Source organism: Amblyraja radiata, chromosome 12 (genome assembly GCF_010909765.2).
Source record: "Amblyraja radiata isolate CabotCenter1 chromosome 12, sAmbRad1.1.pri, whole genome shotgun sequence".
In the NCBI taxonomy this organism is placed as follows: Eukaryota; Metazoa; Chordata; class Chondrichthyes; order Rajiformes; family Rajidae; genus Amblyraja; species Amblyraja radiata.
In genome coordinates this window covers 47,500,434-47,788,791 of record NC_045967.1, presented here as the reverse complement: position 1 = coordinate 47,788,791, position 288,358 = coordinate 47,500,434, and the positions used below count along the sequence as shown (strand labels likewise).

Sequence of the window (288,358 nt, the reverse complement as noted above, 5' to 3'; positions counted from 1 at the left end):
TTGGATCGAATGCCCGCGTCTGCTCCTAATAGGTTTGGGTTTGGTGTAGGTTTGGTAATCAATGTCGAGCTGACCATTTAACATTTTGCAAAAACAGGTCAAAAGGTGAGCTTCACGTCTGTCTTGGAGAGGGTTCCACCCCGACCAGAGAATTCAGTAGTTTGGTAACACTCGCTTCTCTCTCATAGGTGTTTGTAACAAATCGAGCTGCCTGTCTTTGGACACGTTCGATGGAAGAAATGTTTTTATTTGTGTATGTGTCCCATGCTGCAACTGCGTAGTCCAAATGTGGGTCTAACGAGGGTGAAGTATAGCTTCTCCTTGACAGAAGTTGAACAATGATGGATGTTGCGTCTCAGAAAATTTAAGACACCCAAGTGAACTAAGCTGAACCTTGCATCTGAACTTATGTTCCGTCGACATCAAACAGTGCTCTTGGTCAACTATAGTTTTCTACCAAAGACAGACACAAAACGCTGGAGTCACTGAGCGGGTCAGGCAGCATCTCTGGAGAAAAGGAATAGGGGACATTTCAAGTCGAGACCCACCTTCAGACTGAGAGTCAAGGGAGAGGGAAACGAGAGATAATGAAAGGTACAAAGATATGCAAAAGGACAAATCAAGAAAAGGTGGAGCCCACAATGGCCCATTGTTGGCTGTGGAGAAGGTGACACCGGGTGAAACTCAACAGGACGACAGTGATATTCGTAGGACGACTTGGGTGGGGGGGGGACGGAGAGTGAGAGGATGCAAGGGTTACTTGAAGATAGAGAAATCAATATCCATACGCGGGGTTGTAAGATGCCCAAGCACAATATAAGGAGCTGTTCCTCCAATTTGTATTTGTCCTAACCCGCTGTATTACTTACAGTCATAGAGTGACACAGTGTGGAAACAAGCCCAACTTGCCCACACCAGCCAACGTGTCCCAGCTACCCTAGTCCCACCTGCCTGCGCTTGGTCCATATCCCTCCAAACCTGTCCTATCCATGTGTCTGTCTAACTGTTTCTGAAACGTTGGGATAGTCCCAGCCTCAACTACCTCCTCTGGCAGCTTGTTCCAGACACCCACCACCCCTTGTGTGAAAAACTTACTCCAGCTTTTTGTGTCTATCTTCGGTGTAAACCAGCATCTGCAGTTCCTTCCTACACAATATATTTCTATCCATTGCTATCCCTATGAAGTCTACATCTGTAATGTAGGAGAGAAGGTGATTTATGGCATGCAGCCTTGAAGTGTGTTTCATGAATGTGTTCTCTCAATCATTTTCCACAACATTAGTTCAGGTAATCAGCATAAATAATGCACTGAGATGGTTGGCACTTGGCTCGACTCTAGATTCTGCCCTATAAAAAGTGATTAAAAGGTTATGTTGCACAGTGCAGTTTAATTCATTATCATCCCCAATCATTTTAATTACTTACTGACTTTTTAAATATAAGCTCCCATTTATTCATCAATGGCAAATTTCCTGCTTTTCACCATTAAAGTGAGTGCATCTAGGAAGTGGCAAACCCTGTTTTCATATTTGAGCTCATTTTTCATCAATATCCTCTGTACCACAATTTCTGGATCTGGGGGACTTGCATTTAATAATTATATTGATGCGGTTTTCCTGATGGTTAACGAGAACTTGTTTTGGATGAGAGGACGGAACTCCACCAATTACTGAAATAATGTTCAATCGTTGACAAATGTTCAGCTCTCTCTGGCGCTGGCAAAGTGGTAGCAGCGTTATTGTGGGATTAGTAGCCTTACAGTATGTTCTCCAAGCAGTCTATGAGCATCAGCAATAAAAACACTCAAAATGCTGGAGTAGTGATTGCTTTCCTGCTCCAAATTAGTAAATAGACACTTCTCAAAGCTATGCCTTGTGTTCCAACCATCATCAGCTGCTTCATCAATGCCCATCCTTCCATTGTGAGATCCCAAAATGACGAATAACTCAGCAGGTCAGGCAACATCCTTGGAAATCATGGAAAGGTGACGTTTCGGGTCGGGCCCCTTCCTAACATAGAAACATAGAAAATAGGTGCAGGAGTAGGCCATTCGGCCCTTCGAGCCTGCACCGCCATTCAATATGATCATGGCTGATCATCCAACTCAGTATCCCATACCTGCCTTCTCTCCATACCCCCTGATCCATTTAGCCACAAGGGCCACATCTAACTCCCTCTTAAATATAGCCAATGAACTGTGGCCTCAACTACCTTCTGTGGCAGAGAGTTCCAGAGATTCACCACTCTCTGTGTGAAAAATGTTTTTCTCATCTCGGTCCTAAAGGATTTCCCCCTTATCCTTAAACTGTGACCCCTTGTCCTGGACTTCCCCAACATCCGGAACAATCTTCCTGCATCTAGCCTGTCCAACCCCTTAAGAATTTTGTAAGTTTCTATAAGATCCCCCCTCAATCTTCTAAATTCTAGCGAGTACAAACCGAAACACGGTGGAGTGTAGCGTGAGGAAGGGTCCCGACCCAAAACATCACCTGTCCATGTTTGTCCAGAGACACTGCCTGACCTGCTGTTATTCCAGCACTTTATGTCCTATTGATTGGAACTATTTGGGCCAAACTATACTCTGGAGGGTCATCCGCTGAACCCCAAAGGTGTACCACCATCTACAAGTTACGGTTCTTTAGTGTGATGGAAGAGTCTCTATCTGTCTGGACATGTGCCTCTCTAACCACAGTCAATAGGCTCCACAATGGCAGCAGCAAATGTACTTAGTATCTTGTGCACCACCCTAACCACCCGTTCCCTCCACCAACATGGCAACCAGTGTGCGTCTGCAATTACTTGCTTAAGGTTCTCCAACAACCAACATGGCAACCAGAGGACCAGAGGACCAAGGTTTATGGTGAAGGGGAAAATATTTAATAGGAATCTGAATGGTAACCCTTTCACACATGAATGGGTGGATGGATCAAGCTTCCAGAGGAGATAGTTGAGGCTGGGACTATTACTACGTTTAAGAAACAATTAGACAGGTACATGGATAGGACAGTTTGAGAGGGATATGGACCAAATGCAGGCAGCTGGGACTAGTGTAGCTGGCACATGTTGCTGGTAAGGGCAAGTTGGACCGAAGAGCACATTTACACACTGTGACTCTATGACTCTATATTCCAGCACCACTCATAACTACTCTATCATGTGGTACCAAGCAGAAATTTGAGTCTGTTATTCCAAAAATAGCAGTGCATAAATTAAACTTCAGTAGTAATTAGACAAGGATTATTATAAAAATGTATAAATCGAGCATGTGCAAAACGCGAGGTGCCTGTATATGCTTTGAGGAGACTGAAGAAGGGTCTCGACCCGAAACGTCACCCATTCCTTCTCTCTCAGCCTGAGTTACTCCAGCATTTGTGCCTGCACATGCTGTTTAGCAAGCTAGGTGCCCCCTCTTGTGGCCACCCCATGTTACAGCAGTTGTTGTCCGCAATTGAACCATCCTGTCAAACCTGCTGTTTGCAAACTCCCCATCCCTTGCTTCCCAGAAGAATACAATCTGGATTACCGTTCCCATTTTTGGTCCTCGCCGCTTCTTCTCAGCACGTTCCTTTTCTTCAAGTTCCGAGTTTTCCTTCTCGATCAGTGATATCAATGTATTGCATCGTCTCTGGAGTTCCTGGTATCAAAATGAAAGGCAGAAGCAACAATTCAGACAGCAATGCCAACACGGTGAATAGGAAGACCACAAGCGCGAGAAGTGATTTAGTTTAGTGTAGAGGTACAGCACGGAAACAGACCCTTCCGCCCAACGAGTCTGCACTGACCAGCGATCCCCGCACACTAACACTATCCTGCACACACTAGGGACAATTTTTACATTAAAACCAAGCCAATTAACCTACAAACCTGTACGTCTTTGGAGTTTGGGAGGAAACCGGAGGTCCCGGGGAAAACCCACACTGGTCACAGGGAAAACGAACAAAAAGCGACCGTTGTCAGGATCGAACCCGGGTCTCTGGCGCTGTAAGGCAGCAACTCTTCCGCTGCGCCACCGGGCCGCCCCCCCCCCCCCCCTTGATTACCCAGACCACCTTGTGCGGTTCCTATGTTCCAAGTTTAACGGCAGTGGCCCCAATAGAACAAACTGCTCCATCTCAAACATCTCAAACAGGATCCCAATATTTGTCTTCATGGAGACACAAGGAACTGCAGATGCTGGAATCATGAGCGAAACACAAAGTGCTGGAGGAACTCAGCGGGTCAGGCAGCACCTATGGAGGGAATGGATAAGCGACGTTTCGGGTTGGAATTCGTCTTTAAACTGATTATAGTAGAGGGCGGAAGAACGCTGGAAAAGTGAGGTGGGGGCGGGTCAAATCCTGGCAAATATGGAGGAAGGAACCGCAGGTGCTGGTTTACACCACAGATAGACACAAAATGCTGGAGTAACTCAGCAGTTCTTTGTTTCCACCTATTACTTGCCAGGATAGATATAAAATGCTGGAATAACTCAGGACAGGCAGCATCTCTGGAGAGAGGGAATGGGTGACGTTTCGTGTCTGAAAAAGGGTCTCGTCACCCATTCCTTCTCTCCAGACATGCTGCCTGTCCCGCTGAGTTACTCCAGCGTTTTGTATCTATCCTGGCAAGTAACAGGTGGAAACAAAGAACTGCAGAAGACACAAAGTGCTGGAGTAACTCAACGGGTCAGGCAGCATCTCTAGAGCACATGGGTTGGTGAAGTTTCGGGTCGGGACACTTCTGCAGACTGATAGGTGAATACAGGTGTGTGAGGTTTGACTGGTTGATGGGGGGACAAAGGCTGGAGGTGAAAAGATGACAATAGGGAGGGAGCTTCATGCATTTGAGCAGTGGGCTATTTCTTGCACCATATAGGAGCACCATCTTTACACAATATGAAATAATTTTTTGCACGTTTTTCATTGCTCAGAATTATCACTGGTTCATTATAATCCCATGTACCGAGGTACAGTTAAATTATTTTAATTTGCGTACAGTTCAGTAAATTATTTCCCTACATAAACACAATCCCAGATTAAGTATGAAGTGTATAGAAATAGCCCACTGGCTCTATATACACGAGTGCCCAACTTTTGGTGCCGTTTCCTTAGTCCAAGCTGCAGCATTAGTTTAGTTTAGTTTTGTTTTAGTTTAGTGTCACGTGTACCAAGGTACAGTGAAAAGCTTTTTGTTGCGTGCCAATCAGTCAGCGGAAAGATAATACATGATTACAATCGAGCCATTCACAGTGTAGACACGTGATAAGGGGATAATGTTTAGTGCAAGGTAAAGCCAGTAAAGTCCGATTAAAGATAGTCCGAGGGTCCTCGATGAGGTATATAGTAGTTCAGGACTCTCTAATTCTCTAGCACCCTGCTGCTCTAGTTGTGGGAGGATGGTTCAGTTGCCTGATAACAGCTGGGAAGAAACCGTCCCTGAATCTGGAGGTGTGCGTTTTCACACTTCTATACCTTTTGCCCGATAGGTATAGAAGCGTGAAGATGCACACCTCCAGATTCAGGCCATGAAGGCCCGTTGTCCTGGCAGGTGTTGCAGGATCGGCCTGGCCAAGCAAAGTTGTCAGCGGAAATATCGCTGTATTTTGCTTTGAGGGACAGGGGCTACTCCACACAAGAACATGCGATCACTGTCCTCTTTAAATGCCCTCTTATCGGCATTGAGTGGCTGGAATAAAACCAAGTGCAGCAGCTTCCTTTGACTTGCACAAAGAGTAGAATCATTAAATAAAGCCCAACCATAAGTAAAATGGAAATATTTCACACCCGTCAGTCTTGATTACCCGAAGTGTTAAATACATTTAGTATGAATTTGTAGCCATTATGCTTCCAAACTACTTTTGTTAAAATAAGGGCTGGTAATTGCTTTGAACATGTGCAATTAATGTCATAGCTAGTTAATGCTTTGTTTCTTTTAAAACATTAATACATTAATCATGAACAGCAATAATGGGGGGGGATTGCATATATATGTATTGTGCTGAACAATTTATCTTATAAAAGGCCAGATATGGGTCAGAGTATTAATGTTGGATTCATCACATACTCCCAATGTTGAACCCACCACCACCACCACACGGGCAGCACGGTGGCGCAGCAGTAGAGTTGCTGCCTTACAGCGCTTACATCGCCAGAGACCTGGGTTCGATCCCGACTACAGGAGCTGTCTGTACGGAGTTTGGACGTTCTCCCCGTGACCTCCTTGGGCTTTCTCCGAGATCTTCAGTTTCCTCCCGCACTCGAAAGACGAACAGGTTTATAGGTTAATTGGCTTGGTGTAAATGTAAAACATTTGTCCCCAGTGTGTGTAGGGTGGTGTTAATGTGCGGGGATCTCTGGTCGGTGCAGACTCGGTGGGCCAAAGGCCCTGTTTCCGCGCTGTATCTCTAAACTAGAAACTAAACTAAACGAACCCACTGCAACCAACGATAATACCCGGAACAATTAAGACAGTTATGTTGAGCATTAAACAAAGGTTCATCTGTTTAAAAATCTACTGAATTGAGAAGGTTTCGTACCATCGCAGTTCTGGACTTGATAAACCAGTCGAACCGAAACTGCGGCGCGTTACGCACGCACTGCCGTAGCTCCTCGTACACGTTTTCTTTATCGAAGCCCATTTTGTGCAGCATGCAGATGAGGAAGCGGTCCTCCTCCTCTGTGTAGTTCTTCCCTTTGTTGGTTCCATACTGAATACGTAGTTGATGGAATGGGGCTTTATACCTGGCCATCTGGAACAGAGCAGAAAGCAACACAAAGTCAGACAACGCACCTCGTTGCAAATACATGCCGCGGCACAGGGGCAGCCATTTTCAGGCAACATCGACAAGTCAGATTGCGTAATGTGAAATATGATGGACACTTCAATTGCATCTCTCACCCAGCATCCAACTGGAGGCTGAAATGTTGAATTTTATTATTCAACAATGAAGTTCGTAGCGTCATTCAACAGTTTCTTTAAGGTTCAAGATGCTAATAATGCAATGGTCTTCTTCGGGTCCCTGCCCATCTGGAAAGGACAGACCCAAGATGGTGCCCAAGGGGGGGTGGTGGGGTGGGGGTGATGGTGTGTGCGTGCGTGCGTGCGTGCGTGTGTCTGTGTGCTTGTGTATGTGTGCGTGCGTACGTGTACTTGTGTGTGTGCTTGCGTGTGTGCGTGTGCATGCGTGTGCTCGTGTGTGTGCGTGCGTGCGCGTGTGTGTGTCTGTGTGCGTGTGCGTGCATGTGCGTGTGCTTGTGTATGTGTGCGTGCGTGCGTGTGCGTGTGGGTCCCGGAATCACGCATTACAATCGCTCCACGCTTTTAAATCTCTACTCCAACATCAGCCTCTCTTGTTTCAACTATGCTCTTCTAATCTCCTCACCAGATGTTATTCCCATTATTCCCATTATCATGTATCTGTACACCACGGATGGCTAGATTGTAATCAGGTATTGCCTTTCCACTGACTGGTTAGCACGCAACAAAAGCTTTTCACTGTACTCGGTACACGTGACAAAAACTAAACCAAAGTAAGCATCTTGTTTAGAGTTTTGATATATAGCGTGGAAGCAGCCTACCGGATCCACGCCGACAATCGGTCAACCATTCACACAAGTTCCATGTTATCCCACTTTTGCATCCTACACACGGCCTCATAGCAGAAGCGTCCACGTCGTGGGGCTGGATACTGGAAGTATCCTGAGCTAATTCTGCTACCACCATTGTCTATAGTGACAAGTGATGGCTTCCACTGATTGTCGCCGGAAGCTTGCGTCCTTTTCTTTACGGACGATGACATCGACGTCAACATTTGTAACAAGATGGACACAAAAGAAGATCTTACACGCGAGGGGCAATTTGCAGAAGACAATTAACCTACAAACAGGCACAACTTTGGAATGTGGGTAAAACCAGAGCATGCAGAGAAAACCCATGCGGTCACAGGGAGAACGTACAGACTCTGCACAGACAGCACCCATAAATCAGGATCTAAACCGGGTCCCTGGCGTTGTAAGGCAGCAGCTTTACCGCTGCACCAGTGTGCTGCCCTAACTGCTCAACACTTCATCAGACCGCACTGGAATGTTAATCTCCATTCTAAAGACTAACTCCTGGACCAAGCATCACACTCACAACCTTCTAACTGAGATGTGATCACTACGAGTTGTGAACAGGTTAATGATGGAGTAACTCAGTGTGTGAGGCAGCATCTCTGGGGAGAGGGAATGGGTGATGTTTCGGGTCTCAACCCTTCCTCTGAAGAAGGGTCTCAGTCCGAAAGGTTGCTCATTCCTTCTCCCCAGAGATGCTGCCTCACCTGCTGAGTTACTCCAGCATTTTGTGTCTACCTTCAATTTAAACATAGAAAATAGGTGCAGGAGCAGGCCATTCAGCCCTTTGAGCCTGCACCGCCATTCAATATGATCATGGCTGATCATCCAACTCAGTATCCTGTACCTGCCTTCTCTCCATACCCCCTGATCCCTTTAGCCACAAGGGCCACATCTAACTCCCTCTTAAATATAGCCAATGAACTGGCCTCAACTACCTTCTGTGGCAGAGAATTCCACAGATTCACCACTCTCTGTGTGAAAAATGTTTCACCAGCATCTGAAGTTCTTTCTGACACATGAATAGGTTAATGGTTCTGCATTTCATATTCTTAATGACACGCATGCACTTGGAGATAGATCGTGAACTCAGATAAGACACCACCTTTGCGTCCAGAGCCTTCTTTATACTAATCCGTCGTTGAATCCTTGACTCCCCACGTTCAATCTGGGCCATGATCTTCTCGATGTCCTGCAATTCATTGCAACGTTCCCAGAAAACAGCTGAAATAAAGAGATTAATGCTGAACAATGGCTAGAAGCAAACCAGCAGCAAGTAGGACTATCTAAGGAACACACAGTAATTATCACAGCATCCAACCTCACAATGTCCACTCAAAACGAAGGCTATGGAGTTTGTTTTAAATATACTTTCAGATAATATAAAGATTCAACCATACTTTTCATTTGCTGTGATCCACTGTGAGGGAACGCCTTTGGTATCCAAGCTGAATGAGTCCACTTCAGTTAAGGGCTTTAATTTGTTTCTGTATATTTGAAATTGATAAAGTCATATGTTCTAGCATTCACTCCGTGAAACAACATGTTGTTCTGGTTTGTACCGAAGATAGACACAAGAAGCTGGAGTAACTCAGCGGGACAGGCAGCATCTCTGGGAAAAGGAATAGGTGGCGTTTCGTGTCATCAGTTCATAAGTGATAGGAGCAGAATGAGGCTATTTGGCCCATCAAGTCTACTCCGCTCCCTCTCAACCCCATTTTCCTGCCTACCTCCCATAACCCGTACTAATCGAGAATCGGTCAATCTCCGCCTTAAAAAAACCCTTTCACTTGGCCTCCACAACCTTCTGTGGCAATGAATTGCACAGATTCACCACCCTCTGACAAAGGAAATTCCTCATCTCCTTCCTGATGGCACGTCCTTTTATTCTGATTGGAAGAAACTGGACGAAAACCAACGCCAGTGAGGGGAAGCCAATGCTAAAAGAGATAAGGAAAATCTTTACCAGATTCACTTCTGATTAAATTTCGATTAGTATTTGTGTTCCATTTGTGATCCTGTGTTCAAATACAGTCTACCCTCATTGTTACGTACCTCTCCATCATGGATTTTGGTGAAAGTGGATGGAGCGGCCCCATAGTAATCAGACAACACTGTCTCTCTAAGAACACAGGCTGCTAGTTACTCACCGGGACCCAGAGTGGGGGGGGGGGCCGCCGAAAACAAAGGGGGACCCGGCAATGGTGGAGGTGGGGGCGCCAAGGTGGACCGTTGGGGATCACATGGAATACTTTGTAACTTTGTCGGCTTGCTTATATGGTGACCCCGTGCATGCCTTGTGTACGTAAAACAAAGAATCTCACTGTGACATGTCACAGGTGATAATAAATAAAGTATATTCATTCATTCAGTATCATTCAGTATCGTTCAGTATCATTCAGTACCATTCAATATCATTAAGTCCCGTTCAGTATTGTTCGGTATTGGGAAGTCATTGAAATTGACAAGCAATTGCTTCGATACACACTTGCGCAACGATACTCCATTTAACAATGGACGAAAGAGTTTTTATACTATTTGTATACTCAAATAGTATTTTCAGCTCGCAGTAACAAAAATACATGTTTAGTTGCTAAAAAGAACTTTGTTGTTGAAAACAATTGGTAGCCTCACGGAGTGACCTCTAGGTGGTTGGAGCGAATCCCTTACTCTGTTATAGCGGACAATCGGCAATAACGGACACCTTCTCTTCCCCCATAGTCCGTTACAACAAGAATTACCCATACATCAATTCCGTGATAAATAGGGAAAAGATTTACCCGAGTACTCAATGACTTCTTCAGGAGTCTTTCCCTCGACTTCGCGTGCAATGTTATCAATGTCATCCCGACCGTATTTCTCGTTGGCTTTGATGAACTGGTTGAAGTCCCGTTTGTTCCAAGTTGTGAAGCCCTAGCAAATAATTCGTCAGTGCAATTAACTCTTACAGACGGAAACTTCATTGTTTAAAAATAACCAGTAAATAATCATTAAACGTTGCAGTTAATGTTACTGGAACATACAGACAGGAAAATTAAGGTTATTTATCACGACTGCAGCGTATCATTAAATATGGACCTTCGTGGCTTCCATCAACTTCAGTTAAATATTAACGAGCTTGAATCAATCTTATCGACTACAATGCAAATAGATTACTTTCTAAAAATATACACAAAATCTAAAACAACTGCAGTGAGTGTAATCTAATCCAATGGAGTAACTATATGGTTTGTAATTGTATACTGCTACTTTTGGAGGCAAACTGATGACCATATTCATCAGATGAATGAATGATAGATAGATAGCAACTTGGAGGATTAGCAGCTAAGTCGGATCTACATTGCACTCAAGGAAGCAATGAGAATATGTAGAATTGGGGATACTTTAGGACTAAGGTTTAAGTATTCTGAGTTAAGTTTTAAATTCTTTATTTTGACATTATTTAGATAAGTTTCATTATCCTTGCTGTGACATAGTTTTTCCAAAAACATGTGATGTTTATGTGATGTTTAATGCTGTTGTAATTGGCTAAGATGTTATATTACGGTATATGGACACACTGATCTGTTTTGTAGTAAATGCCTACTATGTTCTGTGTGCTGAAGCAAAGCAAGAATTTCATTGTCCTATCAGGGACACATGACAATAAACTCACTTGTTGAACTTAGGATTGTAATTGGGTAGAAAGATGGTCCCCACCTATATAACCGTAGTTACTGTAGTTATTGGTTTAGAATCACTACCTTTTGTAAGTTACCTCCCATTGTATCAACCATACATATATGCTAATTCCTTTGTTTGAGCACACGTGTTTCTCCACGATCCACTGGTAGAGCTTCCCAGGGTGGAACAGGGAAACCTGGTCACCATGGTGAAATAAAGGATGATTTAAAGTATTCTAGTCGGTGTTTTCACTGAACGGACTAAGGGATATAAATACCGGAATTATCAGCAAGAGCAATCACAAAGTCTTCACAAAGCAGCAACTTAAAACTGTCTTAAACTGCTGCATTCTCAACTGGCAGAGACACTCAACTCTTGGTTAAATTTAAGCCTTAATAGAGGGAAGCACAGTGGCGCAGCGGTAGAGTTGCTGCCTTACAGCGGCGGAGACCCGGGCTCGATGCTGACTACAGATGCTGGCAGTACGGAGTTTGTACGTTCTCCCTGTGACCGTGTGGGTTTTCTCTGGGTGCTCCGGTTTCCTCCCACACTCCAAAGACGTACAGGTTTGTAGGTTACTTGGCTTTAGTAAAATTGTAAAGTTGTCCTTAGTGTGCAAGACAGTGATAGTGAGGGGGATCGCTGGTGGGTGTGGATTCGGTGGGCTGGAGGGGGCCTGTTTCCGCAATGTATCTCTAAAGTCTAAAAGGTGGAATTTAGACTCTACAAATTACCATTAAAAATCCTAACTGAAAGTGGGCAATCTAATATCTTTTAGCTATTTTACTTTTGAAGCCTTTAATGTTATTAGTGGGATCACTTAACTGTCTAGGATTCTGGAATCCCCTGCCTAAAATAAAACACTATCACATTAGCAAAATAAGGTCATAGGAATAGGAGTAGAATTAGGCCATTCGGTCCATCAAGTCTACTCTGCCATTCAATTCTGGCTGATCCATCTCTCCCTCCTAACCCCATTCTCCAGCCCTCTCCCTATAACCTCGACGACACCTGTACTAATCATGAATCTATCTATTTCTGCCTTAAAAATATCCACTGACTTGGCCTCCACACCCTTCTGTGGCAAAGAATTTCACCTCCATAGCACAGAAACTGCTCTCCTCAAAGTCCTCAACGACCTCCTCACCTCTGCTGACACTGGTTCCCTCAACATCCTCATCCTCCTCGACCTGAGCGCAGCCTTCGATACAGTGAACCATAACATCCTGCTCACCAGACTCAAAGACCTCGGCATTGAAGGCTCTGCACTCAGCTGGCTCCGTTCCTACCTTTCCAACAGATCCCACTTCATCTCTCTCCACAACCACACCTCTGCTACAGCCGCAGTCACTCAAGGCGTTCCCCAAGGCTCCGTACTCAGCCCCCTCCTCTTCATCATCTACATCCTCCCCCTTGGTCAGATACTCCGCCACTTCAATCTGGACTTCCACTGTTACGCTGATGACACCCAGATTTACCTTGGCACCAAATCCCCCCACACCCCCCCCCCCTCTCCCATATCAACTCCTGTTTGTCAGCTATAAAAACCTGGATGCAACATAATTTCCTCAAACTAAACAGCGATAAGACAGAATTCCTCCTCATAGGCTCCAAAGCCACACTCAGCAAAATCAATAACCCCACTCTCACCATCGACGGCACCACTGTCTCCCCATCTCCCCAGGCCCGTAACCTTGGCGTGATCTTTGATTCCACCCTCTCCCTTGAGCCTCACATCCGCCATGTCATTAAAACCTCCTTCTTTCATCTCCGCAACATCGCCAAACTCAGACCCTCTCTCACACCGCCCGCTGCTGAAAGACTCATCCATGCCTTCATCTCCTCCCGACTGGACTATTGCAACTCACTTCTCCTTGGCATCAGCTCCACCTACATCAACCGACTCCAACTGGTCCAGAACGCAGCCGCCCGACTCATCACCCACACCAAATCCTGGCATCACATCACTCCAGTCCTCAAACAACTTCACTGGCTTCCCATCTCCCACCGGATCACCTACAAAATCCTGATCCTCACCTACAAAGCCCTCCACCATCTGGCCCCCCCATATCTCATTGACCTCCTCTCCCCCTACCAACCCTCACGGTCCCTTAGATCCACATCAGCCGGTCTCCTCTCCATCCACAAGTCCAACCTCCGCAGTTTTGGGGACAGAGCCTTCTCCAGGGCAGCTCCCAGGCTCTGGAACTCCCTCCCCCAACTGATCCGCAATTCCGTGTCCCTCACCATCTTCCAGTCCCGCCTCAAAACCCATCTCTTCACCTCTGCCTATCCTTAGCCCCACGTCCCCGTCCCTTTTCATCTGTGCATTAATTGCCTCATACTGTGTTTTGTATTGAATTCTGTCTTTACTTTGTGTACTAGTCATGTCTCTACTATTTATTTAATTCCCTTACATGTTTTTCCTCTACATGCTCAATTTTTGTAAGGTGTCCTTGAGACTCTTGAAAGGCGCCCATAAATAAAATTTATTATTATTATTATTAGATGTGTCTTTACTTCCTGGCCACTGACTAAAAACTGGTAAGTGTGATACACCTCAATAGTTCTTTCTTGGGTCTCATACCCTGCCACAACTCCCAATGTTTCAAGTTTTAAATTGAGTTTATTGTTGTCACATGCACCGGGGTACAGCGAACAGTCCTTATTTGTGTGCTATCCAGTCAAAGAAAATACTCGACATAGTGCCAAAATAAAGGATAAAGGGTGCAGAGATAACATTGAAGTCTGATAATATCCGATCAAAGTTAGTTCTAAAGTCTCCAATGACAGGAGCAAAAGGCGACAAAACACATTTAGCCTGATACAAGACTCAGGAACAGTTTCTTCACAGCTGTTATCAGGTAACTGAACCATCTTACCACAACAAGAGAGCAGTCCTGAACTACTATCTATTTCATTGGTGACCCTTGGACTATCTTTGATCGGACTTTACTGGGTTTATCTTGCACTAAACATTATTCGCTTACCATCAATCTGTATCTGAACACTGTGAATGTCTCGATTGTAATCATGTATTGTCTTTCCGATGACTGGTTAGCACACACCAAGAGCCTTATGCCCTTGTCCCACTTAGGAAACCTGAACGGAAACCTCTGGAGACTTTGCGCCCCACCCAAGGTTTCCGTGCGGTTCCCGGAGGTTGCAGGTGGTTGCCAGAGGTTGCAGGTAGTGGAAGCAGGTAGGGAGACTGACAAAAACCTCCGGGAACCGCACGGAAACCTTGGGTGGGGCGCATCGAGGGGATTTATCGCAGTCGCTGCCCTTCCATCGAGGGGATTTATCGCAGTCGCTGCCTCAAAAATGCTGGCAGTATCATCAAGGACCCACACCATCCTGGCCACACACTCATCTCCCTGCTACCTTCAGGTAGAAGGTACAGGAGCCTGAAGACTGCAACAACCAGGTTCAGGAATAGCTACTTCCCCTCAGCCATCAGGCTATTAAACCTGGCTCGGACAAAACTCTGATTATTAGCAACCACTTTCTGTTATTTGCACTACCAGTTTATTTATTCATGTGTGTATATATTTATATCATGGTATATGGACACATTTATCTGTTTTGTAGTAAATGCCTACTATTTTCTGTGTGCTTAAGCAAAGCAAGAATTTCATTGTCCTATACAGGGACACATGACAATAAACTCACTTGAACTTGAACTTGAAAAGTCTCCAGAGGTTTCTGTTCAGGTTTCCTAAGTGGGACAGGGGCTTAACACTGCATCTCGGTACAGGTGACAATAAACTAAACACTCAGTTTGTGTATGAATTCTTTCAGACGTTGCATATATAGTTATGGTGGTATGGTAATGCAGAAATTAAACATAGCTTGAGATGTGCCAGTGCCAATGTGGAAAGGAAGGAGCTGGATTATTTAAAATGAAGTCGACTTCGATGCCAACCTGCATTAGGAGCTTTTCTTTCTCTTCAGTTTCCTTCTGGTTCAAGGGCAGTGCATCGTCGATCTTTCGCTGTTCCTCTTTCTGTACCTGTGCTGCATTATGCAAGTCAGGATTCCTCGGCACCTACAACCAAAGCCAAAGAATCATCAAATCGGATGGTATTCAGAGAAATCCTGCCCTCTCCCAAAATAAAGTTCAGTTTAGTTTAGCGATACAGCGCGGAAACAGACCCTTCGGCCCATCGAGTCCGCACCGACCAGCGATCCCCACACACTAACACTACCCTACACACACTGGGAAGAATTTACAATGAGACCAAACCAATTAGCCTACAAACCTGTGTTTACGTCTTTGGAGCGTGGGAGGAAACCGGAGCACCTGGAGAAAACCAGGTCACAGTGAGAATGTATAAACACTGTACAGACAGCACCCGTAGTCAGGATCGAACCCAGGTCTCTGGCGCTGTGAGGCAGCAGCTCTATCGCTGAGCCACCAAGCTAGAAACTTCTGGTTGATGCGCTTTATTCCCTGGGTTAGCAAAACAGATGCATTCCCCAGAGGAAAGCTGCACAAGTGTTAAACGAGCAAAAATGATTTTGATCAATGTTGATCCTGTTGGCCATAATACAATTTTCATTCTGAAATTTCTATAAAGCCTCTTTAGCTAGTTCTTTCGCAAGGGGCAGCACAGTGGTGCTGCTTGAAGAGTCACTGCCTCACAGCGCCAGGGACCGTTTCAATCCTGACCACAGGCATTTTCTGTGTGGACTTTGCACATTCTCCCTGTGACTGCGTGGGTTTCCTCCAGGAGCTCCGGTCTCCCCCACATCCCAAAGACGTGTGGGTTTGTAGGTTAATTGGCTCCTGGAAATTGATGCTTAAGTGGGGATGAGTGGTAGAATTTTGGGGGGAGTTGATAGCAATATGGAGAGAATAAAGTTGGATTAGGTTAGTGTAAATGGGTGGTTGATGGTCGGAGTGGACCCGTTGGACAAATGCGCTCTCTATGAATTCTCCTAGGTTAAAGAAAATCACATTTTACTGACTCAGACAATGCAATAAGAAATTATTTCAAACAGAGGAGCAAGTATCACCTTCCAGTTGCATGAACTGCACGCCATTACAGAGACCGCTGGTTTATAACTGGTGAGGTATTAAAAATACAACATTTGCAGATCCCCAATCTTTGTAAAATGCACTCATCTTTGTAAAATGCAGAAACTACACAATATGCGGGAACATGGGACGATGCCTGAGACATGAGGAAATTTCCCATGCTAAAATGTGCCCCAGTTCCTCTTAATGGCTCTTAACAGAACAGGATTGAATGACATTAATTCCCTCAAGGACCATTATTCATCTATCAGCCCTACTGATGAGGTTCAACAGATAATGTTGAGGTCACAAAATCACGTGCTAGTCCCATGCAAACACATATTGCCATTAAAATGAAAGATGCAGTCAGATTTTAAATACACGGTGAGATGTAAGAGCATCTGTGTTTTTGATTTTCTGTTTTTGGATTGAATTCTGTTTTTAATTTGTGTCTCTGTGATGTCTTTATTACTTGTTATATTCCGATTATATGTTTTTATTCCGATTACTATGTAAGGTGTCCTTGAGATGTCTGAAAGGCGCCCATTAAATAAAATTTATTATTATTATTATTATCTTTCAAGTGAGCCTGAAAGCCTCAGCGATTGATGGGTTTTCTTCACTTTTTCCACATTTGAGATTCCTGCAGAACTATTAAAATAATATTAGAAGGGAAGAACGTTTACTTTGTGCAATGTCTGTTAGGACCACAGTACGTTACAATCCAGAGTCACTGCAGGAAACCTCACCATGTCTACAAATCAAGCGTTCAGCAGCGTCGCTTCTGAAAGTGAATTGCCCAACGGCGGCATGATGGCATAGCGATAGAGTTGCTGCCTTATAGCTCTTATAGCAGCAGAGACCTGGGTTTGATCCTGGCTATAATGCTTGTCTGTGCGGAGTTTGTACGTTCTCCCCGTGACCTGCGTGGGTTTTCTCTGAGAAATTTGGTTTCCTCCCACACTCCAAAGACATACATGTTTGTAGATTAATTGGCGTGGTATAAATGTAAAAAATAGTTCTTAGTGTAGGATAACGTGGGGATCGTTGTTCGGTGTGGACTCGATGGGCCTGTTCCCGCACTGTGTCTCTCATCTAAACTAAACAAAACAGCAGTCAGTACCTTGTAGCCTATGCTTTTTCTGTACGAAAGGATTTCTTTCTCCAGTAGTTCAAATAGGCGCGGAGGAAAAAACTGAAAGTCTTGAATACTTGGCTGTTTTGGAGGTCGAGGTGCCTGTAACAATAAATAATCAGTCAGAAATTTCATTTACATGACATTGCTGTGTCCCAAACATTATGCTGCCCTGAAATCGGGGCACTATGTATAAACACTACAGTAATTTCTACATGGTGAAACCAAAATGTATGAAAATAGCCTTTATTAAAATCTGACAATGTGCACTTTCACCACATGTGATTTTTTTTCTATTACAAATCTCAAATTGTGGCGTATGGAGGCATATAAATAAATGATGGGTCTTGGTCCCAAACATTATGGAGGGCACTGTTTAGTATGTTTAGTATCTGTAAATATACAGTATATGTAGCACTGTGTACAGTGCTCGATTGTAATCACGTATCATCTTTCCACTGACTGGTTAGCATGCAATAAAAACTGGTCACTGCACCTCGGTACACATGACAATAAACTAAACTCAAACAAAACTAAACTCAAATTCAAACTCAATGGCATGATTAAATCCAATAAGAAGGCATTTGAAAAAAAGGGAAAGGCATAGCATGTGAAGATTTTGATGGACATTTCTAAGAATCAGATTGACTGGAGTATTGTTTTACAAATATCATTTTACCCATCACCATCCATAATCCATCTTTAAACTGTAGGAGCCAAACAGGTCACATAATAGCTTATGGATGTTGCAATCCATTCCCAAGTTCAGTGCCACTAACTTCAGTGGAACTATATATTGGAAGCATATATACAATGTATGCATCCTTCACAGGATCAAACAATAAGGTGGCATGCACATAGAACACAGAAGAGTACTGACACAAAATGCTGGAGCAAGTCAACGGGACAGGCAGCATCCCTGGAGAGAAGAAATGGGTGACGTTTCAGGTCGAGACGTCACCCATTCCTTCTCTCCGGAGATGCTGCCTGCCCTGCTGAGTTGCTCCAGCATTTTGTGTCTATCTTCGATTTAAACTGGCATCTGCAGTTCTTTCCTACACAGAAGAGTACAGCACAGGAACAGGCCCTTCTGCCCACAATGTCTGAACATGATGGTAAGATAAACTAATCCCAACTACTTGTACATGATCTATTCCCCTTCATTCCATGCATATCTATTTGCCTATCTAAATGTCGCATAAATGGCACTAGCGTATCTGTCTCTGCCACCATCGCTGGCAGCCCATTCCAAGCTCCAGGGGACATAGGTTAAAGGTGAGGGGGGAAAGATTTAATAGGAACCTGAGTGGAAAAGGGTGGTGGGTGTATGGAACGAGCTGCCGGAGGAGGCAGGGACAATCCCAGCATTTAAGAAACATTTAGACAGATACATGGATAATACAGGTTTGGAGGGATACATGCCAAACGCGGGCAGGTGGGACTAGTGTAGATGGGGCATGTTGTTTGACGTGGCTAAGTTGGGCCAAACGCTGTATGACTCCACGGCTTTAAGTCTCTATGGCACACACCAGGTCCTGTGTAAAAAGACTTTCCCCACACAACTCCTTTATACTTTGCTCCTCTTGTGCATGAGTTTCTTAAATTTAGTTTCTTAAATTACGTCTTTCCAAGTCTCCTCTGGAAATACATCAAGGTAATAATTTCTTCTCATGTGTCTAATACACAATACAGTTGAGTTTCTGAATTATACTTCCAAAGTTCAGCTCCATTAAGTCAATGGAAGTTAATTTCAGCATCGACATGAAATGCACCAGTTCCAGTGTCATGAGAAATATTTCAAATTGTCATCTAGAACAGAGAAGAAAGATGGTCCCTGTGTGTTTCATCGAACAAAGTCATAAAGTCATACTCTTGATAAAAGAGGTCTAAATTGTTTTTACAGTAGAGATACGGTCGAGCTACTGCCTTAAAGCGCCAGAGAGCCGGGTTCGATCCTGACTCCGGGTGCTGTCTGTACGGGGTTTGTACGTTCTACCCGTGACCTATGTGAGATCTTCGGTTTCCTCCCACACTCCAATGTAGGTTAATTGGCTTGGTGTAAATTGAAATTGTCCCTAGTGTGTGTGGGATAGTGTTAGTGTGCGGGGATTGTTGGTCGGTGCAGACTCGGTGGGCCAAAGGGTCTGTTTCCACACAGTATCTCTAAACTAAACTAAAAGAAAACATCCCTTATCAATGGCAATTAGGTGATCATTCTCTGGGAAATACAATACGATACGATAGAACTTTATTTATCCCAGGAAGGAAATTGATCTGCCAACAGTCATAAAACACAAAATGCACAAAATCAAAGTGACGAGTGAAAAGGATTGGGGATGTGCAAAGATTGGGGGAGGGGGGGGGGAAGGGGAGTCAGTCTACCCCACGACAGAAAGGGGAGGAGAAGGATATACTGTGGCGTTCTGTCCTGCATCTTGGTGGAACCAGTCTGTTGCTGAAGGTGCTCCTCAGGTTGACTAGTGTATCATGGAGGGTGTGAGCTGTATCGTCCAACAAGGCCAAGTTAAGACTCTACATGTTTAAGAACTTTGAAACTTGATGGATACAAGATGGTGCCTGTAAAATGGCGACTCTTGTGGACGAACTTTCTGCAATCTACTATTCTCACACTTTTGTACTTGGGTATGGTTACGCGTATATATAACAAGATTTTAAATGAATTGTATGGAAAAAAAGAAACTTGCTATACCTAGATACATGTGACAATAAAATGACATTGCATAACACGTGTGGAAAGGAACTGCAGATGCTGGTTCAAATCGGAGATAGACCCAAAGTGCTGGAGTAACACGGCGGGTCAGGCAGCATCTCTGGAGAAAAAGGATGGGTCACGTTTCGGGTCAGAACTCTTCTTCAGAAATATGACTCCGAAGAAGGGAAACGTCACGAATCTTTTTTTCCCCAGAGATACTGCCTGACCCGCTGAGTTACTCCAGCACCTTGTGTTTGCTGTTGAATAAAGTTGCCATTGATATCAAGGGTTCTAGTGTCACATCACAATACATGTTCTTGTTTTGCCTCCCCACATTTGGATCACTGTGTGATTGAAGTCACTTTCCAAAGATCACTAGGCCAAAGTAATTTTGAAACAAAGTCGATTCCCTAACCGAGCTTGGCCGAGACTGTTTTATACGCTGCTGTACCTTTGGGGCTCTGGGCTCGCTGACACGCAATGCCTCCCGGAAATAAGCGTCCACTGCATAATTGGCTTTTCGTTCTCGTTTGGGCGGTTCGATCCACTCCGTCAAACCAATCTGTTTATTACCAAAGAAAATGTTTTCATTCACATTGTACATTGAAAAATAGTACTCAATCCTCAACTTAAGTACACGCTATACAGGTTCACCATCAATTTTCCGGCACCTTTGGTTCCAGAGCCTTTCTGGATTATCCGTTTTTCCGGACCAACAGAGGTCATGGCCTCCGAGAGGAGTCCAACGGTACCGGAACAGGCCGCTAAGGGGCCGGGATACCGGCTCGCAAAGTCGGCCTCGGAAGTCGGCTATGGGAATGGATCTGGCCGGGCTGGAGTTCCAGAGAGGGGGGGGGGGGGGGATTTCAAGTGCGCTCTGGTAATTTTGTCTGGATTAAGGGAGGTGCCAGACCACCAGTTGCGAGAAAAGCGGAGGTGGACTATGTATTGTGGACATCTGCCAATGTAGGACATAGAACAAACAAAAATACAGCACGGGAACTGGCCCTTCAGCCCACGGTGTCGGTGCCAAACATGATGCCAAGACACGGAGAATGATGCCAAGAACACAACATCATACAGATTTGAGTCAAAAGCCTGGGTTCAAGTGAACTGGGGACTCAGAGATTGTAGCCATTCAACCCTGGCAGTCATTAAAAACCATGAGATAATATACACAAACAAAGAAAGCTGCAAAAGACGATATACTAAGAGCAGGCAAGAAGGATAGAGGCAGATTATTAAAGCATGTATGAAGTACTTTCTTTCCCCGGTGTTGTAAACATTAAATTAACCCAAGTGCAAACACTGAATGCTGCGCAGTCATACAAATGACAAGATCTACATTCACCCATTGTTCAAATTCAAAGGCATTAAGTAAAGACCAGTGAATCCCCTGAGATGCTGTTCACCATGAGTTGGAAAATTCCTCGTTTATAAACTAAAAAATGTGTTGCTGTGTGAAATTGCACCGCTGAATACTGGTGCGTAACATTGTAAAACTCCTCTTTTCACCAGCGTAGGAGACATTATCCCATTTATTCCAAATGAGTTAAGCCTTCTATTAAACCAAAAGCGGAATATTGTATAGACTCGAGAGAATGCAGATGCTGGAATCTCGAGTAAAACGCAAAGTGCTGGAGGAACTCTGCAGGTCAGGCAGCATCTGTGGAGGGGAATGGACAGACGACATTTTGGGTCAGGGACTTTCTTCAGACTGAAAAAGTATTTGAATATTTGCACAAGTATCCCACAAGAGCAGTTCAAAACCTGTGAGCTATAAGCGGAGACACAATAATAGTCAAGAGAGCTTAATTGTCACATGTACTGAAACAGAACAATTAAATTCTTACTTGCAACAGCATAACAGGTCTGTAAACTCAATAGATAACATAATAAAACATACCAACAAAAAGGAATGAATGGGCAGCATTTCGAGTCAGGACCCTTCCTCAGATTAAAGAAAGGTCCTGACTCAAGATTCCAGTATCTACTGTCCCGACCCAAAACAATGCCTATCCACGGTGCACAGCGGTAGAGTTGCTGTCTTACAGTGCCAGAGACCCGGGTTTGATCCTGACTACGGGTGCTGTCTGTACGGAGTTTGTGCTTCCTCCTTGTCACCGCATGGGTTTTCTCCAGGTGCTCCGGTTTCCTCCCACATCCCAAAGAAGTGCAGGTTTGTAGGTTAATTGGCTTCTGTAAATTGTCCCTCGTGTGTCGGATTGAACTTGGGTACGGGTGATCGCTGATCAGCGTGGACTCGGTGGGCTGAAGGGCCTGTTTTCACACTGCATCTCTAAATTACATTCATTCCACAGATGCTGCTTCACCCGCTAAGTTACCTCAGTACTTTGTGTTGTCCTCAAAATTCCAGCATCTGCAGTTCCTTGATTCTCCGACCTTTTAGATCAGATCTCCACACAACTCAGCGGTATGAATAGTGATCTCTCTAATTTCAAGGAACCCTTGAATTCCCGCTGTCCCTCCCTCACCCTGTCCGTCCCTCCTCCACCCTGGCCATCCCGCTAGTTTCACTGTTCATATCCCTTCGTTATCATCTCTTCAACAGCCAACAATGGACCATTGTGGGCTCCAGCTTCCCTGAATCATTGGTGCCGGCTCTGCTTTGTTCTGTGCTTCTTAGGTTTAAATGGCTTTGGTGTGAATGTAAAATTCTCCCTTGTATGTGTAGGATAGTATTAGTGTGTAGGGATTGCTAGTCAGTGCAGACTCGATGGGCTGAAGGGCCCGTTTCCGCGCTGTACCTCTAAAACGTTTTAAAATATGTATCCTTCAATCAATACAACCAGGACGTATTGAATAACCTTGATCACAGGGTTGTTTGCGGAAGTTCACTGCACGCATTTTAGCTGTCACATTCCTAGTATCAAGTGACCACATTGCAAAGGTATTTTATTGACTCTAAGGCATTTGGGAGATCCTGAGGTAGGAAAGGTCATGAATCAATTCAATTTCTTTCTTGTATTTCAATCACTTTTGCATATGCAGTTATTTTGCAATGATGAGAGGTGACAATACACCACGTTTTAAGAGATGGGAAGGGACAAAGGTCTTGTCCATTCCTACCCAAACCACCCCTTCCCCCGGTACTTTCCCCTGCAACTGCAGGAGATGCAACACCTGTCCCTTTACCTCCCCCCTTGACTCCATCCAAGGACCTAAATCAGTCTTTCTAGGTGAGGCACAAGTTCACCTGCACCTCCTCCAACCTCTCTACTGCATCCACTGTTCCAGGTGTCAACTCCTCTACATCGGCGAGACCAAGCGCAGGCTCGGCGATCGTTTCGCTGAACACCTCCGCTCAGTCCGTCTTAACCAACCTGATCTCCCGGTGGCCCAGCACTCCAACTCCCCCTCCCATTCCCAATCTGACCTTTCTGTCCTGGGTCTCCTCCATTGCCAGAGTGAGGCCCAGCGCAAATTGGAGGAACAGCACCTCATATTTCGCTTGGATCGCCCACACCCCAGCGGTATGAACATTGACTTCTCTAATTTTAGATGGCCCTTGCTTTCTCCCTCCTTCCCCTCCCCTTCTCAGTTCTCCCACAGTCCTACTGTCTCCTCCTACTTCCTTTCTTCCCACCCCCCCCGACATCAGTCTGAAGAAGGGTTTCGACCCGAAACGTCGCCTATTCCTTCTCTCCACAGATGCTGCCTCACCCGCTGAGTTTCTCCAGCATTTTTTGTCTATGTAGAATACCTAGTACAGACAATGGTTTTAAATTGGTAAAAATGGTGGAAAAATTAGATTAGTCTTAACAATGCTCCAAAAGGCAATTGTATGTATGCACCTTAAATTAAAGCAGCTTTATTCTTAAATAAAGCTCAAGCAAATACAGGTAGACTATGAAAATAAATTGCAAATCAACAGAAAACGGAAGTCAGAACTAATAAACGCACTCACCTTCTGTTTTCCTCTATAATCTTCTCCTTCAAAACTATATAAACTTTCCGTTTCCATTGTAAATGATCGCAGAGAATTCTCACCAAGATTTTGCAAGCGTTCTTTCAGTTCAGCTGTCTATAATCAAAAAAAATGAAATGTACTTGAAAAGGTAGTTAAGCACAACAAAAGGATAGATTACAAGAGAGGCAATGATGTTAAAAAAGACAAAAGAGAAAAGAAAGGTGAAAGTAATTGTGTAATGCAGAGATTTATACAACGTGTGTTGTATAAATCTCCTTGGGTGACACCGTGCCGCAGCGGTAGAGTTGCTGCCTTTACAGCGCCAGAGACCCAGGTCTCAAGAAGGGTCTCGACTTGAAACGTCACCCATTCCTTCTCTCCAGAGATGCTGCCTGTCCCGCTGAGTTATTTCGGCATTTTGTGTCTACCCACGTTCAATCCTGACTAGACCTGCATTCGTTTTCTTCCAGGAGCTCTGGATTTCTCCAGGTTTCCTCCCACACTCGTACAGTTTGTAGGCTAACTGGCTTGGTAAAATTGTAAATTGTCCCGAGTGTGTGTAGGATCGTGTTAATGTGTGGGGATCGCTTGTCGGTGCAGACTCGGTGGGCCGAAGGGCCTGTTTTCTCGCTTAATCTCCAAACTAAACGCAACTAAATGTGTGTGTGCAATGTATTAAGAATCAGGTCAAATAACACAGAAAATATGTTACACCTAAAGACAAAATGTGGCCCTTTGACCGCCCAGCTGATTAGATTGTCGTGTTTGTCAAGGTGATCTCTGGATTTGATTCCTGGTTGATGGTGGTTTGGGGGCCAACAGAACCTGGCTATTTACTTCAGTACTCTTTCATTATTGGTGGGAAACAATTATCTAGAGTTCCCGCTACTTATCAACCGACCAGTAACCCTGTGCAGATTATGACAGCATTGGGCCCAGTTGAAGAACCATCCAACCAAGGAACAGGCACATCATGTGCGTGTGTGTCCTTTTTCAGCTGCCCTGTGAGCATGTGAGGGACAAATCTCATGTTTCCATGCACTAACATCCCTCATCGTTATGACTGCATCCATCCAGTCAACAAAAAAAATCCAGTTCTATCTTTGCAATAAATGTTGTATCTTTTTGCATTACCCTGCAGGAGGCAGGCTGGCCTAGCGGTAGAGTTGCTGCCTTGCAGCGCCGGAGTCCCGGGTTCGATTCTGACTACGGGTGCTATCTGTACTGAGTTTGTACGTTCTCCCCGTGACATGCGTGGGTTTTTTCCCCGTGACCTCCGGTTTCCTCCTATACCTCAAAGAGGTACAGTTTTGTAGATTAATTGGCTTCGGTAAGTTGCAAAATTGTCCCCAGTGTGTAGGATAGTGTTAGTGTGTGGGGTGATCACTGGTCGGCACAGATTCACTGGGCCAAGGGGCCTGTTTTCGTGCTGTGACTCTAAAGTCTACATTTATAACTGCATACGTGGCATTGGAAAGAATTCTTACAATATCTGAGTGTTCCTGTATCCACGATGGTTGTGCTTTGTCAAGTTTTGTTCCTGTTATTAGAGACCATTGGAGATTAAGCTATCTTTAATCGAACTTTATCAGATTTCAAAGCTCTATCTTTGCACTAAATCCTGTACCCTTTAGTCTTTACTTGAGCACTGTGGCTTAATTGTGTTCATGCATAGACTTTCCATTGACTGGTTTACATGCAAACAAAAGCTTTTCACTGAATCTCGGTACACATGACAATATTAAACTAAACTGCCACAGCAGGCTGTGGAGGCCGAGTCAATGAATATATTTAAAGCGGAGATTGACAGATTCTTGATTAGTACGGGTGCCAGAGGTAATGGGGTGAAGGCTGGAGACTGGGATTGAGAGGGAAAGATGGATTGAGTGGCGGAGTAGACTTGGTGGGCCAAATGTCCTGATTCTGCCCCTAGAACGTATGGACGTAGAAACAAACTACAAATGTTACTGTCAATGAGTTGGACAGAAGGTCGTGAATCTGTGGAATTCTCTGCCACAGAAGGCAGTGGAGGCCATTTGTAACCGGCCTATCAGCCCATCGTATCTGTGCTAGCGAGCCATCAAATACCTATACCCAGCCTAGCCCCCTATGCCATGGCATTGCAACTGCTCAGTAGACTCGGTGGGCCGAATGGCATCAATCTGCTCCTATCGTTTATGAAAGTGGAGAAACGCACGGACTGACGATCACAAGCCGGTATTTTTGTACCTTCTTTTCTCCTCTCTCCAGGATGGTGTCAATGTCCTCGTCGGTGAGCTCACTGTCTTTGGTGGCAAACACATGGGTGGCGCCGTGCCGAATCATTTGCAGCATTTCATCCTTGCCCATTTTGTTGGCCTGTTGATCAATTAACCTCCCTGGGGGGGGGGGGAAGAAAACGACAAAACAATGCGGCGTCAAAAGCTCAAGTGATACTGCGGAACGGGAACAAAATAAGACCCTTCTCCAGAAACAAAGTCAGATGCTGTGCTGATTCTGTTATTGATTACATAATAATTGACTGAAATTAGTAAAAAAAATAAAACCAAAACAAAACAAATCTGCATCCCTGCCGTGAGCTAATTCATGAAGGAAGTAACAGGATAATAATAATAATAATAAATTTTATTTATGGGCGCCTTTCAAGAGTCTCAAGGACACCTGCTGTGAACTCATTTGTCACAATGCATTTTGTTCCCCCTTCTTCCAGCCAGTGCTTCATCTATCTCATGAGGTCAGTAAGTCATAAGTGATAGGAGTACAATTAGGCCATTCAGCCTATTAATTCTACTCCGCCATTCAATCATGTCTGATCTATCTCTTCCCCCTAACCCCATTCTCCTGCCTTCTCCCCATAACCTCTGACACCTGTACTAATCACAAATCTATTTATCTCTGCCTTAAAAATATTCATTGACTTGGCCTCCACGGCCTTCTGTGGCAGAGAATTCCACAGATTCACCACCCTCTGGTTAACTAAGTTCCTTCTCGTCTCCTTCCTAAAGGAATGCCCTTTAATTCTGAGGCTGTGACCTCTAGTCCTAGACTCTCCCATTAGTGGAAACATCTCTTCCGTCAGCAGAAATGCAGGGTAGTATCTGGTTTCACCAGCAGGAGTAACCCTCAGCCACGTCACCAGGAAGACTATTCCTGTCTCAGCAGGAAATATTACTGATTTTCACCCAGAGAGTTGTGAATCTGTGATAGACAAAAATGCTGGAGAAACTCAGCGGGTTAGGCAGCATCTATGGAGCAAAGGAATCTGTGGAATTCTCTGCAACTCACTGGATGTTTTCAAGAGAGAGTTAGATTTAGCCCTTAGGGCTAAAGGCATCAAGCGATATAGGGAAAAAGCAGGAACGGGGTACTGATTTTAGATGATCAGCCATGATCATATTGAATTGTGGTGCTGGCTCGACGGGCTGAATGGCCTACGCCTGCATATATTTTACTGTTTCTATGACTCTATTCCCATTGAAGATAGACACAAAATACTGGAGTAACTCAGCAGGACAGGCACCATCACTGGAGAGAAGGAACGGGTAACGTTCCGGGTTGAGACCCTTCTTCAGACTGAGGAATTCTGATTCCCATTGAATTCTGATCCAGTTTTCATTCGATGGAACACTATGTCAAGCAAGAGTCACTGGCAGGAATCGTCTCGATTCCTTCCTCCACTGTAACGTCGCACATGGTTGGAGGATTAGGTTTAGAAGGTTGTCCCTTTAGGTAGGAGGTTTAAATGGATGAGGGGGCACCTCATTGAAACTTACCAAGTGGTGAAAGGACCAGAGGTCATAGCCTCAGAATAAAAGGACGTACCTTCAGAAAGGAGATGAGGAGGAATTTCTTCAGTCAGAGGGTGGTGAATCGCTGGAAGCCAATTCAATGGATATTTTTGAGGTGGAGATTGGCAGATTCTTCATTAGTACGGGCATCAGGGGTTAACGGGAGAAGGCAGGAGAATGGGGCCGAGAGGAAAAGATACATCAGCCATGATTGAATGGCAGAGTAGACTTGATGGGCCTTATGAACTTGTGGAGGTAGTGGGGAGTTGAAAGGAAAAATACCATCCCAGCTACCATGGCTGAGAACAACGGCTTAATGTTGTTAAGCTGGAAAGGGTACAGTGAAGGTGTTGCCAGGACTCACAGGCTGGAGCTATGAGAGGTTGAGCAGGCTAGGACTTTATCACTTGGAGTGCAGGAGGATGAGAGGTTATCTTATAGAGGTGCATAAAATCATGATGTGAATAGATAGGGTAAATGCACAGAGTATTTTACCCAGAGTGGGAGAAATCAAGAACCAGAGGCCATAGGTTTAAGGTGAGGAGGGAATGATTTAATAGGAACCTAAGCCAAAGTGCCTGTTTTCACACTGTATGACTCTATCACTCTGAGCGGGTCAGGCAGTATCTGTAGAGGAGATGGATATTTGGGGTCAGGACCGTTCTTCAGTTCGGATCCTGACACGAAACGTCACCAATCTGTTTCCTCCAAATAAAGTGCCTGCCCTGCTGAGTTACTCCAGCACTTTGTGTTTTATTCAAGGTACCGGCATCTGTAATTCCTTGTGTCTCTGACTTAAAACTGGCTAGCTACAGCAGATTGGGAACATCTCCACTACATCCCCAAAACTAACAGTGGCGCAGAGGTAGAGTTGCTGCTTACGGCGTCAAACACCCGGGTTCGATCCTGACCACGGGTGCTGTCCGTATGGAGTTTGTACGTTCTCCCCGTGACCTGTCTGAGTTTTCTCCAGGAGCTCCAGTTTCCTCACAAACTCCAAAGACGTACAGGTTTGTAGGTTAATTGGCGGTAAAATTGTAAATTGTCCTTGGTGAGTGAGCGTCGAGTTGTGTTACTGTACAGGAATCGCTGGTCGGCGCAGACTCGGTGGGCCGAAGGGCCTGTTTCCGCGTTGTATCCCTAAAACAGTCCCCTCGGCCCACCTAGCCCACACTGGCCAGCGTAAAAATTGGTAAAATTCTAAATTGTCCCTAGTGTGCGTAGGGTAGCATTTAGTGTGCGGGAATCGCTGGTCGGTATAGGCTCAGTGGGCCGAAGGGCCTGTATTCCGCCCTGTCTCTCAAACCTACACTAAACTAAACTAGTGTGTGTAGGATAGTGTTGGTGTGCGCGGATCGCTGGTTGGCACAGACTCGGTGGGCCGAAGAGCCTGTTTCCGTGCTGTGCCTCTGAACTAAACTACACTGCACTAGAGGTTCTCTTTTCTACCCAGGTACCTGTGATCACTCAATCCTGTGGATTCATTTTCATCTGTCCAAGCCTTTAATATTGACCCTGTTACACACTGCAGGGGAACACCACTGTGCACCGAAAATTGACTCCTTTCAAAATCTCAGAACCAAATATTGTCTCTGTGCTGTCACACCTTTTCTTGTCACCCCTTCTCCGGTTTCAGTTTTGCCAACAAGCCCGATAATGCCCATGTTATCCAAAGACCTTTGAAAGTCCCTGTGAACATCAAGTGTAGGGACCTCATCCACCCTCTGTGACATCATCAATTTAATCAAACGTGATTGCTAATAAATCAGATGGCATCCATTTCAAAATGTGATCAAACATGGCTGTAAAAATACTAGAAGAACTCAGCAGCTGTGGTCTATGATCTTCAAGCATTCTGTTTTCCTCCTACATTTGGTTCCTCCAGATTCTTGATTAGTACGGGTGTCAGGTGTTGAAACAGAAAATAGGTGCAGGAGGAGGCCATTCGGCCCTTCGACGCAGCACCGCCATTCATTGTGATCATGGCTGATCGTCCCCAATCAATAACCCGTGCCTGCCTTCTCCCCATATCCCTTGACTCCACTATCTCCTAGAGCTCTATCTAACTCTCTCTTAAATCCGTTACAGGGTTACGGGGAGAAGGCAGGAGAAATGGGTTGCGAGGGAAACTCAGCCATGATTGAACGGCGGAGTAGACTCGATGGGCCGAATGGCCTAATTCTTTTCCGAGAAGCTATGTACTTAGTCTACCATCTGTGGCCTGCGTTATCTTCTCAAATGTGGCATTGTCTGGCGTTAACTTCCACTCTGGCACCCACAGGAAAAAAAAGTAAAATTGATCATAGAACATAGGAACAATGAGCCGAACATGATGTCAAGTTAAACTGATCTCATCTGCCTTTATATGATTGATATTCCTCCATTCCCTACACTTCCATGTGCCTATCTAAAAGCCTCTTAAACACCACTATCGTATCTGCCTCCAACCACCACCCCGGGCCATCACCACTCTCTGTGCACAATAAAACTTGCCCTGTACATCTCCATTAACCAGGACATTCCCACCCTGGGAAAAAGGTTCTGACTGTCTACCCTATCTATGCCTTGATCCCTTCTATCAAGTCTCTCCTCAACCTCTGACATTCCAGATAAAATAATCCAAGTTGATCTAATCTCTCCCTGTAGCTGAAACCCACTGATCCAGGCAGCATTCTGGTAAACCTCTACCGCACCTTCTCGAAAGCCTCCGCATCTTTCCTGTAATGGGGCAACCAGACCCGCAGACAATACTTCATGTTTCCTTTTTGCTTTACCGATTTCTGGGGAAACGTTTCTCAAGACAGAACAGTTCATAAGTTCATCGGAGTAGAATTAGGCCATTTGGCCCATCGAGTCCACTCTGCCATTCAATCGTGGCTGATCTTTCTTTCCCTCTCAACCCGATTCTCCGGCCTTCTCCCCATAACCCGACACCCGTAATAATTGGGATGTTGGTGGGTCGAATGAAATTTCCCCAAAGCAAAGATGCCTTCAAACCTTGCTGAATAACGATAGAGTCAAGTCGCAACTTCATCTCAGCCCTTTCCACAATCCGCTCTTCCACTGTGTTATCTGTCAGGAGCCGGAATACCCGGACAGTCTTCTTCTGCCCAATACGATGAGCACGATCCTATTAAAAAATAATAATCATAAGATAATTTTGGAACATCTTGCAAATTCTGCAAATAAGCAAATGCAAACACACATATTATTTTGTGCTGCTGCAGGTAAGAATTTAATTGTTCTATCTGGGACATATGACAATAAAACTGTATTGACATATTGACTCTTGAAACAGTGATTAAAAACATCTAAATATTTATAAAATCCTTGCAAAATTTCTGAAATGGGTATGCTTTGCAGAACTAAACATAAATGTTGGAGCTAAGCATTTTAAAACTAACTTCTTCAATAACCACAACAAGCACACTTTGCATTGTACACTTGGGTAAAAACATAACAATTTAGAAACATAGAAAATAGGTGCAGGAGTAGGCCATTCAGCCCTTCGAGCCTGCACCGCCATTGAATATGATCATGGCTGATCATCCAACTCAGTATCCTGTACCTGCCTTCTCTCCATACCCCCTGATCCCTTTAGCCATAAGGGCCACATCTAACTCCCTCTTAAATATAGCCAATGAACTGGCCTCAACTACCTTCTGTGGCAGAGAATTCCAGAGATTCACCACTCTCTGTGTGAAAAATGTTTTTCTCATCTCGGTCCTAAAAGATTTCCCCCTTATCCTTAAACTGGGACCCCTTGTTCTGGAATTTATAGTTATGTATGTCAAATGGTTCTAGATTCAAATCCAAATCAAAACTATTGACTAGAGCAGCATTAAGGATAGCATTTTAAGCACAAATAGCATTTTAAGACTAGCTAGGGCAAAATGTTATCAATGAATCAAGCAATTTATTGGAATGCAGAAATGCTCCCTGGATTCTCTTTAAAAAAAAAAGAGAGATACAGTGTGGAAACAGGCCCTTCGGCCCACCGAGTATGTGCAGACCAGCGATCACCCCGCACACTAGCAGCATCTTGCACACTAGGGACAATTTACAATTTTACTGAAAAGCTGCACGTCTTTGGGGCATGGGAGAAAACCGAAGCACCGGAGAAAACCCACGCAGGTCACGGGGAGAACGTACAAACTCTGTACAGACAGCACCCGTAGTCAGGATCGAACCCGGGTCTCTGGCAGTCAGGCAGCAACTCTACTGCTGTGAGACTATGCCGCTCCTCTGTGAACATAAGTCAGGTCAGATCTGGGAAGTTGAGTGGTACCAATTGACTGTGAAGACCGTTTACGTACACAGACATTCTGGAAATAAATTATACTCAAAGCTTAGTGTGTCAGAAAAATAGTTGTAGGGAACAATAAAATCCTCTTTAAGCAACAGTAGTGATCAATGGATATTTGCTTTCAAATCACTAAAAATATGAATTATAGATAATGAAATAATTTCAGTCATGGACCCAAGTTTTCAGTAAATAACAGCATAGTTATTGCAAGATGACTATTAAACCACTGCATAAGTGGTATACAGAACCAGTGTGAACAGCTGATCGATTGTCAGTGTGGACTCTGTCAGCTGAAGGACTTATTTCCATGGTGTATCATTCAATTCAATGCAATTCACACGAATGGCAAGATGAAGAAAAATAACTTAAGACAGAAAGGAATTTATTGCGATATTTCATCATGTTTCTCCCAAATTTGCTCAGAACTAAGCGAGCAGTGAATGTCTTCAAAATGCAGTGGCTAAATCAAGCAATTCTTAACACGTCACCAAAGAAAACGCCTGCTTTTAATCGTGGGAGTAATAATCGCACAGCAGGGTGTCACGGGCAGTAATAAGTTTAATAACCAGATAAACATGTAATAATAATGGAGGTATGAATATTGGATGGGATACTGCAATTATTCTGCTAAGCTTGGAACACCCACCTCGATACTCCGATAGTTCTTCATTGATTAATTGATTGAAAGATGTAGCATGGAAAAAGGCCCTTCGGCCCACTGAGTCCACGTCAACCGCCCTTTACCCATTCACACGTGTTCTCTGCTATCCCACTTTCATATCTACTCCTTACACACCAGGGGCTATTTACAGAAGCCAATTAACCTACAAACAAACCCCCACATCTTTGGGATGTGGGAGGAAACTGGTGCACTTGGAGGAAGCCCATACGGTCACAGGGAGAACGTGCAAACACCTCACGGACAGCACCCGAGGTCAGGATCGCACTCGGGTCCCCGGCATTGTGAGGCAGCAGATTATCCAGCTGTGCCACTGTGCTGTCCTTCCATGTTTGATGACTGGGCTGAATAACGCCAAACCCACTGTTATTTGCACTCCTTCATTAACCCACTGAAATGCCAGGCTTGATTGCACAGGCAAGTTCAGAAACATGGCTCGTTATACTCTGTTTCAAAGGGGAGGATATTATCTACTGAGCCAATTGGTCTTAAGTAAGTTTATTGGCCAAGTATTCACATACAAGGAATTTGCCTTGGTGCTCCGCCCACAAGTAACAACATGACATACAGTGACAGTTATGAATGACTCAGAAAACACTAAACATTAATAATAATAATAAAACATTAATGATAAAACACCATTGATCAAGCATGTGAACCAACAAAATACCAGATCAAAGGGAGGCAACAGATGTTTGGCTGTTGAGTAGAGCAACTACTCGTGGATAAAAAATGTTTTTATGTCTGGCTGAGGCAGATTTGACAGTCCGGAGTCGCCTTCCAGAGAGAAGTGACTCAAAGAGTTTGTGGCCAGGGTGAGAGGGGTCAGAGATGATCTTGCCCACTCGCTTCCTGGCCCTTGCAGGGTACAGTTCATCAATGGAGGGAAGGTTGCAGCCAATAATCTTCTCTGCTGATCGGACGATTTGCTGCAGCCTCCAGGTGTCGTGCTTGATGGCTGAGCCAAACCAGACCATGATGGAGAACATAGAGTCATAGAGTGCAAACAAGCCCTTCGGCCCAACTTGTCCACACCGGACAACATGCCCCATCTACACTTGTTCCACCTGCCTGTACTTGGCCCATGTCCCTCTAAACCTGTCCTATCCAAGTACCTGTCTAAATGTTTCTTAAATGTTGCGATAGTACCTGCCTCAACTACCTCTTCCGGCAGCTCATTTCACACATCTATCACCTTTTGTGTGAAAAAGTTACCCCTCGGGTTCCTATTAAAACTTTCCCCCCGTCGCCTTAAACCTTTGCCCCCGGTTCTCGATTCCCCTACTCTGGGCAAGAGATTTTGTGCGTCTACCAAAATCTATTCCTCTCATGATTTTGTACACCTCCATAAGATGATTAGTATTACTAGTTCAGCATTATAAGAAGTGAGATGTCGCGCTACCTACCATAGCTTGCAAGTCCACCTGCGGATTCCAATCTGAATCGTACAAAATGACGACATCTGCCGTTGCAAGGTTGATGCCCAGGCCACCAGCTCTGGTGCTCAGCATGAAGATGAACTTGCTACTGTTGACAGCATTGAAGGTATCTATTGCTCGCTGTTTAAAACAAAGGCACACATGATATAGCAGCTGGAATCATTCAGTTAGCATCGTGATATATCGAATAATTCTTAAAGGAATTGTTTCACGACACCGTGGCGCGGAGGTAGCGATGCTGTCTTACAGCGCCAAGACCTGGGTTCGATCCTGGCCATGCGTGATGTATGTGTTTGTACATTCTCCCCGTGACCGCATGGGTTCTCTCCGCCTGCTCTGGTTCAGAAACATAGAAAATAGGTGCAGGAGGAGGCCATTTTGCCCTTCCAGCCAGCACCGCCATTCATTGTGATCATGGCTGATCATCCACAATCAGTAACCCGTGCCTGCCTTCTCCCCATATCCCTTGATTCCACTAGCCTCTAGAGCTCTATCTAATTATCTTTTAAATTCATCCAGGTAATTGGCCTCCACTGCCCTCTGTGGCAGGGAATTCCACAAATTCACAACTCTCAGGGTGAAAACGTTTTTTCTCATCTCAGTTTTAAATGGCCTCCTCTTTATTCTTAGACTGTGGCCCCTGTTCCTGGACTTTCCTCCCACACTCCGACGAAAGGGGAGCTTTGGGCCTTCTACGGTGGTTGGAAGACTGGGACTTCTTCAGGAGCAGCAGACAAGGGATGGTTGGGAAGTTCAGAATTAGGCTGTTCTGCCCATCAAGTCTACTCCACCATTCAATCGTGGCTGATCTATCTTTCCTTCTCAACCCCATTGTCCTGCCTTCTCCCCATAACTCCTGACACCTGGACTCGGAGAAAAGTGCTCCTGCTCCACCTGGCCCAGAAACAGTGCCATAAAGACAACTACAATTTTTAGCTAAGCCAATTGGCTTACAAACCTGGATGTCTTTCGAGTATGGGAGGAAATGGGAGCATTTTCTGCTTGTTCTGACCCAGACTTGCACAGAACAATGTGGCAATGAACTAAATCCTCAGGGGGAGCTCAAAGCAAGGTAAGCACCACTACAGACCTCTCTTTCTTCATGCTGAGTTTGCCCATCAAGACGACAGTAATCATAGCCACGCCACATACAGTAATCTTCAAGAATATCCATCAAGCGCGTCATCTGACTGAAAATGAGGACTCGGGAACCTTTAATAACAAGCAGATAATATTAATAAAACAAATAAGTCAAAGTAAATACTGAATTAACAGCTGCTTTACATTTTGCATTATTTGGCACCCATACTGGCGATGGCCTCGTTACAAAAACATCAAAGAACTTTTGTTCAAAATAAGCAGCAGAGGAGAGACAAACATTTTCATAATAGATATGCAGTGGATGCTGTTCAAGCTGTCCAGAATCAAAGATCAAGAGTGTTTCATTGTCATATTTACTGACAATGGAACATTATATTGTCTTCTGAGGAAATACATTCTTGCCATAGAGGGAGTCCAGAGAAGGTTCATCAGACTGATTCCTAGGATGTCAGGACTTTCATATGAAGAAAGGCTGGATAGACTCGGTTTGTACTCGCTAGAATTTAGAAGATTGAGGGGGGATCTTATAGAAACTTACAAAATTCTTTAGGGGTTGGACAGGCTAGATGCAGGAAGATTGTTCCCGATGTTGGGGAAGTCCAGAACAAGGGGTCACAGTTTAAGGATAAGAGGGATGTCTTTTAGGACCGAGATGAGAAAATCATTTTCAGGCTCAAAAGGCCGAATAGCCTACTCCTGCACCTATTTTCTATGTTTCTAACCAGGGGACATGGGTTGAAGGTGAGGGGGGAAACATAGAAAATAGGTGCAGGAGTAGGCCATTTGGCCCTTTGTGCCTGCACCGCCATTCAATATGATCATGGCTGATCATCCAACTCAGTATCCTGTACCTGCCTTCTCTCTATACCCCCTGATACCTTTAGCCACAAGGGCCACATCTAACTCCCTCTTAAATATAGCCAATGAACTGGCCTCGACTACCTTCTGTGGCAGAGAGTTCCAGAGATTCACCACTCTCTGTGTGAAAGATTTAATAGGAACTTGAGGGGTATCTTTTATACACATAACATGGTGGGCGGTGTATGGAACGAGCTGCTGATGGAGGTAGTTGAGGCTGGAACTATCATAATGTTTAAGAAACAGTTGGACAGATACATGGATAGGATAGGTTTAGAGGGTATGGACCAAACGCAGGCAGGTGGGAGGTGTGTAGATGGGGCATGGTGGTCGGCAGGGGCAAGTTAGAGTGGAAGGGCCTGTTTCCATGCTGTATGACGTGATAACTCTACCACACAGGGCACCAAGGCTGCGAAAAGTTTAGTTCAACCTTATACAGTTCCAAGGTGGGTATTTTTGCTTGGAATAGTTTAACTTCCCACTTCCAAAATACAAACGGATGCAATAGTGGATTGCAAAAGCACAATGTACACTCAGACAATAGCTACTGATTGCACTTATGCCCAATTCTTCTGACAACATCCAAAACCCTGTAGGCAAAAGCTCTCAAAGTTGCCTGAAAAATGATTTAAAATATCTTTCGCCTACAGAATCAGCCTGGAGATTTTGATTTGTCTCCTCATCACTCAGATCTACAGGAGTCGCTTCCCCAAAAAGGCAGCCAGCATCATCAGAGACCCACACCACCCCTGGCCACACTCTCATTTCACTCCTGCCATCGGGAAGGTTCATGAGTTATAGGAGCAGAATTAGGCTACTGTCTAATATGTCTACTCCGCCATTTATTCATGGGTGATCTATCATTTCCTCTCAATCCCAATCTCCTCCCTTCTCTCCCCATAACCCCTGACACGCTCACTTATCAAGAATCTTCCAATCTCTGCCTTATAAATATCCGTTGGCTTGGCCTTGGAACTGGAGATAAAGGAGCCTCAAAACTGTGAGGTCCAGGTGCTGCAGCAGCTTCTTCCCGACAACCATCAGGCTATTAAACACAACAACCTCCAAATAAGCTCCAAACTACATCTACATGAGGTTCCAAGATGGCGCCCAAGGCAGGCGACTCTCTGCGTGCTGGTCTAGATGTGGATCGGCAATTACTCATTACAATGGCTCCACTCTTGTAAACCTCTACTCCCTTTGTCCTGTATCTGTACACTGCGGATAGTTTGATTGTAATCATACATATTCTTTCCGCTGACTGGTTAGCAAGCAACAAAAAGCTTTTCACTGTACCTCAGTACACATGACAATAAACTAAACTAAACATTGTTTTTTAATGTATAACTATACTGAACTTTTTTGTTGTTTATTAAGGTGGTTACAGAGTACTATGTTTGCATATCTGTCGTGCTGTTGCAAGGGCCGGCACAGCGGTAGAGTTGCTGTCTCACAGCACCGGAGACCCGGGTTCGATCCTAACTAAGGGTGCTGTCTATACCGAGTTTGTATTTTTTCCCCGTGACCTGCGTGGGGTTTTCCCAGGTGCTCCAGTTCCCTCCCACACTACAAAGCATACAAGTTTGTAGGTTAATCGGCTTTGGTATAATTGTAAATTGTATATATATATATATATATATATATATATATATATATATATAAGCATCTGGATAAACAGGGTCTGATTAGGAACAGTCAACATGGATTTGTGCCTGGAAGGTCATGTTTGACTAATCTTCTTGAATTTTTTGAAGAGGTTACTAGGAAAATTGACGAGGGTAAAGCAGTGGATGTTGTCTATATGGACTTTAGTAAGGCCTTTGACAAGGTTCCTCATGGAAGGTTGGTTAAGAAGGTTCAACTGTTGGGTATAAATGCAGGAGTAGCAAGATGGATTCAACAGTGGCTGAATGGGAGAAGCCAGAGGGTAATGGTGGATGGTTGTTTGTCGGGTTGGAGGCAGGTGACTAGTGGGGTGCCTCAGGGATCTGTGTTGAGTCCTTTGTTGTTTGTCATGTACATCAATGATCTGGACGAAGGTGTGGTAAATTGGATTAGTAAGTATGCAGATGATACCAAGATAGGGGGTGTTGTGGATAATGAAGAGGATTTCCAAAGTCTACAGAGTGATTTAGGCCATTTGGAAAAATGGGCTGAAAGATGGCAGATGGAGTTTAATGCTGATAAATGTGAGGTGCTACACCTTGGCAGGACAAATCAAAATAGGACGTACATGGTAAATGGTAGGGAATTGAAGAATACAGTTGAACAGAGGGATCTGGGAATAACCGTGCATAGTTCCTTGAAGGTGGAATGTCATATAGATAGGGTGGTAAAGAAAGCTTTTGGTATGCTAGCCTTTATAAATCAGAGCATTGAGTATAGAAGCTGGGATGTAATGTTAAAATTGTACAAGGCATTGGTGAGACCAAATCTGGAGTATGGTGTACAATTTTGGTCGCCCAATTATAGGAAGGATGTCAACAAAATAGAGAGAGTACAGAGGAGATTTACTAGAATGTTGCCTGGGTTTCAACAACTAAGTTACAGAGATAGGTTGAATAAGTTAGGTCTTTATTCTCTGGAGCGCAGAAGGTTAAGGGGGGACTTGATAGAGGTCTTTAAAATGATGAGAGGGATAGACAGAGTTGATGTGGACAAGCTTTTTCCTTTGAGAATAGGGAAGATTCAAACAAGAGGACATTACTTCAGAATTAAGGGACAGAAGTTTAGGGGTAACATGAGGGGGAACTTCTTTACTCAGAGAGTGGTAGCGGTGTGGAATGAGCTTCCAGTGGAAGTGGTGGAGGCAGGTTCGTTGGTATCATTTAAAAATAAATTGGATAGGCATATGGATGAGAAGGGAATGGAGGGTTATGGTATGAGTGCAGGCAGGTGGGACTAAGGGAAAAAAGTTGTTCGGCACGGACTTGTAGGGCCGAGATGGCCTGTTTCCGTGCTGTGATTGTTATATTGTTATATGGTTATATGGATGACTGTCCGGCGCGGACTCGGTAGGCCGTAGGGCGCTGTATCTCGAAACTAAATAATAGTAAGAAATTTGTTGTTTCGTTTCTGAACATATGACAATAAAACGCTCTTGACTCGTCTTGAGGCACTGCAGGGAGAGAGTGCCACACGTGGTTAGCCTTCTGAAGCAAGAATTGGAAAACCTGGGGGGGGATCGATAGCTCGGGGCCTGCGAGTACCTACTTTGCTCTCTCAATTTGGGCAGCAGCTTATCCAGAACAACCATCTTGCCGCAGTTGAAGACCAGATGAGTATCTGTGGTGTAAGGAGGCCCGGGTTCAGCACCATCGAAGAGGTACGGGTGGTTGCAACACTTCCGCAGCTGCATCAAGATATTCAGCAGCCGCATTTTGTCCATTTTACCGGCAGAGTTTAGAATGTCTATATCCTTCATTAAAATTCTTGTGTACCTGAAAACAGCAGAAACAATATTAAAAACATTGTTTCAAAAGACCGCAAAACAAAACTGAGCATTTTATTTGTAGGAACTGCAAATGCTGGTTTGAACCGAGAGAAGGAATGGGTGACGGCCCTTCTTCAGACCCAAAACGTCACCCGTTCCTTCACTCCAGAGAGGCTGCCTGTCCCGCTGAGTTACTCCAGCTTTTTGTGTCTATCTTCAGTATTATATTTCACGTCCATGAAATGTCCAGTCAATTAAAGCTCAGATGGTTACCAGGTCCTTCAGAATCATCTCCAGCAAGATTCAATTTCACCACGAGAAGAAAAAGCGGCAAAATAAACAGGTTATAATTAGTCACAGTGCCCTCCATAATGTTTGGGACAAAGACCCATCATTTCTTTTATTTGCCTCTGTACTCCACAATTTGAGATTTGTAATAGAAAAAAATCATATGGTTAAAGTGCACATTGTCAGATTTTCATAACGCCCATTTTTATACATTTTGGTTTCACCAGGTAGAATATACCGCTGTGTTTATATATACATAGTCCCCCCATTTCAGGGCACCATAATGTTTGGGACACAGCAATGTCATGTAAATGAAAGTCGTCATGTTTAGTATTTTGTTGCATATCCTTTGCATGCACTGACTGCTTGAAGTCTGTGATTCATGGACATCACCAGTTGCTGGGTGTCTTCTCTGGTGATGCTCTGCCAGGCCTGTATCACAGCCATCTTTAGCTTATGCTTGTTTTGGGGGCTAGTCAGTTTTCTCTTCAGCAGAGAAAAGGCATGCTCAATTGGGTTCAGATCGGGTGATTGACTTGGCCACTCAAGAATTGACCATTTTTTAGCTTTGAAAAACTCCTTTGTTACTTCAGCAATATGTTTGGGATCATTGTCTTGCTGTAGAATGAACCACCGGCCAATGAGTTTTGAGGCATTTGTTTGAACTTGAGCAGATAGGATGTGTCTATACACTTCAGAATTTATTATGCTACTACCATCAGCAGTTATATCATCAATGAAGATAAGTGAGCCAGTACCTTCAGCAGCCATACATTCCCAGGCCATAACACCCCCACCACCGTGTTTCACAGATGAGGTGGTATGCTTTGGATCTTGGGCAGTTCCTTCTCTCCTCCATACTTTGCTCTTGCCATCACTCTGATATAAGTTAATCTTCGTCTCATCTGTCCACAAGACCTTTTCCAGAACTGTGGTTGCTCTTTTAAATACTTCTTGGCAAACCTGGCCATCCTATTTGTGCAGCTAACCAGTGGCTTGCATTTTGTAGTGTAGCCTCTGTATTTCTGTTCATAAAGTGTTCTGCAGACAGTGGTCATTGACTAATCCACACCTGACTCCTGAAGAGTGTTTCGGATCTGTCGGACAGGTGTTTGGGGATTTTTCTTTATTATAGAGAGAATTCTTTGTCGTCAGCTGTGGCGGTCTTCCTTGGCCTGCCAGTCCCTTTGCGATTAGTGAGCTCACCAGTGCTCTCTTTCTTCTTAATGTTGTTCCAAACAGTTGATTTTGGTAAGCCTAAGGTTTGGCTGATGTCTCTAACAGTTTTATTATTGGTTATCTGACAATGTGCACTTTCACCACATGTGATTTTTTTTCTATTACAAATCTCAAATTGTCGAGTACAGAGGCAAATAAATAAATGATGTGTCTTTGTCCCAAACATTAAGGAAGGCATTGTAAGTATCACCAGATTTGCTGTTTTGCCACAGATTCTTGCTATGGCAAGTAAATAAAACTGTGAGCTGGAGGGCTAATAGTTAGCATGGGACTTGACTTCAATGAGCTAACTGACTCACATGTTCTTCCCAAGAGAACCTTTAGACTTCCAGCTGAATTAACAGATAAACCTCCCTTTACACACCCTCAAAGGATTGTACCCCTGATGGAGCCAGTTTATAATTCAGCCCCCAAGGTGATTTTGCCTCTTTCAGTCACAGCTAGAGTACTCAACTGTGTAGCTTACCCATACAGAAAGGATGGGTTTAATAAAGATGCATCAGTTACAATTGGAGCACTGTTTTATTTTACAGTTGCTGAAGACTGCATCATATGAAGATATAAGCAAGCAATTAGACAGAAGGAACTACAGAGTGTTTAAGAACGAACTGCAGATGCTGGAAAATCGAAAGTACACAAAAATGCTGGAGAAACTCAGCGGGTGCAGCAGCATCTATGGAGCGAAGGAAATAGGCAACGTTTCGGGCCGAAACGTTGCCTATTTCCATCGCTCCATAGATGCTGCTGCACCCGCTGAGTTTCTCCAGCATTTTTGTGTACCACCGAAGGAACTACAGATGTTGGACATTTGCGTGGACCACAAAGTGCTGGAGTAACTCAACGGGTCTGGCAACATCTGTGGACGTGGATAGTACTGATGAAGGTCCTGAGCCGAAACATCGCTGATTCACGTTCTTCAGACCGGCTGCCTGACCCGCTGAATCATTCCAGTGCTTTGTGTTTTAAGAAAAGCATTCTAAGTGCTCTTCTTTTCTAAGTATGTATTCAAGATGCGTTCAAGAGAGAGTCAGATATAGCTCTTAGGGCTAACGGAGTCAAGGGATATGGAGAGAAAGCAGGAACAGGGGTATTGATTTTGGATGATCAGCCATGATCATATTGAATAGGGCCAAATGGCCTACGCCTGCACCTATTTCCTATGTTTCTATTAATAATGGACGTGAAACAAAGGGGGGGATGTTGAGCTCGGGTTCGCTCATTGCCAGGACATGGTTGCTGGAGAGAAATTTAAGAAGGACCACTTTAGAAACATAACTGCAAAGACTCCATGAAACTGACTCCAGAAAGTTAACACAAGCTTCAATAACTATCCACTCACCATTCCCTCTGCATTTTACTCAAACCAACGTAGATCTTGACTTCTTTTTTAGGGGGCAAACTTTTTTCCACCTCTGCTTTAATTCTCCGTAGCAAGAATGGTCGGAGCACCTGGAACATGTGTGACAAGGAGTACAGTCAATGGGGAGAAGGTATAAGCGCGCATTGCAAACTATGTACCCCGTGAAAGCAAGAGGTCCTTACCTTCATTGTGTCCAGGCTAGAGGAAAATGTGAATGGAACTAATGTCCGTGAAATGAAATGATGCATCCAGATGCGGGACTGTCATATATTGAAAGGTTGGAGCGACTGGGCTTGCATACACTGGAATTTAGAAGGATGAGAGGAGAACTTATTGAAATATATAAGATTATTAAGGGATTGGACACGCTAGAGGCAGGAAACATGTTCCCGATGTTGGGGGAGTCCGGGACCAGGGGCCACAGTTTAAGAATAAGGGGTTGGCCAGTTAGAACGGAGATGCGGAAAAACTATTTTCACTGAGAGTTATGAATCTGTGGAATTCTCTGCCTCAGAAGGCGGTGGAGGCCAATTCTCTGGATGCTTTCAAGAGAGTTAGATAGAGCTCTTAAAGATAGCATAGTCAAGGGATATGGAAGGCAGGGACTGGGGTACTGATTGTGGATGATCAGCCATGATCACAGTGAATGGCCGATGCTGGCTCGAAGCGCCGAATGGCCTACTCCTGCACCTATTGTCTATTGACAAATGGAAGGAAAACATTAAATAGCTAATTACTTTCGAAATGGAGTGAAAGTATAAATAGTGTTTTTGGTGGTACAAACGGATCTGAGAGAATCTTGGTACGTGTAATACAATGCATGAAAGTAATTAGGAGTATCAAAGTCAAGATGTTTTTAATATAACTTTACACAGAACTCCAGCACAGCGAGACTGTGCCTAGCATATTGTGTCCACATCTGTGTTTGTACACACAAGACTCACCAAGGGATGAAGGGGTTAACATTTTAAAACGGTGTTGGCCTAGTTTGGTTTAGTTTAGTTTAAAGATACAGAGCGGAAACAGACCCTATGGCCCACCGAGTCCACGCCGACCAGCGATCCCCGCACACTAACAGTATCCTACAACAAACTAGGGACAATTTACACTTATACCAAGCCAATTAACCTACAAACCTGTACGTCTTTGTAGTGTGGGGGGAAACCGAAGATCTTGGAGAAAACCCACGCGTACAAACTCCGTACAGACAGGACCCGTAGTTGGGATCGAACTGGAAGGCAGCTACCCTACTGCTGTGCCACCATGCCCCCTCAGGCAGATAACCCTTGTTATAATGGACCATGGAGGAAGGGGGGGAATGGTGTCCATTATTCATTGGACGCCATTCCCATAGCGGTGATTGTCCGCTATAACCGAGTAAGGAGATGTTAGTTCATATATATATTAAATGTTATGTCTAAGGTGGTGTATGAAAGAGAAAATGGATACTGAAAGCATGATAATAAAGCCACTTCCTGCAGTACTTCACATATTCTATCATGGATTCCATAGTTTATGGTAAGAGGTTCATATAAACAGTGAAAATAACGCATGTTATTCTTGATATGTCCTTGCCCATTGCCGCCACCTAGTGATCACTCAGACCGTTAAAAACAAAATCTGTTATAAAGATAGATACAAAATGCTGGAGTAACCTAGCGGGATAGGCAGCATCTCTGGAGAGAAGAAATGGGTGACGTTTAGGGTCAAGACTCTCCAGACTGAGAGACTGTCAGCCTGAAGAAGGGTCTCAACCCGAAACGTCACCCATTTCTTCTCTCCAGAGATGCTGCCTGTCCTGCTAGGTTACTCCAGCATTTTGTATCTATCTTTATAACAGATTTTGTTTTTAACGGCAGCAACTCCACCGCTGCGCCACCGTGCCACACCTTCTTTGATCTTTTTGAATCATATAAAGATCCCAAGGTGTTGACTTGGATGGGGGTGACAAGTAGAGTTGTATATACAGCTTTATTTTATGTTAATATCATTCCTTGCAGGTTACATTATATCTAGACTTACATTAATAATATAAGAAAAAGGAACTGCAGATGCTTTTTTATGCCAAAGATAGACACAAATTGCTGGAGTAACTCAGCGGGTCAGGCAGCATCGTTGGAGAAAATGGATAGGTGACATTTTGGGATGAGGCTCTTCTTTAGACCGAAGTCTGAAGAAGGGTCCTGACCCGAAACATCACCTATCCATGTTCTCCGGTGATGCTGCCTGACCTGCTGAGTCACTCCAGCAATTTGTGTCTACCTTTTACATTAATAATGCTCAGTTTAAACTTTGAAACATCGTACTTTGTTGTCATGGGATGGGATTGTTTCAGTTCCCTCTTTATTAGCAGGATTGATGATAAACTTACAGCATGCAGACGTTCCACTATTTGCTGATCCCCCAGGCAGTTGTTTGTATCAAACCACGAGTCAAAATCCTGTGGAGGGAAAGGAAATAAAAATGATTCTCTTCACAAGAATAGGAAATCCTTTTTCCCTGTGGCTATAATCAAATTATTTAAATAAGTACAAAGCCACATGAAGTTTCAGTTTTCTAACCCCATTTTAATCCCTTAACCAAGTGCTCTCTGAAAAAAGTCAGGCTTTGAGTCAGTTTAGTTTACTTTAGTTTAGACATCGACAAGTTCCCCAGACACTTACATCAGCAGAATTAAACACATCAGGCAGTAGGAAGTTCAGCAAAGCCCACAGCTCATGAAGATTATTCTGCAAAGGGGTTCCAGTCAGCAGCAGGCGATTTGTGGACTTAAACTCACGAACAATTTCAGATAGCTGTGAAGAGAAAGAGTGGTGCCAGAAGATAACAACTTTTAACAAACCAAGACCTCAGGAAATAAACACCATGATTACTTACACCCAAGTATATAGAAATTACCATTGAAAAATAGGCTGTTTTACCAAAACAGCACATTGATACTTATCTTCCAACGGAGCAATAAACTAAATTCTGTGTATTTGGCCTATCAGTATAAACACAGAACAGCGCCTTCGTACCACAATGTTCAAGTCGAACTTGGTTAAACTCATCTCCTCAGCCTGTCCGTGATCGATATCCCTCCATTCCCTGCATATCCGTGTGCCTTTCTTAAAGCCTCTTAAATGCCACTATCATATCTGCGTCTACCACCACCCTCTCGGTAAAAATAAAACCTGCCCCACACATCACCTTTAAACTTTGAATCTTCAACTCTGGCAGTACATCTTCTTAAGGGCCTGTCCCACGAGCATGCGACCTGCATGCGGCGAGCGCGGCCAAACCAGAAGCGGGGGCCGCGCGGAGGTCGAGTGAGTGACATGAAGTTCGAGAGAAGTCCGCGGGTAGTTCGCGCGTGACTGATGCGTATGGTGTCGAGGCGGCTGCGGGCCGGCAGGCCGTTGCCGCGCGGAATTTTTGAACACGGTCAGTTTTTCGGAGCCCCGCGCGATGTCGGTACCAGCTCCGCTCAACTCCATACGGCTCCGGCTCAAGCGACCACGTTAGGTCGCGCTTGACGCATGGAGTCGCATGCTGGTGGGACAGGCCCTTAACTGATAGAACATTATATCTTTGTGGTATAGAACGTCGTCAACTACTCGGATGTGAGAACGTTCCATCCATATTTAACATTCCTACCTTGGATTTTTCATTCTTGATTCTGTGAGCTTCGTCTATTACCAGGTATCTCCAATTGAACTTCTTGAAAACAGACTTTTCCTTTATGACCATTTCATACGATGTAACACAGACGTCCCATTCTCCTGGCATCATGATGTCCCGAATAAAGGCAGCCTGTTATCAAATGTGTAAAAATGTCATGAAAATCCAGTCACAATTTAACATCTTCCTCGGTACTCAACCAGAAGCATGATTATCAGTTCAAAAAAATTATGTTTATAAGTTTGTGTTTATGTTCATATATTCAAAAGTCATAGGAGCAGAATTAGGCCTTTCTGAAAGATCCATCAAGTCTATTCCGCCATTCAATCGTGGATGATCTACCTTCCCCTCTCAACCCCATTCTGGGACGACAGATGGCACAATGGGCTAAGTGTTCGGCTGGCAACAGGAAGGTAGCCGGTTCGAATCCCGCTTTGAGTGCATACTGTCGTTGTGTCCTTGGGCAAGACACTTCACCCACCTTTGCCTGTGTGTGAATGTGTGTGAGTGATTGGTGGTGGTCGGAGGGGCCGTAGGCGCAGATTGGCAGCCACGCTTCCGTCAGTCTGCCCCAGGGCAGCTGTGGCTACAGAAGTAGCTTACCACCACCGAGTGTGACTGAGGAGTGAATGAATAATGCGATGTAAAGCGCCTTGAGTATTAGAAAGGCGCTATATAAATCCCATCCATTATTATTATTATTCTCCTGCTTTCTCCTCATAACCCGTGCAACTTGTACTAATCAAGAATCTGTCAATCTCCGCTTTAAAAATATCCATTGACTTGGATAGACACAAAATGCTGGGGTAACTCAACGGGACAAGCAGCATCTCTGGAGCGAAGGAATGGGTGGCGTTTCGGGTTGAGACCCTTCTTCAGACTGTGACTTGACTTGGCCTCCACAGCCTTCTGTGGAAAATTCCATAGATTCACCACCCTCTGACTAAAGAAATTCCTCATCTCCTTTCTAAAGGTACGTCCTTTTATGAGTATAGAGGCTATGTCCCCTGGTCCTGGACTCCCACACTGGTGGAAACATCCTCTCCAAATCCACTCTATCCAGGCCAGATCTCAGGTCATAAATTATTTGTTTGACCTCTTCTGTTGCAATATATCTTCTCTTGAAGGTACAAAGTCTCGCCGAGCAATAATTCCCTGGGTCAAATAACTCGACATTCGGCACTTGTTCATCTGCGCGACCACTCTTGCGGTAAGTGATGTGTCATGTCATGACACCCCATGAAAACCTCCACAAATTACTGCACAATTTTCTGCTTGACCAGCACAATGCTGAATTTAAACTCCCCGGAGACAAATAAAAACATCAGTTTCTGAAGCATCTAAGCACCAAAAAAATTATTCTTCTGTAATCTGAGGCTGCAATAGCTGGTTACCTGTGTAATGTGTACCTATGTACCCACTCCTTCTCTCCAGCGATGCTACCTGTCCCGCTGAGTTAACCCGGCATTTTGTGTCTACCTATGTAGGTTGTTCCACTCCCTATTTACAGTTTATTTTGGTGCAAGAGTCAGATGTAGGAACACTAAATGTTGTGTTTTAATCCTCGTTAGCCATGGAACATTAAAATCAATGGAGGAGCTCTTAGCACTCCGAAAGAAACCAACTCATTCAATACACAGCAAATCTAACCTAGGATTGTCATTGGTATATAATATTTACAACACAGCAGAAAGCTATGGACCAGAGAACAGTGCAGCACAGGAAAAGGCCCTTCGGCCCACATCTGTGCCAAACATGATGCCAAGACCATCACGAATCTACCTCTACACAACCTGCATCCCTCCATTCCCTGCATATCCACGTGCCAATCCAAAAGTATTTTAAATGCCACTAACGCATCTGCTTCAACCACCACCTCCAGCAGCACATTCCAGGTGCTCATCATTCTCTGTGTATAAAGCTTGACCCGCATATCTCCTTTAAACATTGCCCCGTTCACTTTAAAACGATTCCCTCTAATAATTGATTTTTCCATCCTCGGAAAACGGTTGACTGTGTACCCGATTCGGTTGACTGTGCACGTCGGGTTGATCGCATTAGTCGAAACAGGGTGGATCACGTGAAGGTTGCAATCTTCTGACTGACGTGAGGCTTTTCCCTGGTGACATCAAAGTAGCTGATGCTGCCCTGACCTGGATGTCTACCCTTGACCTACAACTTCAGGCTGTGTATGCCCTACGCAAGCAAGAAGTAGACCCGATCTGTGCCTCTCATAATTTTTATATACTTCTAACAGGTCTCCTCGCAAGATGATTAAAATGGCCATTAATTTACGGGAATTAAACACTAAATTCCTTCCATTTGGCCTATAAATACATGACAATGAGATTTAAAAATCATGTTATATTGTGAATTCTTGTGTGAATGTTATTTGGACACTTAGGCTATTTAAAAATGTTAATCTTTTCTTAAGAAATGGATAGATGTTTAGATCTAGTAATTGAATCTTGTAATTAGCTACAATTAGGTAACTAACTAATTATATGCTTTAATTTAAGGTCATCCAAGTAAGATTGTTTCACATTTGTTTCAGAATGCTTCAATCTATAATAACTGAAAATGTATTTCAGTTCTCTTAATTTTTAAGAAAGTTATGGGCTTTTGACTGTCCTTGATCACAGCTTTTGTGTTCAGTCAATGGAAAAGCAATAGGGAACAAGATGCTAATTTCCGAGTATGAAAATGGCCATAACTTTTTTAATACTGAAGATATGAAAGTGAATTAGGTGTCAAATTAAATTTCTTTTTATGCTTTATCTGAAGGGATAAATTGCAGACTTGATTTTTTAAATCTCAAAATGTTGTAACATTGCTACTCTATCTACTTGTGTTGCCAGTATCTGGGAGTTATGGACTTGGACCCCAAGATCCCTTTGTACATCAATGCTGTTAAGGATCATCCCATTAATTTGACCTTTACATTTGACCTCCCAAAGTGCAACACCTCACACTTGCTTGGATTAGACTATATATTGATCAGATATGCTGACATCTCTATAGCTGAACGACCCATTTCCCCCCTATTTTCCGAAACGTTAAAAAGTTTTAGTTCCTAATGACGTAAAAATATTCAAGATTCTGCTTCCATCCTCTTTATATCTTAACAGCTCTTCACAGAAGTGAATTTCTCTCACTGTCACTCAAAAATGCAGTGATTTCTTTTAGATTTGCACTCTCGAATTACAGATCGAAACAGATTTTCCATTTTGTAATTATCAAATACCTTTCCAATTTGACAGTTTGACAATTGTTTTTAGCCTCCATTGTTCCTATCTTGTGGTGGTAATGCAATTTATTTTGTCTCCCTTCACAACCAAAGCAGCCTTTAATTAAGAGGTAGAGACAAGGAACTGCAGATGCTGGTTTACGAAATAAAAGTGCTGGAATAACTCAGTGGGTTAGGCAGCATCTCTGGAGAACATGGATAAGTGATGTTTTGGGCCAGGACCCTTCTTCAGACTCTTCTCTTGATGCCCGATGTATCATTTTAGGATGGTAAAATATTACCTTCTTTGGATTTTTTACTTATTTCCTTTCCCTTTCTAAGGCCCTCTTTTCTTTGGGGCCTGTTTTCTTTTCTTTTTTCTTTCCTTTCTTTTCTCTCACATTCTCAAGCACGCAGTTTACTTAAAGATCATCATTCATTTAATGCCAATTACTGCGGACTACACTTCACTACTAGCCCCATTCTTCTCTTCTTTCTCTTTTCTCTTATAAAAATAAAAAAATAATTTAAAAAAAATATGGTAAAATATTCCAGTTCCAGCATAACAATAGATTGTATAAATTCAGCGTTACTCACTCTGTACTCCACAATCTTACTTAAAAAAATTAGCTAAACAATAAGTGCTGAAGTAACGTAGCGGGTCAGGCAGCATCTCTAGAGGACATGGATAGACGATGTTTCAGATCGGGACCCTTCTTCAGACTCGATCTTTCAGGTTGGGGCCCTTCTGAGAAATAGTCCTGACACAAAATGTCGCTGATCCACGTCCTCCAGGGACATTACTTGACCTACTGAGTTACTTCAGCACTTGTGTTCTCCACAAAATTCCGTCTGCAGTTACTTGTGTGTCTCAGATAAAAAAAGCGGTTCATTTTATTTTTGTAATGCTCAGCTTTATCAACCTCTCCAATTTACAGATTTGCACATGTAGCCCTATTCTAAACTGTTTATTAACACCATTTACAACACCATTCGCATTTAATTAATTTGTTGCTTCATTCTCCCCTCTAGCAAGTTTCACATTCCTGCAAATTAATTTTCTTCAAATTAATTTTCATCAACCGTCCCATTACTAAATGTATTATAATGCATTCGTGTTCAAGAAGGAACTGCAGATGCTGGAAGATCGAAGGTACACAAAAATGCTGGAGAAACTCAGCGGGTGCAGCAGCATCATGTATTATAGTGCATCTCCCTGAAGTACCCTTTCAGTCCTTTATAGTTTTAAATTATCTGCAATCATCAGTATCTGAACTTGCTTCCAAGTGCAAATGATTTAAATATATTGAAGTCAGGGAGTCATACAGTGTGGAAACAGGCCGTTCGGCCCAACTTGCCCACTCTGCCCAACATGTCCCATGTACACTAGTCCCACCTGCCTGCATTTGGCCAACATCCCTCTAAACCTGTCCTGTCCATTTACCTGTCTAACTGTTTCTTAAACGTTGCGATAATCCTTGCCTCAACTACCTCCCCCGGCAACTCGTTCCATACACCCACCACCCTTTGTGTGAAGACTCATTATCAGTACTGAATAAGTGATTGAATACTTTCACCAAAGCTGATTCTTTGCCTAAATTGTAATCAACAGGTTCTGTATTCTGAACACACTGGAGTGCTGGTCCCATAACCAGGCTGATATTGCTGCGTTATAGTTCCCAATGTCCTGCAGGTATCACTATCACAGTCGACACGCGGACCATGACTGGTGACCGGACATCAGTCAGCACAATCCACGACCTGGGTTTAGTTTTAGTAAAGAGATATTAGGGCTTCACAATGGTGCAGCAATAGGGTTGTTGCCTTACAGTGCCAGAGACCGAGGTTCGATTCAAACCTCAGTTCTGTCTGAACGGAATTTGTACTTTCTCCCTGTGACTGCCCATTCAATCCGCGCCAACCAGCGATCCCCGCACACCAACACTATCCTACACACATTAGGGGCAATTTGCAATTTTCACCAAAGCCTAATTAACCTACAAACCTGCACGTCTTTGGAGTGTGGGAGGAAACCGGAGCACCTGGAGAAAATCCACGTGGTCACAAGGAGAACGTATAAACTCCATACAGACAGCACCCCTAGTCAGGATCAAGCCAGGTTCTCTGGCGCTATAATGCAGCAAATCCACCACTGCACCACTCTGATGCCCATCTAGTCTTTTCAATCTTTTATTTCAGATGTATTGCATTGTCTGAATTTGGATCTATACTTGTGTTAGTCAAGGGACGTCACAGGTTAAGATCAACGGCAATCCCTTCATCACAAGGATTGCTAGTATCTGCCAATTTGATCTTGTAGAAGGAATCACTGCTAAAGTTCATCTGTGTACGTTGTTGAACACTCTTGAAACTAAACCTCACAACCCTGAAGAGAAAGTAGGAAAAATGTCTGACGGTTCCGCAAAACGATTGCTCTTCTCATTTTTGTTTCATTTAAAGAATTTGACAAATCATCATCGCTGCAGAATAGGAAAGGTTGGTTTAGAGGTGTTCTTGAAGTATATTCCTTACCCGTTGGTCTTTATCTCCGATAAGGCAAACTGCACGGAGCGAAGGAACCCAGCGCTTGAACTCTTTTATCCAATTGTGCAAGGTGGACTTTGGCACCAACACCATATGTGGCCCAGGTACATTCCTGTAGTTCTTTAAGTAGCCAAGCAATGCGATGGTCTGTAGTGTCTTGCCAAGACCCTGAGTTTGTAACACAAGCAACATTTTAGATGTAGGATATCTTGACGAAATAATATTACTATTGAAACACAAAGGACGTGCTATAATACCAGGATAAGCGCTCAACAAAGAAAACCAAGCCCAAAGACTGCTTATACACATTTATGCTAAGAACAATAACTAACTCCATATGTAATAAAAAGCTATCCATATGCTAACAAGCACATAAAAAATGAACGTGTAGATGCAAGTATATTATTGGGGTTATTATGGACACCTCCCTTCACTGGTTTGGTTGCGTTCGGGCCACAATGCCTGCTCTCAACCCCTAGGCTACCAGTATCTGCTCAATAAAGGAAACTATGGGCGATTAATTCAAGTCAAGTCAAGAGAGTTTATTGTCATGTGCCCCAGATAGGACAATGAAATTCTTGCATTGCTGCAGCACAACAGAATATTGTAGGCATAAATACAGATCAGATCAGTGTGTCCATATACCATAGAATATATATATATACACACATAAATAAACAGATAAAGTGCAATAGGCTGTTATAGTTCAGTTTGTTGAAGTTGTGTTCACTCAAACAAATGCTAAACACTCGCATTCTGCCTTACACTTATCCTAGCCAATCATTAAACAGTCGTGGCGCCACAAATGTCAACCTCACATTAAACCGGGATACATTTACAAAGAAATACACACACCACGATTATACATTTCCTTTCTGCCCCCCAACTGTCACTAATCTAACAGGATGAATATGTCCAAGACCAGAGGGAATGCCTTATATCCCCCAAGTGTATCAACTTAATATTGACACTTTGATCTGATGTAAGCTCAACTCCGTAACAACGCTCTTCCTTAAATTCTCCTCCTTACCATTTCGTCGGCAAGAATACCATTGATTCCATTTTCATAAAGAGAAATCATCCAATTCAGTCCTCGTATTTGATAATCTCTGAGGGTTCCCGACTTCACATCTGGAATTCAAAGCAAAAATTGAAAAGAAACGTTGGACTTTATCCCCTTAATCACACTCGCATTTTTAATGCAGCTTCCAACACATAAAAGGCAGCTGTTTGATGATTGTGTCCATAATATTACATGATTACAGCAGCCGTCTGCCCTCAGAGGACTTATACAACACATTATTTGTATAATTGAGCAAAGAATGACATGATTTTCACTTGCTACAAAAGAATCACCGAGAGTGTGAGTGTACGGTGAGATATCAAAGTAATGCTGATGGATGGATTGAAAGAGACATCATGGAAACAGACCCTTCGGCCCACCGGGTCCACACGACCATCAACCAACCATTCGCATTAGTTCCATGTAATTTCAATTTTGCATCCATTCCCTACACACCTGGGGCAGTTTTACAGGGGCCAATTAACCTGCAAACCCTGCAGCTCTTTAGGATGTGGGAGGAGACCGATGCACGTGGAGGAAACCCACGTGGTCACAGGGAGAAGGTGCAAATTCCAGACAGACAGCACCCGAGGTCAGGATCAAACCAGTATCTCTCTCGCTCTGAGGCAACAGCTCGGCCAAATGTGCCACACTAGGAAATGACGTAAGGAATGGGCATGAGGGATCCTTCCACCTGTCTTCGGATGGATATACTTTGACCCTCACATACTGAAGGTCAATACACCAAGTATCACAAAAAAAACAAAGTAACTGAATTGTGATAATGGGACTTTGGTCACCAGGTATGAGAGGTGACAGCAATTTTATTGCCCAGAACTGAGGTGGCGCAGCGGTGGAGTTACTGCCTTACAGCGCCAGAGACCCTGGTTCGATCTTGACTACAGGTGCTCTCTGTGTGGAGTTTGTACGTTCTCACCGTGACCTGCGTGGGATTTCTTTGGGAGCTCCAGTTTCCTCCCACATTCCAAGGACGTGCAGATTTGTGGTTTAATTGGCTTCTGTAAAGTCTGCTAAAATTGTCCCGAGTGTAGGATAGAGCTAGTGTACGGGAATCGTTGGGCGGAGCGGACTCAGTGGGCCCTCCATTTCCCGTATGTCTGTGTGCTTATCTGAAGGCCTCCTAAAACAATAAAACCAATTTTCTGGAGTAACTCAGTGGGTCAGGCAACATTTTCTGGAGAACATGGACAGGCGATCTTTTGAGTCTGAAAAAGGGACCCGACCCAAAACGTTGTCTATTGATATCCTCCAGAGATGCTGTCTGATCTGCTGAGTTCCTCCAGCACTCTATGTTCCACACAATATTTCAGCATCTGCAGTTCCTCGTGTCTCAATTAACCAAATCTGTTCAGTACAGAGATTTAATGTGAAAAATATCTGGGGGAATAGATTGAAATGTGGGGAGAATACAGGAACATGGGGTTAAAGTAAAACTGATGATAATGGGTGGTCGACAGCGAGCATTGACTCACTGGGCCAAATGGTCTGCTTCCATGCTGTATGTGTACGCAATAATTAATACTGATCAACTGTCTTTAGCCTTCAGAGAAAACAGGCCCTTTGGCCCTCCAAGTCCGCGCCAACCAGCGATTCTCGTACACTAACACTTATCCGACACATTTGGGACAATTTAACATTTTTTTTACAGAAGCCAATTAGAGGGTGAGGCAGCATCTCTGGAGAGAAGGAATGGGCGACGTTTCTGGTCGAGACCCTTCTTCAAAGCTGTATGTCTTTGGAGTGTAGGAGGAAATCGGAGCACCCGGAGAAACCCATCGAGTCACAGGGAGAACGTACAAACTCCATACAGATGGCACCCATAGTCAGGATTGAACCCAGGTCTCTGGCGCTGTAAGGCACCGCCCCTCCACTGTGTTGCCACTATCGTACAACAGTTCAGGCTAGAACATGCTGATACTCATAATTTATATTCAAATCATTTTCAAGAATGACCTCCTGTAAGTATCCGATCAGTTAAAGACATGAGAAAGAAAATTATCCTATGATTCTGCCGGTTTACTGCAGTGCTCCTGAGTTACAGGAGGCCATCATAACGACAGCAGCGCCATTCACAGGAACCAAAAGGTATTGCATCTACACACATATGCTCTTTAGAATTGATTTTAAAAGAATGGGATTTCAATTCAATTGAAATACTCAGTGTTTGTAAGACCGGATTCAATTTACAATGAAAGAAAAACCCGTAAAACATTTATAAACATGTGTAGACAACGATTTACGAGAATGTTGCCAGGGCTAGAGGGCCTGAGCTCTTGGGAGAGGTTGGGCAGGCTTGTACACGAGAAGTGTTTGAGGTCTCTGGGCCTATACTTGCTGGAGTTTAGAAGGATGAGGGGAAGGGGGGGGGGGGGGAGATCTCATTGAAACCTACCGGATAATGAAAGGCCTAGATAGTTCAGTTCAGTTTATTGTCATGTGTACCGAGGTCTTGTGGCAATGAATTCCAGATTCACCACCCTCCTCAAGAAATTCCTCATCTCCTTTCTAAAGGTAGTTCCAGAGGCAACTGCCTCAGAATAAGTTCCTTCAGAATGTAGAGGAGGAGGAATTTATTTAGCCAGAGGGTGGTGAATCTGTGGAATTGCCACAGACAGCTGTGAAGGTCAAGTGATGGGCTGAATGGCCTAATTCTGCTCCTATGTCTTATGGATTTGATTCCTTGGAGCGCAGGAGGATGAGGGTTAGTCTTATGGAGGTGTATAAGGTCATGAGGGAATACATAGGGTAGATGTACAGAGTTTTTTATCCAGAGGAAGGGAAACAAGAACAGGGGATATGGGTTTCTGGTGAGAGGGGAACAATTTAATAGGAACCTAAGGGCAACCTTTTCGCTGAGGTCTCTGGTTATATGGAACGAGCTGCCAGAGGAGGTAGTTGAGGCAGGTACTATAACAACATTTAAAAGACATTTGGACAGGTACATGGACAAGAAAGATTTAGAGGGGAATGGGTTAAAAGCGGGCTGGTGGGACTAGTGTAGATGGGACATGTTGGTTGGCATGGGCCGAAGGGCCTGTTTCCATGCAATTTAACTCTATGACTCCGTGCTAGCACTAACAAGGCTACCTATCGTGGTTATACTTACAGGATGGCGACTCTTCGAATCTAACGCACACATTTGATGTCTTTTTGCACTCGGAGAGCAACTCTTCATCTTCCTCCTGTTCAGTACGTCGGTGACGGTTACTTCATGTTGGCAAGATCAGGATCAGCGGGTAAAAGTAAAGATTTAAAATTTGTAATGTAATAACATTTATGATTCATCAATATATTTGTCAACCTAAGTTTACTAATGCAATAACAATAGATATAGTCAGACAAGCAGATTTTAAGATGGTGGGAGTGGGAGAGCCAGCATTAGCTTGGTGGCGCTGAGCTAGCTTAGCAAATGCAGAATCCCATTATTGCACTAAGACGATGAAACACATACATCAGCAGAACTCTGCTGTTTTCATAAGAGAATAGAGAAACTTTGTTTTTAAATATAGAAAAATACAGCATAGAAACAGTTGTCACGGTGGCATGGCGGTAAAGATGCTGCCTTAAGGGGCTGTCCCACTGTACGAGCTAATTCAAGAGTTCCCCCGAGTTTCCCCTGATTTGAACATTAAAGAATTACAGTAATAGCCGCTCGAAGGGACTTGGGGCTCTCGTGGACATTTTTCAACATGTTGAAAAATCTTCCCGAGTCTTCACAAGCTTTCCCGAGTACCTGCCGTTAGCGTTACGAGCCGCTAAGAGACGTCCCGAGCTCCGACGTACCCACTACATACATTCTACGTGCTTACCACGAGTTTGATTTTTTTTTAAACTCGGGAGAGCTCTTGAATTAGCTCGTACAGTGGGACAGGCCCTTTACAGCGCCAGGGATCCGGGTTCGATCCTGACTGCTGGTGCTGTCTGTACGGAGTTTGTACATTCTCCCTGTGACCTGCGTGGGTTTCTCCGGGTGCTCCGGTTTCCTCCCACACTCCAAAGACGTGAAGGTTTGTAGGTTAATAGGCGGCAAAATTGTAAGTTGTCCTTAGTGAGTGAGCGTCGGATAATGTTAGTGTTCAGGGATTGCTGGTCGGCGTGGACTCGGTGGGCCGAAGGGCCTGTTTCCGCGCGGTTACCCTAAAACAGTCCCTTCGGCCCACCAAGCCCACACTGACCTGCACGGGTTCTTTGTCATCCCACTTTCACATCCGCTTCATTATCCCACTTTCTCATCCACTTCCTACACTGACCCATTCCCAAGAAGACAATTAATCTAGTCTAAGAACCAAACGCCACATCTAACTCCCTCCTAAATACGTCACCTATTCCTTCGCTCCATAGATGCTCACCCGCTGAGTTTCTCCAGCATTTTTGTCTACCTTAGAGAATATTGAAAGTACTATACTGAAGGGATTCTGAGATACAGGATTTATTTGCAATGACAACAAGGGCAAGGACTGAATTGGGATGGTCAGCATGATTTTGTGCATCTCACAAATCTGATTTGAGTTTTTTTGAAGAGGTGACCAAAATGATGGACATGGGCAGGGTGGTAGACATTGTGTATGTGGACTTTGCCAAGGCCTTTGGCAAGATACCTGCATGGTAGGCTGGACTGGTAGGTTAGAACACATGGGATGGATCCAGGGTGAGATTGCCAATGAGATACAAAACTGGATTGGTGACAGGGAAGCAGTGGAGGCCTGTTTTTTCAAAATGGAGGCCTGTGACCAGTGGTGTGCCACAGGGATTGGTGCAGGGTCCTCTGCTGTTTATCATATATATTAAGGATTGTTGAGAATGTACATAAGAATAAACAGTATGCTTACAGATGACACCAAAATTAATTTAAAAATTAAAATTGATGCTTAGTTTAGTTTAGAGATACAGCGGGGAAACAGGCCCTTCGGCCCACTGAGTCCACGCTGACCAGCAATCCCCGTACACAAGCACTATCCTACACATGAGGGATATTTTTTACCTCGGCCAATTAACCTACAAACCTATACGTCTTTGGAGTGTGGGAGGGAACTGGAGCACCTGGGGAAAACGTACAAACTCCATACAGACAGCACCCATAGTCAGGTTCGAACCCGCTGCAAGGCAGCAATTCTACTGCTGTGCCGTTGCATTTGTGCAAATCCCTGGCACAAAAATGTGGCAATTGCAGAAATCAGCTAAAGCATACTAATGTTGACTTTTCCGTGAACCAAGATAATCCATAAGTGAGTCTTAACTTTTCATCATATTTGATTATTATGTATTTTACAACATACTCCACCCATCTGTTACCCGGGTAAAATAATTGTGAGCATCTAGATTTTCCTCATATCAATTTAAATTCTCCAAAACCCCATTCTGTTGTGCAGACATATATGGCAGTCTTCTGCAGTAATTCAAATTAGAAGTCGAACATTAGACTTCAGAAATCCTATGAAACTAAATAAAAGTGACCACACATTGGCCAACATTCCTCCCCAAATCAATACCAACGGAAAACAGATTAACGTCAGACATTCAACTTGTTACTTTTAATATGCCGGGTACGCAACAGAATTATTGCCATGTAGAAACAAGGAACTGCAGATGCTGGTTTAAAACAAGGAACTGCAGATGTTGGTCGGTGGGGGCGCTGAGAGACAGCTGCCCTGCCAGCAGCGTGTTTGTCATTTCTACTTTTTTTGTTTTTTTTAGTATGTCCAAATGTGTGTTTTAATGTCTCTTGGTGTGTCTTGTGTGGGGGGTGGTGAGGGGGGGAAAGGGGGAACCGCTTTTGGTCGCCTCCTCCACGGAGAGGCGACTTTTTCCATGTCGCCTCCCTCGTGGCCTAACACCATGGATTGGTGCGGCCTTTCCCGGAGTCGGGCCCGGAGCGTGGACCTTTTTCATCGCGGAGCGGGGCGAACCCATGCCGGAATCGCCAGAAGGTAGTGCTCCGATCGCTGGCCCGCGGACTGTTCAGCCTGAAGCCGCGGTCTGCGGAGCTTCTAGTCGCAGGCGCGACATCCGGAGCGGGATCCCTCGCCGGCGATCCCTGGAGAAGAGCTCCGGCCGCCGGCCTGCGGCCTACAACATCCTGAAGCCGCGGTCTCCGGTAGGGAAGCACCAATTTGGAACTTACCTTCCAGACGAGAGGGCCTGCACATCTGGCCACCCGCAGCGGCGACTGCAGAGGTTTATGGCCCCGAGCAAGGGGGAACAATGGAGGAGGACTGACTGTACTTTGTGCCTTCCACCACAGTGAAGAATGCTGTGGTGGATGTTTGTGTTCAATTTTTATTGTGTATTGTGTGTTCTTTTTGATTGTACAGCTGATGGCAATTTCATTTCACTGCATTTTATTGTGTATGTGATGAATAAATCTTATTGATTAATTGATTGATTGATTGAAACCAAAGATGGATAAGAAGTGCTGGAGTAACTCAACGGGCCAGGTAGCATCTCTGGAGAAAAGGGATCGGTGATGCTTCGGGTCAGCACCCTCCTTCAGAAGGGTCCCAACCCGAAACATCATCCATCCTTTTCCAAGGGCTGCATGGAGGCGCAGCGGTAGAGAGCCAAGTTCGATCCTGACTATGGGTGCTGTCTGTACGGTTTTGTACATTCTCCCTGTGTCCGCTGTGAGTTTTCGACAAGAGCTCTGGTTTCCTCCCACATCCCACGACTTACAGGTTTGTAGGTTAATTGGCTTTGGTAAAAATTGTAAATTGTCCCTAGTGTGTAGGATAGTGTTAGTGTATAGGGATGATCGCTGGTTGGCGCGGACTAGGTGGGCCGAAGGGCCTGTTTTTGCCCTGTATCTTTAAACTAAACTAAACCTTTTCTCCACAGCTGCTGCCTGACCCGCTGAGTTACTCCAGCACTTTGTGCCTGTCTTTAAAATCGCCATAATTCATTCAAATAAAGTTACCACGTGAATGAAATGAAGTACTGGAGAGATGTGAGAGGCTCCATATGATTACATTGCATTTATATTTTCTTTCACTAAGCGTTTGCTTTTAAAAAAAAAAAACTACTCTTCTGCTACCTGCTTTCTCTGCTTTTCGATTCCCTTTTCTTGTGACCTGCTGCTCTGATTTTGAATCCGCCTAAATTCAGTTGCTGGATTTTCCTGTTTTAAAAATAGATATTTATTATCAACTTGCAACGTTGTGGGACTAAGCTGTTTACAAGTTAGCTCTTCTTCATATTTCTCCGCAGCGTAACCTGCGTCCTTACTTTTTCAGCAATGCACCAATTAAATGAGAATACCACCTCTGGACTTTAGCCCTGACTTCCATTTTAAATCTTCGTTCAGTCCACCCACCATTCCAGCTAACTCTGATGAATAACCATCAGAAGGAGTCTGGAGTGGAATTAACTATCTAAGGAAAGGTCTGTTATGTAGCAGCTCGACAGGAACAGAGTAACAGCTCTGAGGAGGGACTGCGTGGGTGTATGTAACAGCTGTTACTATCTTAAGAAAAATTAACATCACTCTATGGAAACCCAGATGGAAGGCATGATCTGTACAAGACAACTCTCAAGTTGTAAATTGCCATTTTATATTGCAGCTCATCCATCATTTACACCTGAATAGAAAGATGAACAATTTGGTGGTAAGAAGCTTTGCGATATTGGCATCGTGGAAATTTTCAGGTGGAATAACAAGAATTTTAGAGCTTGGGAGATTAGGGGGTATTATAGAGTTAAGGGCCTGTCCCACTTTCACGACCTAATTCACGACCTCTGCCGAGTTTACCCTTGACTCATACTCGCAGCATGGTCGTCACGAGGTCGGCGGAGGTCGTGATGCTAGTCGTAGGTATTCTTGGGAGCAAGTAGGTCGGGGCTTTTTTATTCTAGCCTGATGAAAAATGTCCACGAGTAAAAAAGGTCGTGAATTAGATCGTGAAAGTGGGACATGCCCAATATACAGCATGGAAACAGCGCCTTTAGTTCAACTTGCCCCTGCTGACCAAAATTCCACATCTACATTAGTCCCACCTGTCCGTGTTTGGCTCAGGTCCCTCTCAATGTTCCCTCTCCATATACTCGTCCAAATGCCTTTTATAAGCTGTTGTAGTATCTGCCTTAATTACCTCCTCTTGCAGCTCGTTCCATATACCCACCGCTCCATATACCCATGCGCTCAAAAAGTTGCCCCTCAGGTTCCGAGTAAATCTTTCACCTTAAACCAATGACCTCTGCTTTTGATTCCCCTACTCTGGGTAAAAGACTGTGTATCTACCCTATCAATTCCCCACATTATCTTATACACCTCTATAAGATCAACCCTCATCCTCCTGCGCTCTAAGGAATGAAGTCCTGGCCTGCTCAACCTCTCCCTGTAGGTTAAGCCCTCGAGTCTGGGTAACATCCTCATAAATCATGTTGGGGACATCGCTCCACAGATGCTGCCTCACCCGCTGAGTTTCTCCAGCATTTTTGTCTACCTTTGATTTTCCAGCATCTGCAGTTCCTTCTTAAACATTTTGTCTACTCCACTGCGAAATCTCCTCAAGGTATGCCTACTTTGAAGAAGTTCTCCTCCTCCCTCCGAAGTTTCTCCACCTCTTCTTTTCTTCTTCCCGCCCTCCCCCCACCCTCCCATCAGTCTGAAGGAGGGTTTCATCCCGAAACGTTGCCTTTTTTCTTCACTCCATAGATGCTGCCACACCCGCTGAGTTTCTCCAGGATTTTTGTCTACCTCTGATACTCCTGTTGTCTATGACTCTTTAATAAATGATTTGTTCTGCAACTCAAAAGCAAAAATGATGGGGCCTTGTTCCAGATAACTAACGCACATTTTCAGAGGAGCACAGCTGGGCAGCGAATGATAAGTTTACGTTTGTTCCCTGGTCCCACAAACTACTCTCTGCCTCGGTCTCTCGATGATTCTGCCTGGCCTGACAACCCCATAGATTCAGTAACACTCAGTCTATCCAATTTAAAGATGCCATTTCTAAGAAGAGAGGTGCAATAGTAGATCACATTGTCCCTCAGACTCACCTTTCATTATTGTCAGTCTGAAGAAGGGTTCCGAGAACAAAACATCACCTATCCATGTTCTCCAAAGATGCTGCCTGACCCACTGAGTTATTCCAGCTCCTTTTTATGTCTTTTTTTTCATTGATTAACATCATCTGCCTCAACTCTACACTTTCATGTTATCCCTACATTTCTCAAATTCCCCTCATATTCAGGCATCTATCAATCAGTCTCATACATATTCAATGGCTAAGCCATCCACAGCTTGCAGGCATGGACTGTTCCAAAGCATTAAAAAAAAAACACAATATCCTTATAGGTGTCAGGGGTCATGGGGGAAAGGCAGGAGAGTGGGCTTGAGAGGGAAAGATAGATCTGCAATGATTGAATGGGGGAGTAGACCTGATGGGCCAAATGGCCTAATTCTGCTCCTATAACTTATGAACTTAGCACAAGACTATTGTGTCATTAGTTTAAGATAGACTCAAAATGCTGGAGTAAAGGGCCCATCCCACTTGGGCGTCATTTGCGCGTCACGCAGATGGCATGCGAAGATTTTGTACATCACAAAATCCTGGGACGCCGCGCGAGACCGTGCGTGCCATGCGTGCGTAATGTGCACCATGTGTGTCGTGCGTCGTGACGCGTAAATGATGTCGCGTAATTAACGCGCAAATGACGTCCCAGTGGGACAGGCCCTTAACTGAACAGGTCCATGCAGCATCTGTGGAGAGAAGGAATAAGTGACGTTTCGGGTCGAGACCCTTCTTCAGAGTTTAGAATCATTAGTTTTGTTTGGGAAATAGTAAAACTCTAATAGTTTGTTATCGGACCATTTGGTCGGGCATCTGGCTACAGAGTGGCGTTTTCTATGCTCCTGTCCACTGACCCACTTACTGGGGCATCAGTACTGTGTATCCTTTCACTTGCCAAACCCTTGGGTTCATGCATTCCCTTCAAGCTCACCAGCACCCCAGTTCTCATGCTCCTTTGAAAGTCACCAGAACCCAGTTCCCTTCAACTCACTGGGGCCCAGATCCCCACACTCCCCTTGAAACATAGAAACATAGAAAATAGGTGCAGGAGTAGGCCATTCGGCCCTTCGCGCCTGCACCGCCATTCGATATGATCATGGCTGATCATCCAACTCAGTATCTCTGCCTTCTCTCCATACCCACTGATCCCTTTAGCCACAAGGGCCACATCTAACTCCCTCTTAAATATAGCCAATGAACTGGCCTCAACTACCTTCTGTGGCAGAGAATTCCACAGATTCACCATTCTCTGTGTAAAAAATGATTTTCTCATCTCAGTCCTAAAAGACTTCCCTCTTATCCTTAAACTGTGACCCCTAGTTCTGGACTTCCCCAACATCGGGAATAATCTTCCTGCATCTAGCCTGTCCAACCCCTTAAGAATTTTGTAAGTTTCTATAAGATCCCCCCTCAATCTTCTAAATTCTAGCGTGTAAATTCTTGAACACACCGGGACCCTGTTTCCTCTGCTCCCTTCAAACTTACGGGGTTTGCTGAAAAATGGATTATAATACTATACATCAACTGCATAACGTGTAATAAGAGGGTGTTGTGATATTACAAGAAATACAACAGTCTGAAAATCTGCCACTCCACCACTAACAAAGTCCCAAGTGTGCAAATGATCACAACTTTACTCTGTGTAAGAAAGAACTGCAGATGTCGGTTTTAATCGAAGGTAGACACAAAATTTCTACCTGCCTCAAAAAGGCTGGCAGTATCATCAAAGACCCACACCATCCTGGCCACACACTCATCTCCCTGCTACCTTCAGGTAGAAGGTACAGGAGCCTGAAGACTGCAACAACCAGGTTCAGGAATAGCTACTTCCCCACAGCCATCAGGCTATTAAACCTGGCTCGGACAAAACTCTGATTATTAATAACCACTTTCTGTTATTTGCACTTTACCAGTTTATTTATTCATGTGTGTATATATTTATATCATGGTATATGGACACATTTATCTGTTTTGTAGTAAATGCCTACTATTTTCTGTGTGCTTAAGCAAAGCAAGAATTTCATTGTCCTATACAGGGACACATGACAATAAACTCACTTGAACTTGAAATGCTAGTGTAACTCAGCGGGACAGGCAGCTTCTCTGCAGAGAAAGAATGGGTGACGTTTCGGGTCGAGACTGTGTCTGAAGAAGGGTCTCGACCCATAACGTCACCCATTCCTTCTCTCCAGAGATGCTGCCTGTCCCGCTGAGTTACTTCAGCATTTTGTGTCTACCTATAACTTTACTATGGATGGACACAAAATACTGGAGTAACTCAGTGGGTCAAGCAAAGCATCTCTGGAGAAAATGGATAGGTGATGTTAAGGGTCAGATATTATAAGTTGCTTAAAAGAAAATCATAACATAACTAAAAATGTAAATTATCAACTTGATTTAAGCTTAAATTAAATGTTAAGCTTTCAAGCTTAAAACTCCTTCACAACTCCAACGCCTGCTTCTATTCATGCCAAGCATAAAGCTACATAAACCTTGGCAACACAGTAAGGGGCTTACATCTAACATTATACATTGAGGACAAATTTACAGAAGCATAATTATAGATATAGAGAAGTATTTGTGGTGTCACGCAGATGTGGTGTCAAGCTTATGGTGTTTCGTATCATCAGCGGTCACTCAAAACAAGTATGACTGTCCTCTCATGGAGGACGCCTGTGCGTGACTTTGTTTAACATGGGGAGACTGGTGCACAGACAGCCACCACACAGTCCTTGACAGATCTGTGTCAGGATCCAGTGGCATGGAGTCCAAGACGACCGGAGACCCTTTTCTGCTGCAGCCTTCATCCGCCATCCCAGCCGTTGTGACGCTCCACTAAGGTCAGCCATCATCCTCCGCCTGTTCCACCGTTAAGGTCTTGGTTGGATGCTCTTTGTCAGAGACCTCCCCCTCGACCTTACCGCCATGGGTGGCCCTACCAGGAGCATAGCTCCAGACGGCATCGCTCTCAGGATCTCAGAACCACACAGGCTTCTCCACCACGACAAAGTGACAATTCACAGACTATACAAAATGCAAAATAAACAATCTGTATGTTTATATTACGTTAAGCATACAAAATATGCTTATCATATATTTATCGTATTATCATCTGAAGAAGGGTCTCGACCCGAAACACCACCCATTCCTTCTCTCCAGAGATGCTGCCTGTCCCGCTGAGTTACTCCAGCATTTTGTGTCTACCTTCGATTTTAACCAGCATCTTCAGTTCTTACCTACATGATATACTAATATTGTATACATTTATGAATATCTATTTATCCTAATTAATAATAGTATATTGGCCTAATAATTAATAATAGTATGTTAAGTGTTATAATATTTTTTCATTTTTATATGGCTATGGAGAAACAAACGGCATATAATGGCAGTAAAATTACGAGTGGGTTGAACAAAGTCAACATGGATTTAGGAAAGGGAGGTCATGTTTGGCAAATCCATTGTTAGAATCGGCAACCAGCAGAACAGTTGACCCAAGTTGATATGGTATATTTGGACTTACCCCTTTGGTAAACTGAAGTACAATAGATAATTAAACAATATTTGAGCATTGATGTTAATATACTGGCATGGACTGAGGATCAATTTTAGTTTAGAATAGAGATACAGTGTGGAAACAGGCCCTTTGGCCCACCGAATCTGCGCCGACCAGCGATCCTCATCCACTAGCACTATACTACACACAGTCGGGACAATTTACAATGTTACCAAGCCAATTAGCCAACAAACCTGTACGTTTTTGGAGAGTGGGAGGAAACCGGAGCTCCCATGCAGGTCACGGGGAGAACGTACAAATTCCGTTTCACACAGAGAGTTTTGAATCTGTGGAATTCTCTACTTCAGAAGGCAGTTGAGGCCAATTCTCTGGATGCTTTCAAGAGAGAGTTAGATAGAGCTCTTAAAGATAGCGGAGTTTAGGAATATGGGGAGAAGGCAGGAACGGGGTACTGATGTTGATGTGGATGTTGACAGTGACAGTGAATGGCAGTGCTGGCTGGAAGGGCTGAATGGCCTATTCCTGCACCTATTGTCTATTGACAGCACCGTAGTCAGGATCGAACCCAGGTCTCCGGCACTGTAAGGCAGCAACTCTACCGCTGCCCCACCCTGCCACCCAAATTAACATCAACAAAAATATTAAATGGGTAATTTTTAAATTGGCAGGATGTGACTTGCGGGAAGCTGAAGGGATTAGCACAGGAGGTTCAGCTGTTCAAAGCCTTTTCAATAATTTGTCAAGGAAATTATTCGTGGACATGCCTGAAATGTACACCAGTTTCGTGACTACTGATGATTTAACATTTTAGACAGCCCAAACCCAGAAGGTTAAAAAGCCGCTTTCAGTCAGAATACGTTGGGGAAGAGCATTTAAAGTTAATCGTCACTTAAGCATTATAAGTTCAAAATGTACAATCAACTACTCATAAGTTCCTAAGTGATAGAAGCAGAATTAGGCCCTTTGGCCCATCAAGTCAGTCAGAATACGATGGGGAAGAGCATTTAAAGTTAATCGTCACTTAATCATTACAAATTCAAAATGTGCTATTCATGATTTCATAAGTTATAGGAGCAGAATTAAGCCAAGTCTACTCCGCCATTCAATCATGGCTGATCTATCATTCCCTCTCAACCCCATTCTCCTGCCTTAGAAACATACAAACATAAAAAATAAGTGCAGGAGGAGGCCATTCGGCCCTTCGAGCCAGCTCCGCCATTCATTGCGATCATGGCTGATCGTCCCCTATCGTGGCTGCCTTCTCCCCATATCCCTTGACTCCACTAGCCCCTAGAACTCTATCTATGAGACGAAGGAAGCCTTCTTCCCGTAACCCCTGACACTCTGACTAATCAAAAACTATTGGGTTTGATGGTGTTCATACAGAGAAAACTAGTAAGAGATACAAAGTGTATGATAACGCACTGTCTGTCATACTTTAAAAAGACATTAGATAGACAGAAGTATTAAAGGTTTTTTTTTAAATGGCATGTTTTACTTACTCTCCGACTGAAAGCAGTGATTGTTTTTCATCCAGTTTTGTTCGAGGCCTTCCCAGTTTCAACTTTAGTGGAGATGAAGGAGCTTTCTGAGATGCTGGCTGGATAAAATGAGCAAACAGCTCGGTCTGTTTTAAGAGGAACTCAAATCTTTTGGTTCGGTCCAATTTCTGTAACAGAGAAATCAAAAAATAAAATCTTGTTTCTTCGCTGAAAGACAATTCTTACTTGATACAATGGAACTCCTGCTATCACCACAATTGAGACTCTCACATTCCTTAAAGGTACCCAACATTTGACATTGGATATGTGATATACGTTCATAGGTTCATAAGTGATCGGAGCAGAATTAGGCCATTCATAGAAACATAGAAAATAGGTGCAGGAGTAGGCCATTCGGCCCTTCGAGCCAGCACCGCCATTCAATATGATCGTGGCTGATCATCCAACTCAGTATCCTGTACCTGCCTTCTCTCCATACCCCCTGATCCCTTTAGCCACAAGGGCCACATCTAACTCCCTCTTAAATATAGCCAATGAACTGGCCTCAACTACCTTCTGTGGCAGAGAATTCCACAGATTCACCACTCTCTGTGTAAAAAATGTTTTTCTCATCTCGGTCCTAAAAGACTTCCCTCTTATTCTTAAACTGTGACCCCTTGTTCTGGACTTCCCCAACATCGGGAACGATCTTCCTGCATCTAGCCTGTCCAACCCCTTAAGAATTTTATGTTTCTATAAGATCCCCCCTCAATCTTCTAAATTCTAGCGAGTACAAGCCGAGTCTATCCAGTCTTTCTTCATATGAAAGTCCTGACATCCCAGGAATCAGTCTGGTGAAACTTCTTTGTACTCCCTCTATGGCAAGAATTCGGCCCTTCATCTACTCCGCCATTCAATCATGGCTGATTTATCTCTCCCTCCTAACCCCACTCTCCTGCCTTCTCCCCATAACCCCTGAAACACATCACAATCAAGAATGTATCTATCTCTGCCTTAAAAATATCTATGGACTTGGCCTCCACAGCCTTCTGTGTCAATGGATTCCACAGATTCACCACTCTCTGACTAAAGAAATGCCTCCTCATCTTCCTAAAGGAACATCCTTTAATGCTGAGGCTACGACCTCTGGTCCTGGACTCTCACACTATTGGAACCTTCCTCTCCACATCCTCAGATACATAAAAGAAACCACATGTACATGTGCATCAGTCATCATCAATGTTAAATAGGTTCAAAGAGGAAACAGTATATTGCACCAATGTTATTAAATCACCGACCGGGTATACCATCAGGTCCAGGCACTTTCCAAGGGTTTACCCCCCTGAAAGATCTTCTGACGTCGGCCTCTGTGACTGTGACTGTAATACCATCACGGCGTATGGGGGCTCGAGAAGGCACATCAGTATTCCCCCTATCTAAGCGTGCGTAGAACGCATTCTCGTCAGGGAGTGATGCTTCGCTGCCAATTGAGGATTTTGTGATGGCCATTCAAGCCCCGCCACAGTTGCTGAACATCCGTCTCATCCTCCAGCTTAGAGCAGAAGTCCCTTTTGGCCTTTTGGATAGCCTTGTCAAGGTCGTATCTGGACTGCTTATAGACTTCTGCATCGACAGACCTGAATGCCCGGGATCTGCTCCTCAGAAGAATACGGATCTCCTGGTTCATCCAAGGCTTCTGGTTAGGAAACACTTGGATGGTTTTTGTAGGAACACAGTCCTCCACACATTTCCATGCGAAGTCTGTAACGACTGTGGTGTATTCATTCAGGTCCATTGCCAGAGTCCTTGAATATTGCCCAGTCTACGAACTCCACCAGTCCCGTAGTTGTTCCTCTGCCTCCCCAGACCAGTTCTGCACAGTCCTCACCTCTGGGGGTGCGCTCTTCAGTTGCTGCCTGTATGCAGGAAGAAGCAGCACCGCTGAATAGGCAGATTTCCCAGAGTGAGGGTGAGGGATAGAGCGGTAGGCATCCTTGATGGTCGTGTAGCGGTGGTCGAGGGTGTTTAATCCTCTGGTGCTGCAGGAGACATGTTGGTGGTAGTTAGGGAGTGATTTTTTCAGGTTGGCTTTGTTGACATCCCCGGCTATGGTGGTACAGGCTTCGGGGTACGCTGACTGGTGCTTGGTTGACCACGGCGTGCAGCTCCTCCAATGCCAGACGGACGGCTGCCTGGGGTGGGATGTAGACTGCGGTCAGGAAGATGGAGGTGAATTCCCTCGGGAGATAGCAGGGGCGGCACTTCGCCAGATGTTCCAGGTGCGGAGAGCAGGAGTTAGACTGAACTGCCACATCTGAGCACCAGGAAGAGTTGACCATGAGGCAGACGCCCCCGCCTCTCCCTTTCCCCAATGCCTGCGTTCGGTCCATACATTGGAGAACCCTTCAGGCTGGACTGCTGAATCTGGGGGTGAGCCATGTCTCTGTGAAACAGAACACACAGCATTCCCTCAGCTCCCTTTGATAAAGCAACCTTGACCTTAAGTCCAGTGATAAAACATTGTCTAGTAGGATGGTCGGGAGAGGGGGTCGTAGTCATGGGTCACGGGGAGTAAGTACAAACTCCGTCCAAACAAGCACCCGTAGTCAGGATCGAACCAGGATGTCAGGCGTTGAGAGGCATCAACTCTACCGCTGCGCCACCGTTGCAAAATTAATCTCAGAAAGGTGGCATTTGGCGATTCTCAGTAAAATTCTGCAGAACCTGGAACAACCTCAAGTATAAAGCTGCCAATTTCCCTACTCCTAGACATACTTGCCCAATGACGTTCATATATTTCACTCTTTAAAAACATTCACAAGGTCTGCAGTAATTAAGCGCACATAAAATGGACGTCTTACTGATTTGGTAGGATCAACTCTTACCATTTTCTCTTCGTATTCTGAATCCATATCGCTTCTTGTACTTGAGCTCTTTGGAGGCAGTTTAGTTTGCAATGGCAAGACATAGCTCTGAAAGTTAAAAAAACAACACTGCGTCAGCCATAATTTTAATACCTTTAACTGAAGGAAACACTCAAGTTCACAAAAGCTCTTATATGCGTCTCTATGTATCCATTGTTCTTCACGATAACCATGTCCGTAAATGGATCACAATGAATATAGTGAAGCAGCATCAACTCTTTGGGCTCCTTGTGCTATTTATGACAATGCCAGTTTATGGCAAATACTTCAATTTTGGTCAGAAAACCTCTGTGCAGTAAACTCTATCTTTCTACCAAGAGTTTAGTTTAAACGAAACCAAGTATTACATAGAAACATATAAAATAGGTGCAGGAGTAGGCCATTCGGCCCTTCAAGCCTGCACCGCCATTCAATATGATCATGGCTGATCATTGTGATTAGGTTTAGTTTACTTTAGTTTGGAGATACAGCACAGAAACAGACCCTTCGGCCCACCTAATCCTACACACATTCGGGACAATTTACAATTTTACCAATGCCAATTAACCTTCAAACCTGCACGTCTTTGGAATGTGGGAGGAAACCAGAGCACCCGGACGGAGAAAACACACGCAGGTGACTGGGAGAACATACAAACTCCATACAGACAGGACCCATAGTCAGGATCGAAATCGGGTCTCTGACAATGTAAGGCAGCAACTCTCCCACTGCGCCACCGTGCCGTCCTATTTTTATGTATGTCCACAAATCTTTAACAACAATTTTAATGGCACTGTCTGGTCAGAGGCTGACCTCCAATCCTTTTAAAACCACGTCTATCACCACCTCCTCAAAGCACATATTTCTAACCATTTCCAAGCTACCAATCTATCTCCAATGGAGACACAAGGAACTGATGCTGGAACCTTGAGCAAAACATAAAATGCTGGAGTAACTCAGTGGCGGCATCTGTGGAGGGAATGGACGGGCAATGTTATTCGGTCAGAAGAAGGGTGCCACCTAGAAAGGTCGCCTATCCATTCCCTCCAGAGATGCTGGCAGACCTGCTGAGATACTCCAGAAGTTAATTAATCTATCTCCAATGTTTCTCTGCATTCTTTTCATTTTTGAATCTCTCTTTTCAAGTTTCAACCATAGCCACAGCACAATTGGAATCATGAAAGGATCCTCTGTTATTGTGATGCACTTTCTCCCATCATCCTTCTTGACCTCAGTGCCAGTCCGCCTTTGCTCTTTTTATTTAGTTTAGTTTAGAGATACAGCGCGCAAACAGGCCCTCAGACCGGATCTCAGATCCCCCAACAATTCTCACCAACTTCTGCAGATGGGCCGTAGAAAGAATTTTATCCGGATGCATCCCAGCATGGTTTGGGAACAACTCCATCCTGGACTGCAAGAAATTGCAAGAGAATTGTGGACGCAGCCCAGACCATCACACAAACCAACCTCCCTTCCATTGACTCCATTTACACCTCGTGCTGTCTCAGCAAGACCAGCAGCATATTCTTGACCTCAATGCCAGTCCGCCTTTGCTCTTTTTGCTTAGTTTAGTTTGGAGATACAGAGCGCACAAACAGGCCCTTCGGCCCACTGAGTTCGGGCCGACCAGCAATCACCCCATACACTAACACGATTCTACACACTAGGGATAATTTGCAATTTTAACCTACAAACCTGTACGTCTTTGGAGTGTGGGTGGAAACCGGAGCACCCAGAGAAAATAATCTACCCTGCACAGCTATAATGTACAGCCACTCTGTACTCATACAAAGTTAATGGGCCATTCAGCTTATCAATAACAGATACACAGGAAGATTCACACACCAGTCTCACATTACTGTTCTAAACATTAATGCTGAAAGCAACACCTTATTCAGTAACAAGCAAAAGACACTCGGTTATCGAAACATGAGAGAGAATAGATACGACAGCTCTTGCATAGAATAACTTGTGCTTCAACCAAGTGTCCCCATCTCAAGAGTTAATTTGGCCGTTCTCTTTTAGGAAACTGTCTATCTTCAACATTTGTCAGAGGTTATGGGGAGAAGGCAGGAGAATTAGGAGGGAGAGAGAGATCAGCCATGATTCAATGACGGAGTAGACTTGATGGGCCGCATGGCCTAATTCTACTCCTATCACTTAATTTCTCTTTTTGCTTCATATCTCCCCGTGAATGGCAATATTTAATTTCCATAGCTACTTCCGTGATGCAAGAGGGCCACCCGTGTTACAGGTAGCTCCGGTTAACGTTTCCATATAACAATTACAGCACGGAAACAGGCCATCTCGACCCTTCTAGTCCGTGCCGAACACGTATTCTCCCCTAGTCCCATACACCTGCGTTCAGACCATAACCCTCCATTCCTTTCCCGTCCATATAACTATCCAATTTATTTTTAAAAGATAAAAACGAACCTGCCTCCACCACCTTCACTGGAAGCTCATTCCACACAGCCACCACTCTCTGAGTAAAGAAGTTCCCCCTCATGTTACCCCTAAACTTCTGTCCCTTAATTCTCAAGTCATGTCCCCTTGTTTGAATCTTCCCTACTCTCAGTGGGAAAAGCTTATCCACGTCAACTCTGTCTATCCCTCTCATCATTTTAAAGACCTCTATCAAGTCCCCCCCCTTAACCTTCTGCGCTCCAAAGAATAAAGCCCTAACTTGTTCAACCTTTCTCTGTAACTTAGTTGCTGAAACCCAGGCAACATTCTAGTAAATCTCCTCTGTACGCTCTCTATTTTGTTGACATCCTTCCTATAATTAGGCGACCAAAATTGTACACCATACTCCAGAATTGGCCTCACCAATGCCTTGTACAATTTTAACATTACATCCCAACTTCTATACTCAATGCTCTGATTTATAAAGGCCAGCACACCAAAAGCTTTCTTTACCACCCTACATGAGATTCCACTTTCAGGGAACTGTGCACAGTTATTCCCAGATCCCTCTGTTCACCTGCATTCTTCAATTCCCTACCATTTACCATGTACGTCCTATTTTGATTTGTCCTGCCAAGATGTAGCACCTCACACTTATCAGCATTAAACTCCATCTGCCATCTTTCAGCCCACTCTTCCAACTGGCATAAATCTCTCTGTAGACTTTGAAAATCTACTTCATTATCCACAACCCCACCTATCTTAGTATCATCTGCATACTTACTAATCCAATTTACCACACCATCATCCAGATCATTGATGTACATGACAAACAACAGTGGACCCAACACAGATCCCTGTGGCACCCCACTAGTCACTGGCCTCCAACCTGACAAACAACCATCCACCATTACTCTCTGGCATCTCCCATTCAGCCACTGTTGAATCCATCTTGCTACTCCACCATTAATACCCAACCATTGAACCTTCTTAACCAACCTTCCGTGAGGAACCTTGTCAAAGGCCTTACTGAAGTCCATATATACAACATCCACTGCTTTACCCTCATCAATTTCCCGAGTAACCACTTCAAAAAATTCAAGAAGATTAGTCAAACATGACCTTCCAGGCACAAATCCATGTTGACTGTTCCTAATCAGACCCTGTTTATCCAGATGCTTATATATATTATCTCTAAGTATCCTTTCCATTAATTTGCCCACCACTGACGTCAAACTAACAGGTCTATAATTGCTAGGTTTACTCTTATACCCCTTTTTAAACAATGGAACAACATGCGCAGTACGCCAATCCTCCGGCACTATTCACGTTTTTAATGACATTCCCTTTCCTCAGGACCTAACGCAGTACTAATATGATTACCTACTTTGAATAGGTCAAACACCTTCCAAGTAAAAGTTCGCATCTTCTCTAAACTGTTCTAGAATGGGAAGAAAGGCCAAAAGAAGCATGCTTATTAAAATGATAAAGTTAAATGGTTTCATTTAACTAACATGAGATATACTTTATTCTTAAGTTAAAAAACCTATCTCGCTACAACTACTCTGAAATCAATAGATCAAATAGAACAAGTTGTCCTACAACTTTAGGCTGTGCACGCCATACGAAAGAAGAAGAAGAGGAAGTGGCTCTGGTAACCTGGGAGTATGCTTCATAGTGAAGTATTGTAATGTAAGTACACGTTAAAATGTGTGAGGTTTGGTGAAATGCTTAAGCTTAACCAAGACCTGAAGCGGCAGTGAAAACAAAGCCCAGAATGAATCATGCATAATAACATTGAAAAATAGGTGCAGGAGTAGGCCATTCGGCCCTTCGAACCAATAAACTCAGTAGCCCGTTCCTGCTTTTTCCCAGTATCCCTTGGGTCCTATAGCCCCAAGAGCTAAATCTAACTCTCTCTTGAAATGACATTACATTAATTACATTAATAGGGAAATAAAAAAGCAAAAACTAAAACACGGTATTAGACACGGTATTGATGAAATCATTTGCTTTGAATTGGGAATATTTTTTGATGTACTATCACTAATAAAAACTCTGTATAAGACATTATTACAAGTAATAAATAAAAAAAGATTTAGTTTAGTTTAGTGCTTCCACACCTCAAAATTGTTTTTCCTGAAATAGCATCCCAAATTTCCTGGAAATTGATGGTATTTCCTGAAATGTTCAAAAATGCTTCCTACTTGCTATTTGTAGTTTTTTTTTTTTTCGCGGGCACACGTTAACAACACAAAGAAAAACAAGGCAAAACAGATCTATGTACCTACACCGTATCTGCCTGTTTCTGTTACTCACTTGTACAGTGTTATGGAAGGCAGCTTTCGTTGCCTCAAACAGCTTTTGTTGTTTTCGTTTTTCAACCTGCTCTCATGTGTCTCAGTCTCTGCTCCCTCTCCTTCCCACTCTCCCTCCCTCTCGACCTCTCTTTGTCCCTCCTTTCATCCCTCTCCTTCCCTCTCCCTCCCTCTCTCTCTCCCCCTCCATCTCTCATCCTCCATCCCTCTCCCACCCTCCTCCTCCCCTCTCTCCGTCCCTCCCTCCCTCGCTCCATCCCTCTCTCGTTCCCTCTCTCTCTCTCTCTCTCTTCCCCCTCTCTCTTTCCCCCTTCCTTTTTCTCTCCCTCCCTCCCTCTCTTATTCCCTCCCTCCCTCCTTCTCCCTCTCTCCCTTCCTCCTTCTCCCACTCTCCCGCCCTCTCTCCCCCCCTCTCCCTCTCTCCACCCCTCCCTCTCTCCCTCTTGGCCCCTTGAGCCCACCCACCGTTCTGTAAAATCAAGGCAAATCCCAATGTAACTGTAATCCCACCGTCCACTGGTAACCTTTCACCACTACACTTATCCAGAATTCTATCACTGCCTGAAAAATAATCAAAGGCTCAACTGAGAAAGGGAATTTCAAAGACTCATTGTTAGACGAGAATTTTCCTGAACATCCTGTGACCCATAGCGCTGTGGCCATAGCGCTATGTGTAAAGCCCACAGTGCTATGTTTAAAGCCCATAGCACTGGAGCAGCTAGCGCTATATTTAGAACCCATAGCGCTGCAGCTGACAGCTCTTTGTTTAAATTCCCACTCGTTAAACTGACAGCCCTCTGTTTAAACCTTTGAGCACCAAACCGGCAGTTTAAACCCTTTGCCCACCGTGTCCGCACTGACAAGCGATTCCCTTACATTAAAACCATCCTACCCACACTAGAGTCAATTTTACATTTACAGAAAGCCAATTAACCTACAAACCTATACGTCTTTGGAGTGTGGGAGGAAACCAAAGATCTCAGAGAAAACCCAGGCAGGTCACGGGGAGAACGTACAAATTCCATAGAGACAAGCACCCGTAGTTAGGATCGAACCCGGGTCTATACTGCTACACCAACGTGCCTGGTAAAATTTCTCAGTAGCAAAAACGTACTCAGTGCATCAGAATTGCAGGAAATGATTTAATACCCAAACAGACAACTTTCTTCTCTTTCCTAAGACATGGAGGCAGCAGGTGAAGGGAAAAGCACGCCTATGCCTTTACTTCCTTGGAAGGCTCAGGAAGTTCAACATGTCCCCCAACAACTCTCACCAACTTCTGCAGATGGGTGGTAGAAAGCATTTTATCGGGACCAGCTCCATCCCAGACTGCAAGAAATTGCAAAAACTATGTGGCCGCAGCCCAGACCATCACGCAAACCAACCTCCATTCCATTGACTCCATTTACACCTCACGCTGTCTCGGCAAGGCCAGCGGCATAATCAAGGATGAAGCACACCCTGGCCACTCCCTCTTCTCCCCTCTCCCATCAGGCAAGAGGTACAGAAGTGTGAAAACGCACACCTCCAAATTTAGGGACAGTTTCTTCCCAGCTGTTAACAGGCAACTGAACCTTCCTACCACAACTAGTGTCCTGAGCTACTGTCTACCTCATTGGAGACCCTGGGACTATCTTGAATCGGACTTTACCGTACACTAAATGTTATTCCCTTTGTCATGTATCTGTCCTCTGTGAATTGCTCGATTGGAATCATGTATAGTCTTTCCACTGACTGGTTAGCATGCAACAAAAGCTTTTCACTGTACCTCGGTACACGTGACAATAAACTAAACCAAAATAGGACAGACAAAATGTCTCCTATTTTTGTCCTTCTACTCAAGTTGGGAAGGAAAATGTTGTTCAGTCTGTTCATCGTTGATCACATTTTATTTTTTTAAATAGAATCCATGACAATGATGATATATATATAAGTAGAATGCCAAGATAGATAGAGAGATACAGCTTGGAAAGCAGGCCTGTTGTCCCTCTGAGTCTACACTGGCCATTAACCACCCATTTAACACAGATCACACAGGATTTAAAAAATCTCATTGGGATTCAAACTGAATACAAAAATTAATTTCACCGTACCTCAGTACGTAATAAAAAAAAGCACCATCTATACTATTATTAAAACTCTCATCTTGATTACTGCGTTGTAATTACATTTGCGGCAAAACGATACCCTATATCGCTAGGATTACTCGCCACCTTACTCTGCTCCAAGCCACCAAGTTTTGTTCCGATCGGTGGAAGATTTCAAAAGTTATGAAGGTTTAAAAAATTGTGTGATCAGCATATTGGTCTTCTCGCCTGTCAGTCACCATGAAGGAAATGACCATTCTGGCTATTAATCTTTGCTGTTATTCACTGGGCGGGGCGAAGAGAATAAATCCCCGGAGGCGGGGCTGAGTCCACAAGCCGTGCGGAGAAGAACGGCCAGCGAAGCGACCAGACCCCACTGTGAATCCACATCGCACCCCCAACCCCTTCCCCTCTGGTCCCCCTCGCTGGCTCCTGCCCCCCCCCCCTCCCCGTGATACCGCATCTCCCCCATGGCTCTTCCCCTGTCTTTTCTCTGACCGCTCTTCTCCCCCTGCCCACACCCTTCCTCCCACCCCCACACCCCACCCACACACCCCTCCCTCCCACACCCCTCCCTTCCACACACCCCTCACAACCCTCCCCCTGCCCACATACACCCCTCTCCCACACAGCCCCCGCCCACACACCTCTCGCCCCAAGCCCCCCCTGCCCACACATTCCTCACCCCCCCACAAACCCTCTTCCCACACATACCCCCCTCCCACAACCACTCCCCCCGACAACCCCTCCCTGCCCACACCCCCCTCCCCCCCACAACCCCTCACCCCACAACCCCTCCCTGCCCACACCCCCCCCCTCCCCCACAATTCACGCCCCCACAATGCCACACCCCGCCCACACAACCCCCCTCTCCCCCACAACCCCGCTCCCCATACAACCTCCCTCCCCCCCACACATCCTCCCTCCCCACCCACAAACCCCTCCTCCACAACCCCCCCCCCCCTGCCCACAACCCTCCTCCCCGCCCACACACACCCCTGCCCCAAACCACCCTCTCCCACATCCTCCCTCCCCCAACACCCCGCCCACACCACAACCCCCCCCCCCTGTGGTGACATTCCCACTTGGTCTAGTTGAACCATTAAAAGTGAGAGAATTAAGTTTTAGAAATTATCCAATTCTATGTTATCCAACTTGCGATCCATCTTCCTACATACTAGGGGGCAATTTACAGTGCTCAATTAACCTACAAATCTGCAAGCCTTAAATTATCCACACAAATGTGATAAGATCACTTGCTCTGAATTGGGAGATGTTTATTTAAAGTACGATCATTAATAAACACTGCATAAGAGGTTAATACAGGCAATAATTTGTATTACACTTTGCTGCAATAAAATATGGGGTTAAATCTGAAAAGATAATTCGAGTTGTGTGATCGTGCGATGAAGTAAGAGTTGTAACATCTATAGAAACCGGTATCATAAACAGTAATTATTAATCCTTTCAGGTGAGGCAGAGGTTCACTTGCACCTCCTCCAACCTCACCTACTGTATCCGTTGTTCAAGGTGTGGACTCTTATACATCGGCGAGACCAAACGCGGATTGGGCAATCGTTTCGCGGAACCCCTTCACTCAGTCCGCCTGAACCAACCTGATGCTTGACAATTTAATTCTCTTTCCCATTTCTGTCCTAGGTCTCCTCCATTGTCAGTGAGGCTAAACGCAAATTGGAGGAACAGCACCTCATATTTCGCTTGGGCGGCTTACAGCCCACTGGTATGAATATTGAATTCCCTCACTTCAGGTGGTGCCGTCAGCGATGGCAGCCTCGCCAACGGTCTGTCTGTCTTTTCGTCTTTTTGTTATTTTTAGTGTGTTTTAAAAGTTTGTGTTACTGTTCTCTGGTTTGTTTTATGTTGGGCGGTGGGGGAGGGGGTCGGGGGAAACGTTTTTTCAGTCTCTTACCTTGCCGGAGATGCGATTGTTTTCCGGATCGTATCCCTGGTCGCTCTATGCCTAACATCATGGAGCTCGCGGCCTCATTCGAGACTGACTTTGAGCCCCACCGCGGGGCCATGGTCTTACCATCGGAGCCTGTGATCCCCATGCCTGGGATCGACGATCCAACCACGGCCTGCGGATTTCACCATCGAGGAGCTCACAGTCTCGGGGTGAAACTGATGTTGGGAATCTCCAAAGTCGTAGAAGTTTCGACCAGCCCCAACCCGGGGTCCGATCGCCCAGCGCAGGGGAGATGAGATCCCCCCCGACGCGGGAGCATGATCGTCCTGACGCGGAGGGCACGATCGCCAAGATCGCTCTGACAACGGAAGGTTCAAGGCCCCCGACGGGACGACAAAGAAGGGAGAGATTGAACTTTTTTTCGTCTTCCATCACAGTGAGGAATGTGGAGGAGTCACTGTGGTGGATGTTTATGTTAAAATGTATTTTGCGTGCCTTGTTGCTTGTTATTGGTATGACACGGCAAATCTAATTCCTCGTGCGTTGCAAAACATACTTGGCTAATAAAGTATGATTATTATTATTATTATTAATGTAGCCCCGGCATTCCCTCTCTCTCTATTCTTCCCCCACCCAAGTCGCACTAGCTTCCCATTTTCACCCTACAAACAGCTTAACAATAAACAGTTATTTCCTTTATCATCATTACTTTTTTGCCTATCTTTTATTCATTGCTCTTTATCTCTCCACATCACCGTCTATATCTCTCGTTTCCCTTATACCTAACCAGTCTGAAGAAGAGTCTTGACCTGAAACGTCGCCCATTCCTTCTCTCCAGGGATGCTGCCTGTCCCATTGAGTTACTCCAGCTTTTTGTGTCTATCTGAGGAATTATTATTCTCCTGTTTGCCAGAACCAGATTTACCTATAGGCTTGGTAGGCTGAAGCCTAGGGCCTAAAAATCTAGGGGGCCTCCGGCCAAGGTGTATAATATTTGTGACACTGTCATAGGCCTTTCTTACATATGCTGTCACAACGCACTGTGGTTTCTAAACAACCCTGCAGTAATTTTCCTTGCCCTCCATTTCAGAATAATACTGTTTTAAGCCGATAACTCGACACTAGCACTGGCAATAAATAATTTTCTTAAAAGCGCAGCTTTCCAGCCCCTTATCTCATTGGCCACGCTCGGCTGCACATCGGCAGTGGCGGACTGGCCAGGGTGTCAGCTTGCCCGATGGCAAGTGGGCCCCTGATGAAGTGGCCCCCCTATATCAAGTAAGCCCCTGATGAAGTGGGACCCCTTTGTCTCCTGGCAACCAATATTTTTAGACCCAGTCCGCCACTGCACATCGGTGTCAATTTGGTGGCACCGGGGTCCGGCAAACTTTCACATTTGCTCCAGTGACGGGTGCAGGGAACTTCTTTGGATACTTGCAGGCTTCAAAAGTCAAAACTGAGGGGTAAGTAGGAAAGTGCAAAGATATTTGAACTAGGAAGTTGGCAATGAGCAATGCTAGGGGTAGAGCTGATAATCACTACGTTATTTAACTATAAAATTTAATGTCCTTTAGAGAAGGAATTGTGAATTGCGGAATTTTAAACCCCCGTCATCATCCTTGGCTTTACTCAAATTATTTAAAACACTCTTCCATCTTCCTCTAGTCGTGGGGGTGGGGGATTGGGAGGGCCTCACAAGTGGAATAGCCTAGGGCCTCTCTTCATCTAAATCCGGCCCTGCTGTTTGCACATGGTTAACATCATGCTGGCTGCAGGCATTTGGGAAAAACATAACAAGTTGCTTCTTCAGTTATTCTTTAAAAGAAAAAAGCATGATGGCATGAAGAGGAAAGAAACTCCAGGACCTTAAGGTATCCATTGACAGTGTCACAAATCCAGGCAGATTTGTTGTCTGTACATTAATACCTATTCATAATTACAGGCTTTACCTGGGTTATGAACGCCTGATATAAGGACACCTATGAGTGAGCAGCAACATTCAGAGAATGGATGGAGCAGTGTAGAGCTGGCAGCAATAAACAGGCTCGCCTACTCACTCACTGAGTCAGGGAGTTGGCTGGCAAACACTATTCCCACTTCTGCCCTTCCAATGTCACAATTGTTTCTAACGGCGGGACGACAGATGGCACAATGGGCTAAGTGTTCGGCTGGCAACCGGAAGGTAGCCGGTTCGAATCCCGCTTGGAGTGCATACTGTCGTTGTGTCCTTGGGCAAGACACTTCACCCACCTTTGCCTGTGTGTGAATGTGTGTGAGTGATTGGTGGTGGTCGGAGGGGCCGTAGGCGCAGATTGGCAGCCACGCTTCCGTCAGTCTGCCCCAGGGCAGCTGTGGCTACAGAAGTAGCTTACCACCACTGAGTGTGACTGAGGAGTGAATGAATAATGCGATGTAAAGCGCCTTGAGTATTAGAAAGGCGCTATATAAATCCCATCCATTATTATTATTATTACCATCCTCTCCCACGTACTGATTTTGTTCATTTGTTATTTCAGAAAAGGTTGGGCTATAAACAGCTCTGAGGAATGGAATCCAAGCTTAACCCTTAGATAGACACAAAAAGCATCAGACAGCATCTCTGGGCAAAAGGAACAGGTGACGTTTTGGGGGGAACGTTGACGTTTCTGAACCCTTCTTCAGACTGAGGGGAAAGGGAAACGAGAGATATAGACGGTGATATGGAGAGATACAGAACAAATGAATGAAAGATATGCAAAAAAGTAACGATGATAAAGAAAACCGGCCATTGTTAGCTGTGGGCTGGGTGAAAACGAGTTACAGACAATGAAACTCAACAAGACGGCTTTGAGGCTAGTGAAACGACTTGGGTGGTGGAGGAACACAGAGAGAGCGGATGCAAGAGTTGCTTGAAGTTAGAGAAATCAATATTCATATCACTGGGTTGTAAGCTGTCCAATATGAGGTGCTGTTCCTCCAATTTGAGTTATCCTTTAACCATTAACCCTTTCTTAACTACCGAGCTAATGCGAGGCAGATGTTCAGCCGAATGTATTGTTCAGCCTGAAAGTTGTATCTTTTTTTTTTTTTTAAAGGGCAGCATGGTGGCGCAGCTGGTAGTGCTGATGCCTCACAGCACCAGAGACCCTGGTTTGATCCTGGCCTTGTGTGCTGTCTGTGTGGAGTTTGCTCGTTCTCCCTGTGACCACGTGGGTTTCCTCCGGGTGCTCCGGTTTCCTTCCGCATCCCTAAGACGTGCGGGTTTGTAGATAATTAATGTCAATAAATTGCCCCTAGTGTGCAGGGAGTGGATGCAAAAGTGGGATAACATAGAACCAGTGTGAACTCAAGAGGGCCAAAGGGCTTGTTTCCACGCTGTATCTCTAAACTAATCTGAACTAAACGAAAAGACATATAAATCAAATGCAAGCAATCACTGAAAAGACCCCAAATATCTTCTGTCCATTCCCTCAACAAATGCTGCCTGACCCACTGAGTTCCTCCAGCACTTTGTTATTTTCATAGGTATTTATAAGCCATGGATAGTCCTAGTCAGCACAGCACAAAATGTACCTACAGATGAAACGTTTCGAGATACAGCACGGAATCAGGCCCTTCTGACCATCAGGTCCGCACCGACAAGCGATCACCCTGTACACTACCACTATCCTACACACAAGGGACAATTTACAATTTTACCAAAACCAATTAACCTACAAACTTATATGCCTTTGGACAGGAGAGAAGGGAGGAAACTGGAGCACCCGGAGAAAACCCACAAGGTCACAGGGAGAACTTACAAACCCACGAGGTCACAGGGAGAACTCTAACGCTGTGCCGCTAAGCTGCCCCCAAAAAAATGCCAACCAAAGAAATGTATATTTCTGATGGTATTTTCGCTAACTAAAATAAATATTAAGAAAATGTATGTTCTAAAGCCATGTTTTCATTTATAGAATTAAAATTAAAAATAAATTTCTGAAGAAAGTTAAACTACAACAACAAAACATTAGTTTGATGTGAGAACAAAAAAATCTGAGCAGCAAGAGTATAAAATAACAGCAATATCGGCACTGATACATTTAATTATTTAAGGCATAATTTATTGTTTCCTAACATTTCTTGTGCCATTCCTAGTTGTGAGAGATTCAAAGTAATTAATATGAACTAGTATGAACTGAAAAAGTGGAACAAGGAAATCAAGAACTTCTTTTTTCCTTCTCCCAGATTTTCCAGGGTCCATTTTCTAAAATAATAACTATTTTGAACCTCATTTTTTAAAGTAAGTTTCCTCGGCACAGAAATCTTGGAACAAAATGTTTAAAATCAAAATTAGAACTAAATTTCATTCGGAAAACCACAGGTACAGATAAAACATTGAAAATTAAATGAAAATAATAAATACAACATATTTGTGTGTATATAAATGCATGCACTGTGTTGCAGAACAGTTTCTGCCCATGTACCTGTGTAATTGGAGTTTCTTGTTTAGGTGCAGGACAGATCTGGGTAAAGAGCTGTAAAAAAACATCAGAGTATTATTGCTCTATTCATCTTGTACAGTGGTAAACAGCTCTAACCTAATACGTATTAAAATTATACAACATTCCAAAAGTATATTTGGTATCGAATTCCCGGATATTCTGTGAAATTACGCAATTTCAAAATTGTTTAATTTTAATTTTAAATGTTGTAACCGTGTGGCAAATTTCATCAAACAAAACGTTCACGATAAAAATTCCATGATATTCCTGACTGAAGGCGAAGGCTACGTTGTCGTTCCTCCCATGGAATATATGAGGCTGTGTTTGTGTCTTAGGTATTTCTGATAGGTGGCACAGTGGCGCAGCTCATAGAGCTGCTGTTTCACAGCGCTAGAGACAATGGCTCAAAGGTTACTCCTTGAGTTCTATCCAGACTTCGGTTTGTCTGCATGGAGTTTGCACCTTCACCATGTGACCGCGTGGGTTTCCTCCAGGTGCTCTGGGGTTTCCTCTCATCTCCTGGGACTTGTAAGTTAATTGTCCCCTGTAAAATGTCCCCAGTGTGTAGGGAGTGGATGCAAACGTGGAATATCATTGAACAGTGTAAACGGGTGATCAATGGTCAGCAATTATTTGGACTCTCTGGGCTGAAGGGCCTGTTTCTATGCTGTATCTCTAAAACAATGAATAAAACCCAACCCATAAGAAGTAGGATCAGGAGTAGTCCATACGATTCATAAATCTATGAGAGAAGATATTATTCCTCATCTCAGCCTTATTCTGAGACGGTAGCTTTTGGCTCTAGACTCTCCCATGACAGCAAACATCTACTCAACATTTACCCTGCCTGGCCCTTAACAGAATTATGTTTCAATAAGATCACTTCTTTAGTTTAGTTTAGTTTAGTTTAGTTTAGAGATACAGCATGGGAAACAGACCCTGTAGTCCACAGAGTCCAAGCTCACCACTGATCACCCATTCACACTTGTTCTGTGTTATCACAGTCACATCCACTCCGTATACACCAGGGACATTTTACAGAGGCCAATTTTCCTACAAACCCCATCTTTGGGAAGAGACCGAGCGGAGCCACTGGGGGAAACCCACGCGGTCAAAAGGAGAACGTCCAACCTCCACACAGCCAGCACCTGCGGTCAGGATCGAAAGCAGGTCTCTGGTGTTGTGGGGCAGCAGCTATACCAGCTGTGTCACTGTGCTCTTTCTTCAAAACTCATTTCACATGAGGAGGTTGCAGGGCAGTCGAGGTCACGACCCGTGACTCGTACTGTTGCCACGCCTTCTGGAGTACAAGCGGTGAACGTCAGGTAAGCACTTACTATGGATGCCAGTGCAACGGGCCCGTCTTCTGTCCCAGCATCCGGAGTCCACGCTGACTGGTTCCACACTCGTGGACCCAGGGCCATATGTCCCCCCGTGTGGGAGTCGGGGGGGAGGTATGAATCACCCCGTGTGGTGGTGGGGGTCCGGGGGTGAATCTCCCCCGTGTGGGGGTCGAGGTCCAAGGGTCGGGGGGGGTGAATCCCCCCGGTGTGGGGGTCGGGTGCCGGTCCCGATGCAGCGCGATCACTGACTCTGGGTGGGCGGAGGGACCAGACTGTCCCCAACTCTGCTGCAGCTGACGAGGACGTTGACGGAGTTATGGCCCTGTGTGTCCACTGCCCGGAGCCACCGCTCCACCCGGCCCCTTGTGTGGGCGCTGCCGACCCACAGCCCAGGGGGAGACGGGGCGGGGGGGGGCGGCCGTGGCCAGACAGCGCTGACCCCGGGGGGAGAGTGAGGGCTGTCCCGAGGGATGCGCTCCTCCGGCCCTTTACACCTTGGTCCTCAGGTTCAGAGCACTTAGTTACCCTCAAGATCGTGCTCTAGTATCTTCCGTCACCCTCCAGCCCCGGGTGTCGTGAGCGGAACTTGCCCTCAATCCGCTGGCATGCTGCTCTTTCGCAAGTCAGTGAGCAGCAGTGATTTTGACAGTTTTCTCACACGGTTACCACTATTTCCACAATTTTTTACAGCGTAAAAATGGACCATTTTGGTGGTTTCTAACAGGTAAGAATGTATGCGTTTTGTGTGTTAAGTGTATGCCGGAAGCTGCCTTATACTCCAGAAGGATTGAGCTGCTCCGTGTCACGCCCTTTGACCCGATGATCTTTCGTGCAACCCGCCTATACACACCACCTTCTGTGTGAGAAAGTTGCCCGCAGATCCTTTTTAAATCTTTCCTCTCTCACCTTATGCCCTCTAGTTTTAGAATATCCTGCCCATGTTAAAATAATGTGGCTGGTCACCTTATCTTGGCCCCTCATCTTGGTATCCACCTGTATTAGATCATCCCTCAGCCTCCTATGCTCTCTATGGAAAATAAATGCCAGGCTATCCTGTCTCTCATCACTAAAGTCCTGCAGACCCAGTAACACCCTCAGGATAATTAGGGATTATCAGTAAATGCATCCCATGCACAAAGTGAGGTATTTATTGAAGTTTAAAACAATTACTGAAATATGTGATTACGTGTTCAGCAGACGAGTTACTTGTCTTAACTTTAGTATGTTTTTGAGTTTCCCACTAATATTCTTCTTAAATTGCATTGAATAATGTTCATAAATTATAGGAATAGAATTGGGCCATTCAATCTGGGTTTCTTTTTCATCCCTAACAAATTTTTAATCGCTCAAATGATTTCAGACTCATGACTTATTCCACGGGATGAATTCTGAGACGAGTGAACTTGTAAAACATCGCTACTTTCCTATTTAGGGGAAGGGTGGCCAGGTTTGCTGCCTGGTCATTGCAGATTTCAACTCCCCCAGTGCAAACGTCACATAATGCAGCTTTGTAGACGATGTGGCCAGCGTTGACGTTAATGGGCAGCTAGGCCTGAACTGCACAGGCTCCATCAGCCCCCCCTCCCTCCCACCACCACCACCAAAAATACTAGAGCTAGATCTTTGACCACCATCACCAGCAGCCGCAGCAGCCATTTGCTGGTGAACCACAACGCACAGGATGATCCCAAAACAAAAACGCTGATCACCAGAGAACAATCTCCCGCCACCGACGCAATAAATACCCCCAAGCGCGCTCCGAACATGTTATGCGTGTGCGGTTTTTGAAAATAAAGGCAGATGGGTGATCGGCGCTGCTGTAGTAGAAGCAGTAGTAATCAGTGTGGAATGACAAGCCCAGAAGGGATGAGGGTTGAGAGGGAGTCCCGCACGGCCGAGGCCGGGTGGAAAGTTGAGACATGCCCCTCGTTCCACCGCCAATTGATACATTGCCCCGCGTTCCATCGCCAATTGATACATTGCCCCGCGTTCTATCGCCCATTGATACAATTCATTGCAACAATGAACGTTCCATGAAACCCGCCTCGGCGCCACACTCACCCCGACCCTCTCCGGCTCCCCCGACGTGCTGGCTTTCTCCTCCTCGCTCATCTTCCTTTCGCCCCCGCGCAAAACACACGCACCATGAAATCACCGGCCGCAGATTGTACTTTACTGTCGGTCTTTTTTGGGGTTTTCTTTTCAAAAAAAGCTCCCTCTTTTGCCGTGTTGTCAAAATCCTATCGCGAGATTTGTCACCATTCCACCAATCAGTCAGCAGACACACCTCTCTCTGCCAGCCCGTGACATGTTGGTCAGTGCGTATGATAAAGCAACAAACAGCGCCTGGGCATAATCCTGCTGTAGCCTGCTTTCTTGCTACACGCTGGCTGGGAGGGGGCAGCTGGCAGCAGGCAGCAAAGATCTTTGGGTGAGCAGTGGCGAGAAAGAAACACTGCAGGCGCTGGAAGTCTGAGCTCTGAAATGAAAGCAGAGCATGCTGGAAATGCGAGATGGAAATGGAATGAACATTTCACCGTTCTCTGCTAGAACTGGGGGGAGGGAGAAAAGTTGCAGACTTTAGTGAGGGGTGGGTAGGAAAAGGGCGGAATATCTCTGATGGTGGCAGGTCATGGTCGTTGTTGGGGTAGGTTCATGACAGGGTTAGACTAAGGTAGAGGGTGATTCTTCAGTAAGTGTCCACTTTTAAGTTTCTGGAAACCCGATTATAAAAGTTAGATTTTTGCAACTTTGAATGTTGTTTCACATAGCTGAACATCTCTGCTATGGGAAGAATATGTTTGGCGCAATCTTTTAGAGAATTAAATTTATTATTTCCAGGTTGGCCATTGCATTCAGGGGTGATTCTCCAGTAACTGTCTACTTTGGTGTCCCGCTACTTTGATGCTGTATATAAGGGAAATCCGTAATTCTATCCCATTTCTTCTTTTTCTATATTGTTAATAAACATAATCCTCATAAATAAAGATTGAACCCGAAATGAACAAAGTGTTATTTTGTAATTTTCCCCCTGATGTTCGACCCCCCCCCCCCCCCGGAAAACCGCATGTCCTGATGGTTCCTTGTGAAATATCAAGTCGGCATAATTTATTTAATGGGGGATCCATCTGAAATTTAAAAAACTTTTAAACGGTAGGTATTAGTAATTAAAATATTTATCACCCTTAAAAAAATTACTCTACTCTTGATAAAATTATAAATCTTACCTTTTTTTCCCCAAATTTTTTGCCCCGAGGATTGGAGTCATACCGTCACTCACCTGTGTTGAGTGACAGTAAAAGATTGCTCCAAACATTTTACCTTTAGTAGAGATGTCCATCTATGTGAAACACCATTCAAAGTTGCAAAAATTTAAGTTTTATAATCGGGTTTCCAGAAACTTAAAAGTAGGCACTTACTGAAGAATCACCCTCAGTCATATCCGTCGCATTTTTATGATGAACAACACTAAAATATAACTTAAATCGATTTGTTGTCCCTGTCTTTCAAATAGTAGAGTATTTTCCTCAAATAAACCACCCAAAAAGTACTTTTTCAGTCTAACGCCATGATTTTAAACCTTTGTAACAGTTTACTGCCGAAAAAAGTGGTGATTTTCAGCAAAGACGGTAACCTTCACCTAACTTTTCACCAACTTCCTCTAAAACAATATTAAATAGATGAATAGGCAGAATCGTACTGTTCATTTATCAATTACAATTGATAATTATGGTTATTGTATTATTTAACACATTATGAACATAAAATACTCGTGTGATGGATATGACTCACCGTGATGGAGATGATCAAGTTTGGGTGTGCCGCATGACGGAGATGACTAAAACTATCTTGATGCTCCAACAGTTTGTTAAAGGTTGAGGACAGGAAGTAACATGAACAGGGGTTAGTGTTTCCTCAACACTGGTGAGATGGAGATAGATATAGAGATTGGGATAGGGATAAGGATAGAGATGGAGCTATAGAACAAATAAACAAAAAAAAGATTAGGGGCATCACACAGTATTCCAAGACTCCCCTCCCCACAATCCATAACATCCCCAGTATTCACATCATCTGCCGACTATAAATAGTGTCTGCATGGACATTATTCCCGGCAATTATCCCGTGGATCAACTAACGGAACAAACGGGCTGGGACACTCCCGTGGACTGGGAATGGGAGAGGTGGTGGGGGGGGAGAAGGGGACGGAGGCAGACGCTGCACAACGGCCCGGTGAGAAGACCAGGGGACCCTATCCTCCGATGAGCTGGAGATGGAGCTGGAGTCCCGGAGATCGGGGGTTAAGTGACGCTGATGACTGTTACGGACATGACGGCCCAAACCTTTAGCCCATCATGGCCTCGTCAGATGGCGATGCCTGGCAATATCGTTTGGATGTATGGCACATGGCACCAACTGATCTACAGTTCAAATTTAAAAATTTTTTTTTTGATTTTCTAAGAGTTCTACAGCGTTCGGAGATGATGCTGATTAAAGTACTTACCCATTATGCTACAAAAACTGGAGTTTTGACCCGCTTCTCATCCCGCAGATCAGGGGAAACTCACACGGTAAGTGACTTTCGAATTTCGCGGTCTTTTAAGACTGGAAGTGCGCTTCCATTCCATTTTTATCCATGAGGGATGGCGCAACAAAGGTGAGTGACGGCATCTGACTACAATCGTCGGGACAACAAATTTTCGAAAAAAAACTATGTTTTATAATTTTAGCAAGAATAGAGGTATATTTTGAAGGGTGAAAAACATTTAAGTGATTAATACCTACCGTTTAAGAGTATTTTCATTTAAGATAGATCCCCCATCAAATAGGTAGACAAAAATGCTGGAGAAACTCAGTGGGTGAGACAGCATCTATGGAGCGAAGTAAGTAAGCGATGTTTCGGGTCGAGACCCTTCTACAAATAAATATGCCGACTGGAATTTTTACAAGTAACTAGCCAGACATGCGGTTTTCCGGGGGGAGGGGGGAGAGCATCGAACATCAGGGGAGAAAAATTAAAATATAACACTTTTTATTCATCCAGGGTTTAATCTTTATTTATCAGGATTATGTTTATTAACAATATAGAAAAAGAATAATTGGTATCAAATTAGAAATTAGTGGGAGGGCGAGAACACACACAGAGGAATGTGGTGGTCCAATTGTGATTTATTGTCACAGCAGTCCCGTATAGTATCACCATCACATCCCTGATTATTCACTCTGGTGCCAGTATAACAGCCTCCTCTTGAACATCAAAAAAACGAAGGAGCTGATCATGGACTTTAGGAGGGCACATCATCCGAGGACGTACACTCCATTGAGGATAAATGGGGATCCTGTGGATAGGGTGAACTGTTTTAAATATCTGGGAGTCCACATCTCCGAGGATATGACATGGCATCACACGCCTCAGCACTCGTGAGTAAGGCAAGGCAGCGCCTTTACCACCTCAGGCAATTGAGGAAATTCAGAGTGTCTCCGAGGATCCTCCAGTGCTTCTACGCAGCGGCGGTGGAAAGCATCTTGTCCGGGAATATTACCATCTGGTTTGGGAATTGCTCTGCCAAGGACAAGAAGGCTCTGCAGAGAGTAGTGCGTTCGGCCGAACGCACTATGGGAATTTCACTTGCCCCCCTGCAGGAACTATACATCAGGAGGTGCAACTCCAGAGCCAACAATATCATGAGAGACCCCTTCCACCCCTGCAACGGACTGTTCCAGCTGCTACGGTCAGGCAAACGCCTCCGTTGCCATGTGGTGAGAACGGAGAGGTTGAGAAGGAGTTTCTTCCCAGAGGCCATTCGGACTGTAAACGCCTATCTCACCAGGGACTGGGGTAAAGGAAAGAGCGTTCACGTCGCGGCCCTGTTTCAACCAATCTTTCCACCACCACGCACAAGAAGCGCAAGACAGACACCATTGTGCAGATGCCGAGAAGTGTGTTCAGCTCTGGCTGAACAACTTCTAATCTTGTGTGTGGACTCGATAAGAAGAAGACCTGGGACTAACTCTACTGAACGTTTTTCCTTCCATTATTTATTATGTAAAAGAATAAGTGTGTTTATGATTGTGTTTATAGTTTGTTTGGTTGTTTGTCTTTTTGCACAAAAGTCCACGAGCATTGTCACTTTCATTTCACTGCACATCTCGTATGTGTATGTGACAAATAAACTTGACTTGACTTGATTAGCAATTGTACTGAAATAGTCTATTGAGCCCGCATGCATTTACCAAATCCAGTTCACACTCCAGTTGTTACGAGCCGCAGTTGGGGTTTAGTTTAGTTCATTGTGAAATGCCAAACTGTAGAAATTGCCCAGTAAGTCAGCCCTTGCTAATGGGAGTGGGTAGAATTGAACCAACTACAGTTATCCTGCAGTAAAACTAACCATTTCTGAACTTTCTCTATTCGTATCAGAACTGGGCCACTGTCATTAATCACCAGCTGTAATATTAAATTCGTTTTTCTCTCTCCATTATCACAGATACACCTGCTGGGCACTTCCTACAGTTCCTACACTGGTCTCGCAGCTACAGCAGTCCTTCATGTACTCTCTGTTTGGAGACATGTTTTCCAATGTGTAACACATGCGTGGACTTAAGTCATTCAATCTCTCGTAGCATACATTACACGCATATGATATATCATAATATTCCCCCCTTTTTCCAAAAGGGAAAAACTTACAGATATACAATGCATGCTCGCTTGGCATATATCTATCCAGTGAGAAAAGAACACTTTTTTCAAGTAAAAGTTCCTTTCCTTTTCATTATCGAACATTCGTAAACTTGGTTAACATACTTGTAACCTCATACAGACCATCAAATCACAATGACAGCTTTATGATGTACTTTAAACATTGAGAATCAATAACAATTTGAGAAAATTGCTTCTTGACTATGCAATGTGAATACACATGTTCCGTACCATGAACTTGTAAATTGTGTCAACAAATGATCGACACCGCTCATAAGCTAAAGTAAATGCTTTTCCATGACCGTTTCGTTTAGTCATTCATAAAAACATGCATCATCAAATATAACAATTAATAATGATAAACTCAATGTGTCACATAGTTTCTGTGATTCTCTGGCAGTCTCGCTGCGCGACCTGAACGAGTTTTCATTGTTTTGTTCATGTCAATGTCATTGTTTTTGTCAGTTTGCTTTGTAGCTGTTTTCTTTTCAGTAGGCGCTGGCTGTTGTTTAAACGCCTGTGACGCATTAGTTGTTGTCGGTGTTGTAGACGCGCTCTGATCATTGATGGTCTGACCGTGCTTCGCGTGTTGGCGTGCGACTAGCTCGTCTGGTGGATTTTCGCGGGTCTTGCGGAGATGTACGCGATGTATGCCAGATGGGCTCTGAACCACGTTTGAACGTTCATCAAGCTGGCGAGAAACGATGGCTTTCTCCCAACTCTTCTTTCCTTGTACGAGGGGTTGCATTCACACTGTATCCCCTTCATGAAGTGTGGAAAGGTCTTTAGCTGACTTGTAATTGTCAGCTTGCTGCTGAACACGCTGCTTCATGCGTTCATGCTCGTAGACAACTCTGGGTTCAAGTAGTCTAGCTGTCGGCGGCAGAAGTGTCCGCGTGCGATGATTCATGAGGCGCTGGGCGGGACGTACTCAGCCCTTGCGAAGGTGTATTACGATGATCCAACATCGCTAGGTAGGTGTTGGATTGTGATTTGTTGCTCTTCCTCATGATTCGCTTTGCTGTTTTGACGGCTGATTCTGCTTTCCCGTTCACTTTGCTATTAGCTGGACTGCTGCACAGGTGCTCAAAATTCCATTCCCCGGCGAAATGCGATCGATGTGTACTGAGATCCGTTATCGCTCACAACTTGTGTCGGGCTGCCGTAACTCGCGAAATGAGCTTTCAACTTGCGAATTACGGTTGGACTGCTCGTGTGTCTCAGCCGGTCTACTTCGACAAAGTTGCTATGATAATCTACAGTGATAAGATAATCATTCCCGTCCCATGTGAAGAGATCTGTGCCGACTTTCTCCCTTGGCCTTGTCAGTAGCTTTGACACATAAGTGGCTTTTTGCTGGCTCACCTCATAGGTGCGGCACACATCATATGTAGCGATATACGGATTGATGCCGCTACTCGTGCCAGGCCAGACTAGGCATTCGCATGCTCGTTGTAGGTAGCCTTCAATGCCCAAATGTGAAGAGTGTATCTTCTCTTTCAGTCTCTGCGTAAGCTTAGCGGTATAATCACGAGTTCGCCCTTGAAGATCAAACCATCTTGGACTGCGAGCTCATCCCTCTGGCTGTAATAAGGTGTGAGCTGCTCTGGTAGCTTATCGCGTTTGCTAGGCCAACCATTGATGATGGCTCGTTTCAGCATCTGCAGCGTGTCTTATTTAGCTGTTTCATCGCAAATTTGCTCGAGACACTCATCGCGATTTGGCAAGTGCGATACCATGTTGACCTCCTCGAATGCTTGCTCTCTGCTCGGAGTACCGCTAACTGCACGCGACAGTGTATCTGCAAGGTACATGAGCTTCCCCTGACAGTAGCCATATAACCATATAACAATTACCATATAACCATATAACCATATAACAATTACAGCACGGAAACAGGCCATCTCGGCCCTTCTAGTCCGTGCCGAACACTTACTCTCACCTAGTCCCATCTACCTGCACTCAGACCATAACCCTCCATTCCTTTCCCGTCCATATACCTATCCAATTTATTTTTAAATGATAAAATCGAACCTGCCTCCACCACCTCCACTGGAAGCTCATTCCACACAGTAGCTGATGTCGAAATCATAGCTCCGTAGGCGGAGTAGCATTCCTTGAAGATGCTTCGGTGCTTTCACTAGCGGCTTCTTCACTATCATTTCCAGCGGCTTGTGATCGCGGATCACTCTAGTGAAACGACCAAATGTGTATAAATGAAAACGCTCCATTGCGAATACTGCAGCGAGCACCTCCTTCTCGATCGAGGTATATCGCGATTCGGTGTTGGTCATTGCTCCCATATGCGATGGGACGTCCCTTTTGGAGAAAGGCTGCCCCCAGTCCCTTGTTGCTTGCATCACACTGAATCATCAGCTCCTCCTTGGGACTGTAGTACGCTAAGATCGGTGCTTCAGACACCATCTGTCTGATCTTGAACAGCGCATTGATCACTGTGAATGACGACAGTCATCAGCAGGCCACACCCATGCTATGTCTGGTCTTGTCAGCTGTCTGATGGGCTCAAGGGTATCAGACTGGGTAGAAAGCGGCTTGGGTAGTTGACAAATCCAACTATCCTCTGCACACCCTGTACATCTGAGGGTGCTGGCATGTTGACGACATCGACAACATTTTTGAGGTCGGGTTGCAGGCTTGTGCTAGTGATCACGTGTCCTAAGAAAGGTATGTCAGTTGCTCTGAAGACGGACTTGTCTCTGTTGAGTTTGATGTGTTGCAGTACGCATCGAGGAAGTAACTGCTCGAGCTTCGAGTCATGGTCAATGATCGCGTCCTCCATCGCCTCTCCTTTACCATAGACGAGGATGTCGTCTGTGACGCAGATCACTCCAGGTAGCCCTTCGATCGTTTGATGTAATCTTCGCTGGAAGATTTCAGAGGATACGCTCGACTCATCGTCCAGTTTCACCTGCCAGAGCTGAGCTCATGTCTAGCTTACTGAAGATCTTCGCTTGGTCAAGATCTGGCAAGATGTCCTCAATAACTAGGATCGGATAGTGATCTCGCTTTAACACCTTGTTTAGCGGTCGTGGATCGATGCACACCTCTGGCTGTAATCGTGGTGGTGTACCTTGCGGATACACTGTCGCGTGCAGTTAGCGGTACTCCGAGCAGAGAGCAAGCATTCGAGGAGCGATCGTGGATCGTCATTCTTTTTCTCCGCGACCACGAGCCGGCTGACCCAACTCGTCGACTCGTGAACTGGTGCGATCACGTGGCGCTCCACCATGCGCTCTAGCTCCGACTTCACCTTCTGCTTCATCGCATGAGGTAATCATCGTGGCGGTAAGACTGGATTGCGCTTCCTCATCAATCTGCAGGTGGGCTTCACCGTGCAACTCTCCTAGTTTACCATCGAACACCTCTGCATAGCGTTCTTCAGCCTCACACGCTTTCTCCTTTACGACAGTCGATGTGTGTACACAGTGAAAACTCGTCATTCACAGTGATCAAATTCATTCGCTGACTAGCTTTGCTTCCTAGCAGCGGTGTGAATGCATCACTGACCACAATTAACTCAACAGAATATTTGCGGTTTAGTCCTGGGGTTGAGCAGCTTAACCCGGCAAACTCCTTCCGCGTCCATAGTAGTATTATTCCACATCATGAGATTCTTGTGACATGGGTCTAGTGTGTGGTCTACGCCGTGTAAATATCTGCATGGCAAGATGTTCATGCTCGCTCCGTTGTCCACTTGGAAGTCGACCTGCTTCCCATTGACGAGCATCAATAAGTAGACATCATCTCTAGGCTGCACCGTGTTAATTGTGAGCGTGATATTATCAATGAACTCAATGCTCGTGTCACTCCCAGCCTGGTCGTCCACTTTGTGCACTTTCCTCTTTCTGCGCACTTTGACAAAGAGGTTGCGACTGCCGCATGTCTTACACGTCTGTCTCTAGGCTGGACATTGCTGTTTGTCCATTGCATGCTCCTTGCCACAATACCTGCACACTTAAGCTTGCTGATTGTGCTGGCCTTGGCTTTTCTTTGGCTTAGCCCAACTGCTTTGCTTGTGTGGATGGTGCACATCAGCGCCTCTCTTGCCGCTCGGCTGTCTGATTTTATGGACAGTAGCAGCAGACCTGCTACTTCCACCGTCGGTGAAAGCCTGGAGATGTGACTCAGTAGTCTCGGCACTGTTGCAGATGTCAATACATCTGCTGGCCAGAGCTTTTCTTGCAGCAAACGTTTCCCCGTCTGCGAGTCGCTAATGCCAAGCACGATCTTGTCACGGAGCAAGCTATCCGTCATGCACTGGCAGACATTACAGGACTTCGCTCGTGTTCTCAGGCTAGGGAGAAACGATTCCAAGTTCTCTCCTGCTTCTTGCTGTCTTTTGTTGAAGAGGTACCGCTCATAAGTCTCATACTTCTCGACCACAGGTGAACAGAGGAAGAGGACTGAACTTTGGTGCCTTCCCTCACAGTGGGAAACATTGATTCCACTGTGGGAGGATGTTTTTTATGTTTTATGTTAAATTCTAAAGTGTTGTGTTTATCTTATTTGTGCGCTGCATGGTAACTCAGCAAAGCAGAACGCAAATAACTTTTATATTTGGAATGTCAAAGGGCAAGTAATATGGTCACAAGTATCAAAGACTGACCAGCTTGAGTGAGAGGGATCCTAACTTTCTTCTCTGGACATTCAAATGACACTAATATTGCCAGAGATCCTCCAGCAATAACTGTTACCTTTAAACAAATGTTTATCTGGATTATCCAAATCAATTCTGTGACAATATGAACTAGTCAAAAGCTGAGTACTGTATATGCGTTCCCCAACTCCAATGATGTACAGGTATGTTGCTGCCTTAGAACGCTAGAGACCCAGGTTCAAACCTGACTACAGGTGCTGCCTGTACGGAGTTTGCATATTCTCCCTGTGATGCGTGGGTTTTCACTGGGTGCTCCGGTTTCCTCCCGCATTCAAAAAACATGCAGGTTTGTAGGTTAATTGGCATCTGTAAATTGTCTGTGCAGGTGATCACTGAACGGTGTGAACTCTGTGGGCCAAATAGAAACAGAAACATAGAAATTAGGTGCAGGAGTAGGCCATTCGGCCCTTCGAGCCTGCACCGCCATTCAATATGATCATGGCTGATCATCCAACTCAGTATCCTGTACCTGCTTTCTCTCCATACCCCCTGATCCCTTTAGCCACAAGGGCCACATCTAACTCCCTCTTAAATATAGCCAATGAACTGGCCTCAACTACCTACTGTGGCAGAGAATTCCAGAGATTCAGCACTCTCTGTGTGAAAAATGTTTTCCTCATCTCAGTCCTAAAAGATTTCCCCCTTATCCTTAAACTGTGACCCCTTGTTCTGGACTTCCCCAACATCGGGAACAATCTTCCTGCATCTAGCCTGTCCAACCCTGTTTCCACACTGGTTCTCCAAAACCAAAAACTAATACTCCTAATTTTGACTTGCTCAGTTTAGCCATAGTCACGTGTACCGAGGTGCAGTGTAAAGCTATTGATGCGTGCTATCCAGTCAGCAGGAAGACAATGCATGATTACAATCGAGCCATTTACAGTGTAAAACTAACTACCTGATGAGGAATAATGTTTAGTGCAAGTTAAAGCCAGTAAAGTCCAATCAAAGACAGTCCAAGGGTCACCAAGATGTAGTTCAGCACTGCTCTCTGGTGGTGGTAGGATGGTTCACTAGCCAGATAACAGCTGGGAAGAAACTGCCCCAGATGAATAAATTGATCTGACTCTGTACTTTTATCCATGGTACCCTGGTGGATGTGGACTGCTGAGAAGCAGAAGGTACAGAAGGAAGCCCAAAACAACTTTTGCAGAAAAGGGCAATAAATTCCAGCTGTCCTTGCAGCAAAAGCATTCAGGAACTTATTTTTGTAAAAGATTACCATCAATAGTGGCAACAAAATGCGTCGCACAATTGTTTCCACGCATTAAATGAATGCCTTTTATTGGCCATTTTGTAGATTGGGTATGGAGTCATTATAGTTCCTGTTTTTGTATAAAGGCAAGCAATTGCATGTGCATGACTTGTTGAGCAAGCACTAAGAATTCAAATCCACAATACTTTCCATCACAACCATGGTGTTTTTGTTCCAGGGCTTTCTGAACTAATAGAAAAAAACACGTTGGCTACCACAAATGCGTTTTCTTGTTTGTGCAATTAACGTCACTGACTACAACATGACCCCAATTTAATACGACCTAAAAAGTATCAAATGCACTTTATCGGTTAAAAAATAGGCACTCTCTCCATAGCAACATCAAAATGGCAGATCAACAAAATTCTGCATTTTCTTTCCATGTAGAAAGTGTGGAAGTCAGAAGAATGACTGTATGTGGCTGAGGAGGTGTTTTGATTCATGTTTTGTAACAATTCATAGCAAAAGGATTTGAGTATAGGAGCAGGGTGGTTCTACTGCAGTTGTACAGGGTCTTGGTGAGACCACACCTGGAGTATTGCGTACAGTTTTGGTCTCCTAATCTGAGGAAAGACATTCTTGCCATAGAGGGAGTACAGAGAAGTTCACCAGACTGATTCCTGGGATGGCAGGACTTTCATATGAAGAAAGACTGGATAGACTTGGTTTGTACTCGCTAGAATTTAGAAGATTGACGGGGGATCTTATAGAAACTTACAAAATTCTTAAGGGGTTGGACAGGCTAGATGCAGGAAGATTGTTCCCGATGTTGGGGAAGTCCAGAACAAGGGGTCACAGTTTAAGGATAAGGGGGAAATCTTTTAGGACCGAGATGAGGAAAACATTTTTCACACAGAGAGTGCTGAATCTCTGGAATTCTTTGCCACAGAAGGTAGTTGAGGCCAGTTCATTGGCTATATTTAAGAGGGAGTTAGATGTGGCTCTTGTGGCTAAAGGGATCAGGGGGTATGGAGAGAAGGCAGGTACAGGATACTGAGTTGGATGATCAGCCATGATCATATTGAATAGCGGTGCAGGCTCGAAGGGCCGAATGGCCTACTCCTGCACCTATTTTCTATGTTTCTATGTTTCTAAGGAAAAGCCAGCAATGTCCGATCAAGGATAGTCTGAGGGTCATCAAAAAGATAGATAGTAGTTCAGCACTGCTCTGATTGTGGTAGGATGATTCAGTTGCCTGATTGCAGCTGTGATGGGGACTCAAGAGACCATGGATGCTGCAATCTTGAGCAAAACACAAAGTATTGGAGGAACTCAGTGGGTCAAGCAGCATCTGTGGAGGGAATGGACAGGCGACATTTCAGGTCGGGATCCTTCTCCAGTCTGATTCCCTCCATGGATGCTGTGTGACCTACTGAATTCTCGCACCACTTTGCTATTGGTGTCAGATGTAGAATGGCAGAGCGAGGACTCGTCATACTGGCCATAAGGTGGCGCCCCTGAGCCATGCCTGCCGATCTTCAACAGGAAGCTTGGGAATGATCTTAATATAGATACCTTCACAATTATGTTACAAACATTGCAATCAACCTGAAATGGAGTTTAACAGTCGAAGCATAACAACAATTATCCAAATCGTATAACTTAAAATGAAGGTGTGAATTTATGAAAGAAAGCAGCATGAAAAGTGTGGTTAGTTTATTAAACTCTCAAGAGGGGTCATTTTTCAGTTTTTTATTGTAAATAGGTGTTGGAGAAAAATGTGCCAATTAAAGAAGGAACTTAATAAGGAACTATAATAAATCCTTAAAGGACATCACCTGTGTTTTTGAATGAATAAGTTTATTGGCCAGGTATTCACATACAAGGAATTTGCCTTGGTGCTCCGCCCCCAAGTGACAATGACATACAGCCAGTTAGGAATGACACATAAACCATTAAACATTAATAATAAAACATTATTGATTAAACATGTGAATTAAATATAATACAGCTAATTAAATGATTTACAGCTAATTAAATGGTTATAAAATGTAGCTATTATTGTTCACAAATTATAGGAGTAGAATTAGGCCATTCGGCCCATCGGGTCTAGTCCGCCATTCAATCATGGCTGATCTCTCCCTCCTAATCCCCATTTCCTGCCTTCTCCCCATAACTCTTGACACCCATTCTAATCAAGAATTTGTCTATCTCTGCCTTAAAAATATCCACTGACTTGGCCTCCACAGCCCTCTGTGGCAATGAGTTCCACAAATTAACTACCCTCGGACTAAAGAAGTTCCTCCTCACCTCTTTTCTAAAAGAGCGGCCTTTAATTCTGGAGGCTATGACCTCTGGTTGTGATGTGGGAACAGTGGTAGTCAGCTTGTACACAACATAAGAGTCTGACAAATGTCAGTACAAAAATGATCAGATGCTTCGTTACAACAGTGTTGATTGAGAATTAAAGGTTACCAGGAAAAGCTCCCATGCCTGGAGCTAAACTAGGCCTTGCAATGCGTGTGAGAGGGAAGATAAGCCTTCAGATTAGTGACTTCTTTAAAAACATAGAATAAGCACATTTTGTAAAGGTTGTCGTGAGTAATGTTTAATGAGCTCAAATTTTTACTTCCCAGAACCACAACCTCTAAGGGTGGCGCAGTGGTGGAGTTGCTGTCTTACAGCGTCAGAGACCTGGGTTCGATCCTGACTACGGGTGCTGTCTGGATGAAGTTTGTACATTCTGCACGTCATATGATGAGTTACTTTGTCTGCCATTTGTTTTTATATTTAAGAATTGATAACAATCAAAATAAATTAAAGACAAAATAGCAACTTTACACCAATATTGTGTCATCGGCCTACTGTTTTATCATCATTTGAGAAGAACCTGTCAAGCAATTCACAAAATGTATATCAAGGAATTCACAACTTCAATATCACTTCAAAGAGGCAAGCAAAGGTCAAAACCTTGCATCCACATTGATCAAAAACGCAACAAGTGTTTGGAAGGTTGTTAGGGGTGAGCTCAGTAGCTATTGTCAAATAAATTTGTAGGCGGCACTTGTAAGTGGTAGAGTCGCTGCCTTTCAGCGCCATAGACCTGGGTTCGATCCTGACTATGGGTGCTGTCTGGACGGAGTTTGCACGTTCTCCCCGTGGCTGTGCGGGTTTTCTCTGTGTGCTCCAGTTTCCTCCCACACTCCAAAGATGTACAGGTTTGTAGGTTAATTGGCTTGGGATAATGTAAATTGTCCCTAGTGTGTGTAGGATAGTGTAAGTCTACAGAGATCACTGGTCAGTGCAGACTTGGTGGGCCGAACGGCCTGTTTCTGCTCTGGTCTCTAAACTAAACAACACTAAACTCTATGCGATAGAAAACTGTTTCGTTTCCACCCACGTGGACTACTGATATAGTACTGGCTAATGTACAGTTGATATTCTTTTAACTCATTATTCGATGAAAGTGGTTGGGACTTCTGAGACTTCTTTTCCAAACAGTACATTCTCTAGACTTGGAAATATATTACTGATCCATCATTGCATTGGAACAAGGTCCTACTTACGTACCTATGGATCTACCTTCATCTATATGGTCTGCAGCAGCTCTACACCATGGCTCATTGCATCTCATTGAGAACAATAGACAATAGGTGCAGGAGTAGGCCATTCGGCCCTTCGAGGCAGCACCGCCATTCAATGTGATCATGGCCGATCATCCCCAATCAGTACCCCGTTCCTGCCTTCTCCCCATATCCCCTAACTCTGCTATTTTTAAGAGCCCTATCTAGCTCTCTCTTGAAAGCATCCCGAGAACCTGCCTCCACCGCCCTCTGAGGCAGAGAATTCCACAGTCAGGGATGTTCATTACTTGCAAGGTTTCTCCCATCCCATCACGAAAGAAAGGTTTTTTCAATGTCTTAGAAAAAGACAAATAATTAGGTGTTTTATGTTTGAAACAACTTTCTGATTGAGGACAATTGTTTATCATCCTGTTTCCAAGAAGAGATTTAAATGTAGTGAGGGTTATATTTAAAGTGGACTAAAGGGATGCACAATGGGTTGAGTAGCACCAGATTCAGATTCAGATTCAGATTCAATTTTAATTGTCATTGTCAGTGTACAGTACAGAGACAACGAAATGCATTTAGCATCTCCCTGGAAGAGCGACATAGCAAATGATTTGAATAAATAATAATAAGGGGGGGGTGGTGATTGGCAGTCACCGAGGTACGTTGTTGAGTAGAGTGACAGCCGCCGGGAAGAAGCTGTTCCTGGACCTGCTGGTTCGGCAACGGTGAGACCTGTAGCGCCTCCCGGATGGTAGGAGGGTAAACAGTCCATGGTTGGGGTGAGAGCAGTCCTTGGCGATGCTGAGCGCCCTCCGCAGACAACGCTTGCTTTGGACAGACTCAATGGAGGGGAGCGAGGAACCGGTGATGCGTTGGGCAATTTTCACCACCCTCTGCAATGCCTTCCGGTCGGAGACAGAGCAGTTGCCATACCATACTGTGATTAAGTTGGTAAGGATGCTCTCGATGGTGCAGCGGTAGAAGTTCACCAGGATCTGAGGAGACAGATGGACCTTCTTCAGTCTCCTCAGGAAGAAGAGACGCTGGTGAGCCTTCTTGATCATAGTTGAGGTATTGTGGGTCCAAGAGAGGTCATCGGAGATGTTGACTCCCAGGAACCTGAAGCTAGAAAAACGTTCCACCTCTTAGAAGTGTTTCCTTTCCACTTGATCCAGATGCCCACAATGTGCAGGTTTCAAACAGATACATTTTGTCACTAGTCTGGCTAACCGTTGAATGTAAGCCAGGTCAAAATTACAAATGGTATCTATGTGATTGCATGATTCTTGATATCAGCTTATCCGCTGTGTTTCATGGAGCAGACCATGCCATTAACCTGCATTGAAATAGCCACATGGTGCTCCATGTGTTGCCTTTGCACGAGTTGCATTTAGCTCTTAGGGCTAAAGGAATCAAGGGATAGGGGGAAAAAGCAGGAATGGGGTACTGATTTTATATGATCAGCCATGATCATATTGAATGGCGGTGCTGGCTCAAAAGGCCAAATAGCCTACTCCTGCACCTATTGTGTATGTTTCTATGTCTCTATGCTCCCATCAGTCCTATACACATACCACTTGGCCAGTCATGTATAGCGAATCCTTGGTCCCTACCCACTTTTGTCCTACTGCATGCTACCATTCTGCAGCCTGTACTGCAGACTCATTTTTCAACTTCTGCACGTGAGCTGATGGGATGGTCATAGGCTTGAGAAATCTGGTGAAGCAGGAATGTGAAAATATTTAGCTTTGTCTCTTCACCCCATCTCTGTACCCCAAGGCCACTAGTTTGCTTGGAGGACACCTGTAGAATAGTGAATCATTGATAAATCAAAAGTGAAGCTCTTCGCTCTTAGCTCCCTGCTTTTGCCACTATTTTAATCACTCACCCTGAATACCCGTTCATACCAACAAACCATACTCTCTTTGGCTCTTGAAACATACTTTAATCCCTGTTACGAAGAATATTTAATTCCTCCTGTGGAATCTGGTTGGCTTCTGCGTGCACCTGAGTTTCTCAGCTGCTGATGTCTTTATCCATACAATTGTTTTCGCTATCTAATTTTTCCAGTAGGAAAACCTTTTTCTAGGCTTCCATCTTCCAATCCTTCATGAATTTCAATTTATCCAAAAGAAAGCAGCCTATTTTGTCTCCTGACCCAATGCCAGTTACCCATCACCTTGTTAACCTGTAGCTCCCATTTGGGAGTTTCTCATATTGGCCAACCACCAGGGGGCGCCGAATGATTGGCAGCACTGCAAACATTATGTTTTTTTGTGTTTTTTTAAAACATTTTTAGTGTGTTAAAACTCTGTGTAAATGTTCTCCGGTTTGTTTTATGTGGGGGGAGGGGGAGTGGTCGGGGGAAACTTTTTCTCAGTTTCTTACCTTCCTGGAGATGCGATTAATTTTCGGATCGCATTCTCCAGTCGCTCTGCGGCCGACCATCGATGGAGCTGGAGGCTTCATCGGACTGACCTTGGGCCCCACTACAGGACGTGGACATATATCGGAGTCGATCCCTCGCCTGGGATCGCTCCACCTGCGGACTTTACATCGGGAGCTCGCAGTCTCGGGAGAGGCTGTGGATGTCTGGAGCGGCAATGTCGCGGAAGGTTCGACTAGCCCCGACGTGGGGTTCGATCGTCCAACGTGGGGGAGCTGACACCCCCCCGATGCAGGAGCTGATGGTCCTGGTGCGAAGGGCCCGCTGCGGCTAGGGAGGTCAAGATCATCCCTTCAATGAAGGGCTCAAGGCCCCCAACCACGGGAGAGCAAAAGGAAGAGATTGAACTTTTTATTTCGCCTTCTATCACAGTGAGGAATGTGGAGGAGTCACTGTGATGGATGTTTATGTTAAAATGTATTTTGTGTGTTCCGTTGCTTTTTATTTGTATGACTGACGTGGCAAATGAAATTCTTTGTATGTTGCAAAACATACTTGGCTAATAAAGTATTATTACCTCCGCTCGGTTCGCAATAACCAACCTGATCTCCCGGTGGCTCAGCACTTCAACTCCCCCTCCCATTCCGAATCCGACCTTTCTGTCCTGGGCCTCCTCCATGGCCAGAGTGAGGACCACCGTAAATTGGAAGAGCAGCACCTCATATTTCACTTGGGCAGTTTGTACCCCAGCAGTATGAACATTGACTTCTCTAATTTCAGATAGTTCCTACTTTCTTCTCCCCTTCTCAGCTCTCCCCCAACCCTCTTCCTTTCTTCGTCCCCCCTCACCCTCACATCAGTCTGAAGAAGGGTTTCGACCCAAAACATTGCCTATTTCCTTCGCTCCATAGATGCTGCCTCATCCGCTGAGTTTCTCCAGCATTTTTGTCAACCTTCGATTTTCCAGCATCTGCAGTTCCTTCTTAAACAAAGTATTATTGCGATTGTGATTGTGATAGCATATTGTCCCCAAATATCATGTCAGAAAAAATATATCATTAATTTCTTATTATGAATGCAAAAAAAAAAAAATATTTAGATTTGAAAAAAGACTGGGCTGGCAACAAAAAAAGCTGCACCTTAAAAATTATTTGAGATCTTTGAAAAATATTTCTGATTTTCAGATGATGGTAATAATGAACTTTATGGCCATTAAATTCATGGACTTTCAGAAAGGTTTGAAGCTTTGAGATTTGAGGCTAATTTAGACAGATGTACAATATCAATGGAAGAACTAATCTTACAATAATAATAATAATAATACATTTTATTTTCGGGCGCCTTTCAAATCTCAAGGACACCTTACAAAGATTAACAGAAGAGAAAAAAACATATAGTCGGAGAAAAATAAATAATAAGGACATCATCAATACACAAATTAAAGATAGAAATCGCTCCAAAGACACAAAATCAAAAAATCAAAAAAACACAATGTGAAGAGAGAGCAGCGCCAGCTAAACCGCGCCAGCGTCCACTCTCCCTTCCGACAGCCATCTTGGACACAGACTAACAAAGTAACTTACACACAGAAAAATCATCCCCCCACAATGGTTACCACTGTGGGGGAAGGCACAAAGTCCAGTCCCCATCCCCAGTTCTCACAGAAATCAGGCCTATTGAGGCCACCGCTGTTGCCTCTACGGAGGCCCGATGTTCCTGGCCGTTCTGGCCGGGTGCTGTTGCCCCGGCGTCGGGAGAGTCCTCACAGCGGCTGGGCCACCTGGAACGGCCGCTTCCTAGCAGGGGATTGTCGGCTTCCGGGTTGGAACTCCCAGGCTCCCGATGTTAATGTCGGCACCGCCCGCTCCGCTCCGCAGACCCGCAGCCCGGAGGTGATGATCACGGCGGTCCAGCTCACCGGAGCTCCAGCGCGTCGATCCAGCGCTGCGACCCAGGCAAGGCATCGCCCGCTCCACGATAGCGCTCCAGCGCTGTGCCGCCACCGAAGCCGAGGTGCTGGGCGGTCCCCGCCAGGAAATGGCGCTCCACGCCCGCTGGTAGGCCACGAGGACGGGTCGACGGGCAGCCCGGAGAAAAAGCTGCCTCACCGACCAGGTAGGGACCTAGAAGTAAGATTACCTCCTTCCCCCCACATTAAGAAGTCAATTTCTCCGAACAAACGAAGAACAAGACTAACTAAAAACTGGGGGAAAAAAATGAATTAAACGGACGGCTGCTGGTTTGCAGCCGTTCCCCAAGATGGCTCCTCCTCGAGTTACGCTGTGAAACACTGGAATCTAATGAGAAATAATCAGTCATGGAGTCACAGTCATACAGCATGGACGCAGGCCCTTCGGCCCGACTTGCCCATACCGGCCAACATGTCCCAGCTACACTAGTCCCACCTGCCTGCATTTGGCCCATATTGCTCTAAATCTGTCCTATCCACGTATCTGTCTAAATGGTTCTTAAACGTTGCGATACTACCTGTCCCAACTAGCTTGTTCCATACATCCACCACCCTTTGTATGAAAAAGTTACCCCTCAGGTTCCTATCAAATCTCTCGCTCCCTCACCTTAAACCTATATCCTACGTGACAGCCAAAATCAAAAGTGAGTCGTAAAACAATAACTATCACTGATGAATCAAAGTTTGGATATCAAAAAAATGCTAAGACATAAGAAAATAACAATGTAAATGGCAATTTTCACCATACAAGTTTCTTTTGAAACAATAACCAGAGAAAGAATTACCAAAATGAATGCCTTGCATGTCAACAAGTGGATACACCTATCAACGACAACTTGCGAACAAACATCTTATCCTCAAGGTCACTCCCTAATCTAAGGAAATGTTATTTTATGTGATGAATAATATAAAGCTTGCAACATCATTTGAAACTAAGTATTCCATTACAGGATGGCTAGTGATCAGGGGATATTGTTCACAAACCACTTTACTAGCTCTGAAAATGTTGAGTTTGTTATGATTAATAACTAGGCAATATTGATCATGAGCTTGATTAAAGCATGTGGAATTAAAAACATTTGCCTTCAATGGATTGAAAAGTGGCTTCAAACCTGATGGCGGAAAGCAATTGTGTAGGAAGAAACTGTGGATGCTGGTTTTACACCAAAGATAGACATGAAATACCGGTGTAACTCAGCGGGACAGGCAGCATCTCTGGAGAGAAGGAATGGGTGACATTGCAGGTCGTGACCCTTCTTCAGACTGTCAGACTTACTCCAGCATTTTGTGTCTATCTTCGGCAGAAAGCAATTGACAGCTGCCAATGGCATTTATAGACTTCAGAGACCAGACCTGGCAATGGACGTTTCTTTTAATAGTCTAAATGTAAACTGCAAGAACAATCTGCAAATTATGACAGTCATAGAATGGAAGATGCTTAAATATTACAAGTAAATCCAAGTGGGTGGAGTGATTGTGTCTGTTTTGTTATTATGTTTAATTTGGACACATACAGAATGAGCATGCTTAGGCCAAATGTATACACCCCACATAAATAATTGAGAAAACAGTTGCAGTCAATGATGAAACACACTGACACATGGTAATGTATTATTTTCCAAACGTTCATGACAAATTTCAAGAAGATAAAGCTAAAATAACGAGGTTTCACAGTATATTAGAGTTAGATAGAGCTCTAGGGGTTAGTGGAGTCAAGGGATATGGGGAGAAGGCAGGCACGGGTTATTGATAGGGGACGATCAGCCATGATCACAATGAATGGCGGGGCTGGCTCGAAGGGCCGAATGGCCTACTCCTGCACCTATTTTCTATGTTTCTATATTCAAATTAAAATACACCTTAACAAATTCATTGTATTCCAATTTTTGATACAGCCTCAGTTAAAATACTGTACCCACTTTTAATTTTCTTGAGGAGTTGAACCTTAGGAAAAAGTGCAGAGGAGATTAACAGGATTCAATGCAATATGAAGATACATTGGATAAATAAGGAACTGCAGATGCTAGTTTACAAAGAAAGACACAAGCGCTGGTATAAATCAATGGGTCAAGCAGCTTCTCTGGAGAGCTTGCGTAGGGGATGTTTCTGTCGGGACCCTTCTTCAGACCGATTCGGAGGGGGAGGGAAGAAACCTGGAAGAGAAGAGGGGCTGGACAAAGGGCAGGTCAAAGCATGGCAGATATCAGGTTGAAGATAGACACAAAATGCAGGAGTAACTCAGCCGGTGAGGCAGCATCTCTGGAAAAAAAAGATCAGTGACGTTTCAGATAGGGACCCGAAATTCAGTGTCTGAAGAAAGGTCCCGATCCGAAACATCACCCATCCTTTTTCTCCAGAGATGCTGCCTTACCAGCTGAATTACTCCAGCACGTTGCGTCTATCTTCACTATATACCAACATCTGCAGTTCCTTTCTACACAGGTTGAAACAGGTGAGGTTTTTTGATAGACAGATGGACAATAACTTACCTACTTTGATGTGCTAGATGTAATAAGGTCATCAGTATTATGAGCGGAATTATGCCATTCGGCCCATCAAGTCTACTCCGCCATTCAATCATGGCTGATCTACAGTATCTCTCCCTCCTAACCCCATTCTCCTGCCTTCTCCCCATAACCCCTGACACCTGTACTAATCAAGAATCTATCTATCTCTGCTTTAAAAATATCCATTGACTTGGCCTCCACAGCCTTCAGTGGCAAAGAATTCCACAGATTCACCACCCTCCGACTAAAGAAATTCCTCCTCATCTCCTAAATGAACGTGCTTTAATTGCCTTCTGCCATCTCTGGAGCTATGAATTTAATGTTAATTGATCAAGGTTTATTAAAAAAAGAATGTGGTTATTGAATTGTCTTGTTCTGTGTCATTTATTTCAACAAAAATTCAGAAGGGGAAATAATTACAACCAAAGTTATTCAAAGGCAGAACTAGGTTTCTCCCCTCTCCCATCGGGCAAAAGGTATCGAAGTGTGAAAACGCACACCTCTAGATTCAGAGAAGGTTTCTTCCCAGCCGCTATCAGGCGACTGAACCATCCTTCCACAACTAGAGAGCAGTCCTGATCTACTGTCTACCTCATGGGGGCCCTCGGACTATCTTTGATCGCATTTCACTGGCTTTATCTTGCACTAAACATTATTCCCTATTTGTACACTTGTAAATGGCTCGATTGTAATCATGCATTGTCTTTCCGCAGACCGGTTAGCACGCAACAAAGGCTTTTCACTGTACCTCGTTGCACGTGACAATAACATAAACTGAACTGAGGTTAGCGGTTAGGTATTCAATTTCAAAGAATAGTTGACCTGTTAAAAACGTTAGCAGATCATGCATTAAACAATGATTTGCTTATTTCCTTGAACTCAAAGCCTATTTCTGGCAGTGATGGTTTTCACATTGAACAATTTGTGAGTATCCTGTCATGAGAATTAAGGTCAATGTCATCTCCTGGATTCATTTTGAATACTTGAGACAGGGTGGGGTTTCCCTGACTTCATTGGCCTGTATTATTATTTGGATTTTCCCTTCTCCCAGCAGTTTACATGGCTCCAGATCTTAGAGTCATACAACTTAGAAACAGGCCTTTCAGCCCATCTCATCCACACCAACCAAAGATGCCCATCTATGCTGGTCCCATTGGCCTGTGTTTGACCCGTAACCCTTTAAACCTTTCCCATCCATGTACCTGTCCAAATGTCCCTTATATGTTGTTATTGTACCTGCCTCAACCACTTTGTCTGGCAGCTTGCCCCATGCACCCAGCATCCTCTGTGTGGAAAAGTAGCCCTATCAAATTTTTCCCCTCTCTCCTTAAATCTATCCCCTTTAATTCTTTATTTTCCAATCTGGTATGAAGACTGTGTGCATTCACCCCATCTATGCCATTCATCATTTTATACATTGCTCTATGATGGTCCCTCAGTCCCCTATCCTCCAATAAGTAAAATCCTAGCCTGCCTAACCTCTCCCCGTAAGGCAGTCCGTCGAATCCAGGCAACATGCTCATAAAACTGTTTTTACACCGTTTCCAGATTAATGGCAACTTTCCTATAGCTGGGTGACCAAACAAAATATCTCACCAACTTCTTGTGGAACTGTGACACAATGTCCCGACTTCTATACCCAATGCCCTTCCTGATGAAGTTAGTAATGCCACCTGACACACAACTTTCAGGGAATCATGTACTTACACTCCAAGGTCCTTCTGTTCTCCAACAGTTCTCAGCCCTACCATTCACTTTAAAGAAAGGTAAGAAGGGATTGTAGGTTTTGCGATGCTAAAAAGGCATTACAACTTCGGGAAGTATAAGAGGACAATAGATTTTGTATATCTCAGTTCAGTTTAGTTTATTGTCACGTGGCCCGAGTGAAAACCTTTTGTTGCGTGCTAATGGATCAGTGGAAAGACAATACATGATTCTAATTGAGCCATTTTGCAGTGTACAGATACATGATAACGGAATAACGTTTAGTGCAAGATAAAGCCAGTAAAGTCCGATCCAAGATAGTCCGAGGGTCACCAATGACGTAGATAGTAGTTCAGGACTGCTCTCGAGTTGTGGTAGGATGGTTCAGTTGCCTGATAACAGCCTGATCAAATCTATTGATTTTGTAGGTTCATTTGTCCTCTCCAAATTTTGGGGTGACTTTCCCCAGTTTCACTCTTCAACTTTAATCTCAATGTATGCTTTATTAATTTGACCGTTCTTTCATGCATTCACCATCCTTTATGTGTTGGCAATGGTGTTACATCACACAGCTTCCTTCGCCCCCACTTGTTAGAGCACCTTTCCCAAACAATTTAATGGCTCGATCTCTCCCCTCCTTTAAAAATCCTTCTCAAAACCCAACTCATCTTCAATACATCAGACGGAAGATCTCTCCTTGGAATCTTGCCATGCAATTTTAAATTGGTTTTCACCCATGAAGGGTCTTTTTTAAATGTTATCTTTAGACTTTAGAGATACAGCATGGAAACAGGCCCTTTGACCCACCGAGTCCACACCGACCAGCGATCCCCATACACGTCCCACGCACTAGGGACAATTTACAATTTTACCAAAGCCAATCAGCCTACAAGCCATGGTGACGCAGTGGTAGAGTTGCTGCCTTACAGCGCTTGCAGCACTAGAGACCCGAGTTCGATCCCGACTACGGGTGCTGTCTGTGGGGAGTTTGTACGTTCTCCCCGTGATCGTGTGGGTTTTCTCCGAGTTCTTCGGTTTCCTCCCACACTCCCAAGACATACAGGTTTGTAGTTTAATTGGCTTGGTCTAGGTGTAAATTGTCCCTAGTCTGTGTAGGATAGTGTTAGTGTGCGGGGATTGCTGGTCGGTGCAGACTCGGTGGGTTGAAGGGCCTGTTTCCGTGCTGTATCTCTAAACTCTAATCTCTAAGCCTATACATCTTTGAGTGTGGGAGGAACCAAAGCACCCGGAGAAACCCCACGCAGGTCAGAGGGAGAATGTACAAACTCCGTACAAACAGCATCCATAGTCAGGGACATACCTAGGTCTCCGGAGCTATGAGCCAGCAACTCTACCACTGCACCGCTGTGCCACCCCAAAGCTTACATTAATATTTATATAAATCTCTTGTTTCCAACATTTCTTGCTAATTTTATTTAGGATTTAACAGTGAAGTAAAAATTTTATAAATAGCAATTTCCAAAGCATAAAGTCACGAGACCCAAATAGGCAGAACTTACAAGGCATCTTCTTTGGCATTTGTATTCATTCCAGTTCTGCTGCCTCTGACTTGGCTGAAGACCTTTATCCACCTGAAGATCCACAAACTTAATCATAGCTGGAGCAAATAGTTGAAACAAGGAACAACAGATGCTGGATCTCTGGAGAACATGGATAGGTGATGCTTGGAATCAGGTGTTTACTTTAGACACAGCCTGAAGAAGGGTCCTGACTCAAAAATCCATCTAGCCATGTTCTCCAGAGTTGCTACCTGACCCGCTGAGTTACTGCAGCATATTGTGTCTTTTTGTGTATTAAATATCACCTACAGTTCTTTGTCTTTTCCATTATTAAAGTATTTTCCCTTTCAACCAAGCTTTGTTTTTTAAACTTGGTCTCCTTCTCTGACACAGTATCAGTTCTTCCCTTGTAACAATCCCCAGAAGGGTTTTGAAGTCGTTAACTCCACTCAGGCTCCACATAAGTAATACAAGTTGTTTGTGTTTTGAAATATTAGACTGCCGACAGGGATGGCTGTAGTTCTGGAGCTTCCCCAATGGACAATAAAAAGTGAGTGCATGGAAATGGAGATAGTGCAGAAGCAACAGAAGCAAGAGCTCCATGTTTCGAGGCCAAATATTGATAGATCTCTGGTCAACCAGGATGACATTGGTTAATGCTGATGCAACCAGTCATTGAAAGTAGGCATGCAGGTGCAGCAGGCAGTGAAGAAAGCGAATGGTATGTTAGCATTCATAGCAAAAGGATTTGAGTATAAGAGCAGGGAGGTTCTACTGCAGTTGTACAGGGTCTTGGTGAGACCACACCTGGAGTATTGCGTACAGTTTTGGTCTCCTAATCTGAGGAAAGACATTCTTGCCATAGAGGGAGTACGGAGAAGGTTCACCAGACTGATTCCTGGGATGGCAGGTCTTTCATATGAAGAAAGACTGGATAGACTCGGCTTGTACTCGCTAGAATTTAGAAAATTGAGGGGGGATCTTATAGAAACTTATAAAATTCTTAAGGGGTTGGACAGGCTAGATGCAGGAAGATTATTCCCGATGTTGGGGAAGTCCAGAACTAGGGGTCACAGTTTAAGGATAAGAGGGAAGTCTTTTAGGACCGAGATGAGAAAATCATTTTTTACACAGAGAGTGGTGAATCTGTGGAATTCTCTGCCACAGAAGGTAGTTGAGGCCAGTTCATTGGCTATATTTAAGAGGGAGTTAGATGTGGCCCTTGTGGCTAAAGGGATCAGGGGGTAAGGAGAGAAGGCAGGTATGGGATACTGAGTTGGATGACCAGCCATGATCATATTGAATGGCGGTGCAGGCTCGAAGGGCCGAATGGCCTACTCCTGCACCTATTTTCTATGTTTCTATGTTTCTAGCACCTAGAGCTCTTGTCCATGAGAATGACAGGACTAGAGGGTCTGAGCTATAGGGAGAGGTTGAGTAGGCTGGGACTCTATTCCTTGGAGCGCAGGAGGATGAGGGGTGGTCTTATAGAGGTGTATAAAATCATGAGAGGAATAGATCGGGTAGATGCACAGAATCTCTTGCCAAGAGTAGGGGGAAACATAGAAACATAGAAAATAGGTGCAGGAGTAGGCCATTCGGCCCTTCGAGTCTGCACCGCCATTCAATATGATCATGGCTGATCATCCAACTCAGTATCCCGTACCTGCCTTCTCTCCATACCCCCTGATCCCTTTAGCCACAATGGCCCCATCTAACTCCCTCTTAAATATAGCCAATGAACTGGCCTCAACTACCCTCTGTGGCAGAGAGTTCCAGAGATTCACCACTCTCTGTGTGAAAAATGTTTTTCTCATCTCGGTCTTAAAGGATTTCCCCCTTATCCTTAAGCTGTGACCCCTTGTCCTGGACTTCCCCAACATCAGGAACAATCTTCCTGCATCTAGCCTGGAACCCGGATCGAGGAACAGAGGACATACAGAAGGTTCAAGGTGAAGGGGAAAAGATTGAATAGGAATCAGAGGGGTAACTTTGTCACACAAAGGGTGGTGTGCGTATGGAACAAGCTGCTAGAGGAGGTACTTGAGGCTGGGACCATCCCAACATTTAAGAAACAGTTAGACAGGTACATGGATAGGGCAGGTTTGGGGGGATATGAACCAAATGCTGGCAGGTAGGACTAATGTAGCTGGGACATGTGGGCCGGTGTGGGCAAGTTGGGCTGAAGGGCCTGTTTCCACACTGTATCACTCTCTGACTCTATGATTCAATGACGGAGTTATAACAGAACCATATCTCAGTCCATGCTCCACTCTGGCCCGAAGGCAGGCACACGATCGTTGATCGACACAAAGTGCTGGAGTAACTCAGAGGATCAGCGATTTAGTGTAAAACTAAAACTAAAGACTAAAACTCAGCCGGTCAGTCAGCATCTCTGGAGAAAAAAGGTTGGGCGATGTTTCGAAGAAAACCCACGCGGTCACAGGGAGAACGTACAAACTCCGCGCAGACAGCACCCGTAATCAGGGTTGAACCCAGGTCACTGGCGCTGTAAACCAGTTATGCCCCTGTCCCACTTAGGAAACCTGAACGGAAAGCTCTGGAGACTTTGCGCCCCACCCAAGGTTTCCGTGCGGTTCCCGCAGGTTTTTGTCAGTCTCCCTACCTGCTTCCACTACCTGCAACCTCCGGCAACCACCTGCAACCTCCGGGAACCGCACGGAAAACTTGGGTGGGGCGCAAAGTCTCCAGAGGTTTCCGTTCAGGTTTCCTAAGTGGGACAGGGGCATAACTCTACCGCTGTGTCACTGTGGTTTGAAGACTAACTCAGGGTCTGAAGAAGGGTTCCGACCTGAAATGGCACCCATCCTTTTTCCCCAGGGATGCCGTGTGACCCTGCTGAGTTACTCCAGCATTTTGTGTCTACCTTCGGTATAAACCAGCACCTGCAGTTCCTTCTTACACATGGCCTTTGATGTATTCAGTCTGTCCTGTAGGTTGAGTAAATGGACTTTGTATTGCACTGGGTGCACCGTGTCAGTTAGTCACGATTGTAAATGCATCCAAAACTCTGAGATTATGTGCACGAGTTTATAAACCAGCAGAATGTGGTGGATGCTGTCGTGCAATTATGTAAAAGATCTGGCTTTGCAATTCAATGGGGGCCACAACCCAGTGTAAGTGTTGGTTTATGATCAGGCAAGGATTCCTGTAGCACTGTATCTACTACTGAATGGACTGAGGGATAAGAAGTAGTGCTTTATCATGATGTGGCTGAACATATGTCTACTGGGGCTATGCCAGGCAATAGCAGAAGCTCCTTTGTTCACAGCTTACACAGAAATTCATTACCATCGCCTAAATTACGTAATTCTTGTGCAATGAATAATGCATCCAAATGTAACTGGATTTGTAACCTATTTGATTCTCTGGTTTTGAGAGAACCTCAATGCTGGGCTGGCTGGAATATTTGTTGTAAAACAACTGACCGTTGTCCCCAAGAATCCAGAATCAGGCCGTTCTCGCTACAGTATAAAGACTCTTTCTGTCTCCTGTTCACATAATGTATTGCATTACAATGCTATCCTGCAAAAATAAATACTGAGCATTATAAAACAGATCTATCAGCAGTGCTTGGAATCGTAAACATGTTCCTCCCTTATCGATGCTACAAAGATTCATAGCTCCATTAGCATAGTGACCACAATCTAATTATATTTATAATATGTATAAGGGTGTGTGCCTGCCTGTAGTTACTTTTAAATATTGCATCACTTTTTAACTGGAATTTATCTCACATCAATTATGCACCGAGCATTTCACATGACATCTTTGAAACCTATTAAAGCCTTTTATTTCTCTTTCTTCCTCTTCTGAATCCATTGATTTAGTTCAGTTTTCGTTTAGTTTAGTTTTAGTTCAGAGATACGGCACGGAAACAGGCCCTTCGGCCCACCCAGTCTGCGCCGACCAGCGCCCCCCCCCCCCCCGCAAACTAACACCAGGGACAATTTACAATTTAACCAAAGCCAATTAACCTACAAACCTACACGTCATTGGAGTGTGGGAGGACACTGTTGCACCCGGGAAAAAAACCCCCCCACACAGGTCACAGGGAGAATGTACAAATTCCGTACAGACAGCATTCTTAGTCAGGATCGACCCCGGGTCTCTGGCGCAGAAAGGCAGCAACTCTCCCGCTGAACAGCTGTGCCGCCTACAAACTTGCTTGACAATCCTGGATACTTGGCTCACCCCTACCAACCTTCCGATCTCTTGTTGTGATTTCAAGCAACGTTGATGCAAGGTTCTGACCTTTCCTTGCCTCTTTGGAGCAATTGCTTGTTATCCATTTGGCGAATTGCTTAACAGGTTCCTCTCAAATGATGATAAAGCAGTGAGCGGATGACGCAATACTGGTAAAAGGTTGTTATTTTGATATTAATTTATTTTGATTGTTATCAGTTCTTAAATATAAGGACAAATGGCAGACATAGTAACTCATCATATGAAAAGATAGAGAACTTGATTCAATTGATTTGTACAAGGGTGCAGTTTGCATCTGAATCTGAAACCATAGTTACCTTGTCCCTTATTTTATCTCACTAGGATTATGACTAATTATGATAATACAGCTCTGAACTGGCTTGGAAATATCTAACTGAATATAAACTCAAACTAACATGCATGATGTTCTGAGCTTTTTGACTTCCTCTGTACCAAATTATATCTATGCTCATTACAACATTAAGGCACTAAGAAGCAACCTGCGGATGCTGGAATCTTGAATAAAACACAAAGTGCTGGAGGAACTCAGCGGGTCAGGCAGCATCTTGAGAGGGGATGAACAGGCAATGTTTTGAGTCTGAAGGAAAGGCTAAACTGAAATGTCACCTGTCCATTCTCTGCAGAGATGCTGCTTCTGAGCACTTCCAACACAATGTGTTTAAAATCATTGAGTCATGCTTTGAGTGTACAGAAGCCAGAGCATTTTCAATTAGATGATGGAACCAAGGGGCATGCAGGGAGCGGAACACCTCCATGTCCATAATCACGTGGACATTGTGTGTTTTTAAGCACGCTCTTCCTTCCAAAAGAAAGGACATCTTCTTAATATTTCTGCAGCATGGTGGCCGTACTACTGAAGCAATGAAAGCTGAAGGATTGAGCAGGAAAGTCAAACTAAGCCCAAGATCAGATCTTAATGAATGGTGGAATAAGTCTAGGAAGCAACTGCATATGCTGTTTTACACTGAAGATAGACACAAAATTCTGAATTAACTCAGCGGGTCCGGCAACATCTCTAGAGGAAAGGAATAGGTGAAGTTTTGGTTCGAGACCGTTCTTCAGACTGAGACTCAGGGAAGAGGGAACCCTCACTGACAATTACTCTGAAGAAGGGCCTCAACCCGAAACGTCACCTATTCCTTTTCTCAAGAGATGCTGCCTGACCCGCTGAGTTGCTCCGGAATTTTGTGTCTATCTTCGGTGGAATAAGTCTATTCATGTTCTCATGTCTAGAGTGCTTATCTTCCTTCTAAAGAAAAAAACTATTGTTCGTTAACTGCATGTTAGAACTTTAGAAATCTTCTTTGATTTATTTGTTATGAAGTTTGAAGATTTTTTAAAGCTTAATAAAAGAATCTATAGGGTAAAAATACCTGTGTAGCTGACAGTCATACATATTGAACAAGAGCTGGGAGAGGGTTGTGATTACTTAAAAACAGACACTTGGTTTGATGGAACAATAAAGGACAATTCATTTTCAAAATGTCATAGTACAGTTTTCTGACTACTACAATGATACAAAGGACATATTATCTGACATGATGCAAAACCATACTGGTCAGAAAGATTCCAGGTTTATTTTTCCAGGTCCATTCATTAGTCTTTGTTCAGGGCAGCACGGTGGCACAGCTGTAGAGTTACTGCCTTACAGCACCACGTTCGATCCTGACCTCAGATGCCATCTGTATCGAGTTTGTACTGTTCGCCCTGTGATTGTGTCGATTTCCTTCGGGTGCTCCGGATTCCTCCCTCATTCCAAAGACATGCAGGTTTGTAGGTTAATTGGCTTCTGTAAATTATCTCTTGTGTGTGGGATAGCACTAGTGTACAGGTGTTCGCTGGTCGGCCCGGACTCGGTGGGCCTGTTTCCACGCTGTATCTCTAAATTAACTAAAGATACACAATCTTACAAAAGATGGGACAATATCCTTGGCCAAGAAAACTTAAAAAAAATTACCTGCAAAAATCCTCAATTAATTATTTGTGAAGTAAACACTCTGGACACGGTGACGCAGTGGTAGAGCTGTTGTCTTACAGCACCAGAGCCCCAGGTTCAATCCTGACTATGGGTGCTGTCTGTATGGAGTTTGTTCGTTATCCCCGTGACCTGCTTGGGGTTTCTCCTGGGGTGCTCCGGTTTCGTCCCACACTCCAAAGACGTACAGGTCTGTAGGCTAATTGGCTTGGTGTAAATGTAAATTATCCCTCGTGTGTGTAGGATAGTGCTATTGTGCGGGGATTGCTGGTCGGCCTGTTCCCGCGCTGTATCTCTAAAGTAAACTAAACTAAAATCTACCATGACATGATGACACGAACAAGGTGTGTTATCGTGCCTGACGCAAACTGAACCAGTCTGTCGATCATCATGAGCACACCGGAGCATTATGTGTGGTCACTGTTGCAGTATAGAACTGCTCATCAATGTACAATTCCCAGATGTAGACTTGGGGAAAAGTATAGGTAAAGATAAAATATATCGTGACTGAAATGTGAAGCTTTTGGAAATGAATTGTGCTTTTTTGTTTCATCAAACCAATTGTCTGTTTTTAAATAACCACAAGACTCTCACAGCTTTTGTTGAACCTGCTCGGCTGTCAGTTGCACAGGTATTTTTACCCCATCGATTATTTTATTAAGCTTTAAAAAATCTTCAAACTTTGCAAAAAATAAACCAAAGTAGATCTCTAAAGTTATTACAATGCAGTTAAAGAACAATAGTTTTTTTTTTCTGCAGTTAATTACAGCCTTAAATGGAGACATTAACTAATTTTTGAATGACGAGACATTGCTCTCCACTAAGGCTTGACTGCAACTGGTTGCTAGAAATTGGGTGACATGACAAACTGAGTGAGATTTCTTGTGTTTGCTATTTTTGGAAAAAAATCACAAATGTAATACGAAATGGGATGCTTACAGTTTGATGGAGATCACAGATGTGAAGTAAAGCTTGATGTGTTTTTGATTTTGGTAATGCTTGGGGAAGTTTGGTCTACTCCTTTCTGAACTTGAATGATAAGGCCCAAGGGATCCGAAGAACATGTCACATTACATGGGCGGTACGGTGTTGCTGACTTAAAGCGCCAGAGAACTGGGTGCGATCCTGACAACAGGTGCTCCGTGACCTTCACCCCGTGATTGCGTGGGTGTTCCCTGGGTACTCTAGCTTCCTCCCACACTCCAAAGACATGCAGGTTTGTACGTTAAATGGCTTTGGTAAAAATTGTATATTGTCCCTGGTGTGTAGGATAGTGCTCATGGATGGGGATCGCTGGTCTGCGTGGACTCGGTGGGCCGAAGGGCCTGTTTTCGTGCTGTATCTCTAAACAAAACTAAACTAAACTAAAATGAATTCCATGAAGAGAGGAAGCTGAGCAGTGCAACAAGCAGTTTGGCTGTTGGTATCAATGTAAATTGGGCCCAATGATATTGGTTTATTAGTAATTACTAAGTTACAGTGAAAATGTTGTGTTCGTGCTATGCAGTCAAGTCATTCTATACAAGGGTACAATCAAACCACACACAAGAACAACAGGAAGTACAAAGGGAAACACCAGAACACAGAATATTGTGTTAGTGTTATAGTCTTACAGCTACTGAGAAAGTACCCCCAAAAAAGTGCAAGGCCCACAATGTGGTAGGTTGGGAGATCAGGACTAGATCTTAGCTTATGGGAGGACCATTCTGATAACAGCAAGGGAGGAAACTGTTCCTGAATCTGGAGGTTCGTGCTTTCAGTTTTTTTGTATCTTTTGCCCAAAAGGAGAGGGGAGAAGAGGGAATGACGAGGGTGAAAATGGTTCTTGATTATGTTGGCTGCTTTCCCGAGGCAGCATGATGTGTAGAAAGAGTCAATGGGGGAGGAGATCGGTCTGGGTGATAGATTGGGCTAAATCTGCAACTCTGCAATTTACCATATGACACGATACGATAGAACTTTATTTATCCCAGGAGGGAAATTAATCTGCCAACTGTCATAAAACACAAAATATGAAATTAAAGTGATGAGTGGAAAGGATTGGGGATGTGCAAAGATTGGGGAGGGGGGAGGGAGTCAGTCTCAGTCTCAGTCTATCCCATGACAGAGGGGGAGGAGTTGTACAGTTTGATAGAAGAAGGATCTCCTGTGGCGTTCTGTACTGCATCTTGGTGGAACCAGTCTGTTGCTGAAGGTGCTCCTCAGGTTGACCAGTGTGTGATGGAGGGAGTGAGCTATATTGTCCAAGATGCTCCGCAGTTTGAGGAGCATCCTCCCTTCCAAGACCAACCTCCAATGTATCCAACTTCACCCCCAGGACGGAGCCAGCCTTCCTGATGAGTTTGTTAATCCTATTGGCATCCGCGGCCTTCGCCCTGATGCCCCAGCACACGGCAGCGAAGAAGATGGCACTGGCTACCACCGATTGGTAGAACATCTGCAGCATCATACTGCAGCCGTTGAAGGAGCAGAGCCTTCTCAAAATGTACAGCCGGCTCTGTCCCTTCTTGTACACGGCCTCAGCGTTCCTGGACCAGTCCAGTTTACTGTCCGGGTACACAAATACCTTGATATTTGTACTCCCTGGTACAAATGCACATCCACGCCATTGATGGAGACAGGAGACAGAAGTGTTCCCCTCCTCCTAAAGTCCACCACTAACTCCTTATCGATGTCGATGTTGAGCTCCAATTTCTGGTGGTCCTAGCTTTTGCCAAACCAAGCAGTTACACTTCCTGATAGGATGCTGCCTACAAAGAACAGACTCATCCCATCAGCTGCATTGGAGTATTTGAAGGTCGCTTAGGTTCTGGGAAAGGGGTGTTAGTCATCCAAATTTCTCAGCCAGATGGACCAGAAAAAGTCTACATTATCTATTTAAGTGCTCACACTTGCCAAAACATATTCCACAGGAATCGTCGGTTGAAAGTAACGAAGAAAGTAAGAAATGCTATGAAAGAATTGAAAAAACCTTGATAATTGTAGAAATATTTTTAATAGGAGTTCCTGAAATAGATCGAGACTGCAGTTAGATTTAACTTTGCCACAGTGAGAATGAAGAGAGAATGGTCGTTTACAGGTTTGGGTATTGTAATGTTAAATAGTAAATATCAGGGAAAAAAAACTGACCACATTAGCATCGATTGAAAAGAAGAAAGATTAGAAGCAATGTTGAGAAGATGGTTGAAGGTCAGACTAGTGGTAGTTTTGCAATATGCATTTAGTTACATTTGCATCAGGATTACAATTTGATTTGAATAGAACGCAAAGTGCTGGAGTAACTCAGCAGGTCAGGCAGCATTTCTGGAGAACATGGATGGGCGCCCTCTCAGATCAGGACCTTTCTTTAGACTGGCTCCAGCACTGTGGTCTAGCAAGATTCAGATGCTGCAATCTGGTTCGATCACAAAGTGCTGGAGTAACTCAGCAGGTCAGGCAGCATCTCCGGAGGATATGGATAGGCAACATATGGGGTCAGTACCCTGCTTCGGACAGGGTCCAGCACTTTGTATTCCACCAAGATTCCAACATCTGCCATTTCCTTGAATTTACAATTTGATATTTGTTTTATAAACACTGAAGATTGTTTAAAGCTTGATAAAATAATCAATGGAATTTATTATTTAATCATCAAATGTAGGAATCGTCCTCCCCCCCCATTTGAGGTTTGGTGAAGACTAATAGCATGCAATATTATGCTTGTAATTTGGATAGTGGGACTACTGGTTATTGCGCCTTCATTGTGTTTGGTGCTTGAGGAAGGAAAGCGGCAGAGATCAATTTACACAACCCCTTAATCGTTGTGAAACGTCCTTACACTCCCAAGCACCGTTTGTATCTCTCGTTTCCCTTTCCCCCTGAAGACCCGAAACGTCTCCTATTCCTTCTCTCCAGAGATGCTGCTTGACCCGCTGAGTTTACTCCAGCCTTTTGTGTCTGCCTTCGGTTTTAAACCAGCATCTCGCGGTTCCTCCCCCACCCCCCCACGCTTTGAGTTTGGTAATTTGGCCATGAAGATCTGTATTTCTATGGAACCTCTCTGCACATGTTCGCACATGACACCGACAGGTGCGATCAGACCGACAGGGGAAGCAAGTTCGAAAGTAGAAATAAGAAGTCGCGAACAACTGAAAATAATGCAGATAACCGCAGTCTCGGTTTTAATGTATACACCGTATGCTTGTCTACGACAGAAGCTTTGTATTCCTACCAATTATCACCGGCCCATTAGATTTATGCAACCGGGAGAAATGTCTTATTAATCTGTGAAATAGGAGGTGAATTTCAATTCTATTTTTAAACACACACCCCGTTTACATTGGTGATTGTACGTTGTATCACTCCTGACAATGTCGCCATTCAAAACTCTGTTTCTAATCTCTTTTGATTCCACAATTGAGGGTGGTCTGGACGCGCTTTCGGTTTTTCTTTCTGCATTTCGAGAGGGGAAGGGCGCGATGTGTGCGTGTTTGTTGTTTACCTCGCGTCAGGCCGCGATATGACTATTATTGGACAGCTCTGTGTAAATGGGTGGGATAAGTGGTGTGTGTGGCTCCCTCGCTATTTGCTTCCGCCTCCGAACAGAAGGAACTTGTGCCATTAGACAGATGACAGATACTGGGATGGATTTAACATTGCACCGTGCATGGGAAAGCTGAGTTGACAGCGAAATCAAACACTCACACACACACACACACACACACACACACACCAAAAAAAAAAGAAACGTTGTCCTGGCGACTCGCAGGCATGAGTGTGGAGGACATCGTTCACACCGGCTGGCTTATCAAATCGCCCCCAGAAAGGAAATTAAGGCGCTATGTAAGTAAAGAAATGCTTTCAACTGTATCTGTGTATCCATTGAATATTAATTCCGCTCAGAAACTGCTACGGTTCAGATACGATGCAGAAACGGCACCCAGCGTTGGGCAGAAAGCACTTGAATTAATCAGCGATGGCTGGGACCTTGACAATATGTCACTGAATAATTCTAGCCGAGATAAATAATGTATTGGCCATTATTTATTTCGGGATTAGCATATATTGTCTTGCAACATGCAGCCCTTAAACCAGCGTCGTTGTTGAGCGTGTTGTTACGAAAGTTAATTGTCCTGAGCAGTTCTTTTTAATTTCCACCTGGGTTCAGGATTAGGGGCAGTCAGTGGGCTTTCTCTCTCCTCCTCACTACACAGCTTGAACTGTCCGCCTGATTTTTTTATTTTTTTTTACTGAGAAATTTGGGCGTCTTTTCAAAACATCACCAAATCGGAAACCGAGCCACAAGGTTACTGGCGTTCGTTCTCCAAGCTCTGATCCGACCAGAAAATACACACACACACACTGAAGGAGAACACGGTGGATGCATTGTGTTCACCGCGTTACAACTGTGCTTGGCTATGCGTTGGTTATATATAAATGGCACGGCTGAGCTCGCAAATGCTCCTCAACTCTCCTTGGACGCGTCAATAATTTGAAAACAATACCCGAGGTCACATGCGGCCGGCATTGAGAGATGACCTGTGGTAGATTCCTCGAGAATAGAGATCTCCACACTTTGAAGCAACGTTTGGGCAGGAGGGGGAGAGGTGGTTGTTGTTCTCCGTGACCTAATACTTACTAAGATATAAACATGATTAATTTGGCACTTCTTCGCTTGTGATCCTCGCCATATGCTGCATCCAGTCTGCTAACGTTTCATGAACATGACTCACAATTGCACCCGGGATCAGCGCTGCCGTGGGAAGGTCTCGAACGTCGTGGGTGGAAAGCAAAAAGAACGGTGTCACTTTATGTCATATGAACACATCTCACTAGCCTGACGCTAGTTACCCTCCCTGCCCACCTCTGCTAACGCACCTGTCACCATCAACATTAAAATATAGAATATATATATATAGATATGTCAAAATAAACACTTAAATTAAACCCTTCCATTTCATTCTCAGTTTACACTAACTAATCTTCCATAGCTTTGGCTGGTGAGACTTGAAAACAATACTCCAAAGTATTGGAGCAAGTCTGCTTTGGGGTAACGGTGTATGTGAACGTGTGAAATTCGATAACCAGTGGTGCTTTAGCACAGGTGGCGAGGCTGATCATTGTCTCAGCGAAGAGGGAGTGTGTGACTGAGTTATGCAAGGCAGTCTGCATGCCTTTGGCAGCCTCGACCGCCCTTGGAAGGCTGTCAAGCCCTGTCGAAGATATGCTCTCCAAAATAGTAATAAATAAAAACTCAGTCCTATGAAATCCCAGCTTTGGCGCCGATTGTGTTTTTAAAAAAATGCTGTAGGAAGGCAGGGAAACTTATTTGCAAATCAAAAACAACTTCACTCCACTGGTCACGCTGAACTTGTTGACGGAATCGCCTCCAGTCTCCGTCGCTTAAAACAACGGATTTTCATTCGACTATTTCTTTATTCCCACACGCAATGACCACTAATACACACACAGTATCCATATTCGCACAGTGCAGAAACGGGCCATTCGGCCCATCAGGACCATGCCGACTATTTCGCCCATGCACACGCATCCAGGATGGTAAATCTGCGGAATTCTTTGCCTCAGAAAGCTGTGGAGGCCAAGTCAATTGATATTTTTAAGGCGGAGATTGACAAATTCTTGATTAGTATGGGTGTCAGGGGTTCTGGGGCAAAGGCAGGAAAATGGGGTTGAGAGGGAAAGATAGATCAACCATGTGGTGTAGACTTGATGGGCCGAATGGTCTAATTCTGCTCCTAGAATTTATGAACGATTTCATTTGCCTACGTTCTGATTTCCCTCACCTTAACCTATATAACTGCTAAAAATGCCTCTAAAAAGTAGTGATTGTATCTGACTCCATAAACTGCCATTTCATGGAAAACAAGCCCAGCTTATCCAACCTGTTCCCAATAATTAATGTCCACCAATCCAAGTAAAGTATTTGTGAATCTCTCCTGCACTGTCTCCAAATTAAACACCTCCTTCCTATCTTGAGGGCATCAGAATTGCACACAATATTCTAAGTTTAGCCTGACCAGTGTTTTGTAAAGTTGCGACATAACTCTTGTAGAGGTGTACAAAATCATGAGAGGAATAGATCAGGTAGATGCACAGGGTCTCTTTCCCAGAGTAGGGGAATCGCGAATCAGAGGACATAGGTTTAAGTTGAGAGGGGAAAGATTTAATTGGAACCTGAGGAGTAAGATTTTCACTCAAATGGTGGTGGGTGCGTGGAATGAGCTGCCGGAGGAGGTAGTTGAGGCAGGTACTATCGCAAAATTTAAGAAACATTTAGACAGGTACTTGGATCGGACCGGTTTAGAAGGACAAACATGTTCCCGATGTTGGGGGACTCCAGAACCAGGGGCCACAGTTTAAGAATAAGGGGTAGGCCATTTAGAACGGAGATGAGGAAAAACATTTTCACCCAGAGAGTTGTGAATCTGAAGAATTCTCTGCCTCAGAGGGAGGTAGAGGCCAATTCTCTGGATGCATTCAAGAGAGAGTTAGATAGAGCTCTTAAAGATAGTGGAGTCAAGGGATATGGGGAGAAGGCAGGAACGGGTACTGATTGTGGATGATCAGCCATGATCACAGTGAATGGCGGTGCTGGCTCGAAGGGCCAAATGGCCTACTCCTGCACCTATTGTCTATTGTCTATAAATTCAGGCAGGTGGGACTAGTGTAGATGGGGCATGTTGGTCGGTGTGGGCAAGTTGGGCTGAAGGGCCTGTTTCCACGTTGTACGACTATTTCCCAACTTTTGCAATCTACTCTCTGATCTGTGAAGGCGAGCATGACATCTGCTTTCTACACCGTCCTATCCAGCTGTGTTAACACTTTCAGAGAACTGCGGACTTGGCCCTCTATAGTCCACTGTTCAGCTACATTCTTTAGTGACTTACCATTTACAGTCTATGTCTGACTTATTTCACTACCCAAATTGTTATACCTCACTTCTTCGTAGTAAATTCCATTTGCTGCACTCCACCCAATCTTCCGTCTGATTTATGTCATGTTTTGTTTAGTTTAGTTTTATTTTTTAGTTTAGAGATACAGTGTAGAAACAGGCACTTTGGCCCACCGAGTCCGTGCTGACCAGCAATCCCCGCACGCCAACACCACCCTACACACTAGGGACAATTTACAATTATACCAAGCCAATTCACCTACAAACCTGTACATCTTTGGAGTGTGCGGGGAAACCGGAGCTTCCCAGAGAAAACCCACGCAGGTCACAGGGTGAACATACAAACTCTGTAGAGACAGCACCCACAGGCAGGATCGAACCCGGGTCTCTGGCCCTGTAAGGCAGCAACTCTGCCTCTGTGCCACCATGCTGCCCTGTATCCCAGCCAGCGTTGCAAGTTGTCCACCTTTCAGCGGGGGTCAATTGGTGAAAATGAGCACAATGAAAAATGATAAATATTGCCCATTTTCAGAAGATGTGTAAAGTATCTTTCATGTCTCACAATTGTTATATGCTGTCCAAACTATGTAATCATTATATCTGAGTCATGGAGCAGATTATAAATAGAAGCTGCAAGACTTGGTCATGGAAGTTGTAGTATTTGCTTTTTCACAGGTACAGTGCTTATACAGAATGTATGAAGTCAAGCTATTGCACTTCCCAGGATGTTGAGCTTGGAAAGAGATGGGCCAATTGATACACAAGCTGTATCAAAGTATCCTTAAGCTATTTAGTTTCGTAAGGTATTTAGCTTATAAACAGGTTTCTATTGTCACTATGTGCAGGTAGATGGGACATAGAAACATAGAAACATAGAAAATAGGTGCAGGAGTAGGCCATTCGGCCCCTCGAGTCTGCACCGCCATTCAATATGATCATGGCTGATCATCCAACTCAGTATCCTTCTCTCCATACCCCCTGATCCCTTTAGCCACAAGGGCCACATCTAACTCCCTCTTAAATATAGCCAATGAACTGGCCTCAACTACCTTCTGCGGCAGAGAATTCCAGAGATTCACCACTCTCTGTGTGAATAAAGCTTTCCTCATCTCGGTCCTAAAAGATTTCCCCCTTATCCTTAAACTGTGACCCCTTGTTCTGGACTTCCCCAACATCGGGAACAATCTTCCTGCATCTAGCCTGTCCAACCCCTTAAGAATTTTGTAAGTTTCAATAAGATCCCCCCTCAATCTTCTAAATTCTAGCGAGTACAAACCGAGTCTATCCAGGCTTTCTTCATATGAAAGTCCTGACATCCCAGGAATCAGTCTGGTGAGAGTAAGTGTTCGACACAGACTAGAAGGGCCGAGATGGCCTGTTTCCGTGCTGTAATTGTTATATGGTTATATGGTTATATGAAGATATCTCTTCAGGTGCTATGTATAGGAAGGAACTGCAGATGCTGGTTTATACTGAAGATATATGCACAATGCTGGAGTAACTCAGGCAGCACCTCTGGAGAAAAGGAATAGGTGGCGCTTCTGGTCAGATCCCTTTTTCAGGTCCTCACTTCAGGTGCTGCCTTGCTACAGAGGTGATAAACAGCCAAGAATGTTATGGGCGGCATGGTGGCGCAGTGGTAGAGTTGTTGCCTTACAGCACTTAAAGCGCCAGAGTCCCGGGTTCGATCCCGACCACAGGTGCTTGTCTGTACGGAGTTTGTACGTTCTCCCCGTGACCACGTGGGTTTTCTCCGGGTGCTCCGGTTTCCTCCCACACACCAAGGACGTCCAGGTTTGTAGGTTAATTGGCTTGGTATAAAGGTAAAATTGTCCCTAGTGTGAGTAGGATAATGTTAATGTGTGGGGAGCGCTGGTCGGTGCGGACTCGGTGGGCCGAAGGGCCTATTGCCACACTGGAATTCTGCACTAATAGCTGAGAAAGTAAGAATGTAAAACGTAAGAAATGGAGAATAGATTTGATCATGAAGTCAAGCCTAAGGAAAACACACTTCCGAGCCATCAAGCATCCTTTTACTCTAATCGCATTTTATTCTCACCATATTCTCAACAGCTCCCTTAGACCCTACCACGCATCTACACACAAGGTGCAAACTACAATGACCAATTAACCAGCTAAGCGTCCCATCTTTGGAAACCGGAGAACCCAGAAGAAACCCCACGGCCACAGGAAGAACGTGCAAACGCTCGACAGACAATACCAGAGGTCAGGATTGAACCTAGGTCACTGGAGCTGTGAGGCAGCATCTCTACCAGCTGTGCCAGTGGGCTGCCCATGCCATTGTTCCACCCGTCCTTTAAATCTGTTCTAACATTCATGAAATGTAGAATCATGAGGGGCGTAGCTAAGGTGAAAGTTCGGGCAAGCAAAAACTAGAGGGCATAAAGTTAAGTTAAGAGAAACGAAAGATTTAAAGGGGACCTGAGAGGCAATTTCATCACACAGAGGATGGCAGGCAAGTGGAAAGAGCTGCTAAATGAAGTGGTAGAAGTGAGTATTACAGCATCTAAAAAGAAAGAAAAATGTTTAAAGGGAAATAGGCAAAACACAAGCAAACTAGATCAGATTGGCAATTTGGTCCGCATGGGGTGACTAGGGCAGAAGGGCCCGTTTTCGTGCTGTATAAAGGGCCTGTCCCACCAGGCGATTACCGGCGTCATCTCAGTGTCGCCAAAAGATTTTGAACATTTCAAAATCCAGCGGGGACAAAAAAATGTTGCGACACTTGAAAAAACACCGCGCGTCATACGACATCACGCCACGTCACCACCGCGTCGTGCCGCATCACGCCACGTCACCACCGCGTCGTGCCGCATCACGCCACAAATGTTTCGGTGACCTGATACGTCAGTCAATGATGCCGGCAGTCATCGAAAAAATCGGCAAGTGGGACAGGCCCTTAACTATGACTCTGTTCATTCAGAGCATCGCGGAGTCTGTATATCAATAGCACACAGCTCTATTGCAGGAAGGTCCAGATCAAATCACTTCAAAATGAACAGTCTAGAGAAGGGTCACGACCCAAAATATCACCTCAATTAAAATTAACCTAAACTAAACCAAACTAAGCGGCACGGTGGCGCAGCAGTAGAGTTGCTGCCTTACAGCACCAGGGACCCAGGTTCAATCCTGACCTTGGTTGCTGTCTGTACAGAGTTTGTACGTTCTCCCTGTGGGGTTTTCCCCGGGTGCTCCGGTTTCCTCCCACACTCCAAAGACGTAGAGGTTCATAGGTTAATTGGCTTCTGTAAATTATTCCTAGTGTGCAGGGCAGAGCTAATGTATAGGGAGATTGCTGGTCGGCACGGACCCGCTGCGCTGAAGGACCTGTTTCTACACTGTATCTTTAACGTCTATAGTCTAAAAGTCCAGTCTAAACTAAACTAAACTAAACTAAACTCTACTATCCATGTTCTTCATAGATGCTGCTTGACCTGCTGAGTTACCCCAGCACTTTGTGTCTTCTTTTTTGTAAACCAGCACCTGCAGTTCCTTGTATCTCAAGATGAACATAGAAGTTCTGAATATCCTCAGAGTTTCCTTATGCCCCTGTCCCACTTAGGAAACCTGAACGGAAACCTCTGGAGACTTTGCGTCCCACCCAAGGTTTCCGTGCGGTTGCCGGAGGTTGCAGGTGGTTGCCGGAGGTTGCAGGTAGTGGAAGCAGGTAGGGAGACTGACAAAAACCTCCGGGAACCTCCGGGAACCGCTCAGTTCAGGTTTCCTAAGTGGGACAGGGGCATTAGTGTCCTCTGGACAGCACTCTGAGACAGGGCTCTTCCTCCAGTCCAGTTGCCAAGCATCAACTTCTTGCAGTATCTTAGCTATTGCCCTGGAGAATTTTGCTGACCCTGCACTCAACTTAACCTGACTCAGGTCAGCAAGCATTAATTTCAGTGGAGTGGAACGACAGCTAAGCAAAAGATGTAAAGTCCAGGTCATTTACATTTTCTGTAACTTAGGTATATTTAAACATTAACTTAAAACAACAAAATGTATTAAAATACATGAAAGTGTTTACCACTCTTTTGTGTTGCTTTTAAAAAATAAGTTTAAAGCAAGGTAATAATATATCAGGTTTTTAATAGTATGTTTGATTTTTAATGGTACTTTAACTTTTGTTTGTAATGCTTATGAATGTCACCATTCCAAGCTCGTTGACTGAAATAAACTTGGCTATCATGTCATGACTAGGGGAATGCTTGTTATTTATGGTGGGAGTCGCTTAAAGATAGCGGAGTCAGGGGATATGGGGAGAAGGCAGGAACGGGGTAGTGATTGGGGATGATCAGCCATGATCACATTGAATGGCGGTGCTGGCTCAAAGGGCCGAATGGCCTACTCCTGCACCTATTGTCTATTGTCTCTAGGCTGTTCTAGGCTTTGCTGTTCAGAGACCAGGTTTGAAGACCAAGTTTATACAAAATCTGCTTCAGATAGATGGAATCTAGGTGGGTGCAGGGACAACGTATAGGAGAATAAAAAAGACACAAAGTGCTGGAGTAATTCAGCGGGTCAGGCAGCATCTCTGGAGAACAGTTTCGTTTAGTTTAGGGATACAGCAGGGGAACATGCCCTTTGGCCCACCGAGTCTGCACTGACCAGTGATCCCCGCACATTAACAATAACCTACACACATTTATACCAAGCGCAGCGATAGAGTTGCTGCCTTACAGCGAATGCAGCGCAGGAGACCCGGGTTTGATCCCGACTACGGGTGCTGTCTGTACAGAGTTTGTACGTTCTACCCATGACCTGCGTGGGTTTTCTCAGAGATCTTCGATTTCCTCCCACACTCCAAAGACGTACAGGTTTGTAGATTAATTGGCTTGGTAAATGTAAAAAACTGTCCCTAGTGTGCGTAGGATAGTGTTAATATGCGGGGGTCACTGGTCGGCACGGACCCGGTGGGTCGAAGGGCCTGTTTTCGCACTGTATCTCTAAACTAAACGAAACTAAACTAATTAACCTACAAACCTGTATGTTTTTGGAGTGTGGGAGGAAACCGAAGATCTCGGAGAAAACCCACGTGATCACGGGGAGAACGTACAAACTCCATACAGACAGCGCCCTAGTCAGGATCGAACCCGGGTCTCTGCTGCTGTAAGCAACTCTACCGCAGCACCACCGTGCCACCACAGTTTCAGAATGGGACCCTTCTTCAAAAGTAAGATGTGGAGGTGGTCTGCTGTACTTCAGTGTGGATTGGACATAAATATGGTGGTTTAGAGTTGCTGCCTCACAGAGCCAGGGACCTGGGTTTGATCTTGGCGACAGATGCTGGCAACAAAAGCTTTCCACTGTACCTCGGTACACGTGATAATAAACTAAATTGAACTGAACTGAACTGTCCATACGGTGTTTGTACGTTATTCCCGTGACCTGCGTGGGTTTTCTCTGGGATCTCCGGTATCTTCCCACGCTCCAAAGATTTACAGGTTTGAGGGCTGATTGGCTCGGTAAAATTGTAATTGTCCCTAGTGTATAGGATATCGTTAGTGGGCAGGGATCGTTGGTCGGCATGGACTCATTGGGCCGAAGGGCCAGTTTTGGTGCTGTATCTCTAAATGAAACTAAACTAAAATATCTTGGCAACCAAACGTGGTCCGTTGCCTGTTAGTTGTGAACGCCATTGCTGTGCCTTGTCCACTTTCTCCTTATGGTCATTTTACTTTGATTCACTTAGCATCTAAAAATCTATTGATCTCAGTCACAAATATAAATGACCCCCAGGGATGGATTTCTTCAGAATAAAGAAACTTCTCCTCGTTTGTGTAAATGGCTGGCAACACTGTCCTGATCTATACCTTTTCATAAGTTCATACATTCATAAGTTCAAAGAGCAGAATTAGGCCATTTGGCCCATCAAGTTTACTCTGTCATTCAATTATGGATGATCTATCTTTACCTCTCAACCCTATTCTTCTGCCTTCTCCCCATAACCCCTGCTATCCTTCCTGCCTTACATCTCCAGAGGCCCGGGTTCGATCCTGGCTTCAGGTGCTGTTTGTACGGAGTTTGTACGTTCTCCCTGTGACCTCGTGGGTTTTTCCCGGGTGCTCTGGTTTCCTCCCACACTTAAAAAAATTACAGATTTGTAGGTTAATTGGCTTCGGTAAAATTTTAAATTTTCGCTAGTGTGTAGGATAGTGTTAATGTACGGGCTGATCGCTGGTCGTCGCGGAGTTAGTGGGTCGAAGGGCCTGTTTAGGCACTGTATCTCCAACGTCTAAAGTATCACCTGTTTAATTACATCTTTCTTTGCATGTGCTGGTCAAAATTGTACATTTAACAAGCTGTGGCCTGACGAGTTTCGTACAGTTCCAGCTTAACATCTTGGTAATAATACTAATAAAGGAAAATATCCCACATGCTTAATAATCATCTTCTCGATCTGACCTGCTGCCTTTAAATATCTGTGGACTTTATTGCTTATTATCTTAGATCAGGTCATATCAGACTAGTGTATTGTGATATAGATCAGGGAGCAATGAAATTCCTTGTTCACATGAAGGTCACAATGGATGTGCAGAAATCATAAATACATCAATAACTCCAATCAAGATACAAAATACCAAAATGTTAGAGCCATAGAGTGATACAGTGTGGAAACAGGTCCTTCGGCCCAACTTGCCCACACGAGCCAACATGCCCCAACTACTTTAATCCCACCTGTCCGCGTGTGGTCCATATCCCTCCAAACCTGTCCTATCCATGTGCCTATCTAACTGTTTCTTAAATGTTGGGATAGTCTCAACTACCTCCTCTGGCAGCTTGTTCCATTCATCCAACACCCTTTGTGTGAGAAAGTTACCCCCTCAGATTCCTCTTAAATCTTTTCCCCTACAATTTAAACATATGTCCTCTGATCGTCCATTCGTCTACTCTGGGCAATAGACTCTGTGCATCTACCCAATCTTTTCCTCTTATGATTTTATACACCTCTATAAGATCATCCCCCATCCTCCTGCGCTCAAATTGTTGTTGTTGCACTATCCTCTCACTATCTTCCATTTGTTCTTTATTCCCTGATCTAGTTGCTATTCTCTACACCATCATCAGTAGCCACTGCATCCCTCCCACCCCAACTCACCACCGCCCCCCCCCACTCTCTTCCCTGTCCTCCTCCTCCCCCACCTTCTCCCAGGTCGCTACTCTCCAAATGCCATAAGCTCACACTTCTCTGAATCACACTCCATTTACCACTTTGTTTTTCAACTAATCAGACCGTTTATATGTCTCACGGTATAAAGCTTATCTCCTCACTATCAACCATGTGGGTGATTTCTGTATCATTGTAAACTATTTTTAATGCTTGTTACGTTTAACCCTAAATCATTAAGAGACAATAGACAATAGACAATAGGTGCAGGAGTAGGCCATTCGGCCCTTCAAGCCAGCACCGCCATTCAATGTGATCATGGCTGATCATCCCCAATCAGTACCCCGTTCCTGCCTTCTCCCCATATCCCCTGACTCTGCTCTTTTTAAGAGCCCTATCTAGCTCTCTCTTGAAAGCATCCATAGAACCGGCCTCCACCGCCCTCTGAGGCAGAGAATTCCACAGACTCACCACTCTCTGTGAGAAAAAGTGTTTCCTCGCCTCCGTTATAAATGGCTTACTCCTTATTCTTAAACTGTGGCCCCTGGTTCTGGACTCCCCCAACATCGGGAACATGTTTCCTGCCTCTAGCGTGTCCAAGCCCTTAACAATCTTATATGTTACAATGAGACCCCTCTCATCCTTCTAAACTTGAGAGTGTCCATTGTCTCAGCATATGACAGTCCTGCCATCCCGAGAATTAACATTGTAAACCTAAGATTATTATTCTCTGTCAATGATAACAGCTTCATGATCCCTGCCAGAACCTGTCTCTCTGAAATTATTAATGTTATTTAAAACATTCCTGCTTCCTCTTGATCATTTGGTTCAGCATAATATGAAATTTTCCTCACTGATGTCCTGGTAACACATGAATGGTGCCTTTCCATTGGGGTCCACTGGCAGATTAGTTGACTAATATTTTAATGGATGAATTATTAAGTTAGATTTTGGAACTATGTAGATCTCGAATTATTTCAACCAGGGACTAACAACGCCCAATGTTGAACAGTGTTTTCCAGTCCTATTTCACAAATAGAATTTGCAGCCTATGTTTGAGAAGTGTGGGACTTTATGAACTTTAAGCTTTGGAAGGAGTCTTCTGATGTGTGCAGTAAATATTCTATGCAACAAAATGTTTTAGTGTAAAATAACTGCAATGTGTGCTGTGCAGTGTTGTAGAGGTAGAGTTGCTGCCTTACAGCGCCAGAGACCCGGGTTCAATCCTGACTACAGGTGTTGTCTGTACAGAATTTGTACATTGTCCCTGTGACCATGTGGGTTTTCTCCAGGTGCTCCAGCTTCTTCCCACACTCCAAAATCAGTCTACCCACAGGCTTGTAGACTGATTGCCTTCAGTTTTAAAAAAAAGGTAAATTGTCCCTAGTGTGGAGGATAGCGTTAAGTGTGAGCGGGGATCGCTGGTCGGCACGGACTCGGTGGGCCGAAGGGCCTGTTTCCGTGCTGTATCTCCAAATTAAACTAAACTACGACAGAGGCGTGTCTCAGGTACAGAATAGACCTGGGTGCAATATTAAAAACACCAGTTTAATTTATCCTTCTGGAGTTATGAGCTTGATCATTTTTCTGGAGATGAAGAGACTGCTGAGCGCAGGCTGTCAAGCAAGGCAACATTTCGAGAAGGATTTGTCCCACGGATTTGGAAAGCCTCCACTGTACCCACACTGAGGACCAGTGTGCTGTGCATTTCAAAGCGGTTAAATGCCTCGGTACACTGATGACGTCAATAAGCTCTTATTATTTCAAAAGACATCTGAAGCTCTTGCTGTGTTAATCACAGATGAGTTCATGTGTCGCTTTTTCTTCAGTACCAGGGAGAAATTTAATTCTAGGAGTCAGGTGAAATGTGGATTTGATTCTCAGTCAAGATGTGAAGTGCAGTAAGATAAATTTAGACAGTAACAGCTCATTTTAAAGTTAAATGTATAGAAATGTTGCGGTTATATTCATCGTGCATAAGTTCGTGCTACATATTGTGTGTGGTACCATCTATTTGGTTAGAGTCACAGAGTCATACAGTGTGGAAACAGGCCCTTCGGCCCAACTTGCCCACATCGGCCAACAATGTCCCAGCTACCCTAGTCCCACCTGCCTGCAATTGTCCCATATCCCTCTAAACCTGTCCTATCCATGTACCTGTCTAATTGTTTCACAAATGTTGCAACAGCCCCTGCCTCAACTACCTCCACCCTTTGTGTGAAAAAGTTACCCCTCACATTCCTATTAAATCTTTAAGAAGGAACTACAGATGCTGGAAAATCAAAGGGACACAAAAATGCTGGAGAAACTCAGCGGGTGCAGCAGCATCTATGCAGCGAAGGAAATAGGCAACGTTTCGGCCCGAAACGTTGCCTATTTCCTTCGCTCCATAGATGCTGCTGCACCCGCTGAGTTTCTCCAGCATTTTTGTGTACCTATTAAATCTTTCCCCCTTCCCCTTTACCGTATGTCCTCTGATCTTCAATACCCCTACTCTGGGCAAGAGACTCTGTCCTTCGAAGTTATGAGGTGCATGCCATGCAAGACAGGCCTCATAAGTAAATGAATGGGAGGTTTATTTATGCATGTGTCTGATCGGTAGAGATGCTCATGCAGGGGAGGATGAGAGTTATCTGGACTTTCTTGGCTGACTGCTGGTAAACTGTGGTGTTTTAGATTGTAATGTGGAGAGGCTTGCATTATTTTAGAATGAGGTCTATGATTTACCCAACTCCTTCTGAAAGGTGGACAACAAGTGCCGGAGTAATTAGGTGAGCCAGGCAGCATTTCTGGAGAACATGGATAGGTGATGTTTCACATCGGGACCCTTCTTAGACTGAAGAAGTTTTACAATCCAAAGTGTCACCTATCCGTGTTCTCCAGATATGGTGCCTGACCTGCTGAGACTCCAGCACTCAGTGTCCTTTAGTAGAAACAAGGGTTTCTCCTCCTTCTGAAAGTTGTTCTTCCATCATTTATAGGTTTAAACAGTAGCTATCATGCTAACTACGCCTCTCTCCTCTGCTCTGGTGGGAGACGCATTGGTTGTGCAGTTTTGGCTCCAGAAGTGCCTGGCATTTCAGTCTATCTTGGAATGATTCAGTCTGTCTTTTGCATGTAAAACCACCAGGAAAATGACTCGTCATCCTTAACTGTCGTGGTGGGCCTGCAATCATGAGAATCCAGCAATAATGGCAAATCGCAGTGCCTGAGATGCCACCTGTTCTTACTGAAATAAAAATATGCAAAATAATGTAATTGCGCAAGCAATGCATGGCTGATCTCTGATGCAGCAGCGAGAAGCAGCAGAGACCATCTGCATATATTTGAAACAATATTGTGGTGTGGACATTCAGAGGCAAGGTTGCCATGACCCCCACAGAGAGAGCAGAGCAGCTCTATCCAAAACCTCGAGCCTAAACCGTTAGGGTAGAAATGTACATTGTATGAATGGCGTGAGAAATGCTTGGCATGCTAACGTGCTTGATCCAACTCCCAGGAGGTGATTTTATATGGAAATGCTTGTTAGTGCGACCTAACCCAGGTTCAACTGCTTTCATGCACAATTTATGTTCCAGATTGTCTAATATCCTGCCAATACCGTTTTCCAATTCCTCATGCCACTATTTAGTTTTTAACTCGTATTAATGTTACAAATTTTGAATGATCTTTAAAACCAATCACCTGGTTTTCTTGTCGGCACAAGGAACCATAGATTACTGAAAAGGGACACAAAGTGCTGGAATCACTCAGCGGGTCGTCCATGTTCTCCAGAGATACTGCCTGATCCGCGGAGTTACTCCAGCGATCATCACGTTCACCAGCACTGTCCTGCACACGAGAGACAAATTTACCAAAGCCAATTAACCTACAAACCTGTACGTCTTTGAAGTGTGGGAAGAAGCCGGAGCTCTGGAGAAAACCCACAAGGTCACAGGGAGAACGTACAAACTCCATACAGGCAGCAGCTGTAGTCAGGATCCAAGCCGGGTCTCTGGTGCTGTAAGGCAGCAACTCTACCGCTGCCCCACCATGCCGCCCAAACACTACAACCTCCAAATAAGCTCCAAGCTACATAGACTTGGGGGCATTGTTTTTGTTGTTGCACTATTATCATCTGTGTGTATATATATAAACAAACAAACGATAATCTGTGTTGAATCCTGACTACCGGGGTAGAATTCAAAATATATATATATACTGAACTTCATTTATTGTGGTTTATTATGATGTACCGTGTTTATAAAGGACTATGTTTTCCTGTTTGTTGTGGGGTTGCAAGTAAAAATATCATTGTTCTCTTTTGGGACGCATGATAATAAAACACTCTTGACTCGAGTTAGGCTCCAGTGAAGTGCTTAATGATGTGCTGATATAAAGTCAATTCATTCCAATTCATTGTGAGAAATGAATGTAAAATAAAGATAAATAAAGTAATGGCAAAATGGTGAAATCACAGATTTTCTAACGTTTTCTGAACTCATCAGTTTATTTGTGTCAACTGGTTGAGTTTGGAAGATAGAGTTTCCCTGTGTTCATTAGTGGAGAGAAATGCTTGTTAATAATTCAAGGTAGCAGCACGCTGCTTGCATCATCAGACATCTATGTGGAGTAAAGTGCAATGGTGGCCACATTGTTGACGGCATTAATGCATTTCCACTGAGAGTGTGATTGAGAAGAGACAGCTCTTTCCCTCAGCAAAGGAGCAGGAGATACAAATAAGAAATTGCAGATGCTGATTTTGGGTGCTAAATGTAACTTTTAGTTTAGTTTTAGGGACACAGTGCGGAAACAGGCCCTTCGGCCCACCGAGTCCGCACCGACCAGCGATCCCCGCACATTAGCACTACCCTGCACACACTAGGGACAATATCATTTTTACATTTACACCAAGCCAATTAACCTACAAACCTGTACCTCGTTGGAGTGTGGGAGGAAACCGAAGGTCTCAGAGAAAACACACACAGGTTACAGAGAGAACGTACAAACTCCGTACAGACAAGCACCCCTGGTCAGGATCGAACACGGGTGGGTCTCTGGTGCTGCAAAGCCACCACTTGATCCACCACTACTTCACCATGCCATCCTTTTCTTCCCTTACGGACATTATGAGGGGCATAGATGGTGTAGATTATAGTATATTTTTTCCCAGAACAAGAAGGCATGGTTAATCAAGGGTAAGAAGTTCAGAGGGAATTAGCAGCGGATTTTATTCACCCAGAGGGTGATTGGAATCAGGAATACACTTCCTGATGGAGTTGTGGAGAGAGGTACTCCGAGAACACACAAGAAGCATCTAGACGACAACTTGAATAGCCAAGGCACAAAGGGATCCACACTTGGTTAGGAAAATAAGATTGGTATAGATAGGGAAACAAGGAACAACAGCTGCTGGTTTACAAAATAAAACACTGAGTATTGGAGTTATTCAGTGAGTCTAGCAGCATCTCAGGAGAACATAGGCGACGTTTCAGGTCGGAACCCTTCTTTGAACCCCAGAGTCTGAAGAAACGTCCCAACCCGAAAATTCACCTATCCATGTTCTCTATGAGATGCTGCTTGACCCGTAGGACAGGTTTGGAGGGATATGTACTGAATGCAGGCAGGTGGGACCAGTGTAGCTGGGACATGTTGGCCAGTGTGGGCAACTTGGGCCAAAGGGCCTGTTTCCACACTGTATGACTAAGACTACAGAATAATAAATGTCTTAAAATACTTTGTAATTGAATTGAAGACAAAATGTGGATTTGCTCATTTTGCCAGGCCAAATCCACAAATTATATTGTTTTGAGAACGCTATCTTATCAGTTGAGGACCAATTATTTCTACAGAACATGTATCTCGAAAAGCATTTTATATCAACTAATACCATAGGTTTGAACGATACATATGGTTGAGGTAGATTAATTTGAAGTTCCTTAATTTACTACTAGTTTCCCTAAAGTAGTTCCCTTTCTGTTTAATTGTTCAGTGGTCATAGCAATGCTTATTCTTGGAATAGGTTTCCCATAACAACAGAAATAAAATTAGAAGCTTAAATAAGAGGGTATTTGAGGAGACCGCTTGTGGGTTAATCTATTAAATTTTGCACTTTGAGGTGGGTTTGCCCATCCAGTGACAAATGTCTATTACATACCCCAAACCTCAAAGCAGCCTGCCAAGTTTCTGACTGCTAAATAAATGTGCTTCTGGGCAGTAAAACGTTCAGTTTCCAGTAAACCAGGAGGAACTCCTCAAAGCAGTTCCAGTTTGAAGGGCCTGTCGCTTAATTTCTGATTTTGAGAAATACGGCACCTGCGTTTTAAAAGGAAGTTGCATTGTACGCAGCTGGCAAACGGAAAAAAAAATACAGCATTTAGTATATCGCCATTCTGAGCGTTTTATGAAAATGTTAACCCTTTGTCAGCTTATTATTTTTGTTGTAAAGGAATCAAGAGTCAAGAGTGTTTTATTGTCATATTTCCCAGACAGAATAATGAAATTCTTACTTGCAGCAACTTTACTTGCAGAAAGTTGCAGAACTTTCAGTTCTACAACTGAATATGTAAACATACTACTCTGTAGACAATATAATAAAGGAGAAAAAATGTTCTGTATACACTGTGTGTGTATATATATATATATATATATATATGTCTATGTATGTCTAAGTACGTATATATATGTGTGTGTGTATGTGTGTGTGTGTGTATATATATATATATATATATATGTGTGTGTGTGTGTGTGTGTATATATTTATATATAATGTCTATGTATGTCTAAGTACGTGTATATATGTGTGTGTGTGTGTGTGTGTGTGTGTGTGTGTGTGTGTGTGTGTGTGTGTATATATATATATATATATATATATATATATATATATGAATATATATATTATGTATATATATTATGTATATATATATACATAAAATCAAACAATATTAGTGCAAAAAGACAAAACTAATGCCTCCAAAGGCTATGTAGTTCATTCTCTAAAATAATTAGCTATTAGTTCTGTTTTGCCTTTTAATTTTCTCTATTCTGACACTTAACGTTTAGTAAGGTTCCATCTCCAGGATAAATAAGGATCCCCAGCAAGGTTCCTATCCAAATATTCTTCTAACACTGGTTTTTCCACTTCATTTTTTTGTTTTGAAAATTCCTCACTCTGCACCTCAACATTGTCCAAGTTTTTTCCATGTTATGGATATGGAGGGAATGTAGGGATATTGTTTATGTGCAGGTAGATAAGATATGCAGGTTTGTAAATTAATTGGCTTCTGTGAATTGTCCCTAGCGTGTAGGACAGTGTTAGTGTGCGGGGTGATCGCTGGGCGGTGCGGACTCGGTGGGCCGAAGAGACTGTATCCACGCTGTATCTCTGAAGTCTAAAGATGGTCTTGGCATCATATTCAGCACAGACGTGTGGGCCGAAGGGCCTGTTCTTGTGCTGTACCGTTCTACCTTCTATCTTAAATGCTCTTATCTCTTCAGAACCAAAAATAATTATCCACTTCATAATCATTTATTCTTGAAAGGATATTTGATCAACTTTAGAGGCAATCTTAATCTTGCTTAATGTTGCCTTTTGGTGGTTCATTTCAGTGCACAGTAGGATTTTATTTAAGCAAAATATAGGGTTAAAACTATCTGTACAGTCTTACTCCCACAAAAACAAATGTAGACAAAAGATAAAGAGGAAAGGACTATGGGAGGTTCCTTTTCGCAGTAAAAGGAATTCAAAACATGTTTTTCTCCTTTCTTTAACGTATAAGTAACTGATGCAGTTATCTGGAACTTGGGGCTGCTTCATACTCTGGTCCACTTTCTGATTATGGAGATATTACAATGACTGGCAAAAATCACACTTGCATGAGTCACTGGTAGCAAGAACATTTGGCATAAATTGCATAAATTGGAAGATAGTGCTCATAAACAAATGAGCCAATTTAGGAACCCCATGACAGGCGTATGTAAATATTTCAGAGTTTCACAGTACTTTAAGCAGATTTCTTGTTATGCTGATCATGATTGGGGTTTTCCAAGTCAGACAAGATGTTGGTGAGGAGCATCTGGAGTATTGTGTTCAGTTTTGGAATAGGAAGGAGATGGATAGGGCAGCACGGTGGCTCAGCAGTAGAGTTGCTGCCTTACAGCGTTAACATGGTCAGAAACCCAGGTCCGATCCCGACTTTTGTTTCCTCCCACACTTCAAAGACGTACAGGTTTGTAGGTTAATTGGCCTGGTATAAATGTAAATTGTCCCTAGTCTCTGTAGGATAATGTTAATGTACAGGGATCGCTGGTCGGCATGGACTCGGTGGGCCGAAGGGCCTGTTTCCATGCTGCATTTCTAAATTAAGCTGGAAAGAGTGCAATGAAGATTTACGAGGATGTCAAGGGCCTGAGCTATAGGGAGAGATTGGGCAACCTAGACACCTAGAGGCTAAAGGGTGATCTTATAGAGGTGAATAATATCATGAGGGAAATTGATATCGTGAATGCACTGTGTCTTTTACCCAGGGTAGGGGAATCAAGAACCAGATGACATACGTTTAAGGTGAGAGGGGAAAGATTTAATAGGAACCTAGGGCAATGTTTTCGTTCAAAAAGTGATAGGTATAAGGAAGGAGCTGCCAGAGGAGGTAGTTGAGGCAGGTACAATAACAACATTGAAAAGACACTTGGACAGGTACATGGATAGAACATCTTTAGAGAGATACAGGCCAACTCTGGGCGAATGGAACTAGCTTAGATGGGACATCTTGGTTGGCATAGACAACTTGGGCTGAAGGGCCTGTTTTGACTCTATGATTCTATGACTTTACTGGGAAAGTGTGCAGCTGATCAATGGGTGGCTTTGGAAAGAATTTGCTAAATAATAAGTAGCCGAAGAAATATATTTGTTTACCACCAACAGCAGCTTGGATTTATGTAGCCATGTTATCATTGCAAAATATCCCTTTGCGCGTCACAGATGCATTATTAAACAAATAATTTGATACCAAGTGACAAAGAAATATATTAGAACAGGTTGCATTTCACGGTAAAACGTTTAACCATGTGGAGCTTCTTAAAGGAGAAGAGACTTAAAGATGAAGTTTCAGAATTTAGGGTTCGGACTGTTAGAAACGTGTTCACCAGTACTTCATTCATGGCAATGGAAACAAAATTGCTTGCTGTCAGTATATGTAGTTGTTCCTTCTGGGATTTCTGTCACAGTTGGTGAGATAATATTGATCAGCACAACATGACGTTTACAAATAGCGGATGGAACTTGCAAGAACCTAGAGCAGCCACAGGACACAATGCAAAGAGCAACAAACGAGAAACCCATTCCAATGGCTCTTCATTCAATTTCCTCCCTGGTCCCTTATCCTGCTCAAAGAGTCATAGAGTCCTACAGCGTGGGAACAGGCCCTTCAGCCCAACTTGCCCACACCGACCAACACTGGTCCCTGCATCTGCCTGCGTTTGGCTCGTATTCTTTTAAACCTCTCCTATCCATGTACCTGTCCAAATGTTTTCTAGACATTGGGATAGTACCGGCCTCAACCATTTCCTTTAGACTTTAGACATACAACGTGGAAACAATCTTTCCGGTCCACGGAGTCTACGCTGACCAGTGATCCCCATGTACTAGCAATATTCTACACACTTTGGGAAAATTTACTATTTTTACCAAAGACAATTAACCTACAAAACTGTATGTCTTTAGAGTGTGGGAGGAAACCAGAGCACCCTGAGGAAACCCACACGGTCACAGGAAGAACGTACAAACTCCATACAGACAGCACCTGTGGTCAGGATCGAACCTGAATCATTCCTCCCTCAACTTAAACCTACGTCCTCTGGTTCTTGATTCCCCTACTCTGGGTAAAAGACTGTGCATCTACCCTATCTATTCCCCACATGATCATATACACCTCATCCACCTGCGCTCCAAGGAATAAAGTCCTAGCCTGCTCAACCTCTCCCTATAGCCCAGGCTCTTGGGTCCTGGCAACATCCTCGTAAATCATATTTCTCTCTTTTCTTTTATATAAACTCTCTCCTCAATCTCTTAGCAATTCTCATTCACCTTTAAAAATTCATCGGATTAACCGGACATTCAGTTAGCTTTTCTTCCTCTTTTCTGAGCATTTTTTCCCCGTCTATATCAAAGTGCCACATCTGGGGTGAGATAAACAAAGTGCAGAGAAACTAGATGATGTTTCTGCTGGGGATAAAATTATTCCTCCCCCTGACTTTCAGCAATTTCTGTAAAGACTTTTAATTATTCATATTCTGTGACTTATTTGAATAACAGATATCAAGTAGGGAGATTTCCAATTTGACTCAGTCTAGCAACGATGATAGAAATCAGCACGGGATGGGTAAGAAAGGTTCAGAAAGGTTTGGGCCAAATGCAGGCAAAGGCGGCTAACATGGTGGCACAGCGGTAGAGTTGCTGCCTCACAGTGCCAGAGACCCGGGTTCAACCCTGACTATGGATGCTTGTCTGTAAAGTTTGTACGTTCTCCCCGTGACCTGCGTGGGTTTTCTCCGGGGCTCCGGTTTCCTCTCACAGTCCAATGACATACAGGTCTGTAGGTTGATCGGCTTTGATTAAAAAGAATGGTAAATTGCCCCTTGTGTGTAGGATAGTGTTAAGTGTGTGCGGGGATTGCTGGTCGGTGTAGACTTGTTGGGTTTTCTCCAAGTGCTCCGCTTTCCTCCCACACTCCAAAGACACACAGGTCTGTACGTTAATTGGCCTGTTACCATTGTAAATTGTCCCTAGTGTGTGTAAAACTAGTGTTAGTGTGCTGGTCAGCGCAGACTCGGTGGGCCAAAGGGCCTGTTTCTGAGCTGTGTCCTTAAACTAAACTTAAATGGAGCATCTTGGTGGCATGGATGAGACGGGCCGAAGGGCCTGTTTCCCATGCTGTTTGACTATGACTTTCTACGACTCTTGGAGTTTGAATCACCAATCACCCTCACTGCTTTGAGTAGTGGAAAAGAAAACACATCCATGGCCTTTGCTGGAGAATGCACAAAACTCCACGTGTATGAGCAAAAAGTGAAATGTCAGCCTCCGTGTGAAGAAATAAGTAACTGCAGATGCTGGTCAATGACACAAAGTGCTGGAGTATCTCAGCAGGTCAGACAGCATCTCTGAAGAACATGGATGATAGGTGATGTGTTTCTATGTTATTGTTGTTCTCGCCTCAACTACCTCCTCTGGCAGCTCCTTCCATATACCCATCACTTTCTTAATGGAAACATTGCCCTACATTCCTATTAAATCTTTCTTCTCTCACCTTAAACCTATCTCCTTTGGTTATTGATTACCCTACTCTGGGTATATGACTGTGCATTCCCTATATCAATGTTCCACGTGATATTATGCACCTCTATAAGATCACCCCTTAGCATCCAGCTCTACAAGGAACAGGGTCCTAGGGTCCCATGACAGTCCCAGTCTCATTTGGGAATAGTTCCCCTCTATGACAACTTTATTAGCCTTATAGCATCCTGCAATCTCTTGGCATATTTTCTCCCATTGATTGGGGGTCTGTAGTACATTCCCAACAATGGGAGCATCGCTGTTTTATTTCTTGTCTCCACTCATACAGACTCGCCAGATGAACCATCAGTAATGTCTTCTAGGACCACTGCCGAGGCATTCTCTTGAGTCAATAAGGCCGACACCCACTGCTCTTTTACCCCCACCTCTACCTCTCCTGTAGCACCTGTAGCCTGGAACATTAAGCTGCCAGTCCTGTCCCTCTCTCATGTCAGGTTTCTGTAATGGCGATAACATCCTAGTCGCATGTACTTATCCACACCCTGCATTCATCCGCCTGTTCTTTGTGTGAAGCAGTTTGTTCCGTCTACAGACTGGATTCTAGACTTTACTTTAGATTTTAGACTTTAGAGACACAGCATGGAAACAGGCCCTTCGGCCCACCGAGTCCGCGCCGACCAGCGATCACTCCGTACACTAACATTCCCGACACACTCGGCACAATTGACTAGTTTAACGGAGCCGACTAACCTACAAAGCTGTACGCCTTTGGAGTGTGGGAGGAAACCCGAAGCACCCGGAGAAAACCCACGTGGTCACAGGGAGAATGTACAAACTTTGTACAGATAGCACCCAAGGTTAAGGGCCTGTCCCACATGGCGATTTTTTTCGGCAACTGCCGGCGTCATTGACTGACGTATCAGGGTCGTCAAACGATTTCGAACATTTCAACATCCAGAGTCGACAAAAAAAATGTTGCAACACTCGAGGAGACACCGCGCTTCAATACGCCATCACGCCGCGTCACACCGCATCTGGCCGTGACCTTTTCGGTGACCTGATACGTCAGTCAATGATGCCGACAGTCGCCGAAAAGATCGGATCAAACCCTGGTCTCTGGCACTGAAAGGCAGCAACACTACCCCTGCACCTCTGTGCTGCTTTGGGGGATTTCATAGATTTGTTAGTAGCACAATAACCGTGTGGATAAATAAATCCCAAACCGCAGCACCTCAGGCAACTTTCAACGTGTATATAATTATTGAAATGTTGAGATGTTAAATTAAGATGAGACCACGCAGAATGCAGAAAAGCAGGCTTGGGCAATCCTGGCCAACACGGCTGACATTGTTGATATCAGTTGCTGAGAATTTATTCTGTGTGCCTTGATAGACTCCATAAGTAGATCAGTTGTAGGAATAGTATTTATCACATTTTACGCAGTATTGCCCTGACTTTTAAGGCATGCATTACTCTCTGTGAAGTGAATGTATGCAGTAACTGCAAGCATTTGCAGTGGGCTGAATTTTACAATGCATAAAGTGTACACTAGTGATTTCATGGAAAAGCAAAATAACAGAAGTGAAGTCAATTTAGCCAACAGTTTTGACTTCACTATTTACAACTGTGTTAGTCCTTTCTCATCCACACAAGATTGTCCTGTTTCTCTGTAATAACATTTTGGATTAGTTTCATACAGACCCTTGGCCCAACTTGCCCACGCCGTCCAAAAAGCCCCATCTACACTAATCCCACTTGCCTGTTTGACCCGCATCCCTCTAAACCTATCCTGCCCATCTACCTGTCTAAATGTTTCTTAAACTTTGTGATGGTACCTGCCTCAACTACTTCCTCCGGCTGCCCGTTTGTGTAAAAATGTTACTCCTCAGGTTCCTATTAAGTCTTTCCCCCCTCACCTCCTTAAACCTCTGTCCTCTGGTTCTCGATTCACCTGCACTAGGTGAAGGACTCTGTGCGTTTACCCTATATTTTCCCCTCATGATCTTGTACACCTCTCCAAGGGTGATTGAAGGAAGACAGTACCAGCCTGCTCAGCCTCTCCCAAAAGCTCAGGCTCATGAGTCCTGGAAACATCCTTGTAAAACATTCCTGCACCCTTTCCAGCTTGACAATATTTGGGAAGTTGTTCTGGGATATGAATCTATTTGCGGCGGTAGATGTCATCCTGGGAAAGGTCTTGTGTGAGGTTTTGGAAGTGGAACGGACATAATACCCCTCTATAATAATTAAGGTTGTGAACATGGTTTATGTGTGTAACGTGCATGCACTAGGTTAAAATTACATTTAAAAAAAAACATATTTAACTTCTTGTACATGCCACTGATCATGGGTCGAACTCTGACCAGGAATTTATGTCAGCCTGAGCTACTATCTATCTCATTGAAACATATAAATAAGATTGTTAAGGGCTTGGACACACTAGAGGCAGGAAACATGTTCCCGATGTTGGGGGAGTCCAGAACCAGGGGCCACAGTTTAAGAATAAGGAGTAAGCCATTTATTATGGAGACGAGGAAACTGTTTTTCTCAGAGAGAGTGGTGAGTCTGTGGAATTCTCTGCCTCAGAGGGCGGTGGAGGCAGGTTCTCTGGATACTTTCAAGAGAGAGCTAGATAGGGCTCTCAAAAATAGCGGAGTCAGGGGATATGGGGAGAAGGCAGGAACGGGGTACTGATTGAGGATGATCAGCCATGATCACATTGAATGGGCTCGAAGGGCCAAATGGCCTGCTCCTGCACCTATTGTCTATTGTCTATTGAGACCCTCGGACAATCTTTGATCGGACTTTGCTGGACTTTATCTTGCACTAAACGTTATTCACGATATTCTCTTTATCATGTATCTGCGCAGTGTGGACGGCTCGATGTACTCAGGTATTGTCTTTCCGCTGACTGGTGAGCATGTAACAAAAGCTTTCCACTGCACCTTGGTACACGTGACAATAAACTAACGTCAAGCTCAAACTTTCACCAAGTCAGCCTCAAATCTTTTATAAAAAATGGGGCTTGCAATCTCCTCCCAAAAAGCTACCCTATTTCGCCAGGTGGCACCGTCAGCGATGGCAGCCTCGCCAACAGTCTGTCTGTTTTTTCGTCCTTTTTGTTATTTTTAATGTGCTTTAAAACTATGTGTTAATGTTCTCAGGTTTGTTTTATGTGGGGGGTGGGGGAGGAGGTGGAGGGAAACTTTTTTTCAATCTCTAACCTTGTGGGAGATGCGATTGTTTCCCGGATCGTATCTCCGGTAGTTCTGCGGCCTGACATCTTGGAGCTGGCGGCCTTGCTCGAGACTGACTATGAGCCCACGGGGCTGTGGACTTACCATCGGAGCCTGCAATCCCTTCCCTGGGATCGACTCTCCAACCGTGGCCCACAACTTTCACCACGAGTAGCTCGCTTTCGGGTAGATGCTGATGTCGGGAAGCTCCAGTTGCAGAAGGTTTCGACCAGCCCCGACCCGGGGTAGTTCGCCCGGCTCGGGGTAGCTGAGATTCCCCCCCCCGATGCAGGAGCTTGATCGCCCCGACACAGAGGGCCCGATGCCATCTACTGGAGTCAAGAACGTCCCGTCAACGGAAGGTTCGAGGCCCCCGACCACGGGAAGAAATTGAACTTGTTTTCGACTTCCATCACCAGAAGAATGTGGAGGATTCACTGTGGTAGATGTTTATATTAATATGTATTTTGTGTGTTCTGTTGCTTTTTATTAGTATGACTGTACGGCAAATTAAATGCCTCATATGTTGCAAAACATACTTGGCTAATAAAGTAATCATGATTATAATAATTATTTGTTAAAAGCCAGCCGATTCTACCGTAGTTAAGTGGGCTTCAAAAGACTGTGGTTAACACCGCTAACCATTGCCTTCTATTTCTGCTCAAATCTGCCCTACATATTTACAGTCAGTTTGAAGAAACAGCCTTGTGATGAATCTTATTCTGACGAGGTCCTGTTCGTGCTGCTTCAGCAGCATTTCTTGTTAACATCTTCACTTCAAGTGTTTATTTTCTACTAATTTCAGATACTCATCAAACCACAGATTTGCACTCGAGACATAGAGTGGCACGGTGGCACAGCAGTAGAGCTGCTGCCTTACAGTGCTTACAGCACCAGAGTCCTGGGTTCAACCCTGACTCAGTGTGCTGTCCATATGGAGTTTGTACCTTCGCACCGTGACCACATGGGTTTTCTCCGAGATCTTCGGTTTTCCCCCACACTCCAAAGACGTGCAGTTTTGTAGGTTAATTGGCTTGGTAGGATGTGTAGGATCGTGTTAATGTGCGGGATTGCTGGTCGGTGCGGACTCGGTGGATCGAGGGGCCCGTTTCCACGCTGTATCACTCAAACTAAAACTAAAAACTAAGAACTTTATGGGCCTAAGGGCCTGTTTCAGTGCTGTATAAACTAAATATGATTTTCCGAGCACAAATTATTATGATGTCAGATACAGGATGAGGAGAATAAAGATAAGGGTGAGACTATGTAGGGTGGCACTGTGGCATAGCTGGTAGAGCGGCTGCCTCACAGCACCAGAGACCCGGGTTCAATCCTGACCTCGGGTGCTGTCTCTATGGAGTTTGCACGTTCTCCCCGTGTTTCAGCCATGAGTTTCCTCCGGGTGATCTGATCTCCTCTCACATCGCAAACACGTGCTGGATTATCAGTTAATTGGGATCTGTAAATTGTCCTTGGTGTGTAGGGAGTGGAAGAGAACTTGGGAAGAGAACCAATTTCCCACCGGGGATGAATAAAGTTCTATCGTATCGTATCGTATAACATAGAACTAGCGTGGACGAGTGATTGATGACTGGTATGGACACGGTTGACCAAAGTGTATCTATCTCTAAACTAAAGTAAACTAAACTAAACTAACTAAAGTAAACTAATGTACACTAAACTAGACTATGTTGGTGATTTACAGTCTGGCATCATTGAGGGTGCACTCAACTGAAAGAGGTAACAGAGGCATTCCCCACCGCACAAGAGTCAGATCCTAAGTACATTGCATAACTTTCAATGCATAAAGCCACTCCACATCTGCCCTTTGCCCTCAACATACCCCTTCTCAGACCACTTTCCCTAATGTTTTCTAGTAAAAGCAGAAGCAAATAATTTCCTGTTATCATCCAAATGCAGAACGTTGAGGCAGTTACAGAGAAATGCTGTCGACAAATGTATTTCCTTGAAGTGCCTGTACTCAAAGAAAATATTTTAATAAGAAGCCATGTCAAGATTATCTATTTTCCCCACTTATGTAGCTTTGTTATCCCTGGTGCTATCAAATATGTTTCTAATCTGCGGGTCCTATAAAATGACAGCTTATTCTGCCCAAAATTAATTTAAAAAACTGCACGTAATATAAGGTTTTTCTCTTTGATTTAAAGGAATTGGAACATTATTAAGATAAAGTTATTTTTCAAAGTTCGAAAAAAAAAAGCGAAGAAAAAAGAAGTAATGCCTAAACTGGAAGACTTTAAGTGTGTGAGTGTTGATAGTGCTGTCAGAATGCTGACTGTAATTAATTGGTACACACCCTACACAGAACTGAGTCGTTGGTTTCCAGGAAACAAGAGTTTCAAAATTCCAAGCATCAAGGGCTAAACTATCACATGCATGTGCAGCGGGTGCAGAATGCGCTCTGAACTGCACTGTTGGGTGTGTGGGTTTTCACACCAGATCTGAAACAAATGCCTCAGTGTCAAATATTCAAAGATAGACACAAAAAGCTGAAATAACTCAGCAGGACAGGCCGCATCGCTGGAGAGAAAGAATGGGTGACGTTTCAGGTCGAAACCCTTCTTCAGACAAGTTTAGATTAGTTTTGTATAGAGATACAGCGCAGAAACAGGCCCTTCGGCCCACCGCATCCGCATCCGCGCCGACCACCGATCCCGTATATTAACATTACCCTACACACACTAGGGACAATTCTTACATTTATCAAGCCAATTAATCTACAAACCTGTACGTCTTTGGAGAGTGGGAGGAAACCGAAGGCCTCGGAGAAAACCCACGCGGTCACGGGGAGAACGTAAAATCTCCGTACAGACAAGCACCCGTAGTCGGGATTGAATCCAGGTCTCTGGCACGGCAAGCTCTGTAAGGCAGCAACTCTTCCGCTGCGCCACCGTGCCACCCATAGCAACAAGTATACTAAGGTCATAAGGTCATGAGTGAGAGGAGCAGAATTAGGCCATTCGGCCCGTCAAGTCTTCTCCGCCATTCAATCATGGCTGATCTATCTCTCCCTCCTAACCCTGTTCTCCTGGCTTCTCCCAATAACCCCGGATACGCTCCACAATCTGAGCATTATTGTACTCAGCTAGTCACATAGTACATAATTGCTCTCGTCACTAGCCTGCATATATTGTAGCTCTTGGTGATTGTACACTACCTCTGAACTTGCAGTTTAGTTAAAGCTATAGAGCTGAGCTTCAGAAGGATGCGATGTGAAGCCAGGACTATTTATGTGCATTTAGCAAATTACAATTAGTATTCAAATCTCTATCCTGCCTTAACATCATAGGAGTAATGATAGAGTCATAGAGTGATACAGTGTGGAAACAGTCCCTTCAGTCCAACTTGCCTACACTGGCCAACATGTCCTAGCTACACTAGTCCCACCTGCCCGCATTTGGTCAATTTCCCTCCAAACCTGTCCTATCCATGTACCTGTCTAACTGCTTCTTAAATGTTGGGATAGTCCCTGCCTCAACTACCTCCTCTGGCAGCTTGTTCCATACACCCACCGCCCTTTGTGTGAAAAAGTTACCTCTCAGATTCCTGTTAAATATATCCCCCTTCACCTTAAACCCATGTCCTCTGGTCCTCAATTCACCTACTCTGGACAAGAGTCTAATGGGCAAGAGTAAGAAGGTGAATTCCATCGCTATGTATTTCTGTGTAAGGTATACGAAACTAGTATAAACACTTGCAGAAATTCATCTAAAAATTATTTTACAAGTCACTCGAAGTTGTCAAAGATTATGAGATTGAGAGCAAGTTCCATCAATCTTTGAATGAACGATGTGTTGCTTTTCAAGCGCAATGGGAATGGACTACAATGAAAAATTGTGCAAACTCAGCCATTTACAAATTGTATAGAAACTTCATCGTGCATGAGGTATCAGAAATGAAAGCAAACGACACATAATCGAAATATAAAAATAGATGCACTAGTATTTCAATTAGATGCATTAGATCTTGGAACTTCAATATATTAATCCCATACAATTTTAGTTATTGAACCTAAATATCCAAGTATTAACATTTATGTATCTTAATAAAGATAGTTGAAATACCTGTAATTTCTGAGTTATTAGAATTTCCAAGATTTACATAATTGTGGCCATATATATAATATTGAAATGTTTAGATAATGATTATATAGTTGATACTATTTAGGATAACATCTCAACCTGAAACAATTAACACCATATTCTCGACTCTATGTTACCTTTGCATAAAACGCCTTGTTACAACAGAGAAGGCTTTTTTATTAAATTGGTATAATGGGTAAATATGAAGCTACTGTAGATAGTTAAAATTGAAATGACGTGTGTTTCAAAAATTTTACCACATCGAACATCTACCTGACCTCACCTGTTGTTGCAGCAACATTATTAAGAACATAATCTAGTGATGTATGTCCTGTTTTATTTTGCATTAAGCTGACAGTTCCTTCCAATCAAAATTAAAATGGATATTGCTGGCACTTTAAAGGACTCATGGTTTTGAGAGGGGAGTTTAGTTTTTAGTTTAGTTTAGTTTAGTTTAGAGATACAGCTCGGAAACAGGCCCTTCAGCCCATCAAGTCCGCACTAACCAGCGATCCCCGCACACTACCACTATCCAACACATACTAGGGACAATCTACATTTATACTAGGCCAATTAGCCTACAAGCATGCACGTCTTTGAAGAGTGGGAGGAAACCAAAAATCTCAGAGAAAACCCACGCAGGTCACGGGGAGAATGTACAAACTCCATACAGACAAGCACCCGTAGTTGGGTTCGAACCCGGATCTCTGGTGCCGTATTACCATAGAAACAGAGAAACATAGAAACATAGAAAATAGGTGCAGGAGGAGGCCATTCGGCCCTTCGAGCCAGCACCGCCATTCATTGTGATCATGGCTGATCATCCCCAATCAATAACCGGTGCCTGCCTTCTCCCCATATCCCTTGATTCCACTAGCCCCTAGAGCTCTATCTAACTCTCTCTTAAATCCATCCAGTGATTTGGCCTCCACTGCCCTCTGTGGCAGAGAATTCCACAAATTCACAAATCTCTGGGTGAAAAAGTTTTTTCTCACCTCAGTCTTAAATGGCCTCCCTTTTATTCTAAGACTGTGGCCCCTGGTTCTGGACTCGCCCAACATTGGGAACATTTTTCCTGCATCTAGCTTGTCCAGTCCTTTTATAATTTTATACCACTGTTAGTAGTCTGTTTATTGGAAGTTGCTAATGGATGATGGTAAAGACAGTGAGGGTATAACTACAGCAGAGGGGGCGGGCGGGGGGGTCTTGATTCTGCGGAACTCAAGGAACAGAACGTCCATGGAAAGGTATCTCTGAGAAGTCTGCAGAAGAACTGGAGGACTCTTTACTTGGAATCTAGATACAGTATCATTGGTTGCCAGAAGAATTACGGCAAAAGCCTGTGGATTTTTTTTCTAGTGCCGTCTATTTGTCCTACTGTTTATATTCTTTAATTACATTCTGGAAAGCACTTCTTTTTATAGATGCAATCATTTTGTTACCTTAGGAAGGATAATATTTTTAAAGGAAATTGTCACAGAAGTGGATATTTCCTTCTGTTGGAATTTGTAATGGTAAACTAATTGGACACAATATGCAGTCTTCGTCTCTTCTTGCATATGGCGTGCACAGCCTAAAGTTGTAGGTCAACTTGTTCTATTTGATCTATTTGTTTGTGCATGTCCATATAACCATATAACCATATAACATATGTCAGGATGATTTCATTCGTCGAAACAGGGTGGACCACATGAAGGTTGCCATCTCCCACACCACAAAATGCAGTAAATATCAGTTCCCACCCTTCAGTTTTTGTGAATCTCAATATTAGGTCTTGGGAATGTCCTTATATTTTTGAGATACAGCTTGGAAACAGGCCCTTCGGCCCACCAAGGCATTCTGACCAACCAACAAATTTGCTCTTAAGATAGACACAAAACGTTGGAGTAACTCGGCAGGTCAGGCAGCATCTCTGGCGAAAAGGAATAGGTGGCGTTTCGTGTCAATACCCTTCTTCTGGGTAGTTTAGCTTTGAGATTTGTTTAGAGATACAGCATGAAAACAGGCCCTTGGCTACCAAACCCACACTGTCCATTGATCATCCATTCACACCAGTGCTATGTTGTCCCACTTTCTCATTCATACCCTACATACCAGAGGCATTTTTACAGAGGCCCATTAACCCACAGACACGCAGATTGTGGGAGGAAACCGGAGCACCCGGAGGAAACCGATGAGGTAACAGGGAGAGCGTGCAAACTCCATACAGACAGCACCCGTGGTCAGAATCAAAGTTGGGTCCCTGGCACTGCAAGGCGTCAGCTCTACCAGGCACACCTCTGTGCCGCTCTATTCCGTAATGTATTAAATTATGAATGGGATATGCATTGCCTAAGACTGAAATAAAAATCCCAGTGGTCTATTCATGGGAAAGCTGGGAAATTCGCCTTGAGTTCCCTGGTACTGAAATCAATAACCTGAAAATCCAGTGAGTAATATATGGTGAGGTAATTGAGCAGCTGATGAAAATAAAATTTACTTACGCCCATAGATTTCTAGGAATCACCACCCATGTTAACAAAACAGCACTGTTTCAAGGACAAATTCAGTGTCTCCTGCACTGATGAAAGAAAGCTAACTTTCCACTTCAAGCTCAGTGTGATTTATATTTGGGGTGGCACGGTGGCGCAGTGGTAGAGTTGCTGCCTCACAGCTCCAGAGACCCGGGTTTGATCCTGACTACTGTGCTGTTTGTACGGAGTTTGTATCTTCTCCCCGTGACCTGCGTGGGCTTTCTCCGGGGGCTCCGGTTTCCTCCCAAACTCCAAAGGTGTAAAGGTTTGTAGGTTCATTGGCTTAGTAAAATTATAAATTGTCCCTTGTGTGTGCTGGATGGTATTAGTGTATGGGGATTGCTGGTCAGCACAGACTGGGTGGACAGTAAGAGCCTGTTTCCAAACTGTATCTCTAAACTAAACTAAATTATGCTGTATTGAAAGCTACGTAAGTTGGATGGCATCGTGGCGCAGCTGCTAGAGCTGCTACCTCACAGCGCCAGAGACCCAGGTTCAACCCTGGCTGTGTGGAGGTTGCACATTCTCCCTGTGACCACATGGGCTTTCTCCAGGTACTCCGGTTTCCTCCCGCTTCCCAAAGACGTGCAGGTCTGTAGGTTAATTGGCTTTTGTAAATTCCCCCCCAAACCTCCGACCACACTCCATTGGTACTCTGAAACGATATCATGTTTAAATTTAGAAAAAAATAGGAGTGACATTGTTGAACCCTTGGTTAAATTTGATAGGACTTGGGGAAGCTTTATTCAACATTTTCACACAATATAAATTGTCCCGTCTCCAACCGTTATAATAATTATTTTACCTTTATACGGTGGAACGGACTTGACGACAAACAGGGACTTAAATTGTTGAAATTCTTTGCAGCCCAGATTCTGTTTTGCTTTTTTCCCTAGTTTAGGGGGTTTTGTTTTTCTCTTTTTTTTGTATTTTTTCTAGTTTAGGTGGGTTGTTTTTCTCTTTTTTCTTTTCTTTTCTTTTTTTATCTTTTTGTTTTTATATATACAAGTTCTCTTTTAAACACTTAACTATATTTACATAGAGACTGTACATATATATACAATGTGTATTTTGACACTGGACTCATATTTAGGTTATACCTGTTATTAATGTAATCCTGATCCCTATGTATCAATGTCATTGTTATGTTTATCATTATTTTTTGTTTGTTTTGTTTTTGGTTTTGAAAAAAATGAATAAAAAGATTTTAAAAGAAAGAAAGAAAGAAATTCCCCCTAATGTGTTGGGCAGGTGGGATAAAATAGAACTCGTGCGAATGGGAGTTCAATGGCCCGGCGTGGACTTGGTGGGCCGAATTGCCTGTTTCAAAGCTGTACCTCCAAACTAAACTAAACTATAATTATGTAGCATACTGTATATTTAGCTGGCCACATATTTTCACAGGAGGTCATAATTATATGACTGACAATACTGGGCATTTTATTGTTTGCTGAAAGCAAGGCACCATTTTGGTGTCAGTGGGCTATGGGGAGAAGGCAGGAGAATGAGGTTGAGAGGGAAAGATAGGTCAGCCATGATTGAATGGCAGAGTAGACTAGATGGGCCGAATGGCCTAATTCTGCTCCTATCACTTATGAACTTATGAACCATTTGTTTCCCTTGCTGGGCAATATTTAGTTTAGTCTAGTTTATGGTCACGTGTACTGAGGTACAGTGAAAAGCTTTTGTTGTTATCCAGTCAGCAGAAAGACAATACATGATCACAATCGAGCCATTTACAGTGTATAGATGCATGAAAAGGGAATAGCGTTCAGTGCAAGGTGAAGCTAGCAAAGTCCGATCAAGGATAGTCCGAGGGTCACCAATGAGGAAGATAGTAAATCAGGACTGCATGTCCATATCATATCTGGGATTAACTTGCACTCCAGTAATAGTAGCATAGACCTTCTGAGTAATTTTGATTTACAGATAATTGTATCTGCTTAACAAAGACATTTGCTTAATTTCCAAGTAAATAGCCTGAAAAGCCAGTTGTAACTGTAACTCGTAACCAGTTTTACCACTGAGGGTTCAGTAGCTCTGCATTCAGGTTTTTGAGATTTTATTTTCAGCGCAAGCAGCAAAGATATCTACTGAAATCATTGCTTCGTTTAACAAATGTAATTGATTCATGAAATCTAATTTGCTCGATGACCAGTCGGAGATTTAATTCAGTTGTAATCTGCTTCATTTGTAGTGTTAGGCAGAGTATTGAATTTACTTTCGAGACAATTCCCCCACTGTGAGAAATGAGCATATTATTTAGTGTAAAATTGATAACATCAAAATGTTTTGCAACATACTGCTTGAATTATGGCACTTTGAAGGAACCGAAGGAGACTAATTGTGGGGATTGAACAAGTGTAAATGGAACAATCTGAGGTCACACCATAGACACGGTAATGTTGCTGCCTTACAGAGCAAGAGGACTGGAATCGATCCTGACTACGGGTGCTATTTGTATGTAGTTTGTACGTTCTCCCCGTGACCAGGTGGGTTTTCCCCAGGTGCTCTGGTTTCCTCCCACAAGACGTAGAGGTTTGTAGGTTAATTGGCGCACATTAACTCCAGCCTCTCAGCCAGCCTTGATCCATTGCTGTTTGCTTACCGTCGCAACAGGTCCACAGCAGACACCAACTCCCTGGTGCTAAACTCATCATGGCAGCACCTAGACACCAAGGACTTCTACTTTAGAATCATATTTATCGACTATATCTCTCTGCCTTCGACACCATAATCCCATCCAAACTCATCTCCAAACTCCTGGACCTAGCAATCAGCTCCCCCCTCTGCCACTGGATCCTCGACTTTCTCGCCCACAGACTACAGTCAGTGAGGTTAGATGTCATCACCTCCTCCACAGTAAAGGGCCTGTCCCACTTGGGCGTCATTTGGCACTTCACTGCCTACACCACTACGTCTCACCACGCGCCATGCGCGCGTAACGTGTGCATCACAACGTAAATTATGTCGCGTAAATGACGCGCAAATAACACCCAAGTGGGACAAGCCCTTTACTCTCAACACGGGTGCTCCACAAGGATGTGTTCTTAATCCTCTCCCTATCCTCTCATGACTGTGTGGCCAAAAATCGTCTCTAATTCCATCTACAAGTTTGCAGACTTGCACTCTGTGGTGGACGAGATCGTAAACAATGACGAGAAAGACTGCAGGAAGGAAAAAGATAACTTAGTAACATGGTGGTGGGACAACAACCTCGCCCTCAATATCAGCAAAATGAAGGAGCTAGTTATTGACATTAGGAAGCGTGGTCCCTTCAAAACCTACAGTAGTGTCTGAATCACCTCCATCCCAGTTTGAACATTAGACTTTGGGCATGGAACTGATGCACTACAATACTGCAAAATATATTCTGCACTCTGTATCTTCCTCTATTATATCTTCCTCTTTGCCCTATCTATTGTTCTTGGGTTTGACTTCATTATATTTATGAATAGTATATCTGATCTTCGATATTCCAGCATCTGCAGTTCCCTTTTGAACAGTATATCTGATCTGTTTGGATAGTTTGCAAAACAAAGGTTTTCACTGTACCTTGACAAAAATAAACCAAAAATAAATATTAGTCAAGTCAGGTCAAAACAAGTTTATTGACATATGCACAAGTATGTGGAGGTTGAGGTATAATGAAAATTTAATTTGTCTGCTTTCTCATCAATCATTTTAATTTTAATGACCTGATGTCTTTAAAATAACCAGTTTAGGGATTCCATACAAACGTTGCTCCCTTCCAGAAAAATATTTGTTTTCAATTGAATATTTATAACAATTGTGTGCTGTACAATCATACACATAGAAAGATAGAACAATAGATGCAGGAGTAGGCCATTCAGCCCTTCGAGCCAGCATCGCCATTCAATATGAGCATGGCTGACCATCTAAAATCTGTACCCCGTTCCTGATTTCCCTAAGAGCTAAAGTAACTCTCTCTTGAATACATCCAATAAATTGGCCTCCACTGCCTTCTGTGGCAGAGAATTCCACAGATTCACAACTCTCTGGGTGAATTTTATTTTTTCCTTATCTCAGTCCTAAATGACCTACCCCTTATTCTTAAACTGTGACCCCTGGTTCTGGACTCCCCCAACATCGGGAACATTTTTCCTGCATTCAGCCTGTCCAATCCTTTGATAATTTTAAATGTCTCTATAAGTTACCCTCTCATCCTTCTAAATTGCTGTGAATACAAGCTGAGCCGACCCATTCTTTCATCATATGTCAGTCCCGCCAACCCAGGAATTAACCAGGTGAACCTACGCTGCACTCCCTCAATAGCAAGAATGTCCTTCCTCAAATTAGGAGACCAAAATTGCACACAATACTCCAGGTGCGGTCTCACCAGGGCCCTGTACAACTGTAGTTGGACCTCCTTGCTCAGCATCATGGTTTCTCAGATAATTTGTGCATTACTTTTATCCTTTAACCCTCTCGAACAATAGTATGTTAGTTACCTGTCCAAGATGCATTCAAGCTCAGTTGATCTGCGATACAGGCCCTTAATACGCATGCAGTGCATCAGTAAATTGAGATTGCACTCTGAGCGAGAATTTAAACTTGAATGATAGAAATAAGGAACTGCAAAGGGTGGTTTACAAATAAAGACACAAAGTACTGGAGCAACTCAGCGGGCCAGGTAGCATCTCTGGAGAATATAGATAGGTGGCGTTTTGGGTCGAAACCCTTCTTCAGACTGATCATAGAGGTTGGAAAGAAATCTGGAAAAGTGCAAGTGTAGACTCAGTGACCGTTTAACTGAACACCGAGGCTCGGTCCACCAAGACCTGCTGGACCTCCAGGTTGCGAATCATTTTAAGTTCTTTTTCCACTTTCTGTCCAGACCATTCCCTCCTGAGACCTCTCCATTGCCAGAGGGAGGCTACGTGCAAACTGAAGGAATGACCTTCCATATGGTATGTTAGCATTCATAGCAAAAGGATTTGAGTATAGGAGCAGGGAGGTTCTACTGCAGTTGTACAGGGTCTTGGTGAGACCACACCTGGCGTATTGCGTACAGTTTTGGTCTCCTAATCTGAGGGAAATACATTCTTGCCATAGAGGGAGTACAGAGAAGGTTCACCAGACTGATTCCAGGGATGTCAGGACTTTCATATGAAGAAAGACTGGATAGACTCGGCTTGTACTCGCTAGAATTTAGAAGATTGAGGGGGGATCTTATAGAAACTTACAAAATGCTTAAGGGGTTGGACAGGCTAGATGCAGGAAGATTGTTCCCGATGTCGGGGAAGTCCAGGACAAGGGTGTCACAGTTTAAGGATAAAGGGGAAATCCTTTAGGACCGAGATGAGAAAAACATTTTTCACACAGAGAGTGGTGAATCTCTGGAACTCTCTGCCACAGAAGATAGTTGATTGGCTTTATTTAAGAGGGAGTTAGATGTGGCCCTTGTGGCTAAAAGGATCAGGGGGTATGGAGAGACGGCAGGTACAGGATACTGAGTTGGATGATCAGCCATGATCATATTGAATGGCGGTGCAGGCTCGAAGGGCCGAATGGCCTACTCCTGCACCTATTTCCTATGTTTCTATGTTTCTATGTTTCTATACTCGAGTAGTTTATAACCCATTGGTATGAATATTGAATTCTCCAATTTTCGGTAATGACATAACCCACCCCCTCTCCCTTCTTTCCCCATAAAGCCCCTCCCCTTATTTTACCCCATCTGTCACACCTGGGCTCGCACCTATTTCTCCCCCTCCACCAACATTCCTGCAACTGCTATCACAAGTCACAACTCTTCAATCTTTTTGCCTCACACATTCGGTCTTTTCATCTCTGGCCGTTGCCCAACCATTTGTCTAACCTAAAGCAAATCCTCCTCACCTGTATCAACCCACTACCTACCAGGCTTTGTCCTGCCCCTCCTCTCTTCCACCTTTCTTCCCCTACTCCAGCCTAATCAGTCTGAAGAAGGGTCGCGACCCAGAATGACACCTATCCATGTTCTCCAGAGATGCTGCCTGACCAGCTGAGTGAATCCAGCAGTTTGAAACTTACAATGTAATTGTTGCAATAAATGAAAATAGCTTTTAGGTATTTAATTTTAGATTAATTTAGAAATACAACGTGGAAACAGGCCCCTTGGCCCACTGAGCTGACCAGCGCTGCCCGAACCCTAGCACTATCCTACACACTGGGAACAATTTACAAACTTTACCGAAGCTAATTAACCTGCAAACCTGTAAGTCTTTGGAGTTTTCGAGGAAACTGGAACACCCTGGAGAAAACCCACGCAGGTCATGGGGGGAACGTACAAACTCCGTACAGATGGAACCCATGGTCAGGATCGAACCAGGGTCTCTGGCGCTGTAAGGCAGCAACTCTACCGCTGCGCCACCGTGCCGTGCCAGACATATTTTGTTCAGGTTGATGGGGTGTCATCAGAATATTTCTACCATTCCTCTTAGGGGAAGGAATGCCACAACTGGTGGCCGGCTCAGACTAAAAGTGAAGTTCTGCCAGTAACTTGTTACACAATGGTTGTGAAATCGGAGTTGATGTAACATTCAGTTAAATTGGGCAGGCTAGGATTAGCTTCTTTGCTTCACTTCCCAATTCCTACAGGGTGGATGAAATTTGGTAATCTCTTGCAGTGTTTCTAACGAGAGCCAGCAGAACCCAGACACTCAGACACTCAGGGTTCAACCATAGTGTTGCTGCCTTACAGCGCCAAAGACCCAGATCCGATCCTGACTACGGGTGCTTGTTTGTACGGAGTTTGTACCTTCTCCCCGTGACCTGCGTGCTTCCCGGTTTCCTCCCACACTCCAAAGATGTACAGGTTTGTAGGTTAATTGTCTTTGGTAAATTGTCCCTAGTGTGTAGGAGAGTGTTTATGTGTGAAGATTGCTGGTCGGCACGGACTCAGTGGGTCGAAGGGCCTGTTTCCGCACCATATCTCTAAAGTAAAACGAAACGAAACTAAAACTAAACCAAACTAAACCAATGGATTCAGAAGAGTGCGGGGTGATCGCAAGTGGGCGCGGACATCGTGGTGGGCCAAAGGTCCTGTTTCCGCACCGCATGTCTAAACTACACTAAACTAAACCATTAGAGTCTTGGTCCCAATCTTTTGCCTTGTAGGTCTTTAAGGGCAGTGCAATTGCGCAGCTGGTTGAGCTGTTGGCTCACAGCGTCACAGATGCTGAAGAACGGTCCCGACCTGAAACGTCACCTATCCCATGTCCTACAGAGATGCTGCCTGACCTGTAGATGTACTCCAGGGTTCCAGCAGTTTCTTTGGTCTATGAAAGGTTTGATGGAATTGGACAAACTCACTTCTCCATCTCTGGAAAGAGCAATCTTTGGATTCACAGTTAGTTAGAATGAGTAGTATATCTGAAGTAATTTAAGCCATAATGTCCCTGAGGGCGGTAGAGTTACTGCCTTACAGCACCAGAGAGCTGGAGTTCAATACTAACTACGGGTGCTGTCTGTATGGAGTTTGCATGTTCTTCATGTGGTTTTCTCTATCCTCCTCCCACATTCCAAAAACGTGCAGGTTTCTTAGTTAATTGGTCTTCGTAAAATTCCCCCCAGTGTGTTGTATACTGGACTTGCTGGGCCGAAGGGCCTGTTTCCACAGTGTATCTCTAAAGTAAACTAAACTGAACTAAATCCCATGCACATCAACTTCCCTTTCATTGACCTGTGTAATAACTGAGTGGAGATATGAGGCAAGGCTCTGATGTAACCACTGGAACTTAACCAAAGCAATTCTCTCTCAATCTCTTCACAACTGATTCACACTCAGTGCTTGCTCCTGTGCTAACAGGGCTGATACCTGAGTCAATTACATCATTTCTAATTGCCCTCCCACTTACATTCCTTCATGTAATTGAGTTATCATAACAATGACATCTCTCGTAAATATCACGAGATTCAAGCGTCATGAGTGTTTTATTGACAATTTCTTACTTGCTGCAGCACAACAGAATATAATACTCTGTAGTACTCTGTAAACAATATAATAAGTAGAAAAAGAGTGCATATATATATATATCAGGGCTCTCACTTAACTTTTTTTCCCTGTTGCCAGCCGGGCAACCTTGACAGCTTTTTAGGTTGCCAAATGACAGTTTAGGTGGTCATTTAAGACGGTTTGCATGAAGCGTGTGATGATGTGCTTGGATGAAGTGCGTAGTTACCAGTTGGAATTATGCTCAATGAAGCATTCACATATTATGTTCAAGAAGGAACTGCAGATGCTGGAAAATCGAAGGTAGACAAAAGTGCTGGAGAAACTCAGCAGGTGCAGCAGCATCTATGGAGCAAAGGAAATAGGCAACGTTTCAGGCCAAAAGCCATCAGTCTGAAGAAGGGCTTCGGCCCGAAACGTTGCCCATTTCCTTCGCTCCATAGATGCTGCCGCATCCGCTGAGTTTCTCCAGCACTTTTGTCTACATTCACATATTATTTCTGCTTCAAATAAAGTCACAAACTAAACATATTCACCAATCAAGACATTGATATATCCTCATTACTTGCAAGGATGTATTTAATATATATGAAGCAGAGCCTTACACTCAGCTTGAAACTATTTAAATGGTAGGAATGTGGAATTTGGAAGTTCTCATTGTTTATATAAGGCTGCCTTGGGCCTTATGTTTCTCGGGCAGCTAAGGTTCGGTGGGTCGATCTATCATAGCGAGAAAGATCAAATATATCATCTTTAGACTTCAGAGATACAGTGTGGAAATGAGTCCCTGCTGACCAGCGATTACCCTGTACACTAGCACTACCCTACACATTATGGACAATTAACCCACAAACCCGCACGTCTTTGAGGTGTGGGAGGAAACCGGAGATCCCAGAGAAAATCTACATGGTTGTAGGGAGAACGTTCAAACTCCACACGTCTGAAGAGCAGTATCTATGTTTGCATATGCTTAGTGCATGCATATCGAACACACTGCCTGGTAATACTCTGCATATTGTTCAAAGGTTGTGCTTTGAATATCAAGCAGGTGTTTCCAAAAGCTTAATGCAAATTCAAAACACAAGGAACCTTTCTCTGTGGGACAAGTAGGGTCCTGTTCATGGATGGAATGCAAGTCCCTTGGCAATAAGATTTGAACACAGAGCTAATGTTGGCTACCATAGAGTTTGCCATTTGTTTTAATCTTGTTCCTAGCTTTCAGCTTTTCATCAGAAACACAACTTGTTAATGAGATGACTTTCACCACCTAGAAATTAGCTAGTTTATAGATACAGCACGGAAACAGGCCCTTCGGCCCACCGGGTCCGCGCCGACCAGCGATCCCCGCACACTAACACTACCCTACACACACTAGGGACAATTTACATTTATACCAAGGCGATTAACCTACAAATCTGTACGCCTTTGGAGCGTGGGAGGAAACCAAAGAACTCGGGGAAACCCATGCATAGAATATGTACACGGGGAGAACGAGCAAACTCCGTACAGACGGCACCCGTAGTCATGATCGAACCCGGGTCTCTGGTGCTGTGAGGCATTTGCATCACCATGCTCTCTTGTCATTGGACCTGACCTGACCTATTTGAATATCATTTTACCAATATTTACAGATCAAATATGCAGAGTTCACTTGTTATGAGGACAATTCCTAGTCGTTAATGTAGAAGTTACAGTCGCAGAGCAAAATGTTATTGATACTTCAATAAGGGTCCATATTTTTATTTTTCACTTTGGCATCTAACATCGACGGCATATGCATATCCATTGCATACCAGTTGGAGTATGTCAATTCTGGCGCAAGCGATGAAGGAATTCTATTATCTCACTGTGCATGTTATGGCTGACCATAGATAGTGCATAATGGAGGCCATTCCTGGAATCCTTCCAGTAGTCAAGATGTCTTCACACTCCGGCAGTTCCCACCGCCAACTATAAGAGAACCACCATGGCAAGCCAAAGGATTGTAACTGTGTATTCACTATCCATCCGCAACACCTAGTGGCACAGTGGCGCAGTGGTAGAGTTGCTGCTTTATGGAGCAAGAGGATCGAGACCCAGGTGCAGAGACCCAGGTTCGATCCTGACTACGGGTGTTGTCTGTGTGGAATTTATACGTTCTCCTGTGACATGCGTGGGTTTTCTCCGGGTGCTTCGGCTTCCTCCCACACTCCAAAGGCGTACAGATTTGGCTTGGTAAAATTGTAAATTGTCCTTGGTGTGCGTGGGATAGTGTTAGTGTGCGGGGATCGCTGGTCAGTGTGGAATCAGTGGGCCGAAGGGCCTGTTTCCGCGCTGTATCTCTAAACCAAACTAAACTGAACAGAAATGGTCAACAGCTGCAGGGTGCAAGCCAGACATACATGTAGCATGCAGGAGTTTAAACCTATAGTGCCACACAATATGTGGAACGGCAGCCTGTTGGGATGCAGAGACATTTTTTTTTCAACTGCTGTGGCAGTTCCAAGGGAAACCTGCAAAACCCCACAACACACATCAAGATCTTTGCTGCACAATCTGGATATGAGGGTGAACTTTCCCCACCAACAGCATGGTGAGCAGGTGAACAGAACAAGGCAGGAAGCAACTTAGCCAGTTGGTGGGGTTGCATGTTCTACCTGTGACCGCGTGGGTTTTCTCCGGGTGCTCCGGTTTCCTCCCACCTTCCAAAGGCGTGCAAGTTTATAGGTTAATTGGCTTCTGTAAAATCAGATTCAGATTCAGATTCAGATTCAGATTCAATTTTAATTGTCATTGTCAGTGTACAGTACAGAGACAACGAAATGCATTGTTTCTCCAGCAACGAAATTGCCCATTGTGTGTAGGATGCGATACTGGGATAACATAGAACTGGTGTATGGGTGATCATAGGTGTGCCTGGTGGGCTAAAGGGCCTGTTTCCATACAGTATCTCTCAACTAAACTGAAAGAAACAGCATGGAAACAAGCAGTGAGTCCAACCATCACCCGTTCACACTAGTTCTGTGTTATTTCACTTTCTCATCCACTCCCTACATACTGGGGGAAGTTGACAGAGGTCAATTAACCAACAAACCCTCAGGACTTTGGGATGTGTGAGCAAATCGGAGTATCCTGGAGGAAACCCACGTGGTCACATGGAGAACGTGCAAATTCCATATTGCAGGGGTTGGCAACGAATGTGGCCGTAACCCGAAATCATCCGGCCCGCAGACGGATTTTTTTCCCTGTAATCATCCGGCCCGCCGGAGCGCCGAGCATGGCCGAGCGCCGAGCTCTGGCTGTACCACATCCTGCGCAAAGCCGCCGGCACGGCCGCGCACCTTCTGTGAACATCTTTAAGAAAGAACTGCAGATGCTGGAAAAATCGAAGGTAGACAAAAATGCTGGAGAGACTCAGCGGGTGAGACATGCAAGGATTGCATGAGGCTGCCTCACCCGCTGAGTTTCTCCAGCATTTTTCTCAGCCTTATGTGAACACGTGATTTGATGCCTGCCATCCAGGGAGGGATGGGTGAGGGATCCATGTGTACACGTGATGGATGTGGCCCGCCATCCGCTCACAGGCATGCGTCCTGGCCCCTATGCAGAACAAGGTTGCCGAACCCTGCCATATAGCCAGCACCTGAGATCAGGATCAAACCCAGTCTCTGGTGCTGTGTGACTAACTCGACCAGCTGTGCCACTGTGCTGCCCTCAGTTACAGTAAATAAACTAAATAAATGCCAAACTAAATAAATGAGTTCATACTGTTTTGCATATAAAGGTGAATCATTGTTTAGATTAGTTTAGATATCCAACACGGAAACAGGCCATTTGGCCCAACGAGTTCACGCCGACAAGCGATCCCCGCACACTAGCACTATCCTACACTCTAGGGACAATTTACAATCTTTACCAAAGCCAATTAACTGACAAACCTCTACGTCTTTGGAGTGTGGGAGGAGACCAGAGAACCCGTGGAAAACCCATGCGATCACGGGGGGAACGTACAAACTCCATACAGACAGCACCGTAGTCAGGATCAAACTCGGGTCCCTGGCGCTGTAAGGCAGCAGCTCCACCGTGCCGCCCCTTACTCAATAAACCGTACTCATTCGCTTTTAAGCCTGTTTATCTTAGCCCTTGCCTGCCAATTCTATATAAAAGACAGCCAGCTTCATCACAGACCCACGCCGCCTGTCCATACACTCATTTCACTCCTGCCATTGGGAAGAAGTTATAGGTGCATGAAAACTGTTATGTCGAGGTTAAGGAACAGCTTCATTCCTGTGTCCCAGGTTATTAAACACTGCAACTTCCAAATAACCTCTGAACTACATAGACTTTGTGTGTGTGTGTGGGGGGGGGGGGGGGGGGGGGGGGGGGGGGGGGGGGGGGGGGGGAGGGAGATGGTGCTACTGGATGGTGGACGGATGCAGACTTGCCTTGGAAGAAGTTGGACATAGCTGGTAGCTTGACCTTGAATGGCCTGCATGACAGCTGCCTGGGCATCCACTGCACCAACCCGATGCATGTTAGCTGCGACTGGTGTTATATTGGAGTGAGACACTGAGTCTCGGATGCTGCATCGTGTCTACGTACATACACACATACATAAAACAAACAACAATAGAACATAAAGACAAAACCAAGCCGCCCCCCCCCCCCCCCCCCCCCCCACAATCGAAGGGTCTCGGTCCGAAACGTCACCCATTCCTTCACTCCAGCGATGCTGCCTGTCCCGCTGAGTTACTCCAGCATCTTGTGTCTATGATGTCTAATCTTGATGATGCCTAGCCATGGGCAGTGTGGGCAAGCATCTAAAATTCTTCAGCTGATCAAGTTGCATGAAGCTAAGCGCTGCCAGTAAATATATATTTATATATTACAAACCCATATCGGTTTTTGGTGTTATCAAATGTCGCCTTCACATGCAAATGATACCTTCAACTTGGCTGACCAGGGCATGAGTAATAGATTTCTAGTCCCATCTTGGTTGACAGTATAAGTTAAGACTGTTGGTGGTTTGGATTCTGATGAAACATGTGGTCAAAGCAACATGTTGCAAAATTAACAGAAACACTTTAAAGGCTGTCCATCTTACAGTGGTTTGCATGAAAGGAAAGCAATGCTTATTTCTTGACAACCCTATCTATTTAAATGTTGTTTTAAATAATGCTTAAAAAAAAGCGATATCATTCGCAAGAGATATTATTCGCCAGAACTCGTGCAGGAAATTATTTGCAAGGCTGGCTATAAGGAGGTAAGAAATAGCAGTGAAAATGTCAATAACTACTTGGCAAAACCGACTAGTATGTTCACGTTACACCACTTGCTCATTTCCTTGGTCTAAAGACCAGCCAATGCTAACTATGGCAGTGAGTTAGGTACATCAGCAAGAAACCAACATCACTAGTGAGTAACATCAGTAAAAACCAGCAAACGTCCACAAACGCGTTCATAAGTTCTAGGAGCAGAATGAGGCCGTTCAGCCCATCAAGAATACCTTGCCATTCAAACATGGCTGATCTATTGTTTTCTCTCAACCCCATTTCTCCTGCCTTCTGCCGTTAACCCCTGACACCTTTACTAATCAAAATTCTATCAATCACCGCCTCAAATATATCCATTGACCTGGCCTCCACCGCTGTCCGTGGCAATGAATTCCACAGCTTCACCTCCCACTAACTAAAGAGATTCCTCCTCATCTCCTTTCTAAAGATACATCCTTTTATTCTGTATCAAGATTTTCAAGGTCAGATAGGGGCAAGGCCCACCTCGGTGTGATGCTGATATGTGAATGATTATGCCAACAGCAGTCAAGGTCTTCAGAGTGAATATTAAAAACCTGTGGCACTGTGGCACCCACTAGTAGAGATGCAACCTCACCATGCCAGAGACCCGGGTACGATCACGACCTTGGGTGCTGTATGTGTGGAGTTTGCATGTTCTCCCTGTGACCATGTGGGCTTCCTCCCACATCCCACAGGTGCGCGATTTTGTTGGTTAATTAGCTGTTGCAAATTGCCCCTGGTGTTAGGCAATGGATGCAAAAATGGGTTAACAGAGAACAAGTGTAATTGATGGTGGGTGTGAACTCGATGGGCTGAAGGGTCTGTTTCCATGCTGTACCTTTCAATCAATGAATCAATCAATCAATTAAATCCTCCCTCAGTGTACAATCAATATACCATCTTTGTTGACAAATCAGATATTTCCTTAATTACTGACCACATCACAAATAAATTAATCTCACAATGTACTCATATATTATACCTTTGACTTAGTCATGGAGTCATAGAATGATACAGCGTGGAAACAGAACCTTCGGCCCAAATTGCCCACAGTGGCCAACATGTCCCAGCTACAGTAGTCCCACCTGACTTAATAGATTAATTCATTTGAAACGTCTTGCATTATATATCGTTCTTTATATTCTGTACCTGTACACTGTGGAGGGCTCAATGGTAATCATGTGCAGTCCTTCCACTGACTGGATAGCACGCAACAAAAAGCTTTTCACTCTGCCTTGGTACACATGAAAAAAACTAAATGTATTGACCAGTTTCCAACTGGGTCGATTATAACATTTTAATTCTATTATTGCAATTTTCTAGCAATCTTTTCCAGCTCCAATTCTGATGCCTTTGGTGTCCTTGGTACAGTGTTGGCAGGCCATCAGAATATGATATGTAACCATGCGACTGACCTGAAAGTGGGCCCAGACCCATGTGACACAGGGCAAGATTTCAGGGAGCATCTGATGATGGCCGATTTCCTCGCGCGAATTCCAAAAGATATAAGTTTGAGTTTAGTTCAAGTTCAGATTATTGTCACGTGTACCGAGGTACAGTGAAAAGCTTATGTTGCATGCTAACCAGTCTGAGGAAAAACAATACACGATTACAATTGAGCCATTTACAGTGTATAGGGATTTGAAAGAGTGGAGCAATTGTAATGCGTGATTGCAGATCCACACCTGTGACTCGCACACAAAGAGTCGCCTGGCCTGGCCGCCATCTTGGGTCACTTGGTCATAATGAAAACAGCACCATCCTGAGCACTCATGAGATGGGACAAAAGGTGGCTTGCACATAGAACCATTTAGTTTAGTTTAGTTTAGTTTAGCAGACAATACATGATTACCATCGAGCCATTCACAGTGTACAGATACATGATAAAGGGAATAAGATGTCAGGGGTTATGCGGAGAATGGGGTTGAGAGGGAAAGATAGATCAGCCATGATTAAATGGCGGAGTAAATGTGATGGGCCGAATGGCCTAATTCTGCTCCCATAACTTATGAATAATGTTTAGTGTAATATAAATTTCAGTAAAGTCCAATTAAAGATAGTCAGAGGGTATCCATTTGGCCAAATATTCAGAGTGGCACGAAATAACCTAGTTGTCTATTGTTAAGTATCACTCCAATGAAAATAGACCATTTGATTGAATTTTCAAGCAAGGAATCTTTATCAGTTGTTTTTTCATTATAAAGCATGAGCCAATGGAGACTACTTTATACCCATATCTAGTTTCAATGAAGTATGCATTTTATGCAAATATGAGGCCTACTATCTTCCATTGCTTGTGAGCGCAGTATAAACATCAAACTGTCATGTGTAGCCATGGCAACAGATCCACTTTGCACAATCTCCTGTTTATGTTCTTTTTCAGTCAAGAACGTTTGGTCTTTCCAAGTCATGTGGTATAAGACTGAGCATTACACATGGAACAGGCTGACCTGTCATTGACCTCCATGTTACATAAGGTTAGACATGAGCATTGCTTGCCAAGACTCTAAAGAATCAAAAGAATTTTCATTCCATTATTTTTATTACAGTCAGAAAGTATATTTATTTTATCTAAACTATGTCTTCTGGAAAAATTGAACGAGAAGACCTCCAATTAATATTTTTCATTCGGGCTAACTACCAGCCACGGCAAATTAACTCTTTATTATCTTTATCAAAAATAAATTAGATTATTTGTGGAGCGGGTGGCGGTTTGAAGGGCTCTAGATTTTTAAACATCTGCGCAGGAAAACCACTCTGCTTTGGGTGAAACCCAAAGTGCTAGAGGAACTGAACGGATCAGGCAGCATCTGTGGAGGGAATGGACGGACAACGTTTCAGGTCAATTCTGACTGATCAGCCTGAAGAAGGGCCCCAATCTGAAACGCCGTTTGTCCATTCCTTCCACAGTTGCTGCCGGACCCACTGAGTTCCTCCATCAATTTGTGTTTTGCTCAAGGCTCCAGCATCTGCAGTCTCTTGTGTCTCCACTCTGCTTTGGGTGCCTTGTGTGCCTTTGGTCAACCATGGTTACATTTGAAGGACTTAAAGAAACAGTGCTAAAGTAATGGGGGGGGGGGGGGAGGGGGGAGGGGGATGAGCGGAGGAGAAGAAAACTGAAAAGGAGGAGAGGCAGGACAAAGTGTGGCAAGCAATAGGTTGGTATTCGCGAGGGATGGTTTTCATAGGCAAATGGATCAGACAAAGTCCAGAGATAAGGACAGAAGGTGTAAGATAGGTTTGAAAAGTTGTGGATTGGCAAGCCAGAGGTAGGAAAGTAGCAGGAGGGGAAGAGTATTGTTTAGTGTGGTATAGGTTAGATATACAGCACAGAAACAGGCCCTCCGACCCACCGAGTCCGCATAGAACAGCAATCCCTGCACATGAACACTATCCTACATACACCAGGGACAATTTACACTTATACCAAGCCAGTAAACCACCTGGGCGACCTAATTGGTGAGTTTAGAAGAGCTTAGGAGAGTTTGAAAAAATGTCATGTGGAAGACCTCCTTTGACCTCCTTCGACTATGTTGAAGACTAGCTTCGACTAGCTACGACTAGCTGCGACTACTTTCGGGAAAATTGGACACCGAGTTGGACTACTACGACCTACTACGAACTACTACGACTAAACCTACGAGTAAAAAGGTATCGATTTTTTCCATGGCGACCTATTTTTACCTGCGGGCATTTTTCAGCATGTTGAAAAATATGCCGCGACCTAGCTGAGGCCTCGAGTACACGGAGACCACTCTCGAGCATGAAGGAGAATTACAAAGACCTCCTACAACCTCGTGTCGACCATGCTGCGAGTATGAGTCGAGGGCAAACTCGCCAGAACTCGCGGATTAGGTCGCCCAAGTGGGACAGCCCCTTTAAGCACTTGTCATCTATAATATGATACCAGAGGCTGCATTATGTTAGCTGCAATGTTTGAGAATATTCAGTTCTATTGCAATCTTTTGGCATCAAGGATGAACTATATAAGTGCTATTGTACTGGGAATAGTAGTACAAGTTCCTGACTACAGATCATTCATATTTGCAATAATAGCAAGTGATTGCAAGCATATTTGTATTCACAGCGAAAGCAGGAAAGCCCCCAAAAAACTAACACCGCTGATGCTGTGGAATATTCACTTCCAGATTTAAACACTGCTGCATGCGAGTTTAGTTTAGTTTAGTTTAGAGATACAGAGCAGAAACAGGCCCTTTTGTAGTGTGGGAAACCAGAGCACCCGGAGAAAACCCATGCAGGTTATGGGAAGAAAGTACAAATTCCATTCAGACAGCAGCCGTGGTCAGGGTCGATAATGGGTCTCCAGCGCTGTAAGCGCTACAAGGCAGCAAATCTGCCGCTGCTCCACCATACAAATTGTACGGTTGTGAATGCAGCGAAACGTGTGTGAAATTTCTGAAGAGAAATATGTACTCCACCATTTTAATGCACTGTAGGGTGAAAACATCCATTCCTGAGTCGCACAGTTACTTTTGTTTATTTTGCAATGCAGATCCCAGTTAGGGTTGCCAACTTTCTCACTCCCAAATAAGAGAAAAAAGGTCAAAATAAGGGGCAGATTCCCGATAGCAATTCGTTGACCGACTCGGCCGTGGCTGGGTGAATGATGAGTTGGCCCGGGTGCTGGACTGCACACAAAGCCCAGCCGGTGGGTCAGCTGAGTAGTTTTGGCCTGCACGACGTCATGTGCAAAGTCCGGCACCCCATTCAACTCATGAACCGATGATTGGCCATGAGAAGGAGGGGTGGTGGAGTCGGCGGTAAGTCAAGGTCTGAAGGTCGGGCAGCTGGCCGGGCTGCCGTACCGACGGGGCCACGGGCGAGGCGCTGATGCTGCCCTCCATGGGCTGCACTACGTCGGGACGGGTGAGGCGGGGCCGGGCGCGGCGCTCCGACCCGACATTCCCCTCGACCCGAGTAGTAGCGGTCAAATACGGGACAAGGGCAGTCCCGTATGGGACAAACCAATTTAGCCCAATATACAGGATGTCCCAGCTTATACGGTACATTTGACAACCCTAATCCTAGTACAATAGCACTTATATAGTTCATAAGTTAATCGTTCGTAAGATTTGGAGCAGAAGGAAAAATGTTCCAATACCAACAATAAAAATGTGGATTTCAAACATGTTCGAAACACTACACTTGGAAGAGATAAGACTCCTCCTAGCAGGCAAAGCAGATCACTTCCAAAAGACGTGGTCTGCATTTACGGAACTATTACAAGCATAAGGTGCAATAGTAAGTTAAAATATAAAGGGTACCAGGAACTGGTAACGGGGGGTATAAAATAAATGTTTAATAAAAACACGGTTGGTATATCCTTTTTTGCGGAGTTTTGTGTTATAATAGAGCGATTGTTTTTCCTTTCTTCTTTTTTTCTTTTCTTTCTAGGGTCATATTTCCTTTCTTTACTTCCTTCTCTAATTTCTTCCCTAAGGGGCTTTCTTCTCCCAACACTTTCCTGCACCTTCACGATTCTTGCTCACTTTCCTTACTTCTTTTATTTCTATCTTTTTTAAAGCTCAAAAAACGAAGTGGTACAACAAAGTGTAATAAGATATATGTGATGTGTATTAATGTAATTTACTGTACTGCTAATAAAAATAAAATTAAAAAAAATAAAAATTAAAATTAAAATTAAAAAATTTAAAAAAAAGATTTGGAGCAGAATTCAGCCATCCGTCCCATCGTCTATCCGCCATTCAATCATGGCTGATCTATCGTCCCCTCTTAAACGCATTCTCCTGCCTTCTCCCCATTAGCCCTGACACCCCTACTAATCACGAATCTGTCAATCTCCTCCTTAAAAATAATCCATTGACCTGGCCTCTCAGCTGTCTGCGGCAATGAATTCCACAGATTCACCACCCTCTGACTAAAGAAATGTCCTCCTCATCTCCTTTGGAAAGTCACGTCCCTTTATTTTGAGGCTATGGGTTCCAGTGCTAGACTCTCCCACTAGTGGAAACATGCTCTCCCCATCCACTCTATCCAGGCCTTTCACTATTTGATGATATCAGTTGCCTTCTTGAAACATAGAAACATAGAAAATAGGTGCAGGAGTAGGCCATTCGGCCCTTCGAGCCTGCACCGCCATTCAATATGATCATGGCTGATCATCCAACTCAGTATCCTGTACCTGCCTTCTCTCCATACCCCCTGATCCCTTTAGCCACAAGGGCCACATCTAACTCCCTCTTAAATATAGCCAATGAACTGGCCTCAACTACCTTCTGTGGCAGAGAATTCCAGAGATTCACCACTCTCTGTGTGAAAAATGTTTTCCTCATCTCAGTCCTAAAAGATTTCCCCTTATCCTTAAACTGTGACCCCTTGTTCTGGACTTCCCCAACATCGGGAACAATCTTCCTGCATCTAGCCTGTCCAACCCCTTAAGAATTTTGTAACTTTCTATAAGATCCCCCATCAATCTTCTAAATTCTAGCGAGTACAAACCAAGTCTATCCAGTCTTTCTTCATATGAGGCCCTGCTTCCTGCAAATCCCCTTGATGGAGGGGACGTCAATACCCACGATGGGCTGGGCAATGACCACCCCTCTCTGGAGTCTCTTGTGCTCTTGGGCAGTCGGATGACCAAATCAGGACTTGATGCGATCAGTCGACATGTTCTCCGCCACGCACCTGTAACAGTACGATAGAGTATTCTACGTCATGCTGAATCTCCTCAAACATCTGAGGAAGTTGCGGTGGTGAGCTTTCTTTCTAATAACAATTGTGTCATTTCTTTTCTGCAGAGCAATTGTATGGACATTAATTCTGAGAGCTTTCGAGAACAGAATTGCATGAAACGCGTTGTGAGAGTCATGGGAGCAAATCATTTCCAATTGTTGCCCAAAATTGATGCGGTTTGTTGATTAAACTGTGACTACTTGATACTGGAGTCAGATGAAGGGGGTCTTCTTCTTGCGTATGGCGTGCACAGCCTAAAGTTGTCGATCAACTTGTTCTATCTGATCTTGTTTGTGCACGTCAGGTTGATTGCATTAGTTGAAACAGGGTGGAGCACGTGAAGGTTGCAATCTCCCACCCCATGAAGGAGGTGAAGGCAAGGGAGGTGTGCAAGGCGTGGTCAACGTTTGATAGCAGGTCGGCGTGGACTCGGTGCGTTGACAAGTGGACATCCATTGGAGTGGGTGGTTGGAGGATAACGTGATGGTCCAGAGGAGTATTCATCAGTTTTTAAAACTGAAACATCCTTGTTTTTCAGCAACATGTTTAGTTTAGTTTAGCGATACAACACAGAAACAGGCCCTTCTGCCCATCGAGTCCGTGCCGACCAGCTCTCCTCGCACACTTCTTCTTCTTCTTGCTTATGGTGTGCACAGCCTAAAGTTGAAGGACAACTTGTTCTATTTGATCTTATTTGATTGTGCACGCCAGGTTGATTGCATTCGTCGAAACAGGGCGGACCACGTGAAGGTTGCAATCTCCCACCCCCCTCGCACACTGACACTACCCTACACTAGGGACAATTTATAGACAATAGACAATAGATGCAGGAGTAGGCCATTCGGCCCTTTGAGCCAGCACCGCCATTCAATGTGATCATGGCTGATCATCCCCAATCAGTACTCCGTTCCTGCCTTCTCCTCATATCCCCCATCTCCGCTATATACATTGATACCAAGCCAATTAACCTCCAAAACTGTACGTCTTTGCAGTGTGGGAGGAAACTAAAGATCTTGGAGAAAACCCACGCAAGTCCAGGGGAGATCTACAAATTGCATACCGACAACACCCATATACCACGTAGATTTGGTTACCTAAATTAGGGTACTGTTGTTAATTTACCACCCCTTTTTTGCCTGAAACATTTCTTTTTGACCAGCCCATAAAAAAACGTTTGCAGGTGGCCTCCAGGGTTGGTGAAAAAAGAATCTTCGCTCAGACATTAAATTAGATCAAGAGCACTTTCAAGAGATAGAGCAGGGAAATCTTTTTATCAAAGCACATTCAGGATGTATGGCGGGAAAAGATAGCGAATGAGATCATGGAAAAGGCAAACATTGAGAATGCGATGGCAAAAAGCCTACCTGTGGCAAAAAGTTGCTCCGTCTTTAACGTCAGAATGTGCTAACTGCAGTCGCCCGATTATTGTGTTTTGCTGCACCAATGCCCCTGTCCCACTTAGGAAAGCTGAACGGAAACCTTTGGAGACTTTGCGCCCCACCCAAGGTTTCCGTGCGTTTCCCGGAGGTTGCAGGTGGTTGCCGGAGGTTGCAGGTAGTGGAAGCAGGTAGGGAGACTGACAAAAACCTCCCAGAACCTCCGGAAACCTTGGGCGGGGCACAAAGTCTCCAGAGGTTTCCGTTCAGGTTTCCTAAGTGGGACAGGGGCATTAGCAACGGGGTGGCAGTAGAGATGCTGTCTTACAGCACCAGAGCCCTGGGTTTGATCCTGACTGCAGCTGCTGTCTGTATGGAGTTTGTACATTCTCCCTGTGACCACCTGGGTTTTCTCCGGGCGCTCCAGTTTCCTCCCACATTCCAAAGAAATACAGGTTTGTCTACAATTGGCTTCGGTAAAATTGTAAATTGTTCCTAGAGTGTAAGATAGTGCTAGTGCAATGGGTGATCGCTGGTTGGCATGGAGTCGGTGGCCAAAGGGCGTGTTTCCGCGCTGTATCTCGAAAGTCTAAAGTCTATTTAGTTTAGGTTTGTTTAGTTGCAGCATGGAAACAGGCCCTTCAGCCAACCAAGATCGCGCCGACCAGCGATTATCCATTCATTAGTTCTATCCTACTCACTTGGAACAATTTACCAAAGCCAATTGACCTACAAACCTGCATGTCTTTGGAAAGTGAGAGGAAATCGGAGCATCTGGAAAAACCCACGCAGTCACAGGGAGAATGTACAAACTCTGTGCAGATGGCACCCGTAGTCAGGATCGACCCAGGTTGGCTGGGGCTGTGAGGCAGCAACTCTACCGCTGCGCCATCATGCCGCCCCCATTTATGCTTGAGGCGAGGTTCAAGATCTCAGTTCAAATAGGTAAGAGCTGCCCAGGTCGTGAAATATTGTGAACTTGGGAATGTGGTGTTCAAGTTCAAGTTCAAGTTAGTTTATTGTCATGTGTCCCTGTATAGGACAATGAAATTCTTGCTTTGCTTAAGCACACAGAAAAATAGTAGGCATTTACTACAAAACAGATAAATGTGTCCATATACCATATACCATTCCATTTATACCGATGAAGCCTCCATTATTTTTCAGTTCTGACAAACGTAACATTCAGAAATTAGAAACAGAAAACTGAGTCGGGCCCTTCATGCCTGCATCTCCAATCAAAGTGATCTTTTTCCAAAGCACTTCCTTCCTGCACAATCCCTATGTCTCTCGATTCCCTTATTATCCAACGACCTTACGTGCCATGAATTTACATCGCTGCTGAGCCTCCACTGATTCTTGGCTTGAGAATTCAATAAACTTGCTTTTCTCCAAGTGAAAACATTTTTCTCATCCTCTCGCTTCTTATTTTTAGGTCACAACCCCTGTTTCTCGTCACCTCTCTCAGGGGAAACATTAATCTCGCATCTACCCTGTCAAGCCCGTTGGTCTTTTGGATGCTTCTGATCACCTCTGATTTTCTAAATTCGAGAGAGTTTCGGAACAGTCTGCAATCCTCTCGTACAACAATAAGCAACTGGGAATTAGTCCAGTGAACCTTTGTTGCATCCCCCCTTTTGAAAGTATTATCTTTCCTTTATGGGCCTGCCCCACTTGGTGATTTTTTAGGCAACTGCCGGCGACTGTCATAGTCGTAGTAGGTCGCCGAAAAACTGGCGACAACCTCCGTCATCCTGGCGACAACCTACGACAGCACCTACGTCAGGAGAAGACAAGCTACGCTCATCGGCGTCAAACCCACTGTTGCTGAAAGTTTTTCAACATGTTGAAAATTTAGCGTGGACCAGAAAGACGCTACGTCTTTTTGCGCGACTGAGGAGCCGAGTCCCGGCGACCACCAGCGAACATGTGGTGACAGACTAGTCACCTGTAGTTGCCTAAAAAATCACTTAAGTGAGACAGGCTCATAAGTTGGGAGAACTGTGCTGGACATAATATTCTGGGAACCACCACACCAGAGATCGACATACAGTTAAAGGAAGACATCTCTTGTACTCAGTGTTTAGTCTCTTGAACCTCAGTACACGTGACAATAAACTAAATTAAACTAAGATTATTAATATACTTACGATAATTTATTGCAAACTTAAAAATCTTCCCTGTCAGTGTTTTCAGATGGCGTTTGCTTTGCAGATAATTAACGTATTACTTACAACTGATTACCATTCTCCTTTAAATCCTCAAATGTTATCTTAAAGGATTTTGGTCTTGATTGTGGACATTGGAAGGGGTAGGATGGGGACCCACAGTCCCGTTTATATCAACGGGTCGATGGTGGAGAGGGTCAAGAGCTTCAAATTCCTGGGCGCGCATATCTCTGAAGATCTCTCCTGGTCCGAGAACACGGATACAATTATAAAGAAAGCACATCAGCGCCTCTACTTCCTGAGAAGGTTATGGAGAGTCGGTTTGTCAAGGAGGACTCTCTCGAACTTCTACAGGTGCACAGTAGAGAGCATGCTGACCGGTTGCATCGTGGCTTGGTTTGGCAACTTGAGCGCCCTGGAGAGGAAGAGACTACAAAAAGTTGTAAGCGCTGCCCAGTCCATCATCGGCTCTGACCTCCCTACCATCGAGGGGATCTATCGCAGTCGCTGCCTCAAAAAGGTTGACAGCATCATCAAGGACCCACACCATCCTGGCCACGCACTCATCTCTCCGCTGCCTTCAGGTAGAAGGTACAGGAGCCTGAAATCTGCAACATCCAGGTTCAGGAATAGCTGCTTCCCCTCAGCCATCAGGCTATTAAACTCAACTCAAACAAAACTCTGATCATTAATAGCCCATTACAATTTATCTGTTTATTTATGTGTGTATATATATATATAGTAATTGGTATATGGTCGCACTGATCAGTTCTGTATTTATTTATTTATGCCTACTATATTCTGCTGTGCTGAAGCAAAGCAAGAATTTAATTGTCCTATCTGGACCACATGACAATAAACTCTCTTGAATCTTGAATCTTAAAGAAAAATGCGTTAATTTCTGCATCAACAGAATGATCATAATCTGAATTTTTAGCGATTAATTACATCTTCTGTTGTGCTGCTGCAAGTAAGAATTTCATTGTTCTATCTGGGACATGACATTAAAACACTCTTGAAATTGTCTTGCAAAAAAGGATCACAAACTTTCCTTGTTAATTCCTTGCTATACCCATAGGTTAGCATTTTAGTTTAGTTTATCTAGTTTAGACAGACAGAGCGGAAACAGGCCTTTCAGCCCACCGAGTCCACGTCTACCTGCGATCAGCGTACACTAGCCGTATCCTACACAATAGGGACAATTTTTACCAAAACCAATTAACCTACAACCCTGTACGTCTTTGCTGTGTGGGAGGAAACTGGAGCACCCGGAGAAAACCCACACTGTCAAAAGGGAGAGCGTTCAAACTCCATATGGACAGCACCCATAGTTAGGATCGATCCCGGGTCTCTGGCGCTGTAAGGCTGTAACTCTACCGCTGCGCTATCTTGTCGCCCGGTGGGACATCAAATTACACTGAATATCAGAACTTTTTAATCGCACACCATTGATAAAATACAATTGTTAAAAATGATCTATTTTTCTTTCCATTTAATCCACAATGTATGAAAGATAAATGTGCAATGTCACAGATTCCTCTGTCATTTGAGAACACAGTGGGAAGATTCAAGAGTGTTTTATTGTCTTACAGTATGTCTTAAACCAGAACAAATTAAATTATTATGGCCCTGTCCCACTGTACGAGGTAATTCAAGAGCTCTCCCGAGTTTAAAAAATAATCAAACTCGTGGTAAGCACGTAGAATGTACGTAGCAGGTACGTCGGAGCTCGGAACATCTCTTAGCGGCTCATAACGCTAACGGCAGGTACTCGGGAAACGCGGTAAGCTCGTGAAGACTCGTGAAGATTTTTCAACGTTGAAAAATGTCCACGAGAGCCCCGAGTACCTACGAGCGGCTATTACCGTAATTCTCCGAGTTCGAATCAGGGGAAACTCGGGAGAACTCTTGAATTAGCTCGTACAGTGGGACAGCCCCTTTACTTGCAGCAGCACAACAGATATGTAAACATAGTACTCTAAAATTCATACTAACCAACAACAAGAAGAAAGTTCAGTATTAAATAAAAAATGGAGGAGAATCACAGAATCATAACTTCAACCTCTTGCCATCGCAAGAGTGATCTTTGATCTTCTCAGGTAGACACAAAACACTGGAGTAACTCAGTGGCTCAGGCAGCTTCTCTAGAGAGAAGGAATGGGTGACGTTTCGGGTCGAGACCTTTCTTTAGACTGATCTTCTCATCTCTTCTGTTGAGATAGAGAGTCAAATCCTTTTCAGCCTTCTTATTCAACTATCAAGGCCGTGACATTTTTATCATTCAGTGTGAATTCCACTGAACTGTGAAGTTATAAATGATTTTGCTATCAGCAGCAAGTCTTTATAGCCTAACAATGCTATCACTTTTAAGGCAATGTTTACATGTGTTACTCAATAGCATTTGTTCTGGAAAGCGAATGTAACAGGTAATTGGGTGGCTGTTGCAAAGTCTCATTTTTCATTTGGATCTTTGAAATGTATCATATATTGATCAGCTAACTCGGCTGAATGAATGGAGTACAATCCAATGCTGGCTGGGATACAAATTCTGTGCTCTTCATTGGCTTTTGTATGACTTACTCTGGCTTGCTGGTCTTACAGAGGCAGACGTTCACAAGATGCGTGAATCCCCCCTCACCATGGCGGCAAGGTGACCTGCAGACTTTAGAGATACAGCGTGAAAACAAGTCCTCCGGCCCACCGAGTCCGTGCCGACCAACAAATCACCCCGTACACTAGCTCTATCCTACGCCCTCGGGCCGATTTACAATTTATTTACTTACAAGCCAGTACATCTTTGGAATGAGTGAGGTAACCGGAGAAAACCCATGCGCTCATGGGGAGAACATACAAACTATGTACAGACTGCGCCCCTAGTCAGAATCGAACCCGGGTCTAAGGCAGCAACTTTGCCATTGCCCCACCATGCCGCACCTGATACAGTGCTTAGACCAGTGAGGTGCCAGTGAGAGAACCTGTCCAAGATGGTCCTGGACCATAGCGTCTGACCATAGACATCACTTTCAGGGCACCTCCTGGGAGTTAGGTCAGGAGTGAGTGGGGTCCTGAGTTTAGAATCGACGGGGCGGAGAGGTGGGGGATGTTCATCTTAATAAAAGTGGGGGACATGGATCACATGCAGGCAGAGGAGATTAGTTTAAGACGGCACAGTGGTGCAGCGGTAGAGTTGCTGCCTTATGCCCCTGTCCCACTTAGGAAACCTGAACGTAAACCTCTGGAGACTTTGTGCCCCACCCAAGGTTTTGGTGCGGTTCCCGGAGGTTTTTGTCAGTCTACCTACCTGCTTCCACTACCTGCAACCTCCGGGAACTGCATGGAAACCTTGGCGCAAAGTCTCCAGAGGTTTCCGTTCAGGTTTCCTAAGTCGGACAGGGGCCTGACAACACTTGCAGACCTGGGTTTGATCCCGACTACGGGTGCTGTCTGTATGGAGTTTGACGTTCTCCCCGTGACCTGCGTGGGTTTTCTCCGGGTGCTCCGGTTACCTCCCACACTCCAAAGACGTACAGGTTCGTAGGTTAATTGACTTGGTATGAGTGTAAATTGTCCCTAGTGTGCGTGGGATAGCATTAATGTGTGGAGGTCGCTGGTCGGCGCAGACTCGGTGGGCCGAGTATCCCACGCTGTAACTCTGAACTAAACTAAACTAACATGTGCATCATGTTTGCCACGGACATAGTGGGCCAAAGTGCCTGTTTCAGTGTTGTACTGTTCCATGTATTGACAACTGACCAAGTTGAGGAAAGGCCTTTGAACACCCCTTACTTCACTTGAGTAAGGCCCTCAGCCTCATGTGCAATAGAATCATATAGTGTCTAGCAACTTCAACCACAAGTTGAACACGTTTGCAAGTGCTGCCGAAATTCTCGATCTAATTATTATCTAGACGAACACATTTACGTTTTACAGGAAATGCCCAAACAGAGGAAACCTTTACCTACTTATTTGCCACATCATCAGTCACAAGAACCGCTTTTAACTTCGCAGCAGCCTACATTATTTTAGCGAAGATACTGTTAGACAGAACAAGCTGGAGTAACTCAGAGGGGTCAGGCAGCATACCCGGAGAAAAGGAATAGGTGACATTTTGGGTCGAGACCCTTCTGCAAACTGAGAGTCAGGGTGAGAGGGAAACGAGAGATATGAAAAGGTACATGGAGCAAATGAATGAAAGGGCATTGAATAGGATAAATCATAGGCTGCAATGATGATCAAGGGAAAGTGGAGCCCACAATAGTCCATTGTTGGCTGTAGAGAAGGTGATAATGAGTGGGTACAAACAGTGAAACTAAGGAGGACGACAGTGAAACTAGTACAATGACTCCCACCCTAGTTTCACTGGGGCTCTGCTTTGTGTTAATGTTTTACTCATTTGGTTAACTCATAATCACCTTCTCCACAGCCAACAATGGACCATTGTGGGCTATAACTTTCCTTGATCATATTTGGTGGCTTTGATTTGTCATTTTGCACACCTTTCATTCATTTGTTCTTTGCCCCCTTCATATCTCCACTCTCCCCTGACTCTTAGTCTGAAGAAAGGTCTCGACCCGAAACGTCACCTAGTCTTTTTCTCCACAGATGCTGCCTGACACGCTGAGATGCTCCAGCATTTTGTGTCTAGCTTCAGTGTAAACCAGCACCTGCACAGTCCCATTCCTTTGATGCTACCAGATGTGTTTAACGACTTACCAAGCAGAAACAAGCTTTGTAGCCTAATAGCCTGAAATAGAATTTGTCACAAAGCATTATATTGCAAAAAACAAAAATCTACAATTCGGAACTCCATTAAGTGAATGAATGAATATTTATTGGATGTATTTACAAGAGGAATAGATCGGGTGGACACACATAGTCTCTTGCCCAGAGTCGGGGACATCGAGAACCAAAGGGTATAGTTTTAAGGTGAAGGGAGAATGATTTTATAGGAACCTGAGCAGTAACGTTTTCACACAAAGGGTGGTGAGTGTATGGAGCGAGCTGCCGGAGGAGGTAGTTGAGGCAGGGACGATCGCAATGTTTAAGAAGCAATTGGACAGGTATGTGGATAGGACAGGTTTCGAGGAATACGGGCTAAATGCAAGTAAGTAGGACTAGTGTAGATGGGACATGATGGTCAGTGTGGGAGAGTTGGGCCAAAGGGCCTGTTTCCATGCTGTATGTCTCTATGACTCTATAACAGGTGATTTAGTTGCCAAAACATGTGTGTATGCTATTAGTTCCAAAAATGTAAAAAGCTAGGCAAGAAATTACCCAATCTTTTCCTCCTCATAAGTTCACGTGATAGGAGCAGAATCAGGCCATTCAGCCCATCAAGTCTACTCCACCATTCAATCATGGCTGATCTTTCTCTCCCTCTCAACCCCATTCTCCTGCCTTCTCTCCATAACCCCTGACATCCGTACTAATCAATAATCTATTTATCTCTGCCTTAAAAATATCCATTGACTTGGTCTCCACAGAGTTCTGTAGCAATGAATTCCACAGACTCACCACCCTCTGACTAAAGAAATTCCTCTTCATCTCTTTCCTAAAGGTACACCATTTGATTCTGAGGGTATGGCCTCCCTAGACTCTCCCACTAGCGGAAACATTCTCTCCACATCCATTCCATCCAGGCCTTTCACTATTCAATACATTGTTGTCTTTGTTTCTTTACAAGATTAAACATTGTCATCTGATTCTGGGTCAGCAACTTTTTTTTTAACTTCCTTTTTTTGTATGTGTGTGTATATCTTTGATAAATATAATCAGCTTCCTGTTATAGGAAATTGTTAACCAGAAAAAAACACCTTTTTCTGCTGATTTCCCAGGTCCTTGCAGATAGTGCACAGTCGGGTATTTTGTTTGCTTCGAAGGCACAGTTTGAGCGAAGAGAAGCTTTGGGTGCTTACATGCCGTCTTTAACATGGCAGCTACACTCTCGTCACCTGACAATAGCTCATTCTCAAATGATCAGCGCTGACTGTGTTAATAATAGAACAGGAACACGAGAGGCTGCTGACCATCTTACAGGATCACACACACGCTGCTCGTAAGTGATGTTATTTCAAGTGGGCAGAATCACAAGCTTATACGACAGAAATAACTGTGCAATTTTCGCCTGATGGAGCGGTAGGAAGATATACGAGGATTATATTGCCGTACGAATGTTGCACGCTAACGTCTTGCGCATAACCCATTACATCATTGTTATTATTTTAATGTAAAAGCCCAGAAAGAAAATAAGTAGCTTTATACCCCTGTCCCACTTGGAAACCTGAACGGAAACCTCTGGAGACTTTGCGCCACACCCAAGGTTTCCGTGCGATTCCCGGAGCTTTTTGTCAGTCTCCCTAATGGTCGAAAGTGGTTTCCGCTTCTTCTATGTTCCGGCGATTATTTCAAAAATTTCAAAACCGGCCGCGACTAAAAATAGGTTGCTGTTTTTAAAAATCGGTAATTTTTTAGTCGAAGCCGGTTGCGATGTTAGTTGAAGGTGGTTGCCGGAGGTTGCAGGTGACAAAAACCTGACAAAAACTGACAAAAACCTCCGGCAACCGCACGGAAACCTTGGATGGCGCGCAAAGTCTCCAGAGGTTTTCGTTCCGGTTTCCTAAGTGGGACAGGGGCATTACTGAAACCGAGATAGACTGGAATATAGACACAAAGAGATGCTGGTTTATATAAAGGGACATGCAGCGAGACCCAGAGGATATACCTGTAGGTTTAAGGTGAGGGTAAGAAGATTTAATGGGAACCTGAGGTGTGACTTTTTTACACAAAGGGTGGTGTGTGGTTGGAACAAGCTGCTGGAGGAGGTAGTTGAGGCTGGTACTATCGCAATATTTAAGAAACATTTAGAAAGGTACATGGATAGGACAGGTTCAGAGGGATACGGGACAATATCAGGCTGGTGGGACTAGTTTTGATGGGGCATTTTTGTCGGTTTGAGCATTTTGGGCAGAAAGGCCTGTTTCCACACTATGACTGGAGCACATGGAAAAGCAGATACTTTGGGATGCGGGAAGGAATAAGAGCTTTGAGGGAAGATGTGCAAACTTCACACAGATGGGACTGGGGACGGGGGGGGGGGGGGGCGGGATCAGGATTGAAGCCCAGTCCATGGAGCTGTGAGGCAGCAGCTCTACCCGATGGCTGACACTCTGCAGTCCCTTTAACGCATGCTAAAGCACACGCATGCTAAAGCACACGCATGCTAAAGCACACGCAATATGTGTGCATGCATCGCACCAAATGTGCATACATCGCACTGTCTTGCACAAAATGTTGGTCAGGGTTTGAATGCCTTTTGAATGCAAGACTTGTCACCATCTCTTCTATCCATGCCTTTGGCTGAACATGCTGCCCCTGTGACATTCCATTAAGGTGTGGATATTTTCCAATGTTAGGTAACTACAAAACTGTCATCCTCTCCCTCCTTTCCCCCAACCAACCCCCCCCCCCCCCCCCTCCCTTTCCCCTTTACCCCACCTGGACTCACACATATTTCTCCCCTCCCCTTCCACCTACATTCCTTCCTCTAGCTTCACAATTTGCAACTTCATTCCTTTTGTCTCACATCTTATGGCTTTTCACCTCTGGCATTTGTCCAACTATCTGCCTATCAACCCCCCCCCCCCCCCCCCCCCCCCCCCCCACACCCCCCCCCCCCTCCTCATCTCAATCTACCATGACTTGCCAGGCTTTGTTTAGCCCCTCCCCTTTAGTTTATTTTAGTTTCGAGTTTAGATAAGGTGAAGAAACAGGCCCTTTGGTCCATCGAGTCCGTGCTAACCAGTGATCCCCACTCACTAACACTATCCTACGCACACTAGAGGCCATTTTAGAGAATTATTCTCTCATTCACTTCCAGCCCTAATTGCTCTTGAGAAGGTGAACCACCCTTGTGAAGCACTGCAATGTGTGTGATAGCTCTTGCAGTACAGAAGTTGGGAACTTCTAGACACTAGATCACGTGAAATGGAGCTATTTACTGAGGACGATGACTGTGTGCATTCCTAGGACTGTATTGCAAAGTTAGTCTTTGAACATAGAAGGCTGCAGAGAAATTTAGCAAAGATATGAGAATTTAGTAAGATTTATGATGATTCCATCAATGCATATAGACCCGAACAAAAGTCAATCACAGATGTAATTATGCACAGTCTTTCTGTGAGGATATAACTCACACTGTATATAATATTTGTACATTCCTAATAATGTATATTCTTAATAGATGTAACTGTGGTTGTTGCATTTTAACACAAAAGCCTTTACACAAAATCAAGCCCCATCCCTACCCCCATTCTCTAAAGCTCGTAGCCATATAGACAGCCGCACACGCACACATTTCACAGATTAGAAAAGGTCAAAGCCGCTGGTTTCAAGTGTTCATAAATGGAGCCGTATTACAATTGTTACCAGTCTATAAAATACTGAATCCCATTTGCAATCCCGCGGGACTCTTGCAGGCTGCTGGCAGCCATCCCGGAGATGCAACAAGGTAAATAATAAATGTGACCATGTGGTGATGCTAAAAATATGGCCTAATTTTCTCTCAGAACAATTAGCCGAATGGCTATAAACTCAGACGGGGAGGTGGCGCAGCGGTAGATTTGCTGCCCTACAGCACCAGAGACCCAGGTTCGATCCTGACCACGGGTGCTTGTCTGTACGGAATTTGTACATTCTCCCCGTGACCATGTGGGTTCACTCAGGGAGCTCCGGTTTCCTCCCACACTCCAAAGACGTACAGGTTTGTAGCTTAATTGCCTTTGGTAAAATTGCAAATTGTCCCTGGTGTGTGTTGGATAATGTTCGTGTGCAGGGATTATCGGCGCTGGTCGGCACGGACTCTATTTCCACGCTGTATCTCCAAAACTAAGCCTAAAACTAAAAGGTATTAAACTGGGCTGATTTCATGGGGTTGTCTCACGCGTTGCCAAGGGCCTGAAATATATCCCTCACCATATTGGGTAAATAAGAGATGTAACGACTATTTTAGGACACCGTTCCTAAACTGGATGACACGTTCCTAAACTGGATGACACGGAGTGACCGTGTGGTGAGTCCAGCTGTTCTGTCAGCAGTCCTTGTGGGCAACTGCCAACCAGCTTACTAAATAACTGAGTCATTTTATATTTAGACACGGAGCCACGAGAAGCCAGGCTACTTCTTCTGATCCACACTAACGCTGAGCAGCGCGACCATGTTGTGAGACTCTCTCCCCTCACTCCCAACTTACTCCACGGTTTTAGTTTAGTTTAGGGATGCAGTGCGGAAACAGGCCCTTCGGCCCGCCGAGACCGTGCCGACCAGCGACGGTAAGCCCTGCACACGAGCATTATCCTACACACACCAGGGACAATTTGCGATCCCCGCACTACACTAGGGACAATTTACATTTATACCCAGCCAATTAACCTGCAAAATTGTGCGTCTTTGGAGTGTGGGAGGAAACCGAAGATCTGGAGGAAACCCGTGCAAGCCAGGAGGAGAACTGTACAAACGCCGTACAGACAGCACCCGTAGTCAGGATTGAACCCGGGTCTCTGGCGCTGTAAGGCAGCAACTCCACCGCTGTGCCACTTGAGCCTATTTATTGCAGAGAGATAAGGCCAGTTATAAGATACTCTTGAAATGGATGCATTGCCTCAGGCAACACAATAGGTTATAGAACCTTGTCCACGTTATTAGCGTGCGATCCAATTTAGGATGAATCTCAGGTGTGCTAGAGTTTAATTTAGTTTAGTTTGCAGAGACAGCAGGGAAGCAGGTCCTTTAGCCCATCGAGACAATGCTGACCTTTGATCACCTGTTCACACTAATTCATATCTATAAATCATATCTTACAGAGCTAAAATTATATCATGTATCTATACTCTGTAAACAGCACGATTGTAATCATGTATTGTCTTTCTGCTGACAGGATAGCACGCAACAAAAGCTTTTCACTGTACCTTGGTACACGTGACAATAAACTAGACTAAACTAAACTAAATACTGCCCAGCAAGGGAAACAAATGGTTCATAAGTTCAGAAGTGATAGGAGCAGAATTAGGCCATTTGACCCATCAAGTCTGCTCTGCCATTCAATCACAGCTGATCTATCTTTCCCTCTTCACCCCATTCTCGTGCCTTTTCCCCATAACCCCTGACACCCATACTAATAAGTGATAGGAGCAGAATTAGGCCATTCGATACATCAAGTCCACTCCGCCATTCAATCATGGCTGATCTTATCTCTCCCTCCTAACCCCATTCTCCTGCCTTCTCCCCATAACCCCTGACTCCCGTACAAATCAAGAATCTCTGCCTTAAATATATCCACTGACTTGGCCTCCACAGCCTTCTGTGGCAGAGAACTCCACAGATTCATCACCACCCTCTGAATCAAGAACCTATCTATCTCTGAATTAAAAATATTCATCGACTTGGCCTCCACAGTCTTCTGTGGTTCAATGTTATCCAATGTTCTCGTTCTGGCATGATCTGTAACCATAACAATGATATATGCACAAAAACACCCCATCACCAAAGTCTGTTTAATTGTGTGTAACTGTGGTGTATATGTACTTATGCTTCACATCTATTAATATATAAAACTCTCGTCCCATCCGTCCAGCTGCGGACCGGAAGTCATATCTACCTTATTGGAGACCCTCTTTGACCGGACTTTACTGGACTTTATCTTGCTCTAAACGTTATTCACGCTATTCCCTTTATCGTGTATGTGTGCACTGTGGACGGCTCGACTGTAATCATGTATTGTCTTTCCGCTGACAAGTTAGCACGCTACGAAAGCTTTTCACTGTACCTCGGTACACGTGACAATTAACTCAACTCAACTCAGTTATTAATTAGTGCTGCAACTGGCGATCTTGAGCACATTTCCAATGCGCCGCGCGGCGGCTGAAGGCTACGGGATGCGCTGTGGGGCCAAACGACCGGCTCTCCGAGCGGAACCCGGTGGCGGGCGGGCGGGCCAACGAGAACTAAGAGGGGCCTGGCGAGAGGCCACTGAGAAACAAGGGGGTCCAGTGGGGGGGGGGGGGGGGGGCTGCTGAGATCTGAGAGAGACCCGGCAGAGAGGCGCCGAGAACAGAGGAACCTGGCGGTGGGCTGCCGAGAACGAGGAGGGACCTGGTAGTGGGCTGCCGACAAGTAGGGCCGTTGGGGGCGTGGGGGAGGGGGGAGCATGGCTTGGTGAAGCCTAGGAGGGACCTGGTGGGAGGGGGCCGTCAAGAAGGAAGAGGGACCCATTGAGCCACATGCGGCCATGTGCGGCAGCAACCGGCCTAGGTCACCGCTGATGGAAGATAAGCCTGCGGTGAGAACGTTTGAAACTATGTCGGCGCCTGAAACATGGCGAGTGTTCGTGCGGTGAAGTCTGCTGTGTGATTTTACCAGATTGTATGCAAAAAACAAAAAATGTCACTGTACCTCGATACAAGTGGCAATAAAGTATCTTTGAATTAAATCCTTGAATCCACCAGCAGTAGAAGGCAGCCAGAAGAGAGACCAGGGAAATGTGTCAAAAATATAATCCCACTGGTGTTGGGAATAATAATTCCTAATTTGGAGTTTTGCTGAGTTGGTGCATTCCAGTGGACTGCTACTTGAAAAGGGAAATTGGATCTGAGACACCCCTAAATGAATGTAGACAATGGGCAAATGCATATGCATAAATGGCTATTATGACTTCCGGTCCGCTCTCTAGTTGTGCTAGGATGGTTCAGTTGCCTGATAAAGCTGTTATAGATTGCTAGATGCAGGAAAAATGTTCCCAATGTTGGGCGAGTCCAGAACCAGGGGCCACAGTCTCAGAATAAAGGGGAGGTCATTTAAGACTGAGGTGAGAAAAAACGTTTTCACCCAGAGAGTTGTGAATTTATGGAATTCCCTGCCACAGAGGGCAGTGGAGGCCAAGTCACTGGATGGATTTAAGAGAGAGTTAGATAGAGCTCTAGGGGCTAGTGGAGTCAAGTGATATGGGGAGAAGGCAGGCACGGGTTATTGATAGGGGACGATCAGCCGTGATCACAATGAATGGCGGTGCTGGCTCGAAGGGCCGAATGGCTTCCTCTGCACCTATTTTCTATGTTTCTATGTTTCTATAACAGCTGGGAAGAAACTGGGCGGCTTTGTGCAAACCACATCCATTTTCCACCATACAGCTTAGGATTTATATCTAAAAGCCGGGACCCCATTTTAAGTCACAGCATGTTTTTAACTGTGACGTAGAATTGCGAGGGCAATCTGCGGAAGACCTGTGGTGTTTCTGTTAATCTTTAGCATTGCACAGCTCCCTAATGTTGCATCCAATCTTTTATACAGAATGACTAGGTCTTGCAGCAATTTGACAGCTGCCTCCTTCCTCCTACATTAATAAGCATTCAAGGCCCACCATATAATTTTCGGCTTCCAGTTTGGCACAAGCTCCTTTCAATTTAAATTTGAAGACAGAAATTGGGACTTTTTTTTAATAGAAAAGGAAACGCATTTTAAATGCTAAGGCTTGTGGTTTCATAGAAATAATAGCAATCCCTTTATTATTTATATTCGGGGCACCGTCATCCCAAACATGATGTCAATTATTATTTATGATTGCAGGAACTGAGAAATGGTGTGATAAAATCAGGCTAATGTCATGCTTGATACATGACTAGCTGTTACTCACCCAACTATCTCTCTTTTCCCTTTTCCCTGACTAGTCTGAAGAAGGGTCTCAACCCAAAATGTCACCCATTCCTTCTCCACAGAGATGCTGCCTGTTGCGCTGATTTACTCCAGCATTTTGTGTCTATCTTCTGACTATTATAAGTGTCATTAAAGCCAAGCTGAAAAATGCATGTCACACTGACAGGATTTTATTTTAAATAGATGCCTTTATAATGTAAATACCTAGAGTATTAGATTCCCAGTAAATTGAGAGCAACCCTTCAACAACCCTTGTTGTCTTCAAAAGCTCCCAAGATTGATTTTGGATTGCTTTTTAGAAACATAGAAACATAGAAAAATAGGTGCAGGAGTAGGCCATTCGGCCCTTCGAGCCTGCACCGCCATTCAATATGATCATGGCTGACCATCCAACTCAGTATCCTGTACCTGCCTTCTCTCCATACCCCCTGATCCCTTTAGCCACAAGGGCCACATCTAACTCCCTCTTAAATATAGCCAATGAACTGGCCTCAGCTACCTTCTGTGGCAGAGAATTCCACAGATTCACCACTCTCTGTGTGAAAAAAGTTTTCCTCATCTCGGTCCTAAAAGATTTCCCCTTTATCCTTAAACTGTGACCCCTTGTTCTGGACTTCCCCAACATCGGGAACAATCTTCCTGCATCTAGCCTGTCCAACCCTTAAGAATTTTGTACGTTTCTATAAGATCCCCCCTCAATCTTCTAAATTCTAGCGAGTACAAACCGAGTCTATCCAGTCTTTCTTCATATGAAAGTCCTGACATCCCCCCCTTGTACTCAGTCACAACAAACTACCATAAACGGCCAGATCTCCATAATGTGATGAGAAGAATGACCTCAGAAATGCTTTATGATCATTCAAAGGACATTGTGTTTCATAATCTTCAATTATTGTGTGCCTTTCATGTGGAAATAAAAGAGTCTGGACATGATCGGTTTTAGTTTAGAGATTTAGTTTAGGCTCTGACCTTCCCACCATCGAAGGGATTTACCGGAGTCACTTCTCCAAAAAGGGCAGCCAGCATTATCAGAGATCTACACCATCCTGGCCACACACTCATTTCACCCCTGCCATCGGGAAGAAGGTACAGGAGCCTGAAACCTGTAACATCCAGGTTCAGGAACAGCTTCTTCCCTACAGCCATTAGGCTATTAAACACTACAACCTCAAATAAGCTCTGAACTACAATAGACTATTATTATTATTATTATTATTATTATTATTATTATGATTGCACAACTATTGTTTGTTTTTTGAGTAAGTGTGTTTGTGTATATGTGTATATAAGTGTGTATCTGTGTATATGTGTGTATATATATAAATACACACATACTCAAAAAACAAACAATAGTTGTATACACATATATATGTTTGTGGATATGTGTGTATGTATATACATATGTGTATATATATACATGTGTGTGTGTGTGTGTATGTATGTGTACTTGTGAGTGTGTGTATATATACACACACTGAACTTTTTTTTCTCTCGTTTATGATATTGTTTACTGTGTACTATGTTTACATATTCTGTTATAAGTAAGAATTCATTGTTCTATCTGGGACACATGACAATTAAACACTCTTGACTCTCTCCAGCAAAAGGTAAAATCCCGCAGATACATATTTAAATTAGCAGTTAACATTAGCAGTGTTAGAGATGAGGACTGGCAAATAGTCACCTGCTTCCTGAATTCTTAGGGAAAACAACAGTACATAAAAATTAATTGAATGCTGTAAACGTTTATTCCACAATGAATGGCCAATGCACTTCCTACTTTGCACCTATTGTCTTACCGAAGATTCCCTTCTGTTTTGTAGGGGGTTTTTTGCACAATCCGCAAACATTGCCACTTTCCATTTCACTGCAATCGCGAATATGCATGTGACGAATAATCTTGACTTGACTGCAATATTAAAGTGCACAAAATACGAATGCACAAATGATTGCAATGGTGGCTTCTCCTTGAAGCACCCACAGCCATTGAATTTGAAACCATTTTTACCGCATATATTTCACTCAAAGCCACGTGATAACATACAAGAACACTGTGTTGATCATTCACCTGTAAAATAATTGATCATAATTATATTGTGTTACCATCGTTATATTTGTACTACTTTTGTAATTAAAAAGTGAGTTGATATAAATGGTCATATTTCTAAAGCGAAAATTATTTGCTTGGAAAATGAAGCAGCTTATTTTTATTGATCCATTTTCTCTGCTCTTTCTGTCTCTGTGTCTCTCTCCCTCTCCCTCTCCCTCTCCCTGTCCCTCTCCCTCCCCGATCTCCATCCCCTCTCTCTCTCCCTCTCTCTCCCTCTCCCTCTCTCTCTCCCTCCCTCTCTCTCCCTCTCTCCCTCTTTCTCTCTTTCTCTCTTTCTCCCTCTCTTTCTCTCTTTCTCTTTCTCTCTGTCTCTCTCTCTTTCTCTCTTTCTCTCTCTCCTTCTCATCTCTCTAGCTGTTTGTCTAGCTGCAGAATATATTTCTGTATGAGTGGCCTTTTGCTGGGGCAATTCCATGGTCTCGCTGACTAGCAGCATTTTATTGAAATAGTATCTTTCTCATTTGAAACTAGACAGTGGGTATCACACTTATTTAGCCACAAGGTACGTGACAACCCAAGTTTACCTCAGCTCACAGATAAGAGCTCTACCTTCGCAATTCTAGTAAGGTGGGTGGTTAAGTCTGGAAATTCTGGCTGATATTTTTGTTTGTCTTGTTTGAGGAAGATGACACCAATTGTAGCATCTCATTTGTGTTGTGTGCATTGGCTTGGTATATCCTCAGCTTCTCCTCCATTTTCCTCATTCAAAGTCATAACACGCTAGAATGATATTTTTTTAATATACATTGGAAACTAGGTAAATCTGGTAATGACAGTATTTATTGTCTGTTATAAGTTTATAAGTTCATAAGGCATAGCAGCATTATTAGGCCATTCGGCCCATTGAACCATCTCCGCCATTCAAGCATGGATGATCCATCTTTTCCTCTCGGCCCCATTCCCCTGCCTTCTCTCTGTAACCTTTGACAGCCTCATTAATCAGGTACCTGTCAAACTCCTCTTTAAAAGTACCCAAAGACTTGGCCTTCACTGCTGTCTGTGGCAATGATTTCTACAGGTTCACCCTCCTACTTAGAAAACATAGAAAATAGGTGCAGGAGTAGGCCATTCGACCCTTCGAGCTTGCACCGCCATTCAATATGATCATGGCTGGTCATCCAACTCAGTATCCCGTACCTGCCTTCTCTCCATACCCCCTGATACCTTTAGCCACAAGGGCCACATCTAACTCCCTCTTAAATATAGCCAATGAACTGGCCTCAACTACATTCTGTGGCAGAGAATTCCAGAGATTCACCACTCTCTGTGTGAAAAATGTTTTTCTCATCTCGGTCCTAAAAGGTTTCCCCCTTATCCTTAAACTGTGATCCCTTGTTCTGGACTTCCCCAACGTCGGGAACAATCTTCCTGCATCTAGCCTGTCCAACCCCTTAAGAATTTTGTAAGTTTCTATAAGAATCCCCACTCAATCTTCTAAATTCTAGCGAGTACAAGCCAAGTCTATCCAGTCTTTCTGCATATGAAAGTCCTGACATCCCAGGAATCAGTCTGGTGAACCTTCTCTGTACTCCCTCTATGGCAAGAATGTCTTTCCTCAGATTAGGAGACCAAAACTGTACGCAATACTCCAGGTGTGGTCTCAACAAGACCCTGTACAACTGAAGTAGAACCTCCCTGCTCCTATACTCAAATCCTTTTGCTTGCCCTTAAGTTGTTTGCCCTTCCAAAGCCATTTCAGAAGACTTTTAAGAATCAACTTCATCAAATGAGACTGGGAGAGGGCAGCAGATATTCTTCAAAGATATGAAAGAACCACGGCACAATGGTGGTGCAATGGCAGAGTTGCTGCTTTACAGCATCAGAGACCCCGGGTTCGATCCTCATCACAGGCGCTGTCTGTACGGAGTTTGCACATTCTCCCCATGACCACTAGGGTTTTCTCCGGGTGCTCCGGTTTCCTCCCACACTCCAAAGACGTACAGGTTTGAGGGCTAATTGGCTTGGTAAAAATTGTAATTTGTCCCTAGTGTGTGTAGGATAGTGTTAGTGTGCATAGATCGTTGGTCGGCACAGACTCGGTGGGCCGAAGGGCCTGGTTCTGCACTGTATCTCTAAACTAAAACTACACAGATGGAGGTTTCAATAACCAGGGAGTTTTATTGTCCTTATGTGTTTTTTTTTAATTCCCAGTCATTAATTAATCTAATTTTCTCTGTAGTCAAAGTGGGATTTGAATTCATTTTTCTGGATTGCTCGCTCTGCCTTCTCGATAACTAGTCCAGTAATTTCTCCACTACAGCATATCCCTATATAGCATTTTAATCAGACCCTGGTGAGAAGAAATGTTTAGACATCTTTCACCTTTTTTCGCACTGCATGTAAGTCACATTAACAAAGTGATTTCAGTTTATCCAGGATGAGGTGATTATTGCTAAGTATCATTCATCTTTTCTTTGACACAAACTCCCCTTCTATAACTTGTCTGAGGGCCATTCCAGGTAGATTGGCTTAGCTTAAGAGTTTTTGAGTTTAGAGATACAATGTGAAACCAGGCCCTTCGGCCCACCGAGTCCATGCCGACCATTGATCACCCGTACACTAGTTTTATGTCTTACACACAAGGCACAATTTTTCTTTGCAGATGCCAAGTAACCTACAATCCTGTGTGTATTTGGAATAAGGGAGGAAACTGGAACACCTAGAGAAAACCCACGCGGTCATAGGGAGAACGTATAAACTCCACACAGACAGCACCCGTAGTCAGGATCGAACCTGCGTCTTTGGCGCTGTGAGGCAGCAGCTATGCCGCTAAACCACTGTGCTGCCCCAAGTTGTGCCCAAGGTTGGAGAAGGTGCCTCTGGGTGCGCAGTAGAACCTGGTGTGCCCATTCTTTAGATCTTTGAGATTCAGCACAGAAACAGGCCTTCTAGCCTTCTGACCAGTCGACCAGTGGTCACCCTGTGCACTAGCACTATCCTACACACTAGAGACAATTTGCAATTTACAGAAGCCAATTAACCTACAAACATGTAGTGTGGGAGTGAGCCGGAGCACCCTGAGTAAACATTCGAGGTGACAGGGAGAACGTACAAACTCCGTACAGACAGCGCCCATAGCCAGGATTAAACCTGGATCTCTGGCGCTGAAAGGCAGCAACTCCACCTCTGCGCTTCTGTGCCACCCATTCCCAGCTCCCATTCATCTTAACTGAGACCCAAGTTCACTACAAGTGGAGCTTCTGACTACTATGCCTTGAATTGGCTGGAGTTTAGTCACAAACTGGAAAGAATTTGCATCCTAGCTTCACCTGAGTGCTTTGCATGCAGATGAAGTAACACTGAATTACAACGTTATCTTGTGCTGTAGCGTGCAGGAGGCATTCCATAGATTCGTATCTTATATCATTTGGATGGGTGCAAGATTCCCATAAATGCACATGATGTATCTGCTATAGCCTTAAACCCGCACGTGTCTGCCAATTGGTAACCAGTTAGCTGATACCTACTTGTGTAACTAAAGTGTAACCATTAGCTGTAATCATCCTGAACTAGAGGTCTGTTCATTTAGTTCAGAGCCACAGCAGGGATGGGGCTGTTTCCCTGCTGTATCTCTGCTTGAAACTAATTCAGTGTGATCTCATCTGCATGCAAAGCACTCAGGTGAAGCTAGGATAGCACGCAACAAAAGACTTTTCACTGTACCTCGGTACACTTTGGGAAGAAGGTACAGGAGCCTGAAAACTGTATTGTCCAGGTTCAGGAACAGCTTCTTCCCTACAGCCATCAGGCTATTAAACACTTCAACAACCGCTAATATGCTCTGTTCATCTTTTTTTTATGTGTACGTACGTGTATACACACAGGTATATATATATATATATATGTGTGTGTGTGTGTGTGTGTGTGTGTGTGTGTGTGTGTGTGTGTGTGTGTGTGTGTGTGTGTGTGTGTGTGTGTGTGTGTGTGTGTGTGTCTGTGTGTCTGTGTGTGGGTGTGTGTGTGTGTGTGTCTGTGTGTGTGTGTGTGTCTGTGTGTGTGTGTGTGTCTGTGTGTGTGTGTGTGTGTGTGTGTGTGTGTGTGTGTGTGTGTGTGTGTGTGTGTGTGTGTGTGTGTGTGTGTGTGTACATGTATATATACCCACACTGAACCTTGTTTCTGATTTATTACATTGTTTACAGTGTACTATGTTTACATATTCTGTTGCTCTGCTGCATGTAGGAATGTCATTGTTCCACCTGGGGCATATGACAGAAAAAAAACTCTTGACTCTTGACACGTGACAATAATAAACAAAAACAAACCAAACTAAAACCTGCCCTTTCCATGGAGTCTAAGTCTGAGTGCTCTGTGTTTTACAGGCCTGGAGGAAACGCTGGTTTGTGCTGCGTAGTGGGCGACTGAGTGGAAACCCGGATGTCCTTGAATACTACAAAAACCATCACTCTAAGAAACCACTGCGTATGATAAACCTCACCGAGTGCAATAATATTGAAGCCGGGTTGAAGCTCAGGAAAAAGGAATTCCAGAACAATTATGTGTTTGAAGTGAAGACCCCAGCAAGGACATTCTTCCTGGTAGCTAAAACTGAGGACGAGATGAATCAATGGGTGCGGCACATCAGACTGATCTGTGGGTTTGGCTCAAATGACGATGGAACAGGTACAAATTATAATAATTGCTGAATTATTTGCATCAATGCTCTGAGTATTGGGATGGATTTTGATGAAGCGACATTGTTTTTAAAAAAAAACTTTCTCCTTCTGAAGCTGGAAAGGATGCAGAAAAGATTTACGAGGATGTTGCCAGGACTGGAGGGCCTGAGCTATAGGGAGAGGTTGAGCATGCAAGGACATTATTTGTTGGAGCTCGGGAGGATGAGGGATGATCTTCCAGAGGTTTACAAAATCATGATTGAAATAGAAGGTGTAATTGCACAAAACTTTTACGCAGAGTACGGGAATCGAAGACCAGAGCATTTAGGATTAAGGTGAGGGGGAAAAGAGATTTAATAGGAACTTGAGGAGCAACTTTTTTACATTAAGAGTGGCGGGTGTATGGAACGAGCTGCCAGAGAAGGTAGTTGAGGCAGTACTATCGCGATGTTTAAGAAACATTTGGACAGGTACATGGATAGGACAGGTTTAGAGGAATATGGGCCAAATGTAGGCAGGTCGGACTAGTGTAGATGGGGCATGTTAGTCGGCATGGGCAAGTTGGGGCGAATGGCCTGATTCCACGCTTCTTCTTCCTGCGTATGGTGTGCACAGCCTAAAGTTGTCGGTCAACTTGTTTTCTTTGATCTTTTTGTTTGTGCACTGTCGGGTTGATTGCATTAGTCGAAGCGGGGAGGACCACGTGAAAGTTGCAATCTCCCACCCCGTTTCCACGCTGTACGACTATGACACTCGACAAGGCTGAAGCAGGCCTTTCTAATTGCTTTGAGCAATGCTTAAACATGGCAATGCAATCAAAGAATATTTATAGAATTCTCTTTGGCCACACTTTTGCAGAGTTAATGTAATAGTGACATTTTGAGTCGAGAACCTTCTTAAAACTGAAGGAGTCTAAAGAAGGGTCTCAACCTGAAACGTCACCTATCCATGTTCTCCAGGGATGCTGCATGACTTGCTGAGTTACTCCAGCACTTCATGTTCTTTTGTGTATTAACCAGCATCTGCAGTTCCTAGACTCTACAGGGTTAGCGTAATTCCTGGAGTTTGTTTCAGCTTTGCTATTCCAGCACATGTTTTATAGTTGACCTTGCATTGAGCCAGTGAATCTTTTTCTACATTTCACCTCAATCCTTTGTATTTATATGAAAATGTCCATTATTTTGTCTGCTAACATGAACACAGTGCAGTTCTGAATGTGGAGAAGCTTAGTTATATGACCAGAGTTTCCTTTGTTTAAAGATTGTGGAATTTTAAAGGAAGCACTTGCTTTGAAAGCTTGGCTGTAGAAGAAGGAATTTGTTGACTAGCTACTGGAATGACATGAATTTCCATTGAATTTCTGAACTGGTCAGGTTAAAAGAAGCAACAAAAAAAAAACAACGCTGCAGCTGCTGTATATCTAAAGTAAAAGCAGATATTACTGAAAGAAACAACTCGATTGGATCCAGGCAGGGCCGGTTTTAAGCCGATTTGACCGATTGCTCCCAATTGGGCCCCGCGCCTAGGGGGGCCCCGCACTAATGTTCCGTACTTCGTATGGAAATACGAATTCTCTTTGTTAACTAAAGTTTTTTTTAATTCGCCATCCGGATTTTTTTTTTAAACGAACATGTATAACCAAAGATCTTCCAGCAGAGCTCCACTATAGGATCTTTGTGTATAACAACCGCTGCACGGCCATCAGACACAAACGATGTGTTAACTAGTACTGTTAGCACTTCTTATCAGCAAGTACTTAACTCGTTGTTATACAATCATGTCATCAATGCATCCATCCGCCTTCCTCAGTAAATGTTATTGTGTTTTGAACAAGTATTAATAACGTCGTGTTCCTTTGAATAAAATTCACGCGGCGTCATTAATACTTGTTTAAAACACAATTACATGTAGATGTAATGTAGATCGATGACACGTTGAGAATTTCTTTAAACTCACCATCATGAGTGAGGGCCCCGGAGCGCGAGAAGGGGCTTCTTCCTGGTGTGCAGATTAGTCATTCACCTACCGACCCACGTTGTGTCTCTTTGTGTTTTGCTCTCTCCCTCCCTCTCTCCCTCTCCCGCTCCCCATCTCGTCTCTCTCTAGCTCTCTCACACTGTCGCCTCGGCATTCCCGGAATCATTGACGTTTTGCGGTAGACAAAAATGCTGGAGAAACCCAGCGGGTGAGACAGTCGCCTGGCCCGCTGAGTTCCTCCAGCACTCTGTGTTTTTTGTTTGGCTCTGAAGTTGAAGGTGGCTCAACGGGACGCGCAAGGGCTCTGGGGAGAGGGTTGCGTTTCTGGTCGAGACCTTTCTTCAGACAATCACAACTAATCTCACCGACGAGAGTTCAGTTTAGTCTGAAGAAGGGTCTTCTCTCTAAAGTCGCTGCGCTGCCTGTCCTGCAGAGTTACTCCAGCTTTATGTCTATCTTCAATTTCAGAGAAATACAATTTCTCACGGGGGGCTTATAACGTCTCTAAACCCCTCTGGGACCCTCTGAACACCTCTAAAACTCCTCTAGCCCCCCTATTTCCCTCTATTCCCCTCTAAACAATTGTAAACACACCTGAACCCATCTGAAGCCCTCTAAACATCTCTAAACCGTTTAAACCCCTCTAAACTAGGAGGCTGCAAGGTGACTTGGATAGGCTGGGTGAGTGGGCAAATGCATGGGAGATGCAGTATAATGTGGATAAATGTGAGGTTATCCACTTTGGTGGCAAAAACAGGAAAGTAGACTATTATCTGAATTGTGGCCGATTAGGAAAAGGGGAGATGCAACGAGATGCAACGAAAAATGCTCACGGCAGACCAAACGTGTTAAACAGAAATTGGTCAGATATTGAGCTTTACACAGTGAGAAATCATGTGAAATAAGCACTGAATTTAATTTTAAATGAATGTACCTGCATGTTATACTGTTTAGTTTGGAGATACCACCAGATAGTCTGGTTGATACAACCAGATTAGTTTGGAGATACAACCAGATTAGTTTGGAGATACAACCAGATTAGTTTGGAGATACAACCAGATTAGTTTGGAGATACAACCAGATCCACTGAGTTCGCACCGACCAGCGACTTTTGTTACAGATTTGACAAATTTATTTGGCGGCCAATCAAACGCTGTCTCTAAGGGGGTTGCATCCAATCACCAACCAGCTTGCCTTAAAATTCCCGAAACTACACGAAATATAAACATACATAAATTTTTACTTTTCTAGAGTAGGGGCCCCGCCATCAGTTTTCTAATTGGGCCCCGCAATTCCTAGCACCAGCCCTGGATCCAGGGAAAGAGAAACAAGACTGGTGACAACAAAATCATTAGAGGATAGACACAAAATCCTGGAGTAACTCGGTGGGACAGGCAGCATCTCTGGGTAGAAGGAACGGGTGACGTTTCGGGTCGAGACCCTTCTTCAGACTGGCCAGGCTGAGAGATGCTGCCTGTCCCGTTGAGTTACTCCAGCTTTTTGTGTCTATCTTTGGTGTAAACCAGCATTTGTAGTTCCTTCCTACAAAGAAAACTCATTCCACTGCACATTTTCCTCTCCCCTCCCGTTTCACGTTTCCAATGGTGGCACGGTGGCGTGGCAGTAGTACTCCAGAACGAGGGGCCACAGTTTAAGAATAAGGAGTAAGCCAATTAGAACAGAGACGAGGAAACACTTTTTCTCACAGAGAGTGGTGAGTCTGTGGAATTCTCTGCCTCAGAGGGCGGTGGAGGCAGGTTCTCTGGATGCTTACAAGAGAGAGCTAGATAGGGCTCTTAAAAATAGCGGAGTCAGGGGATATGGGGAGCTGGCAGGAACGGGGTACTGATTGGGGATGATCAGCCACGATCACATTGAATGGCGGTGCTGGCTCGAAGGGCCAAATGGCCCACTCCTGCACCTATTGTCTATTGTCTATTGTCTACTGCTGCCTTACTGGGCCAGAGACCTGGGTTTGATCCTGACTACAGGTGCTGTGTGTCCTCCCTGAGACTGCGTGGGTTTTCTCCGGGTGCTCCGGTTTCCTCCCACACTCCAAAGACATGCAAATTTGTGGCTTAAATTGGCTTTTCCAAATTGTCCCTAGTGGGTAAGAAAGAACTAGTGTACGGGGATCGTTGGTCAGCATCGGCTTGGTGGGGCGAAGGGCCTGTTTCCATGCTGTATCGCTAAACTAAACTAAGCTAAACTAAACTAAACTACACTAAACTGAGCTTCCTTAACACCACTCTTCAATCTCCATCAACTTCCCTTCTCACAAAACCTCCCTGTGCAACAATGGGAGATACAACACCATCCAGAGAGCAATTCATTTAGCAGCTATTTACTTCACTTAGAGAGTCATAGATTCATACAACATGGAAACAGGCCCTTCGGCCCTACTCATCCATGCTGACCAAGATGCTCCATCTAACCTCGTCCTATTTGCTCACATTTGGTCCATATCTTCTAAATATTTCCTATCTATGTAGCTGTCCAAGTGTCTTCTAAATGTAGTTATTGTTCCTTCCTCAACTGCCTCTTCTGGGTGCTTATTCCATACACCCATCAACCTCTGAGTGAAAAAGTTGCTCCTCAGGCCCCTATTACATCTTTGCCCTCTGATCTTAAACATATGTCCTCCGGTTTTTGATTTCCCTCACCTGGGTACAAGACCTTATGAATCCTCTTTTGTACACTCGTCTATAAGATCACCCCTTAGCCTCCTGCGCTCCAAGGAATAAAGTCCTAGCTTGACCAATCTCTCCCTAAAGCTCAGGCCCAAGAGTGTTGGCAACATCCTTCTTCCAATGGAGTACATTGCATTTGGTGCCAATAATGTGGTCGCCTCCACATTGGGGAAACTAAACGCAAATAGGGTGAGTGTTTTGCAGAACAGCTCCATTCACTCTGCAATGGTGAAACTGAGCTTCCAATTGCCTGTCAGTTATATTCCCCATTTTACCCCCATTCTACTCCCCTTCTGTCTTTGATCTCCAACATAAAGTATAAAGTATAAAGTTTCCTTTATTGTCATTCAAACTTTTGGTTTGAACGAAATTACGTGCCTTGCAGTCATGACAGAGAATAAAGTAACAGAACACACAATGAACACAGTTTAACATCCACCACAGTGAGTCTACCAGGCACCTCTTCACTGTGATTGAAGGCAAAAGTCTTAAAGTCTTATCCCTTCCTTCCTTGTTCTCCCTCTGCATTGAGACGATCCAGGCTTTCGAGTCCCGCGGCCGAATCCGAGCTCCGCGAACGGGCCGGTTCAAACTCCACGGCCCGGGGTGGACGAAGCTGCCACCCTCCAGCCCAGTGGACGAAGCTGTTGTTGCGGGAGTTCCGGAGAATCGGTCACCAACCTGGGACCTGCGAGCCCCCGATATTGTCGTCCACTGGGCCCGCGGCCGAAGCCTCCGAGGCTCCGAAGTCGGGCCGCCGCTGCAGCGCCACCACAGCCCCGAAGTCGGCCAACTTCGCGATGGTGAGTCCTGGCTCTGCCTCCGGAGCCTAGAGGTCGGTCCCAGTTGGAGGCCGCCAGCTCCACGATTAGGCCTCAGCGCAGACGGAGACGGAGATGGAGACGGAGATATGACAAAGAAAAGGTCGCATCCACCCCGAAGGAAGAGACTAAAACAAGTTTCCCCCACCCCCACACATACACAACTAAAAATAAACTAAAACCTTCTAAAACAAGTCAAAAGAAAAAGAAAAAAAAGAAAAAGACAGATGGACTGCAGGCGAGACGCAGCTGCTTGGACTTCCGGATGTTTTTCAGTGATGACCAACATAATCTCAAGGCAAGGCATTTTGTTCCATCTGGATGCAAAATGTGGATGGGTTGGTTGGAGTTAAGTTTTCAGATCTGAGGATCTGTTCACCGTCAGGGTTTGGCGTCGGCGTTCCACCAGCCCGGCGTGAGGGCCTGAACATCGGGCCACCCAGGGCGGCGACTGCGGGTGCTAGGAAGGCCTCGACCACGAGTGAACATCTGGGAAGAACGGAGTGGAGGCTGGCTGGACTATGGTGCCTTCCTCACCTTGGTGCCACTGTGTTAAGTTGTGTCGTGGACTTTCACTGTTTGTGCTTTTTTTTAAATTCTATTTTATTTTTAATATGTTTTATTATTTATTATTATTTATTTATTTTTATTTTTATGATACTGCCTGTAAGGGAAATTCATTTCGTTGTCTCTAACTGAGACAATGACAATAAATTTGAATACAATACAATACAATACAATACAAAGATGACACCCAGTTTGCTGGTGTCGTGGACAATTAGGACGGCTGTAAAAGTATATGGTGGAACATAGATCAGCTACAGTAATGAGTGGAGAAATATCCTATTTAATCCTTGGTTAAGAGACTTTTAGTAGCAATGTTACAAAATTTTGAGATTTTTAAAATCAAGTGTAATTTATCCCATCAGATAAAGCATAAAACATAGAAGTTTAATTTGACACCTAATTCATTTTCATATCTTCAGTATTAAAAAAGTTATGGCCATTTTCATACTCGGAAATTAGCATCTTGTTCCCTATTGCTTTTCCACTGACTTAACACAAAAGCTGTGATCAAGGACAGTCAAAAGCCCATAACCTTCTTAAAAAGTAAGAGAACTGAATGAAAATTTCAGTTATTATAGATTGAAGCATTCTGAAACAAATATGAAACAATCTTACTTGGATGACCTGAAATTAAAGCATATAATTAGTTAGTTACCTAATTGTAGCTAATTACAAAATTCAATTACTAGGTCTAAACATCTATCCATTTCTTAAGAAAAGGTTAACATTTTTAAAAAGCCTAAGTGTCCAAATAACATTCACACAAGAATTCACAATATAACATGATTTTTAAATCTAATTGTCATGAATTTATAGGCCAAATGGAAGGAATTTAGTGTTTAATTCCAGTAAATTAATTCTTGCGAGTGGGATTTTGTGGAACGTGCTGGTTTGGAACGTTGCGGGTGTAGTGAATTTAAACCCCATATCGGCAGGAAAAATACTGCCGGTTCGTATATTTACATAATGACATTTTCGCAACTTGAAATTTTGATTAAAGGCATCCTAAGAAGCAAGTTTATATGAAAAAATAAATGGCATACCTTGCTTTGTCCCCTACGTGAGATCCGTCCCGTTGTCGGCGTTGACGGCATTTGAAGATGACTTTAATTTTACTCCAACAATTAAATTATCCACCGTTAATTTTAATAAACTTAATAAAACGGCAGTCGAAGCGATTTTTCTTTAGCAACTAAACAGCCTGACAGAGATCAATTTGAATAGGCTGCAGAAAAATTGCATTTTAAACCCGCCCCCCTCTCAAAGGCGCCAAAGTCGCGCACATGGGCAGCGACAGAACTGCAGCGCCGCTGAAGGTAAGTTTTTTAACAAACCTACTTTTAGATAGGCTGGGCATGGAGGGATATGGATCTTGTGCAGGCAGATGTGATTAGTTATCATGGCATCATCTTTGGCACGGACATTATGCACAGATGTTGTGGGCCGAAGGGTCTGTTCTGGTGCGGTACTGCGCTATGTTCTAATACAGCTGCTAAGTCTCAATATTTAGGTTCAACAATATCAGATCACCACCATATTCTTCCCTCTGCAACCATAGAGTCATAGCTTGATGCAGTGTGGAAACAGCCCCTTTGGCCCAACTTGCCCGTACTGACCAACATGTCCCATCTATACTTGTCCCACCTGCCTGTGCTTGGACCAGATCCTCCTAAACCTGTCCTATCCACGCACCTGTCTAATCTATATCTATCTTCTATACTATTACTAAAACTCTCATCTTGACCACTTCCGGTCTACGTTGTTTTTAAATTTGCGCAAAAATGCTACCCTATATCACTAAGATTCTTTTGCCACCTTACTCACTGTTCACCTCTGCTCCAAGTCACCAAGTTTTGTTCCGATCGATGGAAGATTACAAAAGTTATGAAGGTTTAAAAAATCATGAAATCAGCAGATTGGTCTTCTCCGCTGTCAGTCCCCATGAAGGTAACCCATCCCAGAACCATTTAGAGGGTTACTATCTAAATGGCGTCAAGTTGGGAAAAGGGGAAGTACAACGGGATCTGGGGGTCCTTGTTCATCAGTCTATGAAAGTAAGCATGCAGGTACAGCAGGCAGTGAAGAAAGCGAATGGCATGTTGGCCTTTATAACAAGAGGAGTCGAATATAGGAGCAAAGAGGTCCTTCTGCAGTTGTACAGAGCCCTAGTGAGAACACACCTGGAGTATTGTGTGCAGTTTTGGTCCCCTAATTTGAGGAAGGACATTCTTGCTATTGAGGGAGTGCAGCGTAGGTTTACAAGGTTAATTCCCGGGATGGCGGGACTGTCATATGCTGAGAGAATGGAGCGGCTGGGCTTGTACACTCTGAAGTTTAGAAGGATGAGAGGGCATCTCATTTAAACATATAAGATTGTTAAGGGTTTCGACACGCTAGAGGCATGTTCCCGATGTTGGGGGAGTCCAGAACCAGGGGCCACAGTTTAAGAATAAGGAGTAAGCCATTTAGAACGGAGACGAGGGAACACTTTTTCTCACAGAGAGTTGTGAGTCTGTGGAATTCTCTGCCTCAGAGGGCGGTGGAGGCAGGTCCTCTGGATGCTTTCAAGAGAGAGCTAGATAGGGCTCTTAAAAATAACGGAGTCAGGGGATATGGGGAGAAGGCAGGAACGGGATACTGATTGGGGATGATCAGCCATGATCACATTAAATGGCGGTGCTGGCTCGAAGGGCCATATCCTGCACCTATTGTCTATTGTCTATTATTGTGTTCTATGTCACAATGGGCCCCAATGAGAGGGAATGGCTGTGCCGCCGGAGAGCCGCTAAGAGTCGATGTGGGGGGGGGGGGGGTTTGAAGGGTGGATGGAGTGAGTGCGTGGGGGGGGGGGGGGGGGGCATGGGGCAGATTTGGGGGGGGGGGGGTGAGGGGAGTGGAGGAGGGGGAAATCAGGGGGGATCAGGGGCGTCACAATGGGAACCTGTCAGCAGCGCCAGTGCAGTGGGGGCTATGCGTTGGAATTGGTGGAGATGTAGAATATTACGTTGGGGGACCAGGCCTCCCCTGTTGGAATGGGACCCAACGGGTCCCACTTAGTCTAGTTGCTTCTTAAAATTTGCGATAGTCCCTGCCTCATGGAAAATTTTACCCCTCAGGTTCCTATTAAATCGTTTCCCCTTCACCTTAAACCTATGTGCTCTAGTTCTCAATTCCCATACTCTGGGCAAGAGACCCCGTGTGTCTACCCGATCTATTCCTCTCATGGTTTTGTACACCTCAATTAGATCATCCCTCATAATTCAACATTCCTTGGAATAGTGATAGGCCTGGATAGAGTGGATGTGTAGAGGATGTTTCCACTTGTGGGAGAGCATAGGACCAGAGATCTTAGCCTCAGAACAAAAAGACGTTCCTTTAGAAAGAAGATGAGGAGGAATTTATTCAGTCAGAGGTTGGTGAATCTGTGGAACTCATTGCCACAGTAGGCTGTTGAGGCAAATGGATATTTTTACGGCGGAGATAGATAGATTCTTGATTAGTACAGGTCGACGCAGAATCAGTGGCCCAAGGGCCTGTTTCCACACCGAATCTCACATATGAACATGAATAGAATCCCAGCCGGCTCAACCTCTCCCTGCAGCTCAGACCCTCGAATCCTGGCAACATCCTCGTAAATCTTCTCTGTACCCTTTTCAACTTGAGACTATCATGTTGTCGGGAAATTTAGGTTTCAGTTTGTGCCTTTGTTTCTGTTCTGTTTCCAAGTGTTAAAGTATTAAATGAAAGCACTGAAGAAACCTTTACCTTGACAACTTTGATGCTCACTCTAACACAGACATTCTCCAGTCTTTCCCTTCACTGCATCTTTGATTTCTAACTTTCCATTCCAATCAAGTGTCATTGACCCAGAATGTTGACTCTTTGCTTCCCTCACCATGGAAACTGCCTGACCTGTTAAATTCTTCCAGCATTTTCTAATTTCGTTTGCTGAAGTCCAAGATTTTCTCAAATTCTTTCGTGTGATTATGGCTGTCACTGGTAAGGCCCACATTTTAGTTTTGTTCAGAGATACAGCTTGGAAACGGGCCCTTCGGCCCACTGAGTCTGTGCCAACCATCGATCGCCCGAACACTAGTTCCATCCCACACACATTGGGACAATTTTACAGAAGCCAATTAACCTACAAACCCTGACGTCTTTGGAGTGTGGGAGGAAACCGGAACACCCGGACGGAGAAAACCCACTGTGGCACAGGGAGAACATACAAACTCCATACAGACAGCACCCATAGTCAAGATGGAACCCGGGTCTCTGGCGCTGTAAGGCAGCAACTCTACCACTGTGCTGCATTTTGTATGATGCTGGTGAACCACCTTCGTGAATCAATGAGATCCTTGTGGTCTCGGTATTTCCAGAGTGCCGTTAGAAAGTTACAGCTTTTAGACCTAGTAACGATTTGACCTATTTTAACGCCGGGATGGTGTGTGGCTGAGAGGTAAACTTGTTAGTGGTTTATTTGCTATATAGCTGCAGCCTTCGTCTTTCTTGGTAGTTGAGGTTGTGGGTTTGTAGAGGTGATCGTCGCTCAGGATAAGTCTCTATTAGGACCGATTAAACAGTCTCAAAAACTGTTTTGTACATAGTTAACAAATTCCTCCCATTCTTTTTATTTTTTATTTTTTTTATTTTAATTTTTATTAGAAGTAAGTACAATAATATGGTACCATAGGTGCCTAGTATATATTGGCATGCCAATATATACTAGGATACATGCCAATATATACTAGAATAACAAATAGCTATCTCTCCTTTATTCTTCTGCTTTCTACCTCTGCTCCTTTTCTCTTCATTTTCTTTCTTTTCTAATTTTCCTTTTCTCACTTTCTGATATCACCCACTTCTCTATTTCTTTTCTATTCTTTTTCTGTCTCCTTTTTATTGCTACGATAAAAATAACAAGAAACTTCCTCCCATTCTAAGTCACTTGTACTAAGTCCATCCCAATTAGAATTGGGAAATTTAAAACCCCCTACCTCTGTAAGCCTGTTCCTCCGCATCTTTCTCTGATGAACATGAAGAGTTCTGTTACTCCAGCTTTTTGTGTCTATCTTTGGATTAAACCAGCATCTGCAGTTCCTTCCTACACAGCTTCTTTTAAAGGGGGTTTGATTTAAAAAGAAGCTGACACTTCAAAAAGTATGTAGGAAGGAACTGCAGATGCTGGTTTAAATCGGAAGACAGACACAAAATGCTGGAGTAACTGAGTGGGACAGGCAGCATCTCGGGAGAGAAGGAATGGTTGTCGTTTCGGGTCGACACCGTGTTGAAGTCCGAAGAAGGGTCTTGACCCGAAACGTCACCCATCCCTTCTCTCCAGAGATGCCGCCTGCCCCGCTGAGTTACTCCAGCATTTTGTGTCTACCTTCAAAAAGTATTTCTGACAAGGGAGAAGCGGCTCTCTGAGCTGTTGTGGCTGCTTTAGGCATTTCACGTCAGGGCCTTGTGATTGTGGGCAACAGGTTGTGTGATTTATTCCACCCTGATCATTATAGTCCTACACACTTACTCCGCCATTGTGTCGAATGAGCTACTTGCTTTGAGTTGAGGTAAAACTGACCTGCAAATCCTGAATTATCTAATCTAATTGCAACGATTCATGCATTTATAAATCAAAGTAACATTATTCAGGAAAGGGAATTCAAGTAGCTGTAAATAGCAATACATAATGGATTATAAAAATGCAAATTGCTGCACAGAGACATCAAGTTTCACAAGAGCTTAAACAACCTCCTCTGATGAATTTCAAGAACCCTGATTAGATATCGATTTCCTTGTTCTTGTTGCCAAAGAGGCAACCAATCCTTCATCCCACTTCCTCACAATCCCTGATTGTATTTAGCTGCTTGTATTGGCCTTGCTTGGTTGATTAACAGGCCACTTTGCAGTAACTCTGTCCCATATGACAGCGGTTCTCCCTCTCCCAGTAATGTGGCCATCAAAGGCAACTCTGTGTCAGGAATTAACTCAGGGACAATGTATCACAGTCCTGGGATTTTCATAACGGTGATTTCAGAACAATAGACTGGAGGATGGATTATGTTGTGCCTCTATTTAAAAAAGGATGTAAAGGAAAACCTGGAAACTATAGACCAGAAAGCCTAGCATCTGTGGTCGGAAAGTTACTGGAGAGGATACTAAGGGATAAGATGTACAGATCCACCACTGGCACCCTTGTTACCAGAGCCTTGCCATATTATCTGTTTTGCCGAGTCAACAGAGGTCAGGGTCTTGGGGGGAGAGGAAGTTGACTATGGGAAGGCGGCAAATTCAATCCGCCGATCGGCTGCGGAAGTTGCCTATGGGAATGGATTTGCTGGCTCAGGCCAGGCTGGAGTTCCAGAGTCCTGGCCGCAGGGGGCAAATTCGGCCCGCCGATCCTAATGAGGACAATCAGCAATAACTGACGCCAATCCCTCCCTCCCTCCCGTGGTCCATTATAACAAGAGTTTGCTGTCTTTGTCTCCAAGTTTTTGTTTATCACCATGACTACTAGACTGGTCTTTCCATACTTGTACACACACTACAACTTCCAAATCAGCTCTGAACTACATACTGTAGACTTGCAGGCATTGGTTTTGTCTTTTTGCACGATTGGTGTTTATTTTTATGTGTGTGTGTGCGTGTGTGCGTGCGTGCGTGCGTGCGTGCGTGCGTGCGTGCGTGTGTGTGTGTGTGTGTGTGTGTGTGTATGTATGTATGTGTATATGTGTGTGTGTGTATATATATGTGTGTGTGTGTGTGCGTGCGTGCGTGCGTGCGTGCGTGTGTGTGTGTGTGTGTGTGTGTGTGTGTGTGTGTACATCTATACACATGTATGTGTAGATGTGTGTGTGTGTATATATATGTGTGTGTGTGTATATATATATGTGTGTGTGTGTGTGTGTATCTTTGTGTACAATATAAATGTGTATGTATATATATATATCTATGTACATATATATGACAGTCTCTTCTGGTATGTGGAGGGGTTGGTTCAAGTCTGATCACCTGCCCCTGTGGCCATTGCTACAATTGCATGGCTGTTACGTTCCCAACACGGTGCTCCTGATAAGAGCTAACCCAGTTCCTTTTTCTCACTCAGGAATCATTGTACAAAATGCCACAGCGCTACTTTCAACTTATTTTTGTTCGTTTGGTGAATGTTATTGGATGATCCAACTGGACATTAACATAATCCATAGGCATGTTTGATTTTTGATAGCCCTGAGCTAAGTAGGTTTTCTGGTGGTGCCAGCTGTAATGGAACATATTCAGCACTCACACTCATCTGCCTCATCCTGAAGAAACAGAACAGGATAAAACAATAATAGGGGGGAAATTTCAGTTTGGGGCACGTGCTTTCAGTGGGGAAATAAAAGATGAAGAACAGTCAGGAGGATGTTGAGTGTGTGGGAAGGAACTGCAGATGGTAATTTAAACAAAAAGCTGGAGTAACTCAGTAGGTCAGACAGCACCTCTGGAGAAAAGGAATAGGTGACTTTTCGGTGGAGACCCTTCCTCAGACAGTTTATCGTCAAGTGTAACGAGGTACAGGGAAAAGCGTCTTTTGCATGCTCACCAGTCAGCAGAAAGGCAATACATGATTATATGTGCAGGCTTTGGAAAGTGTGCAGGAGAGGTTCACCACAATGCTGCCTGGATTGGAGGCTACTAGCTCCAAGGAGAGGTTGGACAAACCTGCATTATTTTCCCTAGAACACCACAGGTTGAGGGTAGACCTGATAGTAGTATAAAAAAAATAAGAGAGGCATAGATAGATATTCATAACAGGGTGGACATTCAGAGCAATGTTCCCAGTGTGGGAATGACATAGACTAGAGGTCGTAGCTTTAGAAGGGCAAGGCTTAAAGGAGATGTGCGGGGACAGATTTTTTACACCAAGGATTCAGATTCAGATTCAATTTTAATTGTCATTGTCAGTGTACAGTACAGAGACAACGAAATGCATTTAGCATCTCCCTGGAAGAGCGACATAGCAAATGATTTGAATAAATAATAATAAGTGTCCGGGGGGGGGGGGGGGGGGTGATTGGCAGTCACCGAGGTACGTTGTTGAGTAGAGTGACAGCCGCCGGGAAGAAGCTGTTCCTGGACCTGCTGGTTCGGCAACGGAGAGACCTGTAGCGCCTCCCGGATGGTAGGAGGGTAAACAGTCCATGGTTGGGGTGAGAGCAGTCCTTGGCGATGCTGAGCGCCCTCTGCAGACAACGCTTGCTTTGGACAGACTCAATGGAGGGGAGCGAGGAACCGGTGATGCGTTGGGCAATTTTCACCACCCTCTGCAATGCCTTCCGGTCGGAGACAGAGCAGTTGCCATACCATACTGTGATGCAGTTGGTAAGGATGCCCTCGATGGTGCAGCGGTAGAAGTTCACCAGGATCTGAGGAGACAGATGGACCTTCTTCAGTCTCCTCAGGAAGAAGAGACGCTGGTGAGCCTTCTTGATCAGAGTTGAGGTATTGTGGGTCCAAGAGAGGTCATCGGAGATGTTGACTCCCAGGAACCTGAAGCTAGAAACACGTTCCACCTCCGTCCCGTTAATGTGGATGGGGGTGTGCGTGTCGCCCCTGGCCTTCCTGAAGTCTACAATGAGCTCCTTGGTCTTCTTGGAGTTAAGGGCCAGGTTGTTGTCAGCGCACCATGCTGCTAAGTGCTGGACCTCCTCCCTGTAGGCCGACTCATCGTTGTTGCTGATGAGGCCAATCACCGTTGTATCATCTGCATACTTGATGATGGTGTTAGTACCATGTACAGGTGTGCAGTCATAGGTGAAGAGGGAGTAGAGGAGGGGGCTCAGCACACAGCCCTGTGGAACGCCGGTGTTCAGTGTGAGGGTTGAAGAGGTGTGCTTGTCTAACCTAACAGACTGGGGTCTGTTGGTTAGAAAGTCCAGTATCCAGTTGCAGAGGGAGGGGTCGATGCCCAGGTTACCGAGTTTGGTGATCAGTTTTGATGGTATAATGGTGTTGAATGCTGAGCTGTAATCGATGAACAGCATTCTTACGTAAGTGTCTCTGTTGTCAAGGTGGGAGAGGGCGGAGTGAAGTGCCGTTGAGATGGCATCCTCCGTACTCCTGTTCTTGCGGTAGGCAAACTGATAGGGATCCAGTGTGGGGGGTAGGCAGCTTTTGAGGTGTGCCAGGACCAGCCTCTCGAAGCACTTGGTGATGATGGGGGTAAGTGCAACTGGGCGGAAGTCGTTGAGGCTTGCCGCAGTGGAGTGTTTTGGCACTGGCACGATGGAGGTGGTTTTAAGGTACGTGGGGACAACTGCTTGGGCAAGTGACAGGTTGAAGATGTCAGTCCAGACGTCTGTAAGCTGCGCAGCACAGGCCCTGAGCACGCGCCCGGGGATGCCGTCAGGGCCAGCAGCCTTACGTGCATTAGTCCTACTCAGTGCCACGTATACGTCGTAGGGGGTGAGTGTGAGGGGTTGGTGATCGGCAGGGAGCACAGCCTTGATGGCTGTCTCTAGATTGTCCCTGTCGAAGCGGCCATAGAAGTGATTAAGCTCCTCAAGGAAGGAGGCGTCGCTGGATGTGGGGTGGTGTTGGAGGGTCTGTAGTCCGTGATGGCCTGGATGCCTTGCCACATGCGTCGGGGGTCGGAGTTGTTGTTGAAGTGCTCCTCAATCCTGAGCTTATGGCAGTGCTTGGCCTTCTTGATGCCCCTCTTCAGGTTAGCCCTGGCTGAACTGTAGGCTCGAGCATCGCCTGACCTGAAAGCGGTGTCCCGTGCTTTCAGCAGTAGCCTGACCTCGCTGTTCATCCATGGCTTCTGATTCGGGAATATGGTCACCTGTTTGAGGGATGTGACACTATTGATGGTGGAGTTTATAAAGTCCAGAACAGAGGATGTGTAGGAATCAATGTCCGTGTGGGAATCAAGGGTGGCCTGGGCTGCAAACGCCTTCCAGTCAGTGTTTCCAAGGGTGGTGGGTTCCTGGAACTCACTGCCAGAGTTTGTAGTGGACGTAGATACAATAGTGGTATTTAAGAGGCGTTTAGATGGACACGTGGAAATGCAAGGAATAGAGGGACATGGATCATGTGTGGGTAAATGCGGTTAGTTTAACGATAGACACTGTGGGAAGGTCCTGTTCCTGTCCAGTACTTTTCTCTGTCGTGTGTTCTACAATGTGTCTTTATCATCTTACGTTGATTTCAGCTGTAAGGTCTTGTCTGTCCATGACTTTGAATTCAGAAATAAAAAAGGTTTAGCCCTGTAATGGCATCTGGATCATCAAAAGGGTTCTGTCTCTCCAAGATGACACAGATCAACATGAGTGCTGAATATTTTCCATTACAGCTGGCAGCACTGGATAACCTCAGGGCTATCGTATATAAAGGTCCTGCAGTAGACCCCGCTGTGTTGCAGAGTGACTGAATGACATGTTCGGAGGCTATTGATCTATCAGTTGCATCTCTTGGAACTGAATAAAGACAGTATCTTGTCTGTTAAGGAGCCTCAGGTCATGAGCAAAAGTGACACAGGTTAGGTGTTGTGGCGCAGCAGAGAGCGGAACCATTGTGTTCTGCTTCATGAATGGCTTACATTTGAGAGATTGTTTAGCCAAGAAAGAGCAGTGAGGTCACTGCATTTAAAACAAGCGGGCCCATGGTAAGTAAGTGCCCTCTCTGTCCATTGTGACTTGTTCAAAGTGGAAGAACACCTCAAAACTCAACAGTATGCCGATACTCATCTGAACAGGGAAAGCACCACAAAAATTCTGTCACACTCATTTGACAAAGGGAAAGCAGAATTTGATTTTGCTTTACATTTTACAGTGTGTCCACCTTTATCATATCTGTATCATCCCTCGAAGAAACAGGAAATTGAAGCAAAAGTGTTCCTATTCAAAAGATTCTTTATTAAAGTAGGTTCCCTTCTTTGAGATAAATAAAGGGACATGACTGGTAAACGAAATTTCCCTCTTTTGCAAATTGGATGCTATTAACATGTAAGTTGTAAATCATTAACATGAGGTCTATCCTAAGGGATCATCAAATACAATATAATTACTGTAAAGTTGAAAGGTAATCAATAACTAATTTATCCTTCATTCAGCCTCTTTCAAATAGGAAGAAGTACTGAGTGTTTAGTGTACTGAGGTGTACTAACCAGTTATTTACTGGTCAGCATGCAACAGAAGCTTTTCACTGTACCTCGGTACACGTGACAATAAACTAAACTAAACTACAAGAAACTGGAGAGAAGATCTAATTTTTTTAAAGTTCATCAATATGCACTGTCCCTGTTTAAATTTTAAAAAAAAATTCAAATTCAAAATTCAAATTCAAGAAGGGTCTCCACCCTAAACGTCACCTATTCCTTTTCTCCAGAGATGTTGTCTGACCCGCTGAGTTCCTCCAGCTTTTTGTGTCTATCTCTGGTTTAACCCAGCGTCTGCAGTTCCTTCCTACACGTCTATCAACGTATTAGTTGCGTGGGAATGAACAGCAGGGTTTGTGAGTCATGGGACAGGGTCGGTGGTCAGTGACAGATATTTGACATATTGGTCAGCTGGGCAGTGGGTGGGGATTGTTTACCTTGACGTGGTGTAGAGGCTTGCGTGACCCCATGGTTCTGAGAACAATGCCGTTGGAAGCACCAGCTTCTGGTAGGGCCACCCATGGCGGTAAGGTCGAGGATGAGGTTCCTGACTAAGAAGGATCCAGCCTACAAAACTTCAACGGCAGACCAGGTGGACGAAGTTATCTTGAACTCGACGGCTGTGATGGCGGATGAATGCTGCAACAGATCTATCAGCTTGGTTCCCTTGCCATTGGATTGAGTTGATTGATTTGTGAAGGACCGTGTGCTTCTTGGAGTGCAACATCAAGTACACGTTAAACAAACACACACGCACAGGCGTCTTCGTTCTGTGAGCTGCAAAGCCAGGATTGGACTCATAAGCCACCTGAGAGTCCATAAAAACAACAGAACGTAGACCATCATCCTCGACCTCCGAGGGATCGACGGGGTGGGGATACATTGGGCAGATCAGAAGGAGAGTGGGCGGAAGATGCATGACTGTCATGAGCCAAAGGTCAGTGTATGGGCAGGGTGGGGAGGGGGAGAGCTGGATCCATGTATTCAATAGAGAGTTAGATACAGTTCTTAGGGCAAAGGTTCCCAACCTGGGGTAAATTTCACATTGACTGACTGTGTTTGGTTCTGGTATCTGTTCATCATTAGTTGTTCATAAATAAGTGAAATAACATTGTTATGCGCTATTAAAGTTGCCAGGGATAAACGGGACAAAAAAGGTTGAGAACCCCTCCCTGTCTTAGGGCTAATGGAACCAAGGGACATGGGGAGAAAGTAGGAACGGGCTACTGATTTTTGATGATCAGCCATGATCATCTTGAATGGCGATGCTGGCTCAAAGGGCGGAATGGCCTTCTCCTGCACGTATTTTCTATGTTTCTATCCAGCCAACGCTGCTCAGTAAGGCTCCCTGAAGTAACGGTGAAGCAACACACACAAGCCTTGTGAAGGACTGGACCTGCAGGGGCTCTTCATGTAATGACTAGTGTCCCAGTAGTGACACCCATTACAGTGCATGCCATAGGAAACTACTGCGCATGCATCCCTTGGGTCATAGAGCGGTACAGCACGGTAACAGGCCCTTCGGCCCATCTGCAGTTCCTATTTGCATTAATCAGTCAGATGCAATAAAAACCGAGAACAAAAACTGCACACCCCCCCATTTGGTTTTGTTTAGTTTGCAGATATAGCATGGAAATTGGATTCTCAGCACACTGAGTCCACGTAAACCAGCAATCGCCCATTCACACTAGTTCTATGTCACCCACTTTCTCATCCACTTCCTTCACATTAGACCATAATTATAAGGCATAGGAGTAAAGTTAGGCCATTCCGCCCGAGTATGCTCCACCATTTGGTCAGGGCTTGCCTATTTTTCCTCACGGCCCCTTTCTCCTGCCTTCTCCCTGTAATTTGTGACACCCTTTCTTATCAAGAACCTATCAATCTCTGGTTTAAAATTCCCCAATACTTGAGGGGCAATTTTACAGAGGACAATCTCTGGTACCTCACAGCGCCAGAGACCTGCGTTCCATCCTGCCTCCGGATGCTGCCTGGACGGAGTTGGTACGTTCTCCCTGTTTGGGTTTTCTTCCGGGTGCTGCGGTTTCCTCCCACACTCCAATGATGTACAGGTTTGTAGGTTCATTGGCTACAGTAAAACTGGAACTTGTCCTTAGTGTGTAGGACAGCGTTAGTGTACGGAGTGATCGATGGACGGTACGGACTGGGTGGGCCGAAGGGCCTGTTTACTTGCTGTATCTCTAAGGACTAAAGTCTAAAGATACAAAATGCTGGGGAAACTTAACGGGACAGGCAGCAACTCTGGAGAAAATGGATGTGATGTTTCGGGCGGGGACCCATCTTCAGACATCTCACAAATTTCACAAATCCATATTTTCTTGTTAGAAATGCATTCTATGAGTCTAACTACGCACTTCATGCAATTGATGATGTGTATTCTGTACCTTTTTGGAGTAATGCACCCCTTACCCTGATCTTTTCTATCTGAGGAGGCCTAGCTCATAGAAAATGGGTGCAGGAGTGGGCCATTTGGCCCTTCAAGCCAGCATCGTCATTCAATATGATCATGGCTCATATCATATCATCCAAAATCAGTACCCAGTTCCAGCTTTTTCCCCATATCCCTTGATTTCTTTAGCCCTGAGAGCTATATCTAACTCTCTTTTGAAAACATCCAGGGAATTGGCCTCCACTGCATTCTGTGGCAGAGAATTCCACAGATTCACAACTCTCTGGGTGAAAAGGTTTTTTCCTCATCTTGAGAAAAGTCCCATGACTAGAGAAAAGCATGTCTTCTTGTGAAAGATTTATAAGTGTGTTTAAAAAGTCTCAGGGAGTACTGTGGGTTTTGTCTGCTGACTCCTGCTCAGAGATTTATCATGATTTTCTGAAGACACGGGCACCAGTGTAGGTTTTGACAATCACCTCCCACTCACAGCAATGCTGTTCTCCCTCTTCAGTCAAGGCCTGTCACAGATTCATGAGACAGAACCCAACTGTGGGAAGAGTCACTGAGAGCAGTCTGTTCCTCATAGTTAGTCCAGGGCAATTTCTGAAATGTGTAGGAAAGAACTGCAGATGCCAGTTTAAATCGAAGATAGACACAAAATGCTGGAGCAACTCAGCGAGAGAGGCAGCATCTCTGGAGAGAAGGGATGGGTGACATTTCGGGTCGAGACCCTTTTTCAGATGTCTAAAACGTTGGCTTTAAATTCATAAAAATTCATTTTGAGTTACGCAAATACATGTCTGACAAGTCTTGTTTGTTAAATTAAAACAGAATCAATTCTGGTTCCTTTCCTCCGTTAGATTTTGTGGATGTGGGTCTAAATCCCACTTGCCCGTTCTTGAACATGGTTGAGTTAAATCTATAAAGCATGGGGGAATAATAGTCCTGATTAACAAGATTAACATGAAGTTACTCTCAAATACTTCCCATTCACCCGCTACACAAATTTCTAAATCAATAGAGGGGTGGGAAGGTGACTCAGCGGTAGAGTTGTTGCCTCACAGCTCCAGAGACCTGGGTTCAATCCTGATCACTGGTGCTGTCTGCACGGAGTTTGTACGTTCTCCCCGTGACCTGCGTGGGTTTTCTCCGGGAGCTCCGGTTTCCTCCCACACTCTAAAGACGTACGGGTTAACCTCAATTAATCTTGAAAAGGAGGCGCAGTCGTCTTTCTTACAGTTTGGCTTTCTTCCCAACCAATTGTTCAAGCGCTTTTGATTGCAACATGCGCCTTAATTTAGTTCAACAAAGAAACTGACAAGTTACTAAAGAACCAGGTTAATTGCCTTGATAAACTTGGTAAATTGTTCATAGTGTGTGTAGGATAGTGCTAGTGTGCGGGGACCACTGGTCGGCGCGGACTCGATGGGCCGAAGGGCCTGTTTCTGCGCTGTATCTCTAAACTAAAAAAAACGCGAATATTGGATGTGTTCAAATAACAAGAACGTTTAAGCAACCTTTCCGATGGCTCATTAAATGTGTTTGTAAAATCTTTGGTGGATTTTGTCTGTAACTACTGGATATTGCAACAGTCCACAAATCCCATATTGGATTCCATTGCAGTGTTTAGTTTAGTTTTGAGATACAGCGTGGAAACAGGCTCTCCAGCCCACCGGGTCCGCACCAACCAGCGATCCCCGCACGCGATCACTATCCTACACACACTAGGGACAATTCACAATGTTTTTACAGACGTTAATTAACCTACAAACCTGTACGTCTTCGGAGTGTGGAAGTAAACTGGATATCATGGGGAAAACCCACGCGGTCACGGGGAGAACGTACAAACTCCGTACGGACAGCACCCGCAGTTGGGATCGAACTCCAGGATGGTTTACAGATCACGTGCATGTGGAGTGTAAATGGAGTCAGGGCAATGTGGTGGAAAGCAGGTGAAAGGAGGAGGTACATGCTTACATCGTTGGGTGGAAGGAGATGCGGAGAACTATGGATGAGGATAAGGGGATCAGATAAGCTGCTGTTCACAGCCTCGGCAATGACCATTATGGCAACAACCTTCTCCTCTTGGGGAGAAGGGGAGGGGAGGGGTTAAGTGATACAGGCACACCTGCCTACCTGCCTTGGCTGGATTCTGATGCCACCTTGTTCAGTAGTAGAGCATGAAGCTTGCCCATAATTGGTTTGCTACGTGTTAGGCCACTGTGACTGTCGTGGTTCACTAGCTGGCAGGATATGCCCACTTTGATGTGCAGGTGTGAACCTTTGCAGCAACATTAATTCCATTTTAAAGATGGTAAAGTGTATGGCGCAAAAGTCACCATCTTTCATTGTATTTCGGATAAAGTACGGCTGTATCCAGCCACCTATTCCAGGCACAATGCACCTTCCTGGAAGGCAATGCAGGCTAACATTAACACTGAACCCTGGTTGACAGGAATCTTCATAAGTTTGACGGGTATCTTCATACCTTCATAAGTGATGGGAGCAGAATTAGGCCATTCGGCCCATCAAGTAGAAGGCACACCTCCAGATTCAGGGACAGTTTCTTCCCAGCTGTTATCTGGCAACTGAACCATCCTGCCAACAACCAGAGAGCAGTCCTGAGCTACTGTCTACCTAATTGGAGACCCTCAGACTATCTTAGATCAGATTTGACTGGGCTTAATGTTGCACTAAATGTTTTTCACGTTATTCCCCTTACCATGAACCTGTGCACTGTGGATGTCACGATTGTAATCATGTACAGTATTTTCTTTCCGCTGACTGGTTAGCACGCAACCAAAGCTTTTCGCTGTAACTCGGGACATGAGACAATAAACTAAACTGATATGAATGAGAGGTTGCCTGACTAAGTCGTTTTGTTCTACGTCGGGCAATGCCTTTACCCGATCTGCGTCAGAGATGATAAAAATAAAGTCTATTTCATTTGAAAGGAGTCATTAAGCAGTGTCTTAATTGTAAGCTTCATTATTACTCATCAGTCATGTTTCAGTATCAAACCCATTTTTATTCCAGCTTTGTATTCTGACAAACAGCCTTGATAATATACATCTTCTAGCTTGCAGGGGCATTTTGCAAGCTTCAATTATGAAATTCAGCACATTCATTCTGTTCATTTGAACATGTTTGATGTTTTTCCTCAAGAGTTTTTTTTTTTAAAAACCTTTCTGCAGTCTCTCTAATAAGAAACTGCACATGAATATTTGATGCTGCACTCATGTTTACAATGGGCTGACATTGATGTATGGTGTTGTGTTGACTTCAACTGAAGAGTTTCCTATAGCTCTTCATTTCCATTGGGAAATCACAATGGCTTAAGGTTACTGAAGGGCCGCTTGGTTTCATTTTTTTTTTACCTTCATTCAGAATATGTTCTATTTGTTGCCTTCTGTTGTTTGTATTTTTCCCCGGGTCAAGTTGTTTTCCAGTTTTATTTATTGTTGTCACGTGCACTGAGGTACAGTGAAGAGCTTTTTTTGTTGCGTGTTATCCAGTCAGCGAAAAGACTACATGATTACAATCAAGCCGTCCACATTGTACAGATACAGGATGGATGGAGTAACCATTAGTGCAAGACAAAGTCCAGTAAAGTCCGATTAATATGTTTTTTTCCCTTTTTCCTTCCGCCCACAATATTTAATATTAAAAAGAACATGGGATTCTGTTACATTCTGTTTGGAGTTTGTTTGGTTGTTTGTTTGTTTGTCTTTTTGCACAAAGTCCGCGAGCATTGCCACTTTTCATTTCACTGCACATCTCGTATGTGTATGTGACGAATAAACTTGACTTGACTTGACTAAAGATAGTCCAAGGGTCTCTGATGAGGTACATGGTAGGTCAGATCTGCTCTCTAGTTGGTGATAGGATGGTTCAGTTGGCTGATGTCAGGAAGAAACTGCTCCTGAATCAGTAAGTGCACGTTTTCACACTTCTGTACCTCTTACCTGATGGGAGAGGAAGGAAGAGGGAGAGTGATTATGCTGGTGGCCTTGCTGAGGCAGAAATGTAGAGGGAGTCAATGGATGGGAGGTTGATTTGTGTGATGGTCTGGGATACGTCCAATAACTCTCTACAACTTATTGCGGTCTTGGGCAGAGCAGTTGCCAAACCATGCAGAGATGCATCACAATAATATGCTTTCTACGCATCTGTCGAAACTGGTGAGAGTTGTTGGGGACTTGCTGAACTTCCTAAGCCTTAGTAGAAAGAAGTAGAAGACAATATTAAACCAAAACCTAAAACCTAAAACCAGAGGAGGGAAGTAGGAAATCAAAGTTCCTTTTTCACACAACCATTCAATTGCCATTTCTAAAAATCACATTATTATACTTGTCCAGGTGGGAAAGGATGAGTTTCTACTACAGTGGGCTCTATTATATAAGAGCGCTGGTAGTACTCACAGATAAAGATCAGCCACAATGGCAACTTATGACCAGCTCCAATCCTTACTGCATCAATGGAAAATACCCTCAAATGGCCAAGAAAGCACAGCAACGCTTCAACTTCCTGTATTGCAATGAATGAGGCAATCTGTTGCGATTATAATTCACCTGATCTGGAGACATGGGTTCGCATAAATGAGACAAGATTGCAGTGTTTCAAAATAAAACTTTTGAAAATATAAATATTTACGGAATGAAAAATCATTCCATATATACTCCATCACCTCACTGTCCCGCGACATCCTTTACTTTCTTCACTCACAAGAAACCATACAAGCCTCAGCAACCTCCAAATAAGCTCCAAACTACATGGACTCCACCGAAGACTGTGGAGGGCTGGAGGCTAAGTCAGTGGATATTTTTAAGGCAGAGATAGATAGATTCCTGATTACTGCGGGTGTCAGGGGTTATGGGGAGAAGGCAGGAGAATGGGGTTTTGAGGGAGAGATAGATCAGCCATGATTGAATGGTGGAGTAGACAAACTCTGGGGGAAAACCTATGCCACGTTCCATAAAGTATCTTAAAAAATCTAATTTCTGACAAAGATTGATGGGAATCCTTGGTTACAAGAGAAGTCATAAAAATCCACCCAGACCACTGATGGGGAGGAGAGGATAATGGCATACCTCACACCCACCTGAAGTGAGATGAGATTGTTATCTTTGTATCATGTTCCGCACACACATTATGGGCTGAAGGGCCTGTGCCTGTGCTGTACTGTTCTATGTTCTGTATCCTGAGGCCCAGCCCCTTCAACCCCGTGGGTGGCCAGAGAGGTTGGCAGCAAAGATCCTCCGCTATAGGATCTTTGGTCGGCAGTCAGACGGGCCAGCGCAGAGAAGTAGCGCTAAACCCAGCTAACTCTGCCTGTCCCGCCAGGTGAGCCTACATCCTTCCTGGACTTGCAGGAAATATGGCCAGCGCGGAGAAGCAGTGCTGGTATCCCGTCAGTCCAAACAGGGCTGTAGTTAACCTGGTGAGACAGACAGATTTGAGCTGCATTTAGCGCTGGATTGAGCCTCCGAAGCCTCGCGTGCGCGTGTGTGTGAGTGCGCGCATGCGCTTGTGGCCGCCAAAAAATGGTGTCCCCCGTCCCCTCCATGTTTTGATAGCGAGTTCCGCTCTTGCACCCCACATATGGACCCATTGCATCAGTCAACTGTGGAGGGACATTGATGGGGACACAGGAAAATATAGGATTCAGTGGATGATGTGCCATCTAGTAAAAGAATGACAGCAGGGGAAAATATATTGAAACCATTTAGTGGGTCTGAATTAATATAAATAAAAGCTTCTGTTAGTATTAGTCTTTTTTAGTGTTTTCGAATGACATCCTCTTGTGTATTGGTTTAGTATCTTAAGCGGCACGGTGGCACGGCGTAGAGTTGCTGCATTACAGCGCTTGCAGCTCCGCAGACCCGGGTTTGATCCTGACTACGGCTGCTGTCTGTGCAGAGTTTGTACGCTTGCCCCGTGACTGCGTGGGTTTTCTCCGAGATCTTCGGTATCCTCCCACACTCCAAAGACATACTGGTTTGTAGGTCAATTGGCTTGGCATAAGTGTAAATTGTCCCTGGTGTGTAATGTAATGATAGTGTTAATGTTAGGGGATCGCTGGTCGGTGTGGACTCGGTGGGCCGAGGGGCCTGTTTCCACACTGTATCTCTCAACTAAACTAATGTTATGATGAATGTGTACAGTAACAATGAACGTGGTCTAGCAGTCCTTGAAACTGAGTTCTGGTGCCCCCTGGTGGAGCATTCTAAAGTAACATTACCTCTTTTATTTTTAATTAATTTTGTAATTTATAATAAATTTAATCTGATAAATAAGATTGTATTTTCCAAGCTAAATGAAATGTCAATGGTGTTCTAGCATGACAATTTGGTAAATAGGAGGTAAATTGATAATTTTAACGATGATCTTTGAGTTTTATTGTGAATTTATTAAAGAATGCAAGACCCACAGTCATAGTGAGATATTCTTCACCTTTGTTGATTACAAGGATCACAAGGATCCCATGAAAAAAATTATTTTCTATGCTCCTGTGCAATTCTCAGCAGCAACTGAACAGCAAAATTGTTCAAGATAGCCACAATTTGTTGGAGAAACCCAGCAGGTCAGGCAGCATCTCTGGAGAAAAGGAATGGGTGGCTTTTCGGGTTGAGACCCAAATTTGGTTTAATTTGCATTTGACTCATGCCCAAATCGTTTGTGGATTTTTTTCCCTCTTCCCTTCATTCATTCATTCATTCTTGCATAGCACATGGATCCATCCCTACAGCTAAAAACTAACTGACAAGATATGTTGAGAATTAAATTTGTTACGTTTCCCAGTTTTGTCATTTTTAAATTAAGTGCAAAATTTGGGGAAAGAAACCTTTAAAACCTTTGAAAAATATCTTTAAAATCTAACTTCTGACGAAGATAGATGGGAACCCATTATTACAAGAGAGGTCTTATCGGAATCCCCCACCCCATACTGCTGAATGGGGAGGAGAGTATAATGGCATAGCTCACACCCACATCAGGGGAGATGAGATTAAGTTATCTTTATGCTCGGCACAGACATCATGGGCTGAAGTGCCTGTTCCTGTGCTCGACAGTTCTATGTTCTGTATTCTGAGGCCCTACCCCTTCAACCAATAGTCAACTTTAGACTCTAGACTCTACAGACACAGCACGGAAAAAGGCCCTCCGGCCCGCAGAGCCGATCGGCGATCACCCCTTACACTTGCGCTATCCTCCACACCAGGGACAATTTACAATTTTACTAAAGCCAAACCTGTACGTCTTTGGAGTGTGGGGAGAAACTGGAGCAGCCAGAGAAAACCCACGTGGTCACAGGGAAAACGTACAAACTCCTTACAGACAGCACCCATAGTCAGGATTGAACCCGGCACTGTAAGGCAGCAACTCTACCACTGCGTCACTGTGCTGTTTCTCTTCCGACAGGTGTGTTTATTTTAGTTTATTTTTTTTGGTTTAGTTTAGTTTATTGTCACGTGTACTGAAGTCCAGTGAGAAGCTTTTTGTTGCGTGCTATCCAGTCAGCGGAAAGGCAATACATGATTGCAATTGAGCCGTCCACAGTGTATAGATACACAATACAGGGAATAAATGTTATTGGAGTAGAGGTATCAAATAATGGAGCAATTGGGGTCACGTGGCTTGGGTGCCATCTTGCATCTCATCAACCCATGAGCATCCCATGAGTATTTATGCCATTTTCTATTTTTATTTTAGATTCTAGCATCTGCATTTAAAAAAAATGCTATAAAATTGCTCATCTCCTGTAAACTTGAAAGATCACAGTTTGTAGTCAGTGTGTGGAGCAGTGGTGCTCACACAGTTATTTGGAAGGGAGGGGGGGGATTTGGGGGGTTGGGGGGGGTGGGGGTGAGGAGGGGGGGGGGGGGGGTGGGGGGGGGGGGGGGGTTCCAGGACTCTAACCCAGCATTGATGGAGAAACAGAGTGGAAACAAGGAGCGACAGCGCTGGTTTAGAAAAAAGGACACAAAGTGCTGAAGTAACTCAGCGGGCCGGGCAAAGGTCTGAAGATGGGTCCCGATCCGAAACATAACCTATTCATGTTCTCTAAAGATGCAGCCTGACCCGCTGAGTTACTCCAGCACTAATAGCATCTGTCAGCGCTAATAGCATCTATTCTTCGTACCTTTTTGTTCTCCTAATGGATTTTCTCCACTGATTCATTGTTTAGTCTAACACAAGCGTGTTAATGGAAGCATGTTAATGCACGTTAATGTCAATGCACAGCACTGGAACAGGCCCTTCAGCCCATAATGTCTGTGCCGAACAAGCTCCCAAAATAACTTAATTTCACACTGCCATGTAAGAAGCTTGCATGTCCATGTATATTACTGAGATAATATTCAGTCTCCAAATTTGATCTGCAAGACCTAATATTTCCACTCAGTCCACATTTTTTGAGCACCACATAATTACTTCCAGCCTGAGGGAATAAGTGGTCACTTTTGGAAGATGTGTTTAGTTTGGAGATACAGCGTGGTAACAGGCCCTTCGGCCCACCAAGTCCACACCGACCAGCAATCACCGCACATTAACACTACAGTATCCTGCACACACTAGGGACAATTTTACATTTATGCATTTATAACAAGCCAATTAACCTACAGACCTGTACGTCTTTGGAGTGTGGGAGGAAAACCAAAAATCTCACGCAGGTCACGGGGAGAAGGTACAAACTCCGTACAGGCAGCATCCGTAGTCAGGATCGAACCCGGGTCTCTGGCGCTGTAGGGCAGTAGCTACCGCTGCACCATCATGCCACTGTGTTGGAGTTACTCCAGCACTTGGTGTCCTTTGATGAAGAAACATCAATAATACATCCAGTTAAAGATGATGTGTGGCTTGGAGGGAAAATGGCAGTGATTTTCTTTCCATTCATTGTGTACACAGGAATGAATGTTTGGTGTGCAAGGCAATAATGAAAACTCTTTCCATTTCAGATTCCCTTGGCAGTTCGTCCCCTACCACCTCCTCGTCACTCCAACCATCTCCTGATGTGTCAACTCATTCGCAACAGCCATTGAATCGAGATCAATCTCCCTCAATTCAAGATTCCGACACAGAAGCTGGATCCAGGAGAAGTGAATCAGACTCCACGCTGTCTGCCTCCATGCCTCTAGATTATCTTATTTTATCCCAATGCGAGACCAAATCAATAGATACAGCCAGGTAAGGGATATGAATACGCCACAGGGTGCTTGCATAGAAGGCTATGGATTGACTGGTCTCGAAACGTACCTATAAACTAAACTAAATTAATCTAAACGAAACGAAACTAAACGAAACTAATCTAAACTAATCAAATCTAAACTAATCTAATCCAAACGAAACGAAGCGAAGCTAAGCGAAACTAAAGTAATCTAAACTAAACGAAACTAAACTAAGCCTCATCTAAACTAAACTAAACGAAGCGAAGCTGAAACGAAACGAAGCGAAACGAAACGAAACGAATCTAAACTAATCTAATCTAAACTAATCTAAACTAAACTAATCTAAACTAAACTAAACTAATCTAAACTAATCTAAACTAATCTAATCTAAACTAATCTAAACTAAACTAATCTAAACTAAACTAAACTAATCTAAACTAATCTAAACTAATCTAATCTAAACTAATCTAAACTAAACTAATCTAAACTAAACTAAACTAATCTAAACTAAACTAAACTAATCTAATCTAATCTAAACTAATCTAATCTTAACTATTCTAAACTAAACTAATCTAAACTAATCTAAACTAAATTAAACTGGACCAATGAATCCACTAGACCCAAAGCTAACCAGTTTAGTTATTTATTTTTAAATAATTATCAATTTGACACATTTCCGTACATTCTATACAATCTCACATATTTAATTCATAAAATGTTATATTTTATTATTTTATTTAATATAAACATTAATAATTATTCATTAATACTAACAGCAGAAATTCCTTCTCTATTCCTCCTCCTCTATTAAGCTACTGGCATTTGTTAAATATGCTGCTCTGGGTTTACTCCTTTATTGATTTTTTTGTCCGGGGTGTATATTCCCTCCTGGATATATTTGTGTGAGAAACTTGGCTAATTTTGCTTTCCCGAGCTCAAGGCAGTGTACCTGCTCCTACAGCTTTCCCAGTGACCATGTGGGTTTTCTCCAGGTGCACCGGTTTCCTCCCACGTTTCAAAGACGTATAGGTTTGCCTATTAATTGCCTTCTGTCAATTGCCCCTCGTGTGCAGAATGTAAAACTGGGATAAAACAGAACTAGTGTACGGGTGATCTTTTATTTGGCACAGTCATTTGGTCTGGCAAAGCAATTGGCTTTAATGGTCTTTGCCTAACAAAACAATTAAACCTTTCTTGCCATTAGTCAATTAATTCACCATCCTCCAGTCCTGCCACTTTGTGCATGGATGAAAATGGAAACTCACTGATACAAAGTGAACTTCTGCCTCCTTTGTTGTGGGGGATTTCTTAATGTAAGCCACTTTCTGATATATCTCCACGTCCAATAAAACAAATTAGTCATAGTCATACAGCGTGGAAACAAGCCCTTGGGCTCATCTTGTCCACACCAGCCAACATGTCCCATCTACACAAGTCCCTCCTACCTGTGATTGGCCCATATCCCTCCAAACCTGTCCTATACATGTACCTGTCTAACTGCTTCTTAAACATTGCAATAGTCCCTGCCTCAATTACCTCCTCTGGCAGCTCGTTCCATACACCCACCACCCTTAATGTGAAAAAGTTACCCCTCAGATTCCTATTAAACATTTTCCCCTTCACGTTACACCAATGTCCCCGGTCCTCAATTTCCCTAGTCTGGGCATGAGACTGTGCATCTATCCAATCTATTCCTCTCATGATTTTATACACCTGATTTTATTGCCCTGATGTTGTTTTCCAGATGATTCTCTCTATTTAAAATCACACCTGATGGATAATAGCATGAAAGGAAGGCTGAGTATATGTGAAATTGTACTTTAGTCCTCGCTCCTAAAAGGGAAAGTCGGAGAAAATTGGATATATAAAATAATGGCCACTCCAAAGTGGCAGTGAGTCCAAGATTACACATGTAGCCAAATTAATTGAAACTAATTGCTATCTACATTTTTGGGCCCTTGTGAAAGTTAGATTGTTATATTGAGCAACCTGATTTTCTTCTTTTATGATACACATAAATATTAGCTAAAATACATTGATAATGCCTTTTGATTTGATGTGACCAGTTAACAAGTTAATGCCCTGCTCCACGGTACGAGTTCATTCTAAGAGCTCTCCCGAGTTTTAAAAAAAAATCAAACTCATGGTAAGCACGGAGAATGAACGTAGCGGGTATGTCGGAGCTCTGGACATCTCTTAGCGCTAACGGCAGGTACTCAGGAAGACTCGCTAATGGCAGGTAAGCACGGGAAGACTCGTGAAGATTTTTCAACATGTTGAAAAATGTCCACGAGAGCCCCAAGTACCGACGAGTGGCCATTACCGTAAATCTCCGAGTTCGAATCAGGGCAAACTCGGGAGAACTCTTGGAATGAACTCGTACCGTGGGACAGGGGTTTAAGAAAATATCTTCAGTTTCCATTTTCCATCTGGCATTCATATCAACTTCTCTTAAGGTTATTTATGCAAGCCTTACTTCAGTTCAGCATGGTGCACTGCACTTAGAGCAAGTTTTGATCTATTTTCTGGTCAACATTTTTCTTCTGGATTGATTGCTAATCTCTCATTTAATTGTATAGGAAGGAACTGCAGATGCTGGTTTAAACCGAAGATAGACACAAAATGCTGAAGTAACTCAGCAGGACAGGCAGCATCTCTGGAGAGAAGGAATGGGTGACGTTTCGGGTCAAGAGCTTTCTCCAGTCTGAAGAAGGGTCTCGACCCGAAACGCCACCCAAACCTTCTCTCCAATGATGCTGCCTGTCCCGCTGAGTTATTTCAGTGTTTTGTGTCTATCTCTCATTTCATTGTGGTTCGTGAAATGTTGGGGTTTGTAAGTTGGCTCCGTCATAACAGTCACGACATTTGCAATGCAATTCAGTATAGATGAAATGACTGAAGAGATTTCTAAGAGTCTTGATAGTCACACACAGTTAAAACCTTCCTTCTAAACTGTCTTTTTTTCAGAAGCAACAGTTGTTCCCCATGTGACAAATCGTTTGATCATTCCTTCGAGTTGTTGGGCTCGGAAGATATTCAAGAGAATCTACACTCCAAGAGCAGGACGCCAACATCGTTGAGTTGCAATGTGCCTATGTACAAGAACTTGCAAGATTCGCAAATGGTCTTTCATCCCAACCAAGATCACAGTGGACCTTCCTCTGCCTCCTCATCTCCATTGTCAGTTTACTCATTCTCACAAATCTTTAACTTTGACAAAAACCACAATGCTTTACCCTTTGGGGTAACAGGGATTCATCTGTTGTCCAACACCCCACCTCCACGGCCACCAAAACCAAACCAACTAGGTGACCATGAGAAGATACACAAGGTGGTTCAGAATGGAGATGGTGCCTACGCCGTCAACCCAGCGCCGTTACCCAAAAGAATCCCTCTTTTAAGTGCGGAGAAAGCAAGATGTTGGAAAGGTAATATTACTGAACAAGACATTGTTGTAGACAAAAATGCTGGAGAAACTCAGCGGGTGAGGCAGCATCTATGGAGCGAAGGAATGTGCGACGTTTCGGGTCGAGACCCTTCTTCAGACCCTTCTCAATCCGAAACATCGCCTATTCCTTCGCTCCATAGATGCTGCCTCACCCGCTGAGTTTCTCCAGCTGTTCGTCTACCTTCGATTTTTCCAGCATCTGCAGTTCTTTCTTAAACAAGAATTTTCACTACTTAAATACATGTTTATTTCACCTGTTAATGTCCTCAATTTTTCCAGAGGTCAGATTTGCCTAACACCCTTACTAATCAAGAAACTGTCAATCTCCACCTTAAAAATATCCATTGACTTTACCTCTACAGCCGTCTGTGGCAATGAATTATATAGGTTCACCACCCTCTGACTAGAGAAATTCCTCCTCATTGCCACTCTCCTAAATTAATACCTTATCCCTCGATTCCTTCATTAGATAGAAATCTATCAAACTCTTTCTTGAAAATGCTCAGTGACTGAGGCTGCACAGTCTTCTTTGACAGAGAATTCCAAATATTTTTAATCTCTTTCTCAGTCTCAACTGGTTGACCACTTACACTTGAAGCATCTTCCTAAGACTCCAACAAGATAGTCATTCTACATTCTCTCTGAAAGTCTTTTAAATACCATGTAATTGCCATGATAAATACCATGTTATGTCACTACTTCATAGGGAATTTTTATCCCAAGGCAGCATTTCCCAGCAAAGTGCATCATAAAACATATATCAGGTGTCCAAATCTTTAGTGAAGTATGAAAGGTGTTCAATGGTATGGTCAACATGGATAAACTAAAATGCACAGTCAGTTTCAGTTGAGTTTATTGTCACTTGTAAAGTGAAAAGCTTTTGTTGCAAGCTATCCAGTCAGCAGAAAGACAATACATGATTACAATCGAGCATAGACACAAAATGCTGGAGTAACTCAACGGGACAGGCAGCATCTCTGGTGAGAAGGAATGGGTGACGTTTCGGGTTGAGACCCGTCTTCAGACTGATGTCAGGGGAGTCGGAGGTACAGAGATAAAACGTAGTCGGAGACAGTAAGTCTGGTAGGAGAACTGGGAAGGGTAGGGAAAGCAATCAAGTTGTAATCAACCCATTTACAGTGTATAGATACATGATAAGGGAATAACGTTTAGTGCAAGGTAAAGCCAATAAATAGTCCGATTGTGGGATTGTCAAAGTGAGATTGGCAACCGATGAATATCTCTCTCCACTTTTGAGTTGCTGTTTTGAAAAATAAGGTTGTCTGCTTCAATCAAAGAACTACATTTTGTGTTTCAGACACTGAAGAATGTAATCTGTTCCCTTTTACTGATTACCAAGGGAATTGCATAACATCTGCAGAGGAAGTCTTCAATGCCAACCTGGTGAGTACTGTGTACGTGAAGCGTAAATATCTGATGTGACACCATGCATATTATATGGGAAAACAAGGCAGTCTGAAAAGATAAAATACACACTCAATTTATTAGTACCAAATTCACCTGTCATCTTTAATAGCAGAGGGATTAATATGTTTAAATAAGATGTAAGCAGCTTAAAAACATACAATATTTGTCCCACCTGCGGCCCCTATACTTCTAAACATTTCCTATCCAAATGTCTTTTAAATGTCGTGATAGCACCTGCCTCAACTACCTCCTCTGGCAGCTCGTTCCATACCCTCACTGCCATTTGTGTCAAAAGGCTGTCCCTCAGGTTCCTATTAAATATTTCCCCTCTCCCTGTAAACCTATGTCCTCTGGTTCTTGATCTTCCTACCCTTGGTAAAAGTGTGAAGAAGGGTCCCGACCAAAACATCACCCAATGCATCTCTGCAGAGAAGCTGTCTGCCCCTCTGAGCTAGGGGGTAGTCCCACTTGGGCGACCAAATTGGCGAGTTTTGAAGAGTTTGAAAAGACATGTTGAAGACCTCCTTCGACTATATCGAAGACCAGCTTCAGATAGCTACGACTAGCTTCTGGGAAATTGGACACCGAATAGTGGAGAGTGAAGACGACCTCCTTCAATTTCCTTCGACCTCCCTTCGACTATGATCAAGACTATCTACGACTACCTTCGATTACCCTTGATTACCTACGACTAACATGCCGACCTACTACGACCTACTACGACTAAACCTCAGAGTTAAAAAAATGTTGATTTTTTTCCATGGCAACCTTTTATTACTCGCGGGCATTTTTTAACATATTGAAAAAAACGCCGCGACCTAGCTGACACCTCGAGTACGCGGAGACCATTCTCGAGCATGAAGGAGAGTTACGAAGACCTCCTACGACCTCGTGTCGACCATGCTGCGAGTATGAGTCGAGGGCAAACTCGCCAGAACTCGCGGATTAGGTCGCCCAAGTGGGACAGCCCCTTTACTCCAGCATTTTGTGTCTATCTTCCACATTTAAGTAAAATGTTTCATAATCTTGGGATTCCCCAGAGTAATTCGCTAGCATTGTGTGAACTCCCTGTGATAACCACAGGTCTCCCTGTGACCACATAGGTTTTCTTCGGGTGCTCCGATTTCCTCCTACATTTCAAAGACGTACAGGTTTGTAGGTTGAAGATAGACACAAAATGCTGGAGTAATTCAGTGGGTCAGGCGGTATCTCTGGTGATATTCCTTTTCTCCAGATATGCTGCCTAACCCACGGAGTTACTCCAGCATTTTGTGTCTGTCTTCGGTATGAACCAGCATCTGCAGTTCCTTCCGACACAGGTTTGTAGGTTAATTGGCCATGTTAAAATTGTAAATTGTCCCTTATGCATAGGACAGTCCTAGTGTATGGAGATTGCTAGTCAGCACGGCCTCGGTGGGCCGATGGACCTGTTTCTGCACTGCTTCTCTATAGTCTAAATTCTAAAGGAAATGAAGTACTCTGTTAGCACAAGAAGTTTGCTTTTGGATTTCAGCCGTTCAATTGTCCCATCAATAGGATTCTTTCTTTCATAGGATGTGGGACGTGCTGCCACAATCATCTTCTGTGGCCCATCCCTACTTGGTCGTGGAAGGAGGGATAGGGAGCCACTTTATTGAGCTGTAGCAATTAAGGCACTTCGATGCTTACATAGAAACAAAGAAACATAGAAAATAGGTGCAGGAGTTACATTTTTTGGTCATCGTTATTACAGCTGAATGATTTTCCAGCTCATTTTAGAGCAGTGGCTTTCAAAGTGAGATCATAAGTGAGACTGCAGCACAGTGCCACAGGGGTAGAGTTGCTGCCTTACGGCGCCAGAGACCCGGGTTCGATCCCGACTACGGATGCTTGCCTGCACGGACTTTGTACCTGCATGGGTTTTCTCCGAGAACTTCGATTTCCTCCCACACTCTAAAGCCGTAGAGGTTTGTAGGTTAATTGGCTTGGTATAAGTGTAAAATTGTCCCTGGTGTGTATTCGCTGGGGATCGCTGGCTGGTATGGACTCCGTGGGCCGAATGGCCTGTTTCCGCGCTGTATCTCTAAACTAAAAAACAAAAAGTAAACCTATTTCTATTTCTTTCTCTTACAGCAGAGACTACCTGCCCATCACTGCAGTGACTTGGATAGCGGTGAGGACAGTTACGTTCCTATGAATCCAGGATCTTCTCCAATAATATCTGCAGCTGACTGCACATCAGATGGCTACATTCCTATGAGCCCGGCTTGTACCAATCTGGTCTTGCAATCAGTCACCGTAGACAATCCACCATTACCTACGGATATAGAACCTCCTCCAGTCAACAGGAACCTCAAGCCTCGAATCAGAAAGAGTAAGGGAGATTTCTAAAATCCATTGTGCGTTTATTTGTGCATGGGACAGGATTCTGCCTGTTTGCAAACAAAGCTGATTTTACATGGGAAATTATTTATTCCTAAAACCTGCTTGCATGCTTTGTTTTTTTTACTGGGGCTTCATGAGTGAAAGACTCTTATGAGAGATATATGACTAAAGTGCACTCTTAGTCAGTAACCGGGACTTTGTACAAACTGTACTCTTGAAATTCATTCTATTGGCACAATACCTAAGAGATGGCTCAAGATTTGTTGTACTTCTAAGTTTCTAGATATTGGAGAGATGAGGGGCATGGGATAAGGAAGATCGATATGGTTACGATCAGTCATGATCGTACCTTTAGGAAGGAGATGAGAAGGAATTTCTTTAGTCAGAGGGTGGTGAATCTGTGGAATTCATTGCACCAGATGGCTGTGGAGGCCTGGTCAATGGATATTTTTTAGGCAGAGATAGATTGATTCTTCATTAGTAGAGATGCCAGGGGATATGGGGAGAAGGCAGGAAAATGGGGTTGAGAGGTAAAGATAGATCAGCCATGATGGAATGGCAGAGTAGGCTTGATGGGCCGAATGGCCTAGTTCTGCTCCTGGAACTTATGATCTTGTAGCATGGCAAATTAGGCTCAAGAGGCCAAATGGGCTCTTTTTCCTTATGCTGTTATGTATAACACTCCATCAGTAAATGGGTAGAATGCCTGAAGTCTACACTGCATGTGAAGCATCTGAACAGGGAACATGTCCTGGAAGCCATAACTCCAACAGCAAGTCTAGGCACTGTGGTAGAGCTGCTGCCTCACAGTGCCAGAGACCACTGTTCGATCCTGATCTCTGGTGCTGTCTGTGTGGAGTTTGCACATTCTCCTTGTGACCACGTTGGTTTCATAAGTTCTTAAGTTATAGGAGCAGAATTAGGCCATTCAAGGTCCATCAAGTCTACTCTGCCATTCAATCATGGCTGATCTATCTTTCCCTCTCAACCCCATTCTCCTACATTCTCCCCATAACCCCTGACGACACCCTTGCTAATCAAGAAATAATTTTCTCTGGGTGCTCTAGTTTCATCCCACATCCCAGGGAAATGCAGGTTGGCAGGTTAATTGGCCCCTGTAAATTGCTCCGAGTCTGCAGGGATAAGTAGAACTAGTATAAACGGGTGATCGATGGTCAGTGTGGACTCAGTTGGCTGAAAGGCCTGTTTCCATTCTGTACTGTATTTGTCATTGCAAAAACAGTTGCTGTTTCCGCCGATGATAGACCGATATAGAGAAACCCCGCCCTTCCTTTGTCATAGCTGAAAATCTGATCTTTTAAATTATTAACAATGTAAAAAATGAATGCAACAACCAATTGCTTTGACTTTTCCCAATGGGGAAGAAGACTTTACAAATGTTACATAGAAAATAGGTGCAGGAGGAGGCCATTCGGCCTTTCGAGCCAGCACCGCCATTCATTGTGATCATGGCTGATCTCATTGTGATCATGGCTGTTCTGTGCGTTAAGTAATCTCTTCTCACACAATGCTGTTTAAATTGCAGTCAAGCCACCACCTTTAGATTTGACGAACTTGTCGACGATCAGGGCAAACTGCAACCGTCCCGGAGTCAGCCGGACGCGGAGTATGCCGTTGTAAGTATGCTTACCCCGAGAATAGATTTCCTTTCCTTTCTTACAATTTCACAAACTTCCCAACCCCACCAGTACGTCAAATGTGTTCCCTTGCATGGGTATAACTTTGTGAGCCAAAACAAGAGAAGGGTGGCACAGTGGCACAGCAGCAGTTGAGCATCACAGACCCAGGTTCGATCTTGACTAAGGGTGCTGTATGCGTGGAATTATCTCTATCTTTCAGTCTGTAGAAGGGCCCCGACCTGAAACGCCAACTATTCCTTTTCGCCAGAGAAGCTGCCTGACCCACTGAGTTACTCCAGCATTTAGTGTCTATCAGAATTTAATGACTCCATTGCCAGTAGATACGCCAATTGAACACTCTGGACTTATAAAGTAATGCCCCTGTCCCACTTAGGAAACCTGAACGGAAACCTCTGGAGACTTTGCGCCCCACCCAAGATTTCTGTGCGGTTCCTGGAGGTTGCAGGTGGTTGCCGGAGGTTGCAGGTAGTGGAAGCAGGTAGGGAGACTGACAAAAACCTCCGGGAACCTCACGGAAACCTTGGGTGGGGCACAAAGTCTCCAGAGGTTTCCGTTCAGGTTTCCTAAGTGGGACAGGGGCATAAAGAACCATGCACAAACTAGATAGGAACCCTAGGATTTCCTGATATGCATTACTCAGTTACATTGGTGGGAATGTCTATATCCATTAAACTAGTGGGGAGCTGAAGTATCTTTTGTACCAGCTGCATCTGCTTGAAATAGTGGTTGTTTTTTTCTTGCTGTTTTCCAGATCATTAATGTTCCGACCTGCACAAGTAAACTCCTGATTAGTTATTTAGCGAACTTAATTTAGAAATTGATTTTTTGATTTGAAAAGTTATGTTACATGTAACGTTATGTTACATAATGGCTTGTTCTTTCTTTCTTTGTTGAAAGCGAAATGGATGTAAGCTAGGGAAGTGACATTCAAGACCGACACAAACTGCTGGAGTAACTCAGCGGGACAGGCAGCATCTCTGGAGAGAAGGATTTCAACAAAATAGAGAGAGTACAGAGGAGATTTACTAGAATGTTGCCTGGGTTTCAGCAACTAAGTTACAGAGAAAGGTTGAACAAGTTAGGTCTTTATTCTTTGGAGCGCAGAAGGTTAAGGGGGGACTTGATAGAGGTCTTTATCCATCCATCCATCCATCCATCCATTTTGGTGGCAAAAACAGGAAAGCAGACTATTATCTAAATGGTGGCCGACTAGGAAAAGGGGAGATGCAGCGAGACCTGGGTGTCATGGTACACCAGTCATTGAAAGTGGGCATGCAGGTGCAGCAGGCAGTGAAGAAAGCGAATGGTATGTTAGCTTTCATAGCAAAAGGATTTGAGTATAGGAGCAGGGAGGTTCTACTGCAGTTGTACAAGGTCTTGGTGAGACCACACCTGGAGTATTGCGTACAGTTTTGGTCTCCAAATCTGAGGAAGGACATTATTGCCATAGAGGGAGTGCAGAGAAGGTTCACCAGACTGATTCCTGGGATGTCAGGACTGTCTTATGAAGAAAGACTGGATAGACTTGGTTTATACTCTCTAGAATTTAGGAGATTGAGAGGGGATCTTATAGAAACTTACAAAATTCTTAAGGGGTTGGACAGGCTAGATGCAGGAAGATTGCTCCCGATGTTGGGGAAGTCCAGGACAAGGGGTCACAGCTTAAGGATAAGGGGGAAATCCTTTAAAACCGAGATGAGAAGAACTTTTTTCACAAAGAGAGTGGTGAATCTCTGGAACTCTCTGCCACAGAGGGTAGTCGAGGCCAGTTCATTGGCTATATTTAAGAGGGAGTTAGATGTGGCCCTTGTGGCTAAGGGGATCAGAGGGTATGGAGAGAAGGCAGGTACGGGATACTGAGTTGGATGATCAGCCATGATCATATTGAATGGCGGTGCAGGCTCGAAGGGCCGAATGGCCTACTCCTGCACCTAATTTCTATGTTTCTATGTTTCTATGTTTAAAATGATGAGAGGGATAGACAGAGTTGACGTGGATAAGCTTTTCCCACTGAGAGTAGGGAAGATTCAAACAAGAGGACATGACTTGAGAATTAAGGGGCAGAAGTTTAGGGGTAAGATGAGGGGGAACTTCTTTACTCAGAGAGTGGTAGCTGTGTGGAATGAGCTTCCAGTGGAGGTGGTGGAGGCAGGTTCGATTTTATAATTTAAAAATAAATTGGATAGTTATATGGACGGGAAAGGAATGGAGGGTTATGGTCTGAGTGCAGGTAGATGGGACTAGGGGAGAATAAGTGTTCGGCACGGACTAGAAGGGCCGAGATGGCCTGTTTCCGTGCTGTCATTGTTATATGGTTATATGGTTATATGGTTATATGGTTATATGGTTATATGGTTATATGGTTATATGGTTATATGGTTATATGAATGGGTGACGTTTCGGATTGAGACGCTTCTTCAGACAGTCTGAAAAAGGGTCTTGACCCGAAGATGCTGCCTTCCCCGCTGAGTTACCCCAGCATTTTGTGTCTATCTTCGGTGTAAACCAGCATCTGCAGTTCCTTCCTACACAAGTGATATTTAGATTCAGAATCAACATGACCAAATGGAACTGTGGTTCAGTCCGGGGGTGCTGAATGTCCCCTTGCTTTATGTGTTATCATTCAGTGTTCTTTGCCATGCAGTAGATAGTCACTATCTCAACCTTTCTTCCTTTCTAATTTAGCAGGTGGAGTACAGCCAACTGCAGCATATCCGACAGCCAAACATTATCAGCCAGAAGCTTTTACAACACCTTCGATGGGGATTGCGAAGAAACTTACACTGCAATGGTAAAGAAAATGTGGATGCGCGCGAAACTGTATGGCCATTAATAGGGCAGGTTTCTTTGGTGACACCGAGCACATTATCCAATGCCCTTTCTGCTCAGGGCACTGAAGTTCAGAAAAAATATTTTTAACTGGACATGAAATGCATTAAAACAAAAGACACAAAGTGCTGGAACAGCTCAGCGTGCCAGGGAGCATCTCTGGAGAATATAGACAGGTGACGTTTCGGATCGGGACCCTTCATCAGACTGATCAGCCTGAAGAAGGGTCCCGAACCGAAACGTCACCTATCCATGTCCTCCAGAGATGCTGCCAGCCCTGCTGAATTACTCAACCCGAAACATCACTGAATATTTTTCTCCAGAGATGCTGCCTGGCCCGCTGAGTTACTCCAGCATTTTGTGTCTATCTTTGAATTACTCTCGCATCTTGCGTCTTCTTTTTGTAAACCACATATCGGCAACTCCTCGTTTCTACATGAAAGGCATTACATGTAGGTTCTCACACCTATTCTGGGTGACCTTCCTGCGTTCTAGGACATTGGCATGACTAAATTGTGTATTGGTGATTTTCACGTCTCCTTTGGCCGTAGACTGTAATGCTCTGAAATTTGTATCTATGTTCTTGTACTACGCCTGTATAAGCAGCAAGGATCAAATTTCACCCCGTTAGACTGCTGGAGGTAAATTTTACATGTTGGATGCATAGCTAAGAAATCTCACCCATATCATGGTCGAATATAATTTCTCCAGATATAATGACAGACACAGTCAACTGAACAAGTAAAGGTACCCACAGTGGTACAGTATCTGAATGTACATACATGCATAGCAACTACAATCCAGGAAACAAGCAAAGAAGGGAAATCAAATAATGTTTTGGACTCTTTTGAGACAAAGAGGAATTCAAAAATGGAAACGTTTTTTTGTCATCAAAAGCGTAGTACCATTTTTTTTTAACCGATTATAGTTTTCAGAAAGGGTAAAGGGAATAAGACACAAGGTTGGAATGTCAGGTTTGTAAAGGAGAAAGGAGTGATCAGTCTAAAGGAGGATTTTTTTTTGCCTTCCTAAAATAAACAATGTCCTGAGAAGCTTGTGATTAAATCCCAAAGTTATTCGTCTCAACAGATTAATAAAGTTTCTTAATTCAGCGTGAAGGTTTTTTCAGAAGTGAATTTCTTCATGTTGTCCATTGTCAGGAGCAGTTTTTGAAAGTAATTCGAAACTTGTCCTTTCTCATTTGTATCCATTGCGCTGCCTATTATAAGTACACAGTGTTTTTGTGACCCATATAATCAGAGTAATGAGCAGATAATGTTCTACTATAAGGTATTACAAACCACGGTTACGCATGACTGAATGAAAGAATGAACTCTTTGGCCTCTCGATCTTTGCACCCAGAACTGTCGGCAAATCACTGGCTGATTTAATCTCTCTATTCTATTGCAAGCGTAGGAGGCAAGTATTGGACTTGTCATCGTCCACCCCAGCCAAGCCCCCTGGCAATCCCTCCAGATAGAACAAGCATTAGCCTGCATTGACTTTAAGTTAGAAAAAATTAGTCTGCTGTAAATGGGAACACCCAACGTTTGACGGCACTGGTCTTGTACTCGCTGGAGTTTAGAAGGATGAGGAGGTACCTCATTGTGGAGACATGTGGAGACGATGTTTCCATTAGTAGGCGAGTCTAGTTCTAGAGGTCATAGTCTCAGAATTAAAGGATGCTCCTTTAAGAAGGAGATGAGGAGGAATTTATTTTGTCAAATGGTGGTGAATCAGTGGAATTCTTTGCACGGAAGGTTGTGGAGGCCAAGTCAATGGATATTTTTAAGGCAGAGATAGATAGATCCTTGATTAGTACAGGTGTCGGGGGTTATGGGGAGAAGGCATATAGGGAGAAGAATGGGGTTCGGAGGGAGAGATAGATCAGCCATGATTGAATGGAGGAGTAGACTCGATGGGCCGAATGGTCTAATTCTGCTCCTGTCACTTAAGCACAGTGTATCATTGCTTTGCTGAACTTGTCCATTCTGTTCACAGATGTGGTCTTGAGCTCTGGTCATTTGCCATTTGAATTCTCACAGGCAGGCCGTTGTGTCCTTCGCTTCCAATGCTACCCTCTCATAGCTTAATGGAAATTGGAAATATAACACACTTAAATTACAAAGTGTTTCTTTACAACTCTTTGCAAACACCACAATAAATTCAACCATTTCTGGTCATTACAACCAGTTCTGTTTTATCAGACAACGAGTATAAGTAATACTTTGCCATCTGCAAACAATGTTCTTCTCGACTCATCCTTTTTCTTCATATACCTCATTACCATCCACTCCCAACTTTCAGAATCAGCCCTTTTTAATTTAAAAAAAACATTTACTTCCATCTGCCTTCCATCTTATCACCTACTTTCTATTTTGTTATTTGCTTCCTTCCCCTATTTCCTTGCCCCTATACTTGTCTAAAAAAGGCACCTCATATTTATACAGCACCAAGCTGTAACCTCTCCAACTTTTATTTCCAGTTCTAGTGATTAATTTTGCTTCGCTTTCCACCAATTTTACTTGACTTCTTGAGTTTCTCAAATAATTTTCAATTTCAATTTATCAGCATTTATGGCATTTGATTTAGAACATATGATAATTACCGTGACATACTTTTAGTTTGGATTATTGACTTGTGCACCTAGGTACAGTGAAAAGGTTTTTGTTGTGTGTTTTCCAGTCAGTGGAAGTACTGTACATGGTTACAATTAAGCCGTCCGCAGTGTACAGACACAGCATCAAGGAAATAACGTTTAGTGCAAGATAAAGTCCAGTAAATTAATTTTTTACTATCCTTATCCACAGGAACGCTCAAGCTCTGTGTACAATGGTAATGGCAGCAATCACTGGCCACGGACATTAAACCTTGACTATCTAGCCTTAGACTTCAATGCAACATCTCCATCTCCTGTTCAGAAGGTGCGTTGTCCTAATATTGGGTGGTTGAAATCTACAGTCACTTGATACTTGGTGTGGCATCTAATGCCCCTGTCCCACTTAGGAAACCTGAACGGAAACCTCTGGAGACTTTGCGCCCCACCCAAGGTTTCCGTGCGGTTCCCGGAGGTTTTTGTCAGTCTCCCTACCTGCTTCCACTACCTGCAACCTCCGGCAACCACCTGCAACCTCCGGGAACCGCACGGAAAACCTTGGGTGGGGCGCAAAGTCTCCGGAGGTTTCCGTTCAGGTTTCCTAAGTGGGACAGGGGCATTACAGTCCACAAATGTGGTACAGTGGCGCAGCTGGAAGAGCTGCTGCCTCTCAGCGCCAGAGACGGGGGTTCGATCCTGACCTTGGGTTCTATCTGTGAGGAGTTTGAATGTTTTCCCTGTGACCACATGGTTTTTCATCGATTTTCTCCCACATCCCAAAGATGTGCGGGTTTGTAGCTTAGTGGTGCGGGTTTGCAAATTGCCCCTAGGTCAGGCAGTGGATGAGAAATTGGGATAATGTAGAACTAGTGTGAATGGGTGATCGATGGTCAGTGGGCCAAAGGGCCTGTCTCCATGCTGTATCTCTGAACTTAACTAATACTAAATGTTGAATATCACACGGTACGGTGCTTTAGTGATTATGTTGCTTCAGAGACATGAGTTGGAATCTTGCTCGGAGAGTTTTGAAATTAATTTTCAAGTAATTAAATACAATTTGAATAAGTATCAGTGTTTAAGACTCCAAAAGTACCAGATAGGTCTCCCTGCTTCTTTAAAGCACTAGAGGAATGAAAATCTCATCCTTCCTTTGTTGGTTTGACCTGTCTGTCATGCCAGAGTTGCAAACATAGTTATATCTTAAATGCCCTCTTAAAATACACCAGCATGTTATTCAGTACAGAAGGGAATTAGGTGAATGTAGGTATTCTCTGAACAGAGTGGATGTGGAGAGGATGTCTCCACTGGTGGGAGAGTCCAGGACCCAAGATCATAGCCTCAGAATTTAAGGAGGTTCCTTTAGGAAGGAGATGAGGCGGAATTTCATTAGTCAGAGGGTGGTGAATCTGCGGACTTCATTGTCACAGAAGGCTGTGGAGGCCAAGTCAATGGATATTTTTAAGGCAGAGATAGATAGATTCGTCATTAGTGCTTGTGTCAGGGGTTATGAGATAAGACAGGAGAATGGAGTTAAGAGGGAGAGATAGATCAGCCATGATTGAATGGCAGAGTAGGCTTGATAGGCCGAATGGCCTAATTCTACTCCTTTCACATGACCTTGTCAGCGATACTGTATTCTGTGAATTAATGTTTCTGAAAAAAACCGGTTTCTATGAAATACCCCAAGTGGACAAATCCCTTAATGCAAATGTCCATTGGGGTAACAAGCTAAGTGAAAATAAGAAAGGAATGGAATAGTGTGCAGCAATGAGCATGTGAAAATGTGGAGTGCAAGGGAACTTCTGAGAACAGGGGTGATTGTGAGAGGAAGTGTGAAAAAGGACAGTGAGATAAAGTAAAAGAGAGACAAAGATATCAAAACCGTGGGACGAAGTACATGAGAAGTGAGTGCTTAGAGCAGCCGACACATCTAGTGCAGCACGGAGGCGCAGCAGTAGAGTTGCTGCCTTACAGCACCAGAGATCCGGATTCAATCCTGATTACAGGTGCTGTCTCGTGAGCGCGTAGATTTTCTCTGGATACTCTGGTTTCCTCCCATATCCCAAAGATGTGCAGGTTTGTTGGTTAATTGGCTTTATAAATTATTCCTAGTGTGTAGGATAGTTCTAGTGTACGGGGTGATCAGTGCGGACTCAGTGGACAAAAGGGGCTGTTTCTGCTCTGTATCTTTAAACTAAACTAAAGCACCACCTAATAGATTGCTTGTCCTGTCTTTCTCACAGAAACCATTCCTTTCATCCATGCTGGAAGAGCGGGTGGATTATGTCCAAGTCGATGAACAGAAGACCCAGGCTCTGCAGAACACTAAGGAGGAATGGACTGACGTACGTCAATCCTGTAACATGTCAAAACCTTTAAAATGAGGGATTTTTACTACAACCACAAGCATTACCAGCTACGAAATAGACGGAAACGAGGCCAATATGGTTCTAGCAATCACAGATTGCAGGAATAAGTTAAACATGTTCTTCTATTAATGAATGAGTGAAGGTAAAATGACAACAGGCAGCTTGCTCATTGTTGATTCAGTCAGAAATATGAAAATATGATTTGAAAAATATTGATATCTTTCAAACAGTTTTCCTGTGAAGTTTTTGGTCAGGTACTGTGTCAAATACCACTGAGGAGTTTGCCAAATGATTTTTTTTAAACTGAATATCCAGTAAGAGAGATCAAACCCTTAGTGCTGGACACTACCGGGATTAAAGCAAAGAGTAAAAGAGAAGAATACATACAGTAAGATCAGGAAAAGTAGATGAAGTTGTACCTAAACTCCAGAAGCCTACTAATTGTAAGAGGAATGTCAGGGCTAAGCAAAGGCAGTCTGCAATGAATCCTATCTTCAAAGCACTGGAAATGTGGGAGAGCCAAAACAAAAAATGCAACATAATGCTCTAGGATGCAAGAGGGAAAGTTCATACAAGCATTAATTATAATAGCATTAACTGTGGTCTGGATGAGAGAAACTTTAAGGGCAAGGAATAACAGGAGCGGGCATCAAGTGTTCTTGTATCCAAAAATGTAAACAATCTTTTTCATGCACGAAAGTATTATCCAAATTACTTGCAGGAAGTCTCAGCCTGAACCAAGTGAGAATGATGAGACAATTGATATTGATATTTTGAAGGGTGATTTCAACCATTTTGATCACCGAAGGCCGTTTAGCGCAAACAAACTGAACACGTTGGGGATCTGAAATGAAAACAGAAAATGACACAAGTACTCAGCAGGCTCTTCAACGTCTGCAGAGAGTAAAATAGAGTTCATGTCTCATGGTATGGAAGTTCATGTTTACGTTAAACATTAATTCCACTTCTCTTTCACTAGCTGGTTCCTGACCTGCTGGGTTTATCCAACATCTTGTGTTTTGAGACTGGTTTCATCTTTTGGTTGGCCACCCTTCTTTGATTATGGGTCGGAACTTAAGAATAGGCTGAGCGAAACTATTATGAAGCAAGATGGCAAAAAATACTTTCGGAAAATTGTGCTGAAGCTGCTGGGCGGTTCTGCAATTCCCAGTGAGATGCTTCCAAATCTTCTTTACTTTCCAATCAAAATACCTTTTTTTACTGCCTCATTCCAAGATGACTATGTTGCCTGGAATTATTAACACACTTATTGCACTAGTTTATCAGGTATAGCCGTTCTCAAACCGGGCAGGTGGATTTTTTTTTTCTGAGTCAACAAAGAACGTAAAGAATAGATTTATAGTTTAACTCAGGAGCAGAGACAGCGTTGTGGGTAAAGCAGGTGTAAGAAACTTATTCTGAAAATGCAGAGAAAGAATAATGCCACTAGGAGAGGTAGAATGACAGATTTGGATCAAGACCCTCTATTTGAACAAGACCACAAACAAAACCATCAACTTCTTACAGAAGCTGAAATATCTGATGTGCTTTCCCCATATTTTCTGACCTTCTTATACAAGCATGGGCAGTCGATTGTCATTTGTCATTATTAGTGAAGAGACTATCGGCTCTCAGATCCCCTCACTCTCTTATTTCATTAAATATTTTCCTGGCCTTAAGCAGAAGCAATGGCATTCCCTTCCTTGGGAAAATAATAATCTAAAGATTATCACAACCTGTTTTCCTTCTTTAACTATTTACACAAATCCTTTCTTTCAAATTGGGTGGCATGGTGGCGCAGCAGTAGAATTGCTGCCTTGCCGCATTAGACCCGGGTTCGATCCTAACTACGGGTGCTGTCTGTACGGAGTTCGTACGTTCACAGGGAGAACTCCCTGTGACCGCTTGGGTTTTCTCCAAGATCTTTGGTTTTCTCCCACACTCCAAAGAAGTATAGGTTTGTAGGTTAATTGGCCTGGTATAAATGTAAATGTTCCCTAGTGTGTGTAGGATAGTGTTAGTGTGCGGGAATCACTGGTCGGTGCGGACTCGGTGGGCCCAAGGGGCCTGTTTCCACGCTGCACCTCTAAACTAAACTAAACTAAAATGTAACTAAACAAATGCAAAAGATATCGATATGATCAGCAAACATGGTGTTGCAACTCATGAAAGGAACTGAAGTAAAGTCCTTTAAACTAATGGCGCCTTCAGAATGGTTTGATGTTTTCCTTGTACCCAGTTCTCCACCACTGAGGTTCAATAGTTAGTCTGAAAGGCCACGCCATGACATTGGGAATGTAAGAGCCACCTCAAAGCATATCAGTTTCGAACTATTTGTATAACAATTTCATTCTCCTTGATTTAAATATAATATTTCTGATGCCATTGGTAATTTTTTTATTTATTTATTTTTTTGTTTTGGTAATTTCACCAATTTTTGCCATTTGATAATTTGATCACATGAACATAACCAGCAAAGGGACTAGATATATCAATGAATTACTCCTGGGCCCAGGTTCAAATTCTGCTTCGATTTGACCTGAAAGTCTATGGTATATTGATTTCAGGAGCACTTTGTTTCAATTATATAGATACAGATGCAGGCCCTCAGGTCCATTGAGTCTGCGCAGTAGACTAGCAGTACCCTACACACTAGGGAAAATTTACAATGTTTTTTAACCAAAGCCAATTAACCTACAAACCTGTACGTTTTTGGAGTGTGGGAGGAAACCGGAGCACCCAGAGAAAACCCACACAGTCACAGGGAGAACGTACAAACTCCACCCAGACAGCTCCTGTAGTCAGGCTCGAATCAGGGTCTCTGGTGCTGTAAGGCAGCAACTTTACCGCTGCGTGCCGCCCTTAAATTAATCTTCTGGTGAATACCAATAACACAAGCCAGCTCTAAATGATAATCAACATAAAGTATTTCACACTAAATCTCATATCTTACACGTGCTTTATTGTGGTGCTGCCCTTTATTAAATCCATCGTCAATTTTCACATAGTCTGCAATGCATGAGATTTTGTTGGCGATACGGGATGGTTTAGATGACGCTGGCGCTATCAAAATCAACGCTGTTTGCAAGAGGAAGTAAAAAAAATAAGGAAGTTGTTTTTCCCACACTGGAATGAGCACAAGCCAAATGAAAATGGTCAAACAGCAGACTGATTGCTGAAGAACCTTCAAGCCCCAAACCTCCAATATATTAAAAAAAGATGGATTTTTCTTGACATTTTACTGCTTTCACCACATGGAGAAAGTGTCACTTGGGAAAGCATGTACTCCCCGGCCAACAATCAGTTTATTTTGAAGGTAGACACAAAATGCTGAGGAACTCAGCAGGACTGGCAGCATCTCTGGAGAGAAGGAATGGGTGACGTTTCGGGTCGAGACCTTTCTTCAGACCCGTCATCAGTCTGAAGAAGGGTCTGGTCCCGAAACGTCACCCATTCCTTCTCTCCAGAGATGCTGCCTGCCCTGCCGAGTTACCCCAGCATTTTGTGTCTACCGTCGATTTAAACCAGCACCTGCAGTTCTTTTCTACACGATTTGTATATTTTTTTACATTTAACTAAGCAAAACTAACTGTGAACTGTGTGCGCCCAGAAAACTTTTCACATGACATTCAAAAACCAAAAAAATAACTTTTTTCAGTAGTCCTGGCAACCAAGAAAGGTTACATAACTGAATGATAAATATCACATTTTGTGACTATTTGCAACTGGGATTAATATTTAATATTTAACAAGAGCAAAAGCAAATTATTTTTCCAATTCTTTACTCCTTTACATAAGTGTCACCATTCCAAATAATTAATAACTAGTGCCAATACTTCATTTCTGAGAAATAATAAATAGTAATGTTCAAACTAATAAATAAAAATAAACTCAATTGTGCCAATATTTCATTTAAAGAATTTTGAATCGAATGGCCCTCCGAGCTACCCTGAAGCTGTAATTACACGTTCAGAAAGACATTAATCCATGATTATTGATGCACACTGTGTTGCAGTCATCCCTTGCAGCCAGAGACTATTTCAGTAACACATAAATTATCAAAACAGAAAATGATTGAGTTCCCATTTCGATCTTGATTATAAGTAACTTTCAAATTAGTATTTCATTACAAACAAGCAGAAAAGCCACGCAAGTGCTTTCATATATAACGGGCGGTGCAAACTCTCTGTCTACACGGCTCTCGGCATCCAATGAACTCAGACATGTTTTATTTAGCCGTCGTCTTACTTCAGCCCATTGTAAACATTCTGCCTCTGTCACCTTAGCTCAGAATGTCGTTAAATTAGTGGAGGTTGGATAAGCTCGTGAAGTGATGCTTTAGGTGCGATATTCTGCAGGATATTATTTCTGAATTATATCCTTCCAGAAATACAAAAAAAAGTCACACCTGTTGATTGTTCCCCGGTTGTGGCCAAGACAAATTGTAAAATTGAAGCAGGACTTCCTTCTCTCTGCACATCGGCCCTGTGTAAAACATCAACAAGCTGCTTGCCTTTCTAATTGCTTTCTGTCTTTCTGTAATTCAGGCCTAAAGTCACCTACATCTATTTGAACCTCAATTTTTAATAGAAGCTCTCCAATTAAAAACACATATTTTCATCTGCCCTTGGTGTACTTAAAATAACTGCTACTTACAATGGACCCATTTAATTGGGTCATGAAAGATGAAAAAAATATCCTTGCTTTAAATGACAGAACAACAAAACGATGACAAAGATGTCAAGCTATAAATTTTGGAAATATTAAATAAGAATAAAATGCTGTAACACACAGATTCTCACTCATGCAGAGCGAACCTTCCTTGATATTTATTCCAATCTTATCAAAATGTCATTCTATTTTGTCCTTGGGGGCAAGGTACTAAGGAGCAGACAGATAAATGGGAATGACTCACAGATGAGTTGTGATCTAGTTCAATGGCAAGATGAGTTAACAGGGTCAATGGTCCAGAGCTGTTTCTAAAATGCTTAATTATAACCTGATCTAACGCTCAGAGGAAAAGGGCAAGGTGATTGCTAGTAAATTTACGCATATCAACTTCTTCACGTAGGGAGAAATCAATACAAAAGGTGTCCTCGTAAATGACATAAGATGAATGGAACACTGGATCTGAGCTCAACTCTAGTTCATATGTGGATACAAGGAACTGTAGATGCTGGATTACAAAAAAAGGACAGAGAGTCCTGGAGTAACTCAGCAGGTCAGACACTATCTCTGGAGAACAACTTTGGTGGCACGGTGGCGTAGCAGTAAGTAAGGCTACTGCCTTACAGCGCCAGAGACCCGAGTTTGATCCTGACTACACGTGCTTGTTTGTACGGAGTTTGTACGTTCTCCAACTTGGGTTTCCTCCAAGATGTCAGGTTTCCACCCACACTCCAAAGACGTACAGGTTTGTAGGTTAATTGGCTTGGTGTAAATGTAAATTGTCCCTAGTCTGTGTAGGACCAGTGCTAGTGTGTGGGGGATCGCTGGTCGGTGCAGACTCGGTGGACCGAAGGGCCTGTTTCCACGCTGTATCTCTAAACTAAACTAAACATGGATGGGTGGGGTGACATTTCGGGTTGGGGCCATCCTTCAGACTATAGGTAGTTGGTTACCATGGGTCTGAAAAATGGTCCTGATCCAAATCGTCACTTATCCATGTTCTCCAGAAATGCTGCCTGACCTGCTGTGTTACTCCAGCACTTTGTGTCTTTTTTTTACAAGTTTATAGGAATGGATGAAAACCTTTGCCCATAGGCCACAAGAGATTTACCTGCAAGGTGTTTAATGGATAATAAACTATCCATGGACAGTAAACTGTTTAATGGATAGTAACTATCCATAGTAAACTGATGGGGTTCAAACGTGGCATTGTTTTCCTATGAGACGTATGGAGCTGCAATGATCCAATTTTGGTGAATAGTGCAACCAGAAGCATCTGTTTATGTCCCTTTTATAGAAGATGACAGACCTACTGTATATTTCCATCATCTTACATTTTTTATTTCAAATGACATTGTCTATCTGGAATCAAAGAGAAGGGGAAGGGTTGGTACTCAATCTCTATTCAGTCAATCTCAGTCAGCTGTCTGTAAATGGAACCTCAGGGACCCAAGAAACATCGTATCTGCCAAGGACTACAGTTGTCAGAACAGTGCGGTGAAAAAAGCTGGGAAATTGTATAATGCCAACCTTATAGCTTTAGGTATTGCAACACAAATGAACAGAGAGATGCTGGTTGTGAAATAAATAATTTATTGATATAAAATAGCATCGAGCAGTTGCCAGATTTCCTTTTAAATCAACTCACTAAAACAACAAAAATGCAAATACAAAGTGAATTGAGTACAGATGTCGAAAAGATCATGACTCAGAAAGAACTACTATATGAACTGTTCAAATGATTTGAGCATTCCATCTAAGATAGACACAACATGCTGGAGTAACTCAGTGGTACAGGCAGCATCTGTGAATAGATGGAATGGGTGACGTTTCGGGTCAAGACCCTTCTTCAGACGTCATCAGAGGTGCAGTCTGTCCCGCCGAGTTACTCCAGCATGTTGTGTCTATCTTCGGTGTAAACCTGCATCTGCAGTTCCTTCCTGAGCATTCCGTTTCATTTAAAAAAAAATTTTAGTCACTGCCGAATTGTCACATAAGCAAAAAGAAAATCAGATTGTTGGCAAAATGACTGACTTTTATCAAGAACAAAGTCAGTTTGCCTTGGTATGAAATATGTATTTCATCTTGTTTGTTTACATCAAAAATCATTTCAGAAGTTATTGACAATAAGAGGAAAACTATCTGACTAATCCTTGCTAACCTATTCAAAGCCTTTTACATTTCATTACCAAATGCAGCTGTGTCTTAAGAGACTCCAAGGCTTCCAACTCAAAACAAAACGATTCAGAACTTCATTCCATTTGTTAATCACAACTTGTGTAGAATACATTGATGTCAGCCCAATCTTTGCTCCACTGAACTAGCACCACATGTCCACTCTCACAATGTCTGTGCCGAACATGATGCTGAGATAAGCCAAACTCATCTGCCTGGACATGAGCCATAGCCCTCCATTTCCTGTTTACCCATGTACCTATTGAAAAGCCTATCGCACGCCACTGTCCTACCTGCCTCCACCACCATCACCGCCCCCCCCCCCCCCCCCCCCCAGAAGTGTATTCCAGGCACCACCAGCCTCCGAGAAAAAAAAAATCTCGTTTAAACTATTAATATATGTTTTACTTTATCAGCCTTGCACATTTCTATGGGAATCAGCTGGAATACAGCCAAGGATAACTTTGGAGTTGCAATTACTCTGGGCAATTTGAAGCCATATGACTACATAGGGTTGGTCACTAATTGTAAGACAAATCCAATCTGTTGTTTTATACCTATCTTCAGGGTATCTTCTTCAGGGAAGGAAGTTCTTTTTTTTTTTAAGAATGGAGCACAACCGTTTAGCAATTTCTCGGATCTGAAGCATTAAACATCCAATATTGACCAAAGTTCCTAATTATGAAACTTTCCGAACATTTCAGAATAAGAGGGATCTGATAGGGATCATAGATTAGATGAGGTATTGCATTGAGATCACTGCAGCACATTATCGTCCTTTATCCTTTATCCAATGTTTATAAATGTTTGTATATAAAGCTCTGTAAAATATTTCTGTTAAATAAAGAATGTGTGTGCCATGATCAACATTTCCTGTACAATATCAGTAAGCACTATTTTTTCCTGATCCCAAGTAAAATATCTTTGCATTGATGGGTACAATGCAAAGCTTCAAGTAACTTCAAGTAACTCTTACTTTCCTTCTCTCTCCATCCATCACCCTTCCTTCCTAGTTCTTAGACTAGTCTGACTGCCCCGATTACATTTTATCTCTATTTGCTTTGTTACCACCTTCTCCTAGCTAACAATGATCTATTCTACATTTCCCGTTGATGTCTCATTTTCACACCTTATCTCTGTGTCTCCCTCACCCCTGACTCTCAGTCTGAAGAAGGCTCTCAACCCAAAATGTCACCCATTCCTTCTCTCCAGAGATGCTGTCTCTCCCACTGCGGCGACCTAATCCGCGAGTTCAGAAGTTTGCCCTCGACTCATACTCGCAACATGTTCGACACGAGGTCCTAGGAGGTCTTTGTAACTCTCCTTCATGCTCGAGAGTAGTCCCCGCATACTCGAGGCCTCAGCTAGGTCGCAGCGCATTTTTCAACATGCTGGAAAATGCCCGCGAGTAAAAAAAGGTCGTCATGGAAAAAATCGATACTTTTTTTACTCGTGGGTTTAGTCAAAGTAGGTCGTAGTAGGTCGGCATGTTATTCGTAGGTAATCGAGGGTAGTCGAAGGTAATCGAAGGTAGTCGTAAATAGTGTTCAGCAACGCGAAGGGAGGTTGAAGGAGATCGAAGGAGGTCGTCTTCACTCGCCACTATTCGGTGTCCAATTTCCCCGAAGCTATTTGAAGCTAGTCTTCAACATAGTTGAAGGAGGTCGAAGGAGGTCTTCTACATAGTTGAAGGAGTTCTTCAACATGACACTTTTTCAAACTCTCCTGAACTCTTCTAAACTCGCCAATTAGGTCGCCGCAGTAGGAAAGGCCCTTAATGAAAAGCTTGCAGGTGAGTTATTATCATTGCAAGGTTAATGGTGCACTTGCACTATCACACTGAATGTTCAAAGAATTATTGATTTAGGATAAACCATTCTCCAGAATAAATTCAAGGAAAAGGAAAAATGCCAAATCGCCAGTGATTCTATTGAATTCTACTTGCAGTTATCAGAATTGTCAAGAATCGATTTACAGAGGCGTTCTATTTAAAAGCTAATTGAATGATAGAGTAGAAAAGAGACTGAGGGTGAGTGTTATTGCACACATTTGCCATTCATAACATGTGCATTTACTTGAGGCACTCGGGGGGGGGACATAGAGCAAATTAATATTTCAAATGTGGAAATTGACTTGCACACCTAAATTACCATTTAAGTGTGGATCACACACAGTCACGGTCATGGAGCTGTACAGCACAGAAATAGGCCCTTTGGACCATCATATCCATGCCAACCGTTTTGCCTATTAATAATAATTTCACTTGCTCTCAATAGGTAGGTCAATCTTCCCTTCTGTGACTTACCTATTCAAGTGTAAATGTCCGAATGACTCTCAAATTTAATGTTCAGTTTAGTTTGGTTAAGAGATGCTGTGTGGAAACAGGCTCATTGGCCCACTGAGTCCGAGCCGACCAGTGATCCCCGCACATTAATACTATCCTACACACACTAGGGACATTTATACCAAGCCAATTAACCTGAAAACCTGTACGTCTTTGGAGTGTGGGAGGAAACCGAAGATCTCGGACCAAAAACCCACACAGGTCACGAGGAGAACATACAAATCCCGCACAAACAGCACCCATAGTCAGGATCGAACCCGGGTCTCTGGCACTGTGAGGCAGCAGGTCTACAGCTGCTTTGTAGAACTCAGATGTAATGATTGTATGTGATTCCACCTACTCATCTGGCAGCAAGTGCTAAATATCAACTGCTCCCCATGTGGAAAATAAACTTTCACCTCAAATCTTCTTTAAAACTTCCTCTTACTTGACACGCGAGTCCTCTTGGTTTTGATGCCCCTATTATGGGGTAAAGATTCAGATTATCTACCCCATCTATGCCTCTTATAATTTTAGATATATCTACCGGGTCAACCCTGGCCTTCTTCTCACCAGGATCAATAATCCCAGCCTATCTAAATTCACCCGTGGTTATGCTGGTGGCCTTGCCGAGGCAGAGTGAGGTGTAAATGGAGTCTATGGAAGAGAGACACAAAATGCTGGAGTAACTCAGCGGGTGAGGCGGCATCTATGGAGAGAAGGATTGGGTGACATTTCGGGTCGAGACCCTTCTTCAAACTGATGTCGGGGGAGGGGCGGGACAAAGATAGAAAGTAGGCGGAGACAGTGGGACTCGTAAGGGAACTGGGAAGAGGGAGGGGAGGGAGAGAGAAAGCAAGGGCTATCTGAAATTAGAGAAGTCAACGTTCATACTGCTGGGATATAAACTACTCCAGTGAAATATGAGGTGCAGTTCCTCCAATTTGCACTGGGCCTCACTCTGACAATGGGGGAGGCCCAGGACAGAAAGGTCAGATTGGGAATGGGAGAGGGAGTTGAAGTGCTGAGCAACCAGGAGATCAGGTAGGTTACGCCGGATTGAGCAGAGGTGTTCAGTGAAATAATCGCCGAGCCTGCGCTTGGTCTCACCGATGTAGAGAAGTTGACACCAGAACGAGCGGATACAGTAGATGAGATTGGAGGAGCTGCCTCACCTGGAAAGACTGATTGGGTCCTTGGATGGAGTCGAGGGGGAAGGTAAAGGGACAGGTGTAGCATTTTCTGCGGTTGCAGGGGAAAGTACCAGGGGAGAGGGTGGTTTGGGTGGGAAGGGACGAATTGACCAGGGAGTTACAGAGGGAACGATCTCTGCGGAAAGCAGAAAGAAATGGAGATGGGAAGATGTGGCCAGTAGTGGGATCCCGTTGGAGGTGGCGAAAATGTCGGAGGATGATATGCTGCATGCGACAGCTGATGGGGTGGAAGGTGAGGACGAGAGGGACTCTGTCCTTGTTACGAATAGGGGAAGGGCGAGTGAGAGCCGAGCTGCGGGATATCGAGGAGACCCTTGTGAGAACCTCATCTTTAATGGAAGAGGGGAACCTCCGTTCCATAAAGAACGAGGACATCTCCAATGCCCTAGTATGGAACACCTCATCCTGGGCTCAGATGCGGCATAGATAGAGGAATTGGGAGTAGGGGATAGTCTCTTGGAAGAATGTGGAAGGGAGGTTGGTTTGTGTGATGGTCTGGGTTGCATCCCCAATTCCCTGCAGTTTCATGTGGTCATGTGATAACTGTGTTTGGAAAGAGGCAGGTTGGAGACCAAGATAATGTGGGTGGTGGGGGAGAAGGAACAGTGAATCTCATGCCTATGCCCAATAAATGCAGCAGAGTTAACTGACACACCTAATCTCCTTGACTTCTTACATACACAAGGAGCTGGGTAATGTGTGGGTGAGGCTGGGGACAAATGAAGAACCGAACAAGGCTAGAGATGTGGATATGCTGCCACAATTAATGGCTAGAATGACTTGGCATCAGGCAATTTCACAGCCTGCACATCAAGGGCGGTCACAGTGGAGCAGCGGTAGAGTTACTGCCTAACAACGAATGCAGCGCCGGAGACCCGGGTTCGATCCCGACTACGGGTGCTGGCTGTACGGATTTGCATGTTCTCCCCGTGACCTGCGTGGGTTTTCTCCGTGATCTTCGGTTTCCTCCCACACTCCCAAAGACGTGCAGGTTTGTAGGTTAATCGGCTTGGTAAATGGAAAAATTATCCCTAGTGGGTGTAGGATAGTGTTAATGTGTGGGGATTGCTGGTTGGCGCGGACCCGGTGGGCTGAAGGGCCTGTTTCTGCACTGTAAAGCTAAACTAAACTATACTTTACTGGAGAGTGTACTTGTCTCTCAAATGGATTGGAAAGTCGACCAGGAGGTGATGAGACATCGCTGGAGATGTCTGTGCTTGGCAACTGGGGAAGATTGTTAGCGTGACAACTAGAGGAGAAGCATGATCTTTGATGAAGAGGTGATTAAAGTGCAGTGAAGAGGACAATTGATGGGGGAGGTCGGAAGGCTGTTGATGAGGACTGGGAAGGCTGGAGGGAGGCTGGGAGGGAGCAATCCGGCTCTTCCGGGCTCACGAAGGGGTATTGAAGAACCGTCTGTATTGCTGAAGATAGTTGCAAATCGCTGGAGTAACTCACCATCTCTGGCCTGAAGAAAGGGTCTCGACCCGGAACGTCACCTATTCCTTTTCTCCAGCGATGCTACCTGATCCGCTGAGTTACTCCAGCATTTTGTGTCTATCTTCGGTGTACACCAGTATCTGCGGTTCAATCTGAATTGCTGGTTCCCAATATGTAATTTATCCTCGTGTAGGAAGGAACTGCAGATGCTGGTTTAAACCAAAGATAGACACAAAAATGCTGGAGTAACCATACGGGACAGGAAGCATCTCTGGAGAGAAGGAATGGGTGACATTTCAGGTCGAGCCATCTGCGGAAGAATCTCGACCCAAAACGTCACCCGTTTCTTTTCTCCAGAAATGCTGCCTGTCCTGCTGAGTTACTCCAGCATTTTGTATCTATCTGTACTTTATCCTTGCTTGTTTTCCTCCAAGGCAAGTTGCAGGCTTCATCCCCACCTGGACTAATGGGATCGCTGCTCCTGCTTTACCAAGGTAGTCTGATACACTGGTCCCAGTCTTACCTGGCAGACTGACTGTTGGGTCCATCTTCACCCCGGGAAAACCTAACCACTGGCTTTCAAGAAGCAACAGATCTTCCACATTGCCAAGCAGGGTGGTTGAGAAGCTGTGAAGTGATCAACCCGAACCCAAGGTTTTACACCTTAAATTACCTGGCCCTGTTTCAAGTGTAGGAAGGAACTGCAGATGCTGGTATACCCCGAAGATAGACACAAACTGCTGGGGTTACTCCGCGGGACAGGTAGCATCTCTGGAGAGAAGGAATGGGAGACGTTTCGGGTCGAGACCTTCTTCAGACCAGTCCGCAGAGGAGGAGTGACACGAAACAGCACCCATTCCTCTCGCTAGTGATGCTGCCTGTCCTCAATGTATCCTTTATTAGCTGATGAAGGTCCAGTCCAGTATTTGTTTCTTTTGTGTTTTCATAGTTACAGAACATGAGTTACTGTTGACATATTCTCAAGGAGTTTTGTTTTGAGATACCTAATGACTTTGTTCAGACTTTGGAAAAAATGAAAGTAAGTTTCTGAATAGCACTGATTACAATACAACTGATCAAATAGCAATGCATTTTGTCAGTGAAAAATGGGGCAGCATCTGTGGACAAGATTTTTGCTTGTAACCAGTCCAAGAGTATTATATGCTAATATATTATTTTTTAAATATTTTGATGGCAATATATATTGAAAATCATATTCCTCTACGGGCCTCTGTTCCCAGAATAGCCTGATGGCCTTTGACACTGAAAGGCTTTGAAATTAAAGGAGAGATAATTCAGCCATGATTGAATGGTGGAGTAGACTTGATGGGCCGAATGGCCTAATTCTACTCCAATTCCTTATGACCTTATGACAGAGAAATTCAGAAAACACTCAAACAGATCAAAATAAATAATAACAGCTAAGATATATTAGAAGAAAACAGATTTCATTAAAACTGCCTTAAAATGTTAGCAAAAACTCCCCCCAAAACATTAAAATAAAATAATAGAAGTAAACCATTTAACTTCCCATCCTTTTGTCACATGGTTGGTGACACTATTTAAATATAAGGGGTCATGGTTCATATCCCAGACAGACAACCAAGGTGCAAGGTTAAGGTGACAAATACAAACGGTATATAGATGAGACGCACATTTAGACAATAGACAATAGGTGCAGGAGTAGGCCATTCGGCCCTTCGAGCCAGCACCGCCATTCAATGTGATCATGGCTGATCATCCACAATCAGTACCCCATTCCTGTCTTCTCCCCATATCCCCTGACTCCGCTATTTTTAAGAGCCCTATCTAGCTCTCTCTTGAAAGCATCCAGAGAACCTGCCGCCACCGCCCTCTGAGGCAGAGAATTCCACAGACCCACCACTCTCTGTGAGAAAAAGTGTTTCCTCGTCTCCGTTCTAAATGGCTTACTCCTTATTCTTCAACTGTGGTCCCTGGTTCTGGACTCCACCAACATCAGGAACATGTTTCCTGCCTCTTGCGTGTCCAAACCCTTAACAATCTTATATGTTTCAATGGGATTCCCTCTCAACCTTCTAAACTCCAGTGTACAAGCCCACCTGCTCCATTCTCTCAGCATATGACAGTCCCGCCATCCCGGGAATCAACCTTGTAAACCCACGCTGCACTCCCTCAATAGCAAGAATGTCCTTCCTCAAATTAAGGGACCAAAACTGCACACAATACTCCAGGTGTGTTCTCACTAGGACTCTGTACAACTGCAAAAGGACCTCTTTGCTCCTATATTCGACTCCTCTTGTTATAAAGGCCAACATGCCATTCGCTTTCTTCACTGCCTGCTGTACCTGCATGCTTACTTTCATAGACTGATGAACAAGGACCCCCAGATCCCGTTGTACTTCCCCTTTTTCCCGACTTGACGCCATTTAGATAATAATCTGCCGTCCTGTTTTTGCTACCAAAGTGGATAACCTCACATTTATCCGCATTAAACTTCATCTGCCATGCATCTGCCCACTCCACCAACCTGTCCAAGCCACCCTGCATTCTTATAGCATCCACCTCACAGTTCACACTGCCACCCAGCTTTGTGTCATCTGCAAATTTGCTAAATTAGGGTAGACTCAGAACCTTTTTCCCAGGGTGGAAACACTAGCGGGCGGAGCTATAAGGTGAGAGGGAGAAAGTTTAATGGAGATGTATGGGGCGGGTTTTTTTGCACAGATAGTGATGGGGGCCTGAAACACATTGCCTGGGATGGTGGTGAAGGCAGTTCTGATAGTAGGACAAGAGGATTATAGATAGGCACATGGACGTGCAGGGAAAAGGGGGCTACGGATCATGTGCAGGCAGATTAAATCAATTTAACTTGGCATCATGTCCGGCACAATCATTGAGGGCCAAAGGGCCTGTCCCTGTGCTATCTTAGGGTCACAGTCTTACAGCTTGGAACAGGCCCTTCGGCCCAACTTGCTCCATCTACACTTTTCCCACCTATCTGCATTTGGCCCGTATCCCTCTAAACCTCTTCTATCCTGCTCTATGGTTTATGTTCTATGGAGCCTGTGGCCTGAAGGCCGGTTCTTCACCACTGGGTCTCAGAGTAAGAGATGTGGTGGGTTTCGAATTCAGTTTCAAGCTCAACTTGCTTTGGCCACAAATGGGCAGTAGTCTGAGAGGAGATAAAAGCAAAGTGCAGCTGGCAGCCAGTTCTCGTAGCCTCACTGCGCCAGAGACATGGGTTCGAACCTGACTTTGGGTGCTGCCTGTGTGGAGTTTGCACGTTCTCCCTGTGACAGTGTGGGTTTTCCTCCCACATCCCAAAGAAATGCGGGTTTGTGGGTATACTGGCCTCTGTAAATTCCCCTTGTAGAAATCCTTAATCGTGTATCTCTCTACTGCAAATGGCGCAATTGGAATCATTCCCATCTTTCCGCTGACTGGTTAGCACGCAACAAAAGCTTTTCACTGTACCTCAGTGCACGTGACAATAAAATAAACTGAACAGAGTGTGCAGGGGGTGGATGAGGAAGTGGGATAACATAGAACTAGTGTAACAGGTGATCGAGTAACACATGGACTTGATGTGCCAAAGGGTCTGTTTTCAGGCAGTATCTGCAAACTGAAATAAACTAAATTCACGGTGGAATCATTGGCTCGAGGGAAGGTTGATCCAGTGTGATCTTTGGGGAGGAAGTGAGAGATGGTGAGGGATCCAAATGCGATTATAATTCAGAGAATAACAGTACCTACCAGATATTATAACTTCCAGGAAATAATTGAACAAGAAAAGGCAACAAGCTAAATATTAACCCAAAATTCAGACCGATGTTTGCGGCAGAGGCACATACAATATATATTTATATATTAGCTGAAAGCATTTATTGTGTACATTGTGTGATTTCAATACAGGTACAAAACTATAACAAAATATTATTCAGCCACAAACATTATAATATACATACACAGGGCCTCAAAATAAAAAAGGAAATTAAAATCCCTAAATCCAGGAAAGCAGTGAAAGTAAAGTCATTCCCTATTTACACAGAAAATTAAACGCTGAGAGGAAGCACCCAAGGCCATTCATAGAAATGCGAAAAAGCAAGAAAGCGGCAATATTGCAGAACATAAACCAGGTTACATCAGATGGAAAGATATTGGGAGGCTAACAATTAGTTCACAAAATACTATCAAATATTCCTTGATATATTTAAAGGCAATATTTGATTTAAAAGGAATTTTGATCCTCATTCCACCCTCCATGTGGAACCTTATTTGTATTAATGCATACAAACTGTATATTTAATTTTTATCCTTACATTCTTCAAATGGCCAAATTATTATCTGAACTAGTATGAAAAGGACTCTTATTCTTTAGTGGACTTGCTGATGTGAAACCACCTTTAGCGTTCAATATCTAGTCCGATCAGCGTTTTAAAATCTGATAATGAAAACACTAGTTCCTTGTTTTCCTCTAGTTTCTCTCTTGAGAGCTTGGCTCTTGTTGGGTAATCTTTCATATGTTCTGTTGTAAGTCTAGTCCATTTAACAAGGGATTCAACTTCAGCGATGATCAAAGTCCTATATCTGTGCACTATGTACATATTTTTCAGCAGGGTTAATAATGGAGGGAATACTCAGCACTTCAGAGTCTGAGCTTATTCACCACTGAGCTGGGATCTTTAGACTTTAGAGATACAGCATGGGAACAGGCCCTTCAGCCCACTGAGTCCGTACCGACCAGCGATCGTCCTGTACACTAACACTATGCTATGCACAAAGGGGCAATTTACAATTGTCAAAAGCCAATTAACCTACAAACCTGCACATGTGTGGAGTGTGAGAGGAAACTGGAGCACCCGGAGAAAACCGATGCGGTCACGGGGAGAACGTACAAACTCCGTACAGGCAGCACCCATAGTCAGGATCAAACCTGGGTCCCTGGTGCCGTAAAGGCAGGAACTCTACTGCTGCGCCACCATGCTGACCTGCTGCTCAGCGCAACATGGTGATGGTTACTGTATGGTCATTGAAGAAGGATCCTAGTCACAAACTTCAACCCAATGACGGTACAGCTTATTTAAAACCATTGAGGAAACGAGAATTTAAATGCGTCATTCAATTCAAAATTTCAAACGGAATCTCTATGCAAATGGACCAAAAGAGATTTTAAATGTTCAGTTTCGAAAGATGATTATGGTAATATATTTACAAATTGTTCTACAGCTGCCTTCCCTTGCTCCGCATTCAGATGTACACATGACCATGGATCCATTGTAGACATGATTATTATGCCCCTGTCCCACTTAGGAAACCTGAACGGAAACCTCTGGAGACTTTGCGCCCTACCCAAGGTTTCCGTGCGGTTCCCGGAGGTTTTTGTCAGTCTTCCTACCTGCTTCCACTACCTGCAACCTCCGGCAACCACCTGCAACCTCCGGGAACCGCACGGAAACCTTGGGTGGGGCGCAAAGTCTCCAGAGGTTTCCATTCAGGTTTCCTAAGTGGGACAGGGGCATTACTCTTCAAATTGGAAATGATTTGAAGGAGACTTGGGAGTGCTCAACACAGTCTCACACAAACAACAATTGTTCTCTTTCATGAAGCCTGAAGAAAAATAACCTTTGGAAATCAGCTGTTACCTTTTTTTGTTAAAATTCCAAGACAGTTTTAATGCATGTAGAACAACACTGACAAACATTCACAAAAGTTACAAAATTCTTATGTCTAAATTTGATAAACAAAATAGAAAGAACAAATTTTTTTTTATTTTCCAAAATTACAGCACCAAGCTTACATTTATTTGAAGATACACAGAAATGGGGAGGATTTGTCTATAATTCATTGAGACAATAGTTGGTGTGTGGTCGTGTCAGGTGAGTGGGAGAGGAAGGTGGCACAGCTAATAGTCCAGATAGCTTCAGAAAACTGTGGGCAGTGCGCCCAAGACTTCTTAATGGCCTTTGTCACAGAAGCCAATAGCATTGCCAGCCTAGGAAAATCCTTTCTTACTTGTCGATTGAAGTTTTTTTTTAACTTATACATTTAGTTTTGTTATTTGCCAAGGGCGACTCAAACCTTTGTGAAACATGAAATGTGATAAGAATCTGCTAGTTCTAATTCACTCCTACCACCATAGACATTTTTCTTTATTGATTTATAGTCTCTTTAACGGCGAGTCTGATAAATATTGTGGTTTGGCACCCGTCATAACATATTTAAAAACACAGGTAGATTTCCCTCTCCCCCAGTAGTATCTTACTCTGATTCCCAGCAGAGGATTAACCTTGTCACAATATTACAAAAACACTGCAGGTGCTTAAATCTTGAGAACGGTTTCCAGAAGATCTTGGTACTTTATCAGAACAGTCAACTTGAGTATCAGCAAGGTGAGTCCATTGGATTTAACACAACTCAACATGTTCTTTCGTAGTCAATATGAAGGAATGCCCGATCTTCCAATCTACCTCTTTGCAGCCATTGCATTTTCATTTATCTGCACTTTCTTTTTAGCTGTAACGTTACATTCTTCCCTCCATTTACTTTCTCTTTTGCGCTACCTGATGGACTCCTGTATAGTATGATTCGCCTGAACACCACTCAGTACAATGTGTTTCACTCTATTGCGGAACACATAACACTAGTAAACCAACACTACTCCAGGCAAGTCAGAGCACCTAATATCAGTACAAGACAAAAACCATCTCTGTAGAACCGATCTGCTGTTCACTTCAACTAAAAATTACAGAAGAACCCTTCTCTGTCAGTTGCAAATTACATTATATTTGCCCTTAATATTTTGTTTGTCTTGTTGAATGTCTTGTTATCATCCCGTTTACCCCCAGGCAACTTTAATAGCACATAACAATGTTATTTCACTTACTTATGAACAACTAATGATGAACAGATATACCAGAACCTCCCAAACACAGTCCATCAATGAACAAAAATATGTACAAATCCAGAATCAACAAATTTACCCCCTCGGTAGCGAAATTTACCCCCTCTGGGTAAATTTACCCCAGGTTGGGAACCCTTGTGTTAAACCATGCTCATCTCTAGTAGGATGGGTACCCTGAAGATAGGTTGATGGATTTGATTCTTAACGTTTGCCAAAACAGACAATGCGGATGAGAAGATGAATATATTTTGTTTCTGTATCTCCAGATAACATTAAAGTAACTTGTTTAATTTTATTGTTACTACTGCAGAGTTGTGAGGTTAGCTAGATTTGTATTTGCATTGCAATCTCTTGGAAAAGATGCTCAGTCAGAGTTCAATGATCTTTAAAGAAACACTTGGTCATCAATGTGTTTAATTTGTCCCTGCACCTGAATAACCAATTTAAACTTACTACTAATACTGAAGAAGGGTCTCGACCCGAAACGTCACCTATTCCTTCGCTCCATAGATGCTGCCTCGCCCGCTGAGTTTCTCCAGCATTTTTGTCTACCTTTGATTTTTTTCCAGCATCTGCAATTCTTTCTTAAACACTAATGCTGAATGGTCAGTTTAGCTTGATTTGTACGTGGATTATCGACTGGGCATACATTCACTGGAATTTAGAAGGAAGAAAGGGCATCTTATAGAAACATTTTTAAATGATAATTTAAGAATTCTTAAATTCTTAAACATATAGTATCCCAGATGTTAGGGGAGAACCTGGGGTCACAGTTTAAGAATAAGGGGTAGGCCATTTAGGATTGAGATGAGGAAAAACATTTTCACCCAGAGAGTTGTGAATCTGTGGAATTCTCTGCCATAGAAGGCAGTGGAGGCCAATTCATTGGATGTTTTCAAGAGAGAGTTAGATTTAGCTCTTAAGGCTAACGGAATCAAGGAATATGGGGTAGGAAAGCAGGAAACGGGATACTAATTTTGGATGATCAGCCATGTTCCTATTGAATGGTGATGCTGGCTCAAAGGGCTGAATGGCCTACTCCTGCACCTATTTTTTATGTTTCTATAATCACTGAGACATAGCCATGACTACCAAAAGATAACCACAGTTAGGATTCATACTGACTCCAAACCACACCGAGCTGAGCCACTTGAGCACCATTGTAATATCAACATCCACAATTTTGTGGTGATAGGAAGTTTTCAATTCATCACTTTTCCTTCCTCTGTGTCTCCAAGTTCAGTAAATTATTTCCAATCATTAACTTTGAACATGAACTTCATAATCAGATCGGATAATATAACTAATACATTTAATAAAACTTCTATGCACTTACTTTGAATGCCGATTGTGTAGAATGTGCAATTAGAATCCTCGTATAGTGAACAGAAGTTATAGGTGCAGAATTAGGCCATTCGGCCCAGATAGGGAGAGATAGAGCAGCCTTGATTGAATGGCAGAGTAGGCTTGATGAGCCGAAATGCCTAATTCTGCTCCTATCACTTATGATCTTATGATCTAAGACAATTGTAACATTGTCTGTGCCACAGCCAGGCATAAAAACGGCTTTTTTCCCCACGAGTTGGTAGCTCTACTCAATAACCAAAATTCCGTAGCCTCCTTTTGCTCTGGTATTTTGTTTAATTCACATGTTTAATCAATCATGTTTTATTATTAATGTTTAATGTTTTATGTATCATTCTTAACTGTCACTGTATGTCATGTTGTCACTTGTGGGCGGAGCACCGAGGCAAATTCCTTGTATGTGAATACTTGGCCATATTCATTCATTCATTCATTCATTCATTCATTCATTCATATTGCTGTCCCGGTTAAGATCAACAATAATTCCAGGATCTTCTAGTATACATGCCTTGGTCTACATGGGGAAATGCCTTTGAATACCGAGCTATTGTAGGAATAGTTTCCAATATTACAGCTAAGCTGTCCATTAAACATTATCAGCATTTACATTATCTGTGCAGAAATACCTCTAAATATTATGCCATCTTATTGATTATTATAACTAATTATTTGAATCTCCACATTTATTTTAATAACATTTTAGAACTCTAGAAGAAAATATAATTTTGTTTTTTTTTAAATTACAAAGAGTAAGGATATACACATTTTGACTATTATGGAGACAATATTATTTCTTTCTGAATAATGATGTGTACCTAACTATGACAACTTTGTAATAAAGAGGCAGAAACTATATTGCAATATTAATAATGATCTTGTTAGCACATTCATGCTATACTGTACTTCCAATTGCTCTTTTCATAAAAAGCACAAATTGCGGGCTAATTTCGTTGAATGAAATGGTAGACTAAAGGGGCTGTCCCACTTGGGCGACCTAATTCGCGAGTTTAGAACAGTTTGAAAAAATGACATGTTGAAGACCTCCTTCGACTATGTAGAAGACCTCCTTCGACCTCCTTTGATTATGTTGAAGACCAGCTTCGACTAGCTATAACTAGCTACAACTAACTTCGGGAAAACTGGACACCGAGTAATGGAGAGTGAAGACGACCTCCTTCAATCTCCTTCGACCTCTCTTCGATAATGATGAAGACTATCGACGACTACCTTCGACTTCCTTTGACTATCCTTGATTACCTACGACTAACTTGCCGACCTACTACGACTAAACCTACGAGTAAAAAAAGTATCGATTTTTTCCATGGCGACCTTGTTTTTTAACACATTGAAAAAAATGCCGCGACCTAGCTGAGGCCTCGAGTACGCGGAGACCACTCTCGAGCATGAAAGAGAATTGCGAAGACCTCCTACGACCTCGTGTCGACCATGCTGCGAGTATGAGTCGAGGGCAAACTTGCCGGAACCCACGGATTAGATAGCCCAAGTGGGACAGGCACTAAAAGGAATCATTTGTGAACATATTCATTGCTTAAATAAATAGTTTAATTTTAGCTAAATGTTACTTAAATTATTACTTGGATCACCTTTAAAACTTCAATCTGTACAACTTACAAGTGTGGTGATTTGATTTGGAACAAATAAAAGATAATTATATTTAACTTCCAGATATAATGTTAGTTACTTAAAGTGAATGAGCTGTAGGCCACAACTATCATATTTTATTTGGGATGCCTCAACTATATACTGTTGCAGTGAGCTGTTCCCCAGCAGCAAATTTAGACTCCCAAACCAGCATCTTTCCTCAGAATTGTGTCCATATCACAAACAGGGATCTAATTTTTGTGCTTTAACTCATTATAGGTCAAATATTTTAGTTTAGTTTAGTTTAGGGGTACAGTGGAAACAGGCCCCACGGCCCACCAGTAAACCCCGCTCATTAATGCTGTTCTACAGTCTAATAGTCTAATATGGTTATCATTAACAATAGAGACATACTTAAAATTGACATAATTATTATCTGCATTTCTTTATTTCTGGGAATCAATTGCAGGACTTTATGTAAACTGAAAAGTACTATAAAAACTTACAGTGAAGTTGGGCTACTGAGAGTGATCTGGTGACACATTTATGTATTATTATGGGGGTCTCTCTTTTATCTGCATCCTTTAGCAAAAGTGGGATTTTAGTTTAGTTCAGTTTAGAGATACAGGGTGAAACAAGCCCTTCGGCCCACCAAGTCCACGCCGATTAGCTATCCTCGCACATTAACACTATCCTACGCACACTAGGGACAATTTTACATTTATACCAAACCAATTAACCTACAAACCTATAATTCTTTGGAGTGTGGGAGGAAACCGGAGATCTCAGAGAAAACCCACGCAGTCACAGGGAGAACGCAGAAACTCCGTGCAGGCAAGCACCTTTAGTTAGGATTGAACCCGGGTTTCTGGCGTTGTAAGACAGCAACTCTACCGCTGCACCACCGTGCCACCCTTATTCAGAATATTTATGAATCCTTAGTCAGGAGAGGATTAGTCAGGAGAGGAGTTTTCATAAATGAGAGTGTTCAATTCTAACTATCTATTTTGATTTAAAAAAAGTTAAAACATGTTGATGATCCCTTCCTTTACAATACAAGCCAATTCCACCTGGGAAACTGAACCTCTAAGGTTTGCTGAAGTTTATAGGCAAGATCTCAATCTGACAAAACCATCCGACGATATACAGCAGGATTCACCCAGGATTCACAAGCATATCTAAACCATATACAACTGGAATCTAACATGGTCATAGTTCATTAGTTAGTTCACCATGCTAAGGTTTTGCTTGTAACGAGAGGTCACGATTTGCATTTACATTTTATTGACTGGTGGTATATCATTCCCTAAAAAATGAGCACATTTTGCAAAAAGAGCAGTGAGACCATGCAATACCTCCATGCATTGTTTTTCAAATTCAAACACTAATTTTATAACATAAACAGTGTGAGTCCGTGAAATAATCCCTTTACAACTAATATCTACATCTCTAGAAATGAAATTCTGAGCCAAATGCTCAGTATTTTACAGTCTGTGGCTAAATCAAAATGCTTACTGAAAGATTTCATTCCAACTTATGAATGATACAGTATTGGCTTTAACAAAGCTGTCTTTAACAAGGTCAGATGAAGACCTGTTCTATGGCATGTTGCTTTATGGTGCTGAGAATCGCATTTCTATATTGTACAAGATACATGTGGAAATGCGCATCGATAACGAGTAAGTCCTATTTATTTCTTATTAATACATTAGAGGTTGTTAAGACTTTTAGAACATGGCAATTCAACATGGCTGTTATTGTGACTTTAAATGCCAGTGCATGGAGAATGTTTCACTCAGAGCACCATCCATAAAATACTTGAATCGTTAGGTGTCATTTACAAGTCCAATGCCTGTTACTTGGTAACTTTTGGAGCAAAGACAAGAGTTCGTAACAGAAGCATCCATTTTCCACGATGTAACAATTTACATCTGCATTTTATAGATAATTTTTAAAATGTACGTGCCCCTTGCAAGCAGTTTTCGTTTGTACCTGGTATTTTATCACAAATCAAAGATCCTTTTAATGATGACCAATGCCTGAGTTTCTTGATTCTCGAGAAACTCTGCACATTTCACTTTAAATGATGACCAGACATTTGAAATCTTTTATCCCACCATATCCCAACCCATCTTAATCGTGTTCCTTAAGGCTCAGTACATGCATAGACTATGTTTACCTATATATGCATTGTAGGTTTTTGAATTAATTTTAAACAGCTCCACATTGCCATATTGAAACAATAATGTCATATCTTCAATTATAAGGCATTGCAAATATGAAATTGTAAATTAAAAAAACAGAAGTTGACAGCTTAAATTAGCTCCATGTGAAGCACTCCCCAAGCAAGTAAATATCCTTTAACAACTCAACACATGTAACAACATCAACACAAGGCCAAATAATGTCATGGAAATAATGCATAAAGTGTGTAAATAATTTGTTTCCACAATGAAAAATTGTGCAGAGGATTAAGACTTACATACATTTACAAGTGCAACTGAAGGATACAATAGAAAATGGATAGTTGCTACCACCCAATTTTGTGGCATGATTTTACCCCATCGTGTTAATGCGGTAAGGTAAAAGTGAAAGGTGGTATTACTGAGAGACTGGTACAAACACCCCAAATAGCTCTGGCATCAGTTGCCATGATTACAAGCATTGAATTCTTTTAACCAATATAATGCAAAAATATAAAACTGATTTTTAGTTAACCTCGCAAATACTCGTTGTGGTTGGATGGTAACACTAGTGGCCAGGCAAGGTCAGCAAGGTGCACAAGCCATAATCTCATTTAATTTCATATCCAGTCAGATATCAAAAATCCACATTATTTAAAAAATCCTCAACTTTGCTCTTCACTGTCTTGTTGGTGGACCATATTTCCATGTGTGTTAGTAACATACCAGCACCTTATTAAAGAAGTTATTCTTTATATGTAAGCTTAGACATGCATGTCTGCTCTTATCAAGTCATTGCCAATGTGTACGTAATTGGATAGAGCTAGGCAGTGAGTATGCTAGACTAATATATATTTTTTGTCCTTTTAGCCCATGGCTGCTGAAATCAGTATTTAGGTTCTCTTCTGCTGGCATAGGTCGCATTATTCCACACCAGGAATCAAACCTGGCACCTTGTCCGAATTCCATCGGGTCACTAGATCCCAAAAATAGACCACAGATGTACCCTGACCCTTGGTTACAGGAACGTCATGTTCCTTCTCCATAGAGAGGCGACTGCATTTGGCAAAAATATCTGAAGCTAGCTTATCAATACCCGGAAATCTGCTTGTGGCGCTCTCTTGCCATCTAGTTCATTTTCTCCCCTTTCATTGCAATAGAATCATGTTGCTGCCAGAGTAGGCAGTTGAGTGGGTAGCATTCTCCTGCCCTAATGCTGGGAATCCAGTGGGGTCAGGGACCACATTAGAGTTTCCGCCTGTTCACACAGTCATTCCAGTCTGAAACTGAGAACACTGAGTTGGGAAAGGTGCTGCGCTCAATCAAGGTCTTATGCAGAGATCCACTCTGGCCTACTTGACGTTCTAGATCTCCAAATTAGTTATTGCATAAAGTGTAACCGTGGGCATTTTGACTGATATTCCCCTGAGAAACTTCCTACTGAATACCCCTGGTCAAGTGACAAGAAAAGCTTCCTTAAATGCAAAGATATAAACATTATCTTAAGTCAACGTATAAAGTCACTTTATAGGCATTCATCCTTTTCTTCAGAGATGCTGCCTGACACAGTAATTCCAGCTTTTTGTGTCTATCTTCGGTTTAAACCAGCATCTGCAGTTCCTTCCTGCACTCAAAACTCACTTCACTGTGCATTATACAGAAATTTCACGACTAAGTTCTGGCTAGCTTCAAGTTCCAGTAGAACCAGTGCCGGATTTAGATGAAGAGAGGCCCTAAGCTGTTCCACTTGTGAGGCCCCCAGCGACCGGACAGCCATGGCGGCCAAATCTCCCACAATTCAAAGCGAGAGAGAAAGTGCCCAGCGTCGACCAGTTGCCGTTGCAGTGCGCATGCGCAGGGCGGCCGATGATGTGCTGGCCGTGGTTGTGCGCGTGTGCAAGGCGCTTATATTTTGGAAATGTACACCCCGTTTTTTTCAATTTTTTCGGGGGGCCCCCTAGAAAGTGGGGGCCCTAAGCTATAGCTTGTTTAGCTTATACGTAAATCCGGCACTGAGTAGAATGGGTATTTAGTCCTCTTTCTTAAGACGCTGGTGTGTGTTACAATGGCAATCACTAATTGCAATGCATACATGATAATTTGGCACTGCTTGTTACCCTTACCAGTCGGGGCAGATACTGAAAAACCCAGAAAACCAGACCTGTAGAACTATGTACCAGTCAATCACTACTTCATATTGGCACATCATGCAAGAATTTACCTGAGCAAAGAGCTTGAATATGATAAGATGGAGACCATGGCCATTGCAATGAAATTAAATAATTAATTGTAGAAATAAAGTTTTTTAAAAAACAAGCCACTAAAACCCCTAAATGGATAGCATTAACATGTTCCTGACAGACTGCACCTTCAGCTGAGAAAAAACATATTTGATTGAACAGGACTTTAGCTAACTGCCTTTGTTAAGGGTGCCAACAGCCTTTAAATAGAATCAGCACTGAACAAATTACCTGTCAGCTGGCAGCTAAGTACCTGTGTACTGAATTATATACGAACAAGATTTCTCTTTGTTGAACTTGTTTCTACAATTTTTGGCACTAGTTTAATAAATATTTGAATTATTTAGATTGTTAGAAAATAATATCTAGCTATGATTACTGGAAAAGTAGCTTTGTAGTTCTATAAAAAATGTCCATTGTTATTTCAAAAGATTGGCTAGTTTATCGTTTTTTTTTTAATATCTCGTATGATTTCATCCTATGCATTGGAAATGCAAAATAGAGAGACGTCACAAAACAAATGTTTACATCACTTGTGGCACAAAAACATCTTTGTAGGACAATATTTAAAGATAACTTAATTCCTTCATTTCCAATGGTTCCTTTGTAACCTAGTTTATAATCTATTGTGCTGTGCATTGATCAATCCACAGAGCTCCGCTGAATTGCGAACATTTCAGTTAAAGTAGTCCAGAGACGTTGTAGAGAAATCACATGGGGTTCGGATGATTAATGCTGTTCGTGTGGAAGGATTAGTAATGTCCAAGGGTGCACAAGGTGAAGAAAGTATTAACTGACTACAACAAAGACTTGTGGGTGTTGCAGTATGCATTCCGAGTCAAATTTAAAGAGTTAAAATACAATTGGATTAATTATTAACTGTTAAGTGTAACACATTAACAAACCTGGACTAAAACATGTTAACAAAGAATGTTAATTAGATTAAGCAATTGATTCTCTGGTCAAAACGTTATAGTTATATATCCAATCTGCTGAAAGATTTTGTTGTACGCTAAAAAAAGTGTTGGCTTTTAAACAACCACACAGATAAAGAGGGCAAAGGAATTGCTTTGTCAATTTGAATCTAGCCTTCCTAATAATTACCAACTCCACAAATACTGGTAGTAATGCCGTGAGTTATTCCTAAACCCTTCAAATTGAGATTAGTTTAGTTTAGTTTTGAGATATAGCATGGAAACAGGCCCTTCGGCCCACCGAGTCCACGCCGACCAGTGATCTCCGCACACTAACGCTATCCGACGCGCACCAGGGACAATTTACAATTTTACCAAGCCAATTAGCCTACAAACCTGTACGTCTTTGGAGTGTGGAAGGAAACCAGAGCTCCGGGGGAAAACCCACGCAGGTCACGGGGAGAACGTACAAACTCCGTACAGTCAGCACCCGTAGTCAGGATCAAACTCGGGTCTAGGGCAGCAACTCTACCGCTGTGCCACCGTGCCGAAGGAACTGTTCAATCAGTACAACATATCACATCAGCACATGGTTATATATTAAATCATCAAAAGCATGGTTGTGATATAAGTCATTAAAATATCGGCAGTAGTTTATGTAAAACTGATCAAGCAATAAAACACACTTCATACTCTTATATGTAATAAGCTTTTAGAAGCAAGATGGGTGCATGAATGTGTGTGAGTGTGAGTGTGTAAGTCTGTCTGTGCCTGTGTGTACACAGATGCAATACAGTGCACTACGGAGAAAATCTAGATCCACAGAATCACAAATGAAGGAATGCAATGAAGGCTTAGTCTGAATTTCAGTTTCCCTTCCTGACTCTCTGTTGTTACGTGTTGTATGCTTTATGAACAGCTGAATCACACTAAGAAATAATCAGATAAAATGTTGTTTTGAACCAAGGCTCAGCATGGAAAGGTATCAGCAGAGGTTTTTTAAGTCATCGAGATCCATGATCCAAACATGGTTTGTTGGTCCACTCTTTGTTTTTAACTGCCAAGAATAAATGTCTAGAGCAAGGTCCTCCGAAACCAACACGACCTGTTACTTTTTAAATGGTGTTAACCTACTGAAGTTCTGCCAGAAGGGAGACTGACTGCGTTTAGGCTCCGTTAGTTCATACATTGACCCCTGAGGTATGCCGTCAGTGAGCATGAAGTTCCTCTGGTGGAGAGGATCAGGTGGTGCTGGGTACGAGGGAGGTAATGACCTTGTGTAGTTCACTCCTGAAACGAGAAAATAAGTCATTAGACATTGTCACTCGATCACCTGAACTCTCTCAAAATACAATATTTAATATCAGGCTAATATTTAATATACACTACAGCAGTAACATTGTGTGTCAGACAGCATCCCTTCTCATGTATCTGTACACTGTAAATGGATAGATTGTAATTATGCATTGTCTTTCCGCTAACTGGTTTGAACGCAACAAAAATATTTTCGCTGTACCTCGGTACATATGACAATAAACTAAACTGATCTCTGGAGAAAAGGAATAGGTGAAATTTCGGGTCGAGACCCTTCCTCAGTTTAATCTTTGGTCTATCTTCGGTTTAAACGGCATCTGCAGTTCCTTCCTACACAGCAGTAACATGTTGTAGTAACGCAGTGACGAGTGGGGTGCCGCAAGGCTCGGTGCTGGGACCCCAGCTATTTACAATATATATTAACGATTTAGACGAGGGAATTAAATGTAACATCTCCAAGTTTGTGGATGACACAAAGCTGGGTGGCAGTGTGAGCTGTGAGGAGGATGCTATGAGGCTGCAGGGTGATTTGGATAGGTTGGGTGAGTGGGCAGATGCATGGCAGATGCAGTATAATGTGGATAAATGGGAGGTTCTCCACTTTGGTGGCAAGAACAGGAAGGCAGATTATTATTGGAATGGTGTCAGATTAGGAAAAGTGGAGGTGCAATGAGACCTGGGTGTGCTTGTACATCAGTCACTGAAAGTAAGCATGCAGGTACAGCAGGCAGTGAAGAAAGCTAATGGCATGTTGGCCTTCATTGCGAGAGGATTTGAGTTTAAGAGCAAGGAGGTCCTACTGCAGAATAGGGCCCTAGTGAGATCACACCTGGAGTATTGTGTGCAATTTTGGTCTCCTAATTTGAGGAAGGACATTATTGCTATTTAGGGAGTGCAGCGTAGGTTCACCAGGTTCATTCCCGGGATGGCGGGATTGACATATGACGAAATAATGGGTCGACTGGGCTTGTATTCACTGGAATTTAGAAGGAGGAGAGGGGATCTTATAGAAACATATAAAATTCTTCAAGGATTGAACGGTGGATCTAGATGCAGGAAAAATGTTCCCGATGTTGGGGGGGGTCCAGAACCATTTTAAGAATAAGGGGTAGGCCATTTAGGACTGAGATGAGGAAAAACTTTTTCACCCAGAGAGTTGTGAATCTGTGGAATTCTCTGCCACAGAAGGCAGTGCAGGCCAAATCACTGGATGTTTTCAAGAGAGAGTTAGATTTCGCTCTTAGGGCTAACGGAATCAAGGGATATGGAGAAAAAGGAACAAATTTTGGATGATCAGCCATGATCATGTTGAATGGCAATGCTGGCTCAAAGGGCCGAATGGCCTACTCCTGCAATTATGTTTCTATGTTTCTATTAGTGGTTTAATTTCAGACCACTGTTGTGGTAGTATTGCAAATCATCTGAAACCATCGAGTGGGACAGAGGCGCAGTGGTAGAGTTGCTGGCCCCAGAAACCGGGGTTCGATTCTGACTACAGTGCTCTCCACATAGCGTTTCTATGTTCTCTCCGTGACCTGCATGGGTTTTCTCCAGGTGCTCCGGTTTCCTCCCACACTCCAAAAAGACGTACAGGCTTGTAGTTCAATTGGCTTCGGGAAAATTGTAAATTGTCCCTAATGCGTTTAGGATGGTATTAGTGTGCAGGGATCGCCGGCCAACACAAACTCGGTGGGCCGAAGGGCCTGTTTCCACGCTGTATCTCTAAACTAAACTAAGAGCTAATGCCGTGCCCTTCATTTGTTGCCGGGATGAGATAGAAGGAGATATTTGCGGCATTCCTTCTCTCCAGAAATGCTGCCTGTCCCGCTGGGTTACTCCAGCTTTTTGTGTCGATCAATAGGTGGATACCGATGGCTTCTGATTGGCAATTAGTTGGACAAAGGGCAGAGATGAAAAGAAAGATATTGGAGAATTCAATGTTCCTGCACTGGGTTGTCAGCTACTCAAGTGGATTACAAGGAGCTGTTCCTCCAGATTGTGTGTGGCCTCACTCTGGCAATTGAGGAGGCCCAAAGCAGAACGGTCAGTGTGGGAATGGGAAGAGGAGTTGAAATGATGGGCAAATAGGCCTTTGGAGACTGAGCACGTGTTTGGTTTAGAGACACAGCGCGGAAACAGGCTCTTTCGGCCCACCGGATCCCCGCATATTAACACTATCCTAATAATAATAATAATGGATGGGATTTATATAGCGCCTTTCTAATACTCAAGGCGCTTTACATCGCATTATTCATTCACTCCTCAGTCACACTCGGTGGTGGTAAGCTACTTCTGTAGCCACAGTCACACTCGGTGGTGGTAAGCTACTTCTGTAGCCACAGCTGCCCTGGGGCAGACTGATGGAAGCGTGGCTGCCAATCTGCGCCTACGGCCCCTCCGACCACCACCAATCACTCACACACATTCACACACGGGCAAAGGTGGGTGAAGTGTCTTGCCCAAGGACACAACGACAGTATGCACTCCAAGCGGGATTCGAACCGGCTACCTTTCGGTTGCCAGCCGAACACTTCGGCTGCCACCATTGCGCCATCTGTTGTCCCTATCCTACACCCACTAGGGACCATTTTTACATTCACCAAGCCAATTAACCTACATACCTGTACATCTTTGAAGTGTGGGAGGAAACCGAAGATCTCGGAGAAAACTCACGCAAGTCACGGGGAGAGCGTACAAACTCCGTACAGACAGGCACCCGTAGTCGGGATCAAACCCGGGTCTCCGGCGCTGCATTCGCTGCAAGGCAACAACTCTACCGCTGCGCCACCGTGCCGCCCATTTCGGTGAAATGGTGGTTGAGTCTACACTTGGTCTCGCCGATGTACAGGCGGCCACATCAGGAGCAATGAATGCATTAGATGAGGTTAGAGGAGGTGCACGTGAACCTCTGTCCCACCTGGAAGGACTGCTGGGATCCCTGGAAGGGAAGTGAGGAAGGAGATATAGGGACTGGTGTTACATCTCCAGCAGTTGCAAGGGAAAGTACTTGGGAAGGAGTGGTTTGGGTGGGAATGGATGAGTGAACGAAGGAGTTGTGGAGGGAGTGGTCTCTGCAGAAGGCGGAAAGGAGAGGGGGTAGGAAGATGTGACTGAAAGTGGGATCACATTGGAGGTGAGAGAAATGCCAGAGTTCTTGATTAGTGCGGGTGTCAGAGGTCATGGGGAGAAGGCAGGAGAATGCGGTTAGGAGGGAGAGATAGATCAGCCATGATTGAATGGCGGAGTAGGCTTGATGGGCCGAATGGCATAAATCTGCTCCTATCACATGATCTTATGAGAATGATATGTTCGGTGCGGAGGCTGGTGGGGTAAAAGCTGAGGATCGGGGAAACTCTATCCTTCTTCTGTCTGGGGGGGAGAGGGTGCGACGGCAGAATTACAGAGGGACACAGAGGAAACATCACCAATCCTTGATCTCCAGAGGTGCTGCCTCACCCGCTGAGTTACTCCAGCACTTCTCTGGGTCTTTCTTTGTAAAACAGCACCTGTGGTTCCTTGTTTCTAAATTAAATAAATAACTCTGGGAAAACCTCAGCCGTTTGCACGCGATATCCTTACAAATTATTGATGCCAGCATCTTACCAGACACCCATCATTTCTCACTAGGATCCAGTACCCTGAACGTATTTTCCTGGAAGCTATTCCAACATTCGATCATTATCTATCTACGGAAATATTTCTGGATGTCCGGTCTAAGTTTAGACTTTACGCTGCTTTATTTTACGTTTCTTATTTTCCTCTGAAACTTTACAAGGTTGAATAACACATGCATTTTTAAACGATGCTTCTGGCAGGAAATATAATAGGACATTTCCCTCATGAATAACACAATGTGGACTCTCATGTACATCAAAAATACATTCATTTCTAAAGAGGGCAAATGGAAAGTCTGGAAGTATGTTTGTTTAAGTTATTTCCCAATTGTTTGTCATGTGGATGGGGAAAGGTTTAGAGGGATATGGGACAAATGCAGGCAAATGCAACCAGCTTAGATGGGGCATCTTGGTCGGCATGGATGCATTGGGCTGAAGGGCATGTTCCTGTGCAGTAGGTCTCTATGACTCTAAAGTAGTTTAGTTTACTTTAGTGATACAGTGCAGATTTTGCCCCTTCGGCTCACCAGGTCCGCGCCGACCAGTGATCCCCATACACTAGCACTATCAAACACACTAGGGACAATTTACAATTGTTTGCCGAAACCAATTAAGCTACAAACCTGTTTAAGAAGGAACTGCAGATGCTGGAAAATCGAAGGTAGACAAAAATACTGGAGAAACTCAGCAGGTGAGGCAGCATCTATGGAGCAAAGGAAATAGGCAAAGTTTCGGGTCGAGACCCTTCTTCAGACAGTCTGAAGAAGTCTGTCTGAAGAAGGGTCTCGACCCGAAACGTTGCCTATTTCCTTCGCTCCATAGATGCTGCCTCACCCGCTGAGTTTCTCCAGCATTTTTGTCAAGCTACAAACCTGTATGTCTTTGGAGTGTGGGAGGAAGCCGGAGCACCCGGGGGAAACCCAAGCGGTCAGGGAAGAACATGCAAACTTCGTACAGACAGCACCCGTGGTCAAGATCAAATCCGGGTCTCTGGCGCTGTAAGGCAGCACCTCCTATGCTGTGCCACCGTGCCACCCATATTAGAAATATGGTGGGGATATTTCCAAAGGGGCAATGTTGAGTAAAGCACATACCATCTGGGCATCTCAGTCCATTACTATCTCCCTAAAGAGTGCCTAATTTGGACTATATTATTTTGGGATTGGCTAAATCTTAGCCAAAGAGGACCAAAGAGACTGGAAATGACGTTGTCCCAAGTGTGGCTAATGTAGTAATCACATTGGGTAATCCCCTGCAGCTGTGAATACCCGAGGTCTTTTCCAGAGTGTCACAAAGTGACCTTAAAATTATCATTATCACATTTCACGTGATCACATTTCATATGGGGAATAGTTGAACTATCCGTTGTGAAATACTATAAAAAATGCAACTGAGTTACTAGTTTTTTTTTAAAATTGGGAAATTTAAACTACCCACAGCCTTTCCAAAGGTTCAGCGTGATGGAATTAAACCTTTTACCCAGCATATGTGGTGTTATGCATATTCAGTGCTCAGCTTTGCGATTTATCTGCAGCATATTGTCTTGTAACCATTCTCTTCATATTCCTGCTCTTAGGCTCAAATGGAAACCTCGGGTGTCAGGGGTTATGGGGAGAAGGCAGGAGAATGGGGTTAGGTGGGAGAGATACATCAGCCATGTTTGAATGGCGAAGTAGACTTGATGGGCCGAATGGCCTAATTCAGCTCCTATCACTCATGACCTTGTGACCTTAAGATGCAGACCAGTACATGGGGTTGATACACGCATGTCTCACTGGAAGAATCATTGGAAAAGGCACTTCTTCTCCATGTGCCCAGTAGAAGTAATTAAAAGGAACTGCAGATGCTGGTCGGTACCAAAAGTAGACACGAAATGCTGGAGTAACTCAGTGAGTCAGGCAGCATCTTTGGAGAACATGATAGGTGATGGTCTGTATGACAGTATGGAGGACATTGTCATTGTCCATTTTTCCCAGGTCCACTCTATCTATGTTCTTGGACCAATGTCTAAGTGGAAGTGCATCATAGGAACAGGAAGGATATCAATTAGAAAGATCTAAATGATGCCAGCTTGCTCACATCAGTATGATGTTAACTTCTCTGGTGGGGAGTTATTCCTGGCACTAGTCCTTGGTTTGAGCTTACATTTACATAAATACCGATGGTAAAACAGCTGCTCACTGACTTGCAAATAGCCAATGTTTCTATATTGGGGTGTGAAAATCAATTTAAAAGTCAGTATTTTCCACATATTCTTCATTTTGTAGAGTAGTTGTTATGCACACTGGCCTCTTTGCTGAACAAAAGCATTCTAAAAATACTACTGGCATAGCTACAGGCTCCTTTAAAATGCAAATTTACATCACCAGATGGAAAGATAGATTCAGATTCAGAATACTCTTCTCTTCAGTCGATCTCAACTTCCCAGAATACCGTGAGCAAAAACTAAAGATTTTAAAAATGACATTTATTTTTATTCTAAAGTAAATATGACTTGAACACCACACACACACACACACACGCACGCACACACATGCACGCACACACGCGCACACACGCACGCACACACACACACACACACACACATACACACACACACACACACACACACACACACACACACACACACACACACACACACACACACACACACACACACACACACACACACACTGTGAGTTTAAACCCACAGGCTTACCCAATTATCTGTAAAATAACGTTGGCAAAATGAAATGAACAATGTTTTTTATTCATTTAAGAGAATGAATTTAAAATGGTTAACCAACTAAAACTGAATATGTCACAGAAACATGAACTAGTTGAAGGATACGTTTTGCATGGTAGTTGGCACCCACCCTCAGATTCACCATACCTTGGTACATTTTATAATTGCTCTGACTGATTTCAACATGGATTAATGCAAGGTACACAAAAATGCTGGAGAAACTCAGCGGGTGCAGCAGCATCTATGGAGCGAAGGAAATAGGCAACGTTTCGGGCCGAAACCCCGAAGGGTTTAGTGTTTAGAATAGTTATAATTTAAACTACATAAAGTCTGAAGAAGGGTTTCGGCCCGAAACGTTGCCTATTTCCTTCGCTCCATAGGTGCTGCTGCACCCGCTGAGTTTCTCCAGCATTTTTGTGTACCTTCAATTTTCCAGCATCTGCAGTTCCTTCTTAAACACATGGATTAATGCAAGTTCCCTTTTCACTCTTTCCTGGTTGAAATACTTGTGCCTCATTTTGATTCTACAGGTACCCCTGCACTTGACCATTGATTTTCATATGTAGGTTTAGATGGCAATTCTTGATGGGTTACCCGTTTTAGGAGGCACTATCATCCAATATGAAGATCCATCAATTCCAAATTTAGTTTAGTTTAGCTTAGTTTACAGATACAGCACGGAAACAGGTCCTTAGGCACACCGAGTCCTTGCAGACCAGCGACCCCCACACACTAACACTATCCTACACACCAGGGATGATTTACTACTTTTTCCAAGCCAATTGGCCCACAAACCTGTGGGGTGTGGGTGGAAACCAAAGCACCCGGAGAAAACCCACGTAGGTCACGGGGACAATGTACAAACTCGGTACAGATAGCACCCGTATTCAGGATCGAACCCGGGTCTCTGGTGCTGTAAGGCAGCAACTCTACCAATGTGTCACCCTACCGCCACGATGATACCAATCTTTCTTGAAGAGGCTCAATTTGTACCAGTCCTTTGTCCGATAATCAAATAGTGGTTTTATCCCTCGGGACATTGAATAACCATGCCTTTGAAGTCACTAATGGGCGCTACGCGGATTGCAATGGTTTTGCATGTAGCTCCACCAACATTTACTAATCGACCATGAATTAAACTGTGTGGTTCCTAAACTGCCTTAGGTAAGAAACTATTTTAGTTTGCTGTTGCATTCACTTGCCCTAAGGCCTTTGCTATGTTCTGGAATATTTGTGTTTAACATGCAAGATGTTTGTGCATTATCAGAGTATGGAAGACTTTGGCATGCTCTGCATATTATTCTTCAAACTCTTTGTAGACAGAATATTACGTAGCATGCATCATGAACAGGAGGATATGTGCTGATGACCACTGCCCATAGCACAATGTTGGAAAGTGTAACGTTTGTTGGTAGTTCAGGCTTTTCACATCATTGACTAAAACATTTCTCAGTCTCCTCAAAATATTCTATCAATTATTGAATAAAATATGCAAGTGTATAATTCACAATTGCATATTCTGTACTCTGCACGGCAGCGCAGTGGCAGAGTACAGGAGGAAACAGGAGCACCTGGAGAAAACCCACGCGGTCACAGGGAGAACGTACAAGTTCCACACAGGCAGCACCCGCAGTCAGGATCGGACCCAGGACTCTGGCGCTGTGAGGCAGCAACTCTACCGCTGCGCCACTGTTTTTTTTTGTTTTTGTTTTTTTTTAATCAAAAATAATTGATTTAATTACAATCACGATACAAAAACCAAACACACCACAGTACAAGATCTCCAAATTATCAAGACACTAAATTTTCAAACATCTATGTTACAATCCTTACAAATATACTAAATAACTACTATACAACTATGTCGCTCTCTAGCACCACCCAGGCGCGGACGTAACCCCGGAAAAGGGGCGAGCATCTGGCTCGGGCAAAGCCCTCTTCCGCCTAGCGCCGTGACTCGCGGATGGCCAGCTTGGCCAGGCCTAGGAGCAACCCAACCAGGACATCTTCGGCCCTGCCCACCCCCTAGATCCTGTCACCAGTTCTCCGGTCGCTGACAGCAAAGCCGCTCCTCCCCCTACGGACCCTAGGTGGAGTGGCGGTGCGCCTTGCTCTCCGCACCTTGGCTACAAGGGACGCTGTACTGGTCCCTACCGCTGCGCCACTGTGGCAGGGTCTGCATGCTCAGGCACAATTGTGAAGCATAAGTGGTGCAGCGCATCGCTTCCAGATATGACCAACGTCTCTCATAGGTGCTTTGAAAGGGAGAACAATGACACCCCTACAGGAGATCCCACAGACCCTGGGATCCAGTGATCTCAGTCTCTGAGGCAGACGTCAGAGTAGCCTCCAAGAATATGAACCCACGCAAAGCCTACGTGGTGTACCTGGCGTAACACTGCGGACTAGTAGACTGTGTTGGAAGGAACTGGTTTCAATCAAAGATAGACACAAAATGCTGGAGTAACTCAGCTGGACAGGCAGTATCTCTGGAGAAGGGTCTCGACTCGAAGTGTCACCCATTCCTTCTCTCCAGAGATGCTGCCTGTCCCGCTGAGTTACTCCAGATTTTTGTGTCCACCTCTTGCACTATCATGGACTTGTTTTCTAATTGTGTTATTGCACCAACGTCTTGCTTTTATTGCACAATCTATTTCGTTCCACCGTCTTAAAAATAAATTATATATAATTTGTTTTTGTGCATAATCCATGTCCATGTACCTGAGATGCTGTTACAAGCGAGATCTTCATTGTGTCTTTGTGTCTTTGTGTCCAGTGGCAGGTGAACCACCACAGTCCACAGGGTATCAGCACCCCAGGTGAAGCTCAACCAAGTACTGTCCCACCAACGGACACGAGTCCAGAACACAACCAGCCACAGTCAGCGGTGGCTGAAGAGAAAAGATGCTGTCTGGGCTGCCACGTGACCATCTAGAGGCTAACAATAAGACACATACCCGGGTCTGATCACCCTGCGGTGGGCCTGCCTCGACTGAGGGCGTCTTGTGATAAAAGGCCGAAACACCCAGTGACGTTGAGGTTCACAACTGAAGATGTGTCTGATTGGTAGCAAAATCACCTAGTGGTCATCCCCAAGAATACCAAATGCCAATTGTAGTGAAAAACCTTAGGGATTGTCACATCCAGTCCTACTAATCAATACTTGTGCCGATGACAATAAATACTTGATCATACTGTCTGCTGGAAGATAATTATAAGGAAAATGTGCTCACCTTTCTGTTTGCTGACCTTTCTCACGGTCATTGCAGCTTGTCTCTTCTGGTACTCCGAGATTTCAAACCCTGAAAAGCAGGACAATAAATGGGAGACTTGCAGACACAAACAAATTGTCATGGAAGCAATTTTGCATCCTACAAGGCGAGAACTCTGTGTGTGTTGGTAACAGAGTTATTTTCACCCCTAGAGCCCCTCACAACCACACAGGTAAAATACTTTAATCCTCAGAACAGGGTGGTATTTAAATCAAGACACAATGAATGCCAAATGCTGGAACCTTGAGCAAAACACAAAGTGTTGGAGAAAATCAGTAGGTCAGGCAGCATCAGTGGAGGGAATGGATAGACGATGTTTCACGTACCAACCTTCTTTAGGGGTGATCGGTCTGAAGAAAAGTCCTGACCCAAAACACTATGTCCACTCCCTTCCCCAATGCTGTCTGACCCACTAAGTTCCTCCAGCACTTTGTGTTTTGCTCAAGTCTCCAGCATCTGCTGTTCCTTGTGTCTCGATATTAATGCAACCTCCGTGTTTTGCATTTAGATGGCATCTCTCCCATCTCTTTTCAGTTCAATTTAGTTTATTGTCACGTGTACCGAGGTAGGCGGAAAGCTTTTGCCGCGCGCTGTCCAGTCAGCGGTAAGGCAAGAAGATAGACACACAAAGCTGGAGCAACTCAGCGGGACAGGCAGCATCTCTGGAGAGAAGGAATGGGTGATGTTTCGGGTCTGAAGAAGGGTCTCGACCTGAAACATCGCCCATTCCTTCTCTCCAGAGATGCCGCCTGTCCCTCTGAGTTACTCCAGCTTTTTGTGTCTATCTTCGGTTTAAACCAGCATCTACAGTTCCTTCTTATACAGCAGAAAGACAATATATGGTTACAATCAAGCCATTTACAGTATATAGATACATGATAAGGGAATAGCTTTTGGTGCAAAGTCCGATCAAGTATAGTCTGAAGACATAAAAAGATGTTCCTTTTTGCACTTTCCAAGCTCCCACAAACGATTTCTTAATAAAATTCAAATAATCTTTTTTCATTGTTTAGTTTAGTTTATTGTCACATGTACGAGGTACAATAAATGCTTTTTTGTTGCAAACTCACACGGTCACGGGGAGAATGTACAAAGTCCATAGAGATGGACCCGTAGTCAGGATAGAACTGGGGTCCTCAGCACTGCAAGGCAGCAACTCTACCATTGTGCTGCGCCCTTTAGATAGTTTTGAAGACATTTATTGGTATGGATTCCGAATTGTTAAAGATAAATATGGAGCATAAATGAGGAAGTGTTTATTCCTAGATATTCATTCCCTGCATAAGCTGAGAGTCCTGGTTATCATAAGTGCTGCAATAGGTTTAAAGGGAAGTCCTTTGCCAACTATTTAATACAATTAACAAGAACCACTAAACTCTCCCATCGATAAATGGTCCATGTCCTAAGAATACATTCTTAAAAGGCGGTGGCACAGCGGTAGAATTACTGCCTTACAACGCCAGAGACCCGGGTTCAATCCTGACTATGGGTGCTTGTCTGTACAGAGTTTGTACATTCTCGCCGTGACCACGTGGATTTTTTCCGATATCTTCGGTTTCCTCCCACACTTCAAGAACGTACAGGTTTGTAGGTTAATTAGTTTGGTACAATTGTAAATTGTCCCTAGCACGTATGGGATGATGTTAGTGTGCAGGGATCGCTGGTTGGCGCTGACTCAGTGGGCCGAAGAGCCTGGTTCCATGTTGTATCTCTAAACTAAAATAAACTAATAAGAGTATTGTGATAGTTTGTTGTGGATACTGCTTGATGTTGGACCCAGGTCTCAGTTTTCGAAGTAAAAATCAGCTTGAGACATCAGGAACAGACTACCCAGCTTCTGATCTATCTTTGCAACTGTAGTTTACACATGGCAGGACCATTATACATCAAAAGGTATTGTACATGTAATGGAAAATAAATAGCTGGTCTCTGTCGGGTCTAAAGGATGGTTTGATATATAATTGCCAAAGAAAAGCAGAGCCTTTGGGTCACAATATTTCACAGTGTTTACGAGGTGTTTTCCCATTGATGACAAACATTTCATGCTGGACAGCATTTATCCCATACAACTGAGTCAGAAAGGCAGCCAAGCCAAACAGTATCAGTAATTGTTGTTCAATCATATCTTCACTGGTCGTTACTGGACATTGAGCAGTGGTCACACACGTTCAGTAGTGGTGATTCGTTCATTCACAGGTTCATAGAAACATAGAAACATAGAAAATAGGTGCAGGAGTAGGCCATTCAGCCCTTCGAGCCTGCACCACTATTCAATATGATCATGGCTGATCATCCAACTCAGTATCCTGTACCTGCCTTCTCTCCATACCCCCTGATCCCTTTAGCCACAAGGGCCACATCTAACTCCCTCTTAAATATAGCCAATGAACTGTGGCCTCAACTACCTTCTGTGGCAGAGAATTCCAGAGATTCACCACTCTCTGTGTGAAAAATGTTTTTCCCATCTCGGTCCTAAAAGATTTCCCCCTTATCCTTAAACTGTGACCCCCTTGTTCTGGACTTCCCCAACATCGGGAACAATCTTCCTGCATCTAGCCTGTCCAACCCCTTAAGAATTTTGTAAGTTTCTATAAGATCCCCCCTCAATTTTCTAAATTCTAGCGAGTACAAGCCGAGTCTATCCAGTCTTTCTTCATATGAAAGTCGTGACATCCCAGGAATCAGTCTGGTGAACCTTCTCTGTACTCCCTCTATGGCAAGTACAGCTAAGGGAACAAACTCCCACAGGATTAATTCTACTTCAGGTACAGTAGATTTACCAGATTTACTAGAATAATACCATGGTGTCTATTTGTCTGACCTAAAGTCGGGTAACTTTTATAACTTGGCAACTGCTAATCGCCATTTAATCCATTGGTCAAATTCTCCATATTTCTTCACCAGCCTCTTGAAGATGTTGCTACCTGAATAAACTGGCAATTATTTGCTGATCCACTCTTCTCAGGACAATTTGAAACAAAAATTTAGGATGAAGAAGTTGCAAATAGTTCATGACTTGCTTTAAATGGTGGGAAGTCTGGTTATGATGTGAAATATTTTCGTTCAATTTGAGAATTAAATGCTATGTTTAAACATAATATGTAAGTTTGTATTGTGTTAAACCTGCAGATGCTGGAATCTTGAACAAATAAAAAAGTGCAAGAAGAGCTCAGTGGGTCAGGTGGCATCTGTGTTTATCGGCAACTGAACCATCCTAAAATCAATTAGACTGTTGAGTTTAGAGATACAGCGCGGAAACAAGCTCTTCGGCCGACCAGCGGTCCCCGCACATTAACACTATCCTATCACGGGGCGAATATACACACTCCATACAGACAGTGCCCGTAGTCGGGATATCAGGCACTGTGAGCACTGTAAGGGGCAGAAACTCTACCGATGCACAGATGGACCGTGGTCTTTACCTACTATCTATCTCATAAGATCTTAAGGTCATAAGGAATAGGAGTAGAATTAGTCCATTCGGCCCATCAAGTCTATTCCGCCATTCAATCATAGCTGATCTATCTCTCCTAGCCCCATTCTCCTGCCTTTCCCCCATAACCTCTGACACCTGTACTAAACAAGAATCTATCTAATGCATCTCTGCCTTAAAAATATCCAATGACTTGGCCTCCGCAGCCTTCTGTGGCAAAGAATTCCACAGATTCACCACCCTCTGATTAAAGAAATTTCTCCTCATCTTCCTAAAAGATTGTCCTTTAATTCTGAGGCTATGACCTCTAGTCCTAGACTCTCCCACTAGTGGAAGTATCCTCACCACATCCACTCTATCCAAGCCTTTCACTATTCTGTATGTTTCAATGAGGTCCCCCCTCATTCTTCCAAACTCCAGCGAGTACAGGTCCAGTGCCGACAATCGCTCATCATACATTCACACCGAAGATAGACACAAAAAGCTGGAGTAACTCAGCGGGACAGGCTGCATCTCTGGAGAGAAAGAATGGGTGACGTTTCAGGTCGTGACCCTTCTTCAGCTCATCATAGGTTTACCTACTCATTCCTGCGATCATTCTTGTAAACCCCCTCTGGACCCTCACCAGAGCCATCACATCCTTCCTCAGATACGGTGCCCAAAATTGCTCACAATATTCCAAATGTGCCCTGACCAGCGTCTTATAGAGCCTCACCATTACATCCCTGTTTTTGTATACAAGCCCTCTTGAAATAAATGCTGGCATTGAGTTTGCTTTCTTTACTACCGATATCATTGGAGACCCTCGGACTATCTTTAATTGGACTTTACTGGACTCTATGTTGCACTTAACGTTATTCCCTTTATCCTGTACCGGTATACTGTGGTCGACCTTATTGTAATCACGAGTGGTTAGCATGCACGAGAAATGCTTTTCTTTGTACCTTGGCACATGTGACAATAAACTAACCTCACATAACCTAAACTAAAATGGGGAAGGAATGGGTCGGGACTCTTCTTCAGACTGGAGTTTGTCTTCACTGGAGTCTGAGGAAGGGTCCTGACTCATAACGTCACCTGTCCATTCCCTCCACAGGTGCTGCCTGACCTGCTGAGTCTCTCTAGCACTTTATGTTTTGATGTAACCTAGTGTTGTTGCCCTTGGAGGAGAAAAAGATTTTGATGAAGTCAATAAAAGAAAAGCATTTCGACTCTGCAATTAAGGGATCCATATCTAAGCTAATTGAGAAAAGAATCAGATTTGAAATGGGATTGTATTTACGCAACTAACTATTATAATTTGAAATGCTTTGCTGAAGGAATGATAGATGCTGGTTCACAATTCCTTAGAAATCAGAAGTGGAAAAATATTTGAATGGAAAGCACCCAGAACTCCAGCATATCTTTGGATTCCCTTACAAAGTCCAGGGACAGACAAGATTTGTGTTATTTTTGTTCATGATTTTAGTTTTATTGAAAGACATAATTCCAGAGTAGGATTATGATTACTGCTGACAGCACTGTTAGGGCAGCACGGTGGCACAGCAGTAGAGGTACTGCCTTACAGCGCTAGAGACCCGGGTTCGATCCTGACCATGGGTGCTGTTTGTACGTTCTCCCCTTGCCCTGCGAGGGTTTTCTCTGAGGTCTTCGGTTTCCTCCCACACTCCAAAGGCGTACAAGCTTGGCTTGGTAAATGTAAATGTAAAATTGTCCCTAGTGTGTGTAGGGTAGTGTTAATATGCGGGGATTGCTGGTCGGTGTGGACTCGGTGGGCCGAAGGGCCTGTTTCTGCGCTGTGTTTCTAAACTAAACTAAAAACTAAATAGTATCCCTGGAAGATTGCCCGACCAAACCTCAATGAAGGGCAGAAAATGGGATAAAGATAGGTGAAGAGCGAGACAATTAGTGTTTCACTTTAGAAGGTTTCCCCACGATGCACAGATCTTTTACTGTGATAAATAAAGCAAAGATGAAGATTACAGCTTGCCTGCAGCATGGCTTCACAATACGTGAAATAACTAATCAATACCGACTCTCATTTGAAATGTTATGGGGATATGGGGAGAAGGCAAAAACGGGATACTGATTGGGGATGATCAGCCATGGTCACATTGAATGACGGTGCTGGCTCAAAGGGCCGAATGGCCTACTCCTGCTCCTATTGTCAATTGTCTATTGTTCTGCATGTCTAAAGGGCCTGTCCCACAAGCATGCGACTCCATGCGGCAAGCGCGACCTAAAGGGCCGGTCCCACCAGCATGCGCCTGCATGCGGCAAGTGCGACCAAACCAGAAGCGGGGGTCGCACGGAGGTCGAGTGAGTGACATGAAGTTCGAGCGAAGTCCGCGGGAAGTTCGCGCGTGACGTACGGCGTCGAGGTGGCTGCGGGCCGACAGGCCGTTGCCACGCGGAATTTTTTAACATGGTCGGTTTTTCGGAGCCCCGCGCGATGTCGGGACCAGCTCCGCACAACTCCATACGGCTCCAGCGATCGAAGTGGGACCGGCCCCGCGAGGCCGTACGGCTCAAGCCACCACGTTAGGTCGCGCTTACTGCATACAGGCGCATGCTGGTGGGACCGGCCCTTTAGGTCGCGCTTGCCGCATGGAGTCGCATGCTCGTGGGACAGGCCCTTAAGTAAAGTTTCCAGAATTTTAACTGAAGAAGGCGTCTCCATGCATTGTGAAGGAAATCAGACCCCAAGTTAACTTTGGTTCTTAGCACAACTCGAATAAAACATGAGTCACTTTGCAGCTTTCTCTTCATTCCCATCCTTGGCAGGCATTTCTTCTCACTCACAGTTATTATGAAATAAATCTCTTCAGAATGAGTCACATAATAGGAATAATAAAACCTCAATGTAAAGAGGAATACTAAAATTTAAATGGCACCATCTCGACTGATATCAATTTAAGACAATCGTGTGAACTTGCTGACTACTTATTGTTACATAAATTAACATGAAATTAAATAAGACTGTATGGTCCATTAAAGTCATTCCTCCCAGTGGAATACATATAATTTTCACTGTTATGATCTCCTGTTTAATATCCCAATGGTTTGCAATATATGTACGAGCGAGCATATTTACAAGGATTTTGCCGGTATCTTTTCGAGGATGTTACCTGGACTAAAGGGCCTGAGCTATCGGGAGAGCTTGGGCTGGCAAGGGCATTATACCTTGGAGCGCAGGTGGGTGAGGGGTGATCATATTAAGTAGTAAGTAGGCCCCTCTCGGTCATGACTGACCATGGGTGATGCATCCTGGTCGGATGCAAGCCTGGGCGATGTCATATGGAGGACAGGCTGTTGCCCATGCAGCACGTCCCCCCTCTCCACATCGCTGATCGATCCAAAGGAACAGCAGGGCCGTTACAGTTTGGCACCAGCGCCATCGCAGGAGCTGCCAGAGCGAGGTTGTAGACAACGATGAACTGCCTTAGGGGCTCCGACTCTGGATTTTCTCGAGGTTTACTCCTGGAGCCTTTTCCATGACTGGATATGGCCACAAGGCAGTGGAGGTTTTAAATCAGAGTTTTCCCTCTCCTAGATGGACTGCCTTCCCAGGCCGACGAGCCCCATCTGCCATATAGCAGGTGATCATATAGAGGTGTAAAATAAATGATGCAGTGAATAGATATGGTGATTGCACAGAGTGTATTACCCAGGGTAGGGGAGTCAAGAATCAGTGGACATAGGTTTAAAGAGAGGAGAGAAAGATTTAATAGGAAGCTAATGGGCCTGTCCCACTTAGGCGACTTTTTAGGCGACCGCCAGGAACTAATTTTAATGGAATTCACCTATGACACCTGGCGAGAACCTACGACAGCACCTACGTCAACCCACGACAACACCTACGTCAATCTGCGACAGCAAAAATTGCCGCCACTGTCGCTGAAAACTTTTCAACATGTTGAAAATCTTGCGGCAGTCGCCTGTAGTCGCACAAAAAATCGTATAAGTGGGACAGGCCCATAAGAGACAACCTTTTCACTCAGAGGGTGGTGGGATTATGGAACGAGCTGTCCAAGGAGGTAGTTGAGACAGGTACTTTAACACCATTTATCATATTGAATGGCGGTGCAGGCTCGAAGGGCTGAATGGCCTATTCCTGCACCTATTTTCTATGTATCTATGTAAAAGCCACTTGTTATTTTCCAAAAATGAACTTTATTCAGAATAAAGAATATATGCAAAATAACAACTGTACAAAAGGGATTATGACATTCTGCTCATGGATAGGATAGGTTTACATGGATAGGATAGGTTTAGGGGGATAAGGGCCAAACGCAGGCAGGTGGGACTAGCTTAGAAGGGGTATTGTGGTCGGCATGGAGGAGTTGGGTGGAAGAGCCTGATTTCCGTGCCACTGACTTTGTGACTCTGCAAAAGTCTTTGGATAAATCCCCAATCTACATTTAGACCTTGGATTTGGAGTTCTATCGCAGCTGCTCAGAGATGCAAATGACGTGACATTGGGAGGAGGCGGAGCAGTTGGGAAGGAGACAGCTTCAAGAAACCTGTAAAACTGAGCTCGATAAAATGTGTAGGCGAGCAGTAGAATTAATTACAGGCAAAAGCAAAGCATCGCGCACGCTGGAAGAAATGTAAATTGTCCACGGTGGCGCGGCGGTGGAGTTGCTGCCATACAGCGCCAGAGACACGAGTTTGATGTTGACTACCGGTACTGACTGTATGGAGTTTGCACGTTCTCCCTGTGACCTCGTTGGTTTCCTTCAAGCGCTCTGGTATCCTCCCACATTCCAAAAGACGTGCAGGTTTGTAGGTTAATTGGCTTCTGTAAATTGCCCCCAGTGTGCAGGAGAGAACTAGCGTATGGGCGATCTCTGGCCAGCGCAGACTCGGTGGGGCCACGGGCCCTGGTTCCGCGGCGTATCTCTAAACTAAACTAGTGTGAATGGGTGGTCGTTGGTCAGCACGGACTCGGTGGGCCGAAGGGCCTGATTCCGCACTGTATCTCTACATTAAACTGAACTGTATTACGTATGACAGAAAATTTAGAATCAAGCCCTTCTGCCCATCATAGCCATGCTAACAATTGAGTAACTAAATTTAGTTTAGTTTAGAGTGGAAACAGGCCATTTGGCCCACGCCGACTAGCATCACCCAAATGTTTGTTCTCTCCTACACACTAGGGACAATTTACAGAAGCCAATTAACCTACAAACCTGCACGTCTTTTGGAATGTGGGAGGAAACCGGAGCACACAGACGAAACCCACGTGGTCACAAAGAGAACATGCAAACTCCGTACAGACAGCACCCGTAGTCAGGAGCGAACCTATTCTAATGCCTTTTCCCTGCCCTTCGCCCTATGCCTTGGGAAGTCAAATACTCTTCCCAGATTTCTACAAAATGTTATGTGCACCTTCCTCTCCCACCCTCCCAGGCAGTCTTTCAGATTTCAACCACCCTCTGGGTGAAAAACCTCCCCCCACCGCAGATTACTTCTAAAACTCTTCCCCTCTTATCCTGAACCCTGTCTCTGATTCACATGTCTC

At 44.0% G+C, this 288,358-nt stretch overlaps 3 protein-coding genes across 9 annotated transcripts in view; 1 reads left to right on the top strand and 2 right to left on the bottom strand.

The window, feature by feature from the left end:
* LOC116979186 (probable global transcription activator SNF2L1) overlaps nucleotides 1-86,901 on the bottom strand; it is a 92,098-nt gene extending 5,197 nt beyond the window's left edge. Inside the window, exons 1-24 of the mRNA XM_033030731.1 lie at nucleotides 86,568-86,901; nucleotides 83,146-83,196; nucleotides 69,945-70,031; nucleotides 67,081-67,247; nucleotides 56,163-56,263; nucleotides 53,003-53,103; nucleotides 51,961-52,140; nucleotides 46,179-46,334; nucleotides 45,206-45,337; nucleotides 44,914-44,982; nucleotides 42,522-42,631; nucleotides 39,436-39,662; nucleotides 35,354-35,475; nucleotides 34,231-34,383; nucleotides 30,837-30,969; nucleotides 26,281-26,429; nucleotides 24,049-24,165; nucleotides 20,572-20,682; nucleotides 17,396-17,509; nucleotides 15,178-15,300; nucleotides 10,370-10,502; nucleotides 8,695-8,813; nucleotides 6,515-6,727; nucleotides 3,524-3,634 (exon numbers count right to left, since the gene is read on the bottom strand). Of these exons, the coding sequence (XP_032886622.1) occupies nucleotides 3,524-3,634; nucleotides 6,515-6,727; nucleotides 8,695-8,813; nucleotides 10,370-10,502; nucleotides 15,178-15,300; nucleotides 17,396-17,509; nucleotides 20,572-20,682; nucleotides 24,049-24,165; nucleotides 26,281-26,429; nucleotides 30,837-30,969; nucleotides 34,231-34,383; nucleotides 35,354-35,475; nucleotides 39,436-39,662; nucleotides 42,522-42,631; nucleotides 44,914-44,982; nucleotides 45,206-45,337; nucleotides 46,179-46,334; nucleotides 51,961-52,140; nucleotides 53,003-53,103; nucleotides 56,163-56,263; nucleotides 67,081-67,247; nucleotides 69,945-70,031; nucleotides 83,146-83,196; nucleotides 86,568-86,618 (3,030 nt within the window). The 5' untranslated portion in view covers nucleotides 86,619-86,901. The remainder of the gene's footprint in view (nucleotides 1-3,523; nucleotides 3,635-6,514; nucleotides 6,728-8,694; nucleotides 8,814-10,369; nucleotides 10,503-15,177; nucleotides 15,301-17,395; nucleotides 17,510-20,571; nucleotides 20,683-24,048; nucleotides 24,166-26,280; nucleotides 26,430-30,836; nucleotides 30,970-34,230; nucleotides 34,384-35,353; nucleotides 35,476-39,435; nucleotides 39,663-42,521; nucleotides 42,632-44,913; nucleotides 44,983-45,205; nucleotides 45,338-46,178; nucleotides 46,335-51,960; nucleotides 52,141-53,002; nucleotides 53,104-56,162; nucleotides 56,264-67,080; nucleotides 67,248-69,944; nucleotides 70,032-83,145; nucleotides 83,197-86,567) is intronic.
* A 34,509-nt stretch (nucleotides 86,902-121,410) lies between these two features.
* Nucleotides 121,411-243,346, top strand: gab3 (GRB2 associated binding protein 3). Of its 2 annotated transcripts, none has more exons than XM_033030730.1 (10): nucleotides 121,411-121,781; nucleotides 195,718-196,018; nucleotides 224,565-224,793; nucleotides 227,742-228,202; nucleotides 229,541-229,626; nucleotides 231,766-232,003; nucleotides 233,561-233,651; nucleotides 236,361-236,466; nucleotides 239,315-239,428; nucleotides 241,344-243,346. In XM_033030730.1, the coding sequence occupies exons 1-10, from the start codon at nucleotides 121,710-121,712 to the stop codon at nucleotides 241,482-241,484; spliced, it is 1,839 nt and encodes a 612-aa protein (XP_032886621.1). In that variant the 5' UTR covers nucleotides 121,411-121,709; the 3' UTR covers nucleotides 241,485-243,346. The 2 variants fall into 2 exon arrangements, with proteins under 2 accessions (XP_032886621.1, XP_032886619.1); XM_033030728.1 differs by having other exon boundaries at nucleotides 231,763-232,003.
* Nucleotides 243,347-269,053: 25,707 nt separating this feature from the next.
* arhgef9 (Cdc42 guanine nucleotide exchange factor 9) overlaps nucleotides 269,054-288,358 on the bottom strand; it is a 244,697-nt gene continuing 225,392 nt past the window's right edge. For all 6 annotated transcript variants that reach the window (XM_033030722.1, XM_033030724.1, XM_033030725.1 and 3 more), the window contains 2 exons: nucleotides 279,363-279,431; nucleotides 269,054-269,766 (listed from right to left, as the gene is read on the bottom strand). In XM_033030722.1, coding sequence (XP_032886613.1) covers nucleotides 269,585-269,766; nucleotides 279,363-279,431 — 251 coding nt within the window. In that variant the 3' untranslated portion in view covers nucleotides 269,054-269,584. The remainder of the gene's footprint in view (nucleotides 269,767-279,362; nucleotides 279,432-288,358) is intronic.

Excerpts from the sequence above, each read along its gene's own strand:
- gab3 (XM_033030728.1), top strand. The coding sequence starts at position 121,710 with ATGAGTGTGGAGGACATCGTTCACACCGGCTGGCTTATCAAATCGCCC. Across the intron at positions 232,004-233,560 it reads CAAGCCTCGAATCAGAAAGA|TCAAGCCACCACCTTTAGAT; the intron begins GTAAGGGAGATT and ends TTTAAATTGCAG. Across the intron at positions 239,429-241,343 it reads CTCCATCTCCTGTTCAGAAG|AAACCATTCCTTTCATCCAT; the intron begins GTGCGTTGTCCT and ends TCTTTCTCACAG.